Below are 280,115 nucleotides of genomic sequence, written 5' to 3'. Positions count from 1 at the left end.
CCGGAAGCCTTCTCAGATGGGTAAACCAGGGCCCGGAGAGCCAAGAATGCTCTTGACCCAGCTCCCACTGGGACCTCAGGACCAAGTGGGCTCCTCGGCGGGGCGAAGGGATCTCCTACCTCGGGACAGCCCGGGCTGTGGAGGAGGTGCCGTGGGGCTGGGGACACAAGGTGACAGCCCCAGGGGCAGCGGGGCACCAGGCTGGGGTCGCAGGCGCCTTCTCGGACCTCTGGCCTTGTATCTGTGATCAGCTCTGCACCCCAGGCTGGGTGAAGAGGAATAGGGCTATTGGTTTAAGCGCCTGTTTCTAAGCCCCTGTTCCTGCCACAGTCCCTTCCATCTGTTGGCTGCTAGCCTATAGCGAGACCCATGAGGATTCCTATTACAGCCGCTGGCTCAGGGGAAGACCCCACCCTCAAACAAGGCTAATGGGGCTAAACGCTGCCCCCTTCCAATCTCCCCTACTATGCACTGAGCATTGTCCTGGGGTTGTGGTTTGAAGCCTTCTCCAACCCCACTGCAGCTGCTGGGAACCAACCAGGTGGTGAGTGGAGCTGGGTGATAGGAGCACTGGTCCCACACCCAGGGCATGATCATGACTTAATCCCAGTGGCTGCGAGCCCCTAAGCTCCAGTTGAATGACATCTGTGGAGGGGCAGGCTTGGCCTGGTAGTCCTGAGCCAGTGGTTTGAGGAGTGGAGGCAGTCATATGAATGGGATTGGCCAGAAGGAAGTAGGGGCGGGACCCCTGCTCCCAGGGAAAACTGACCCCGCCCCATGGGGTGCAGGGGACCTAGCAGGGGGAGGATAGCCGCCTGAGCCCAGGTCCACTCCCATCTGTGTTTGCCCACCTTCTGGGGAGTGCTGGAGGTACAGGCTGGACCAGGAGGCCAGAGGCAGCCAGGATAAGAGATGGGAACCCCCCGCCATCCCAAGCTGCTGAGTCCCCTTCCTGCTCTTCCCCTACCTCCTCCTAGGAGTCTAGAGTGAGGTGCAGCTCCCTAAGCCTCGTCCGCCAGCCCCTCTGCTACCAGGATCCCATTGCGAGATGTCCTGAGCAGGTCAGTGGGTGACACTGGGTACTGGCCTCAGGCCTGTGACACAAGTGTGATGTCTGAGGGCTTTTTGAGGCACCCACAGGCTATGGCATGGAGAGTGTCCTGCTACCCACCAAGAGGCCCCCCCAGACACTCTCGTCCACACTGGCCAGCAGCCAGTCTCCCCCTGCCCAATCCACCCTGGTGTCTGTCGCCAAAGTCCCTCCAGGGCCCTAGCTACACTCAGAGGCAGGCCTGTGTGTGGTAGCAGCAGCCAGTTAGCTAAGGGCCCCTCAGAATCCTGTCAGGTCTCCAGAGGACTGAAGGGGTGCCTGGGACTGCATGGGGTGGGACACCCTGGGAAGGGGTGGGGGTCATTAAGGCTGCAGATCTGCTGTGACCTTGGACCAGCCACCTAGCCTTTGCATACCTTAGTCCTGGCCACCAGGGGACACTGGCCTGGCAGGGTCTGTAGTGCCCTCTGCCCAGAATCCCCCCTGCACCCCACCCACTAGCCCCTCTGCTACCAGGATCCCATTGTGAGATGTCCTGAGTAGGCCCCCTGTTTGGGACTGCCGACTTCCCACCAGGGCCTGTAAGAGGTTCTCACAGGCGGGACTGGAGCCAGGGCTCCCAGAGGAAGTGCCCTGGGGGTTGGCCCCAGGCCCAGGCGATGCAGCTGTGGTGGGGTGAGCCCAGGGGCTTGGGTGTCCCCAGCTCCATCCACCCGAACTGCAGCTCCACCGAAGTGGACAAAGTGACTTAGGCTGTCCTGAGGCTCTACACAGGTGCAGATGTAGAGTTGTGGTGGGAAGCCCTGTCACTGCCTGGGGTCATTTGGTCATGCTGCTGTGTAGGTGATGGGCTAGGACATGGAGCAATGCATGCCCTCTGTCCAGCAGCTGGCAGACCCTGTGCCAGATACAGCCCACAGTGTTGCTGGCCCCAGAGCCCCATGGGATGGAGCAGGGGTCCACAGAGCAGGTGCAGGGCTACAAGGAAACGTTGGTACCTACCTACGTCAACAGTTTTGAAATCAATATTGAGTTCAAATGCATCCTCCCCATAAAAACACCTATTTCAATTATGATGTCATGACCTTTTATTTAAAAACAATAACAAGATTTATTTATTTGGAAAGCAGAGTGACAGAAAGGGAAATCTATTCTCTGGCTCCCTCTCCAAATGGTCCAGGCTATATTGGTCCAGGTTGGACCAGGTTGAAGTCAGGAGCCAGAAGACCATGCAGGTCTCCCCCATGAGTGGAGGGGGCCAGGCACTTCCTAGGTGTGCTGTCAGGGAACTTGGTAGGAGTGGAGCAACTGGGACTGTAACTCTGGCTCAGCCTCAGCCCCAATGTCATGGCCTTGTTGCTTAGAAGGAGGGGCATCTGTAAGCAACGTGGGCTTGCATGCCGCCCAGGAGCCCAGGAAGGGGTGTGCCATGGCACAGAGAGCCTGTGTGAGAGCCAGGCTCTGGGCAGTGCTGAGCTCCCCCTCTCACTGCTGTCTCTCATTTGCACACATGGTGGCTTTCCTTTGGTGTTAGCTGAAGACTTTTGGCAAGAAGGGAGGGTGTTATGGGAGATGGAAGACTGCTGGAAAAACTCCCTGCTCAGCAATAATGTGAAAGAGGCAGGGCCTGGGAGTCCTGGCACCCTGCCAGGGATCCACCCTGAGGGTGGCCATCCAGCACATCCAGGACAGTTTGCCCCAGATGGACCTGCTCCACGCATGTCTCACCCACAACCCTGTCCAGGTTGGTGGCAGGCAGAGGGATGCCACCTGCTGCAGCCAATAACCTGACACTGGTTTGCCCCAGCAGGCACACCAAGCCGAGCTGAGCCGCACTCCCAGCACTGTACCTGGACCAGCCCTTGCCCAGTGCAGTGACCTTTGCCTGTCTGAGCCCCGGTTAATTTTTATCCAATTGAAGGACAGCGGGGCCCCTCCCCTTGGGGGATATAAGCCTGGTTCCACACTGCTTTGGTCCCTGACTGGCCCCAGCTGCCCAGGCTCTCTCCCAGCCTCACCATGGCCAAGGGCTTCTACATTTCCAAGCCATTGGGCATCTTGGGCATCATCCTGGGTGTGGCTGCTCTGTGCACCATCGTGGCCCTGTCCGTGGTGTACGCCCAGGAGAAGAGCAAGAACTCGGCTGGCAGCCCTAGTGTGGCTCCCACAAGCCCTACCACCACGCCATCTCCCACCGTGGACCAGAGCCTGCCATGGAACCAGTACCGCCTGCCCAGGACGCTCATCCCTGACTCCTACAACGTGGTCCTGCGGCCCTACCTCACCCCCAACAACCAGAACCTCTACATCTTCACGGGCAACAGCACAGTCCGCTTCACCTGCCAGCAGGCCACCAATGTCATCATCATCCACAGCAAGAAGCTCAACTATACCACCTTTCAGGGCCACCATGTGGTGCTGCGGGGCGTCAGGGGCTCCCAGCCACCTGCCATCGACCGCACGGAGCTGGTGGAGCTCACCGAGTATCTAGTGGTGCACCTGCAGGGCTCGCTGACGGCGGGCAGCCAGTACGAGATGGACACTGTGTTCCAGGGCGAGCTGGCTGACGACTTGGCAGGCTTCTACCGCAGCGAGTACACAGAGGGCAACATCAGAAAGTGAGTGGAGGGCTGGCTGTGCCCACCGGGGAGGTGCTTGGGTGCTAAGGCAGAGTCAGGGCCCTTGGAGAGAAGAGAATAGAAGTGTCCCCTGCACAGGCAGGACAGAAACTTGCCCACACTCCCCTGCCAGTCCAAGGGTAGGATCTACCCGGACTTTGACTCCAAAAGGGGCACCTGTCTCCTCTGTGGCCAGCTAGCCTGCTGTGCCAAGGCTGCCTGCCTGCCAAGGCAGAGAGGACCAGGATACAGCCAGGACCACTTTCTGGCACCCCTTCCCCTGCTGACTTACTCCAACCCTGTGGGTTTGGACAGGGTGGTGGCCACCACACAGATGCAGGCTGCGGACGCCCGGAAATCCTTCCCGTGCTTTGATGAGCCAGCAATGAAGGCCACGTTCAACATCACACTCATCCACCCTGCAAACCACACGGCCCTCTCCAACATGCCTCCCAAAAGTGAGGGGGTCTGCCCGGGACTGGGAACAGACGGTTGGACGGTAGGAGGGATGTAGTGCAGTAACACTCAGTCATGTGTGCCCAGGTAGCACCCCACTTCCTGGAGACCCCAGCTGGAACGTCACGGAATACGAGACCACCCCCAGGATGTCTACATATCTGCTGGCCTACATTGTCAGTGAATTCACAAGCATAGAGAATTATACACCCAATAATGTTCAGGTACATACTTGGCTCTCCAGGCCTTGGCTGTCCCTGGGTTCTCGCCCCACACCAGCTGCTTCCTGGCTGGTCAGGGTCCAAACCGAGCCCTGAGCAAGTTTGGGCTGCAGCTCTAAGCTCCCTGAGTCTCAGTCTTCCCCTCGAGTGCCAGCCACAGCATAGCTAATTGTGACTCCAAAGTCCCTCAAAGTCCCCCAGCCTCTCAGTAGCATGGATGGGGCTCTTGGCAGCCTTTTCCCTTTCCCACACACTTAACCCCTCCCTGCCACCCTGCAGATCCGCATCTGGGCTAGACCCGCTGCCACTGATGAAGGCCACGGCGAGTACGCGCTGAATGTGACTGGCCCCATCCTTGAATTCTTTGCTCAACACTACAGCACACCCTACCCGCTGCCCAAATCTGGTGCGTGGGGAGCCCTGAAGAGGAGCCAGGTGAGGGCACCTCACTCGGAGGCCACCTCCTGAAGACAAGCCATCACTTCCTCTCTTGCAGACCAGATCGCCCTGCCTGACTTCAATGCTGGCGCCATGGAGAACTGGGGGCTGGTGACCTACCGGGAGAACGCCCTGCTCTATGACCCCGTGTCCTCCTCCATCGGCAATAAGGAGCGGGTGGTCACCGTGGTGGCTCATGAGCTGGCCCACCAGGTATTTCCTCACCCTGTGTTGTTAGGCAGAGGAAATTAGAGTCACGTGAAGGGCAGGGCAGCAGAGGGGTCCCAGCAATGCCAGCCAAGCCCCTTAGGTCTGGAGGGGGAAGCGCTTAGCCAAGGGTGATGCTGGCACCACTGGGGCTTGCCAGCTGACGTCTTTCTCTGACAGTGGTTCGGCAACCTGGTGACCGTGGACTGGTGGAATGATCTGTGGCTGAATGAGGGCTTTGCCTCCTATGTGGAGTACCTGGGTGCTGACTACGCTGAACCCACCTGGAATCTGGTGAGCCAGCTTGGTTGATCTGGGGGTGGGCAGGTGGAGGAACCCCCGAGCCACCCTCAGCCCCTGCTGGGCCAATCTGACAGCTGGGGGGGATTTTGCAGAGGGACCTCATAGTGCTGAACGACCTGCACTATGTGATGGCTGTGGATGCCCTGGCCTCCTCCCACCCCCTGTCCTCACCGGCCGACGAGGTCATGACGCCTGCCCAGATCAGCGAGCTCTTTGACTCCATCACCTACAACAAGGTGCTGCCTCAGTGAAGGGCCCAGGGTGGGAGGTGTGCCCTGTCACTCCTGGCAGCAGAGTTGGCAGGGCACGGCCTCCTCACCATCTGCATGCCCCCACATTTGTAGGGCGCCTCTGTGCTCAGGATGCTGTCTACTTTCCTGACTGAGGACCTATTCAAGTTGGGCCTGGCGGTGAGTGCGGCGACCCTGGCTGGTCCCAGGGCATAGGGTTCTCCTCGGGTCCTGGGTTGGCACTTACCTCCATCTTTCCTCCCACAGTCCTACCTGCACACCTTCTCCTACAACAACACCGTCTACTTGGACCTGTGGGAGCACCTGCAGCAGGTATGTACCAGCCGACCCACCAAACCCCCAAAAGTGGGGGTCCTGAGTGCTAGGGTTGGCACAGATGACAGAAGGTGACTGTTACTGGCTCAGGCAGGTCATGGAGAGCCTCAGTCTGGGTCATGGCTGCAGGGATGGATGGATGCTTCCTTGTAGTGGCGAGGAGACTGGCCTGGGGCTGCCTGAGCCTGGACCCTGCTTCTCCTGCACCCAGAACTTTGGAGTCTGTCATCTCCCGACTCAGCAGTCTTGGCTGCCCTGTGCCCCAGCCAGCCCCTCCCGGGCTCCTCGCACACATCAGCGCCCTGGACATATCTGTAACAGGGGAGGTGGCTGCTTGTCTTTGGGAGCTGGGCCTATGGGTAGGGGGCCCCCTCCCTGACAGCCCCTGGTGGGGGGGTAAACCCGCCTATCTGCCCCACCCTGCCTCACCCAGGGTAGGAGTCTACAATCCCCCACCGTGGGCCCAGTAGTCAGGGTTTAGGCCAGTCCCAACAGCGAGGGGCAGCTGCATTTTCTCCTGGGCCCCAGTGCCCTCTAGCCAGTCTCCAGCCAAGTGGCAAGCTCTATAGAGCCTGGCTGCAGACCCCACTGAGGTGATGGCACCATCATGGTCCCTTTTGGCCTAGACCCAGCATCACCTCCTTTGCTGCCTCCCTCCCCACCATCTATACCTGTGTGTCCCTCAGGCCCCTTCCCTCCCAGCCTGCACCTGCCACTCTCCTGCCTTCATTTTTTTTTCCTGCCTCAGTGTTTGCTGTTTTCACAGGGGCTCAGTTGTTGCTGAACTTTTGTGTGATTATGAAAGCAGCTGCCCTTCAGGAGTCCACACCTGTGACTGGCCTTTACCCTGCCCTCGTGGGCTCCCTTCTCTGTCTCCTCTCCCTTCTCAGCATCCCAGGTGTTGCTCATGTGAAGGGGCAGGCATCCTGGTCCCTAGCATATGTACTCCACAGGGAGTAGAATGGGCTCCGTAGTCCCTAGGTTCTCTGGCCCAGCCAGCGAGCAGCAGAGCTGTTGTCTCTGGCCTCTGTCCTAGGACCCCCTGTCTCTTGCTAAGATCTGCAGGGGTGCCCTGGGCAAGTGGAGGCTGGAGCATAGGACCCCTGGGACAACTGTGCACTCTTGCTCCGCCATAGGCCGTTGACAATCAGAATGAGATCCAGCTGCCTGCCAACGTGAGTGACATCATGGACCGCTGGATCCTGCAGATGGGCTTCCCCGTGGTCACCATCAACACTGCCACAGGGACCATCTCCCAGGAGCACTTCCTCCTGGACCCTGAGTCCAACGTCACTCGCCCATCCGAGTTCAAGTGAGTTCACAGTCCCTAGGGAGAGTGGGGAATCCTGAGGGTGGGGGTCCAGCTGGGTGTCAGAGGTGGGAGGGCCTGGGAGGAGTTGCTGTCCCTCACTGCCTGGTGCCCGGCTCTCTGCTTACAGCTACCTGTGGATCGTGCCTGTGTCGTCCATAAAAAATGGCCAGCAGCAGGAGGGATACTGGCTACAGAATGCTCAAGGTAACCCAGCCCTGCTCCCCGAACCCCTTAGGAGACACTCAGCCCCCCACGCACAACCCCCAGCTTGTGCTTGCAATGAGGGCCCCCTGATGGAGCCAGCCTCTTTGGTCCAAACCTGCTTTGTGGCTGCCCAGCTGTGTGACCCTGAGCAAACTGCTATCCCTCTCTATGTGGAATGAAGCTGAGAACAGTAGCTACTCCACTGGGGAAGGAGGGGGAGAATCTGCAGAAAATGCTTAAACCCTGCCTAGAATACTGTCCCAGGCACTGAGGAAGTGAAGGTCAAGGCCAGTTGGCTGGCAGGAGGGGGAGGGAGACAAGTGGTGGATGGCATCACAGGGCCGGGCTGGGTGCTGCCCTGAGCATGTGTGACTGGGCTAGCAGGGCAGGAGCTGGGAGCCAAAGAGATTCCATCTCATGGAGAAGTCAGGGAAGGCTTCCTGGGGGAGGTGAGCCAGGCTAATGCAGCCCGGAGAGGAGGCTGCGGCTTTCTGAATAACCCCTTATTCCAACGCTGGTCCCTCCCACAGCCCAGAACCCGCTGTTCAGCACACAAGGTGATCAGTGGGTGCTTGCGAACATCAATGTGACGGGGTATTACCAGGTGAACTACGACGAAGGCAACTGGAGGAGGCTTCAGGCTCAGCTGCAAAATGACCCATCGGTGGGTGGCCCCTGCCCCAGGACACGACGCTAGACCACAAGGCTGCTCCTGCCCGAGGCTGGCCCGAGGTCACACGCTCTGCTTTCCCCTCTTCGCACAGGTCATCCCTGTCATTAACCGGGCACAGATCATCCATGATGGCTTCAACATGGCCAGGTGAGCTCCCCAACCCGGCATCAGGTGCCCTGCGCAAGCTGAGCTCCTCCCCAGCCCCCACTCTCCATTTCACAGATGACTATCTGAGCACCTGCCTGAGGCCATTGCCAGGCAGCAAACCTGACTCACCCAAAGGCACAAAGATTGTCCTGAGGCCCCTGTGCTGGGTGCTTAAACAACCTGGGATGGGCAGGATGGGGGCGGAGGGAGAGGCCTGGGTAAGCACTTGGTGAGCACCTCCTGTGTTCAGGGACACATGCTAAGCTCCTTGTCATGAGCAGAGTCACATGTAGGTAGGGACATTTCTAGGCCAAATGTGTCTCAAGGACTAAGGAAGTGGAGAAATGCAGGCCTGAAGGCCAAGCAAACCGGAAGAAGTAGGCAGAGTGGACAGGAGGGCCTTTTTTTAGGTTTGAACCCTGGGCTTCATTTCTTACCAGATGAGTGGCTTTGGGATGTTTGATCCACCTCAGAGCCTCAGTTTCCTAATCTGTGAAATGGATAACATGAGAAGGAGCCTGTGACTGGCCACTGCCACTTCATGGCCAGTGTTGCTTGCTGTGTTGGGTTCTGTGATCTCAGGCCCCCGAAAGCCTAGGGACCAAGGGTTGAAGTGTGTCCTTGAGGACGTGGGCATTGGGGCACTGCATACTTGAGCCTCTCTGGTATTTTCCCAGTGCCAAGAGAATCCCTGTGACCCTGGCCCTGAATAACACCCTCTTCCTGATTCGAGAGACGGAGTACATGCCCTGGGAGGCCGCTCTCAGCAGCCTCAACTACTTCAAGCTCATGTTCGACCGCTCCGAGGTCTACGGCCCCATGAAGGTATGGAGCAGCATGCCCGGGTTCATGGTCCTGTGAGTACCGGTGCCTGTGATCACTCAGGAGAAGGTCGGTTGCCCGGGATCGGGCTTGGTGGAGGGGTGAGAAAGTCAGAGGTTGCAGAGGTTGCAGAGGTGGAGGCAGAAGGCACGCCAAGTTGGTGGCTTTGAGATCCTGCAAGTGAATATTTTTGGAGGCACAAAAAGCCTGGTGCAAAGGACAGCTGGAGTGGAAGATCGGTCTCTCTCCGGCTGTGTGCCTGGGCTGCCTCTCCAAGCCCTGTGAGCCACCCAGTCTCTGCCTGGCCAGAACTTGGGCTTCAGGGGAGATGTTGCTCAGGCAAGGCCTGTGGGCTCCTCGCAGCAGCTCAGTGTGAGTCCTTGCACACTCACGTTTCTTCCACAGAACTACCTGAGGAAGCAGGTCCAGCCCCTGTTCGAGCACTTCAGAACTATAACCAGCAACTGGCAAAATCGCCCAGGGACCCTGATGGAACAGTGAGTGGGACCCTCATTGTGCTGAAGGTCCCAGGGACATGGGGAACCACAGACACCCCCTGGCAGTGTTCTCCTGAGCTCTCACCACCTGGCAGGGCCATGCTGCCACTGGGAAGACACCCCTCCAGGGACCCACACTTTAGTTTGGGCCAGGGCTGTCCTAGCAGGTGGAGGTCACACAGCCCCTGGGGTGAAGGCTGGGGCTGTGCCTCGTGAGCTGCATCTTGGCCAGAGTCTGCATCAAGGGTGCTAACTGCATGTCCCCCTGGGACAGGTACAACGAGGTGAACGCCATCAGCACCGCCTGCTCCAATGGGCTTCCGGAGTGTCATACCCTGGTCACTAACCTCTACAACCAGTGGATGCAAAATGCTAGTCATAACCCGTAAGTGTCTCCTCTGTGCCACCCCTCTGCCGCCATGCCCACTGACCCTATAGCCCTGCTCTCAGCAAGCCCCGTCTCCCACCCTCCCTGCTACCCCTACACACCTGACACCCCACCCTCACCCCACACTAGGATCCACCCCAACTTGCGTTCCACCGTCTACTGCAACGCCATTGCCCAGGGTGGAGAGAGGGAGTGGGACTTTGCCTGGGAGCAGTTCCAGAAGGAGACCCTGGTGAACGAGGCTGACAAGCTCCGGACAGCCCTGGCTTGCAGCAACGAAGTGTGGATCCTGAATAGGTGAGGACCCCAGAGGGGGCAGCAGACTGAGGGCCCCCCACCCAGGAAGCAGCAGCAGCAACCACCACATGCCTCACTAAGGTGATCCTGCACTCCTGTGTGATGGGCAGAGAGGGGCGTGGCTCAACGGGGGGCGTGGCTTGGTGATCCAGAGGGAGATTGGCTCTAGCTGACACTGGAGGATGCTCTCATTTAGGGAAGCAAAACAATTTGTCCAAAGACTGGAAGATGCCTACAGTGACAGCCCTGGTGTGGGGTCCATGTCCCATGGGTTCTCCTGTTGCAGTTTCTTAGCCTATGTGTGGATGCTGACTTGGTTTATGGGCTGTGGCACAGCTGGCCCCGAGTTGCCCCTGGACATGCAGCCCTTCAAATCCCCGCAGTGAGGTTCCCTCCTTTCTCTGTGTGTCTCACTTGCACCACAGTAAATGGCATGGCAAGTCTAATCTCACATGGCAAACATGACACTTGGCAAAGCCAGACTCAGCCTTCTTTTATTGAGGGAGAAGGGACAAGGGCCCCTTAGTTGCAGGGGCTGAGTGGGGACACAATGGGGTGCCAGCACTCCTGGTTTCTCTCCTGGATGGCTGGCACACAATAGCCCTTGCCCATGGCCATGCACCCAGAGCCCTGTCCTCACAGGTACCTGAGCTATACCCTGAACTCCGATTACATCCGGAGGCAGGACGCCACCTCCACCATCAACAACATTGCCAACAACGTCGTCGGCCAGTCGCTGGTCTGGGACTTCATCCAGAGCAACTGGAAGAGGCTCTTTGAGGAGTGAGTGGGAGGGGTTGATGGTACTGGTCTGTCTGTATGCGTGGAATGCTGCAGGCTCAGGCCTTGCATAGAGCGGGCAAAGATGAGCCATGTTTGAGGGCCAGGGTGGGAGGCAGGTGTGGGAGGACAAGGCACTGTGTTCCCTGCTCCGCCTCTGTGAGTGAGCACCTGCATGGCCCTCACACTCCCCTCCCTGCCCTGCAGCTATGGCGGCGGCTCCTTCTCCTTCTCCAGCCTCATCCGCACAGTGACCCGCCGCTTCTCCACTGAGTATGAGCTGCAGCAGGTGAGAACCAGACCCCCTCCCTGGCACTCTCCCTGCTCCCCTCTCAGGCTGGTGGGTGGGGGTGGGGGACAGTGGCCATTCAGCCCTGGTCCCTGAGCTCACACGGAAGGCACCAAGTAGCCTGCCTAAGTCAGTGCTGACAGTCGCATCAGAATCAGAAACATTCCTTCTGGAACTTTGAGGTAGAGGACCATCAAGTGACCCTCTTGTGTTCCCATTATCCAGGTTTAAAAATGGGCAAAATTTTGCCAATGTTCTTTTGGATAAGGCCATTTCAAAGAAATCACAGATGCTGATTTTATCTGTAACTATTGCACAAACACAGTCATTAGCAAATCCACAAACATGAACAACTCCTTATTGTCCTGTCTGAAGTTTGTTTACTTGTTTATTTGAAAGGCAGAGTTAGAGAAGAGAGACAGACTTTGTGTGCAGGGTACACCTGTCCTGTCTCAGGGACCAGAGTGGCAGGGGACGGTGGGAGGTGGGGACGCCGCTGGAAGAGCTGCCCCAGAGGCTGCGTCTGCCTGCAGCCCGGGCTGAAGCCCTCCATCTTACTTGCAGCTGGAGCAGTTTAGGTTGAACAACTTGGACACGGGCTTTGGCTCAGGCACCCGGGCACTGGAGCAGGCCCTGGAGCAGACGAGAGCCAACATCAAGTGGGTGAGCGAGAACCGGGATGCTGTGCTCACGTGGTTCACGGAAAACAGCGCCTAGTCCCGGACCTTCGTGTCGCCTGGCCACACACAAAGTGCCCAGGTGTGCCAGAGGCCACAGCAAGTGCCAGTTCCTGAAGCACCAGCGTCCTGAGCCCTAAAGGACTAAGTTCTTTCTGCCCTGCCAGTCAGGCTCTTGCTGGTGGGGCTGGTGGAACCCTTCTCAGCCCCACCACTCCTGTCAATCTTGCCCAGAGCCCTTCCCAGCTCCACCCTCCTGCCAGTCTTACCCCAGGCCTGGTGTGAATGCTAGATCTGGGGTCCAATCTCAGGGAGGCCCAGCTCCAGGGCCCTTTGGACAGAAGCCTTTGATGGGAAATGGACGGTCTTGAGGGGGCTGCCCTGCATCCTCTCACCTGCCCATAAAGACCCTATCAAGCCCCAGGAATCAACAGGGCACCAAATCTGTGTATTTTTTTTTTTCTAAAAAGACATGTAAATAAAGGATTTCTAAATGAGCCTTAACTTATTGTTAACTATTTTTTTAAAAAGATTTATTTATTTATTGGAAAGTCAGATATACAGAGAAGAAAGACAGAGAGGAAGATCTTCCATCCGATGATTCACTGCCCAAATGAATGCAACGGCAGATGCTATGCCGATCCAAAGCCAGGAACCAGGAACTTCCTCCGGGTATCCCTCTGTGGGTGCAGGGCCCCAAAGCTTTGGGCTGTCCTCAACTGCTTTCCTAGGCCACAAGCAGGGAGCTGGAAGGGAAGTGGAGCTGCCGGGATTAGAAGCGGCAGAGTGGAGGCAGTGCATGGCCTTAATATGAAGGCAGGAGTGCAGGGTGCTTACAGCCATGACAGTGGTGGAGGGGTCTAGCCTGGCTCTCAGGCCCCTGGGGGAGCCAGGAGGTGCAGGGGTGAGGATTTGTAAAGAGGTTGTTTTGTCCAGCAGCACAGCAGGCACAAAGAAGCTGGGCTGAGGCGTGGAGGCAGAGCAGGACAGCTGAGGACAGGTGAGGGCTGTCCCCACAGGGACTCCCTGGCGGCTCCAAAGAGGCCTGGAACTCACCTGTTTGTATCAACCAGAGGGCACTCACTGGCAGTAGCCTCTGCCTCAGGCCTGGGAAAAAACCCATTCCCCACCATCTGCACTTCAAAGGGTGGGGCAGGACCCAGGGCTGAGGCCAGCCAGGTGACACCAGCCAGAGGCAGCCCCTCCCCTCTTGGCCAGCCCTTCCTGTGGCCAGTACCCAGCAGCCATGGCTGGCACTTGACCTTGGGGGGGAACCAGCCAGGAGAGGAACTGGCCCCATGATCTTCCTAGCTTTCCCATCCAGGCTGTAGTGGCTCCCAGAGATAAGGCGTGGCTTATCTCAGCTTTACAGATAAGGGTGGGTAAGCCAGGACTTCCCTTAGTCTGTGACCCCTCCCCCAAACCTGGCACCACACCCCCACCCCCACCCCTGCTTGACAGCTTCCTGGCCACAGCTGGGCCTGCAGAGGAGCCATGGACAAGCCTCAGGGCTGAACCAGCCTTAAAGCAGGCTGCTGACCCCTGGGCTGCTGCAGCTCCCATCTGCCCTTGCAGGGACAGCAGAGCAGAAACCTGCGGATCTGTGTGATCCTGGTCTGGGTGGAGTCTTCCCCTGTCCCAGCCTTAGCTGCCAGGCACAGCTGGCCATTCCCTCTCCGCTGCATGGGGCCTGGAGCCTCCAGGAAGTAGGGTGGACTGGTCTCGGTTACACAGAGCATGGTGGCAGCCCCTGCCAGGCCCTGACACACATGCCAGGAATGGAGCCAGGGGTCTGAGCAAAGAGAAGGGACAGGGGCTCTTGTTCAGAGGGCTTAACTGAGTCTTACAGAGTTAGACTCTGCCAGCAGCAGCAAGGGAACATCCTGGCAACCATACATGGCTCCTGCCGGCTAGAGGGGTCTCTTCCCTCATCTCTGCACACCCCAGGGTGTGTGCTCTCTTGTCCTGCCTGGGCACGGCTCCCTCTGCCCCTGACCAGGGTGATAGATGTGCCTCAGTCAGACAGGAACCAAAGCAGCAGAGAGACCCGGGACTGTGTGACACCCTGGGCTGCCCTCCCTGCCTGGCTGAGGCCTGGAACACAGGGCCCCAGGTCACACCTGGAAGCAGCTGGCTCAACACACAGCATGGGCCAGGGCGTCTCTTAGGCAGGTGCATGTGCTCAGCCATTCTATTGAGTGTTTATTACACCACCTGACAGCTTGGCACACTATTACAATCTCCATCTCACTGTTAATTTATATATATCTAAATTATTAGCAGGGAGATGGACGGATAGCAGAACAGCTTGGACTTGAACTAGTGCCCATATGGGATGCCAGCATTGCAGGCAGCAGCTTACCTCACTGCACCACAATGTAGGCCCTCTGAGCACGGATCTTATACAAAGGCAGTAAAAAATGGCCTTGTTGCTCATGGGGGAGACCCAGGTGGGAGTTCCTGACTCCTGGCTTCAGTGTGGACCAGCCCTGACCATTGAGGACACTTGGGGAGTGAGTCAGCACACGGAAGCTCTCTTTCTCTGTTCCTCCTCCTTTCACTCTGCTTACAAATAACTGAATCTCCAACAAAGGAAACATCAGTGATTGCGGAAGCTTCCTCCATCAGGAGAGAGGGACCTGAGGCTGCCTGGAGAAATGCTGCCGGGCCTGAAGGGCTGGGTCAAGGTCAGTGGGAAGCCCCACGTGTGCCTGCAGCCCAGCTCTGCTCTCACCTGGACGGCGTGCTGGTTGCCCTGCCTGGCTCCATTCTTGGGAGGTGGCCACAGGGCCCCGAGAACAGCTCTGACTGGGTCACTCCCTCATCCCTGACTCCAGTGCCTCCTGTCACCTAGGAAGCAAAGGGCCCCACGTGGCCCGGCCCTCAAGCTCCTTCCTAGATCTTGTCATTCCTCCCATCATCTTTGAACATCAGCCACTCTGTTCTGGCTTGGTTCATGCTGCTCCACTCCCCTCACTTGCCTGGGTAAACTCCTACACGTCCCTCAACACCCAGCCCCCCAGATTACCTCTCCTCCAGCCCCCCACCCCAAGTTGGCAGCACTGCCAAGTCCATGAGAGCTTTGCCAAGAGATCATGGCACCTTCTCTCCAACATCCTGCCTTTTCCACATTTTATTTCTGATGGAGCAGGAGAGAGATAAAACTCTGATCCCCTGGTTCACTCGCCCAAATGCCTGCGGACAGCCAGGGCTGGGCCAGGCAGAGGCCAGGAGCCAAGAGCGCCATCTAGGTCTCCCACACAGGTAAGTGGGGACCCAGCTCCTTGAGCCACCACCTGTACCTCCCAGAGTGAACATTAGGAGGAAGCGGCAGTGAAGAGCAAGGCTGGGACAGCAGGCATGGCTGTGTGGGATGCGGGCATCTTGATTACCGGTCTATGAGAGTTGTGAGTTGGTTGGTCCACCCCGCAGGATGAGTGTTACAGGAGTAAAGGGCGCGGTCTTCCTGACAATTTGAATTGAATGGGTGTGGAAGTGGCAGGGTCTGGAGGCCATCTGTAGGTGGTGGGGATAGTCTGTGGCCCACAATCACTCAGGTGTTGAGGCACAGGCCCGAACTAAGGGTGCCAAGGGACTGGAGGAGACAGCTGGGAGCAGGGGAACCCCCTGCTGATGCATACTTGGTGGGAGGGCACACACAGGACCATGGCTACCTAGGGCAGGGAGCAGGGACTGGCTCTTGCTTGTGTAGCCCTGAACCAAGCTTTCTCACACACCAGCACCAGCTGTGGGCTGCCTGCCGTGCCAGCCCTGAGGAACAGAGGCCCTTGCCAGGGGAGAACAGGTTCCTGCCACCTGGGCCCAGGCTCTGCACCCAAGGCAAGCAAGAAGAGACCATAATGGGCCAGCGGCTGCTGTCTCTGTTTGGAGAAGGGCTTAAGATGCACGGGCTTGTGGGGCTTCTGGCTACCGAGGTGGGGAGGGGTTGCAGGGGATGGTCTCACACCACAAACTCAGCCTTGATGGAGGGGCGACGGGGAGCATGTGCCATGTTTCTCTGGGGGCCAGGCCTCTTCCTGGTGCCTGCTCCTGCTCTGGCCTACCCCGAAGGCTTGCCATGTGTGCCTGTGGCTGTGAGCCCAGGTCCAAGCACAGTGAGCTGTCCCTGCTGGCCTATGGCCACCCCTGGGGGAAATGGACAGTGTTGAGGGTTGAAAGATTGGACACCCAGAATTTTCTGAGGACCCTGTTCTCAGCTCCTGCAGTCCAGGGGAGAGGTGGCAGTTGTTGCAGGGTGCGAGCGAGATCACACCAGACATGTCTAAGGCTTATTAAGGAGTCTTTATTAACCAAGCTTGGTGATAATAGAGCACAATAGCAAATCACAAGTCCATACGGCAATCCAACCAATCATAATCCCAAAAGGAACAAATGGTCATTATCCTTAAGTCCATCCATTAAGCTGAAGACCTATGTCCCAGCTTCCCCAACAATGTAAGTTATCCTAAGAGACATGCAATGAATAACCTGGACACACTTACAAAGAACCTGGACACACTTACAAAGCTGCAGACATTCACCTTTCCCTGGTTTCTCTGCCCACATTCCACTACTGCTAGGCCTCACCTCTCCTGGAACTCCTGACAGCACACAAACCAGAAACAACATTATTATAACCATTGCTCCATCTAAGCAGTACACAGGGACCATGCCTAGGGGTTCACCTGTCCTGGGTCAGCCAAGAGTTGAGGTGCTAGCATAATGGAAGCACCTTGCCAGAAACACAGAGAGAGGGGGAGAGAGCCCCTGCTACCCTGGCCTTTTAAAGGGGCTTGTGAGGGGAGTGGTTACACGACAATGCAATACTGTCTTCTCTCAGTTGATAGGTGAGTCACAGGTGGGCAGGAGCGAATACCTAAGTGTTGTGAGTTAAGGAGTTAATTGGTGCTCATTGGGATGGGCAGGAACAGGAACTGGGCTTGTAGCTGAAAATGCTTAGACTAATTGGACTTGTCTGCATCCAATATCCTGGCTAAATTAGGACATGGGGGAAGTGGTTGAGGATTGAATTATCATTCCATTGCTGTTAGGACCCACCTTCAGGACAGAGGATAGGGGACCCAACCAAGTTTCATTTGCCCACTATCACTGGCTGCACCCCATAACACAGTTACTCAGCCACTCCTGTCCTAGGGCCTGAATGAACGCATCACGTGTCTGCCTATCCAGCAAGGCCTCTGGCCAGCTCCAGGCTGATGTGGGTGGGGCAAGTAACAAGGCCCTCAAGCAACAGTCAGGCCGGGTCCTGAACTGTCACTTGGTCCAGTCCTGGCTGTAGTGGGTGCCTGGGGAATGATCCAGATCAGAGGGGAATGCTCTCTCAGTCTCTCAAATAAAACAAAAAATCAATAAATTGAAAAATGTTAAAAGCCAATGTAAGTTCAGCACCTGCTATGTGCCAGTCCCCATGCTAAGGACTAGTAACCGGAAACAACTAAGACCCTGTCCTTATGGGGGCTGTGGTCCAGGGCTCAGGGCATCACCACGTCAGGCAGGTGGGTGAGAGCACTTAGGGGCCGGGTTTAAAGAAGTTTATGGGACTGACGGGACTCAGGAGGGCTTGGCCTGGCTGGAGAGTCAAGGGCCGCTTCTCCAAGGAAGACTTGGAGAGTGAACAGGGCAAGAGGGGAGAGAAGCATGTGTCAAGGTCAGAGCTATGTGGTGGGGAATATGGTGGTCATGAGGCTGGGGCCAGGGACAGGTCTATTGCTCCCTACCAGTGGTTTGGACTGGATCCTTGGGAGCAAATGGAAGTCTGGAAGCCTTGGTGCACAGTGATCAGATGTGCTGGCAGGTGGAAGTTGGAAGCCAATGGAAGGGTGCGGTGGTGACCAGGACTGGCTGCATTGGCTTCTTTCTGAGCAGAGAAGTGGGAGCTTGGTGGACTCTACGCTGGCAGGGGAGGCTGTGTCTGAGCTAGGGGTGAGCCGGAGGCAGTGGCTGCTGGGTCCTGCTTGTGGTGTCCCAGCGTGCTTGTCCATCAATTCCGTTTGTGGATGCTGTCATTTATTCATGAAGAAAGCAGTTCAGAAAGGTCAAGTTACCTGTGTTAGATCCCAGCGGGGAAGAGGTAAGCTTGCAACAGCCTCCTTGCCTGTCTAAGAGAGAAGGCAGAACAAATCACACATGGCGGCTTTCCTCTGCTGTTAGCTGAGGATTTTGGCAAGAAGGGAGAGTGTGACTGCTGGGAGAACTCCCTGCTCAGCAATAATGTGAAAGAGGCAGGGCCTGGGAGTCCTGGCACCCTGCCAGGGATCCACCCTGAGGGTGGCCATCCAGCACATCCAGGACAGTTTGCCCCAGATGGACCTGCTCCACGCATGTCTCACCCACAACCCTGTCCAGGTTGGTGGCAGGCAGAGGGATGCCACCTGCTGCGGTCGATAACCTGACACCTGTTTGCCCCAGCAGGCACCCCAAGCCGAGCTGAGCCACACTCCTAGCACCGTGCCTGGACTAGCCCTTGCCCAGTGCAGTGACCTTTGCCTGTCTGAGCCCCGGTTAATTTTTACCCAATTGAAGGACAGTGGGGCCCCTCCCCATGGGGGATATAAGGCTGGTCCCACACTGCTTTGGTCCCTGACTGGCCCCAGCTGCCCAGGCTCTCTCCCAGCCTCACCATGGCCAAGGGCTTCTACATTTCCAAGCCATTGGGCATCTTGGGCATCATCCTGGGTGTGGCTGCTCTGTGCACCATCGTGGCCCTGTCCGTGGTGTACGCCCAGGAGAAGAGCAAGAACTCGGCTGAGAGCCCCTGCGTGGCTCCCACAAGCCCTACCACCACCACCACCCCCACGCCGACCACCACCACCACCACCACCACGCCAACGACCACCACCACCACCACCACCACCACGCCAACGACCACCACCACCACCAGCACTACTACCACCACCACCACGCCAACCACCACCACCTTGCCAACCACCACCACCACCACCACCACCACGCCGACCACCACTCCAACTCCCACCGTGGACCAGAGCCTGCCATGGAACCAGTACCGCCTGCCCAGGACGCTCATCCCTGACTCCTACAACGTGGTCCTGCGGCCCTACCTCACCCCCAACGACCAGAACTTCTACATCTTCACGGGCAACAGCACAGTCCGCTTCACCTGCCAGCAGGCCACCAATGTCATCATCATCCACAGCAAGAAGCTCAACTATACCACCTTTCAGGGCCACCATGTGGTGCTGCGGGGCGTGGGGGGCTCCCAGCCACCTGCCATCGACCGCACGGAGCTGGTGGAGCTCACCGAGTACTTAGTGGTGCACCTGCAGGGCTCGCTGACGGCGGGCAGCCAGTACGAGATGGACACTGTGTTCCAGGGCGAGTTGGCTGACGACTTGGCAGGCTTCTACCGCAGCGAGTACACGGAGGGCAACATCAGAAAGTGAGTGGGGGGCTGGCTCTGTGCACTGGGGAGATACCTGGGTGCTAAGGCAGAACCGGGGCCCTGAGGGACTGTGGGAGGTTGCCCTCACCTGGAAGTCGGAGAGGACAGAAGTGTCCCCTGCACAGGCAGGACAGAAACTTGCCCACACTCCCTAGCCAGTTCAAGGGTGGGACCTGCCCAGACTTTGACTCCAAAAGGGGCACCTGTCTCCTCTGTGGCCGGCTGGCCTGCTATGCCAAGGCTGCCTGCCTGCCAAGGCAGAGAGGACCAGGATACAGCCAGGACCACTTTCTGGCACCCCTTCCCCTGCTGACTTACTCCAACCCTGTGGGTTTGGACAGGGTGGTGGCCACCACACAGATGCAGGCTGCGGATGCCCGGAAATCCTTCCCGTGCTTTGATGAGCCAGCAATGAAGGCCACGTTCAACATCACACTCATCCACCCTGCAAACCACACGGCCCTCTCCAACATGCCTCCCAAAAGTGAGGGGGTCTGCCCGGGACTGGGGTCAGGGGGTGGGGGTCGAGAGGGAGGTAGTGCAGTGACATGCAGTCATGTGTCCACTCCCCAGGTAGCACCCCACTTCCTGGAGACCCCAGCTGGAACGTCACGGAATACGAGACCACCCCCAGGATGTCCACGTACCTGCTGGCCTACATTGTCAGTGAATTCACAAGCATAGAGAATTATACACCCAATAATGTTCAGGTACATACTTGGCTCTCCAGGCCTTGGCTGTCCCTGGGTTCTCGCCCCACACCAGCTGCTTCCTGGCTGGTCAGGGTCCAAACCGAGCCCTGAGCAAGTTTGGGCTGCAGCTCTAAGCTCCCGGAGTCTCAGTCTTCCCCTCGAGTGCCAGCCACAGCATAGCTAATTGTGACTCCAAAGTCCCTCAAAGTCCCCCAGCCTCTCAGTAGCATGGATGGGGCCCTTGGCAGCCTTTTCCCTTTCCCACACACTTAACTCTTCCCTGCCACCCTGCAGATCCGCATCTGGGCTAGACCAGCTGCCATTGATGAAGGCCACGGCGAGTATGCCCTGAATGTGACTGGTCCCATCCTTGAATTCTTTGCTCAACACTACAGCACACCCTACCCGCTGCCCAAATCTGGTGCGTGGGGAGCCCTGAAGAGGAGCCAGGTGAGGGCACCCCACCCGGAGGCCACCTCCTGAAGACAAGCCATCACTTCTTCTCTTGCAGACCAGATTGCCCTGCCTGACTTCAATGCTGGCGCCATGGAGAACTGGGGACTGGTGACCTACCGGGAGAACGCCCTGCTCTATGACCCCGTGTCCTCCTCCATCGGCAATAAGGAGCGGGTGGTCACTGTGGTGGCTCATGAGCTAGCCCACCAGGTAGCCACCCAGCCATGTTGTGGGCAGAGGAAAATAGGAGAGCATGAGCCATGCGAAGGGCAGGGCAGCAGAGGGGTCACAGTGATGCCAGCCAAGCCCCTTAGGTCTGGAGGGGGAAGCGCTTAGCCAAGGGTGATGCTGGCACCACTGGGGCTTGCCAGCTGACGTCTTTCTCTGACAGTGGTTCGGCAACCTGGTGACCGTGGACTGGTGGAACGACCTGTGGCTGAACGAGGGCTTTGCCTCCTATGTGGAGTACCTGGGTGCTGACTACGCCGAACCCACCTGGAATCTGGTGAGCCAGCTTGGTTGATCTGGGGGTGGGCAGGTGGAGGAACCCCCGAGCCACCCTCAGCCCCTGCTGGGCCAATCTGACAGCTGGGGGGGATTTTGCAGAGGGACCTCATAGTGCTGAACGACCTGCACTATGTGATGGCTGTGGATGCCCTGGCCTCCTCCCACCCCCTGTCCTCACCGGCCGACGAGGTCATGACGCCTGCCCAGATCAGCGAGCTCTTTGACTCCATCACCTACAACAAGGTGCTGCCTCAGTGAGGGGCCCGGGGTGGGAGGTGTGCCCTGTCACTCCTGGCAGCAGAGTTGGCAGGGCACGGCCTCCTCACTCCCTGCATGCCCTCACCCTTGTAGGGCGCCTCTGTGCTCAGGATGCTGTCTACTTTCCTGACTGAGGACCTATTCAAGTTGGGCTTGGCGGTGAGTGCGGCGACCCTGGCTGGTCCCAGGGCATAGGGTTCTCCTTGGGTCCTGGGTTTGGCACTCACTACCACCTCTCCTCTCACAGTCCTACCTGCACACCTTCTCCTACAACAACACCGTCTACCTGGACCTGTGGGAGCACCTGCAGCAGGTACGTGCTGGTCAGCCCACGTGCCTTAGGGCAGTGGCAGGTCCTTAATGCCAGGGATGGCACAGATGGCTTAGGTGGGTCATGGAGAGCCTCAGTCTGGGTCATGGCTGCAGGGATGGATGCTTCCTTGTAGTGACGAGGAGACCGGCCTGGGGCTGCCTGAGCCTGGACCCTGCTTCTCCTGCACCCAGAACTTTGGAGTCTGTCATCTCCCGACTCAGCAGTCTTGGCTGCCCTGTGCCCCAGCCAGCCCCTCCCGGGCTCCTCGCACATACCAGTGCCCTTGACAATAGCTCTATCCCTGATAGCCCCTGGCAATTGGGTAAACCATTGTCTACCACACCTGCCAACCTGCCCCACCCTGCCTCACCCAGAGTAGGAGTCCACAGTCCCCCACTAGTGGCCCAGTCCTCAGGCAAGGTCAGCCCCATGCCCAGCAGCAAGGGCAGCTGTGTCTTGTCCCAGGCACCAGTGCTCTCCTGGCCAATCTGCTCTATAGAGCCTGGCTGCAGACCCCACTGAGGTGATGGCACCATCATGGTCCCTTTTGGCCTAGACTCAGCATCACCTCCTTTGCTGCCTCCCTCCCCACCATCTATACCTGTGTGGCCCTCAGGCCCCTTCCCTCCCAGCCTGCACCTGCCACTTTCCTGCCTTCATTTTTTTTTCCTGCCTCGGTGTTTGCTGTTTTCACAGGGGCTCAGTTGTTGCTGAATTTTTGTGTGATTATGAAAGCAGCTGCCTTTCAGGAGTCCATAATTGTGTCTAGCCATTACTTCTGCCCTTGTGGGCTCCCTTCTCTGTCTCCTCTCCTTTCTCATCCTGCCACAGGTTGCTCATGCGCAGGTGCAGGCATCCCAGTCACCATCTCCAGTACATGATTCCCATAGGGTGTAGAATGGGCTCCATGGCCCTCAGGTTCTCTGGCCCTGCCCGTCTCTGACCTCCCCACCAGGATCTCCTAGATTAGCACAGGCCAGTCTGGGCAGGCGGACAAGGAAGCATAGTGACTAAGGAACAACTGTGCACCCTTGTTCCGCCATAGGCCGTTGACAATCAGAATGAGATCCAGCTGCCTGCCTCAGTGCGTGACATCATGGACCGCTGGATCCTGCAGATGGGCTTCCCCGTGGTCACCATCAATACCACCACAGGGACCATCTCCCAGGAGTACTTCCTCCTGGACCCTGAGTCCAACGTCACTCGCCCATCCGAGTTCAAGTGAGTTCACAGTCCCTAGGGAGAGTGGGGAGTCCTGAGGGTGGGGGTCCAGCTGGGTGTCAGAGGTGGGAGGGCCTGGGAGGAGTTGCTGTCCCTCACTGCCTGGTGCCCGGCTCTCTGCTTACAGCTACCTGTGGATTGTGCCTGTGTCATCCATAAAAAGTGGCCAGCAGCAGGAGGGAATCTGGCTACAGAATGCTCAAGGTAACCCAGCCCTGCTCCCCGAACCCCTTAGGAGACACTCAGCCCCCCACGCACAACCCCCAGCCTGTGCCTGCAATGAGGGCCCCCTGATGGAGCCAGCCTCTTTGGTCCAAACCTGCTTAGTGGCTGCCCAGCTGTGTGACCCTGGGCAAACCACTATCCCTCTCTATGTGGAATGAGGCTGAGAACAGTAGCTACTCCACTGGGGAAGGAAGGGGAGAATCTTCAGAAAATGCTTAAACCCTGCCTAGAATACTGTCCCAGGCACTGAGGAAGTGAAGGTCAAGGCCAGTTGGCTGGCAGGGATGGGGAGGGAGACAAGTGGTGGATGGCATCACAGGGCCGGGCTGGGTGCTGCCCTGAGCATGTTGACTGGGCTAGCGGGGCAGGAGCTGGGAGCCAAAGAGATTCCATCTCATGGAGAAGTCAGGGAAGGCTTCCTGGGGGAGGTGAGCCAGGCTAATGCAGCCCGGAGAGGAGGCCGCGGCTTTCTGAATAACCCCTTATTCCAATGCTGGTCCCTCCCACAGCCCAGAACCCGCTGTTCAGAGCAGAAGGCAATGACTGGGTGCTTGCAAACATCAATGTGACGGGGTATTACCAGGTGAACTACGACGAAGACAACTGGAGGAGGCTTCAGGCTCAGCTGCAGAGTGACCCATCGGTGGGTGGCCCCTGCCCCAGGACACGACGCTAGACCACAAGGCTGCTCCTGCCCAAGGCTGGCCCGAGGTCACACGCTCTGCTTTCCCCTCTTCCCACAGGTCATCCCTGTCATTAACCGGGCACAGATCATCCATGATGGCTTCAACATGGCCAGGTGAGCTCCCCAACCCGGCATCAGGTGCCCTGCGCAAGCTGAGTTCCCCCAGCCCCCACTCTCCATTTTACAGATGACTATCTGAGCACCTGCCTGAGGCCATTGCCAGGCAGCAAGCCTGACTCACCCAAAGGCACAAAGATTGTCCTGAGGCCCCTGTGCTGGGTGCTTAAACAACCCTGGGATGGGCAGGATGGGGGTGGATGGAGAGGCCTGGGTAAGCACTTAGAGAGCATCGGTTTTCTAATCTATAAAATGGGTACGTTGAGTAGTCACCTGAGACTGGCCACTACCTCCCCATGGCCAGTGCTGCTGTGTTGGGGTTCTCACATCTCAGGCCCTCGAAAGCCCAGGAACCAAGGGTTGAAGCATGTCCTTGAGGGCGTGGGCATCGGGGCACTGTATACTTGAGCCTCTCCGGTATTTTCCCAGTGCCAAGAGAATCCCCGTGACCCTGGCCCTGAATAACACCCTCTTCCTGATTCGAGAGACGGAGTACATGCCCTGGGAGGCCGCCCTCAGCAGCCTCAACTACTTCAGGCTCATGTTCGACCGCTCCGAGGTCTACGGCCCCATGAAGGTATGGAGCAGCGTGGCCAGGCTCATGGGCCCATCAGCACTGGTGCCTGTGTTCGCTCAGGACCAGGACGGTTGCCCAGCATTGGGCTTGGCAGAGGGGTGGGGGAATCAGAGGTTGCAGAGGTGAAGACAGAAGGCATGCAGCAGGTGCACAGGTTGGGGATGGGGCAGGAACAGAATAGGATGCTGAGACTCACAGCCAAGTTGGTGGCTTTGAGATCCCATATGTAAATACTTTGGGGATGCACAGAAAGCCTGGTGCTGGGGACGGCTGTGGTGGAAAATGGATCTCTCCGTGGCCGTGTGACTTGGGGTGCCTCTCCCGGCCCTATGAACTGTCCCTTCTCTGTCCGGCTAGCACGTGGGGTCTGGCGAAAATGCTGCAGGGAAATCAAGCCGCCCCAGAGTTTATTCTGACTGAAGCTGCCTTCCCAAAATAGATGCAATGCACATGGCAGCATTGATTATAACACATCAGAGAGAAAAACCACAGAATGCAGATGCGTCTGATCCCTTGGGGATTCGTTCAGCTAAAGTGTAGCACTTCAATGTGATATGCTGTGTGGGTGCCTTTGAGTTGATGACTCACGTGGCTAACATGTTTTGGTGAAGGAAGTTTGGAGTGTCTTTCCCTGGGTCCCCTCCCCTATCCTCTTATGTGCTTGAATCACAGGAGGAGGGGACTTCAGAAAACTGGTTTCCTAAGCCCCTGGATTTGAGTCCTGCTCCAAGGCCAGCCTGGGTTTGTCTGGGCTTTGTTGAGGTCTCCAGGTCCCAGTTTGTTACTAGTAGGTGGCCCAGAACTCCTGTTGGCTTGTTGAGTTTGTGTGCAGGGGAGCTGGTAAGCCACCTTGCAGGATGGAAACCTAAGACATCTGACCCCTTTATTAGTCCTCCCACTGTGTTATGCTGGTTCTGGATTCTCTTATGCCATGGGCAATCTTACCCATTGGGCCATTGCAGTTGCCTGTAGCTCCTGGCTCATCTCGGCCCCTGCAGACCTGACCCCCAAGTTCCTTTTCATTTATATATTTAAGAGGCAGAGAGAGAAGGCTTCCATCTGCCCCAAATGCCTACAACAGCTACGACTGGACCAAGTATAATGTCAGCCTGGAACTCCATCGTGGTCTCCACGTGGGTTGCAGGAACCCAATGACTTGAGCTATATCACCCGCTGCCTCCCTGGGTGTGCAGTATCAGGAAGCTGAGCCAGGACTCAAGCCCAGGCTTGGGGTGTGGGTGGCAGGAGCAGTTCTAGCCGCCATCCGCAGCCCAACCCCTCAGTACTGAGCCTTGTCCCACAGCCCCTTGCTCTTAGCACCCCTTCTGTAGGAAGGTGATCAGCTCTGACTGCTCCCTGCTGGTTGGACCAGGTTCATATCTGCTCTGTGCTCCCAGCCACAGCTTCTGCCCTGTTCTCAGAGTTCCTTCCCTCTCCTGTGGTGTGGAGATCACCTGGTTGCATGAACCCACCTACCATGTGAACAGGTGGGGCTGGCCTTCTTGAGTTCCCTGAAAGGGGCTGTGTGCAAAGTTTAGCTGTGCCATGCAATAAATAAGGTATAGAAAAAAGGAAGCTTGCCAGCAAATGACCATGGCAGGAGCTCCCACTGCCCTCACTCACTTGCTGCCTGTTCTCCTGTGGTTTCTGAGTCCAGTGCAATGTGTACCTAGACCAAGTGTGTTCTCCCTGATCCTGGCTTGTTCCTTTTTAAAGTGAATTCAGCTGTCTCTCCTATTAAAACTTTTCTTTCAGAAACACACAGACACTTAGAATTTCCATCTGCTGGTTCCCTCCCCACTTGCCTCCAAGAGCTGGGTTGGGCTGGGCTGGAGCCGGGAGCTGGGAATGCAATCCAAGTCTCCTTGTGTAGTGGACAGGGTCCCAAGCACTCGAGCCATCACCACTGTCTGCCTGGGTGAGCCTTAGGATCCACAACCAGGCACTTGAATGTGAGATGCTGGCATCCTGAGTGGATTGTTAACCTGTGCAAATGCCCATCCCTGTTGCATGCTGTGAGGAGAGGAAAGTCGGCTCTGAATGTGACATCTAGGCTTGTGCTGGCAGCTTTGAGTGCTGCCCAGGAAAAGCCTATAGGTTCCTCGCAGCAGCTCAGTGTGAATCCTTGCACACTCATGTTTCTTCCACAGAGCTACCTGAGGAAGCAGGTCCAGCCCCTGTTCGAGCACTTCAGAACTATAACCAACAATTGGCAAAATCGCCCAGGGACCCTGATGGAACAGTGAGTGGGACCCTCATTGTGCTGAAGGTCCCAGGGACCTGGGGAACCACAGACACCCCCTGGCAGTGTTCTCCTGAGCTCTCACCACCTGGCAGGGCCATGCTGCCACTGGGAAGACACCCCTCCAGGGACCCACACTTTAGTTTGGGCCAGGGCTGTCCTAGCAGGTGGAGGTCACACAGCCCCTGGGGTGAAGGCTGGGGCTGTGTCTCGTGAGCTGCATCTTGGCCAGAGTCTGCATCCAGGGTGCTAACTGCATGTCTCCCGGGACAGGTACAACGAGGTGAACGCCATCAGCACTGCCTGCTCCAATGGGCTTCAGGACTGTCTGAATATGGTCACTGACCTCTACAGCCGGTGGATGGATAACCCCAGTGAAAACCCGTAAGTGTCTCCCCTGTGTTACCCTCTGATGCCATGCCCAGGGAACCTGCAGCCCTGTTCTCAGCAAGCCCCTTCTCCCACCCTCCCTGCTGCCCTCCACTCCTGACACCCCACCCTCACCCCACACTAGGATCCACCCCAACCTGCGCTCCACCGTCTACTGCAACGCCATTGCCCAGGGTGGAGAGAGGGAGTGGGACTTTGCCTGGGAGCAGTTCCAGAAGGAGACCCTGGTGAACGAGGCTGACAAGCTCCGGACAGCCCTGGCTTGCAGCAACGAAGTGTGGATCCTGAACAGGTGAGAACCCCAGAGGGGGCAGCAGACTGAGGGCCCCCCACCCAGGAAGCAGCAGCAGCAACCACCACATGCCTCACTAAGGTGATCCTGTACCCCTGTGTGATGGGCAGAGAGGGGCGTGGCTAAACAGTGGGGCATGGCTTGGTGATCCAGAGGGAGATTGGCTCTAGCTGACAATGGAGGACCCGGCCATTTAGTGAAACAAAAACAGTTTGTCCAAAGACTGGAAGATGCCTACAGTGACAGCCCTGGTGTGGGTCCACGTCCCATGGGTTTCCCTGCTGCCATCTCTGTTTATGCATGGAGATGACTCAGTTCCTAGGTTGTGGCACAGCTGGCCCCGAGTTGCCCCTGGACATGGAGCCCTTCAAACCCCTGCAGTGAGGTTCCCTCCTTCCTCTGTGTGTCTCACTTGCACCACAGTAAATGGCATGGCAAGTCTAATCTCACGTGGCAAGCATGACACTTGGCAAAGCCAGACTCAGCCTTCTTTTATTGAGGGAGATAGGATAAGGGCCCCTTAGCTGGAGGGGCTGTGTGGGCACAAAATGGGGTGCCTGCACTCCCGGTTTCTCTCCTGGATGGTTGGCACACAGACCTTGCCCATGGCCATGCACCCAGAGCCCTGTCCTCACAGGTACCTGAGCTATACCCTGAACTCCGATTACATCCGGAGGCAGGACGCCACCTCCACCATCAACAACATTGCCAACAACGTCGTCGGCCAGTCGCTGGTCTGGGACTTCATCCAGAGCAACTGGAAGAGGCTCTTTGAGGAGTGAGTGGGAGTGGGGATGGGGTTGATGGTACTGGTCTGTGTGCGTGGAATGCTGCAGGCTCAGGCCTTGCATAGAAGAGGCAAAGATGAGCCATGTTTGAAGGCCAGGGTGGGAGGCAGGTGTGGGAGGACAAGGCACTGTGTTCCCTGCTCCGCCTCTGTGAGTGAGCACCTGCATGGCCCTCACACTCCCCTCCCTGCCCTGCAGCTATGGCGGCGGCTCCTTCTCCTTCTCCAGCCTCATCCGCACAGTGACCCGCCGCTTCTCCACTGAGTATGAGCTGCAGCAGGTGAGAACCAGACCCCCTCCCTGGCACTCTCCCTGCTCCCCTCTCAGGCTGGTGGGTGGGGGTGGGGGACAGTGGCCATTCAGCCCTGGTCCCTGAGCTCACACAGAAGGCACCAAGTAGCCTGCCTAAGTCAGTGCTGACAGTCGCATCAGAATCAGAAACATTCCTTCTGGAACTTTGAGGTAGAGGACCATCAAGTGACCCTCTTGTGTTCCCATTATCCAGGTTTAAAAATGGGCAAAATTTTGCCAATGTTCTTTTGGATAAGGCCATTTCAAAGAAATCACAGATGCTGATTTTATCTACAACTATTGCACAAACACAGTCATTAGCAAATCCACAAATGTGAACAACTCCTTATTGTCCTGTCTGAAGTTTGTTTACTTGTTTATTTGAAAGGCAGAGTTAGAGAAGAGAGACAGACTTTGTGTGCAGGGTACACCTGTCCTGTCTCAGGGACCAGAGTGGCAGGGGACGGTGGGAGGTGGGGACGCCGCTGGAAGAGCTGCCCCAGAGGCTGCGTCTGCCTGCAGCCCGGGCTGAAGCCCTCTATCTTACTTGCAGCTGGAGCAGTTTAGGTTGAACAACTTGGACACGGGCTTTGGCTCAGGCACCCGGGCACTGGAGCAGGCCCTGGAGCAGACGAGAGCCAACATCAAGTGGGTGAGCGAGAACCGGGATGCTGTGCTCACGTGGTTCACGGAAAACAGCGCCTAGTCCCGGACCTTCGTGTCGCCTGGCCTCACACAAAGTGCCCAGGTGTGCCAGAGGCCACAGCAAGTGCCAGTTCCTTAAGCACCAGCGTCCTGAGCCCTAAAGGACTAAGTTCTTTCTGCCCTGCCAGTCAGGCTCTTGCTGGTGGGGCTGGTGGAGCCCTTCCCAGCCCTGCCCTCCTGTCAATCTTGCCCAGAGCCCTTCCCAGCCCCACCCTCCTGTCAGTCTTGCCCAGTCCTTCTCAGCCCCACCCTCCTGTCAATCTTGCCCAGAGCCCTTCCCAGCCCCACCACTCCTGTCAATCTTGCCCAGAGCCCTTCCCAGCCCCACCCTCCTGCCAGGTTTCCCCAGGCCTGGCTTGAATGCTAGATCTGGGGTCCAATCTCAGGGAGGCCCAGCTCCAGGGCCCTTTGGACAGAAGCCTTTGATGGAAAATGGACGGTCTTGAGGGGACTGCCCTGCATCCTCTCACCTGCCGATAAAGAGCCCCTCAAGCCCCAGGAATCAACAGGGCACCAAATCTGTGTATTTTTGTTTTCTAAAAAGACATGTAAATAAAGGATTTCTAAATGAGCCTTAACTTATTGTTGACTGTTTTTTTAAAAAGATTTATTTGTTTATTGGAAAGTCAGATATACAGAGAGGAGGAGGAGAGACAGAGAAGAAGATCTTCCATCCGATGATTCACTCCCCAGGTGAACGCAACGGCAGGTGCTATGCCGATTCAAAGCCAGGATCCAGGAACTTCCTCTGGGTCTCCCACACGGGTGCAAGGTCCCAAAGCCTTGGGCCATCCTCGACTGCTTTCCTAGGCCACAAGCAGGGAGCGGGAAGGAAAGTGGAGCTGCCAGGATTAGAACCGGCAACCATATGGGATCCTGGGGCATTCAAGGTGAGGACTTTACCTGCTAGGCCACGCCACTGGGACCCTTAACTTATTGTTACATGACAGCAGTGCACCAAACCTGATGGAGCCAGGGTGGAGGGGAGTTGGGGTACATGGGAGGCATGGGTGTTGGGGACCCTGGGTGTGTGCACATGGACGCCCCTGGCCGCCAGTCCTTGCACAGGTGTTGTGCATCTGGGCAGCAGTGCCTGCTGCCTTCATTTCATCCCCTGTGCTGAGGCAGGTTCGAGGTGCTGCGAGCTGGGCAACTCTTGGGGCTGGAGGCAAGTCCCCGGGCTGCCAAGGGTCCTGGCACAGTGGAGGCAGTGCATGGCCTTAAGATGAAAGCAGGAGTGCAGGGTGCTAACAGCCATGACAGTGGTGGAGGGGTCTAGCCTGGCTCTCAGGCCCCTGGGGGAGCCAGGAGGTGCGGGGGTGAGGATTTGTAAAGAGGTTGTTTTGTCCAGCAGCACAGCAGGCACAAAGAAGCTGGGCTGAGGCGTGGAGGCAGAGCAGGACAGCTGAGGACAGGTGAGGGCTGTCCCCACAGGGACTCCCTGGCGGCTCCAAAGAGGCCTGGAACTCACCTGTTTGTAACAAACCAGAGGGCACTCACTGGCAGTAGCCTCTGCTTCAGGCCTGGGAAAAAACCCATTCCCCACCATCTGCACTTCAAAGGGTGGGGCAGGACCCAGGGCTGAGGCCAGCCAGGTGACACCAGCCAGAGGCAGCCCCTCCCCCCTGGGCCAGTCCTTCCTGTCGCCAGTACCCAGCAGCCATGGCTGGCACTTGACCTTGGGGGGAACCAGCCAGGAGAGGAACTGGCCCCACGATCTTCCTAGCTTTCCCATCCAGGCTGTAGTGGCTCCCAGAGATAAGGCGTGGCTTATCTCAGCTTTACAGATAAGGGTGGGTAAGCCAGGACTTCCCTTAGTCTGTGACCCCTCCCCCAAACCTGGCACCACACCCCCACCCTCACCCCTGCTTGACAGCTTCCTGGCCACAGCTGGGCCTACAGAGGAGCCATGGACAAGCCTCAGGGGGCTGAACCAGCCTAAAAGCAGGCTGCCGACCCCTGGGCTGCTGCAGCTCCCATCTGCCCTCGCAGGGACAGCAGAGCAGAAACCTGAGGATCTGTGTGATCCTGGCCTGGGTGGAGTCTTCCCCTGTCCCAGCCTTAGCTGCCAGGCATAGCTGGCCATGCCCACTCCACTGCACGGGGCCTGGAGCCTCCAGGAAGTAGGGTGGACTGGTCTCGGTTACACAGGAGCATGGTGGCAGCCCCTGCCAGGCCCTGACACACATGCCAGGGATGGAGCCAGGGGGCTGAGCAAAGAGAAGGGACAGGGGCTCTTGTTCAGAGGGCATAACTGAGTCTTACAGAGTGAGACTCTGCCAGCAGCAGCAAGGGGACATCCTGGCAACCATACATGGTTCCTGCAGGCTAGAGGGGTCTCTTCCCTCATCTCTGCACACCCCAGGGTATGTGCTCTCTTGTCCTGCCTGGGCACGGCTCCCTCTGCCCCTGACCAGGGTGATAGATGTGCCTCAGTCAGACAGGAACCAAAGCAGCAGAGAGACCCGGGACTGTGTGACACCCTGGGCTGCCCTCCCTGCCTGGCTGAGGCCTGGAACACAGGGCCCCAGGTCACACCTGGAAGCAGCTGGCTCAACACACAGCATGGGCCAGGGCGTCTCTTAGGCAGGTGCATGTGCTCAGCCATTCTATTGAGTGCTTATTACACCACCTGACAGCTTGGCACACTATTACAATCTCCATCTCACTGTTAATTTATATATATCTAAATTATTAGCAGGGAGATGGACTGATAGCAGAATAGCTGGGACTTGAACTAGTGCCCATATGGGATGCCAGCATTGCAGGCAGCAGCTTACCTCACTGCACCACAATGTAGGCCCTCTGACCACGGATCTTATACAAAGGCAGTAAAAAATGGCCTTATTGCCCACAGGGGAGACCCAGGTGGGAGTTTCTGGCTCCTGGCTTCAGTGTGGACCAGCCCTGACCATTGAGGACACTTGGGGAGTGAGTCAGCACACGGAAGCTCTCTTTCTCTGTTCCTCCTCCTTTCACTCTGCTTACAAATAACTGAATCTCCAACAAAGGAAACATCAGTGATTGCGGAAGCTTCGTCCATCAGGAGAGAGGGACCTGAGGCTGCCTGGAGAAATGCTGCCGGGCCTCAAGGCCGGGGTCAAGGTCAGTGGGAAGCCCCACGTGTGCCTGCAGCCCAGCTCTGCTCTCACCTGGACGGCGTGCTGGTTGCCCTGCCTGGCTCCATTCTTGGGAGGTGGCCACAGGGCCCCGAGAACAGCTCTGACTGGGTCACTCCCTCATCCCTGACTCCAGTGCCTCCTGTCACCTAGGAAGCAAAGGGCCCACGTGGCCCGGCCCTCAAGCTCCTTCCTAGATCTTGTCATTCCTCCCATCATCTTTGAACATCAGCCACTCTGTTCTGGCTTGGTTCGTGCTGCTCCACTCCCCTCACTTGCCTGGGTAAACTCCTACACGTCCCTCAACACCCAGCCCCCCAGATTACCTCTCCTCCAGCCCCCCTCCCCAAGTTGGCAGCTCTGCCAAGTCCATGGGAGCTTTGCCAAGAGATCATGGCACCTCCTCTCCAACATCCTGCCTCTTCCAAATTTTATTTCTGATGGAGCAGGAGAGAGATAAAACTCTGATCCCCTGGTTCACTCGCCCAAATGCCTGCCGACAGCCAGGGCTGGGCCAGGCAGAGGCCAGGAGCCAAGAGCGCCATCTAGGTCTCCCACACAGGTAAGCGGGGACCCAGCTCCTTGAGCCACCACCTGTACCTCCCAGAGTGAGCATTAGGAGGAAGCGGCAGTGAGGAGCAGGGCTGGGACAGCAGGCACGGCTGTGTGGGATGCGGGCATCTTGATTATTTGGCCACATTTCTGCCCCACTGGTCTTACCTGAGGCAGCAGGGCTAAGGGATAACTGGGACTGGCCCTGTCTCTCCCAGAGTCACATCCCTGCTGGTTGCAGAGCCTCTTGTCTGCGCCTCAGCTTGTCATTCAGTATCTGTACTGCTCTGTCACCTTCCTGTCACTGGTCCCCTGTGTTGGGAAATACCTTCTCCCTGGCTCCTAACACCAGGAGTATGGGGCCCAACCCAACCCCTAAAATCCATGTCTAAGCCTGAACCTCTGAATGGAACTAGATTTGAAGCCAGATCCTTCGATGACCTAATTCAGATGAAATGGAGTGTCCTTTAGAGCCACCATCACGTGGGGACAAGGTGAGAAATGGGTCACTTGCAGGTTGTCCAAGCTATCCCTGCCTTGAGCCTGAGGATCTAAGATAATAAAGTCCTGTGCTGCCAGCTCCCCTGGCCATGCAAGTTTGGAGAAGCACATACTCTTGGAGAAGCACTCAGCTGTGTTGCATCCGGCGTCTCTGGGCTGCATTCTGAACACAACTGGTCAGGGCACAGCACGTGTGCTGCCCTTACGGGTCAGCAGGAGCCCCCCCAGAGGAACACAAAGGGCTAGTGGTGGGTGGTCCTAATCTTGATGGTACAACAGGCCTGGTCCCCCAGCAAGGGGGACCCCCACCTCATCAGCCTCAACAGGCCTGGATCCAGGGAGCAGGGGAGCACATGTGTGGCACGTTCCCTACGGAGCAGGTCCCATTTACCTTCCCAAACCAGCTCAGGCTGAAGGAAGACTAACAAGAGACAGGAAACAAGACATTCCAGATGTGCACAACTACTGGACATCTTGGGGGTGATGGAGATATGCCATAACTGTCAGCTAGACACACTGACAGAGCCATAAAAATAGCCAGCCACACCAAGCCAACCTACTGTGTGTATTATTAAAAGGAATAAAACAACCTTAGCGTACAGGCTTCTGGTCAACCCCACCAAGCAGGAGTGCGCAAGGAGACTGTCCCGTATCCCTTCTGATGAGTCCCAGCCCAGCGTCCTATCCAGTCCAACAGCCCCCTTCTTGGTGCAGTTCATATCCTCCTCTGCAGAACACAAATGTGTCAGGGTGAGGGGACGCTCCCACTCCCTGGCAGGCCAGGGCTCAGTAGAAGATACCCCAGCGGGCACCCTCCAAATCTTCCTGCCAAAGTTCCGGGCAGCCACTGAGGCGCAGGGCTGAGCTGGGGGCAGGGTCCACTGCCGGCTGCCCCGGGCTCCAGTGTCCCCATTGATGTGGAGGCTGCAGTCTTGGGCAGGATGCACGGGGTGGTTCCGGGCTTCCTAGGGCCATACAGGACTCCGGTGACACGGGGAGACTCTGCAAAAGAGACAGAAGCAATTTAAGCGTGGGTCGCTACCCCATGCTCCCCCAGGCGTGACTCCAGCGCACACAGCGGTTTAGGGTACAGCCCCAGGGGGGCGTTTCAGTCCCAGCACTGCTGCTTGCAGCTCAGCCTCCCTCCAACCCTTGAACCCTAATTCTTAGCACACCTTTCTACAGGCCCCTAACTCAGCCCTCTGCCTAACTCTGGAGGCAAAACTTGTTCCCCTAGTGCAGTTGGTTCCTCTGCTCGCCCCTCCATCGGATGACCTCTGACCTGAACACCACAGACTCCCTGCGGACCCCTCTACTGACCTTGGGCCCTCAGAGCATACCTGGTACACTACAGCCAGCTCCGGTAGCGGTGCAGGGGGCGGTGTCCAGGGTGTCGTGGGGTTCCCGGGCTCCGGGCACGTCTGTGCCCCCGGACAAGCTTGGGGTGGTGTCCAGAGAGCCTCGTCTGGGGCTCTCCCTAGGGTTTGGGGCGGGGGCGACTGCAGCTTGGGGCAGTAAGGGGGCGTCGTTGCCCAGGGATCCGGCTCGGGGACTCTGCTCCCCAGGTACTCAGGCGCAGCTCCGGGCCCGGGACAGGAGGGCGGGGACCCCCAGGCCGCGCCCGCGACCCCGCAGGGCCCGAGTGCCAGTGCCTGGGCTGCGCTGCAGCCGTCGGGGCACAGCGGGCAGCCGCCGGGAGTCTCGGCCTCGCTGCGCCGCCGGCGCCGACGCTGCGGGCCGTCCTCACCGAGGCCCAGCACGGCCGACAGGTGGCCGATGTAGCGGATGGCCAGGCGCAGGGTCTCGATCTTGGTGAGGCTCTGGCCGGCCGGCGCCACTGACGGCGGGAGGAAGCGGCGCAGCTCATGCAGGGCGCGGGCCAGCGTCCGCATACGCAGCTTCTCGCGCTCGCTGGCGCTCTGCCGCTGCCCACCGGCGGGTCCAGGCCGTGCGCGTCGGGGCGCCGTCGGGGTGGGCTCGGGGTCGCGGGCGCTGCGGGCTGGGGGCGCGGGCAGCGACGGGTCGCAGGGGCAGGAACCCGACGAGTCCGACGAGGAGGCCGGAGACGTGGACACCGAATGGCCTTCCCAGCCCCAACCCTGCGAGAAGACCCAGTGGTCTTGGCCGAGGAGGCTTTGCGGAGGTGGCGACTGGGCCATGGCTTCGTCTGGTCTGCGGTCTGCAGTCTGCCAGGCTCTGGTCGGCTGCGCCTGCGGACGGCTCCTCGCCTGAGACTTTATCTGGACCTAAGGTGCTAGGTGGCCCCCTGCCAGCTTACAGAGAGGTGTCAAAACCTACAGAGCCCAGGGAAGGTCGGGGCAGGGGGCCCTGGGAAAGCGGGCCCATTTGCGGAGGTGTGGATTCTGACTCCTTGGGAGCTCTAATGGAAGCTCCTGCAGCCCGGGAAGTGTGGGAGGGACAATTCACATCTGGATGGAGCCGCTAAGCTTCTCACTGGGACCCTCATCTACTGCAGGGTGGGCGCCCACGGGCGGGGGGACGCAGTGGCAGGCAGGGTGGTAGTGTCCCTTAGGCACCTTCCAGGTCCCTGCCACACTCAGGTCCCTGCCACACAGCGCCTCTGGTGTGCCAGACAGGGCTCCGAGGCCAGTCCAGAGTGATGGGAAGTGCGGTGCCTACAGGTTGGGATCCTCCCCAGACCCCACTTGATAATTTCCTGAGTGGCACTGAGAACATTCTGTAAGTGTGTGAGGGCCTGAAGAAGAAGCCTGGGGTAGGGTGGGCATTGGAGATGGGAGGTGGGCCCCCAAGGCGGACCCTCTGTGTGTGCCTGACAGGGGCCTGCTTTTAGCCCCTCAGATCCCAGGGAACTCAATGGAGTCCCAGCAGTAATCAGTATACCCAGGACTGGCATGTAGTCCTGAGAAGGGGCCTGGCAGGTGGCTGCAGGCCAGCTACCATCATGTTAGAAAGGACGTATTGACTTGTCAGGGCACTGGGGGCATGATTCTGTCCATTTATCTTCACCCAGCAGCTGCTGCATGCCAGGCATGCCAGGGTTCGTTCTGGGATACCTGTCTTGTTAGAAAGGCAGGTGGACCAGGCACTGGCGAGCTGGGTGCCCTAGGGCAGGGCCGCTAACTTGGGTGACAGCTGGGGCTTTTGACAAATGTAGGGAGGGACCATGGAGATAGGGAAATTGGCAAAATCAGTGTTTTCCTGCCTGTCGGATCCCAGAGGTGGTGCTGAGCCAGAAGGCTAAGGGCCAGGTGAGGTCCAGGGATGATGGAGGGCCCCAGGTGGACCTTGGATTACCACTAAGATGTGGGCAGGGTGAGGCAGGTGGAGAGCCTTCCAGAAGGGAAGGCCTGCTGAGTCCAAGAGCGGGGCGCTGCAGAGTGGTGATGGGAAGGCCAGCGCACGCCCTGGCTGGACCTAGGCCCAGGAGGAAGCCTTAGTTCCAAGGCAGTGGAGAGCCACTCTGTACTCTGCACTCTGTGGCAGAAGGTGATGGCATTTTGAAAAATTAGTAACAAATGATCAACACGGCACTGCCACCGGGAGTAGTAAATGGCTGTGTAGGTATTATGGTGGGTTTTTAAAAAGTTAACTTTTAGGGCCTGATACAATGGCTCAGTTGGCTAATTCTCCTCCTGCAAGTGCCAGGATCCCATATAGGTGCCAGTTTGTGTTCTGGCTGCTTCACTTCCCATGCAGTTCTTTGCTTGTGGCCTGGGAAAGCAGTAGAGAACAGCCCAAAGCCTTGGGACCCTGCACCGACGTGGGAGACCTGGAGGAAGCTCCTGGCTTTAGATAAGCTCAGCTCCAGACAGCCATCGCAGCCACTTGGAGAGCAAACCGGTAGACAGAAGGTCTTTGTCTCTACTTCTTTCTGTGAATGTGTCTTTTCAATATAAATAAATCTTTTGGAAAGTCAGATATAGAGAGAGGAAGAGAGACAGAGAGGAAGATCCTCTGTCCGTTGATTCACTTCCTAAGTGGCCACAATGGCTGGAGCTAAGCCCATCCGAAGCAAGGAGCCAGGAACTTCCTCCAGGTCTCCCACGTGGGTGCAGGGTCCCAAGGCTTTGGGCTGTTCTGGTATGCCTTCCCAGGACACAAGCAGGGAGCTGCATGGGAGGCGGGGCTGCTGGGATTAGAACTGATGCCCATATGGGATCCTGGCACGTGCAAGGCAAGGACTTTAGCTGCTAGGCTACCACGCCCAGTCCAAAAGTTAACTCTTAATTGCACAGATGACACAACTGCTGTTTCGTTGTAAGAAATGGAAATGTTACAGAGAAAGCTGGCATCCCTTTTGCCACCCTGAACGGTTGTCAGGAGGCGTTATATGTTCTTGGGTGCATTTTTGGCAATGTGTGCATCGGAAGGCACGCGTTTCATGTTGAGTCACTTTATCTGCCCCACGTGTCACATATCAGTTTATTCTGGAGCATTCTGCAACAAGCTGTACGTAATTGGTACACTTAAAAAATAATGCATCACAGTTTGACTCTGGATGAGCAGAGAGAGCTGCTGTGGGTTATACCCAGAACAAAGCTGAGACTTCTATTACTTAAATGTTCATTCATTTGTACCACTTCAGCTTGAGAAAACGGTAAAATGGCAGAAGGTACAGGAAATTTTCAAAAATAGCCTTGTAACACTTTCTTCTTAGAGGGAACTCTTTAAGAATACCATTGTAACACTTTCTTCTTAGTGCGTATGTTAAATATGTTGGTGGTATTTTGATGTTAGTTACGGTGAAGTAACCACTGACACTGATTCTCACAGGGTCAGGTACCTGTCCTTTGCTTTATTCTAACACCTCTGAGGAATGAGAACTTTTTAAGTAAACTGGAATATGAAAAGAGGGTCTTGTACAGGCTTCCTCTGGCATGAAGCAGGTGCAAGGTGGCGTGAGTTAAAGGGCTCCAACCAAGGTGAAGCATGTGCATCATAGCAGATGTGCTTCAAGTCGGTCATTTGTTCATCCAAGGTTGTGGGCTCTGGCTTGACCGTCTGTCGCGGAGCCCGCAGGGGCTAGCTAGGAGTGAGTGCACTGGCATGTGAGGGGTATAAACACATTTATCAGGTGTCGAATATTCGTCCTGTGTTGTTGTGCTGGGGTCCCCGACTCACGCCCTTCCTTGGCTGGAACTGCAGAGCAGCCAGGGCCCCTTCAGGGTGTGTGGCATTGGCCGGCAGTTGCCGTGGGCACCAGTAGGCACACACTAGTGGAACGGCCTTGGGAATACCAGGAAGGGCTGGTACTCCAGCGTATCCCTATCCTTGGCCTGTGGAGCCGGCCCAGCAGCTTCCTGGGAAGGGCGTCGGTGGCTGACGGCTTCTCTGAGGTAGTCTGGCTCTTCCTACTACCCGGGCTTGGGCTAGCCTGGTGCCAGGACCAGGCTGACAACGGGATGTCTGAGGACAAGTGTCGCCCCGTGGCTCCTCGTTGGGCCCCTGAGTCAGCTCCAGCCTCGCTCACAGCCTGCCTCACTGTCCCGATCCACTCAGGGAAGCTGGGAGAGCCTCGGCAGCTTACTCATCCCAGCTTCTCCTGTGCATGAAGTGGGGATTCTGAACTCCCATGTAGTGGTTGGGGTAATAACACAGTGTGCTTCCCAGTATTTACTTCCAGGTCAGCAGAGTGACCTGGGGAAGGGAGCGGATTGGCTGTCCACAGCAGGGCCTTCCAGTACCTGATTTGCCACCGTGCAGCACCAAGAGGCAGCAAGAGGCCTAGGGCACTGATAGCCGTACGGAACAGCCGCACATACTCTGGACTATCCATCCCTGAATGCCTTTAATGTGAGAGAAAGGGACTCACCTCCGTTTAAGTGGTTGTCATGTTGGGTCTGTGTTGTGAGCGGCCGAATGCAGTCAGTGTTTGCCGATGAGCGTGTGGGCCGTGGGAGAGGGCATCAGTGACAGGTGGAACAGCCTCCTGGGAAAAAGTCTCTGATGATTGAGCTGCCTGGCATTTACAGCACTGTGGTTGGCTTTCAAAATCAGGTATCTGAAAGAGAGAGTGAGCTTTCAGCTGCTAGGTTGCTTCCCCAAATGCCTGTAACAGCTGGGACTGGGCCAGGCTGAAGCCGGGAGCCCAGACCCCAGTTTGGTTCTCTTTCATGGGTGTAAGGTCCCAGGTACTTGAGCCATCACTACTTCCTCTCAGGGTGTGTGTGAGCTGGAAGCTGGAAGCAGAACTGAGACCCAACCCCTAGGCACGCTTGCCATTGGGTGTGCTACACGCTGTGTCACACACTTGCTCCAGCATTGTAACCCTGAATGAATGGGGCCATTGAGAATGGATTTGGGGTGAGCCCAAGCCCAGGAAGTGAACTAGGTGACTTCCAGAGATGCCAACCGGCTGAGAGGCCTGTCAGCTGGAACCCGCCCATAGATTCAGGGTTGAGCTGTGTTGTATCAAACCACAGCTCAGCTGGGAGCCTGCAGGACCATGGACCCCCAGGAGTCAAGGGCATGACAAGCAGATGTAGTTCCATGCTGCACGCTGGTTATCCACAGCCAAGGTATCACGGCTCCTTGCTCCCAGGACAGGTGGGCCACGTGTGAGAGGTGGGGACAGACCTGGCATCGGGAAGGGACTGCAGGACACTAGAGAGACAGCTCAAGGATCTGGACCAGGGTTGTGCGGGGTCAGGGGGATTATAATACAAAGTCTCCAGAGGCCAGGCCTAGGGACCCTTGCAGGACTTTGTGGTGGGAAGAGCAGTCCCTGGAGAGGGGCCTGGAGCCTGCGTGTGAGGCCCACATCGTGGCCGGGGTGTCTGGCTGTCAACCCCCGTTGAGTAGCTGAGTCATTCTCATGTGTCCCAGAGGTCAGGCAGCAGGCAGGAGCTACTGCTCCAGGGCTCTGGGCACCCCAGGGCATCATGGGCGAGGGGGTTGGGGGATCATAGAGGGAGGCCGCCCAGATGCACCTGGCAGTGCTCTCAGCTCCCAGAGCTGGGCATGTGCTCAACACTGGGAGCCAAGGCCACCATTGCCTTGCCCATACGGCATCTGGGTGAGCCTGGCCCTGGGAGGGAGATGGTACCCATGGCCACATTCCACTTGCACAGGTGAGGAGCAGGATGTGTGGGGTGGATGGTCTCCATCCCACCACGCTTTTTACCACTTGCCTGTGCCTTGCTCCCCACCATTGAGTCAAGTGAGGAGGGAGGAGGCCCCAGGCTGAACCCCTATGTGCTCATTCCCATGTGGCCCTCTCTAGGGGGTACACAGGCACTGCCCTGGCCCATCCACCCTCGTGAACACCCCATTGCTGCCCACAGCCATGAATTTGGTTTTCCACTTTTGTACTTTGTCCCTGGGTGGGCAGCCCAGTGTCCCCTGGGTGCAGGCTGAGAGCTGTCAGGCCAAGCCTCTGCTCAGCGCCTCCCTCTCCTCCAGGTTCCTGGGGGTGGGCTGTGGGAGCGTGGGAGGGGCCACAGGGTCGTGTGGTATTCTCATTACCAGCCCAGGTCCCTGGCCACTGTGACTGCCTTCACACCTCCTGGCTGCCTGTTGACACTGAGCCGCCTCCCTCTGGGTGGAAGGTGTCGACTTGGGAACCCGGGTGTGTAGGGGCCTCCAAAACAGTCCGGCAACAGGTCCCCTCCAGAGCCCCAGCAAGCGCTGGTAGGTGGGGGCAGGACACTGCAGTAGGTCCCAGCCCCGGGGGGCCCAAGTCAGGCATGCAAGAGATGGGCATCTAGAGAAAGCCCCTTGCTTCAGTTAGAATGGAGCTGGGGCCAGATCTGGGAGGAGCAGGTTGAAGTGGAGGAGGGGAAGATGTTGGAGAAACAAATGGGAGTGGGCTGGGGGTAGGGACACCCGGGAGGGAGGCACGTGCAGCCTTGGGTGCCCTCAAGGCAGGAGGGGTCTGAGAGATGGGCTGGGGGGCGGGGACCAAGTCACTTACAACAAGGATAGGACTGGCTGGAGCCAGGTGCCAGTGGGCAGAATGCCAGGAGAGGTATTAAGGTTGTGGCCACTGGTGGTAGTATTACAAGCAGGGCCTGAGGCCCAGGGGTTGACCCTCTGCCCACCCTGCAGAGGAGGCACTTGGCTGCAGCAGGACCTGCTAGGAGCTACTGGGGCCTGGGGCCAGCAGTGCTGGACTTGGTGCCCTGCCCGGGCCTAGGTCTCCTCATCTGTGAAATGGGCACCCAGGGATTGTATAAGTCCTGCCCGGCTGCCCTGCTGGATGAGTATGGCCCCCTGAGTCACTGTAGCTTAGAGCAGGGTGGAGGGAAGAGGGAGAGGTGTCCCTCCCTTGCCACAGGTGAGGGACAGGAGCCAGCCTCCCAGGTCTTGTCTGTAGAGCCACCCCACTGGCTAGACGTGCACAAGATGGGAAGGGACCTTTACGTCCCCTAGGTTATCAGGGCAGTGCATGCTTGCCACAAAAATGAGAAAATACAAATCTTTAATGTCATCCAACCATAAGCAAAACTGAAGCTTTCCCAGGCATTTTATAAGGAATTGCAGCTAGAGGGGTGTATCGTTTTGTGGTTAATTTCTCCTTTATCCTTTTCTTTCTTTGTTTATTTTTTTCTTCTCTTTTCTTTTTAGATTTACTTGTTTGAGCCAGGTACTTGAAAGACAGAGTCATAGATATAGCGAGGAAGAAGGATTTTCCACCTGCTGGTTCACTCCCCAGATGGCCTCAGTGCCAGGGCCTCAGTGCCAGGGCCTCAGTGCCAGGGCCTGGACCAGGCCAAAGCCAGGAGCCTCTTCCAGGTCTCCCACATGGGTACAGGGGCCCAAGCACTTGAGTCCTCCGCCACTGCTTTCCCAGGCCATAAACAAGGAGCTAGATTGGAAGCTGGGCAATTCATTGGCATTCATAGGGGATGACAGTGCTGCTGCAGGTTGTGGCTTACCCCACTTTGCAACAATGCTGACCCCATTTTTTGCATTTTAAGAAGGTGGGGGCCCAGCGTAGTAGCCTAGCAGATAAAGTCCTTGTCTTGCACACACTGGGATCCCATATGGGCTCTGGTTCTAATCCTGGCAGCCCCACTTCCCATTCAGCTCCCTCTTTGTGGCCTGGAAAAGCAGTTGAGGACGGCCCAAAGCCTTGGGACCCTGCACCCACATGGGAGACCTGGAAGAAACTCCTGGCTCCTGACGTTGGCTCAGCTCTAGCCACTGTGGCCATTTGGAGAGAGTGAACCAGCAGATGGAAGATCTTTGTCTCTGACTCTCCTTTCCATATATCTAACTTTCCAATAAAAATAAATAAAATACATTAAAAAACCAACAACAACTAGGTAGACCAGAAGCATGGATAGCCAGTACTGTGACATGAGATGTGGGGGTCCCAATTGGTGGCTTAACCCAATATGCCTCAATGCCTACCCCGTTTTCTTTTCTTTTTTCTTTCTTTTCTTTTCTTTTCTTTCTTTCTTTCTTTCTTTCTTTCTTTCTTTCTTTCTTTCTTTCTTTCTTTCTTTCTTTCTTCCTTTCTTTCTTTCTTCCTTTCTTTCCTTCTTTCTTTCTATTGGAAAGGCAGATTTACAGAGAGAAGGGGAAACAGACAGGAAAATCTTCCATCTGTTGATTCACTCCCCAAGCAGCTGCAATGGCTGGAGCTGCGCCAATCCGAAGCCAGGAACCAGGAACTTCTTCCAAGTCTCCCAAGTGGATGCAGGCCCAAGGCTTTGGGCCAGCCTCTTCTGCTTTCCCAGGCCACAAGCTGGGGACAAGAATGGGAAGTGGAACATGAACCTGCACCCATATGGGATGTTGTCACTCAAAAGGGAAGATTAGCCAATTGAGCCATTCTGTCAATTGACCATCATTTCTTTCCTTTATTTTTTTTCTTTTTAATGTTATTTTTGCTGATTTTTACATATTTGAGACAGATGCATGACCACTGATTAGGGTAGGAAGGGTTAAGCCATAGGGGAAAGTGAATAAGGTGATTTGTTTCCAATTTTTCTTTTTCCTGTATCTTAGGGAGGAGGGAGAGAAGGGGAGGGGCCACACTCAGCCTGCTAACCTCATCAGTACCCAGGGATGGGGGACAGCCACCCGATGTCATCCCAGGGTCCCCAATGTGGAGCATGTTCTGAGGATCCTGCTCAAGTGGTTTCGATAGTTCTGAGACGCTGCTGATTTTGTTGCTCCAAGGATGAGGAAATCCTTCCAAGGTCCATTGGCTGACATAGTCTGCCTTAGAGTCTCCATTCGGTCAGACACTTGGCTGGAAGAGTTGTCCCCCTTTCTCTGCTGTAGTACTAGATGTTCTCTGCAGGCCTGGGTATGTGGTCCACTGCACCAGCTTCAGCAACTGAGGAGGCCCAGTTGTGCACTGCACGATCGGACCACAGATCCTACGATTCTCCCCATGGTTGGAGTTCTGAATCCAGTGATTCAGTGTGGTGTCGGGAGGAGGAAGGTCACCAGAGGTGACCTCAGACCTGACTCCTGTGTGTGCCAACCAGTATGGGGTCCAGCTCAGCCTATACACACATTGCAATTGCTGGGTTTGCTCTGTCTCCTACACAAACCAGCAGATGCTGTGGCCCAGCCCAGTCCCGCCCACCCCACACTCAGTCCTCACACACACCAGCGGGAACTTCAGCCCAGTGGGAGAGGTCCCTAATAACCCCCACCAGACCTGGTTCCTGTGCTTGCCAGTATGTGCAGCAGACTAACCCAGACTGTCCTGCATCCTATTTTATACACCAATAGGTGCTGCAGCCTAGCTCAGTCCAACTCACCCCACTATCCAACTACACTTATGCTGGAGAGTGCCACTGCCTATCCAGCCAGGTCCACCTCCAGCCCTGGTTCTCATGCTCACCAGTGGGAGCTACAGCCCATCAGAGGGGTACCCACAGTTTCCCTAACCCTAACTACTCCCAGCCCTATCAATGTAATTCAGCAGTCTAGCTTGACAGGACTCCCATTCCCAGCATTTGCCAGCTGATGCTGCAGCAAAGCCCATCCAGCCTTACTCTGGCTCTTGCATTCACCAGTAAATATGGTTGCTTAGCTCATCCTGGCTCTCCCTCTAACCCAGCTCAAATGCAGAGCAACAGATGTTGTAACCCTGCCTAGCCTGGTCTGTCCCTGGTTCCAGTTCTCATGCTAACCAGCAGGAGCAGTGGTCCAGCAGGGAAGCCCTTGCAGCTCCCATACGGGGCTTGTCCCCCATCCCCAGTCTGTGCTGGTGGGTGTTTGGCCCAGTCTGGCATGGCCTACCCCACCTTGACATTTGCTGGTAGGTGCTGTAGCCCAACCCAGCCTGGCCTGACTGCTGTTCCAGCTTATGCTGATGCATGCTGCAGCCTAGCCCAACCCAGCCAGCCCCCAACCCCAGCTCTAATGTGAATTGTCTGCTATTGCAGCCCAGCCTGGCCTGTCCTGCACCCCATCCTGGTTCTCACACCTGCTGGTGGGTGTTATGTACTGGCCCAGCCTGGCCTGCCCTGAGACCTGACCCAGACATATGCTGGTGGATATTGTATCCTGACCTGGTCATGGCTGCTCCCAGTCTTGATTCTTGTGCTCACCTGCAGGGACTGTGTCCTAACAGAGGAGTTTCCCAAGCTCCTCTATCAGGTCTCCTCCCAGTGGCAGATCTCATACACATTGGTGGGTCCTTGGCCCAGCCTGATTTGACCTACTTGGTAGAAATAGTAGCCTTGCCCAACTGGCCAACTCCCATTCTAGCCCTTACTGTTGGGTGCTACAGCCTAGCCCTGCCTGGCCCACCCCTAGACCCAGCACTCACATAGTTCACTGGGTGCCAAGACCCATCTCAGCCCATCCTACACCCACCCTGACTCTTGTCAGCATTTGCGGGTGCTGGAGCCCAGCCCAGTCTGTCACACCCCAGACCCAGTCCATACCCGTGCCAACATATACTGCAGCCCAGTTCACCACCCCATTTCCAGCTCTCACACTTACCAGTAGGAACCACAACTCAGCTGGGGATCCCGCTTAGCTCCCCGATCAGACTTGCTCCCAGTCACAGACCTTTCTTGGGACAGTGGTTACTCTGACCCAGCTTGGCGTAGCCCAAACCCCATCTTGGCTTTTGCTGTCAGATGCTGGAGCCTGGCCTGGCCTGGCCCACTCCCAGTTCCAACTCTCATGGGTGAGTGTTGCAACTCAGCCCTGCCCAGTCTGTCCCTATCCCTGACTGTTACGCAAACTGGTAGATACGATAGCCTAATCCAGCATGGCCACAATCCTGCACATGCCAGTGTGCTAAGGTTTGGACCTGCCCTGCCCGGTCTGCCCTTCCTAGAACCAGCCCACACACTAGCTGACAAGTGGAACAGTTTTGCCTGTCCTGACCAACACCCAGGACTGACTCAGGACTTGCTTATCAGTAAGAGCCACAGCCCACCAGGTGAGTTCCCCAAGCTCCCCGACCAGCTCCACTCCCAGATCCAGATCTCAAGTGTGCCAGTGGGTACTAGATCCTTACACAACATAATCTGCCCCCTCTGTCTCGGCCTTTGTGTGAGCTGGTATATGTTGTGACCCAGCTTGCCCCACAACCCTACTCATGGGTGCGCCTACGGGTGCTGCAGCCTGGACTAACCAGGTCTGTTCCCAACTCCCATACTCATGAGTGTTGGGGGGATTCCATGGTCATGCCTAGCTCCCTAGTCCCACAAGCGTGAGCCCACATATGCCCCACAGAATCTGCCCCCAGGCCTGATACTCTCATATGCCAGTTAGTGTCATGGCCCAGCCTAATGTTACCCGTTCCCTGTTCTGACACTCACTGGTAGGTACTGTGATCTAACCCTGCCAGGTAAGCCCCCAGCCCTAATTTCAGTGTGTGCCAGTGAGTGGCAGTCAGTGGTAGTCAATGCTAACTAGCCCAACCGGGTCTTCCATGTGGGCATATGCATTGGTCTGACCCAGAAAGGTCCTCCAGCTTCCCTCCTCCAAACTGCTCAGTCTCAGCCCCCTTGCTTACCTGCAAGTACAGTGACCTTGTCGGCAGAAGTTCCCTAAAGTCATTCCTCACCTGAATCATACTTCCTCAGTAGTCTCTCTTCCCAAACATCTCATACATACCCCCCTTCCCTGATCAAGCCGCAGCATGGGTTACCCAGCCTGGTCTTCTGGCAGGGTGGCAAGCTGGCCTGGAGCCCTGCTCACTCACCTGGGATCCCAGAACCAGTCCTCTGGCACATGTGCTGGCCTAGGACGCTATCCCTCTGCCCAGTCGGGGCTCAACATGTTAATGAGCCCATAAGCACAGTGTATCAGCACACTATGCATGCCAGCCTAGTGCCCTAGCAACCTCCCCACTGCCTGCCTGCGACCCATACATACATGGGTTTTCCCAGGCCCGCTCTGTTCTGCCAGCCCCGAGTCTGATTCCCCAGACCCCTGAGATGCCTAGATGCCACCATGGCAGAAGCAAAGGGCTCATCATTTCTTTTTAAAAACTAGTCACCAGAGACCGGCTGACTTGAGAGCTTGCAAAGGATGCGTGGATCAGCGAGACAAGAAGAAAAGACGTGGACCACTATGGCATGATGCTCATAATGGACAACTCAGAAAAGCTGCCTTCTTTATTTATACAGAAATCATCACAAGCTTTTGCACAACATCCAATTGTTTCATTTTTACTTCATTATAAAAGAATGATTACAAAAACAATCCTAAAAACATTATTATTTTACTTCAGAGAAAATATTTTCAGCAAGCTATTACTCATTCAAACCTGCAGTGACCTGGCTGAAGCCAGGAACTCCACGGTTGGCAGCACATGTGTTTACATAGTGACAAGTGGTTTACTTATATCCAAAATCAATTCTCACTAAACACAAACTGACTAATATTACTTAAAATATCAAGAGTACAGAATTAAAAGAAAAGCTCATAAATGAAAGGAATTTATAAAAGCATATAACAGATTCTTTATTAAATCTTATAATCAATCATGCATTAATTACCACCACCTTCACCTAGTGCTGATTCAATTGTTTTTTGTTCTTTTGTTAAAGGGCAGTGAAAGGGATCAGGGCAACTCAGCCATTCTACAAACAGAGGGCCTTTACAAGAAACTTCCTTTTATCTTTATAAACTGTTTTCTTTCCCTAAATATGAGTGCCAATATAAGGTAGAAGTTTTTATAAACTATTTTCTTTCCCTAAATATAAGTGCCAATGTAAGGTAGAAGTTTTAAGCCATTTGGGGGGAGTCATTTGTCTCCCTTTAGAAGATGCCCCATATACTTTCTGCTTTCCATGGTGAGAAACCAAAATGCGTCATTTCATGTGTTGTAACAGTTCGAGGCGCATGGTAAACAAACTCTTTGTACCTCCATGATTGCCATCTGTTCCAAGATATTATCAAGCCATTTCTTAAGGAAAACATTACTTATATTAGGGCAAGCTCCAGGACAAAGGTGGGCACATAACAGGACATTTGGAGACATTGTGGGCTCAATTGTACTATTGTATGCTTTTAGCTGTGTGTCATTGCCTTACATCACTAAAGATGTTTTTACCATAACATGATTGATCAGTTTGAGGTGTTATACCAGTTACAGGAATCATTTCACATTAGCAGAAAAACAACAACACCCTCAGGAGAATTCTATGAAACATCAGAGAGGTGATTGAGTGTCCATACAATGGAGTGAGGCAGCAATGAGGTGACCGGAGACATTCTGCCGGGCCTTGCACGCAGTCAGAGACTCCTCACAGCCTTGCTGACCGAGGAGCGGTGCTCATCACACAGCCATGCCATCCGACCCAACTGCACGGCTTCCTGCAACTAGTCTTCTTGAGCTAGAATTCACATAGAGAACAATTTGTATGTTTAAAAATGTATGATTGAAGATTTTTGTCCATTGCACCTTAAATGTTACAAGTTTGGTGACAAATGTATACATGTAATTTGCCATTTTAAGTGTGCAGTTTGGTAGCACTCATGTTCACAATGCTATGCTCCTAGCACCATTTCTTTTTATTATTTATTGCTTTTTAAAAGATTTATTTTTATTGGCAAGGCAGAGTTACAGAGAGAAGGAGAGATATAAAGAGAGGTTGTCCATTCACTGGTTCATGACCCAAATGGCCACAACAGCTAGAGCTAAGCTGATTTGAAACCAGGAGCTAGGTGCTTCATCTTGGTCTCCCACATAAGGTTCAGGGCACATCCGCTGCTTTCCTAGACTATTAGTGTGGAGCTGGGTCAAAAGTGGAGCATCTGGGGCATTAACTGGCACCCATATGGGATGCTGGTGCTGCAAGGGGGAGGTTTAACACACTGTGCCAGAACACCTGCCCTCCCAGGCAATGTCCTGACTGCTTGGCCAGACGTTCAGCTGCTGGCCCAAGACTGGAGGCATGCCTGGGACTCCATGGTGTGGCAGTGATGGTTCGGTCAGCGGAGCTTAAATTCTGGAACACTACAATTAAAAAAAAAAGATTTATTTATTTTCATTGGAATGGCAGATTTGCAGAGAAAAAGAGAGACAGACAAAGATCTTCCATCTGCTGATTCACTCCACAAATGGTTACAATGGCTGGAGCTGAGCTGATCCAAAGCCAGGAGCCAGGAGCTTCTTCCAACTCTCCCACACGGGTGCAGGGTCCCAAGGCTTTGGGCCGTCCTCGACTGCTTTCCCAGGCCACAAGCAGGGAGCTGGAAGGGAAGTGGAGCTACCAGGATTAGAACCCAGTGCCCATATGAGATCCCTGCGCATTCAAGGAGAGGATTTTAGCTGCTAGGCCACTGCGCCGGGGCCAAAAGAGTTATTTTTAAATTGCCCAGGTAATACAGGAATTCACTCTATACATGGAAAATAGAAACGTAACAGATAAGATTCACCTCTCTGCTGACCACTGACCAGAACCCAGAGCTGTCCTCATCACACACCAAGGTCCTGCTCTGCTGGCAGTTTTGTGCTGTGAGTGACACATATTACAGTGGGCCCGTAAGACTGGTCACCTGGTGAATGACATGAGAAGGCATTTTAGTGTGCCTGAGTATATATGCTCTATTGCTTGCACAATGACAAAAATACCCAAAGACACCATTAAGGGAAATACCCCTGGAGCCGTGGCACAGCAAGTTAAGCTGCCACCTGGGATACCCGCAATCCAGGTCAATGCAGGTTCCAGTCCCGGCCGCTTCCCTCCCAATCCAGCTCCTAGGAAATCAGCAGAGGGTAGCCCAAGTCCTGGGGCCCCTGCTTGCCCACATGGAAGACCCAGAAGAAGCTCTTGGCTTTTGGCTTTGGCCTGGTCCATCCTCTGCTTTTGGGTAATGACCCAAAAACATCCTCTCTACTTCTACTCTCTCTTTCTTCCTTTCATCACACATATATGAATGACATATATAAATATATATGATATACATAGAGAGAATGTGCCCCCTCCCCCCAGCTGTGGGCAGCTGCCTCAGTTGCATTGCACCTAGGCAAGTGTTACACTGCTGGGAGGAAAGCAGCCAGTAACTGGAGGGCATTCTGGACCTGGTTAATGCCAAATTTATGTTAGCTATACCAGTGTGCCAGCGTACTTGCTTATTCTATTATTATTATTTTAAGATATGTGGCAGGGGGGAGCAGATGTCAGCACAGCAGCATGTCGACAGACGGGGCCTAGGGACCCACACACAAGCATGTATAGGCCCTGGGCAGGAGGGCAGGACCCCAGGCTGGCACACCACACCACTGGAGGACTGGGTTCAGGGATCTGCATGCTCATGGGTAGCGGGGCTGTGGATTGCTCAGGGAAAGGGGCAAGGGGAGGGGATGTGTGGGAGGGAGGAGTGCTGAGGGAATACGTTACAGGCGAGGAATGACTTCCACCAACCAAGCCTCTGCACTTGCAGATTAGAGAGGGGACTGAGACATGGTTTGGAGGAGGGAAAATGGAGGACCTTTCTGGGTTAGACCAAGGCACCCACTCACATGGGAAACCTGAGCTGGGCTTGTTGGTATCAACTGCTGGCCCACTGGTGCACAAGGAAGCTGCTAGATCTGGGGGGGGGCCTGCCTGGCAGGGCTAGGCCATAGTAGCCTCCAGTGAGTTTGGGGCAGGTAGGCACACTAGGCTGGGTGTGACATTAACTGGCGTGTGAGAGAACCGGATCTGTGGGGCATATGTGGGCTCACCCCTGTGGGACTGCAGTACCCACAAGTTTGCTCAAGAGCTGGGGGTGGCGACACTTTGGTCTAGGCTGCATGACCCCTCAACATGAGCTAGGACTGGGGGCAGGCTGGGTGGAGTCAGGCTGGTGAACTCCAAGGTGAGACAGGCCATGCTAAACTGAGCCATAACACACACTGCTAATGATGTAGTTTGGTAGCTGGAAGCAGCCTTCCCTCCCTGCCTCTCCCCTGTCAGATATAGGAAAAAAGGGAAGAAAAAGTTTAAAGTATATGTCCCACCCACCCTATTCAGTGGTCCTCATGGGTGTGCATTCTTGTCAGCTATGTAAACAACATCAGAAATAAAACTAAAGTTAAAAAAGAATGTACCACTGTTGTTAGATGATGCCTGCCTTGAAATTTAGGGGCTTTTATCCATGTGTTTGCGTACACTTGCATACACACACAGACACACACAGACACAAGAACACACAGAAGCACACACACACACAGGGAAACACAGACACACAGACTCACATACTTATAGACATGAGCACACACACGAGCATACACACGCACATGCGCTCACACACACGATGGACCCTCACGGATCCCTGGCAGGCTGGGTGTGGCCGAGCTTTACTACTGTTTTTGCTGAGTCCTTGGTGTCAGGCCTAGCGACCTTTCTACCATTCGGTGATATGCCTAAACTCGCCCCTTTCGTCTTATCAGGACACATTCCCATGGCAGAAGGGCAGGTGCAGGGCTTGGTGAGGCCCTGCCCCAGGGAACCGTGCCCCTGGTGCCTTAACCCTATCCTTGGCCATCCTGTTCACTCCAGGGCCTGGGCATGGTGTAGCCTCCCAGACCCAGGCCAAGGGCTGGATCTGAGTGAGTTTGGAGACCCTGATCCTGGCCATCAAGGTCTCTTCTCTTTGCTGAGCTTGATGGCCAGCTCCAGGCAGCCCAGCCCAATCCCGATGTCCCCAGCCCCTGGTGAAGGACCTGCTGCCCTCTGCCCTCACTGTTCCCGGTCATGTCCATGCTGGCTGCCCAGTCCTCAGAGCCCCTCTCTTCTTTGCCCTGGGTCTTGGGTGGGAAACAGGCCTGCACGATCTGACCGGGGTCCCAGACTACACTGACCGCTCTTTGCCCCTGGTGCCTGCTGCCTCACAGCACTCCTTGCGCTTTCTGGAGGGGTGGTGTGGCCCTTCACTCTGGAAGCTGGGAGCACAGAGCCCAGGGGTGTGTGCCTGGCAGGGCCTGGGAGGCACAGGGCTCCCCTGCTCCTGAGTCCCCTCCCCTCATTACTCCCCACCTCACTATACCTGTGCACCTCGAGGTTGGCACTGAGCCAGGCTTAATCCACTTCTGAGGCCAGCCCCAGCTCCCCCTCCCCACCCCAGCGTAGGACCAAACACCTGGCTTTGGGCCTCAGCCGCAGGTACTAGTCTTCGCAAGATCCTTGCTTGCCTTCAGAGCCCAGGAGGCTTGGCAGCGCTCTCTGCTGGCTGTGTCTGGAAATGCAACAGTCCTAGAGGGATTTTGGCTCTGGCCTGGGCGCGCCTGGGGCAGGTCAGGTGATCCCACTCTCCAGATGCAGAAAGGCAAGCTCCAGGTGATGCTGGCATGGCATGTTTGCCCTGGGATCCCTTGACGCCCAGCTACATTGTCTCTTTGCTTCCCTACTTTTAGTTCTAAAGTTCAGACTTAACCCAGCTTACCTGGATGGAGTGAAGGGACCTGCCTGTGACTACCCATCCCAGGTCTGAGGTGCTGGCCTGCTTACTTTGCATTCCCTGCTGGCTCCCAGGCCCTCAGAGCTTCTGGCACTTCCTCTTAAACTCTCCTGGGCCAAATCTCTCCCTTCCCTTCCCACCCCCTCCCTCCTCATCACCATTCTGCTGCCTGTGACTTCCACTGCTGGGCACCCAGCTGGCCCGTGGCTAGATAATCAGATTACCAAGGATCCAGAATAATCTATTCCATATGGCCTGCCAGCTCTGTGGCTCCAAGGGCTAAAGGTGTGTGTCTGTGGGGGTGGGGGTGACAGGCAGTAGGCGGTACTTTGGGCGCCTATGGCTCAGCTAGGGTGCCTGGATGTAGCCTGGTGTCAGACCCATAGGCTGAGTACTACGGAAGGCCCCTCTCCCATGCCGGGTGGGGGTCCTGCTTGGGAGTTCTGGGAGCTTTCCTGTTTACACCCAGATTTTCCCGCTCCATGCTCTAGAGGCATCCTCTGACCTCTGGATGCATAGCCAGGCTCGGTGGGGCCCAAGAGGAGAAGGGGGACAGCTCGGGTCCTCCAAAGAAGATGGGCAGGGTAGGGTGGGCAGGTTCCAGGCGTTGGCCCCAGCTCTGCTTCCACTCACTGCTCCATTCCCGCGTTCTCCGAGGGCACCGTGGTGCCAACTCACCGCATGAGCTTGATCCTGCCATGCCTTAGGACACTCCGCGCTGCCGGAAGACCCCGAACTGGGATGGAGAGAGCTACCCAGGGGACATCAGTGGCATACGTCAGGCTCCTGGCAGATGATAGTCGCTCCCCGGGAGGGGGCCTGCTGATGCCGGGCAGACTGGCAGGAGGGCAGCTGCTTCCTTCTCCTGGGGGCCACTGGCTCCAGCCAGGTGGGGGATCAGGGCTGAGGGGTGTCCTTACTCACACCTTTGATTAGCACTCCTCTGTCAGAGGGACTGGTGGGAAATGAGGGCACGGAAGCTAATGAGAGGAGCAGTGCCTGGGACCCAGAGGGACCTAGTGGGAAGGCTGGGCCTGAGCTGGCGGGGGCACCTGTCCTGCCTACCCTTCAACCCAGGCCCAGGCTTGAACTCTTGCCTCTGCTCTGCTGGGGCTGCCCCTCAGCCTCGCTTCCCAGCCTTACACATTGGCAGGCCAGGGGTGGCTCGGGAGGGCAGCGGGAGAGCAGCAGCCACTGGCTCGGCACTTGTCAAAACACAGGCCCCATGTGTGAAGTCTCCATCCCAGCGGGAGCCTGCTGTCCGGAGAACTCATTAACTCCACAGCTTCACCAAGGAGCCAGCAGAGAAGGACTCTGATAATGATCAAAGCAGGAGATGCAGGCGTTGGGGGTCCAGGTCTGAGGCTGGGGTGCTCCCGTTTCCCCCACCCCCCAGTGCAGCCCTTGCAGCAGCAGAATAATGCAGGGCAGTGGGAGAGGAAGGGGTTCTGGCACATTGGCCTTGGGGACTTGGGGGTAGAGTCTCAGTGACACACCCAAGAGTTTCCCATCATGCACCACTCATGGGTCCCTGTCTGGTGCTCAGGCAGAACTGAGGTGCAGGTTAGCTGTCAAGTCTGGGTCTGTGGTCTTCAGGGCTGTGTGTTCAGCTTGAACCATGTGCCTCCTACACACAGCCTCTCATTCAAACACACCTTGCTGCTTTTGTACAGAATAAAAGAAACATTCATTAAAAAAGCTATTGGTTTGATTGTTTAAAGATTTATTTATTTATATTGGAAAGTCAGATATGCACAGAGGAGAAGAGATAGAGAGGAAGATCTTTCATCTGATGATTCACTCCCCAAGTGACTGCAACAGCCAGAGCTGAGCTGATCCAAAGTCAGGAGCCAGGAGCCAGGAGCTTCTTTCAGGTCTCCCCTGTGGGTGCAGGATCCCAAGGCTTTGGGCTGTTCTCTACTTTCCCAGGCCACAGGCAGGGAGCTGGATGGGAAGTGGGACCACTGGGATACAAAATAGCACCCATATGAAATCCATGTAAAGCAAGGACTTTAGCCACTAGGATACCATGCCAGGCCTCCCCACCCCCCAAATTCTATTTATTTGAAAGGTGAGTAACAGAGAAAAGGAGACACAGAGACAGAGAGAAGAGATCTTCCACCTGCTGGTCCACTCTTTGAACGACCACAACAGCCACGGCTGGGCCAAGCCCAACACAGGAGCCTGGAGCTCCAGCCGGGTCTCCCACATGGGTGACAAAAGCCCACATATACTGGCTTCCCGGCTGCATAAGTAGAGAGCTGGATGGGAAGTGGAACCAGGATTCAAATTGGGATTCATATGGGAAACTGGTGTTATCGGGGTTGGCTTAACCCAATGTACAACCATGAAGGTCCCACAGATTCATTTCCAAGAAGCCAGGAGTGCCATTATCCCCCCAGAGCAGGCAGCTGGAAGAGCGAGGGCAAGATGGTTAAGAGCCATGGATCCCTACTGTGCCTGGTGAGCCTTCTGGAGCTACATGCATGCTGTATATATTTTTTCTTTTTCTTTTTCTTTTTTTTTTTTAATGGGCTGGCACAATGACTGAATTGGCTAATCTTCCACCTGCTAAATCCAGCAGCCCTTAGGAGCACAGGTTTGTGTCTTGGCTACTCCGTTTCCCATCCAGCTCCCTGTTTGTGGAAAGCAGTCGAGGATGGCCCAAAGCCTTGGGACCCTGCACCCGTGTGGGAGACCCGGAAGAAGCTCCCGGCTTCTGGCTTTGGATCAGCTTAGCTCTAGCTATTGCAGCCATTTGGGGAGTGAACCAGCAGATGGAAGATCTTTCTCTAATTCTTTTCTCTGTAGATCTGCTTTCTCAATTAAAAAAAATCCTTTGAAAGATTTTTGTCTGAAAGTCAGATTTACAGAGAGAGGACAGAGAAAGAAGCATTTTTTCATCTCCTGGTTCATTTCACATACAGCAATGGCTGGAGCTGGGTGGATCCCAAGACAGGAACCCAGGGAATCGAGTCATCCTCTGTTACTTTTCCCAGGTGCAGGGAGTTGGATCAGAAGAGGAGCAGCTGGGACATGAACCGCAACCCATTTGGGATCCCAGCGCTTGCAAGGTGAGGATTTAGCCATTCCTATATTTTCAAGTGTAACACAAGAGTAGCACACTGCTACAAGAGGGTCTGGTCATGTGGATTTTCTCAACTGCGGCTACCCCGTGAAATCGGAACCAGGCAGGAACTGGGAATTACAACACTCAGAAAGCAGTACTGGGACAATAGGGACCGGCCCTCTCAGGCTGCTTCTCCTTGCTCCCGCCCCCTCCAGCGCACAGCCCGCTTTACCGAGTCCCAGACTTTACTCTCCTGGTTCTCATGGCACTGAGGAGGCCCAAGCCCTGGGCCCCCAGGCTGGCTCTGTCTTGGACTTGGAGCTCCAGGAGCGCCTCTCACAGGGTCCAGCAGGGGTGGATTTTGTCAGCAGCCGCAGGCTAAGAAAAGGTCTCCGGGCTTGGTGCTCCTGGCTGTGGTCCCCAGGGCTGGGTGGGCAGCCCTTCTCATGGAGGTGCTCAGGGGCTGCTGTGGCAGGTGCACAGAGCAGTGGCTCAGCAATCCCAAGAGCAGCAACAAGCAGGGGGAACAGGTAGCAAGGCACGCGGCCTTCACTGCTTCCACTGGGCTCCCTGTTGGTCTCACAGGGCCAGAAGGTGTGTGGGAGGGCGCAGAATGTCAGAATCTAGGCACCCAAAGAAACCGAGAGAATACAATGGCACACACAATGCCACACACCTCAGCCTTCAGTGAAGCCACCCCGGTGGGACAGGCTGCCAGGACCAGTGGACATCCATTCGTGGACGTGTAGGGTGGACAAGGGCATTGTCCACAGCGAATTTATGTTCTTCCTCACCCCGCACACGTGGGTTCCCCCGCCAGTGTGTGCTGCCAAGGCCTGGGCCGGAAGCCCCCCTTGCTTCTGTAGTCAGTCAGAAGCTCGGATTCTCTCCAGTCACTACCTGTCACCTGTCCTTAGATTGTTTTCTTTCTTCTGCTTTTTTTTTTTTAAGATTTACTTATTTTTAAAATATGTACTTATTTTTATTTGAAAGACAGATTTTACAAAGAAAAGGAAAGTCAAGGGGAAAGATTTTCCATCCATTGGGTCACTCCTCCAGTGGCTGCAATGGCTGAAGCTGAGCTGATTCAAAGCTAGGAGCCAGGAACTGCTTCAGGGTCTCCCACTCAGGTGTGTGGTCCCAAGGCCTTGGGCCGTCCTCTACCGCTTTCCCAGACCACAAGCAGGGAGCTGGATGGGAAGCAGAGCAGCTGGCACATGAACTAACGTCTACATGGGCTGCTGGCCACAGGCACAGGTTGAACCTGCTGTGCCAAGGCTAAGGCTCAGGCCTCTCTTCCTGAGCTTTATGAAGCTTAGAAAGTTACTCTTTAAGTTCCCTTTTGTGGAGAATTGTCAACGATCCCTTGGAATTCTGCCCAAAGTTTTTTCTCTGGCTACCTTATGCTTTCATTTGGCAAAAACCTGTTAGCTTGTTTCAAAATGGGAAGACATCGTAGCGTCTTAGAGCTCAGTTGGTGGCAATTGTGCCAAAGGGCCCTAGTGCCCATCCTGCCAGGCTAGGGGTGCCCCCTGCCAGTGACCTGGCCAGTTTAGGAGGGCTTCCTCGGAGGAGCCGTGGGCTCCCGCTTGATCATCTGAAGCAGCTGTCCTTGGCCGGAAGAGGAGCCTGTGTCCTTGTTACAGGAGATGGCGTTTCGTGGGCCTGCACCACGGGAGGGTTGGGGGAGGCCAGGTGGGCGCCTCAGCCCCCACGCACTTGGGTTCAAAGAGTCAGCCGGCCTCAGCCTGCTTTGAAGTGCTGAGGCGGAGGTCGCCTGGAAGAGGCCACTTCACACCTCGGGCTCCGCATAAACAGGCTGCAGCCCCCTGAGAGGAGCCTTTGCCTTCAACGCTATGGCCGCCCGGTGCCCGGCACTCTGCCAGTCCTGGGTCCTCGCAGTGCCTGGAGCCTGGTTCAGCCGCCGCCCTCTGGCTGCGGCTGCTACTGCTTCACCCTTCATCCGCTGGCCACAGGGCAGCTGTCTTGCCGGCCCGCGCGGCCCACAGGTTGGCGTTCAGGCCCGGCGGGGGCGCGGCTGGACCCCGCGTGGGAGCAGCTGGGAGCCTGTCTTAGGGGCTGTGCCAGGCCAGAGACGCACCACCAGCCGGTGCCTGCTGTGCTTTGGATGTGGCATGTCCTGAGGGGCAGGCGATGGAGCTGAGGCGCTCGCCCAGGGTTAGTCCCTGCTGTAAACCACTTGGCCCCTACTAGCTCTCGGAAGGATGCAATGTGTGAAGAACGGGGAGGCCATGCCGGGCCCCTCGCCCCGTCAGTGGAGATCTTCTGAGGGTCCTGCACCCGCGCTGTGTGCAGATCTGCCCCCTCTCCTGGCAGCTCTTCCCCGGCAACGTGCTGGCCTTGCTAGAGACCTGGATGCTGATGCCTCCGGATGGGCACCCCCCCGCCTGAGGAGCCCACGGATAGCGGACACCTGGCCTCTGGGCTGTGAGCGCCGGTGGCGCTGCAGGCCTGAACGCCTTTGAAGCCGGCCTTCACACTGGGAGGAGGGCACCATGGAGCCTTTGGCACAGGCGGCCAAGGAGCCAAAGGCCTGTCCCCTACCGGATGGCTCTGTCCAGCCCCTCCCTCGGTGATGAAAGGACTCAGGGGGAGTCCTGTGCACAACCCGGAGCACATAGGCCTGGTTTGCCTGCAGCCTGGCTGGGAGCCTCTGAGCAACCGCCAGCCAGGAGGAAGGGGTGTGTGGGCGGCCTGCTGGGCGACAGCAGTTGGAGGCAGCCTGGTGGGGCGCTGGATGCGCCCAAAGCGGCATCTGGGTCCTTACACTGTGCTCAGGTTGCAGGGAATTCCTGCCTTGGGTTTCTGCTGGCTCCCCTGCTAACGGGCACCAGCTCCAAGGGGCCCAGAGCCCTCTGTCCCTTGTGGTCCAGCTTCCTGGTCTCTTCCCGTGTGGCCCAGGGACATGAGTAACCTCAGGGAGCCCAGGCCTGGCCAGGGAGAGCCCAGGATCCACTGGCTGACCTGCAGGCTGTTCCCACCCCTCGGGTGTGTTGACGACACAGGCTTTAGTGTTTGTCACCCTCTCAGAGGCACCATTGGGGAGTGGGGGTACCATGGCTGCTTACTTCACAGCGTCTCTGTCAGCCCCCCTAAAGAGCCCCATCCCCCTCCTTCAGGAGCATCGCTTCCTGCCCGATCTCCTGTTTGGACCATTCACCCCATGTGGCTAGTGGCTGGTGGCTGGCCACATCCAGCACATCCCAGGCCCTCCCTCTCTGCTGACCCACTTGCACACTGTCCCCTCAGGAGCGCCAGGACCTTGCTCCTACAGACTGGGACCCCAGCAGGGCACACCCTGGCTGCTACAGGGAATGGGTTAAGCTAAGCCCTGTGGGGCTGGGGGCCCTCACACCTCCTGGGTACCCTCTCTCCACCCCCACACTTCCTTCCATATCACGGTTCTCCCTCACCCACCCCAGAGCCCTAACTTGGGGGGAGTATCCTCCTGGAGCTACCCAGCTAGGAAAGTCTATTTGCATGGCAAAGGTGGAGCTTGTAGGATGGGAATTAACGTTATTGGCAAGTCTTTTCACAGATAAGAGGGATTCATTGGCCTGACCTTCTCCCTGCCAGGCGCCCACTGTTTATTAGCACCTGGGTGTGAATTCTTATTAACGGGGTCCTGCTAATAGCGGAGGCGACCCAGGCTTGGGAACGCCTCCCACTGCTCCAGCAGCCCCACCCCCTTCCTATGACAGCGACAGTGACAGGAACTCGCCATGGTGTCAGGGTCGGAGGAGCCTCCCTTGGAAGGCTAAGGGAGAAGCGACTGAATGAGACGCCAGCCTACACGCCCAGCGGCAGCCACGGGGTGGTGCCTGTCACAGCCCGGCGTCAGCTCTCTGCAGAACCAGGGCAACCGGCCACAGCTCTGTGATTCCAGCCCGGCAGCGGCAAAGGAGCAGCCAGCTGAAGGGTGAGGGTGCTCGCAAAGGGCTTGGTTGGGGCAAGAGTCTGGCGTGGCTCGGGTTCAACCCGAGGGCCAAGGAGGGGTCCCATGGGTCCTGCCCACCCTGTGCTCCCCACAGCCTCCACGTCCTGTTCTTCAGAGTAGGGCGCTGGCAGTCTTGGTTTTCTCAGCTGGGTGCCTAAGGCTCTGCCTTTGCCATCTATTTCCAAGTCCTTGCAAGTGGGGTGGCTATGTGCTGTAAGACCCATCTTACTGATGGGTTGAGGGATTTGTCCCAAAGCAGGTGCCTGGCTAAGGGGTGGGGACCACCAGGCCTTGAGCAGAGTCCTGGGAAGTGTGTGTGTGTGTGTGGGCAGGTGGCTGGGAGGTGACACCATGCGAGTGTCATACTGGAATAGCTGTGCTGGAGTCACTGCAGATGCTGATGCAAATGAGGCTGCTAAAGTTCATTGCTGCTTTTTCAAGAATTGAAGGGATCGGGGAAAGAGGGGCCACAGTTGTCTACGGTAGCAGAGCTGGGGAGTTGGGATGGGCTTCCAGCAGGTGAGTAACTGCTGTCCTCTGGCTGCACATGGTTGCCCCCTCCCCGGCCCCCAACCAGATTCTAAGGCTCAGATTCGGGAGTGCTCTGTCTGCACCCCCAAGCGCGGGCCCCTACGCTTGCACAGCCCTGGGAACTGTGTCTTCTTAAGTCTTATACCTGGCCACTCACTGGGCCCCACTGGTCCTCACCGTCCCAGTGGCTCTATCGCCCTGGGGCAGGTGCAGGGACCACTGACTTGGCTGTCTCACCTGGAGGGGGAGCCTTGGCAGAGCCCCATGTGGGCCTCTCGTGCCTCTGCTGAGCTCTGGCTCACAGGGACGTGCAGAGGCAGCAAGGACTTTGAGTCCCCAGGCCAGCGCTGCCAGGAAAGACATGGACACCTTACTCCAGGTGGCCCTGTCACTCTGTCAGTCCCTGGCTGCTGGCTGCTGGCTGAGGTTTGGGGCTGTGAGCAGCACACTGAACTGCCGAGAAAGGGGCCTATGCTGTAGGAGCAGCCGGTGACCAGCACACAGGGCCAGGCTGGCAGGGGCAGCAGCCAGGAGGAAGTCTCTGGTGTTATTACTACAAGGCTCATCTCTCTGACCCACCACATCCGCTGCCTGCAGAAGGTGGTTCTGACATGGAGTTAGGTAGCAGCAGTGAGCTTGTTTTTTTGCCTGACAAAAAAAAATTCACTTGGGGCATTTTCAGTGAGTCAGCATTGATGCCATAGAGAGGCATCATGTCCACGAGGAAGAGTGTGAAGGTGACCCAGGGGGGGAGGTGGCCCACCTCGGCCACTAACCAAGCCCGCATCCTCAGCCCCAGGCCTCACCTGGAAGCCCGGCTCAGGGAAGCTCTTCCAGGAAGCCAACATGGAGCAGGGAAGAGTGAGGAGACAGCCCAGGCAGCAGGCCAGGAGTGTGACTCACTAAGAAGCAGGAAAGGGGCTCTCCTAGGTCCATGACATGAATGGTCCCCCAAGATTGAAACTGTTAACTGGAGGAGGGCTGGCGTTGTGGCACAGTGCGTGGTGCTGCTGTCTGTCACACCCACATCATGTGAGAATGCCAGTAGCTGCATTTTCTGAGTCCCTGCTGATACATCGAGGAAAGTAGTAAACGATGGTCTAAGCCCTTGGGTCCCTGCACCCATGTGGACGATCTGGATGGAATCCCAGGGCCCTGACTTTGGCCTGACCTGCCCCCCAACATTGTGGCCTTTTAGGTAAGATTTTTCTCTTTGTGTCTGCTTTTCAAATTAAAAAAAAAAAGTTACTATTATCATTTTTTTTATAAAAAGATTCATTTATTTTTATTGGAAAAGCAAATTTACCGAGAGAAGGAGAGCAGAGAGAAAGATCTTTCATCTGCTGATTCACTCTCCAAGTACCTGCAATGGTCAGGGCTGAGCCAATCTGAAGCCAGCAGCTTTTTCTGGGTCTCCCACGCAGGTGCAGGGATCTAAATGGGAAGTGGAGCAGCTGGGATACGAATTGGCATCCAAACAGGATCCTAGCATGTCCAAGGCAAGGACTTTAGCCACTAGGCTACAGCACCAGGCCCTATTATCATTATTTTTAAGAAACCACTAGATGGGTCCTGCTAGAACCTGGACAAGGGGCATGATGGGTACACACCACAGCAACGCTAGAGTTGGCAAGCAAAGCCGCCGTTTATTTAGCTGACGTATCTGTTCAGCAAGGGCCCCGAGTGCGACCTTCCCCTCCTCTGGTTCTGCGAGTGGCTTGAGCTGTGGCTGTTCCTCACAGGGTCTCTCATGGTCCCGGTCACTTCCGGTTCTCCCGCTGCAGAAGCAAGGAGTACCTCCGTAGCTGGCTCCAGTGCTCATGCTCCTGGATCTGCTTCGGTTTCTTCTCCAGCATCTGGAAGCTGAGGCCACAGAGCCAGGCATGAGGCACCCGCCGTACCTCCCGGCCCCCAGCACGCAGGCTCCCAGTGCAGGGCACGGTCCTGCCTGCATGTGCAGGCCAGGCCGGGCCAGAGCAGGCACATGGCCAGCTTTCACTGAAGGAGCCGCGGGGCGGGGTGAGAGTGAACTGAGGACCTTAAAGTCTGTGCAAGCAAAGTGTGCTAGTCGCATGCCAGGGAGCATAGCGGGTCCTGGCACAGGAAACCCTGATGGCTTAGTGTGGCATGGTTGGATGCGGAGGACACCATGTGGAGTCGCAAAGAGGTACGCTGTGGAGGTCTGCTTTTCTGACCACATCTCAGTGAGATTTTTGCAAAATATAAGTTTTGGGTGATTTGGCATCTGCTTTCTAACCATCCAGTGGCGATGATGACGGTAGCAGGAGACGAGAGGATGGTCACGGAGCACCGGGCAGATGCCCAGTAAAGGCTGTTGCAGGTTAGTAAGCAGCAGTGAGGCTGCTGGGATGGGAGCCCTGCTTAGCAGGTGGCCGTGTGGGAGGCAGCCGAATAATCAGGACCAGGACAAAGTCTCAAAGACCAAAGCAGTGGCTTTGCGCACGATGCTTCAGTGTCCTGCACAGAGCCTTACCCTGACTTGCGCAGTCACGCCACCAGGGGGCGCAAGAGCCAGCTTCTGGTGTCAGCCTGCACCTCGATGTGATGAGGCTCCTCCCGGAACACTGACAAGGCCAGCACCCCACACTTCACACCCCCTTTTAGGTAAACAAGCAGTCATCAGGGAAGAACATAGAATGGGGCACAGCGCTGGTTTGGCCTCTTAACCTGGAGTCTGGAGGCCGGTGCAACCAGTTTCAGACAGATTTAGAGCTGGCCTTTAAAAATATTATTTAAGAAGTGGGAAAGAGCAGAGTTGCGAGCGAGTGCATGAGAGAGGCAGAGAATGAGCGGAGGCACTCTTATCTGGCAGTTCTTTCCTAAGATACCCATGAGGGCCCCTGGCCGGGAGCTGGTCTCTCCCATGGGTGGCAGCGACCCCATCACTGCACTCTTTACAACCGCCTGCCACGGTTGACGTCACCAGGAGCTGGCCGTGGGACCCAGGCACTTCACGATGGGAGCCAGATCCCTCACCCACCAGGTCCATCCTTGCCCCCATTTGGCTTTGAACTTGCTGCCTGCACTTGGGCACTGGAGCTGACCACGCCCTGGCTTTGGGGAGCCCCAAGTTCCCCACAGATTGAGAATCTGCCCAACCCCTTTCTTATGAAACAGGAGTGTCAGTACTGCTGTGGAGTGGTGGGCAGTGGGCTGGCCTACTGAGCTGGAAGTCTTCACTAACTTACTATTTAATTCAGCCTTCCTACTTGTCAATCAAAAAACCCTGCCTTTCCTGGGATGCTTTTGTAGCATTCAGGACCTAAAAAAGGGTATGTGTGTGTGCCGTGAGAACACAGATTCTGAGCTGCAAGTGCAACTTGTGGAGGGGCCAGGTAATTCCCACGTGGCTTCATACCTGCAGGAGCACTGCGCCTACTTCATACAGGGGCCACATCAGGAGAAGAGTACACTCACGCTTTCTCACTCACAGAGCATGGCTGGAGCCTGCTCAGAGCCTGCCTATGGGAACATTAGGGAAAATGCATCCAGACAGCATGAACGGTGGGTGGGGGAGTGGCTGCCTGAGAACACAGGGTGAAATGTGCAGCGAGGCTCCCGGGATGGCGCCTGCTTGCCCGTTTGCTGACATGGGAACAAAGCTGACATTGGCCTCCAGGGAGCACAAGCTGGCAGATGGAGGCACCTGCCAAGGGAGAGGGCAGTTGGAGCCCAGGGTGCCACTGCCAGCCAGGACAGAGGTGGTAGGCAACGGCTGCCATGTGCAAAAGGCAGCCCCACTTGGGGCCAGCCACCCCTGGGGGTGCAGCATTGAGGGAGAAGGGGTCAGTGCCCCGTTCATGGGCAGCTGGCCCTGCCGGGAAGCCCACTGAGTATCCAAAATGCCTTCTTGTCAGTTTCGAGCACAGGGGGCCCTGAGAGTTCCCCATTAGTAGCCGGGGCACAGGGGGCCCTGGGACTGCTCCCTGATACTCTGGGAGTGCACACCATCCAGAAGAACTGGGTGCCAGGTGGACTGGGCGTGAAGTGGACTGGGTGTGAGGCCACTGCAGGCTAACAGCCTAGTCCTGTGCACACCTGTGGCCGTCCAAGCTCTAGGTGGTTCAGAAGGCAATGCTGCGAGAGGCAAAGGGATCTGGACAGGCCCACATTTGGGGGCCCAGGGATGGACTCAAGGGGGTCAGAATGTCACCCCAGAACTTCATTAAAATGTCAGCTGGTGTCACACAGGGTGGGCGCAGAAGCCCGTCTGGTGGGTGGGGGCGTCCCATTCCACAGGGAACGTGGAGAAGGAGCCTGTGTCCCTTGGTGTCATGAATGTTCTGCCTTGTCATGATGAGAGGTCTGGCTGGCCAGAGCCCACAAGGCCAACGAGGCCTTGGGGTGCTGGGAGCGGTGCCCAGGAGGCCGGGTGCAGAGCAGTGGCCTACAGCAGGCGCCTGGCCACCCTGGCTGGTAACCTTCCATCCATTGCCACTGCCTTGCAGTTTCACCCAGTTTGGAAGCCAAGGACACTATTTTGGATACAAGAAGTAAACAGGGGGAAAGAACTCAACGGGGAGCAGGTCCCTTGGGACACCCTGCCTCCGGATGGCCAGATGGCCATGAGGACTGGGCTGTGGGTGGACAGGGCCCCAAATGCCCTCTCAAAATACAGCAACTGGGGGTGTTTCCATTGCTGGGGGTCCCTCTGGGGAGGCCTGGTCACTGCCAGTAGAGCAGGCAGAACGGCAGAGCCCCCGGTCATCCCAGGAGGTGCCACAGGCATGGGACTGGAGTCTCATGCTCAAGGCCAAGCAGATGTGCCCTCAGGGCCAACCTAAGGCAACCAGGAACCTGGCCAGCACCCACCACCACTGTGGGCCACTCCTCACTCCCCAGAGCTACCCCACAATACCTCCCTGGCTCATTCAGCCCCTAGCCTGCCCTATGCATCGGGTCAGTTGGGTTGACTAGCAGAGGCTCCTGCGGGGGTCGGGGGCCAGCTCTCTACACCCCACCCTTCCCAGGCAGGGGCTGGCGCTGGGATCCAGGACGAAGCTGGGAGGGAGACAGACACGGCAAAGGATCCATGTCCCAAACTGGGAGATGTTCTTGCCCATCCCTCAGGGTTCCACAGAGAAACAAGTGAGTTGGCAGAAATAGCATATTTGTAAATGGAGTTTTCTCAAAAATGAAAAAGAAATTATTCCATTAATACTTTGCAGTGACCCAAAGCCATATTCTACAAAGTGAACGTGAGGGTGAGTGTTTGGTGTGGGGGTCCAGGCATCAGGTTAGACCCGGTGGTCTGATAGCAGAGTGGGAGACCTGGGTGGAAATTCTGACCCAGCCCTGGCTGCTGTGAACATTGGTGGTGGTGGTGGTGTGTGTGTGTGTGTGTGTGCAAGAACCAGTAAATGGAACATCTCTTTCTTCTTTCAAATAAAGTGAAAACAAGTACTGTTTAAAAATTCACTTTCCATGTGCTTTCTGAAGGCCCCTCATGTTAATGGCAGGGCTGACAATTTCTAGCTGGCTTATGTACATTTTCATTTTTGTGTTTTCCTGTTTTCCCAAATGTCTGCAAGTTCTTATGGAACTCACAAACAACAAACACCTTTCTCAATGAGAGACCATTATTCCGATGTGGTGCTTCTATGTTTGAAGAGTAAGCTATAGGCTAAAGAGTTAGGAGCTTGCCTCCTGGCTCAGTCGCCTTGGGTGAGGGTAAGCCTGCGTCCAGGTGTTGGCCATGGTGCATCCCAGCAAAGCAGCCTGCTGGCCCAGGGCTGAGGCGAGGCTTTCCAGGCCAGAGTGGACAGAAGTGAAAGCTAGTTCAACAAAGAAGGTCTCGGGCTTCCATCAGGAGCTCCAGGAAGCTGCAGGCCAAGGCTTCCCCAGAACTGCTCACAGCCATGACCCAACAGCACGGAGGGTTGACATTTCCACCTGTTGGAAAGGTTTACTGATTTAATTCCATTCATTTAAAAAGGAGTGTGTGAGAGAGAGAGAGAGACAGAGAAAGAGAGATTCCATCCACTGCTTCATTGGCTAAATGTCCACAGCAGCTGGGGCTGGCCTAGTGCAAAGCCAGAAGCCAAGAACACCTGGTCCCCATGTGGGTGCCAGGGACCCAGCACGGGAGCCATCACTACTGCCTCCCAGGCTGCCCATGAGCAGGGAGCTGGATTGGGAACAAGTACTCCGGTACAGGACGTGGGAATCCTCGGCCTCACCTCTACACTAGCACCTGCCCTCTCCCTCCTCCCGCACGCTGTAGAAAAGTTGCAAACAGGGAGAACACGCAGAAAACAGCCTCTCCTTCCATCCTCTGGGCAGAACCAGTGTTACTACTGGTGTACATACTTTCATGAACTCAGATCAGGACCATATGTTCAATGTCTTATAACCACTTCTCAACTTTCTATTTTGAAAATGTTTAAACCCAGAAAACAGCACTGTACTCCCCCTCAGCCTCTTGGCAGCCTGTAGCCCTCTAGCTGGGTGTCTGCATGGTCTTCTGAGCCACTTGGAAGTAAGTGTGGGCACCATGGCACGCTGCCCACTGGGGCTGGGGAACCTTTATCTGCCCATAGCCACTTGAGTCTTATTAACATTATCTGCGGACCACACAAAATGATTAACTTAAAACATAGCTTGTTGCAGACTTACGAACTTTCAAGTCCTGCTTGCAGGCGCTCTGGCAGGGCCGGACCACATGAGTGCCCAGGCTTTCTCTGGTTCCCAGGCAGGACGCTGTCAGTCCTTTACCTTCCAGGACCTCTCCAGCCAGGGGGCAGCAGGTGGAGCTTGCCCCCTGAGGAAGGGCTTACACCCACCAACCTCAGCTCCGTGTTTACTCTCCCTGGGGGCTATCGTCCTGTCCCGAGGAGTGGGCATGCTTCTGTGAGATACTGAGAGCCATGCAACCGACCCACGCAACACAGCAGGGACACGGTGGGAGCAGGTAACACGGGTGGAGATGGACAGCAGAGAGGTGCCCGTGATGCCACCTGGTGGTGACATTTTGGTTGCAAGCAGGGCACACAGCAGCATCCAGACGGCCACCTCCCGTCACAAAGCACGGACATTCTGAGGGTACTAGCACGTCCTCCCAGGCACTCAGTCCACTGCAGTGATGCTTTGGAATGAGTGAGCAAGCTGATCCCTGAGAGGTCACGTGCAAGAGAATTCAAACCAGAAGCTCTAACCATTCCCCTTTGCTTCACCAGGGGACGGGGCTAGAGAAAGGAGTGGGCATGACAGTGACTCAGAGATAACAGGACACAAGGACACTTGCCACAGTCATCCTGCTCTATAGCGGCGGGTGTGGGACAAGGATCCAGGGCTCCCCGCACCCCATTCCAGCCCAAGCGTGCACTGGATCATCGTGGGAGCCATCCACAAAGATGGACTTAAAATGGATCGAACGGTTTGGTCTGGAGACCAACACCCCCATTAGGATATCCAAGGCCCAGGTACCCGGGTGTGAGTCCCAGCTGCACCCCTGAACCCACCCTCCTGCTAAGGTGAGGTGTGGGCAGGGACCTGGATTGAGTCCTGGGCTCCAAGGCTTCTGCCTGTCCCTTCCGCGGCTGTCATGGACATCTGGGGAGTGAACCAGGGGAGGGGAACTCTCTCCTGTCAATCAAATAAATATATGCCTAAATGCAAATCGTTTTGACAATTGAAAAGTTGTTCTGGACAGGAAGATGCCATCTTTTCCACCAGCCGGAACTGGGGGCCTGTGGCTACCCGCCCAACGGCCAGTCCCTCAAGTGCGGCTCCTGGGCTGGGGCAGGTGGCGCCCTCCCGCGGCCGACCGCTTTTACCTCTTCCGCAGCAGCAGCTCACACCTGCGCTCCAGTGGCAGCGCCTCGGGAAAGGCCAAGGTCTCGCTCAGATCCTCTGGAGGGGTGATGGAAGTTTTGGAAAGATTTTCCAGGAGTGGGTAAGCCTCAAAGTTGAAGTAGAATACAGAATTTCGGGTGTCCCCCGCCTCCTCTACGGATTTGGACTTTGTTACATCCGAACAGTCTCCTGCAGTGAAACCAGCACAGCACACAACCTGTGAGGCAGCTGCTCCCCCAGAGGGGACCCAGGCTGAGCTGGGAGGGGGCAGAAGGAGTCCAGAGGGGAGACTTTGTTGATATTTCTGCAAGTCACCATGGTGTATGTTTTGACCTGGAGGGGAGCCAGAGTGGGGAGGGGCAGGATGGGGGTCATTCTGTGTGGGGCTGGAGAAGTCGGGCAGGGGTGGGCGGGCGGGGAATGGTGGCAGCCTCGGGTCTGGGCCCTTGTGTACCTTGCAGCAGGAAAAACGGAAGCTGTAGAGACACGAGAAACATGGGCTTCCAGGGCCCCGTCACGTGAGGGGGTCTGGGCAGGGCAAAGGCACAGATGATCTCGGGTTTGGCCACGTTCATAAGGGACATGGAGCCATTCCTGGTGAAGATGAGCACCTGGAGGGAGAGCCATGCAGAGCAGGGATGGCGCCAGACTCGACCTCCAGGAAGACAGGGGTGCAGGACACCCAGTGAGGTACAGATGGTACCCCACTGGCTCTGGTTGACCCCACCCCGCCAGAGTTGATGTGGGAGCTGCAGCGACAGGTGCCAACACCCTGCACCTCACGCCCCCTCCCCTGCATTGCTTCCCCTTTAGCTTTCTTTTTCTTTATTTTCTGGTTCTCCCTAGCACCTCTGCTGAGGTGCTCCCTGCCCAGCGCCTCCTGCTGCTCCCAATGCCTGGCCTCCCACCCCACCCTGTCCAGGGCATCTTGCTCAATCCCACAGCTTCCCCCCAGCTCCTGGCTCCCAGAGGGGCCTCCAGCCTGAATTCTTCCTCTGGACCATCCACGGGTCCTTGGAAAGCCTGCTTCCACCTCCAGCCTCCTCCAGGGGCCTATGTACCCTAGCTGCTGTCTACAGGTGAGGTGCAAGGGCTCTCAGGGGGCTGGGTGGTCTCCAGCACAGGCTGTGGGGCCTCACTCTTCTCCACCTCCCCACCTCTCCTGGGTGTCCCTCCTGGCGAGTGCTCCTCCCCAGGTGAATGGTGGGAGTTACGCCCTGGGAGTGCGCTGGAAACCTGGCTTCAGCACCAGATTCTCTCAGAGCCGTTCACTGGGGGTGGGAGGCAGGGTTTTGCGATCCCCTCTCCCAGGATCCTGAGCGTTTCTCTCCAGGGCTGTGATCTGCTCATCAGCAAGCTTGGTAGGGATGAAGGAATCACATCTGTGAACCAGGAGGACGGTAGGCTGGGCTGCGAGGCAGTCTCCACTCTCCAGCCCTTCTCGGGGGGAATGGAGGAGGTTGCCACCCATGTGTGCCTCACTGCACCCTCGGCTTCAAGCCCCAGCAGGAGCAGAAGGCATCTGTCCTTGCACCCAGTCCTGTCCAAGCGACCCCGGGCCTCCTGTCCCCAGCCTGTCGCTGCACCCACAGTGTTCCGTTCGGCTGCCACCTGCTCCCTGCCTCTCCATCGTCTGCAGGGAGAGTCGGCAGTTCCTCTCTGCTCCACACATAGATTGCTAACCAGCATCTCAGCTGTTCCCACATTGTAGAGCAGCTGCTGGAGACTTCTCAAGGGAACCGTAAGCTCCACGAAGAAGGCTGGGACTTGCTTTTTTACATCTGTCCACCTCAAAGCTAACTGGACATGGAAGTGTTACAGCAAAGGTGATCCCTTGCACAGAAGTACATGAGAGGCCCACGGCACCTACCATGCCAGGCAGGGCTCGGACCGGGGCCACAGCACAGATTGCTTCATCCAGGTGCTTTTCAGGCCTGCAAGACACAAAGCACAGAGATCTTCCAACCTCACGGAGTTTTCCAGAAGTTCTGTGCCTCTTCCCATACCCTGGGGAAACTTCTGAGTTTGCCTACTAGAAATCCCTTGATGGGACAGCTACCAGCAACTGTGGAGAACTGCACAAATAAACACAACACAGCAAAGGGAACAGAAGCTGGAGCTACAGGAATCAACAGCCTGACTCACATGTTGCAAAGCAAGTTACAGAATAAACAGCACTGATAAGCAAGATGGAGAATATTTTTAAGTTTTTTTTTTTTTTTGGCAGAGTTATAGAAAGTGAGAGGGAGATAAAGACATTGATCTTCCATCTGCTGGCTAAATCTCCAAATGGCTGCAAAGGACAAATAATTATTAACCAACTTCTTGAATTCCCTATGCATGCATAGAATCTTTAAACATTTTTACAAAAGAAAGTGCTGTCCTTGGGGGAAATGGAGGAGAAGGTACTGCTGCAGGAATGAGGCTCTTCTCAGTCATCCCGGATGTACAAGACGTCACTGGAGCATCACACAGTCGCTAGAAAGATCTGGCCCAATCGATGAAGTTGGCGATCTTCAGGTGCTTGTGAGGGGAGGTGGGCAGTGAGGGTGACCAGGCCAGAGCAGCCAGCTGTCCCAGCACATCCTGACTGCCTGCTGCCACCAAGTCACCCACCTCTCGACGAGCACGCGGACGGTGGGTCCTTGGGTCCCTTTGGCGGACACCAGGTAGAGGGACGCGTCTGTGCACAGCACCACACATGACATTTGGGACTTCACCGGAGTCTTGGGGTACACGTTCTGTCCTTCGTGGACCAGGAAGTACTTGAGGAAATACACGCTTTCGCAGATAGATCCCTCAGGAAGAGCAACGACCCCAAAGGAGAATCCTGGAGGAAGCGACCACATGAGCAGGTCAGAAAGGGGTTGGGGAGGGGCCTGTGGGCAGCAAGCTGACCAGCAGAGCGGAAGCAGCCAGGAGGAACCCCACATGGGGAACCTGCTGCGAGTGGAGTGGAGCTGGAGATGGGAGAGTCAGGGCCACAGCCAAGGGCCAGGTCAGCCAAGCACTGAACTGCAACTGACCCTGAAGGCAAGGGCATGTGTGGCCAGGCAGGAGGGTCCCAGGGTCCCAGAAAGTAAGGAGAGGTGTTGTCGAGGGCTTGGGGAGCTGTGGCCATTCTGCTGGCCCTGGCCACGGCAGAGATGCTGAGGCTGTGTGCATCCTGGCTTCCACTTAGTGATGATTGCAGAGGCCTCCAATGACATAAGGCCAGGTGCCACAGGCACCTATGTGCCTGGCAGGGTACTCCCTGAGAACCATAATCTCTGGTCTGCTCCCTGGGAAGGAGTCCAGGGAAGGCGGCCACTTCTACTTGTCTCAAACGGCAAACTGCTAAGGTCTGTGATTTCCTTTCTAAACACACCACTGATTTCTGCACCTGTCAGGCTGAGTCCGGGGGACCCCACCAGGGTGCCGCCCACCTGGTCTCTCAGTTGCTGCCAGCTGCAGTGGAAGTGGCATAGCGGGTTAAAACTGCCTACTTTTAGAGTGTGGAGGCTTGGAGGAGCAGCTGCAGGGAGACCAGAGGACGCCTCAGCACTACACGTGAGTGTAATGGCACTATTCACCCTTCCAGGACCTAGCTGGGGACCAGACACACAACACGTACTTAGTGAATGCATGGGCAAGGGGAACTGCTGGGATATGGTGGCCAATGCATACTGATAGGTTGGAAGGAGGGAAGGAAGGAGGGAAAAGGGAGAGAAATTAGGGAACACAGGACAAACTCCCCAGGGTGGCTCTAAGAACACAGAGGAATGAGGCTGGCAGAAATTCTGGAGTTCATGACCAGCCAGCAGTGAGGTAGAGGCTGGCAGGGGCATGGGGAGTTGGTGGGGGGTGTTGGGGAGAGCTTACCTACCGCCAGGTCCCACAGTGAGAGCACGCCATCCTCGCAGGCCAGCACCAGGTAGGAGGAGGAGCAGCTGAGCTGGGAGACTGTGATGGGGGCAGCGCAGGGCCACACGCCCTCATGGTCTAGGAGGAAGACACACTCACCAGGCCTGCCCTGACCCCCAGACATCTGCTCAGCATGTCTCCCCAACTCCTAGTAGCCTGTGCAGGGGCTCTGCTCCTGCCTGGCTGCACCACCACCTACTTTGCATAATCTTAGCTCCTCCCCTGGGAAGGAAGGCACAGGTAGGTCGCACTGCACCTGTGCCAGTATTAACCAGGACTTCCTGGGTGCCGGAAGCTTTGCCAGGCACTTGACAGAACTCATAAGGGATCCAGGAAGGAGGTCCTGCCAGTTTGCTCCCATGGGGCTCCTGGGGAGGGAAGTAAATGATTTTTTTTTTTTCCCCAAGCCACACAGCCAGCCAGTACAGAGTAGAAACTAGAAAGGAGGAGGCTGCTGTGGATGGGTGGAAGGAAAAGAGCTAATCCCTGGTGACCCCCGTGTCACTTTTGAAGTTTAAACCAAACCCAAGTGTGCAGCCTAGGGTAGCCTTGGAGGGAGCCTGCCCATGCCACCCACTCCATGAGTCTGTAAAATTACAACCTGCTCAGTGCTGTTCACTGAGCCAGTCAGAGATGCTCTCGGTTTAGCTAGTCACAGCACACAGGCAACAGGAGTGCTTGACCAGGTTGTTCCTCCAGATGAGAGCCGGGGGTTAGGGCATAAAGCAGCTGCCCTGACCTTGCACAGCTTACAGACCCACAGGGTGGGCACCAAGGTTGATAGCATGCTTTTTCTCCTTGCCACTGAAGGAGTTCCACAGACCTGATCCTGGGCTGTGGCCCCATCAGACCTGCTGTCCTTCAGAAATGTGACAGACCTCTGAGGTCATGCCACAGCCACAGAGCCCCCGCTTGGGCCTGCATAGCTCTGCTCCCCTACAGTGATGCTGGCATGTTAGCCCCATGCTCTCAGGGAGAGCCCCCTCAGCAGGAGAATACCGGTTTTATCCTTCAGAGTTCTGTTCAGTGAGTAGAGGAAGAAATTGTGACTTCCGGTCCAGCGCACGCCAAGGACACAGGCTACTCCTGGGGAAAGGGAAGATGTGGGTGTCAGGTAACAAATGCGGGGGGGGGGTTGTCCAGGAAGCAGCTGCTCTGTAGTCTGACATGGCCTGTTCCAGCAGACAGCAGCTTGTTCTGATGGGTGAGCTTTCCAAGAAGGACTGGGCACCAGCAGGAGGGCAGGTGCCCTCTGGCTGCCTCCACGTCTTCTAAAAAATTCATGTCTTTTTGGCTGTCCATGTTTGCAATGCCAGCCTCTATGGAGGTTTCTCCCTGAAGACGGGACCAGACTCCATGGGTCAGGATGTTGATGCTGGCGGACCACAGATGCAAATAGACCCAGAAGCTGTGGCTCTGTCCCTCCCCAGCAGGCAAGTGTGCATGCCAGGGGCAGGTCTCTATGCTTAGTACCCAGGCAACCCCTCACCCCACCTGGCACACTCATTTACCTGAGGCAAAGGAGCTCTTGGCTTCCATGGGCACAGCAAATATGGGGCTGGGAAGGAAGAAGTGGAATGTAGCCAGACTGGGAAGGAAAAGAGAGAGGAATGAGAGTCAAAGCTGAGACATGGGGCTCAGCCCAGAAATGGGCAGTTAGTAAGGACTCTCCTGGAGCTCCAGGCCAGTTGGGTGGGACGTGTAGGCCTCAGATGTCAGGGTGGGCAGGGTGGAAGAACCAGCAGTGCCCCCAAGCCAGGACGGGCTGGCCAGAGGGCCCCGCCTCCTAGGAAAGACCACTAATGTTCTCATCAGATGGGCAACCCAACCAGTGCTGTGCTTTAAAAAAAAAAAAAAAGTCATGGTGTAGCAGGCTAAAGCCTCTGCTTTCAGCTCTGGCATCCTATACAGGCACTAGTTCAAGTCCCGAGTGTTCTACTTCCAATCCAGCTCCCTGCTCATGGCCTAGGAAACCAGCAGAAGATGGTTCAAGTGTTTGGGCTCCTGCACCCACATGGGAGACCAGGAAGCTCCTAGATCCTGGTTCATGGCTTCAGATCAGCCCAGCTTTGACCTTTGTGGCCATTTGAAGAGTGAATCAGCAGATGGAAGATTCTCTCTCTCTCTCCTTCTTTTTCCCTTTCAAATAAAAATAAACAAATCTTAAACAAAATAAATTATGTGAGGTGTCTGCCAATTTTTCAGGTTAACAGTTCTCCCACAATGGACAATTAACAGATTTTGAATAACTGACGTGCACACTCCCTCCATGCTGCTCACTTCAGGACTGGCAGCTGCGGTCACTGCTTAGCCCCGGCCGTGGTGTCTGGAAGTGAGCTGTCTCAGCCCACTGGAGAGCAAGACAGGGGTTATCACTTCCTGGAGAAACAAGAGCTGTGAGGAGAGCTCTTCCCACACAGCAGCTCCAGAGAAGACCCTGCAAAGACAGGGGTGTGAGTGGCTCTGTCGTTTTTAAAAATATATTTATTTATTCTATTTGGAAGCATTACAGAGAAGGGCTTGGTACAGTAGCCTAGTAGCTAAAGTCCTCATCTTGTATGCGCCAGGATCCCATATGGGTGTCAGTTCATATGCTGGCTGCTCCACTTCCCATCCAGCTCCCTGCTTGTGGCCTGGAAAAGCAGTAGAGGATAGTCCAAATCCCTGCACCCACATGGGAGACCTGGAGGAAGCAGATGGAAGATCTTCCTCTCTGTAAATCTGACTTCCAATAATAAATAAATAAATCTTTTTTTTTTTAAGTTACAGAGAAAGAAGGAGAGACCGAAAAAAAGAGTGAGAGATCTTCTGTCCGCTGGTTCACTCCCCAGTTAGCCTCAATGTCTGGAGCTATGCCAATCCAAAGCCAGGAGCCAGAAGCTTCTTCCATATCTCCAAGGCAGGTTCAGGGGCCTAAGGACTTGAGCTATCCTCTACTGTTTTCCCAGACCACAAGCAGGGAGCTGGATGGGAAGTGGAGCAGCCAGGACATGGGTCAGCATCCACACAGGATTCTGGCAGTTGCAAGGAAAGGAGTTAGCCACTGAGTCATCATGCCGGGTCCAAGAATGAGCTTTTAGATCACGCATGAACTCGGGTGCTGGGAAAAGAGCAGATCTGGGGCTGCCTGGCTTCCTGGTCAGGGACGGGGGTGTGGGGGCTCACCTGAGAGGCTGCTCCTCTTCCCCCTCTGTGTCCAGGAACTTCCTGTAGAATGTGTGAAACATTTCTGACTGCTGCTCCCACTGACTGTCCTTGATGAAGTGGTTCTGCCCGGAGCCCAGCCCGTGGCAATCCTCAATCTTTGCGAAAGCTTCCAGAGGGCTTTTAAACGGTGTACCTGGGTTGAGAATGACCTAGAATTAGCCAAACCACCTGGATCCCTATTTGGCTTTTCCCATGATCTGCCCTTGCTTCTGAGCCAGAAGCCCTCACGGACAGCCTCCGGCTCTTGCAGGTCTATGTCCAGGTGTCCATGTTCTTCTAGGCCTTGCCCCTAGCCCAGCCGCCCACAGGCCCTGGCAGAGAGCAGCCGCCCTCTTTCCTCCTGCAGCTTCACTCCTCTTGACTTCACTCCCACTTCTTTCAAACCTTGCCTAAATGTTGCCTCTTCCGTTAAAGCCTTTGCTGACTGCTTGGGTAGGATCAGGTCCTCCTTACTCTGTGTTCCAAAGGCCAACATGTTCCCCAATGCTGAACTTGTCATATCCTACTCCGATGACTTCCTCACACCCTTCCCTGGTAAACCATCAGCTTCCAGAGCACAGGGGATGTGACTGATAGCTCTTTGTATTTGGGCATTGTAGACACTTAGAAAACACTCATGAATGAATGAACACAGGTACAAGGGTATAGTTAACTGCACCCTGCTAACATTTTATTTTTGTTACAAGACCCTAGAACTTACAAGTTTTTTAAAAGTCCCTCTTCTAAGCTTACAATTTAAGTATTGCTGCAGTTAAACAGGGGGAAATGGGAAATATGGAGAAAGACAAAGAAGGAAAAATCAGGAAAGTCAATCGCAAAGGGAAAGAGTATATTAACAGAATATGACTTACCTGCAAGAGGCTTAGGTGGCTTGATCTTCATTATGTGAACAGGAAAACTCAGTTTAATATCTGCTTTGAAACATACATTCATATCCTAAAATAAGGAAAATACATAAATAATAAGGCAACAAACGAGATGAAACAAAATCACTTAAACTAATAATTCTTTTTTTTAAAGTTGTATTTGTTTTTATTACAAAGTCAGATATACAGAGAAGAGGAGAGACAGAGAGGAGGATCTTCCATCTGATGATTCACTCCCCAAGTGACCATAATGGCTGGTGCTGCGCCGATTTGAAACCAGGAGCCCAGATACTCTTCCAGGTTTCCCACACGGGTGCAGGGTCCCAAGGCTTTGGTCCATCCTCTGCTGCTTTCCCAGGCCACAAGCAAGGAGTTAGATAGGAAGTGGAGCTGCTGGGATTAGAACTGGCGTCCATATGGGATCCTGGCACGTTCAAGGCAAGGACTTTAGCCACTAGGCCACGGCGCCGGGCCCAAAACCACTAATTATAAAAGAAGGCAGAAAAAGAGGGAAAGAGGGAGAAACAAATATAGGACAAACAGCAAGTCAATATCAAGGTAGCATTTGGATCTAAGTGTATTAATAGTCACATTAAAGGTGCCTGGTCTAAACACTCCAGAAAAAAGGCTGAGGATGTCAGGTTTTATTAAAAGGCAAGACACAACTACATGCTACTAAAACACAACACCAGCATCTTATATTGGTGGTAGTTTGTGTGCTGGCTGCTTCACTTCTGCTCCATTTCCTGGATAATGGTCAGGAAAAAGCAGTGGAGGACATTCAAAAACGTTTGGAACCCTGCCACTCATGTGGGAGACGTAGAAGCAGCTCCCGGCTTCAGGCTTCAACCTGGCCCAGCCCTGGCCATTGCAGCCATCTTGGGAGTGAACTAGTAAGTGGAAAATCTCTCTTTCATCTCTCTCTGTAACCCTGAATTAGAAATAAAAATAAATCTTCAAAAATTAAGCAAGGGCCTGCCACTGTGCTATGAGATGCTAGCTTACAGTGCATCTCATAACACCGGGCTCTGGCTGCTCCACTTCTGATCCATCTCTCTGATAATGTTCCAGAAAAATTAATGGAATATGGCCCAAGTGGTTGGGCCCTGTACCCAGCTGAGAGACCCAGAAGAAGCTCCTGGCTATGGACTGGCCCAGCTCTGGCCATAACAGCCACCTGGGGAGTGAACCAGCAGATGGAAGATCTTTATCCACCCCTTCTCTTTCTCTGTGATGCTATCTTTCACATAAATAAGTCTTGCAAAAAGTAATCAAAAGAAATCTGGAATGGCTATACATAGAATGCTTTAAGAAAAAGACCACATCAAAGTGTCAATCAGACATAACATTCAAATTACTATGCATCTCAAAACAGTTTTAAAACACACGAAAAAGAAGAAGAAACAGACAAAATCTACAAATATAAAAGACATTCAGGAGACTGGCACAATGGCTCAGTGGCTAATCCTCCATCTGTGGTGCCAGTATCCTAAATTGGTGCCGTTTTGTGCCCTGGCTGTTGCACTTCCATCCAGCTCTTTGCTTATGACCTGGGAAAGCAGTAGAGAATGGCCCAAAGCCTTGGGACCCTGCACCCACTTGGGAGGCCGAAGAAAAACTCTTGGCTCCTAGCTTTAAATAGGCTCAGCTTCAGCCACCGAGGCTATTTGGGGAGTGAATCAGCAGATAGAAGATTTTTCTGTCTCTCCTCTCTCTGTAAATCTGCCTTTCCAATAAAAACAAATGAATCTTTAAAAAGAAGAGAGACATTCAGTGACTGACAGAATAATCAGACAATAAGTCAGAGAAGACACAGCAAGGATATAGGAAACATTATGAATAACTTGGTCAATAACAGCAGAGTACACATTCTATTCAAGTGCACACAGGATACTTACAAAGACAAATCATATTCTGGGTATAAAACAGGGCTCAATACATTTAAAAGAATGTAGAGCTTATAAAAGATGCTGTCTGATCATAATTGAATTAAATCAGAAACCAATAAAAGGAGAGATATCTATAATAGCTCCAATATTTAGGCATTAAAAAACATACTTCTAAGAAATCCGTTGGTCAAAGAAAACATTTAAATACATTTAGGAGGTATTTTGAATTGAATGAAAACATACCAAAACTTAAAGGATGCAGCTAAACCAGTACTTAATATTTATAGCACTAGACACACATATCAGGAAAGAAGACATATCTCAAATCAGTGACTTGAAGAAAGCTAAGGACGAGGAAAAACCTAAACCTAAGGCAGGCAGGTTGAAAGAAACAATTTTTAAAAAATCATATTGGGGTGCAGGTTAAACCACCACTAATGACAATGGCATCGCATACTGGTGTTCTTAGAATCCTGGCTGCTCCACTTCCAGTCCAGCTCCCTATTGATGTGCTTGGGAAAGCAGCAGAGGATGGTCCAAGTGCTTGGGCCTCTGTATCCTTGTGGGACATGGAGGAAGCTATCAGTTCCTGGCCCAGCCCTCCTGCCTACTGTGGCTATTCGTGAACTGAACCATCAGTTAGTTAGAACATCTCTTTGTAACTCTGCCTTTCAAAAAAATAAACTTTTTTTTTTTTTGGATAATCATATTGGACCTCAATGAGACAGAAAGCAGAAAAACAAGAGAAAATGCGTGAAACCAAATAAATAAACACTAGTTATTTTATGATTTGTAAAACAAATTTCAAATAAAGATGAAAATCTCTAAAAGGCAGCTTACACCTCTCTGAAAAATTTGTTGTTCAAATTTCTTACCGTTTCTACATTATCTGGAGTAATGTGACCGAGCATGCTCTGGGGAGAAACATGAGAAATTAATTCATGGATATGAAGCAATGGATACGTGCTCCCTCCTCCCTTCAATCCTCCATGATGCTTGCTCTGTCCCCTCCTCTCCTCTACACACCCCTTCCTCTTGCAAGCAGCAAGTTCACACGTTGACATGGCGGGTTTGCTGGATTTTAACATTGAGTTCCTGAATTCCAGAAGCAGCAGCAGCCAGGCTGCCCTGCTTTGCTCTCAGCACAACCCCTTCCCCCAGGATGGCCAGAAAGAGGATCAGCTTGGCCAAGGGAGCAGGGAGGAAGAGCCCCAGAGGACACAGGCGAGGTTGGGTTGTCTGTTCAACCTGCTGTCCAGAAACGGAAACAGCCAAAACAAACAGCGGGGAAGGATTTCACAGGACAAAATATAAAAACAAAACAGAGGAAAACGTGCCAAGGATTCTTTAAAGAGGTGGCTTCATTTGTCAGTTGTTTGTTTTCTGATACAGCCAAGAAGCAGTAGGGTACCCTAACATTGACAATCCCTTGATGTAGTGGTGTTCGCAGTCTACAACATGAAGGCGTCTAAGAAGCTTTGTGGACGCCCAGCTGTGCATTTAGTGCATCTTAAACATTTTCAATTACTTGTTGTTGAGTAGAATCATCTCCTACAGAAAACCACTGCTCAATGCTTGTGTCATCTGCCCCATACGCACTCTCTAACACCTTTGGTCATGGCTTCTCAGTGCACCAAAAAAGATCTGCTGGGTCCAGTACAGCAGTCTAGTGGCTGAAGTCCTTGCCTTTCATGCGCTGGAATCCCATATGGCCGCTGGTTCTAATTCAGGTCACCCCACTTCCCATCCAGCTCCCTGCTTGTGGCCTGGGAAAGCAGTCAAGGACAGCCCAGAACCTTGGGACCCTGCACCCATGTGGGAGACCTGGAAGAGGCTCCGGGATTCTGGCTTCGGATTGGCACAGCTCTGGCCATGGCAGGCACTTGGGGAGTGAATCAGTGGATGGATCTTCCTCTCTGTTTCTCCTCCTATATATATATGACTTTACAATAAAAACAAATAAATTTTTTTAAAAAAATGGATCTGCTTGGCACAGAGTCTGACTCTTTGGGATTGGCTGGTTGGAAAGAAGCAGAAGATACTGGTTTTAATAACCCAGAAAAGTATTATCTACTGAAGAGAAAAGGATTTTCAGGTGTAAATATAACAAAAAAAAAAAAAAACACAAGGTAGTGTGCAAGAAGTGTCACAAAATCCTGTGAGAGTTCAGGGAGGGAGTTCTCTGGGTTGACAGCCCCGGGGACTCAGGACCCCATTCCACTCACCAGGCATCCACTGAGCCAGGCTCTGTGTGAGCTCAGCACACACCAGTCTATACTACTCAGAATCCTGCTCCATCTCCAGCATCTAATAGCGTGGGTTTTAAAGGGTTACTGAACTAGTTAGTGTTAGTTGTCAGAAAGAAAGATAGTAAGACTTGCAAGCTATCTGTTCTGGGGGGGAATTATATCTTAAAGACCTAGCACAACGCTCAGGCACCCCCATGCCATTCAGCTGAAATGGCAGCGCTCCTGCCTTCTAAGAATAATACGAAGAACACAGACATATTCCTGTACACAGAGAACAACGCCCTTACTCTACAGTCTGAGAACTGCAGGGGCATCTGAGGTGTAAAGACACACCTTCAGTCAGGAGGCAGTGACCTCGGACCAGGCCTAAGGACTCCCTCCCGCATCCACAGGAAGGCCAGGGAGTGGTCCTGGTGAGGAGGCCACTCCCAGCAGAGACACTGAGATTCCAGTAACTTTTATCACTGTGCTTTAACCACAGCATATGGATCTGCAAGGCTTTGAACAGCGTTCCTGCTGTCTTCTCAAGAGGCTTCATCCATCTTGAAATTCTAGGGAAAATTCAGACGTGAATGTAGCAGGGTAAGGGCCAGTGCACAGATGTTTCGTACCAGTTGCAGCTGTCCGACTTTTTTCTTCGAGTTTTGAGCAAGTTGGTAGTGTTCCACTTCCTTGAGCCAAGAGTCCTTGGGCAATTTATACACATCCAGCCAAACGTCTCCACCTCCTGCATTGGGAAACCAAGGAATCGTTGAGCAACAGCAAGAAGGTAACATGTTTTTTCTGATTTCTCAGAAGCACTGGCACGAAAACCATGCACTCCTGCCACAGGCACCAGTGGAAGGGCAGCTTGGACAAAGTGCTGGAGGGGGGCTCAGCAGGGACCATTGCGAGTCCTCCTGCCCCTGTATGCCTCGTACAGCACAAGGGAATAGGCGCTTCTCAGAGCACTCATGCAACACAGCTGCCCACCAGGCTGCCTGTTCTGCCCCGCCTCCTAGGCTACAGATGGCAAGCTCCTCTGATCTGCCATCCCCTGGTCCTCCCCTGTCTGGAGAGGAAGGCGGTACAGGTCAGCAGTGGAGAGGAAGAAGCAAGGGAGGGTCAGAGTCGGGAAAGAAACACCCAGGTCATTCTGCCCGGCTGGTATCAGAGGAGATGACAACCTCCTCTTCTTGTTACAGAGACAGGCTGTGTCTGTCCTGAATGCCTGTCAGTTGGGGGAAAGTGTCTGCCCACGAGCTGACTCTCCACCAAATATTTCCTCAACAGAGCACTCATCTTTACGCCTAATGCCAAACTTCTGCATGCTGAACTGTGAGAGTAAATGGGCCTCATTTTTGGTTGCATGCTTTGTGGGTACTTGGGTATTAGCAAGCTTGGAAAACAAATGGAACTGGCACAGAAGTGTTCTTGGACTCATGAAGCATTATCTAATCTCACATCTCTCTTTCTCAAGCATATAGCTCTTTTGAGAGGTCACGGGCAAGGATGCACATGGAGGCCCATGTGCTATTTGTCCAAATAGTTAAGAGTGAACTGTAAAGATGAACATCTGTGGCAACGTCTGTCACCACAGTAATTGCAGCAGGCAAGGTCCAGTGGTAAGTGTGGAAATTTCTCTTTTTTTTTTAAAGATTTATTTTATTTTTATTGGAAAGTCAAATATACAGAGAGGAGAGATAGAAAGATCTTCCATTCGATGATTCACTCCTCAAGTGGCTGCAACGGCTGATGCTACGCCGATCAGAAGCCAGGATCCAGGAGTTTCTTCCAGGTCTCCCGTGTGGGTGCAGGGTCCCAAGGCTTTGGTCCATCCTCTGCTGCTTTCCCAGGCCACAAGCAGAGCGCTAGATGGGAAGTGGGGCTGTCAGGATTAGAACCGGCGACCATATGGGATCCCGGTGCGTTCAAGGCAAGGACATTAGCCAGTAGGCCACGGCGCCGGCCCAAGTGTAGAAATTTCAAAGGAGAAAACAGACATGTGCAGAGTCTGTAAGTACCTCCCCAACATGATCACTAGTTCCTGAGACAGATGTCCATTCTCTTACCTACCTCTGCAGGTGAGGCCACAGCCATCCCTCCCTGGGTAGGGTGAGGACTCAGGGACCTGCTCTTTGAGAGTGTGGCACGGGAACCTGGCAGGCACCCCTTGATCAACCAGATGAGGCTCCTTTCAAGTGAGGCACGCTGGCTGGTACACACCTCTCAGAATGATCTAACGCGAGGCACAGCAAACCCCAGCTAGATCACGAGAGAACCGTCAGACAAATAGAAACTTGAGGGGCATTCCACAAAGTCTGAGAGGTACCCTTCAAAAGTGTCAAGGTCACGACAAAGGAGAAGACTCAGAAACTGAGACAGACAGGAATAGACTAAGCAGATATGAGGCGTCCTGGACTGAACCCTGGAGCACAAATAAAACAATAAAAAATAAAAAATAAGGGCCCGGTGCGATGGCGCAGTGGTTAAGGTCCTCGCCTTGCATGCCCGGGATCCCATATGGGCGTCGGTTCTAATCCTGGCAGCTCCACTTCCCATCCAGCTCCCTGCCTGTGGCCTGGGAAAGCAGTTGAGGATGGCCCAAAGCTTTGGGACCCTGCACCCGTGTGGGATACCTGGAAGAGGCTCCTGGCTTCAGATTGGCTCATCTCCAGCCATTGCAGCTGCCTGGGGAGTGAATCATTGGATGGAAGATCTTCCTCTCTGTCTCTCCTCTCTGTATATCCGCCTTTTCAATAAAAATAAAATCAATCTTAAAAAATAAATAAATAAATAAAATAAAAAATAAAAAAAATAAGGAGTAGAGACCCAGTGAGAATCTGAGAATCTGTAGTCACTGGTATTGAACTAACATTTCCTACTCTGGCAAACAAAGCACAGTCCCACTGGGTGTTGAGGTCAGGGAAGCTGGGCCTGGGGAAGGGTTTCTCTGTATCTCTTTTGCAAGTCATCTGAGCACCTGAAATTCTTCCTAATAAAAGGTCTGGGGTGGTGGGGTTTTGTAATCGACTAGAGAAGACTGCAGATCTAACAGCCTCTGGTTAATCTTGCCTTGTATGAGGAAGGCAGCAAAGTCCCCTCCTTGAGCGAGCTCCATCTTTATGCAGGTGGTTTGCTTGCTGGAGTCCTCCTGAAGAGAAAAGAGGAGTGGATACAGAGAGTCAGCCGGGGGCAGTGCGCATGCCCAGCGGGTGCACGGGGGGCCTTCTGTGGGCCAAACCCAGAGCAGAGGACTAAAGCCTGGGACGTGAAAAGATGCCTGACTGCTTTGGCCCTCCTACGCTGGGACATCTCTGGACAGGATGGTACATGAACAGGCTGCACTTACACGACTGCCTAGAGGATTTTGGACTTCTTTCCTGGTTTTTTTTCAAACACTCAGATTTGTAGCATGCTATTGGATCTCCTGGTCAGATATGCAAGTCTCAAAGCCCGTGCTGGTCCTCTGTTAGTCAGATGAACTGAAATGTTTGCTATGGAACACTGAGACTCTGGTGGTTCCTAGACTACACTCAACACTGAATGGAAGCCCAGGATGAACAAATACTAAGGCAAGTGTGTGCCTGCAAAACTTTCAAGCAAGATGACAATGACTAGAGGCTGCCACTGTGTAGTACAGGAGATTAAGCTGCTGCCTGGGATGCTGGCATCCCATATGGTCATGTTTGAATCTTGACTGCTCTACTTCCAATCCAGCTCCCTTGCTAATGCACCTAGGAAAGCACTGAAAAATGGCCTAAGTGTTTGGGTGCCTGCCACCTGTGTGGGAGATTAGATGGAATCCCAGGCTGCTGGTTTCAGCCTGGACCACCCTTGGCCACTGTGGCCATTTTGGCAATGAACCAGTGGGTAGAGGATTTCTCTCTGTCACTCTGCATTTCAAAAATTAAATAAATCTAGGTATTTTTTTTAAAAAAAAAAAAAGATGAGAGAGATAAACTCTATACAGTTTATGCTACCTTTAAAGAGCCTGGAAACTACTAGAAAATAAACTAGACTCTAAGCTTATAAGATCCCTAAGTTTAAAGAGATCTTGTCGAGGACCCGGCACAATGACTCAGTAGCTAAATCCTTGCCTTGTAAGCGCCAGAATACCATATGGACACCGGTTCACGTCTTAGCTGATCCATTTCTGTTCCTGCTCCCTGCTCGTGGCCTGGGAAAGCAGTCGAGGATGGCCCAAAGCCTTGGGGCCCTGCACCTGTGTGGGAGACTCAGAAGATGCTCCCAGCTCCTGGATTCAGATTGGTTCAGCTCTGGTAGTTGCAGCCACTTGGGGAGTGAACCAGTGGATGAAGATCCTTCTGTATCTCCTTTTCTCAGTAAATCTGCCTTTCTAATAACAATAAACACATCTTTTTTAAAAAGGAGAGCTTGTTGAACATTTTTTAAATATACAAATTTGTTGTCATGAAAATTACATTGTTGTTATGGAAGTTTCAAACATACACAAACAGAAAGTAGTATTATAATTTCAACAATTATCAATAGATGATAACTCTTATCATCCCCCAAACCTGCTAAAATTACGCTTTTCAACTTAAAAGATGAACAATATTCCTAAATGCCATCTAATATCCAGTCTATTTTTAAAGTTTCTTAACTGTATCATAAATATCATAAATGCTAAACAGCATAAACATTTTTGTGAAAAGGTTAGTCTTTTCACATTTAAAGATTTATTTTTTTTTCTTGGAAAGGCAAATTTACAGAGAGGAGAGACAAAGACCTTCCCCTGCTGGTTCACTCCCCAAATGATTGCAACGATTGGAGCTGAGCCAATTTGAAACCAGGAACCAGAAGCTTCTTCCGGCTCTCCCAGGCATGTGCAGGGTCCCAAGGACTTGGGCTATTTTCCATTGATTTTCCAGGTCTTAAGTAGAGAGCTGGATCAAAAGTGGAGCAAATGGAACACAAACCATATGGGATGTTTGCTTGCAGGCAGAGGCTTAGCTAGTTGAGCCATCACACCAGTCCAGTCTTATTACTTTTTTAAAAAACACATTATTTTTATTATTTTTTTAATTGGAAAGTCAGATATACAGGGAGGAGGAGAGACAGGGAGGAAGATTTTCCATCCAATGATTTACTCTGCAAGCAGCCACAGAAGTTGGAGCTGCGCTGAACTGAAACCAAAGCCAGGAGCCTCCTCCGGGTTTCCCACGTGGGTTCAGGGTCCCAAGGCTTTGGGTTGTCCTTGACTGCTTTCCCAGGCCACAAGCAGGGAGCTGGATGGGAAGTAGGGTTGCTGGGATTAGAACTGGCAGCCATATGGGATCCCAGCACGTTCAAGGTGAGGACTTTAGCCGCTAGGCCACCATGCCGGGCCCAGTCTTATTACTTTAAAGTTATTTATTGGGTCTAGTATTGTGACTGAACAGGTGAAGCTGCTGCCTGTAATGCTGGCATCCCCCGTGTCCTGGCCCTTCCACTTACTTAATGGCTTCAAAAAGCAGCAGAGGATGGTCCAAGTTTTTGGTCCCCTGCAGCCACATGGGAGACCTGGTTAAAACTCCTGACTTTTGGTTCAACCTCATTATTACAGTCATATGGACAAAAGATCAGCAGACAAAAGATCTCTCTCTGCAGCTCTACATTCATATAAATAAATAAATCTCCTAGAAAATAAGTTATTTATTTAAGCGGCAGAAAGAGTCAGATAGAGGACTCCCATCTGCTGGTCCACTCCTCGAATGCTTGTAATGAGGTTAAAGCTGCGAGCTAGAAACCCAGTCCAGATCCTACATGGGTGCACATGCTATGTGAACACCAGTTTGAGTCCTAGCTGCTCCACTTCTGATCCAGATTCCTGCTAGTGGCCTGGGAAAGCAACAGAGGATGGTCCAAAGCCTTGGGTCCCCGCACCCACTGGGAGACCCAGACGGAGTTCCAGGCTCCTAGCTTTGGCTTGGGCCAGCTCTAGCCATTGTTGCCATTTGGGGAGTGAAATAGCTGATAAAAGACCTCTCTCTCTTCCTCCATCCCCCACCTTATAATTCTGACTTTCAAATAAACAAATAAGTCTTTTAAAAACACAGGTACATTGAGGCTTTTTATTAAACATGGTTGTTATTATCAAATAAAGACAGCAGATGCTATAGGGACAAAGCAGTTATGTGGACAACAGTCGGAAAGCAAGCACGTAAGCTCTCTGGTTCTCATTGTCTTCATTTTTTATCGCCAGTCCTTGCTAGTGGGATGGCTAGGTTATCTAGGGGCAGAGACGGGGCACCCAGCATTTTCAGCCGAGATGGCAGTCAACTTCTCAGCTGGTGGATTGGTCACTGCTTCTTTTTCTCAAGGTCTGGGGTCTTCCAGGTCTGTAACTGACCCAGGCCTCTTCTCTGGATTTTCTTCCTCCTTGTTGCCTTATTAGGAGGTGAGGAGGGCCCCTGTGGCACTGTAGTCTGGAACCCATCACATGTGTATTCAGTATCACTGGTCTACCTTGTCCTCCTGTGCCCCAGTTGTCTGTGCCCTCTGCATCCTCTGCTGGGCACATGATTACAAGAGTGGTCGCCTGCCAGGTGCAGGATCCTCACACACGGTAAGCTGGGAACCATGGCCTACAGCAGGGCCAAGCTTCGAGGAGCAGTTTAACCTTTGGTCCTTTTCCCTACTCTCACTCTACTGTGGATTTTGCGGGATCAGCCTTGCCAGCAGTGTGCACGGTGTTTGCATCGGCACTCACGGGGGCTATGGGGCAGCGTGTCTACTGCCTGGCACTGGAGTGCTGCTAGGCCCTGTGATGGGCTGCCTCTGCACCCTTCCCCAAAGCTTCAAACTCCTCATGTACTTCTTATATCATGAGGGCCCTTCCTGGGTTACTTTTCTGTGACTTTCTGCTGCTCAAGTGCTGTTGTGAAACCGTATTTGTTCCTTATTCCTTACACTCTTTTCCTCATCACAGGTGGTGCTGATTTGTGGTCCATGCTGCAGGTGTGGGCAATGCCAAACCAGGCTGCTGCTAGGTCTCAGCCTCCTTGTGCAGGGCTGCAGCGACGGTGACCAGGGCCAGTCCTCCTGGGAGTCACTCTGGCCAGGTATGCCAGGACTGCTGTTGGCTCCCCAGGGCCCATTTTCTGCCCCGGCTCCCCTTGAACACTACTTGTATCTTTTGATGAGCAGAAGCTTTACATTTTTAACAGCCTCACATACACTAGAGCTGTCATGATATAATAAACGGTGCGTCTTTTCTTTAAAAATGTTATTTTCAATGTATTTGAAAGGCTGCTTGGTGGGGGAAGGGAGTGAGAAAGAACAAGAGTCACTTGTTCACTCCCCAAATGCCCACAGCAGTCGGGGCCGGGCCACGCCAAGCCAGCAGCCTAGATCTCAGTCAAGACTCCCATAGGGTGGCAGGAACTCGAGTTCTTGAGCCATCATATGCTGCCAACCAGGGTGTGCATCAGCAGCAAGCTAGAATCCGGAGCAGAGCAGCTGCACTGTGAACCGACACACTGTGATGTGGATGTGGACATCTGAGACTGCATCTTAAACTGCTACACCAAATGCCCGCTCAAAGCCACTCATGCAACATGTATGGTGGGGTGCTGGGGTCCATGCAGTGGGTGTGGATGACATGAAGGTGTGAAGAGAACAGCTCCCCTGTTGGCAGGTCTTTAACAATGTATGCTGTCTCGGCCGCAAGAGCTCAAGAATATTTATACCAACATCATAAAACATGCTTCCAAACTAGTTTAGGGTTGTTAAATCTGTGGTTGTAACGGGAATTTATGTTTAAGACTTTTTCTTAAAGATTTGTTTATTTTTATTGGAAAGGCAGATATACAGAGAGGAGGAGACAGAAAGGAAGATCTTCTGTCCAATGATTCACTCCCTAAGTGGCCGCAGTGGCTGGAGCTGAGCCAATCCAAAGCCAGGAGCCTGGAACCTGGAGCCTCTTCCAGGTCTCCCATGCGGATGCAGGGTCCCAAAGCTTTGGGCCATCCTTGACTGCCCTCCCAGGCCACAAGCAGGGTGTGTGGAGCAAGCCGGATGGGAAGCAGGGCTGCCGGATTTAGAACTGGCGACCATATGGGATCCCAACGCGTGCAAGGCGAAGACTTTAACCACTACGCTATTGGGCCGGGTCCTGTTTCTGATCTTTATGTTTCTCCTTCTGTGATATATTTTCTCCTTTAACTGACTAAGATAGGTTGTAAAATGAGGAATGAGGTAGGAATGTATTACTGATTCATATGTGCTATGAACTGAGAAACTCCTGGCTTCAGGGTCAGATGGATAATGCTCTGCTTTAAGGTGAAACAATTTGCAGAATTATCTTTGGAAACACCCACTTGACCATGACATAAAAAGTCTGTAAGAGTTTGTGACTGCTTCTGTATAAATAAAGGGGACAGCTTTCTTGCATTGTCCATTACGATCCTGAAATTGTAGTGGTCCATCTTTTCTCTTTATCTCTTTTAAAATGCCGACTCCACACACCCTTCTTGAGCTCCGAACTCGGCTGGAGCTCCAGCAGTGGGGTTAGTTTTGACACATGTGCACCTCTTTGAGAGCATCACCACAGCCAAAACCGTGAACACGTTCCTTTGTGTAGTCCAGGGTGAGAATGGATGTTTTCTGTTACTGTTAGTTTGCATGTTCTAGAATTTTATACAAATAGAATCCTACAGGATGCTTTCTTTCTGCTGGATTTCTACTTGGCATGACGCATTTGAGATCTGTCGGTGTGGCTACGCACCCTAACGGCTCATCCCTTTCATGAACAGCAGTATCCAGGCACTGTTTAGGTGGCTTCCGGCTTGGGGCCGAGACAAACCAAGCTGCTCATGTCATTATAGTGACCCATGCTGTCCTTTCTCCTCAGTAAGCTCACTGGAGAAGAAATCACTGCATTGGATGCTAAGTGTAGATATTCAACTTAAAGCTTCATTTATTTACTTGAATGTCAGAATTACAGAAAGAAGAGAGAGAAGCAGAGAAAGAGACCTTCCATCGCCTTAATCACTCCCCAAGCGCCCGTCCTGGCCAGAGCTGGGCTGGTCTGAAGCCAGGAACTTCTTCCAGGTCTCTCACACCGGTGCAGAATCCCAAGGCTTTGGGACTTCCTCCACTGTTTTCCCAGGCTACAAACAGGGAGCTGGATGAGAAGTGGAACACCTGGGACATGAACTGGCACCCATATGGAATGCCAGCACTGAAAATGGAGGATTAGCTTAATATACTACTGCACCGAAATGAATATTCAGTCTTTTCAAAAGCTACTTAAGTAGCTGTATCAAATAGAATAAGTAGTGTGTTAAAGTTCCATTTACTCCACACCTTGGCCAGCCCTTGCTACTTGTATCCTGTATATTTCCTTTGGTGAACTGTTTCTCAAATCCTTTATCCATTAAAAAAATGCTATTTCATTAGTTTTGAATTTTGAGGGTCCTAGTCTCCTTATTCTTTTATCAGTACCTTTTGTGGAACAAAATTTCTTAATTTTCAGTATTTTCTCTTATAAGTTATGCTTTTGACATTGTAACTAAAAATAAAAATTTTTTTTTGCCTAATATGAAGTCACAAAGACTTTTTCCTGTTTTGTTGTATAAATTCTATAGCTTTAATTTTACCAACAGGTGTCATTCATTTCGAGTTGAGCTTCACGCATGATACAAAGAATGGGTTTTATTTCTGATGAATCCAATATTGGTATTTTCTTTAATGCTTAGCACTCTCCATGGCCCAAAGGTTGAAAAGATATTTTCTGTTTTTTTTTTTTTTTTTTTAAGAATGATACTTCAGCCTTTTTATTTAGGTCTAAGATCCAACTAAAGTTAATTTATATATATGGTATAGAATAAGATTGATTCATTTTGTTCATTCTCTATTTCTAATACCATTTATTTAAAGTATCTTCTTTATCAAATTGCCTTGGTAGCCAATTAAAGTTTTTAACAAGGCAATGTATAGTTAAGAAATAGTCTAAATAATATCTTCTTTTTTGAAATTAATTCAAACACCACTTTTGGGGGTGGGTGAGGATAGCAGTTAAGATGGCTCTCAGGTTCCTGCAGCCCCTGTCAGAATACCTGTGCTCAGATCCCAGCTGTTCCGCTTCTGACCCAGCCTCCTGCTGAGGCATACTCTGGGAGGCCGCAGGTCACGGCTCAAACACCTGGATCCCTGTCACCCATGTGGGAGACCCGGATTGAGCTCCCAGCTCCTGGAAGCATCAGGACCAGTGATTGCAGGCAATTGGAAAGTGAACCGGTGGATCTCGATCTATTTCTGTCCTTCTCTGCCTCTCAAACAAATACTGAGAACCCTCACTGGAGTGGCCAGGCAGGTGTTAGGATTAAGAGAAACAAAAAGACCTGTGCTCTGCCCCGGGGGGCTTACGTCCCAGAGAAGCAGCTGTGATGCAGACCAGCAGGGAGGGTGCAGAATTTGTGACTGAACTGCTCTTCTGTCTGCACAGCACAAAGGAATCAGCTTCTTTTAGCTTAGCAAGAAACACGTCTTACCAAAGGAGATGTCTGAGCTGGTTTTGAACAATGAGAAATTTAATGGCTAGAGTGGGTCTGGAGATTAGGAGACTGTCCCAAGCAGAGAGACACCACAGACACGTGAACGGGAATGGGATACAGACTAGGGAACATGGAAACTTTTTAAAATCACTTATTGGACTTGTTGGTCTGATGCTCAAGAGAAAAAAAATCTGAACTGGAGTTTCATAGTCACTAGCTCTTCCTGACAACAGGATGAACAAATTGGAGGCCTTCACGCGTACCCTCTAACGGGAAAGACACTGGATTCGCCATTTGGGAAGAGGCTTCCTGGCAGGGAGGTCTTGATATCTTCCTAAGCCAGCACTGCTGTCACTGTCTCCTGCTGAACTTCCTTTGGCTTCTGGCTCAGTTAAAAGTCAGAGAACAGACACTCACCGCTTCATTGATGGCTTTGATCAGGAAAAGGCAATCCTTACACAAATAGAACAGCCTAACGATGCCTGAAACAGAGAAAGAGGTGGGAATCTAAGACAGACATGTGAGCCAAGGAAGAGCTGCAATTTTCTTTCTTTCTTTTGCTTACTTACTATAGAGACCACGAACCCCCAGCCACTGGTTCATTCTCCAAAGGCTGGCAAGGCCGCTGGCTGGGGCCAGGGCTGGGAGCCAGGAACTCAATCCATGTGTCCCACCTGAGCAGGTGGGACCCAGTTACTTGGGTTTTCACTGCCTTCCAGGATTTGCACTGAACAGGAAGCCAGGGGCAGGAGCTGGCCCCATGTACTCTCATATGGGTATCTAAAGCTCAGCCACATGCCTCCACAGAGCAGAAGTGACCATGATGAGTTCACATGTTCTCGGGCCTCTACTGGACCCTAGACTGCCCATGTCCATTGCTCTCCCTGCTCTGCTCTCCCTCACCTGGTATGCTTCATCCTTTCCTCCTTCCTGGGCTCCTGTCTACCCAGGCCCCACCTGCTCCTCCTGATAGTCTCGTGAGGCACGTCAGCCACACCAGTCCATGTCCCGGGTCAGCATGGTGCCCACTCTGTTTCTCACTGTCTCCTGTGTACAGTGCCTTCCTCCTGCTAGCTCTGGGATCCTTTGATGGAAAGGAGCATAACTTACTTCACAACTCCAACAAGCTCCTCATGCACCTGATTGTCTTAATAATTCTGTCATTCTCTCATTCAACCTACTGTATGACTCACATGACTAAGAGATTCTTCCTGTAGGTATTTCTCCCACATATTTACACCTGCTTCTAAATGTGTATAACAGATCCTGAAAAGGCATCTGGCCCATTATCTGTGAAAAGTCAAACTCAATCCAATAAAGATTCATGGGCATGTGCTCTAGACCAATGAATGTATTAGAGACATCAAGATGGTATGCCTTCTAAATCATTGTGTTGAAGGTTACACAAAGCAAAATGCAGCATGACAAATATGTGTGATCCTAGGTGGACACTGAATACAGCAGTTAAGATACTCATCAGAAGGACCTGATGTGATGGCTCAAGGGGTTAATCCTCCACCTCTAAGCACCAGAATCCCACATGGGCACTGGTTCACATCCTGGTTGCTCCACTTCCCATGCAGCTCCCTGCTTGTGGCCTAAGAAAGCAGTGGATGATGGCCCAAAGCTTTGGGAACCTGCACCCACATGGGAGACTGGGAAAAAGCTCCTGGCTCCTGCCTTCAGATCAACTCAGCTCAGGCTGTTGTGGCCATTTGGGGAGTGGAACAGTGGATGAAAGATCTTTCTGTTTGTCCTTCTCTCCATAAATCTGCCTTTCAAAAAAAAATAATAAATCCTTCCTTTTTTAAAGATTTTTTTTTTATTATTTTTTATTGGAAAGGCGGATATACAGAGAGGAGAGACAGAGAGGAAGATCTTCCGTCCGATGATTCACTCCCCAAGTGAGCCGCAACGGTCGATACTATGCCGATCCGAAGCCAGAAGCCTCTTCCGGGTCTCCCACGCGGGTGCAGGGTCCCAAAGCTTTGGGCCGTCCTCGACTGCTTTCCCGGGCCACAGGCAGGGAGCTGGAAGGGAAGCGGGGCTGCCAGGATTAGAACTGGCGCCCATATGGGATCCCGGGCATGCAAGGCGAGGACTTAACCACTTGCGCCACCGCACCGGGCCCAATCCTTCCTTTTTTAAGAAAAGATATTCATCAGGAGACACCTGGGTCCCAGACTGGAGTGCTTGTTCCCCATTTCAGCAGGCCTGCCAGTGCAGACCCGGGGGGAGCAGATGATGGCCCTAAGGGCTGGGCACTTGCTACTTGTGTAGGTGACCTGGAATGAGTTCCTGCTTCCTGTCATTTGGGGAGTGACCCAGGGGATGGCAACATGGTCTCTGCTTTTCAAGCAAATACATTTTTTAAAATAGATGCAGGGTGTGGACCCCAGGGCCACCATGCCTGACCTGAAGTCTCACTGTGTTACTTCCTTTCCACATTAACTCAGTAATTTAATGAACATGCCTGTTGGCGCTTCTGAACAGGGATGAAAACCTGCACTTTCCTACAGGAGCTCCTGTGAGAACTAAACGGCCCACGGATACACAATGGCATTAGTTATTTCTTCAGAAGTCTGGAGAACTCCCACGCCCAGACCCACCCACACCTGAAAAGGAGATTAAAGTGAACAACAGTTCCTAAGCAAATGTATATCAGGCTTAAGAAGAACAACAAATACCCAATTCATCCACAGGAGCAATGAGCATTTCATTCCCCAAATCCATGGCCCAGATGGAAGTGACATCAACCTTAAATTTCTCCCAAACAAATATTCGTTTAGCATTGTACAGATTATAGATGGAGAATCCTTTGGCTCCTCCAATGAACAGATAGTCTTGGGAAATAGCCATACAATTGGGTGTTTTGTTGAGCTGGGAAAATGAAAACAGAGAAGAAAACGAATTATTGTCAGTTCTCATAGACTTCAAGTAATAATGAAGCTAACTTTTCAAAGTAGACATGGTGGTGGTGAGAGCTCTTCCTACACACATAACCCCCAACCACAGCACCCATCTAAAACTCCACCCCAACAACTGGGAAATTCACAGCATCCCACTTTTAGGAGAAAGAGGACAGAAAAAACAAATGAGTTGAGGATAAATGCGCAATCACAACACTTACACATGACCACAGGCCCTGTCCGTCATTTCTAAAGTGTTCTGTGGGAAGAATTTCACTCAAGCTCAATCATCAAGCCACAGACTGGATTAATGCACTAAGGAAGACTTCTCAATATCCACAGTCAAGCAAAGAAGGCCTTTTGTACAACCCTCAGTTAACCAGAGTCAGCAGTGTGCCTAGCGTCTTTGAGAAATGCACCTGTCTTGTTGAACCATGGCTCCTGGCAGGAAGTCTTGCCAGGGATCAGGTGTTTTCGATTACTAACGTTCTTCAGAGAGGCTGGACTCAGAGGTAGCCACCGGCTCCATACCTGAATTTCTGCAACAGGAGGGTAGACAGTGGGCTGCACCCGGTTCCTCTCGGCTTCCCTCAGCGCCTCTCTCTCTTCAATAGCTTCCCAGGTCTGGTCAAACACAAGGTTCACCAGCTTGTCGATCATTCGGTACGGCTGAGGCAGAGATTTCAGCTCCTGAGAGGGGTCCTTGAAGACATAATCTGCATCATCATCCTCAGGCCAGTCCTTCTCTGCTGGGAACGGTACCTCCAGTGGTCCCTTTGGCGGCCTACTCTTCGCAGTCCGACTTCCTTTGTGGGCTGCCATCATCCCCAAAGGCAGCACCGGAAACTTCAGGGAAACTCTGTTAGGCTGCTAAGAGGAAACAAGCCAAGGAGCTGTGACAGTAAAAGGACTTGGGGAGAGCAACAAGAAGCCAGGGTGCTCCTCTTTCCCAACACAACAGCCGACAGGATGGTTCCAGGGATTGGCATTTTCCTCACTTATCACAGGATTAGTATAGTCTTTCTAGGATTGGGCTTTCATGTTGGTAAGGATATCAGGTCAGAACCTGCCAGGCCAGTGGCAGTGACACGTGCTGTGATGGGGGAGAGAAGACAGATGTCCTTATCTTGCCTTTCTCGATCTCTGAATTAGGAGTAGACAGCTGAAAAAGCTACTGCCCGCCCTCCTTTCACCCTCTGCCTCCTTCACCTATGCCTTCTCTTGGCTCTCTGTCTCTACAGATGTCTGCACTCCTGCCAGCTGGGCCACAAGCCGCACTTCTCCCTCATCCCCAGGCAGGTGCAATCCATGCCCTCCCGATCCCCTCTGATGTGTCCCCTGCTCTCCAATTGCTACCATCACGAGTTTCACAGGTACAGTATTCAGAGCCACCAGAACTGTTTGAGAAATTGTTTTAAAAAACGTGGACTTTTAAAAATCCCACAATTATGACCCTGTAAATAATTAGTTAGAAAATATTTACAACTGTGCTTTAGAAATCCAACAGTCAGGCCCGGCGGCATGGCCTAGTGGCTAAAGTCTTCACCTTGAACACCCCAGGATCCCATATGGGCGCCGGTTCTAATCCCAGCAGCCCTGCTTCCTATCCAGCTCTCTGCTTGTGGCCTGGGAAAGCAGTCGAGGACGGCCCAAAGCTTTGGGACCCTGCACCCACGTGGGAGACCCGGAAGACATTCCAGGTTCCCAGCTTTGGATCAGCACAGTACCGGCCGTTGCGCTCACTTGGGGAGTGAATCATCAGACGAAGATCTTCCTCTCTGTCTCTCCTCCTCTCTGTATATCTGACTTTGTAATAAAATAAGTCTTTCATTAAATGTTTTTTTAAAGTTATAGAATCTTAAATCCAAACATTTAATGAAAGACTTAGGGCTCAGCTGAAGATGGCGGGTACCGAGTGGTGCAGGGCCTTGCACTGCTAGAGGCCCCAGGCATCTCACGGAACCCCGCTGCCATCACCCTTCCCTTCAGCTACTGAGGTCACTTGTGATGTGGCCACTGCCTGAGTTTGACCAGGTGAGATGACAGCAGGAGAAGCAGCACCTGAAGGGATTATAGTGGTTCCCCAAGGCCACCCAGATCCAGGAATAATGCCTGTTTCCACCAGGGACACAGGAAAGCCTCCTAATTTTACAGTGCCGTTAGAGGACTCAGAAGGATCTTACCTCGGTAGGCAGATGTATTATTCATATCATCAATGCTTCTCTGAAAGCTCACCAAATTTTTGAAGTTATAGCATCAAACAAATTGTTTCAAAGTAAATGTATCCTAGAATAAAATCCAAGACTATTTGTAAGAATGTACAATTATGCATTATTCACTGAAGTAAAATTCACACTGTCCGGGGTCCTTAGAGGTAGAAAGACAAGACAATATTCACCAAAGTAAAAAGGAAAGCCAACTGGGTCTGGTGTGGTGGCCCAGTGGCCGAAATCTTTGCCTTGCATGAGCTGGGATCCCAAATGGATGCAGGTTCTAATCCCGGCAGCCCTGCTTCCCATCCAGTTCCTTGCTTGTGGCCTGGGAAAGCAGTCAAGGACAGCCCAAATCCTTGGGACCCTGAACCCACATGGGAGACCTGGAGGAGACTCCAGGCTTCTGGCTTCGAATCAGGACAGCTCTGGCCATTGCAGCGCTTAGGGAGTGAATCATTGGATGGAAGTTTTTCCTTTCTGTCTCTCCTCTCTCTATATCGGATTTCCAATAAAAATAAAATAAATCTTAAAAAAGAAAAAAGAAAGAAACAGATGAAAGTCCAAAGTCAGGGGCCTGCCTGGCTGGCCTCAGAGTAGATGACCATGGCAGTGCATGTGACAGTTAAAGATAGGCTGCCAGAAAGCTCATGGCCAGGCTTGCTCTAATTGTAACAATCTATTCTCAAGGTCAGTAAGCACAAGGAGAACTCCCTTAATCCCTGCCAAGGGTAGCACCCTGATGATCTAACCACCTTCCACCAGGCCCTGCCTCTTAAAGGTTCTACCACCTCAACTGCCAAACTGGGCACCAAGCCTCCAACACACGAACTTTTGAGAGACACAGCAAATCACAGTATTGGGGATGAAGACTAAGTCTGGAAGCAGCCATGGGAAAAAGACATGTTATATACAGAGAGACAGAACTAAGGGCAACAGATCTCTTGAAGGAAACATCCATGCACGCCAGAAGAGAGTATTTTTTTTTTTTTTGGTTCCAAAAGAGAGAATTTCTTGGTACGAAAGGGAAAAAAAAAAAAAAAGCTTTCACTTCTACAATTCCATGTCTCTAAGACATAGTTTCCCAAAAAATGAAGATGAAGTAAATGCTTTTTGGATATGCAAAAACTGAAAGAATGAACCACAGCCAATCAGCACTACATTATGTTAAAGAAAGGCTTTCAGGAAGAAGGTCATGATAGTTAAAAACATGAGTCTACACAAAGGAATGCACGCCCTGGATGCAAGTGGGTAAACATGATGTTTTTCTTCTTTAAATCTCTTTCAAAAGGCTAAAACACAAACAAAAATACCAATGTGGCATGAGTTTAATAATATATGTGAGGAAAATATGATAATAATATACAAATGCCAGGAGAGAAATGGAAATGCACTAATGTCTGAGGATAGATGACAGATTAAAGATGCACACTGCAAACTCAAAACCAATAACTAAAATAAAAAAACAGTTACAGCTAATAGACCGACAAGAGATCAACAAAACCATAAAAATAACTAAAGTGGGGGAAAAAAGATAAAAAAGAATAGAAAAAAAACCCAAAGAATAGAAAACAGCCAGATCTCACCATATCAATAATACATTAAATTTCAAGCTTCCAATTGAACGGTAGGGATTCTTAGATAAGACAACAAGACAATACGTGCTGTGGACCAAAATATCACTTAAATATAAAGACATACGGACCTGGCAAAAATGGTTCAATGGTTAAATCCTCACTTCACAAATGTTGGGATTCCATATGGGCACTGGTTCATTTCCCAGCTGCCCCACCTCCCATCCAGCTTCCCGCTTATAGCCTGAGAAAGCAGTAGATGATGGCTCAAAGCCTTGGGATCCTGTTTCTGCATGGGAGACCCAGAAGAAGCTCCGGCTCCCGCTTTGGATTGGATCAGCTCGGCTCTGGCCATTACAGCCATTTGGGAAATGAACCAGCAAATGGAAGATCTTTCTGTCACTCTTTGTCTTCATAAATCTGATCTGACTTTCCAATAAAAACAAATAAATAAATCTTTAAAAAAAAAAAAAAGCTGAGTGGCTATATCAAACCTAGCATGTGTCAGAGCAAAGACTCCAGGGATCAGGTTCATCTCATAATGGAGAAGGGATGAATTCATCAAGACAGTACAATATCTAAACATTCATGTACCTTGTAATAGCTTCAGAACATATGACCAGGGCATGGCACAGTAGCCTAGCAGCTAAAGTCCTCACCTTGCTTGCACCAGGATCTCATAAGGGTGCCAATTCCTATCCCAGCTGCTCCACTTCCCATCCAGCTCCCTGGTTATGGCCTGGGAAAGCAGCAGAGGACAGCCCAAAGCCTTGGGACATTGCACCCTCGTGGGAGACCTAGAAGATGTTCTGCTCCCTGGCTTTGGACTAGCTCAGCTTCAGTTTTGTGGCCACTTGGGGTGTGAGCCAGCAGATGAAAAATCTTTCTCTCTGTCTCTCCTTCTCTCTGTAAATCTGACTCTCCAATTAAAAAATAATAATAATTTTAATTGTAAAAGCCCCCACACAAAGCTTAAAAGAAGCCCAAGGAGAAACAGACAAGTCCACAACTGCAGTCCTCTGCACACCCTCCTCCTGACACGGGCGTACCTTGTGTTAGTGAGCTGCAGAGAGAGTGGGCTTTATCATGTAAGGCTTGAGGCAACGCCAGGCGAGCAAACTTGTCAGCACCATGCTTCCCACAGCATGTGCTACGTCATGCCTCTGCATCACATTTTAATAATTCTCACAATATTTTACACTTTTTCATTCTTACTGTATCTGTTACACTGACCCATGGTCAGCGGTCTTTGATGTTACTGCTATAATTATATTGGGGTATCAAAAACTATGCCCACATAAGATGGCACACTCAGTTGATAAATTCTGTGTGTTCTGGTTGCTGTTCACTTATTTTGTTCTTGCAAGACAGCAATACTGAAATTAGGACAAATCTACTGCTAAAGGGTCATTAAGGATTCAGGTGATAGGACCAGTCACACCTCTCTTAGTTTAAATCAAAGCTAGAAATGACTAAGCTTAGAGAGCCATGTTGAAAGCAAAGATATGCTAAAATGAGGTTTTGCATCAACCAAGGTGTGAATGCAAAGAAGTTCGTTTTTGGTGGGTTTTTTGTTTTGTTTTATTTTGTTTTGTTTTTAGCTTATTTATTTGAAAGGCAAAGTGACAGTGACAGATACAGGGGCAGAGGCAAACAGAGAGAAAAAGAATCTTCCATCCTGGTTTACTTCCCAAATGGCCACTAACAGCCTGTGCTGGGCCAAACCAAAGCTGTGAGCTATAAACTCCATCCCAGCCTCTCGGGTACACGAGCCACTTTTCACAGCTTTCTCGCAAGCTGTATCAGAAGCAGAGTAGCTGGGAACCCATTGGAACTCTGATATGGAATGTTGATGACACAAGCAGTGGCCTAACCAGTTACGCCACAATACTGGCCTCAGCAAAAACTTCTTGGAGGAAATTAACTTTTTTTTTTTTTTTAGTGAATACATGGATACTAACATTAAGTCAAACAGCTTGATGGGTGGATATGGAGAAAGTTTCAGTGGTCTGCTTAGGAGATCAATCAACCACAACATTTAGCCAAAGCCTACTCCAAAGCAAGGTCTTAACTCTTCAGGTTACTTGCAGGCTGAAGGGCGAGGAAGCTACACAAGTTGAGTTTGACAAGAGCAGAGATAAAGAAAGAAGCCATCTCCTCAACATCAAAGTGCAGAGTGAAGCAGCGAGTGCACACTGATGTAGAAGCTGCATTCAACTACCCAGTCTCGCTGAGCTCACTGAGGAAAGGGACCACATTAGCCAACTCCACCCTCAAGCTGTACAGTGGGAGAGATGCCACCTGGGACTTTTAGAGTTAGAAACAAGGTAACTTCTGGCTCCAGAGCTTCAAAGACACGCTTTCTGCCTAGAGACTAATGTAGCTGGTAAGTTTAACGTGAAGTCAGTACCCCTTAACCCATCCCTAAATCCTACAGCCCTCAAGAATCAGACTACACCTATTCTGGCTGTACTCTGAAAACGGAACCTCGTCAATACAGGAGAACAGAGCGTATCTTACTTAAGTCGTCTGTTTACCACTACCCTAGGTCTGCAGCCAAGGAAACAAAACAGCGTGAAATCTTGTTAGGTGGTTACCGAGGGTGATCATCCCACACAGTGCCTGCGCCTTGGCGAGTGTTCAGGGGCGCCATTCCCGACCCCATGTTGGCCTCCACGTTGCCAACCTTGAACAGTTCCACAATTAACAGCCACTTTCCTTGTTGTTAACTCCTCCAATTTCCTTAACAGAAAATTCTCTGCCAGCGGGGCACACACTCCCTGAACCACCGGGATCGCTGAGGGAAACGCTTGAGGAAAGTTCTGAGGGTGAGGACGCCGTTCGGAATGCATCTGGGGCTCCCGGGCGTCCGGCTCTGAGGAAAAACGCTGGAGGCTGAAGAGAAAGCCCCACAGGAGACCCCTGCAGTAGTGCCGCAGCTACGGCGTCAGCGGCAAACGTACGCTCGGAAAGCTGCCCTCACCTGAGCCGGCTGGCGGCGTCACGTCGTCCTGGTAACCGCCACTTCCGGTCCCTACCGGAAGCCTGCCGTGCCGCTCTTGATGGGTGGAGTGAGGAGGGACCTGCGGCGGCCACGCCCCCTCGGCCCTGGGCCGGACCCCGAGTGTCCCCCGGGACCAGCGCACCCCACGGGAGCCAGGTGCGACGCGTGGCCGTGGGCTGGGCGCCATGGACGCCTTCACCCGCTTCACCAACCAGACCCAGGGCCGGGACCGCCTCTTCAGGTGAGTCAGGTGCCTTTCAGGGTGCCGGCTCTGGGGCACCCCGAGAAGAAGGAGGGAAGCCCTGGGGAAACCGGCCGCTCCCGCAGAGCCCAGTCTGGCGCTCGCACCCCGCCACACCCCAGCTTCAGTGGGGGTGGGCCAAGCCAGGCCTGCCACTCTCCCCCAGAGGCTTCTGATTGGAACTCCGAGCTCTCCCTGTCTGCCAACTTTGCTCCCGGGATGGTGGCTTCAGCTAGCCCTTGGCATGCTGCTGGACAGTTTTTTTGTTTTGGTTTTTTTGTTTTGTTTGTTTGTTTTATGCACCGTCTGAAAATTGCATTAGTGCCCAGTTGGCCTTGTTGGAGGTACTGTGTGGGAAATAATGTCGTAAACTGCAAAATAAAACCCGTGGGGAAAAACCCGTGGGAAAAAACTCCTTGTGCCTCGAAGATACACGCTGTGCTGCTGCACGAATCGGAGATTGTGCCTGCGGTTCCAATCCTGGTTCGCCCTGTGTCTATTAAGATAATCTGAAGGACAAATAATTACTGTTGCACTTTTACCTTCCCTTCTGCTGTGCAAGAAGGGCTGACTGGCAGAAGCTGGCTTTAAGACTGTCCTCAGAGCTTTGCAATGGTTAACTTGTCTAACCCTCACCACAGCCCCGTGTGATGGGGACTCAAGATGGCCCCATTCCACAGATAGGCAAAGTGCAGCAGAAGGAGGTGCCAAGGGGCAGAGCTGAGCTATTGCAAGCCACTGTCCCCTTCCCAGCCCCACCGTGCCTGCTTTCTGGCCGGCCTGCTATTGTCTTCAGAGTGGCCGGGCTCTGTGTACGCAGCATGCAAACACAAGCATGATTTTGCAAGGTTTGTCAAGGAGATCAGTGAATCAAGGAATCCCAGAACATACATGCGGTGCTTCGGGAACTCTGCAGGAAAGGGAATTATAAGACAGGTTTATTTGGGTGCAAAATGTACTGAAATTCATGCCTTTGCAGGATCTTCATGAAGTTCATAAAAAAAATGTGTACTATAAAAAAATAGGTATGGATCTCAAAAATTTTTGCATTAAAATAAGCAAACCTCCCCGGTCTACATTTTAAAGATTTATTTCTTTGTATTGGAAAATCAGGTTTACAGAGAGAAGGAGAGACAAAGATCTTTCGTCTGCTGATTCACTCCCCAACTGGCTGCAGCGGTTGGAGCTGAGCCAACCCGAAGCCAGGAGCCAGGAGCTTCTTACAGGTCTCTTGCTCGGGTACAAGGTCCCAGGACTTTGTGCCGTCCTTCACTGCTTTCCCAGGGCACAAGCAGGGAGCTGGATGGGAAGCAGGACTGTTGGAATACAAACCGGCACCCATATAGCATCCTGGCACGTTTAAGGTGAGGACTTCAGCCGTTAGGCTATCACACCAGGCCCCAACACATTTATATTTTAATCTTACTTTTCGAAGAACTTTTTGAAGAATCTCCATACTTACTTATCAAGGCCTGAGGTCTCTAGCTTTCATATTCCAACCCCTTTATCACATATGTATATATGTGCATATACGCACAAACTGGCATTCTATATTTATTATATATACACACATACATATATATATATACACACATACAAACTGGCATGTATTTTTATATATATTTATAAAACAAATTGATGTTCCTAAAATAATGCATGGTTTGGGGACCCAGTGCTGTGGTGAGATCTGGGAGCTGCAGGTCAGGAGCTGGACCCAGCGTGCAGTCACCACGCAGGAGGCTTTGTGTCTGTATCTGAGGGTCTGCATTGAGTGCTGACTACTCAACCAGCTTCCTGCTCCGGCACCCCGACCGAATTCTAGGCTCCTGGCTTGGGCCTGGCCCAGCTCTGAATCTTGCAGGCATTTGTGGAATTGACCAGTGGATGAAGCTCTCCATTGTCTTTCAAATAAAGTAAAGCATCAATGTAATATTTTTTTTTTAAGAGAGGTACATTGGGCCTGACACAGTAGCCTAGTGACTAAAGTCTTCGCCTTGCACACGCCAGAATCCCATAAGGGTGCAGGTTCATATCCCGGCTGCTCCACTTCCCATCCAGCTCTCCACTTGTGGCCTGGGAAAGCAGTCAAGGACGGCCCAAAGTCTTAGGTCCCTGCACCTGCGTGAGAGACCCAAAAGAGGCTCCTTATTCCTGGCTTCACATTGGCTCAGCTCCGACTGCTTTGGCCACTTGGGGAGTGGACCAGCAGATGGACAGTCTTTCTCTCTGTCTTTCCTTCACTCTGTAAATCTGGCTTTCAAGTAAAAATAAACAAATCTTTAAACAAACAAACAAACAAAAGATAGGTGCATTGCTGTAGCCAGCTTGAGCCCTCAGACTAGGAAGATGCTTTTCTTTGAAAAAAATGTGATCCCCATTTTCTCTACTTCCTGCCCAATATTAGGTTTGCCATTAGGGAAAATGTGCCACAATTCTATTGAAAATAAAGTGTGCAGTATAGATTGACATGCAATTCCAGGACAGTAGTAACCAGGTGGCTTATTCAATACACTGGCTAAAACACCAGGATGTCCGTGTGCTATAAACCTCTTTTATTACATTTGTCATCAAGTCATTGTTGCTTACAGGCACAACAGTCATGACTTTATTGACCAGGTACCATCATTAGATGGAGTTGTACCTGTGTTTTATGTAAAACACTAATTAATAATAGCGGAAAGCAAATATCAAAAACATGCCCTAATTTGTGTCCTGTCCCTTTAGTTTAAGCTAAACTTGTTAAAGCTGTGAACTTTTCTCAGGGTTCTGGTTTGTGTTTGTGTCCCATCGCATACAGAGCAGGTTACCCACATGGTAGAAGAGTTGCTTGTCGTGGCCTCCCTGGGGAACATACAGGCTGTGAACCTTCACAGGCATAGCACAACGGCAGTTTCCGTGGGCTTTCCTGCCCTGGCTGCGTGCGTTGCTCAGGGCCAGCACGGGGCCATCCGCATGGTTGTTCAGCGCATGGCTGCAGTTCCTTTCATAACCTGTGTGCAGCATTTCCATCATTGTTCTGCCCTTCGGCCCATCCACAGAATCGCTGTTGCAGGAGTTGGCTCGTGAAAGAGCTGCTGCCCGGGAAGCATCGCGCTTGGCTGCGTGTGTTCTCTTTGCTGTCCTGGCCGAGTCCAGCTTGATTGGATGTGTCAGTCACTCTCCTCCCATTGTCTTCCATTGCAGAGCCACTCAGTACGCATGCATGTTGCTTTCGTATTTGTTAGAGCCTAAGGCTGGCAAAGAGGAGGTGGTCATGAAGCTCAAGAAACTGGAGTCCAGTGTGAGCGCTGGCCGTAAATGTAAGTACCCTGTCTCGTGGAGGCCAGCGGCTCCTGGCTTAGAGCCCCAGCCCTGCAAGTCTCCGGATACATTCTAGGGCATTCTTTTCCAATCAGTCAAGCTTGTTGGTGAAGTTGGAATGTGGGTGTCTCACAGCTGGCCATTCTCATACCCCACTTCTGTGTTTGCATTTGGTGCTACACCATGCCTTCCTAACACACATGAAACCTGCAGGAGACTTTTTGTTCTAGAATCACTATTTCGGCAGTCCCCAGCCTGAGCTTCTAGCTCTTGTGGACCTTTTTGTTCTGTGGAGGAACAGCACAGCTGTCCGAGAACACCTGCCTTGTCCTTGCTGCTGTGGGGGTTACCTCTACAGAATGGATACATTGCAGACTAGCGGCTCAAAGCTGGAGTGGGACAACCGAGCTTTGGCACTCACTTGATTGCTTTAATAGTCAGTCAGTTGGGACGTCCTGTGCTGCTGTAGCAACCATAGCCTGAATCTTCACTGTGGGTAAGAAGTGGACTTCACTGCAGTGTACCACAGGTAGAAGATCGCATGTTCATCAGCTGTCCCCAAGCACCTGCTTTGTCCCCAGGCACAGTTCCAGGCTTTGTGAGAAATCACAGTGTCCATAATGATGAAGGTTTAGTGCCAAATGTGTTGTCTGTGGGAGAGGAAAAGAAAAGGGTTTGGGAGGAGGTGGAGCTTGAGTTGTGGTTGAAAGAAGGAGGCGGGTTCCTCTAGTAAGGGCTGAGTACTGGGTCAGACTGGTGAGCTGGGCAGACACAGTAAGGAGCTTGCACTGTCAAGCAGAGGGTCGGAAGGGTGGCTGGGGTTCTGGGTGCGTTGAAGCCAAGGTTTGACATTCTTAGATATATATATTTTTAGAATCTTAGAGTTTGAACATATTTTTTTATTTTAATTTCAGTTTTAAGATTTGAAAAGCAGAAATAACAGCCATGAGTGAGGAAGGAAGGAAGGAGAAAGAAAGCGCTCCCTCCATTGGTTCACTCCTCAAATGGCTGCAACTGCTAGAGCTAGGGCCGACCAAAGCCAGGAATTTCATTCAGTTCTCCCACATGGGTAGCAGGGGCCTAAGAACTGGGGCCATCTTGGGAGCTGGGTTGGAAATGTAGCAACTAGCAGTGAACCAGTGTTGCAGTATGGGGTGTTGACACTACCACACTGGCCCCTCGCATGTCTAGATGTCGCTGAGATCCAGAAGGGACCTATCCAAGCTCATCCAAGGTCATCCAAGCAATCATAGAATAGCCAGAGCTGGGCTCCAGAAACTACCTACTGTTATGTGCTATTTTTGATGGAGGACTACAAGGCATTCTTGTGAGGTTGTAAGTTCTCTGGAAGTAACTGCTTTTGAGCCCTTACTGAGTCTAAGGTCTAAGTGGACAATATTATTAATTGTCCTGGCTACTAAGTCCTGCTATCTGCTTTATCTTAGAAATAGCTCCTATGTGCAGATTCCTCCAAATGCCTGCAGTATCTAACCTAGGCCAGGCCAAAACTGGGTGCTAGGAACCCCACCCAAGACACCCACATGGATGCCAGCACCCAGCTGCTGCCGCCAAGGTCTGTATGAGTGGGAGTGAGTATTGGAGTCAGGAATAGAACCAGGGATCGAATCCAGGAAGTCCCTTGTGGGAAGTGTGTCGTTCCACCAGGTCAGACACCTGCTCTCTACTTTGTCAAGAGACAAAGGACTCTGGAGTAGACAAGTGACAAGAAGATAATGGTGTCATTTAAGAAGTAGTCTTTTGTCTAGAAAGTAAATGACAAAAAGACATCAGACTCCCCCAGGGCAGACTGCACCGGCTTTCACACTGTCACAGCACCTTTCTTCTAAAGAGGCACAGCTGGGAGCAGTCAGGTGTGGGAAGGCACCCTCATGCCTTGCTGTGCACATGCTCCAAGTCAGCCTTGAGGAGGTAAGTGGGCGGGGAGGAAATAACTGTATGCTTCCTGGGATCATTTTAGGGATCCCCAACACGCACACACACACACACACACACACACACACACACTCACTGTAATGTCTCCTTCCCTAGCCAAAGCTGAGCCTCAGTGGGTGTTTGGCACAGCCGTGAAGTTGTACTTGGGATGCTTGCTTCCCATTTGGGAGTGTCTGGGTTTAAGTCCTGGCTACTCCACTTGCTCTCCAGCTCTCTGCTAATGCATCTGGGGAGGCAGCGGATGAGTCAAGTATTGGGTCCTTGCCACCCAAGTGGGAGACCCACGTGGAGTTGTAAGTTCCTGGCATCAGTTTGGCTCTTAACCAACACTGGCATTTGAGGAGTTAACCAGTGTATGGACAGTCTCCCTTTCTGCCTTGTCTCCCTGCCTTTCGCATTAGTAAAAATGAGAGAGGAAAAACACCCTGACCAGTGCTGATTGCCTACCCTGCAGCATGCATTCTGCCTTCCCCTCATGTACCAGTGAATGACAGTGAACCGTGTGGATTCCTCTTGCAGGGTTCAGACTGGGCAACGTGGTCCATGCCATGCAGGCAACCAAGCAGAGCATCCGTGCCACCGACCCTGTGCCCCGCCTATGCCTAACGCTAGCCAACCTGAACCGTGTGATTTATTTCATCTGTGACACCATGCTCTGGGTGAAGAGCGTGGGTCTGGTCGCTGGCATCAGCAAAGAGGCATGGAGGAGGCGAGCTGCCCGCCACTACTATTACTTTCTGCTGCTGAGCCTGGCCAGGGACGTGTATGAAATCTCCCTGCAGATGGGACGGGTCGCGCACGACAGAGCCAAGAAGGAGAAGGGGTCCTCGCAGAGTCCTTCTGGGTTCAGCGTGGCCGACGAGGAGACGGAGTGGCTGCAGTCCTTCCTCCTCCTCTTGTTCCGGTCTCTGAAGCGCCACCCCCCACTGCTGCTGGACACTGTGAAGAACTTGTGTGACATCCTGATCCCTCTAAGCCAGCTGGGGATCTACAAGTCTAATCGAGGCCTCATCGGCCTGGGAGGGTTCGTGTCCTCAGTTACAGGCATCATCACCGTGGCCTATCCGCACATGAAACTCAGGACCTGCTAGGGTCCTTTGAGGGCTGAGCCAGACTGGCCTTCAAAGGCGACCTGCTCGTGGAGTGGACACTTGCTGTGGTCACAGGCCAGGCCGTGCCCGGGTTCTCATTCTAGCCAAATCTGAACAACTGCATCGCTGGGAGACAGGAGCCAGAATGAAGAAGGGAAGCATGAAGATTTCAGCTCATGTGATTTTCAAGATGCTGGAATCACTGCTGGATTTCTGAGTATTTTCTCTGTGTTCAACATTTAGTGAACATTTCTGATGTGCCCAGTAGGAACTTAGAATAAGATCTGGAAGGAAAATTGAACATGGCCCAATCAATCACATGGTGACACTTTGGGTATGGTTTTTGCTTGACTGCCCATGCAGAGCATCTAAGGATCCACTATACCCCACTGCCACCCTTGGGTCTAATATTATCTGTGGGTAGAGGTCATTAGGCAGTGTCATGACTCAGCCACAATTGGAAGCAGAAAGGAGTTGAGGTGAAAATGGGTAGAAGGTCACCTGTTATGTGGCCTGGGACGGATAAGGGTGCTGAGAAAATATAAACACTACTGGTTCTTCTGACTGGGAATCCTTGTTTGTCCCCAGGAGTCTTCCTGAGTTCCTGGCAGAGTGGGAGCCGGGGACTCTAGGACTCTGTGCTTTTATCTCGCCACTCGCCCTAACTCAGTACTTCCATTGGTCAGTGCTTCATAGTCTGTTCTACAAAACTGCAAACTGACTTGTGAGCCAGCTTGTTCTTGTCTAACCCCATGTAACAGTCTGAGTGCTTCTGCATTAATTAGCAGTTTAACATGTCATGACTTGAGTGTGCGAGGGTTGCAGTTTACTCTGATAAATCCAATTCCTCATCATAGAGTGCCCGGGGGAGACAGGAAAGGGCAGGAAGGAGCCCAGAGGACATTTCCCTGGGTTCCCTGCCTCCCATCCCGGGTGTCAGATTTTATGGGGACAGATCCTTTCATCTGAGGGAGGTGAAATGGGCAGGTGAGACGCCAGCAGGTGGGGGCAGAGTCAGTCCAATCAGTAAGGCTGTGTCATTTCCCTGAACGCAAATGTGAGCAAAATTCCCACAGGCACAACTTGTCTGTGGACTCAGGTCCTTGGCTCTCTGTGCTCTAGGCACACAATCAAGACACGGGGTTTGAGAAAGCACAATTCGGGCCCTTGAAGAGACATGCCCAGTACTGTGTATCAGGGCCGATACAGTTTAAATGACTGTTTAGACCTTGTCCAGATCCTGCATTCTGGTAGGTTCATTATGTCCAATAAATTCTGAAACAAACTGACCTGTGTGTCTGTACATGTTGTGGGAATAAAGCCCCAGTGAGAGGCCACCCCACTCACTGAGCTCTGGGACGGGAAGACTGAGAAAGATCACGCTGGGGTAGGGGGCGACCCCAAAGATGTCTTCAGCTGTTTGGCTGTCCGGGGCGCTGCTTGCTCCTGGAGGTGATGATGCGTGGCCCTGTGCCTGTCTTGTACTTCTGTCCCCTGAGGTTGGGATGGGACATACCCTCCAGGGCATGAGCGCCTTCAGTGGGGCCCTGGGCTTTCTCCTTCCCAGCTAAGCCACCCCTCCTGTAAGCTTCCATGTTCACAAGAGTTTCCAAAAACTAAGGACTTAGAGAGCAGCACATCCACAGCTGAGCGTTGCTGCTGAAGGAGTGAGGCAGTCAGCCAGACCCACTTCTGGTGATCCACCTAGGAATGGGACAACCCAGCCCCTGCTCTGGGGAGAAGGGAGAGGAGAGAGAACTGTGCCCTGCAAGCTGCCGCTGGCCAGCTGCCCAGCCCTCTTCCCCGGGCCTCGCCCACGCCCTTTCACCGCCTCTCACCTCTCACCCACATTCTGGAACCGCTGCCCTAGTGGCCAAAGGACCCGCTTTGTCAGCAAAACCTTCTCCTGCCTTTGGCCCAAAGCCACCACTCTGGATCAAGAGCTGCCCTTCGGCCCGGGGTTGCCGTCCAGCCACAGCCTCGAGGGACATCTGTCCTGTTCCAAGTGGAAGAGGCCACTGTTTCAGATACTTCCCTTGTGCCCATGAACAGGCCAGGCAGGTCACTGCCTGTTCACTGAATTGCACCCCCTCCTTTGTCAATCACCCTGCTTTGGGAGGCTGCCAGCATGCTGCCATCCCCCCACCTGACCTCCCACTGCCCGAGCCAGCACACCACAGACAGAGCTGAGCATACAGGATATGCCGGGAGACCCTGCTTCTCCACACCCTTGCCTGTCTTGTCTGTGGCCCACAGCACACCACTGCTCCGAGCTCCCACACAGACAGCTCTGCCACCCCCGGAGACTACATATGCTTGCTCCTGGTACCTTAGGAACCCTGGAAACGGTGGCTGACACCATGATGCACCACCAGTTCTGAAGGCAGGAACTAGATCTTGGGCTTGAGTCTGCTAAGGAATTAGAGGTAACAGCTCCTGGTCATCTGGGTGCTGTTGGTAGGAGCAGAACCTTGGTCACTTGTCACTGGCCCTGTGTGCCTTTTTTTTTTTTTTAAAGATTTATTTATTTTTATTGAAAAGTCAAATATACAGAGAGGAGATAAGAGAGGAAGATCTTCCATCCAATGATTCACTCCCCAAGTGGCTGCAATGGCTGGAGCAAAGCCAATCCGAAGCTGGGAGCCAGGAGCTTCATCTGGGTCTCCCACACGGTGCAGCGTCCCAAGGCTTTGAGCCATCCTTGACCGCTTTCCCAGGCCACAAGCAGGGAACTGGATGGGAAGTGGGGCTGTCAGGACTAGAACCAGCGCCTGTATGGGATCTTGGAGCGTTCAAGGCGAGGACTTTAGCTGCTAGGCCACCCTGCCGCAACACCCCCCCCATCCCCGCAACCCCATGTACCTTTCAATCATGCTGTTCACTTCTCACCCCTGCTAGAAACTAGGACAGGATGGGGGAAATGAGTTCAAAACTGCTCCCCACCCGCAAGAGACAAGGACTCAAAGATGAAGAAACTTACTAAAAATTAGAGCTTATGACTTTATTTATTTGAAAGAGTGAGAGATAGAGTCCTTCCATCTGCCAGTTTATTTCCCAAGTGGTCACAATGACCAGGACAGGCTCAGGCTAAAGCCAGGAGCCTGGATCTTCATCTGGTCTCCAACGTGGGTGCAAAGGCCCAAGGACTTGAACCATCTTCTGCTGCTTTCCCAGGCATATTAGCAGGGAGCTGGATCAAAAGCAGAACAGCAGGGCCTCTAACAGCCACCTGTGTGGGATGCCGGCCAGCCTCTCAGGAGGTAGCTTGCTTGCTGAGCCACAATATTGGCCCCTAGGGCCTGGCATGATAGCATAGTGGTTAAGGTCCTCACCTTGCACGGTTCGGATCCCATATGGATGCCGGTTCTAATCCCGACAGCCCCCCTTCCCATCCAGCTCCCTGCTTGTGGCCTGGGAAAGCAGTTGAGGATGGCCCAAGGCTTTGGGACCCTGCACCCGTGTGGGAGACCTGGAAGAAGTTCCTGGATCCTGGCTTCAGATTGGCTCAGCTCCAGCTGTTGCAGCCACTTGGGGAGTGAATCATTGGATGAAAGATCTTCCTCTCTGTCTCTCCTCCTCTCTGTATATCTGCCTTTCCAATAAAAATAAATCTTTAAGAAAAAAAAAAGAGAAACTATGTTGGCCCCTCGTGCCTCTGACTTTACCACCATGGATCTCCATTCTTTCTGGAAAACAGGATTGGTTCTGTGTTTTTCCTTGTTGCAAATGGAGGGCCGGAAAGAGTGAGTAGCAGAGGCCTCCATGGGGCTGCAGGAAACAACCATCTTTCAGCTCTGTGCTCTCCCTCCCTGTTGCTAAATGTGCTAAATGAAATCAGGATAGAACCCCAGGGGACAGCCCAGCTTCCTCTGTTCCCTACCCTCCCCTAGCTGGACGGCCTTGGTCACATTGCCCAAGGCTCCCTGCAGTGCCTGGACCCTTGAGTGCTCTCGGGGACACTCTGCAGCCTGGGCTCTGGTGGAGGCAGCAGCAGGCAGCAGCCGGGGTGAGTACGGGCTCAGGGGCAGCTGTCTCGCCTTGCTGGTTTAAGGCACTAATGAGAAGAGGTTGTGAGTAAGGTTGTCCTGGGGGTGAAGAGACGGCAGGTGACTGAGGGAGAGGTGCCAGGTGAATGACCAGAGCTGGGAGCAAATGCTCTGAGGCCACTGGCCTTTCCAGAGGCCGTCGGAAGAGCTTCCTTCCCTGGGGGAGTGTAGAGGGGAGGCCTGGCGACATACAGCAGAGCCAACCCAGAGCTTTGTTCCTTAAAAACAGAAAAGATGAAAGCCAACACTTGCTGCTTGAGTCTCTCCCGGGACTTTATTTAAGGGTCTAGAGACTTCCTCTCTTACAGTTGACTGGAATTATACTTCTCACCCAAGCCCCTTGTAAGAAACATCCTTCTTGACCGGCAGCCTGTGGAGCAGCTCAGGCTGTGGGACACCGGGGGGTGGCCTTGTGTAGGGTGCTCACTCCTGCAGCGATACCTTCTGCTGGGGGCATTCGTGCTCCCAGGAAGCCTGGTGGGCATGAATGGACAGGAAGTGCTTGTGTGGAGCCCAGGCCCCAGGGCTTGTGACGGACCCGGGACTCCGTGTCTTGCAGCGTGACAAGCAAAGATGACAGCGAACAAGGGCCTCACTTTGCTGGATGGAGACCTCCCTGTAAGTGACCCAGGCTCACAGGACCTAGGGATGGACGATGGAGATGGGGAGGGCCGGGTGGGAGGGGAGATAAGGGGACACCAGGCAAGGTGTGCCACAGCCACAGTCCTAGCTCAGGGACTACCCCGCTTGAGTTGTTCTTCTCCTCACTGTCAGCTGCAGAAAGACTGGGGTTTGGAGAGGGAAGAAGATGACCCAAGAACGCAAAAGATGGCAGTGTTGGTTGGGGAGGGAAGTCATGGATAGGGCCCTGCTGCACCCCAACCCCCAGCTGAGCATATGGGAGAAATCCCAGCAGTCTGTGGAAGGCAAAATTATAAGACAAGTTTATTGTGGTGTAAAAACTTTAGCGAATCCACATATGTGACTTCATGCAGAATGTATATTATAAAAAAACACTAGGACATGAATTTCAAAAATGTTTATATCAGAATTTGCTTATCTTTTAATTGCATTTGCTGTGATTTTTTAAAAAGATTTATTTTTATTACAAAGTCAGATATACAGAGAGGAGTAGAGACAGAGAGGAAGATCTTCCATCCGATGATTCACTCCCCAAGTGAGCCGCAATGGCCGGTGCTGTGCCAATCCGAAACCGGGAACCAGGAATGTCTTCCGGGTCTCCCACACAGGTGCAGGGTCCCAAAGCTTTGGGCTGTCCTCAACTGCTTTCCCAGGCCACAAGCAGGGAGCTGGATGGGAAGTGGAGCTGCCGGGATTAGAACTGGTACCCATATGGGATCCTGGCACGTTCAAGGTGAGGATTTTAGCCGCTAGGCCACACCACCAGGCCCACCGTGATCTTTTTTTTTTTTTTTAAAGATTTGTTTATTTTTAGTGCAAAGTCAGATATACAGAGAAGAGGAGGAGAGACAGAGAGAAAATCTTTCATCCGATGATTCACTTCCCAAGTGACCACAATGGCCAGAGCAAAGCCAATCCGAAACCAGAAGCCTGGGACCTCCCCTCCTGGTCTCCCATAGGGGTGCAGGGTCCCAAAGCTTTGGGCTATCCTCGACTGCTTTCCCAGGCCACAAGCAGGGACGTGGATGGAAAGCCGGGCTGCCAGGATTAGAACTAGTACCCATATGGGGTCCTGGCACTTGCAAGGCAAGGATTTAGCCACTAGGCCACCACGCAGAGCCCTGCCGTGATCTTTTTTTTTTTTAAGATTTATTTTTATTTCTATTATTTTTTTATTGGAAAGGCGGCTATACAGAGAGGAGAGACAGAGAGGAAGATCTTCCATCCGATGATTCACTCCCCAAGTGAGCGCAACGGCCGATGCTATGCTAGTCCAAAGCCAGGAGCCTCTTCCGGGTCTCCCACACAGGTGCAGAGTCCCAAAGCTTTGGGCTGTCCTCTGCTGCTTTCCTGGGCCACAGGCAGGGAGCTAGAAGGGAAGTGGGGCTGCAGGGATTAGAACCGGCGCCCATATGGAATCCCAGGCGTGCAAGGCGAGGACCTTAACCACTTGCGCCACCGCGCTGGGCCCTGCCGTGATCTTTTTTAAGTACCCCAGTGTCCCAGTACAAAGCCACCGGATTCCTGTACTCCCAGCATCATTTGCACCGCTGGGCTGAGCAGTGCGTGGCCTGTGGGGCTGGCCATTCAGCCTGTGGGGCTAGCCATTCGGCGTGTCCAGTAGGAGCTCTGATCCAGCTCCTACTGTGTCTACAGGTGGTTCTGATGTTCTCAAGTGTGCCCAATGCCTCCTGGCAAGGCTTCCCTGCTCTGGGTGCCGCTCAGATAATGAATTGTGAGAATTGTGAACTTGGGCCACACCCATCTTGTCCTGAGGGCAGATGCTTCAAGTTTTGTGCTGACTCAGAATGCAAGAGTCAAGTCATAAACGGCCAGGTTCAAGGGGAAGCCATCCTGACCGGCCTCACTTCCCGAGCAGAGTCTTGCCTGTGTGAGCATCAGTCTGACCCGAGTGATTTTCCTTTTCTTACTTTTTGTGTGCACATTTTTTTTGTTTTTAAGATCTATTTTTATTGGAAAGGCAGATTTTTAGAGGAGAGACAGATCTTTAGTCTGCTGGTTTACTCTCCAAGTAGCCTTAATGGCTGGAGCTGAACTGATTTGAAGCCTGGAGACAGGAGCTTCTTCCGGGTCTCTCACGCGGGTGCAGGGTCCCAAGGCTTTGGGCCATCCTTGACTGCTTTCTCAGGCCACAGGCAGGGAGCTGGATGGGAGGCGAGGTTGCCAGGATTAGAACTGGTGCCCATACGGGATACTGGCACTTTGGGGGGGAAGGTTAGTCAGTTGAGCCATTAAGCCAAGCCTAGGGAATTCCTGATGTTCATAACAATAACGTTCTGAAAGACTGATTGATTGACTGATTGATAAGGCAGAACAGCAGCAGAGAGAGAGAGCTTTTCCATTTGCTGGTTTACTCTTCAAATAGCCCCAGTGGCCAGGGCTGGACCAGGCCAAAGCTGGGAACCTGGAACTCCACTGGTGTCTTTCATGTGGGAAGCAGGGACCAACCTCTGCTGTTTTCCTAGCCGCATTAGCAGGGACCTGGATGGAAAGTGAAGCAGCTGGGACTTGAGCGAGTGCTCCTTTGGGATCTAGCATCACAGACAGCAACTTCGCCCCCCTGCGTCATCACGCTGGCCACCCTCTCCCCCTAGAAGAATTTGATATTATACCATCGCAGGCCTGAATTAGAATCTGGACCCTACCACGTCCAGGCTGTGTGGCCAATGGGAGCCACTTCATGTCCCTGAGTGTAAGTCTCCTGGTCAGCAAACTGGTGAAGGCACCGGCCCCCAGAGGGTCCCTGTGATTGACAAGGTCACCTGAATTAAGTAAGGTCACTCCGGGCCAGTGCCTGCAGTGCAGTCACCTTGTCATTGTCACACCCTCTGCATGGCTGAGGATCTCTGTGAGCTACCGTTTAACCTGTGACTGTTGTAAAAAGGCAGAGTATTCATAGAATCCAGCACCCCAGCAGTGAAGGATGGTCCACAGGGCTCTCAACCCGCTGGCTGCTGGGCCAGGGGGCGGAGCTGAGACTTCCTGGCCGCCCCTGGCAGCCTTGCCTGAGGTCTGACCTTATAGACCAGGACTCAGCAATGGCGGTCACGGGGTGAGAGAGCCAGGCACACACTAATCCCCAGCTCAGTGTACCCAGGGGTGAAGGACGAGGGCCAGAAGCAGGGCAGGAAAAGGGCTCGGCTAGGCAGAGAGGGAATGGGACAGAGGCAGAGCCTTCCAGATGGAGGGGTTAGAATACAGTGGTGGGGAGACGGGGGTCGTGTGTGTCCTAGCAGTCCGGACAAATGTCCAGGTGGAGGCCACCCACACAGTGTGGACTGAAACTCCAGATGCAAAGTTCGGGCCGGGTGGCCAGGGAGCGGGCAGAGGCTGCCTCCACAGTGTGACCAGGATGCACTGTGGGTGCCTCTTGTTTTCGCTGTGGGCTCCCTGTGTTCCCATGCCTGGGGCACCCGGAGATATTCCAGCTCACTGACACTCGGGGTGCCCCTCCCCGACCTCCCTCCCTGGGCTCACCTTCCTGGGGAGGCCACGGAGGCACAACACGAATTACTTCCTCTCTGTGCCAGGAGCAGGAGAACGTGCTGCAGCGTGTGCTGCAGCTGCCGGTGGTGAGCGGCACCTGCGAGTGCTTCCAGAAGACCTACGCCAGCACCAAGGAAGCACACCCCCTGGTGGCGTCTGTGTGCAACGCCTACGAGAAGGGCGTGCAGGGCGCCAGCAGCCTGGCCGCCTGGGGCATGGAGCCGGTGGTCCGCAGGCTGTCCACCCAGTGTGAGTCTTCCCCGATGCTCGCTGCCGTCTGTCCCAATCAGCCCGTACTCACTCACCTGTCTGCCTGATCGCCCACCCAGGCCTGCATCCCTTCCTCGCTTGACTTTCTCACCTGGGGACATGCAGTCGCCCCCCACCCCCACCCCACCCCGTCCCCCAGCTAGCTTTTCCCTAGGATAACCAGGACTGGTGAAGACGCTGCAGAGGGAAGGCACGGGTGGAGCTAAGTGGCTGTTGTGAGACGGGTCTGTGGCAGGTCAGATACCCACTCTTCTTTCAAATTCAGGGCCAATAGGCACTAGGGCTGCCGGGCACGGCAGAGGGACACTGGCTCGGCCCTGCCGGTGGTAGTACCACACGGGGGCAGCAGAGAGCCACCAGCCAGGCATGAAAGGGCAATGAGAATTACCCAGGGCGGCCCCCTGCGGGACCTGTCCCTACAGATTGCTCAAACGTACCTCAAAGTGCATGGCTTTCCATGGGGTTAACAAATCCAACTCCCTCCCTACTCCCAAATAGAGAATGAAGGGGATCCAAGGGTCACACTCAGCACGCAGTAGAGGAGGGGTGAAAGGGCACCAGCCCCAGGCAGACCCCCCTGGTCAGAGAATATATAAAGATTTACTTATTTATTTGAAGGCAGAATTGCAGAAAGAGGAGAGACAGAGCCAGGAGCCTCCTCTGGGTCTCCACATGGTTGCAAGGGTCCAGGTACATGAACAAGGAGCTGGATCATAAGTGGAACAGCCAGAACCTGAACCGGCACCCATATAGGTTGCCAGCCATGCAGGCAAAGGCTTAGCCTATTATGTCACAGAGCTGGCCCCAGGGCTAGAAAATTCTCCAAAGGAAAAGAAGCTACCCAGAGAAGGACTGTATCAGAGAGTGCACTATCTATGAGCCTCCTTGAAAACCATAGTGGCTATGACCCTGACCCTGCTCTTGCCCCAGCAGGAGGGGCTGTGTCCCCTCCACGTACCTGCACCTCTGGAGCTTGCCTCATTTGTGGGGACAGCTACTCCCTTTTCTTCCTGTGGCTCTCACCTCTCCCCTGCTGTCCCCCTACCCCACCACACCCCAGTGACCATCTCAATACAGAGGGATTAGAGGCAGGGACCATGGAGCATCTGGGGGCTGTGGCATCTGTGGCTGGCAGTGTCACCACGAGGACTCAGCAGGCCTCGGTTGGCCCCATGCTCACACCTCCATTCCACCTCTTCCCAACTCTCATCTCGAACGCCAATCCCTGGGCAGCCTGGGAGGGAAGCGGGACAGAAGAGAATAATAATTGCTACTTCCCTCCTTACTCCCCCCCCCCCCAGCAAAGTCAGCACCTTTAATTCATCCACCTGTGCCCACAAGGAAGCTGGGACAGATGGGGGCTGGTGACAGCCAAGAGCATGGGTCACACATGTGCGGGAGGTGGCAGGGCTGGACCCCCTGGGCTCTGAGGTTAGCTGCTCTTACCCCAGGGGCCACTGCTGGGTTCTGGCAGCAGGATCATGCCACACCCACCCCCAACGTGGTCCTTCCCTACCAGTCACAGCTGCCAACGAGCTGGCCTGCAGAGGCCTGGACCACCTGGAGGAGAAGATACCAGCTCTCCAGTACCCTCCAGAAAAGGTGAGCTGCTGGCTTGTCCTGGCACCCACGCTGGCACTGCCTGAGCCCAGCTTGTGGCATGATCTCTGCCACTTACCCCTTGCCAACCCTTTGGGGGTGGGGCTATTATCCCAGAGTGCACAGGTGCCTGCTCCACCCCCACTCTGTCACAGTGCCTTCGGTGGGATCCAACAAGTCTCACTCCCTATTTTTCCTGGTCGTGTGCCTTTGTCACAGAGGTGCTCCCAGGTTAACCAGAAGGAAGATTTCAGTGTAGAGCCTGCAGCCCTGGCAGTGTTGGGGCCGCATGGCTAGCACAAGGAGGGTGGATGTCGGCTCTCTTTAGAGCCAACACAATGCAAGGTCGTGCCCCCCTTCCAGCAGCCGGGCTTGGAACCTGTCCCCCACCTTGCCCTTGAACCCCCTCCCCTGGCCTTCCCAGATCACCTCGGAGCTGAAAGACACCATCTCCACGCGCCTCCGCAGTGCCCGCAACAGTATCAGCGTGCCCATCGCCAGCACGTCAGACAAGGTCCTGGGGGCCGCGCTGGTTGGCTGCGAGCTTGCCTGGGGAGTGGCTCGAGACACGGCCGAGTTCGCTGCCAGCACTCGCGTCGGCCGCCTGGCCTCTGGCGGGGCTGACTTGGCCTTGGGTGGCATTGAGAAGGTGGTGGAGTACCTCCTACCCCCTGCCAAGGAGGAGTCAGGTACCTGCTGTCCCGGGGCCCAGCCACCCATGCTGGAGGGCTGGCTATCTTGCTGATCCCCAGGGTCAGAGGGAGGTGGCACATGGACCCACGGGATTGGCAAGGGGGGGGTACAAAGACCCACAAGGAGGGACAATGAATCACGCACAGCCTTGGGGAGCTGACGATGGACCTGCAACTACTGCCTCCAGCCCTGAACTCAAGCTGGCGCCCCCCAGCCTTCTCTGACCTCTTTTCCCTTCTTTCCCTGAAATCCCTACCCAGGCTATTCCCCTGGACGCCAGCAGGATCAGAAGCCCCCCAAGACCAAACCGAGCCTGCTGAGAAGGGTGGGGGCCCTGGCCAACACCCTCTCTCAGCACGGCATGCAGAGCACTGCCTGGGCACTACGGCAGGGCCACGCCCTGGCCATGTGGATCCCGGGTGTGGCACCCCTGGTGAGTGTCAGCCTCGACCTCAGCCCACTCCCACCCCAAACACCAGGGGCCCTATGCCCTCCTGATCCCTCCCATCCCCTACTGATACCCTCTCCTTTCCTGAGAACATTCTTTCTTCTAGCCTGGGCTTGGTACTTAAGGTCTGAGGACTGGAGTCCTCGGAGGAGTGGGGCTGGTCCAAAGGCTATAGGGGACAGAAAGGGCAGGAAAGAACAGCCTGCCTCCTTAGGATGGCCCTGCCTGCCCTTCCTCATGCCCTAAGCTGAGCCTCCTGCTGTGGCCCTCCCGCCTCTGCTCCCCGGGCACCTGGACTCACAGCATCCCTAAATAAGTGAAGCATGAGGCTTCATTCTGTGGGCCGAGAGCCCACATTCTAGAAGGTTCTAACTTCCATCCACACTGCACCCGAGGCAAAGCTGCCTTTCCTAGGCTCAGAGAGGGCCAACTCCCTACTGCTCCCCACTGCTTCCACCTCTCTATGCACTTCAGCACAACTAAGCTGGGTCATTTATTCATACAGAGCTTTAGTAAGAAACAGGACAGGAAAGAAAATAAAAACAACAAACACAGAAGACTAGATGACAACTTTCCAGCCAGAGAAAGAAAAAGAGAGAGATCTTCCATCTACTGGTTCACTCCCCCAGACGACATCTGTGGTTGGAGCTGAGCTAATCTGAAGCCAGGAGCCAGGGGTTTCTTCTGAGTTTCCCTTGTGGCTGTAGGGTCTCAAGGGCTTGAGCCATGCTCTACTGCTTTTCCAGGCTAGAAGCAGGACTCAGCTGAGACACAATCCGGTGCCTACATGGGATGGTGGTACCACCGGGTGGAGGATTAGCCTGTGGCACCACTGAATTGGTCCCTGAGATGAATATATTTATATACCCAAAAGATATAGACAGGGGGAGAATCATGTACTGGTTCACTCCCCAGATGGCTGGGCCAGGCGGAGGCCAGGACCCGAAAAGCACCACATACCTGGGCCATCGTCCGCTGCCTCCCCGGCCGCAAGAGCAAGGAGCTGGACAGGAAGTAGAGCAACTGGCACTTGCCTGTGTTGCAAGCAACAGCTAATCCGCCATGCCATTTTGCTGGCCCCTTAAGTGGTACTTCTTCTTTAAAAATATTTATTTGTTTTATTGGAAAGGTAGATATCTAAAGAGGAGGAAAGACAGAGAGGAAGATCTTCTGTTCACTGATTCACTCTCCAAGGGTCCCATTGGTTGAAATTGAGCTGATCCGAAGCCAGGAGCCTTGGAGCTGCTTCTGGGTTTTCTGTACAGCTGCAGGGTCCCAAAGCTTTGGGCCATCCTCAACTGCTTTCCCAGGCCACAAGCGGGGAGCTAGATGGGAAGCAGGGGCACTGGGACATGAACTTTCAAGGCGAGGACATTAGTCACTAGGCTACCATGCCAGGCCCTGAGCTGTGCCTTTAAAAATGTCACCAGGCCTGGATAGTTTATTCCTGTGCCAGGTTCTGTGGTTCCCTGATATACAGGAGTAACAGTTCTTTCAATCCCTTGAGCCGAGGGTCATTTGCCTCGCCTGAAGGGGCAGGCCCAGGAGGCCCAGGTATGTTTCTGGAAGCTGCATAAGGAGGCCCTGGTGTGTGGGATGAGCCCTTAACATTGTTTTGAAAACATTCAGATCATCTTTAGCCTTCATCAAGAGCTGGGCACAGGCCCAGTGTGGTAGCCTAGCAGCTAAACTCCTCACCTTGGATACAACAGGATCCCATATGGGTGCTAGTTTTAATCCCACCAGCCCTGCTTTCCCATCCTGCTCTCTGCTTTGGCCTGGGAAAGCAGTCAAGGACAGCCCAAAGCCTTGGGACCCTGCACTCACATGGGGTAGACCCAGAAACCAGGAAGAAGCTCTTGGCTCCTGGCTTTGGGTCGGCTCAGCTCCAGCCATTGGGGCCACTTGGGGGAGTACATCATCAGAATGAAGATCTTCCTCTCTGTCTCTCCTCCTCTTCTGTATATCTGACTTTCAAATAAAAATAAATCTTTTTTTTAAAAAATGTTAAAAATTTTTTTAAAAATAAGAATAAGTAAACAAATAGCTGAGCACCATGCAAACATCCACCCACAGTAGAATGGGTGAGGCATGGAGGATGCAGACAGGAAAAGACAGGAACAAGTTCTGTATGCGGCAACAGGGACGACCTCTCGCCATTGTGTTGAGCTACAGAAGCTGTTCATGAACGCACATCCGGCTCCACTTGCATGGAGTCCGAAAACAGGCAAAGGAACGCAGAGCGAGGGGGTCAGAGGCATGGACACTCTTGAGGGAGGGTGAATGTGTGCGGACTCAGCAGGCTGTTGGGGCTCCCCAGCCTCACTGGTTTGCTGCCTGCTGTGGCCACCCCCACTCTCAGAGCAGCCTGGCCCAGTGGGGCGCGTCGGCAGCCATGCAGGTGGTGTCCCGGAGGCGAAGCGAGGTCCGGGTGCCTTGGCTGCACCATCTTGCCACGGCCCAAGAAGAAGAACATGATGAGCAGACGGACTCGGAGGGGGCAGAGACAGAGGAGGAGGAAGAGTCGGAGACAGAGGAGGGGTTCAGTGAGGTGAGGGGGCATGGGGCTCCGGGTCCCTCAGTCACACCGCCCAGAGCAGCAAGGGCTCGGAGTGCAGTTACGTGGGATGTGGGGCCTGGCTACCACATGTCACACCTTGTCCCTAATGCCCAGCAGTGGCCATCCCTCATAGAACCCAACAAGCAAGGCAAAGCGAGTCTTGGCCTATTTTGCACCAACCCAAGGCCACACTGCTAGGCCAAGCTCTGTGTTTGTCCCTCTGGCTCTGCAGTTGGTGGGGCTGGGGAGGGCGGATGGGGGCAGGGCTTTCTCTGACCTTGCTTTGCTCTGCAGGCAGCAACCATGCCTGACCCACGAGGCCTCCTGGGCAGCATGGCGCACACTCTACAGAAGACCCTGCATGGCACGCTCTCAGCCGTGACGTGGGCACCTGCGGCCGTGCTGGGCACAGCAGGGAGGATGCTGCACCTCACGCCCGCCCACACCGTCTCCTCCACCAAGAGCAGGGCCATGTCTCTGTCGGATGCCCTGAAGGGTGTCACTGACAACGTGGTAGACACAGTGGTACACTATGTGCCGGTGAGTGTCACTGCAGGTGAGTCTCCCTCCCCCAGGTGGGCCTCGGGAAAGGATGAGAGCTCAGATTCCACTGAAGGGGCTGCACACGCCCCTGTTCCACAGCCCAGGTGACCCGTGCAATCCTCAGTACCCTGGGACCCTCATGATGTCCTGGGCCCCCAACCTCAAGAGCAGTGTGACCCCTGGCCCCTGTCTTGCGGTAGTGGGGGATTTCCCAAGATCAGACTGGGAATCCCTGCAGCTCCACCCTCGGCACCCAGCTGATGGACCTGCAGTTTTGCCTGGTGCTGCCCAAGCAGGGATTGGAGGAGGCTTGTAGTACCGAGGCCAGCCCAGTTCTATCACCCACCGAGAAAACTCCAGAGAGGCCGTGTCTTCACTTGGACCCCATTTCCAGAGCAAGTCACCTTGCGCTGGCTGGGGGAGGCTGGCCAAAGCAGGAGGGCCCTTCGTGCTGACAAGGATCCCTCAGTCCCTGCCGCCCAGAGGTTGCCAGGAAGACAGCTGCCAGTGCACCCCCAAAACACCTGCCCTTGACCCAAGGAAGGGTTAGCAAGGCCCCTAAGCTCTGAGGGAGGCTGGAGGGGTGTTGCCCTAACTCGCCTTGTCTCAGGGTCTGTCCCAGACAGGGCTCAGTGCAAGTGTCAGCTCAGGGGTCTCCTGGCTCCCCATTCCATCCTGCTGTCCCCCATCCCAGCCTGTGCCCTTCTGATGGCCGTTCTGGAGGTGCGGAATGAATCCAGGACCGCAGAGGGAGAGGAGGGTGGGAGGTCCAGGACCCAGAGCCCCGTGGGGCCCTAACACGCCTGCCGGACCCTCAGCTCCCCAGGCTGTCGCTGATGGAACCCGAGAGCGAATTCCGCGACATCGACAACCCGCCGGCAGAGGTGGAGCGCAAGGGGTCCGCGGCACGGCCCGCCAGCCCGGAGCCCATGCCGCGCCCCGCGCAGCCCCGCGGCAACCTGCGCAGCGTGCGGGGCCCGGCGCTTGAGGACAAGGCCGAGCCGCCCGCCGTGCCGCGCCCGGGCTTCCTGGCCGCGCCGCGCGAGAAGCCCACGCGCAGGGTCAGCGACAGCTTCTTCCGGCCCAGCGTCATGGAGCCCATCCTGGGGCGCGCGCAGTACAGCCAGCTGCGCAAGAAGAGCTGAGGCCGCCGCGCCCCGGGCCGGGCCGCCGTCTCTCGCAGCGAGCAGGACGCGCGCGGTCCAGGGAGGGCTGGCCTCTCACCGTAGTTCCCGGGGACCCTGGCTTCGTTCATGCCCATGCTGCCACCCAGACACACATCACTCTTGCAGCATCCTACTGGGTTCTGCCATTCAGAACCAGTGTTGCAGCGGCGCACGGGCCACAGCCCTTTCGGATTCGGTGGTCTTTCAAAGATATTGTTACTACTATTCTCGTTACTATTAGTATTGAGCCCAGACCCACTGATTACCCAGGCTCTCTGCCGGCCCCTTTAAAGAGAAAAACCAAGCAGGTGTGCAAAATCTGTGTTCGTTGAAAACCGCTCTTTTCGTGCCAGGCTTGTCCTCTCTAGCGCCACCTCCCGCTCGCAGCTGCACCTGCCTTTGCACCATTCCCATCTACGTTCGCAGTCGGTTCTTTGCCTCCAGAATGGAGAATCCAGGGAATGCCGACAAAACCCACAATATAATCTGTATGCTATGGGCCATGTACAGAAGGTCTATAGTTCATTCTAAATCCCATTTTTTGAAATGTTAATAAATCTAGGCAATACATATGTGTAATTACAAAAAATTCAAACCTTGCAAAAGGATGTGTGTTTTCCTTCCGAAACGTCACAGTTCTCTTCCCTAAAGACAGCCAAGGTTAGGGCCTCTGGTGTGTCCTTCCCAACCAGGAAAAGGCCACGCCCGTGCTCCTGTGTCCACTCCCCACTTTTGCTTACCCAGCGATAAACTGTCCTACTCATCGGCTGTGTGGCTGAACCACTCCAACAATCCAACTGTCCAACGATGTTTATTAGAGAGGGCTCTCATTGGCTAGTTCACTTCCCAAATGCCTGCAATGACTGACACTGGACTGGACCCAAGCCAGGAGCCAGGAAAGCAATCCCGGTCTCTCCTGGGGTCCCAGAAAGCCACACTCAGAAAGCAGAGTTGGGCACTGAACACAAGGACTAGGGCTATGGGACAGAAGTGTCTTAAATGGCATCTTACCCACCCAGCCAAGCACCTGTGCCCTACTTGCTCCTTTCGGTGGTCATGTAGGAAGCGCTTCACAATTCAGATGTTCTCCGTTTGATTTAGCAATCTCCCTAATGATAGATCTTCAGGTGATCTCCAGTTCTTTGACTGTTACAAACTGCACCGTGAAAATATCCTTGTCAAAAATGTCTCGTGCATGTAGAGGGCTCTGAGATAAAATGTGATTCGTAACCAAGTCAGTGATGAGGAGGCCGGGTGGGTGCTGCTGGATGCTGTGTGTTCCCTACCTTGGAGGACCCTTCGGAACATGAGCATCCCCTCGGCCCCCACTAGAGGGCACCCCAAAGGTCTTCCTCCTTGAAAGTGGCTCTGGGCTCGGCAGCTCTTTGAAGAAATGGGTTAGGCACCTTGACATGCAATTTTGGAATCTAAAAAGGCCAAGGAAGGGGGGCATGATTGATGGGCATGGCCAGGGCCTCCACAACCGTTTCCTGGGGTTGGAGGAGTGAGGTGGTTTCAAGAGCAGTCCCTAGGATGACAGAGCTGGGAAGACAGCCTTGCCTTGGAGAAGCGACCTGTGGTCTGTCCAGAGCCAAGGACACAGCAGCACCGCTGAGCGGCAGAAGTTGGCCTCCTTGGCTCCAGGCTCTGCCAGTGGCCTCCTGGGGCTCTCACCTTGGTCAGCCTTGTCAGTCAGGTGGGGGTGAAGACAGATCCATGCTCCCCATATTTACAGCCTGGGATATGGGGAGGTGTGAGGGATGTGAGTGTGGGTGTAGAATGTCCAAAGACCCTGTGTTAGAAGTGTACTCCTGGGCCAGGCACGGTGGACTAGGGGCTAAAGTCCTCGCCTTGAACAGGCCAGGATCCCGTATGGGCACTGGTTCTAATCCAGACAGCCCCACTTCCCATCCAGCTCCCTGCCTGTGGCCTGGGAAAGCAGTCACGGACAGCCTAAAGCCTTGAGGATCCTACACCCGTGTGGGAGACCTGAAAGAAGCTCTTGGTTCCTGGCTTCGGATTGGTGCAGCACCAGCCGTTGCAGTCACTTGGGGAGTGAATCATCACACAGAAGATCTTCCTCTCTGAATATCTGACTTTGCAATAAAAGTAAACAAATTAAAAAAAAAAAAGAAGAAGAAATGTGATCCCCAGAGTCTGACATTAGCAGCTAAAAACTTAATACAATTATAGTCTGGGAAGAGGTTGCTTTGGGTGGTGACTGCATTGGTTTAGGGTTTAGGGCAGGCCATGATGGAATTACACTCTTTAAGGGAGACTCATAGAAATTCACAAACACGAGGGAGGGATCTTCAAGTTCATGGAAATTTGTTTTAAGGAAAAATTACACACATGAATTTAAAAAATGTTTGCACCAAATATACCTATTTTTAAACTCAATCTCTTGGGCCCAGCGGCATGGCCTAGCAGCTAAAGTCCTCACCTTGAACGCGCTGGTTCTAATCCCGGCAGCCCCACTTCCCATCCAGCTCCCTGCTTGTGGCCTGGGAAAGCAGTCGAAGACAACCCAAAGCCTTGGGACCCTGCACCCCTGTGGGAGACCCAGAAGAGGCTCCTGGCTCCTAGTTTCAGATCAGCACAGCACCAGCTGTTGCGGCCACTTAGGGAGTAAATAAGTGGGTGGAAGAAATTTCCCTCTGTCTCTCCTCCTCTCTGTGTATCTGAATTTCCAAACAAAATAAATAAATCTTAAAAAAAAAAAAAAGTTCAACTTTCTGAAGTTCTCCCAATGCAAGCGGTCTAAGCAGTTACTCTTAGGGTACCATCTCCTTAGGGCCACACGGGGACACCGCGGTGTCACACCTTGCACTCCCGGTGCCAAGTTTCTTTCGACATGACTGCAAGAGGCAACTCAGTTTCAGAACTTGCACCATGAGGGCAAATGAGAGTCTGGGGTCGGAAGGGGTGGTGGGGACGAGGTGCCATGGAAGTGTTACGTTTTTAGGCGGGAAACGACAGCTTCCAGGAGTCCCGGGCCTGGAGTGGAAGCCGAGTTGGGGTGAAGAGGCGGTTCTGAGCCGCTGGCAGTCCAGGGCACGCCATCCGCGGGGACTCCCTGGGCAGGTCCAGCCCCCAGCCCGGGCCCCGCCTGCGGCCCGATTCCGCGGCGCCGCCCGGCCAGCGCCTGCGCCCCCGAGCGCGCGCGGGCGGAGCTGCGGGCGGGGAAGGGCTGTTTTGGGGGGGGCGGGGGTCCCGATGACGGCATCGGAGCGCGCCGTGCCCGGCCTGTGAGCCTCGACTGCTGGACCGACCCCCGGTTGTGTTCGCACCCAGGCAGGTGGGTGTGGGGCCGATCGGGGACAGGGGGTAAAGGGGCACGAGGACCCCGGGGCGAGGGGGCGGCGCGCGCGGCTCACAGCGCTGCGCAGGCCGGTGCCGGGTGGCTCTGGGGGGCGGCCGGCCCGTCCGGGGAACCCTCACCCCGCGCGGGAAGCTCCCCAGCCCGGATCCGTAACTTCCTGGAGGCCACTCGCTGGGCAGGTCGGCGCCCCCCAGCCCTCAGTCTGACCCGGAGAAGGCAGCACCGAGGCTGGGGGGGACAGGTTCCTGGTTGAAGTTACTGATACAGACTTTTCGGGAGCTTTGGTCCGGCTCCTGACGCCTCGCTCCCTGGTGGCGCGATCGCACCGTGCAGTTGTGCGGCTGGCAGGGCCGCGGAGGAGCCGGGACGGTAACCGGCTTGCGACCTCCGTGATGGGGCTGCACCGAGGCCCCCATCTCACCTCCATCCCCCGGTGGTGCCCGGGAGCCGGGACGAGGGGCTGTGAATGCTGGGATGGTTGGACGGGAAGTGGTCAGTGCTGTGGGAGCAGGACCGGAGCCAAGTCCTTGGAAAGGGATTTGCTGCTCCCTGTTTACTTGTGCTGGGAGCTGGGGAACCAGCCAGAATGGGGAGCGTTGATGCAAGGGAGACAGGACCTGTGGGTGCCCTCACGAGGCGCAGAATCCGTGGAGAAAATGGGCACCCCTGTCTGGAGGGCCGAGGAGGTTGCAGAGAAAGAGAGACAGGAGGAAAAGTCTGGGGTTCAGAAGGTGAATGGTTATAGTAAGCAGGGTCTGTTTTAAGGAGTATTCATTATTATTCTTTACTGATTTGGAAGGCAGAGTCAGACACACACACACCCCTTCGATCTGCTGGTTCTCTCCCCATATGGCCACAACCACCAGGTGGGCTGAAGCTAGGAGCCTGGAACTCCATCCAGGTCTCTCACATGGGTGCCAGGGGCCCAGGTATTTGAGTTCTCCCTGCTACCTTCCCCAGCCCATTAACAGGGAGCTGGATTGGAAACAGGGCAGCCAGGGTTTGAACTGGAGCTCTGACACTGGGTGGCATGTGGGAGACTGCTGTGCAGGCAGTGGCTTAAGCTTAACAAGGCTGGCCCTATGGTGTGTCTTCTGTTCCTTTACGGGATCACAAGGGCAGAGGGGCTCTTTGTTTTGGGAGCTGGGTCATGGGGAAGTAATAGGATTGTATTTGCATTTTTAAAAAAATGTGCCCCTGGCTGCAGAGTTGGAGCAGGTGGGAAGACCCACAGGGAAGGGCCCTGATTGCAGGATGGGGGCGGCAGGTGAATGTGAGAGAGCTTTAGGAGTGGGAGCTGGCAGAGTTGGTGGTGGGAGCCTGGTCTTGGAGGGTAGGTCAGGTTTTTTGAAGAAGAGCGGGCCAGGTTTGAACAGTGATGTGACAAAGGTAGAGGCTTTGGGAAATCTGGTGGGTTAGGGGAGGGACAATGGGATGCTATGTGGGGTCATGGTGCATGTGGTGGTGCGTGTCACCCTAGGAGAAGCACATACTGACATAGGGTACCAAGGCAAGGCGTTGGGGCGGTACATTGCTACTGTGGGGCTGCAACATGGATCCTCAGACGTCAGGCTGGACAGGGTCTGCCCTGAACCTTAGCCTTTCTCCCTGCTGCCCCTGTGGGGCCAGGGGCTGCAGGAGCACACCCAGGTCACCTACAGGGTTGTCTCTGTCCCCTGGAGAGCAGGTGCTGCTGCAAGGCCCTCTCAATGTCTCTCCCCAGGGCCTGGAAGTCTGTCTCGCACATGGGGCTGGAGGCGCCGCGACTGCCGGTGGCGGAGGAGGCCCCGGTGCGGGTGGCCCTGCGAGTCCGCCCCCTGCTGCCCAAGGAGCTGCTGCATGGCCACCAGAGCTGCCTGCGGGTAGAGCCTGCGCTCGGCCGTGTCACCCTGGGACGCGACCGCCACTTCGACTTCCACGTGGTGCTGGCAGAGGACGTGGGCCAGGAGGCTGTGTACCAGGCGTGCGTGCAGCCTCTCCTTGAGGCTTTCTTTGAGGGTTTCAATGCCACGGTCTTCGCTTATGGCCAGACGGGCTCTGGGAAGACGTACACCATGGGCGAAGCCAGTGTGGGTGAGTGACCTTGCTCATGGCCGTAGGCCCACGTGCAGGGTACTCCTGTGTCTCCCATGCTCCCCACTGGGGGATGGGAACCCCGGGGGAGGGGAACTGCAGCCACATCAGAGGGCATGGGCAGGGTTATTCACTGGAGGGCTGGGAACCTCTCTGGAGATGAGAGGTTCCCATGCCACCTGGTCCTGGGAATCAGGGGGCATCTGGGGCTTGCTTGTCTTGTAAGGGCTGTGCTGGGGCTGGCTTGTCTTGTAAGGGCCATGCTGGGGCTGGGGCCAGGACACCCTGGAGCAGGACCTTGGGCAGGACTCTTTGGGCCCCTCTTAAGTCCCTGAAAGATGAAGTGGCCCCATGTGTCCAGCCTCCGGTGAGGGCCTTCTGCCTGGGAGAGGGACAGATCCCACGAGGAGACCGGAAGCCAGGGAGGTGCGGGGGCCAGGCATGCTCTCTGGATCTACCTAGGGTCCCACAAGAGCAACCTCAGTTCCCACTGAAGGTGATGTCCTCAGTGACCTATTACCCTCCACTGGGCCACGGCTCGTAAAGATGCCAGCGAGGCCACGTAGGAAGCCACGCTTCTAGCACACCGGCTGGCAGGTTGCAGAATCTTCTCTCTTCCCCTGGCCCACAGCTACACTTTTCCTCCTCTGAACCGCACAGTGGACATGAGGAAGGCTCCTGAAGGCTCTGTTCCTACCTACAGTCACAATGAAACACCAGCCTCCCGTGATGCTCTCCCACTGTCACCTTGGGCGGGATGACATTAGCATGGGGTGGGGAATGCAAATGTCCCGGCCGCAGTAGTTTCAGAAGCATTTGCAGAAAAGAGGTGCATGAAAGAAAGCTTTCCTCCATCCTCTGGTTCACTCCCAGGCTGAAGCCAGGAGCTCCTTCCACGTCTCCCACATGGGCTCCGGGGCCCAAGCACTTGGGCCATCCTTCACTGCTCTCCCAGGCGCATGAGTAGGGAGCTGGATGGGAAGTGGAGCAGCTGGGATTCGGATGGGTAGGGTGCTGGGGTTGCGAGTATTCGTTTAACCCCTTGTGCCACATTGACAGCTCCCTCATTAAATGTTCTCCCATGTATTTTTTAATGGCTGGTGTTTCATTGTGACTGTAACATACTTTAGTGAATCAGGTATTCGGTTGGAGCTCAGAATAAACAGGGATTATTCCATGGGATAAAATTAGGAAAACTGTTAGTTAAGTAAGAACAGATTATAACAATACTCTGTCATGGGGGCCACCGAGCCCAGGGTGTCTCATAGCGTGTCCTGTGTACAGCGAAGGGGACACTCATATTATGAAAGGAAGAACAGTGCATGGCTGCTTCCCACTCTGAAACCGCATGCTCTGCCTGACTACTCCAGGGCATGGCTCAGCTCTAGCTGCCCCTCCCTCCTGTGTCGGTTTCTGCCCACTGCCTTTTCTATTCACCTGGGAGTCCTGGCCCCCAGCTACTGGCAGGGACACCGGAGGCCTGTGCCGTGTCCGGCCAAGGGCCCAGTGGCAGGTGCCGTGTGGTGTTTCCCCAGCCTCGCTCCACGAAGACGAGCAGGGCATCATCCCGAGGGCAATGGCCGAGGCCTTCAAGCTGATCGATGAGAATGACCTCCGGGACTGCCTGGTGCACGTCTCCTACCTGGAGGTGTACAAGGAGGAGTTTCGGGACCTGCTGGAGGTGGGCACTGCCAGCCGTGACATCCAGCTGCGGGAAGATGAGCGAGGCAATGTCGGTAAGGAGCTCTGGGGCACATGACTGACTGGGAGTGGGATGTGTGGCTTCTGGAGGCTGCACCTGCTCACAGGCTATGGCGCCCCTGGAACAACTCATGATCGCTGACACTGGGGGGAAGAAAAAAGCAGGGAGCAAGGAGCCGGCGGCGACCACTCAGTTCCCAGGCCCCTGGCAGGACTGGGGATGGTTCTTACAGACTGAAGCTGAAATTGAGGGGAGCGTATTTATCTCTGGTCCAGGTCCCTGTCTAGTCCGCAGTGATGGGTTGGTGAGGGTTAGACGAAGGGAATTTGGATGAAGGCAGTGTAGCGAGGCAGTGCGCTGCCCACAGCTGGCTCACCACCTCCTGTGCCCACAGTGCTGTGCGGGGTGAAGGAGGTGGACGTAGAGGGTCTGGACGAGGTGCTGAGCCTGCTGGAAATGGGCAACGCAGCGCGGCACACGGGGGCCACGCACCTCAACCGCCTGTCCAGCCGCTCCCACACGGTCTTCACTGTGACCCTGGAACAGCGGGGACGAGCCACCAGCCGCCCGCCCCGGCCCGCTGCAGGCCAGCTGCTGGTCTCCAAGTTCCACTTCGTGGACCTGGCGGGCTCTGAGAGAGTCCTCAAGACCGGTAGCAGTGGCGAGCGGCTCAAGGAGAGCATTCAGATCAACAGCAGCCTCCTGGCACTGGGCAACGTCATTAGCGCCCTGGGTGACCCGCAGCGCCGAGGCAGCCACATTCCCTACCGCGACTCCAAGATCACGCGGTGAGTGGAGACCGGGGGGTGGGGATGGGAGGTAGGGTCTGCTTCTGCCTTCCAGGCCCTGCGCATGGGGCCCCTGACGTCCTGGCGCCCGCACCCTCAGGATCCTCAAAGACTCTCTGGGCGGCAACGCCAAGACACTGATGATCGCCTGTGTGAGCCCGTCCTCCTCGGACTTCGATGAGACCCTCAACACCCTCAACTATGCCACCCGCGCGCAGAACATCCGCAACCGCGCTGCTGTCAACTGGCGGCCGGAGGCCGAGCGGGCGCCAGAGGAGGCAGTGGCAGGGCCGGGGGTGCGGGCGCCGCCACGGCACCGCTCAGAAACACGCATCATCCATCGTGGCCGGCGCGCCCCAGGCCCCACTGCCGCAGCCACCACCACTGCCGCCACTGCCGCCTGCTCCTCTTCCTCCTCTTCTCCCTCCGCTGCCGCCGCCCGCCTGGGCGCCGAGTGTGCGCGCTACCGGGCCCGTACCCACGCGGCCTACACCCTCCTGCGCGAGCTGCAGGCGGAACCCTGGCTTCCCGGTGCTGCGGCGCGCAAGGTGCGCGACTGGCTGTGCACCGTGGAAGGCGAACGTAGCGCTCTGAGCTCCGCTTCGGGGCCTGACAGCGGCATTGAGAGTGCAGCCGCCGAGGACCAGCTGGTGCAAGGGTCCGAAGGACGAAAGATGGCCATGGGCCAGGTGTGGCCCAGGGCACTGGGGTGTATGTGTGCGGAACTGGGAGGAAGAAGGTCTCTACACAGCCAGCTGTGCCCTTGTTTCCTGTCCTGCAGTAGGCAGCGTCACAACTTCCTCTTAATACTGCTTGGAGGTGTACTTAGCTAGAACTTAGCTAGAGTGCCACGGGCTACCCAGCAAGAGGTGGCCCAAATGGTTTCCAAAAGGGATCCCGGGCCAGCTGCACGCATGCAACAGAGTGGGAAGCAGAGCCAAGCTAGCCAGCGATAGAGAGAGCCAGGGGGGTGCCCCCAGCTCCTTGCCCATCCTGAAGCCTCCCCGTGTGCCCCATAGGAGGACGAGGGGGCACAGCAGCTGCTGATCCTGCAGAGCCAGGTGGCGCGGCTGGAGGAAGAGAACCGAGACTTCCTGGCTGCACTGGAGGATGCCATGGAGCAGTACAAGCTGCAGGTGGGGAGAATACAAATGTCATTGAATCTCCCAGGGCCAGAGGAAGCTGAGCCCGGGTAGAGTCTGAGTGGACTGTTTAGAGACCCAGTGTGCAACCTGCATAGCCCAGAGGACGTTGGGCCTGACGCCCTCTGGGTAGTGGAGGTTCCATGTGGTGGCCAAGCACCCTGGGAGCTTGAGCAGGACTGGACAGCAAGGGTGAGAGCTTGGATCTGCCCCAGGCTGTGTGTGTCTTGGAAGAGAGGCGATCAGGGCAGAAACCCTCTGCAGAGTTACCCCAGGGAGGGCTGCTGGCCCCAGACTTGCCCTTCGGTGTCCTGCCCTTCTGCTTGTTGGGAGCAGCCCTGCCCCAGGGGTACCCTGCCTGATCAGCGACCTGCCCATGTCTTGCAGAGCGACCGGCTGCGTGAGCAGCAGGAGGAGATGGTGGAGCTGCGCCTGCGACTGGAGATGGTTCGGCCGGGCTGGGGGGCCCCAGGGCTCCTGCAGGGCCTGCCTCCTGACTCCTTCGTGCCACGGCCTCACACAGCCCCGCTGGGGGGTTCCCACAACCACACGCTGCTGCCTGCGGCCTGTCCTCCCGGAGTTGAAGTTGGCCCTGAGCACTGGGAAGAGGTGAGGACATGGCCAGGCTGGCTGTGTGACGGCCGGTGGTCCCACATCCATGAGATGCGCGATGCTCGGCGCCTGTGTCTTTAGAGGCACGTCCTCTCCTAAGGGACTGCTTCCACTGGGCATCTGTGAGGAAGGGTTTAGAGCAAGTTCTGGCTTTTGGGCAAAGATGGGAAACTCATCAACTAGAAGGCCACCCCCTGGAGCAGGTGCATGAGGTAGCTCACATATAGGTGCCCATTTGTGTCCCTGCTGCTCCACTTCCCATCCCGCTCCCTGCTAATGCACCTGGGAAAGTGGCAGAAGATGGCCCAAGTACCTGGGACCCTGCACCCACGTGAGAGGAGGCTCCTGGTTTCGGACCAGCTCAGCTTTGGTTGTTGTGACCATTTAGAGTGTGAACCATTAGATGGAAGACCTCTCTATAACTCTGCTTTTAAAATAATTAAATAAATAAATAAAAAGCACCCACCAGGTTTGCAGGTTCACTTTCCCATGAGCTTTACCCTGTTCCTTGAGCCTTGGTCTCCTGGCTGCCTGTTCTGCCACCTTCCAACCTAAAGCTGTGGGTTACCTCAGCCCCGAGGCCCAAGAGGACTTGGACTGGACAGAGGTGGGCTTGACCTTGAAGGAGCGGGGGCTTGAGGAGGGCTGGGCATGCTGCACAAACGAGGGCGGTACAAGGGAGCTGGCGCCCCCTGCAGGTGGTGGATGGTAGGGAGGCAGGAGCTGAATTGCCCTCAGAAAAGCCCGGAAGTGGCTCTTCAGCTACATCGGAGGAGGAAAAGGAAGAGGAAGAAGAGCCGCCTCGGCGGGCCTTGCACCTCCGCAGGTGAGTGGCACCCGCTGCATACATGGTAAGGACCAGCTCTTGTCTCATCACACAGCCGGGGAGGCCTCACACTTGCGTGGCCCTGGCCAGCCCTTGGGGGAGAGCAGGGTGGGGGCCATGGGCTGTGAACCAGGAGTGCTCCCTGGGTGGGTGTGAGGTGACCTGGGGTCACGTGGGGCCTAGGACACAGAAGGTCCAGTGGTCTCTCTTCCTCCCCACCTGGGATGGGGCTGGGCTGGAGGGAGGACAGATCCCTTCCTCCTCTTTCCAGAAACGGGATCAGCACATGGAGCCAGAAGGCAGGGGCCTGTCCTGAGTGTCCACCAGATGGGAAGGGCCCAGAACCGCCCCTCGCGGAGCTGGATGCAGCCATCCCGGGGTCGAGAGGTAAGCTAGGCAGGGTGCAGAAGGGACCTCCTCCCTGCTCCATGCTCCTGGGTCAGCCCACGACCCACCCCTGGCCCCGTGCTGCCTCTGCTCCTTGCCTCCCCCACCTCACTATGTGGAGGTGGTGACTCCTGACTGCCTGTCACAGTGGTTGGCGGGACCAAGGCACAGGCCCGCCAGGCCCCTGCTGCTATGGCCTCGGAGTGGCGGCTGGCCCAGGCCCAGCAGAAGATCCGGGAGCTGGCCATCAACATCCGCATGAAGGAGGAACTCATCGGCGAACTGGTCCGCACAGGTGAGGGGCAGGGGTACCTGGGTGGGCCTCCCACTTGTGGAAGGACAGGGGGCCAGAGGTTTGGTGTCCATTGTCTTGCAGCAAGCAGTGTAACCCCTCTGTGCCTTGGTTTTCTCACCTGAGACGGGGATGGTGATCCTGCAGGCATCACAGGGTGCAGTGGGTCCATTTAGGCTGGATCTTGAGTAGGCAGTTTTTTCCTATCCCTGCGGAGTGCTTGCCACGGCTGAGGCCTGCTCTGCACTGTACCACTCATTTACACAGTGTGTATTGCGATGCACCACGTGTCTCCGAGCCGTGCCATGCCCACTCCTGGCAGGTGTCAAGAGTGAAGGAGCAGGGCCCAGCTGTACATGGGTTTCCCTGAACGATGATAGATTCATCACAGAATGCATTGTGCAGAATTCCAGGCACCTCAGAGGAGCGACTGGAACCATGGGTCCCCACATGCCAGTCACCCAGATCTAGCCATGACCAAGATTTTCCCACGTTGGTGTCCTCTCTCCCTTTTATTCTTTGCTGAGATGATTTTTAAAGATTATTTTTACTGAAAGAAAGTTATAGAGAAAGAAGGGGAGACAGAAAGAGGGACAGAGAGAGAGAGAGAGAGACTGGTCCACTCCTTAAATGGCTGCAAGACCTAGAGCTGGACCAGTTCAAAGCCAGGAGCCAAGAGCTGTTTCTAGGTCTCCCACATGGGTGCAAGGGCATAAGGGCTTAGGCCATCCTCTGCTGCTTTCCCAGGTACATTAACATGAGGATAAGAAGTGGAGCAGCTGGGACTCGAACCGGCACCCATTTGTACTGCTAGCACTGTGGGTAGAAGCTTACCCTGCTGTGCCATTGTGCTGGCTCCTGCTGAAATAATTTTGAAGCAATTCTCAGACTCTGTGTCCTTTGATTCCTAGGCCCTCTAGAACAAATCTGCACCTTTTTGTTGTTAATTTAACAATCATACCATTAGCTCCTCTAACACTTGCTAGGGTGTGCAACTGATATGCCTAAGTTGGGGTGCACACACACCCCTCAGCTTTACTTGCGTGGCCTCAGCAGTCTGCGCTGTCTCACCTCTCCTGCCTTGGAGTGGCACGCTGCAGACTCCAGCTGTTTGGAGTCTGTTTGCTTCCTTGTGGTGTTCTTTAGCTTGTCCCTCTGTCCTCCATGCTTCCTGCACGTAGAATTTAGTTTTGCAGATCTGATGATGCAAGTTAAGAGTTATGCAGTTACTTTAGTGTGTGTACTAGGAAACTGCAGAGCTGGTTAGTTTGTAATTTCCTTGGGCCATGGTTGCGGTTGAGGTTCATGCAGGAAGGTGAGTGTGGCCTGCCGGTGAAGGCACCCACTTCCTGTCCCCAGAGCCACTCCTGCATCTGGCTCCAGATTCCAGCTTTCTCATGCAGATGCTGCGAGGCAGCAGTGCTTCCCTGGATCCAGTTGCCAGCTCCCAGTCTGGCCCATCACACCAGCCACTGCAGGCATTTAGGGGATGGCCTAGTAGAGGGGAACTCTCCCTACCCTGCCTCTGGACTTCTTAATAAATGAAAAGGAGCAAGTTGATCTCAAGAACCCACCGAGTCAGTCATGGGTGGTGGTAGAATGCCGTGGGAAAGCTCACTCAGGGCTCAGGGCTGCCACGGTGGGGAGGTCCTGGCGGAGGTGGGGCGGGGCCCCTTCTCAGGGAGAGGCGGCCTGTGTGATGCAGCCCCGTTCTTGTCCAGGGAAGGCAGCCCAGGCCCTAAACCGCCAGCACAGCCAGCGCATCCGGGAGCTGGAACAGGAGGCAGAGCGTGTGCGGGCTGAGCTGAGCGAAGGCCAGCGGCAGCTGCGGGAGCTCGAGGGCAAGGAGCCCCAGGATGCCAGTGAGCGTTCTCGGCTGCAGGAGTTCCGCAAGCGGGTGGCTGCAGCCCAGAGTCAGGTGCAGGTAGGTGTCAGGACCCAGGGCAGGGGCTGGGGCTCACACTCACTGTGGATTCCCAGCCACTGGTGCCGACTCCCTCCTGGACTCTGGGAGCGAGACTGCACTGATGACCTTTGTGTAGGAGCTGGGGGCTGGCTTAGCTTTCTACCCAGCAGGGGCCGCAGGCCAGGGTCCACATGGTGTGGAGACCTGGAGATGGGAAGGAGTGGCCATGCAGCCCTTCCCTGCACTGTCCACTGGTCTCTCCAGCCATCCCCATCAGTCTGCTGCCCACTGCAATGTCCATCGTCCATCCGATGAACGCATCCGTTGTGCCTCTGTCAGCTGATGTGTGTTCCCATCTACATGTCCATATGGCCTGCCCTCTTTTTTTGTTGATTCCTGCACTGTCTGTACTCCACCAAGGCTGCCATAGCCGAAGGCTGCGATTGGGGCAGGTCACAACTGTGGGGGCTGGAATTCAAGGTCAAGGAGTTCATGGATCTGCACCCCCATGAGGCCTCTGTCTTGGCTAGAAGGTGGCTGCTTCTCCTCTGAGCCTTTTCCTGGCCTTTCTCTGTGCCCTGGCACTCCTGTCGTCCCCTTCTGCCCATAGGGTCACCTGGCATGCTGGGTTAGTGCATCAGTCCGAATCACCTCTTGAGACTTCTTGTCTCCAAACTCAGCCACATTCTGAGGAGTACAGGGGCTGGGGTTCCCACATGGGTATTTGAGGGGTGCAGTTCAGCCTTTAGCACAGCCCATCCTGCTTCTCATCTTCCTTGCCCACCCATCCCTTCCTGCTCTCTGTCGCCTGCGGTCAGAGAGGCTGTGGAGTGGCTGGGAATGTGGCTCCAGGAGCTGACAGCTTGGGTTGGAGTCAAACCCTGCCACTGACTCATTGCGCGCTCTTGGGTCTCCTAACTTCTGTATTTCCTGGTTAATACAGAGTGTGGTCCAGTGCCCAATGTTACAGTGGGAGTTACACTTGTGCATTATTTGTGTTCTGTCACGGTTACTGTTTGTCCACCATGTGCTGCCTGTCCCCCTGCTGTGACTCTGTTCTGCCTACCGCCAAGTGCCAGGCACCATGCCAGGCTGGCAGTATTCCATGTGTGGCCCAGGTGCTGAAGGAGAAAAAGCAGGCGACAGAGCGGCTGGTGTCGCTGTCGGCGCAGAGTGAGAGGCGGCTGCAGGAGCTGGAGAGAAATGTGCAGCTCATGCGGCAGCAGCAGGGCCAGCTACAGAGGCGGCTCCGCGAAGAGACGGAGCAGAAGCGGCGCCTTGAGAGCGAGATGAGCAAGCGGCAGCACCGCGTCAAGGTCAGGCCTGCGGGGTCCAGGCTGGGGTCCAGCCCAGGCGCCCAGGCAGGGTCCATCCTGTCCTGCCACACGGCCTGTGTTTTTTCCCATGAAATTGAGTTGTGTTACAGGGAGCCTGAGATGAGACCTCAGGGAGTGAAGGCTAGAAAGTGTGACTGTAGGGACCAGGATGATTCATGTTGTCTGCTTGCTGGTCCAGAGGGATGGCAGGTGGCACTGTCGGGAGTGGACTAGTACCTCTGTGGGCTCAGGGTGTCCCTGGCAGGCCCTGGGAAGGTGCTGGTACTGTAAATAGCCCTGCCCACTGAGCTTCCCCTGCCAGGAGCTGGAGCTGAAACATGAGCAGCAGCAGAAGATCCTGAAGATCAAGACAGAGGAAATTGCAGCCTTCCACAGGAAGAGGCGCAGCGGCAGCAACGGCTCCGTGGTCAGCCTGGAGCAGCAGCAGGTGGCGCCAGTTGGCAGGGCCAGGTCCATGCCCACCGAACCTCAGGAGGCAGCCCTACACCCAGCGGGCACTGAATTGTGTTCCTTCTGCTCCCCCTTCAGAAGATCGAGGAGCAGAAGAAGTGGCTGGATCAGGAGATGGAGAAGGTGCTGCAGCAGCGGCGGGCGCTGGATGAGCTGGGGGAGGAGCTCCGCAAGCGGGAGGCCATCCTGGCCAAGAAGGAGGCCCTCATGCAGGAGAAGACAGGGCTGGAGATCAAGCGCCTACGGTCCAGCCAGGTAGGCCCCGGCCAGGTGAGGCTCGACCAGGTGGGGTCCAGCCAGATGAGGTCCGGCCAGGTGAGGTCCAACCAGGAGAGCTCCTTCCCTGGGAAGTCTTTCCAGGTGATGCCCCATCTTGGGATGTCTAAACAGGTGAGGTTCTTCTAGTTGGTGTCTCTGCCAGGTGAGTTCCAGGTAGTGAAGCTCTTGCCTTCTGAGCTGTCTCCTGTGGATCTCCAAGAATTCTAGGGTAGAGGTTCTCTCCACTCATTCCTCCAGTCTGTTTCACTGCTTAGCTACTTGCTCTGGTCTTTGTAGAGAGTAGGAAGTGGTATGGCTGTAGAAAAAAGACCCCCCCTGCTGTGGCTGCAGGCCGACAGGGCAGAGGGGCCTGGCTCTGCCAAGTGGAATGACTCCTTCCTAAGTCAGCATCGGAGTTGGTCTTCTGTTGCATGGGGTTAGAATATTGCCACAAGGGTCAGAGAGGGGAAGTGAAGCCCAGGTCCGCCATCTCGGGCACTGCCTTCCATTGTTGCTATCACGCATGGCTTGAGGGGCTCCCAGGGCCACTTGCATCTGTGTCATCCCCTTTGCCAGAAGGCTCTGTGCCCTGCTTCTCTGGGCCATCCCTGTGGTCCCTGGGGACTAGGAGTAGGACTACCCTGCCTTTTGGGGCTATGGGTTTTTTGAGTGAAGGACCTGGGTTCTCTTTGGCACCCCATGAAGACAGGATTTGCTCTGCCTTGATCCCTGGCGGTGTTGCCCGTAGGCCCTGAACGAGGACATTGTGCGGGTGTCCAGCCGGCTGGAACACCTGGAGCGGGAGCTGTCTGAGAAGAGCGGGCAGTTGCGGCAGGGCAGTGCCCAGAGCCAGCAGCAGATCCGTGGGGAGATTGACAGCCTGCGCCAGGAGAAGGACTCACTGCTGAAGCAGCGCCTGGAGATCGACAGCAAGCTGCGCCAGGGCAGCCTGCTGTCACCCGAGGTGTGTCCGGGGTAGTTGCCCGTGTGCTGGGCCCGCTGCCCACTTCTCTTGGGGGCTGGGATCCACGGGGTCTCCTGTCCTAATCCACAGGGACCAGGCTGTGCTGACCTCTCGGTGCCCCTTCAGCTGGAACCTGGTCTCCTGTGTTTGAGCTCCACATGGGCATTGGGTGCCAGCAGCATGTTTAACACACCCCTGAAGTAGACAGCAGGCCTGTACAACTAGAAATGACCCAGTAGACCTCTGTCCCTACACATCTGTCCATGTGGGGCATTCTGCCTGCTGAGTGTCAGTCCACAGAAGGACTTGCACTGGGTAGGACGGCCTCTTTGTAGGCCATCGGCTCTTTGCCAGGACCAAGCTGACAGACACATCCATGTCTTTGCTGCCACCAGGACGAGCAGGGGCACCCTTTGTCCCCACATGTTCAATGGGGACACTTGAGGCTCAATTGCCTCTCCCCAGTATGCCTCTGCACAAGCACCCCTGTCCCCACAGGAGGAGCGGACACTGTTCCAGTTGGATGAGGCCATTGAGGCCCTGGATGCCGCCATTGAGTACAAGAATGAGGCCATCACGTGCCGCCAGCGGGTGCTGCGGGCCTCAGCCTCCTTGCTGTCCCAATGCGAGATGAACCTCATGGCCAAGCTCAGCTATCTCTCATCCTCAGAGACCAGAGCCCTACTCTGCAAATATTTCGACAAGGTGAGTTGGGTAGCCTTCGCCCCCTGCCACTCAAATGAGGGACTGTTACTGTAGCTATAGTGAGTGAGAACCTCCCCTCCTCTCACACAGGGGCCAAGTGAGGACTATCTTCCCAGCTCCAGGCTGCTGGCTCACCTCTTTAAAACCAGTCTTTCTTACCATGGCTAAGACCCAACTTGTTCCATTCTCTCTCCTATCTGGCCAGCTTCAGGGTGGCCTTGTCCAGGAGTTCCCAGGGTCCATGTCTGGTGACATGTGTGGTTACCACAGGGCAGGGATAGAGTCCAGAGATCCTAAACATCCTTTAATGCACAGGACAGGCCCCACAGCCATTACCTGGAGGATGTTGTGCAGCCTGAGGCCTTGCCTAGAAGCTCAGTAGCCTGTGGCTAGAACAGGGTTTGCAGTGGGGACAGACACATTCCATCGGGTCCCTGTTGAGAAGGTGTCTGAGGCCAAACCCTGACTCAGCAGGATAGATCCCAGATTGGTGTCTGCTGTGGGGGCCAGCTGGCCAGGATTTGCTGTCCCTGGTTGTGGCGTGCCAGGGCCGGTGGGGGCTGAGTGGCTGGATCCTGGCACAGGTGGTGACGTTGCGGGAGGAGCAGCACCAGCAGCAGATCGCCTTCTCAGAGTTGGAGATGCAGCTGGAGGAGCAGCAGAGGCTGGTGTACTGGCTGGAGGTGGCCCTGGAGCGCCAGCGCCTGGAGATGGACCGCCAGCTGACCCTGCAGCAGAAGGAGCATGAGCAGAATGTGCAGCTGCTGCTCCAGCAGAGCCGCGGTGCGTGGCCCCGCTGCCCCCAAAGCCCTGGGGCAAGGTGTGGGGGCGTCTGCAGCCCCTCACTGCTCCACCCCACCTTCCCACTCTAGATCACCTTGGCGAGGGTTTCGCAGACAGCAAGAGGCAGTACGAGGCCAGGATCCAAGCTCTGGAGAAGGAGTTGACCCGCCACATGCGGATCAACCAGGAACTGAAACAGAAGCTCGGTGGTGGAAATGCTGCCTGCCAGAGCAGGGGTGAGCTCCCCCGCTGTCCCGGTGCAGACAGCCTGTCTTGCTGGGAAGTCAGGCTTGTTCCTTTGTTTGGGGAAAGCACAGGAACCACTCTCACCTCAGACCTTACTTCTGTTTGCTTATGAGGGGGACCTCCAGTAATTTATGGAACTCATTTTGTTGTTGAAACAAAACAGAAGGGACTGGTGTTGTGGTGTAGCTGGTCAGGCCTATGATGCCAGCATTCTTACGTGGGTGCTCGTTTGAGTTGCAGTTGCTCCACTTCCAATCTAGCTCGCTGCTAATTTGCCTGGGAAAGCAGCAGATGGTGGCCCAAGTGCTTGGGCCCCTGCCCCCAGAGCCCAGAACTCAACCCAAATATTTAAGCCATCATGTGTTATCCCTTGTTTGTAGAGCAGAGCCAGGCACCCTCATGCCCCATATGGGACAAGGGGATCCCTACTGGCATCTGGATGCTGAGTCGAATGCCCCAGACTTGTCTCTGCCATCCACATTTCTCTGTCCAGCCCAGGATGATGTGACCATGGACAAGACTTCGCTTTTTCTTTTTTTTATATATTCTTTTTTTTTTTTTTTTAAGATTTATTTTTATTGGAAAGGTGGATATACAGAAAGAAGGAGAGACAGAGAGGAAGATCTTCCATCCGATGGTTCACTCCCCAAGCAGCCGCAATGGCTGGAGCTGAGCCAGTCTGAAGCCAGGAGCCTGGAGCTTCCTCCAGGTCTCCCACGCGGGTGCAGGATCCCAAGGCTTTGGGCCATCCTCGACTGCTTTCCCAGGCCACAAGCAGGGAGCTGGTTGGGAAGCGGGGCAGGCCGGATTAGAACCGACGCCCATTCGGGAACCTGGCACGTACACAGAGAGGGCTTCAATCACTTCGCTATTGCGTCTGCCCCTAGACTTCGTTTTTTACAGACATTGTGTTGAAGTTTCCTCCGCTTGTCCTGGAGCACTGGAAAGCTGGGATCTCAGGGAGCCAGGCCACCTCCCTCTGATAAGCTCAATTCCTTTGACAGGTGGAGACAGGAGTCGTCTCTTTTTGGAGAACAGACAAGTCCCTGGAAATGAAGATGAGCCCCAGCCAGCACCTGAGCTCTGGCAGTCCCCACTCAGTGAGGTGGCTGCCCGTGCCCGAGAGGACACACGGGATTTGGTCCACGCTCCGCTGCCCGTGACATGGAAGCGGTCAAGTGTATGTGGCGAGGAGCAGGGTTCCCCAGAAGAGCTGAGGCAGCGGGAGGTGGGCCTTCCCTGGAACTTGGGGTCTCTGTCTAAGCCCCGGCGGGAGCCACGGAGGGCCAGCCCAGGGATGATTGATGTCCGGATCAACCCCCTGTAAGGCCATGAGACTGACGCTGCCTCATGGGGAGACTCCTGATCCTGCTGAAGGGTGCAGCTGCTGCGGCTGCACAGTGAAGGACGGGGCTAACCTCACCCCCTTGTTTTCACTAATGGCAGTCAGCAGGACCACAGCCCCAAAGAGCTGAGCTCCTCCCCATCTTCTGATGGCCACCTTTGCCTTGCCCCAGGGTAGTAAGCCCTAGTGCCTGTAATCCTGGGTTCACACGGGGTCTTGTTGCAGGGTGGCTAGCAGCAGCAGGGTTTGGGTTAAGTGCTCTTATGAACATAGGGAAACTGTACACTTTTAGTTTGAAAAAGTCATTTAATAGTAAACAAGAATAATCCGAGTTTTCACTTGGAATGTGATTCGTAAGACAACAGGCTTGACCTTTTTTGGAGACTGAGATAGCTCTCAATTTGCTGTCCCAGACCCTGGCCCACAGCCAGCAGTAGGCTGGCTGCTGTGCCATGGGGCACCCCAGGTGGGAACCTCCAGCAGCATGCTGGTCATAGCAGACATGGGACAGGACAGTACCTGAACATGAATGCTCTAGGGCACAGCCAGAGATGGGGTTGCTGTGGAAACTTTTGGAGCTGGCCTGAGTCCGTTAACCCCAGGATGGAGCAGGGCACAGAGAAGCACTGGACTCTATTCAGAAATGAGGGGATCAGAAATGCACTCTGCTGCCCAGTGCTGTCTTCAGCTTTGTCTCTGCCCCAGTAGAAGCCTCACACAGCGCGGCTCTTTCTCAATCAGGCACAGGGGTTTCCCTGAGCTCCCAACCGAGGATTCCACCCATTCCTTATCTGGCTTCCTGCTTCTCAACAGCCTGCGCATCAGCCTTGGCTAGTTTCTCCTCGTTTTTTGAGCTTTTTCAGTTCGATAAAGCCCTGGTTGCTACTGTTTCTGAACAAACCGTTAGGGTTCCTTTGTGGTGTGAGTGTGGGTCCCCAACATGTCCGGAAGAATCATGCTCAGAGCATGGCTCTGGTCAAGTTCTGTAGTGTCTGCAGTCCTAGGCCCTCCAACCAGACTCCTCCCTAGCTAGCTAATGAGCTTCTTCCGTGTGTAAGTTCTGCCGATGGGGCGTCTCCTGGAGAATGCTTGGCTGGAGGGAGAGTCTTTGGCAGTGGAGAGAAATACGTCTGAGTCCTCATCTAGGGAAAAGCAGAGTGAATGAGGACTGAGTGCAAGACAGAGGGAGAGGGCTACATTTAGGCACGGACCAGGAGTACCCTCGCCAACAGTACTGCCAGAGGTGTGGTCATCCCCCAGAAACGTCAGCCATGCTTCCTGAGCTTCTGTACGAATGCACAGTGCTGGGGATGGAGCCTTCTACCTAATGCATCACACATTCTTTTAGGTCTTAGGTCTGATGTTATTTTACCTGACTTCTATCAGGTCCTGAGAGAACAAACCTTCCAGAGGCCACCCTCCTCCTGTGCTCTCCCACAGCGTGGCTGACCGGGAAACAGCCACATAGGGTGGTGCATGGGGCAGGGGGTGGCAGAGCCATGCTGCCTACTGCAGCTGGCACCATCTACTGAGTGTGCATGGACATGTAGGTGTAAACCGTGGGTGATGGCTGGCCCAAAACACAGCAGCTGTCTAGTATGCCACCCAGAACCACAGAGCTTCGTGTGTGGCAGGCAGCGCTCGGCCCTCTGCCGACCCCTAGTAGACTGGCATTCAGCAGGACCTGGAGGGGCTGTCTGATGCACAGTCCTTCTAAGGCAGTGTCTGGGAATGGCATGTCACATGCTGGCAAAAAACCATCTATCCTACCTGACCCATGCCTGGTGCTCCCCCTCAAATCCATTTGCCTGGCAACTCAGAACTAACTTGAGGGAGCCCCTCCCTCATCCCAGGAGCGAAGTCTCCAGACCCATAAAACAAGTTACCTCTGGTGTCTCTAGCCTGAGAGGATGATGTCTTCCCCTGGAAGAGCAGCGGAGACTGGGTCAGGGCCTGGAGACCACTGGCAGAGAGGCAGCTGCGTGTGGTGTAGCACGGAGGCGGGGTGGAACCTATGGAGATGCCAATGTGTCAGGGCAGCCTCACATAGCCCAGGAAGTGAGCTCAGGCCATCCCAAGGAGCAACCACAAGCCTCCTTGCCCCACATGGAAACAAACTCACCAGTAACAAACACTTCATCATCCCCTGTGGAGGGCAGCAGTCGCCCACTGCAGGCCGGAGACCTCTCTTCACGCTGGCCCAACACTGAGTCTCCTCGGGAACCAGCACAGACTCTCTTGGTTTCATACTCCACTTCTTCCTCTGCAGACAGGAGTCTCTTCCTGGAACCCAGCCCAAACTGTCCCCAGGAGGCAGCTTCCTCAGCCTTGGGCATACTGTCCCCCGGGGGCGACTGGTCTGGCAGCTGACACACTCCCTCGAGCTCAAAGTCCCCCAAGATGGAAGTCCTGTGTGGGCTGAGTTCAACACCCCGCCCCTTTCCTTCAGGTTCCGGTAGTAGCAGGCCCCCAGGAATTTCTGCACCAACCTCACTCCTGCCAGCCGAGGTACCAGTGCTGCAGTCCACTGCCCTCTTCCTTCGGGGCCAGTCCTTAATTGTGTCAGGAGTTGTCTTCCCACTGTGCTTGGGGGATGGTGTCCAAGGAACCCCGACATCAGTTTGAAATGGGGAGGGAGTGCTAGAGGGGCAGTGGGTGGGAGTACAGGACTGGCAGATGTAGGTTTGGCCCCCGCCCTTGCCAGGTGTGCTGTGTGAGGGTCGGAGGCAAGGCGGGGACATGTAGGTGGACTCGGGCTTGTGAGAGGACCTGCTGGTCCTGGGCACGCTGGGGCCTGAGCTCTCCTCTCCCAGAGCACTCTCTTCCTTTCTCAGGGACTCAGCTTCCAACAAAGAGCCAGGTTCCATCTTCTTAATCCGAAGCTTTGGAAGGCCGGAAGCTTGCATCTCTAGCTCTACCTCGAAGGCTTGTGGGCTGGCAGCAGCTTCCAGATGCTTAGCTGAGGCCTGCGGCTGCTGCTCATGTGCTATGGCCTGGCGCTGCCGCCGGTCGGCTGTGCAACGCAGGCCATAGCATGATGTCAGAGGAGAGCAGGGCCCAGAGGAAGGGAGGGTTGGAGGAGCCCCAGGGTCCAATACATGTGGCCTCTCGTCAGCTGCTGAGGTCTGCAGCCCCTCACCTTCGTGCCCTGAGGAGGCAACACTCTGCAAGCCATCACTGCCATGACGATCAGCTTCCTCCAGGGAGAGACACTCTGTGTTGCTGGAGGACCTGGGCCAGCCACTCCCAAAGCCACCGCCCGGAGAACTCTGTCCCGTAGATGGAGACTGAGGACAGAGCCTCACTTCCTTCTGGCCCCTTCTCAAGTCTGTGACAGATGCCAGGGAGTGCATGCCCACCCCAGGGGCTGTGTGGACAGCAGGCTGGCCCTGTAGGGAGTCTCCCTGTAAGGAAGTCTTCCAGCACTGCCTCCCAGTGTCAGAGGGTTGGGGAGCTGGGGTATTAGAGGCAGTTGCCTGGGAGGCTCTGTGAGGAGTCAAGAGGCCAGGAGAGGATGGCCAAGCTGGGGGCTCCTTCTGGTCCTGTTCTCCAGGGGAAGGAGATGCTGTAGTTTTCCTAAACAGACTCTTCTGGGAGCCATCCCGGAAAGGCAAGTGGAACTGTTTCTGTGGAGTAACGGGTGGGGAAGAATCTGTGGCTGCCTTTGATAACCCCTCTGGGGTGCCGACAGTGCTGTCCTTGGAGTTTTGCACTGCTTCCCCCAAGTGAGATGATCCTGGGCTGTGTTTCGGGGTCTGAGGTGAGTCCACGCAGGCAGCTGCTCTCTGCGGTGTTCTGAAAGAGGGTCTGCTGGGGGTTGCATAGGAGCTTCTGGGCGGGGTGCTGGATGGAGTTGGGGGTGCTGGATGGGGGGCACTCTTGGGACTGGAAGTCATGAAATATGGCCAAGTACAGCTGGGCTGAGTGCCTGGCCTCACGGGCGTTCTTGGTGATTGTGCTTCCAGACAGGAGGCTGCTTCCGGAGCAGCCCCTCTGGACCTCCAGGGACCACAGCCCTGTGGGGACTCTCCAGGGGACTTCTGAGCAATAGCTTGCTTTGCAGGTGTTTTTTCTGCAGGCGGCGTTTGCAGTCCCTCAGGAGCACATGGTGGAGTCTGTGGTGTGCGTGGGAATCTTCTAGGTGTGGTTTTGGCAAAGCTTGGAGACTTCTGGTATCTCTTTTTAGGAGTCTGAAGAGAAAAATATTTCAGTGTTTGAATATTCTAACTCCCGATTTTCTAAAGAAGCACTGCAGCAATGTTGAAGGTCAACCAAAGGCAGGATCAGAAGGTGGAAACATCAAGGAGTGGCCCAGTTTCCTTCTGCAGAATACGACCAGATTTTCTAGGACCAAGTACTGGATCCAATATTAGCTGCTTCTCCAAAGAAAAGCTGCCATACTTTGTACTCTAAGGCTAGACTCTACTTTGCCTGCGACTATCATAATTACTCCCTAACTCTTGCCAACACATCACTAAACACTTATTCCCTGCCAGGCAGTGTTTGCTAGGGTTGGAGTTGGGGACAGGAAGGGGTTAACAGATGCAGAAGACACAGCAGCAAAGATAAAATTTCAGAGAAAACAAAATGATTCCTTTCCGTCTCTCTCTTATACACACACATACACAAATGCACTTGAAGCATCAATAGCGAGGAAGTCAAGCGTGGATCTCTCGTGGAGAACCTTGCTGGACTGTGTCAGGACACAGACAGGAATGATCATGTGGCCAAGGCCTTAACAGGGCCAGGCACGGGCATTCTGGAGCACAGGGAGGCTGTCTAACCCAGCAGGGGCAAGGCAGGGAAGGAGTTCTGAGGAACCAACGTCGGCTGGAAAAGCTGAGGAGAGGGACCGTAGGCACAGGAAACAGGAATCAAAGCACAAGTGTGAGAAGCCGTGGCTGCACGCAGTCTGACATACCGGGCGGGCGAAGTGGAGGCAGGGCGGGCTGAGGCCAGCCAGGCTGGCAGGGACAGACCACGGGGGGAGGACAAGGCTCTCAGTTGTAATAGGGCCATGTTTTCCAAGCGCTTGCTGAGTCCTTGCATCCTCCCCCTGGCTCTGAGCAACTTGCTGAGTTTCCAAACAAAGATCGATAACTTTCAACATGGCTCATTTCAGAAAACCTTAGAAAACCTTGCATTTACAGGCTGGAAGGTCGTGAAACTTTAGGCAAAGGATATGTTGGACATTTCAGAGAAACATGAGGATTGTTTCAGAAAGATCACCCAGATCTCTGGGGAGGTGAGCTGCGGAGGAAAGGCTGTTGCAATGTTCTAGCACAACTGAACAAAGGCAGAGTTCAGGGGTGGGGAAGAGGGGTGGATCCGAGAAGGGCTGAGCAAATGGGCAGGACTGGATCAACTGGCCATGCTCAGGGGAGGGAGCAGCCAGGGATCACGGGTGGAGGTACGGGTCAGAAAGACGTGCGTGTAATGTGTAACAGGCATGTGCAGACAGGATCATGTGTGTCTCCTCAACATTATCTAGGCCAAGCCTGACAGTTTAAGCTCCCAAAACCTAGTCTCTTGTGGCTCTCCCCAGCCACCCACACTGTACTCTGCCTCTGACGTTTCTGTGTTCCTTGAGAACAGTGCCAGAGCGTTACAGACACTGATACCTGATAAGTCGCAGGCATCTCAGACCCAGTCACATTTCCTGAAGACCTGCGAGTTCGGGCTGAGCTCTTTTCTGACGATGATCTGAACACCTCAGACACTGCCCCAAAAAGAAGCCTTTTGGGAGATCGAATACTTTGGACTGGAGAATTTCCTCTTTGGCCTACAAATCAAAAATAGCACATATTTCATTCCCTTTCAACTCCTGCTCTCCCAAACAGGAAAGGCAACAATGAGAGACACCTTCCTAAAATTTACATACTAACCCCGGCCCCTGTGTTAGGAAATGGAGATAATTAATTTATAAATATAAAATATGCATCTATTAGCCAAGTTAATCAAGGAAATGAAGAACACAGCTTCCACTGGGACTCTCATGTGTAGTACTCCTGTCATAGGAAGAAGATTCTAGCAATTTCCTTTAAAAAAAAATGATTAATTTGAACAACAGAGATAGAGTTGTCCAGACAAGAATATTTCATCCACTCACTCACTTTCCAAATGGTTCCAACAACCAGGCCAAAGACAGGAACACAGAACGGTTATCTGGGTCTCCCAATGAAGGGCAGGCAGCAGCCCAAGCACTTGAGCTGTCATCTGCAGGGAGCTGGATTGAACATGAAATAGCCAGAACTCCAAAATGGATGCAAGTATTGCAAGCAGTAGTTTAACGTACTGCACCACAATGGCAGCCCTGGCGATTTCTTTTGAGTGAGCAACCTACAGTGAGTGCTGGGGACCAGTTTGTAGAAATCCAATGTATATGACCATTTTTCACCATCAGGAAATGTCCTGTTCTGAGCTTCCTCTCCCACTGGTCAGTGAGGACCAGTGAAGACAAGCAGGCCTGCAGCCTTCTGCCTTACCTTGCTGAAACGAGTGGACTCTTTGTATGCTTCGAGACTTTGGTTGAGACACAGAATAGAAGGATCCAGAATTTGTCCTGCTAAATGACAACTGCTTGATTCGAGGACTCCTTCTCAAATTTAGCTCTGCAAAACCAGAACTGCAGTCAGTCAGCAGGAAAAACAACAAGCTGTCAGATATTTCATACCCAAGACGTTCCCTTCAAGAGACTTGTGTGTGTGTCTCTAAAACAGCTAAGTGCTTTGATATGTGTTCCTGGCAAGGTGTAAAAGCCACGGACTCACTGAACTATCTCCCTTCAAAAGTTTTCAGCCCGATGTGGGGTGGGGAAAAAAAACCACATCTGTACAGTGCCTTATAGCAAACATTTGCAAGTTAGGATTAATATATGTGTTTTATATACATTTGTCTAGAAATAAGAGTGGTAGAGTTCACGTGTGAGTTTTGTGATTACAAATGACTTGTGTGTGGAAGGTAGAGTGACAGAGACAGTCAGAGAGCTTCCATCTGCCTGTTTACTCCCCCAAAAGCCTGCAACAGCCAGAGTGGTGTCAGGCCAAAGTGAGAGGCTGGGAACCGAATCCAGGTTTCCCGCATGGGCAGCAGGGACCCGGGTACTTAAGCCATCATCTATTGTCTACTAGGGTTTGCATTGCAGCATTGGCAGAAAGCTGCAATTGAAAGCCAGAACTTGAATCCAGAGACTCTTATTTATTTATTTATTAAGATTTATTTTATTGGAAAGGCAGATTTACAGAGAGGAGAGACAGAAAAATCTTGTACCCACTGGCTCACTCCCTAAGTGTCCACAACAACCAGAAATGAGCAGATCTGAAGCCAGGAGCCTGCTCTGGGCCTCCCATACGGGTGCAGGGTCCCAAAGCTTTGGGCCATCCTTAGCTGCTTTCTCAGGCCACAAGCAGGGAGCTGAGTGGGAAGAGTAGCAGCTGGAACATAAACTGGTGCCCAGATGGGATCCAGTGCTTGGAGGAGGAGGATTAATCAATTGAGCCACTGTGCCAGGCTCTAATAAGGAGTGTGGACCTCTCAAGTTGTGTCAACCACTAGGACATACATCCTATCTAATGATATTTGAAATTGTAGCTTTTCTTGTTGATTTTACCACAACAAATATCGATTACTTGAGCAATTTTAAAATGTTAGCTTTCCGGGCTCGGCATGATAGCATAGCAGTTAAAGTCCTTGCCTTGAACATGCCAGGATCCCATATGGGTGCTGGTTCTAATCCCAGTGGCCCCGCTTCCCACATAGCTCCCAGTCTGTGGCCTGGGAAAACCAGTCAAAGGACAGCTGAAAGCCTTGGGAACCTGCACCCGCATGGGAGACCCAGAAGAAAGTCCTGTCTCCTGGCTTCAGATTGGCTCAGCTCCAGCCATTGCGGCCGCTTGGGGAGTAAACCAGCAGATGGAAGATCTTCCTCCCTCTCTCCTTCTCTCTGTAAAGCTGCCTTTTCAATAAAAAATACATAAATAAATCTAAAAAAAAGTTAGCTTTCCAAAACCTACTTTTCATAACACATACTTTTAAAATAAGTCATAACATTTTGTGTGTAAGAGTGCTTTAGTCTCATCTTAAATCCTATTTCTGGTTCATAAAAACATTTTCTTCAAAATTTCAGTAAATTGTGTAAAGAAACATTCTTATAAAAATACTTGCTGAGCTACATACATAATGCACCGACAGCCAATACAATTTTTATAAAAGATCTTAGGATATTTTATGGTAACAAGTGCTGAAAAGTTTCCACAGAAACAGCAAAAAGTCGGGGAGGGAAGGAAGCAGTGTGAGGTCTGGTAGGCAGGCACAGTGGTACAGTGGGTAAGCTACTGTTTGGGAAACTCACATCCCATATCAAACCCTTATCACAGAGTTTAAGCCATGCCTCCACTTCTGATGCAGTATCCTGGTATGTGCCTAGGAGCCAGGGGCTGATGGCCCGAGTACTTGGGTGTAACCCACTCACGTGAGAAAATGCAATGGTGTTTCTTACTTCAGCCTGGCTTAGCCCTGGCTATTGCAGGCATGTGGGGAATGAATCAGCAAATGGAGGATCTCTGTATCTCTCTCTCTTAGTCAATTTTCCTTCAAATACATAAATAATTGATGGGGGAGAAAAAGTAACCTCACCTTCTCCTTTTTCAGGTGACTCTTCAACAACATCAATATCGGGACCAGGATCAGAAGCCCTCAAGGAAAAATAAGCAAAAATATTCAGTATGCCTCATAATCACTACCCACTAAAGAGAGAGGGAGGGAGGGAGAGGAACTGAGAGAGCGAGCTTTTCGTCCAACAAGGAAACAAAGATCACAGGGTTTGATGATGCCAGTACCAATGAAGTGGTGAGGAACAAAATGGTGGGCCACCTTTGCAGCACAGTATTGCTGCCATCCGCCAGTAGCCCACATGGGCCTTGGTCTGTCTCTGGGAACTCAGGGGTAAGGGGCCACCTTCCCCAAGTCAGCACATGGATGATGGATGGAGTTACAAAGTGTGGGATATGCACTTAATGCAACACTACTCAGCAAACACAGGGAGGAAGGGCTGATGCCCCAGCAACACAAATCAATCACAGCAGGTGCAGGAGGCCAGATATGACATGTCCTGCTTGGTTCTCCTGCTCTTCTTGAGACTATAGGATGCTGACGGGTGAAGAGCAACACAGCTAACAATGAAGTCACGACGGTCAGAAGGGCAACGGAACCCACAAGATGGTGAGCAAGGAGGGATGCGAGGACCAGGATATCACTCACCTGCCCTTGATCTGTCTGTGCAGCAGCCTTCTGGAGATCTGCTTATGTACTGGAGTCTCAGCCACACTCTTGGTCAGTAATTTGTGATAACCTAAAAGCAAAAAAGAGCTTAAATTGTAATTTTCACCTCACCTTCCCAAGAAGCATTTTTAACTCCCTCCCCAGCTGGAGTGGGTGCATTAACAGAACTCAGTCAACGCATCAGAACAATTTACTAGCACTGCCAAGGTGAACAAAATAAGCCAATGTGAAAATATCATAAAATTACTTCTCTAATAAGCAATTCTGAGAAAACAAAAACTGCACAATTGTCAAGATTAACACAGCCATCCAACTAAATATACTTTTTTTATGTCTATGATGAAATGAAATAAAATACATGAGAATGCTGAGAAGTCACACAAACATTAATACAGTAATCCAGCTCAGTACAAAATTTCTTTGTATAGGCGACAGGCCAATCTTGGAAGGAATGGGTTAAAGTGAGTTAAGAATGAACAGTAGGGGGCCCGGCACGATAGCACAGTGGTTAAGGTCCTCGCCTTGAATGCTCCAGGATCCCATATGGGCACTGGTTTATGTCCCAGCAGCCCCACTTCCCATCCAGCTCCCTGCGTGTGGCTTGGGAAAGCAGCCAAAGATGGCCCAAAGCCTTGGGACCCTGCACTCGCGTGGGAGACCTGGAGGAGGCTCCAGGCTCCTGGCTTTGGATTGGCTTTACTCTAGCCATTGTGACCACTTGGGGAATGAAATTGTCGGACAGAAAATCTTCCTCTCTGTCTCTCCTCCTCTCTATACATCTGCCTTTCCAATAAAAATAAATAAATCCATAAAAAAAAAAAAAGAATGAATAGCAGGGAACAGCAGAATAAAGATACCTAAGGGGGGCGGAAATAACCTCTTGTATAAAAGGAGCCAGCATATTGGCAAAAATGGATTAAACAACAAAATCACCATTTTAGAACTCTGGAGATGAAGGGCTTACACTAATGGAGGCAGTTAGCAGGGAATGGGCTGAATGTCCTGAAGTCCCCCTGGTCTCTGCTCCCTCTCTATCCTGCAATGGCCTTGAAAACCAGGGTCCAGCAGCCACTGGATGGGCAAGGAGCACCCCCAATGCCATTCCCACCTGCCTGGTAGCTCCATGGGAATCCCCAAGATTTAAAGGGATGGGAACACGACTGTTCTTCTGCCCCACCTTTGGAGTCATTTAGGATCTTAGGTTACTGATGGGTCACAGAGTCCACAGACAGACATCAGAGGTCACACACACAATATAGAAATGGCACACATGGACAGCTGCAGCCCCCAAGAAGCGAAAGTCAAAAACCTTTGAGGGGTTAAAGGATCAGATTTCCATGGTCACCACAACAAAATATACCCAATACCTAGTTCTCAATAGAAAACAACAATGCATAAAAAGAAACTATAGCCCATTTATTTAAAAAAAAAAAGACAAACAAACAAACAAAAAACAAAAACAAAACCAGAAACCATCCCTAGGGAAGATTACACAATGAAATTATTAACTAAAGGTATTAAATTGCTTTTCTAAATATGCACAACAAAGTCAAAATACAATTTACTAGAGGGATTCAACACCTTGAAAATGTCCTATATCTGATGAAAGACATCAACTCACATGTCCAAAAAGCTCAATTAGCTCCAAACAACAGACACTGAAAGATACACTTAAAAGTGAAACCATCAGAAGCCATAGATGAAGAGTTCTAGAAAGCCAGCAACGGAGAAGCTGTCCAGTAAGATTAATAGCTGGTTTCTTATCAGAAATGTTAGAGGCCAGAAGGCATATTTAAAGGGCTACATGAAAAAGGGCTGCAATAAGAACTCTAGCTCCTTTAATAAAACACATAAAGACATTCCCAGATAAATAAAGTGAACCCATCACCAGTACGTCTGCCCTACAAGGAAAGTTATGAGTGTGTTTCAGGCAAACACGAAAGGATGGGACTGGCTGAGGCACAGCCCTCGGAGTGCTGCCCGGGACGTTTGCACTCCATATGGAAGTGCTTACGTTTGAGTCCTCACTCTGCTTCCGATGTGACTTTCTGCCAATGTGTACCCCATGAGGTCCCTGGTCCCTGACATGGGGGATCCAGAGGGAATTCTGGGCTCTTTGCTCTGCCCAGTAAGGCTATTGGGCATTTGAGGTGTGGATCTCTAGGTCTGTCTTTATCTCTGACACCACATCTTTCAAAAACATTAAAACAAGCAATATGAAAAGACACTAGACAGTCATAAAAACAAGTGAAGAACACAACTTGAAGCCATTAGAAGAAAATAGCAAAGAACTAGCAAAGGTAGTTAAATATAAAAGGCAATTTTATACTGCTTTCAAGTTGCAAAAATTTTCCTATTTGATTTAAAAGGCAAATTTGTAAAATAATTCTGTATTAATAGACACAATGTGTAAATATATAATCTATGACAATAATAAATGTTTATCATTGCAGAAATACAATGTAGCAGTATTTATAGCTACATAAAGTATATAGAAATACATATTGGATATAATATATAATATATGATTAAAACTAAGTTGGTTTTATTCAAACTAAAAATCAGTTAAATGTAATGATAGAGAAATTGAAACAAAAAGCTATAATACATGAGAAATAAAATGGCAGAATACAGTCCTTGGTCATTACAAGTAGATTAAATGTTACAGCTAAAACACAGAAATTGGCAGAATGAAATAAAAATATATCACCCAACAATATGTTGTTTAGATTCAGTTTAGATATAGAGATGCAGAGGTTCAAAGTGAAGAAAAAGCAAGATAATCTGCAAAAAGGAGCCAGTGGTCCCCTCATTGCAAGACTCCAGTCAAACGTAGTTACTAAAGACAAAATACATTACTCATTACTAACAGTTCATTCATCAAGAATATAAAATAATGCATACCTGATAGAACTGATATATGAATCAAAATCTAAACAGAACTAGGGAGGAGCAGAGAACTCACCAGTAACAGTTGGAGATCTAAATATTCCTTTCCAGTGACAATTGGAAATACGCAGAACAATAAGTACAACTAAACATAAGACCCAAAAGGAACCATAAACTACTTATCACACATAATAAAATACACATCTACAGTAAACTTTGCCCAATAAGAGCAGAGCACATATACTTCCCAAGCACACATGGGTTACTCTCCAGGAAAGACCAAATGTAAAGTCGTAAAACAAATCTTAACAGGGCTCGGCAGCGTGGCCTAGTGGCTAAAGTCCTCGCCTTGAATGCACCGGGATCCCATATGGGTGCCAGTTCTAATCCCAGCAGCTCCACTTCCCATCCAGCTCCCTGCTTGTGGCCTAGGAAAGCAGTTGAGGATGGCTCAAAGCCTTGGGACCCTGCACCCATGTGGGAGACCTGGAAGAAGTTCCTGGCTCCTGGCTTCAGATCGGCATAGCATCGGCCATTGCGCTCACTTGGGGAGTGAATCATCAGATGGAAGATCTTCCTCTCTGTCTCTCCTCCTTTCTGTATATCTGACTTTCCAATAAAAATAAATAAATCTTTAAAAACAAAAACAAATCTTAACAAACTTGAGAAGATGTGAAACAGAAAACAATTAACCAAAGGGAACGTGGGAAATTTACAAATACTTGAATACTAACGCACTACTATATAACCAATGAGACATAGAAGAAACACAAAGAGAAAATATTTTGAAATGACAAAATGGATCCAGCTATTCTAGTGTTTAGAGAAGAATTTATGGCTATTAGTACCCTTATCAGAAAAGAAAGGTCTCAAATCAGTAACTTGCCCTTATGTTGAACAACTAGAAAAAGAACAGACCAAAACCCATGGCAGGTAGAGGGAAGGAATCAAGATCAGAAAAACAGAAAATTCAATGAAAGGAAAACTGGGTTCACTGTAAGGAAGAACAAGAGCTTGAAGTAACTAAACCAAGCACAAGGGGAACAGTGCTGTCCTCACAGAAGGAGCACCAGCCCTCCAACACGGTAGGTACCTTTGGTCTTTCTCTCCACTTTATCCCCCAGACCATCCACAACAGACACGGAATGGCTTCTGGGCAATCCCCGCTTCAGAGATCTCTTTGAGGGAGAAAGCATTTCCTGGTTGAAGAGATTTCTTCGAACCTTGGTCACTTCTGAAAACACAAAAGTTATCACCGATAAAACAGAGGCTTTGATACAAAGAAGCTGCATTTATTATTAAGTGTTCCTTAAGCAGTACTTTTCCACATTGTATTAAAACCAACCTCACGGATGATGCACACACTGAGAAAACAGAGCTTACCTTGTCCTGTATCCTTCCTTGTCTGCGGAGGCTGCTGAGGGTCAGCACATGTGTTCTCCTGGAAGACGGGAAAATCCAGTAGGAAACATTTAGAAAGACATTCACTGAGAATAAATAATAAAAATTCTACACAGAACCAAGAGAAATAGTAAAACACACAAAAACAGGTTCCAAAGACACTGTTACACTATAATTGTACAAGAAACACCATAAATGCCCATAAAGAGTGAAATAAATGATATCTCTCTCCAGTGTGGACATCAAGGAAGGAGAGTCACTGGCGCAGCGCAGGGGATTATGCCACCACTTGTTTTGCCAGCATCCCATATGATTGCCAGGTCAAGTGTTGGCTACGTCACTATTTTTAAATAAGATTTATTTACTTTACTTGATGGAATTACACAGGGAGAGAGAGGGAAGGATCTTCCACTTGCTGGTTCACTCTCCAAGGAGCTGGCCAGTTTGAAGCTGAGAGTCAGCAACTTCCTCTTGGTTTCCTACCTGGGTACAGGGTCCCAAAACTTTGGGCCATCCTCTACTGCTTTCCCAGGCCACAAGTAGGGAGAAGGATGGGAAATGGACACAAACAAGTGGCTCACTTGGGATCCTGGCACATGCACAGCAAGGATTTAGCCACCAAGCCATCGTGTCAGGTCCAAGTAATGATTTCTAAAGAATAGGGCCCGGCACAATAGCCATAGAGCTAATATCCTCGCCTTACAACATACTGGGATCCCATATGGGCACTGGTTCTAATTCTGGTGGTCTCGCTTTCCATCCAGCTCTCTGCTTGTGGCTTGTGAAAGCAGTTGAAGATAGCCCAAACCTTGGGACCCTGCACCCATGTGGGTGATCCAGAAGAGGCTCCGGGCTCCTGGCTTTGGATCAGCACAGCTCTGGCCAATACGGTCACTTGGGGAGTTAATCAATGGAAGGAAGATCTTCCTCTTGGTCTCTCCTCTATGTATATCTGACTTTCCAATAAAAATAATAAAAACAAATCTTAAAAAAAAAGAATAGATGAAGGATACTCTAACGTTTAACTTCATGTGACTTTAACTTATGATGATTGTATATAATGTACATAATACCCTTTATCCCCCATGCTCTCCCAAAAAGTGGGGAAATCGCAAACTAGAGAGCAACTACACCCAGGAACATCTTTGGAACAAACTGCTCTACTAGCTACCATAAGAACAGATTTAAGAGTCTAAACAGGAACCAGTGCCATGATGTAGACCACTAATCCTCCATTTGTGGTGCCAGCATTCACCTATCCCTGCTAATAGCCCAGGAAAGCAGCAGAAGACGGCCCAAGTGCTTGGGACCCTGCACCCAAAAGAAGCTCCCAGCTCTGGCTTCAGATTAGCTGAACTCCAGCTGTTGCAGCTACTTGGGGAGTGAACCAACTGATGGAAAACAGATCTCTCTTTGTCTCTCCTTCCTCCTCTATAAATCTGGTTCTCCAAAAAAAATAATAAATAAATCTTAAAAAAAAGTTTAAAACCCGAATCTATCTAAACAAGGGAATGTATGTGAATTTGCCATTGTAATCATTGGAAGAATGAGCTAGTGACACAAAGCCAAGATCTCGCTGCTAGGAAACACTATATGATAGTTCTTAGTTGCTGAGGGAAATTACAATTACAACAACATTTGATACATTAGAGTTCTTCATCCAGGAATTTGTGAGCTATAGCATATAGAACAAAAGGGCTACTCCTTGTTTCTGAAAGTGTCACACGAAAGGACCAGTCATGCCCATTAGTGTGTATGTGGCCTTTAGCTAATTGCTTCCCCACAGTTTTAACCGAAGTTAAACCCTCAATCTCAGTAAATCTTTTTTTTTTTTTAAAGATTTCTATGGGAATGGCAGACATATATAGAGAAAAGGAGACAGAGATCATCCACCTGCTAGTTTATTCCCCAAGTGGCTGCAAAGGCTGGAGCTGAGCTGATCCGAAGCCAGGAGCCAGCAGCTTCTTCTGGGTATCCAATAAAGGTGTAGGGTCCCAAGGCCTTGTTCTGTCCTCTACTGCTTTCCCAGGCCACAAGCAGGGAGCTGGATAGGAAGTAGGGCTGCCGGGACACAAACTGGCACCCATATGGGATCCCAGTAAGTGCACAGTGAGGATTTTAGCTGCTAGGCTACCACGGCAGGCCCATAAAAACTTACCCTTAAAAACATAACATACTGAGAAGTACTTCCTGTTAGGCAACCACAGTCCTATTACAATCATTATTTCAATGATCTTTTCACTTAAAATTTTATGAAAATTACTCGATCCTATTTTTGTTATCTTCCAAAGTCTATTTCTAGAAAGCAGAGATACTGTTTCTCATTCCCGTTTATTATGTCAACTAAAGCTGGAAGGAGTAACAGTGCTAGTGCCATTTCTCATCTACAGGAGACTACTTACATTTTTTGTAGCTCTCTTGGACATTTTGGGAATTTCAATTTGTCGAAGATTCTGTGAAACCTCTGCAATGCTTTTATGTCTTATTAGTGCATTTTTCCTTTTAAAAACAGAAAGACACAGTCAAGACACACTAGCTAGAGGCTGCAGGTAGATAAAAGGCTTCTTCTCAGGTGCTGAAGATCCCAGGAGGATGCTAGGAGGGGCTCTGTGACCTGCAGCATAAATGCCACACACTCCCTAGACAACACAGGGAATGTCAGATGCTGCTCGTTAACTCCACAGAAGGGCAACCACCAATTCAATACACAGAATGGACAAAGACAACTGGACTTTGTCAGAACTGACGCAGAGTACAGATAATTTACCTGACTCCATGAGCTTCCTGGGTAACTATGCTGATCCTTTAGAGGACTCAAAGATATTCCACTAATAGCTTAACCATCTGGTCCTTCCAGCTAACAACTTTCTCTTATCTACGATACTGATGCTGCCAAGGTGGTAAAGAAGGAAGCTGTCTTGGCCAGCATTGAGGCTTAATGGGTTAACCTGCTCCCTACCAGCAACCCATAGGAGCATGGGTTTAACTCCTGGCTGCTCCACTTCCAATCCAGCACTCTCCTAATTTGCTGGGAAAGCAGCGAAGGGTAACCTGAGAGTTTGGGCCCCTGACACTCATGTAGGAGACCTGGATGGAGCTCCTGGTTAAGCCTGGCCCCCGCCCCACCTGAGCATTGTGGTTTATTTAGGAAGTAAAGCAATATACAGATTATCTGTCTCTCTCCCTGACCCCTCTCCGAAGCTTCACGTACTTTTTTTTCCCTTTTAATGTTAAAAATAAGTTCCAAGGAGTGCTAGAAAAGCCTAGGGAACACTGTAAAATGCAGTGAGAGGAAGTACCTCTCCTGTACCTGCCCCTCCATCAGGATTATAAAATACATAAAATTTATGATTTACCTTCTCTTCTTGGCTGATCTGGTTCGCAGCTCCTCCAATTGGTCTGACTCAGTGCTGCCCAACACTGATGGATGAGCACTTGGCAGAAGAGGCAAAGAACGAAGTGGTGATTGGATTTCTTGTGTCATGGAGTCATCACTGAAAAAATCTGTGGGAAGGACACGAGCCAGCTTCTGAGGAATCATAAACCCAAGGCTGTTGTAAAGATTTCCTAGTGTCTTTGGGATAGAGTCAATATACCTGTGGAATAGATGGGTTAAATGTGGAATAGAAAGTTACCATCTCACCCACGCCACTCCGTTTATCATGCAGCATTCTAATAGTCCTGACAATACCATCAGGCTCAGACAACAGCATAGGCAACTCACAAGGAAACACAACTTTAAAGTTAGTAGCCATCAAACTTACAATCTCAAAATTTCCTCCAGAAAGTTGGCTAAGTATGCAGAGTCCTCCGTGAGATACAACAAGCGCAGCAGGTCTGTCACCTGATGGATGGTTGAGAGAATTACCGCATGCCCTCCGCAGGGAGCCCCAGGCGCCAAGCCCTGTCCCAGGCACTGGGCAGCATCCTACCTCCTCCTCCATGTACTCCACGTCCTCAAGATTCTCACATATGGAAGGGCACTGCACACACAGCTCTAAACGAAGGAACACCTGGAGCTGGCACCTGCAGAGGGAAGAAAAATACTTGAGCGTAACTACTATGAATGACCCCCAGCTCCTTCCTTACATGAGCATCTATTTACATAAAAAGAACTAGAACTACTGTTTTCTCTAAATATCCATCTGATGATCAGGTGGGATTACAAAGACTCAGTAATAGCCGCTCAACTTTAAACTGAAACGAGTAAATCTCAACGCTCTAGTTTGAGATGGCATTTAAAAAGTTAGGAAGGCAGGAACTTACTCTCTGACTTTTGCTTCCTTATCCAGCTTTTTCCCTACATTCTGTCGAAGACTTTTGCTGGTTTTCAAGAAGTTACTTTTTACTAGATTCAGACAGTTTACCTGGAAATACAAAATTACAACAGAAGAATAAATTACTTGCTATTTCTAATTTCTTTTACATTTGAATAATGCCCTAAAAGAGGGGAAGTATATTACAACTTTGCTTATTTTTTCATTTCAATGATAAATACTGAAGTGATAATTCTTTTAGATCTTTAAAAATATTTGACCGTAAGTAGGAATGGATACAGCAAACCTTTAGATTTGAACTATCTTAAATGGATGGTTCCAGAGCTGGTGTTGTGAAGTAGTGGGTTAGGCTGCCTGCCTGTGATGCCAGCATCCCATAAAGGCATCGATTTGAGTCCTAGTTGCTCTACTTCAGATCCAGCTCCCTGGTCCCTGCTTAGGCCTGGGAAAGAAGTGGAAGATGGCCCAAGTGTATGGTCCTTTGCATCCATGTGGGGGCCCAGAAGGAGCTCCTGGCTCCCGGTTTTGGCCTGGTCCAGCCCTAGCTGTTGCAGGCAGTGAACCAGTGAATCAAAAAATCTCTTTCTCTATCTCTTTGTATGTGCTCTACCCTTCAGGGGAAAAAAAATTAAAAAGGAAGGTCCACAAAGTAGTGACTACTATGTTCCCCGTAGAGAAGAGCCCTGCTTTTGCCACTAAGCCTGAACAGTGGTGCCCAGAGGATCCCATGGCTGAGGACCAGGGAGGTTTCTCAAAGGACAGATGGCCAGTCTCAACCTGGGATTCACTTCAACTCATCTGGAGGAGGCCAGCATCAATGTTTAAAACCGATGTTCCAAGTGAATTTAAATTGCAGCTAAGAAAAAAATCTTGCAGCTCAAATGAGGAAAATAGCTTTCCTTAGGAGAAAAAGACATGTAACCAGCTCTACTCATATCATTTCTTCAACTTCTTCCCTTCCAGGTTCTGGATTCCTGCATGACATAAGGTGTAAGAGACAATGCCAACACACGTGAATGGAAACACTTCCACATCTGTAAGAGGCAGAAACTTCTAGACTCTTACTTCTAAGTCCTTGGTGCCTTTGGACTTAAGGAACTCCTTAATGATGGAGATTATGTTTCGAGTACATGACCACAATGTGCTTTCTTCTGTGGCCACAGTCTTTTGGTAGTTTTCATGTATGTAAGTCAGTAGCTCATCCTCAGTTTTAAAATCTGTGGGGGGGAAAAAAAAGGCAAAATTGAAGCCCTTGCACTCTTCGTACCAGTGGTTCCAACGAGTGGAGATTTTTGCCTCCTGAGCCACATCTGGCTGTGTTTGGACTGTGCCCAGCTAGTGGTGGGGAGCGGGGGCAGTTACTAGCACCTACCGTGTAGAGGCCAGAGAAGCTGCATAGAGTGTGGGACAACCCAGAACACCACACAAATACAAGGGGAAAAGGAAATACACTGGATACAAGGTAGAAACCCAGGAGAAAAAAAAAAAAGATGATTCTAGACACAGGCTTTCCTTCCTTTCCAACAATTAACTCAAGGTGGTGTTACAGATCTACATGTGAAAAGCAAACCCATGGGCCCAGTGCAGTAGCCTTGTGGCTAAAGTCCTTGCCTTGCATGTGCCAGGATCCCATATGGGCACTGATTTATGTCCCAGCAGCCCCACTTCCCATCCAGCTCCTTGCTTGTGGCCTGGGAAGGCAAACCAGGATAACCCAAAGCCTTGGGACCCTGCAACAACATGGGAGACCTGGAAGAAGCTCCTGATTCCTGGCTTCAGATCAGCTCAACTCCTGCTGTGTGCCACTTGGGGAGTGAACCAGGAGATAGAAGATCTTCCTCTCTGCCTCTCCTATCTATATATCTGACTTTTCAATAAAATAAAAATAAATCTTAAAAAAAAAAAACAGAAAAGAAAAAGAAAAACCCAGGGATCAGAACTACAGCACAACAAATTACGCCAGTTTGTAGCAGTGAATTCCTTTTGCTCCATTTTCTTACCAGCTTTTGATTGACAGTGTTTTGCGTTTTATCCATTCTAATTAAGTCTGTGTTAGTTTCTCATTGTTTTAATTTGCAATTTTCTTATGATTTATACAGTTGAATACATTATATTTGTATGTCTTTGAGTCTGTCTGTTCAGGTCCTTTGCCCATTGTTTTAAAAAAATGATTTATTTATTTGAAAATCAAGAATGGGGAGAGGTAGGGAAGGGAGGAAAAAAGAGAGAAAGGAGGGGGAGAGGAGAGAGCTGAAGAGAGGGGAAAGGAGGGGAAGGGAGGGTAGGGGAGGGGGAGGAAAAGGAGGGGAAGGGAGGGGAGGAAAGATCCTTCCATTTGCTGGGTTCACTCCCCTGCACCTAAGCCAGTTGCCTTGAGCTCCATCCCTTCCACACAAACACTTGCATGTGCAGGCTCACAGTAGTTTTATTCATAAACATCACATATTTGCATAAGTAACTGGATCAATTAGCTGTGGTTCATTCAGTCAATGGAATAGAGCTACCCGAGAGGGAAGTTAAAACATGTATCACTAAGTGAAAGAAGCCAATCTGAGATTCCATCTACAGGATTTTCTGAATAAAGTAAAAACATGGAGACAGTAAAAAAAGATCAGTTGCTCCCAAGGGTGGGGTTGTGCAGGGAAGAACAAGGCAGAGCACAGAGAATTTTTTATTTTTAAGGCAATGAAAATCCTGTGTGCTACACAAGGGTAGGTGCATGTCAGAACAACAGTGTGTCCAACACCAAGCACAAACCTCATATGAGCTCTGGCCTCCAGACAAAGTGCCACCTAGGCCACAGTGCTGAGAGGGGGTAGTGGGAGGTCAAGGTAGAGCTGAACCCTTTCTCCTGTGACTGATTTTGTGGTGAAGCCAAAACTACCCTAAACAAATAAATCTATGTTAAAACATTAAGGGTAACCACCCGTGGAAAAGAAAAACCAACTACGGTCAAAACCTAACAGAAGGACAAAAGAATAAAGGAAACTTGAATAATCCCAGAAAATATCAAAGAAGAAATAAATAAGTAAAAGAAGCATGATAAATGGAAAGCAAAAAAATACACTAGAAATACACTAAAAAATACATCCAAACTAGCCAGTAATCATAACAACTGTGCAGTTACTGACGAAACAAATCTGCTGGTTAATAAAAATTCTCAGGTTGGACTTTAAAGCCTGGAAGAACTACAAGGGAACTTAGACAAATATATGTGGAGAACAACTAATACAATCATTTCAGTTATAAGTAAAAGACAAAAATTACTAAAAATGTTGAACATTCAAACATTAATGACCTAATATTGAATAATTAGCAGATACGTATTACTTTCAACTACCTGTGGAATATGAAAACGACCACATATTAGGCCAGACTTCAGCAAAGAATCAATATCTTACACAGTCCAAAATATCAAAAGCTAATTATGAAATAATTTTTCAAAGTTAAGGGGTTGGCACTGTGGCATATGGGAAAGCAGGGGAAGATGATCGAGTGCTTGGGTCCTGCACTCACACGGGAGACCTGGAAGAAGCTCCTGGCTTTGGAGTGCTGCAGCCCAGCCACTGCAGCCACGTAGGGAGTGAATCAGAGGAAGGAAGATCTCAATCTCTTGCTCTTTTTGTAACTCTTTAAAATATATAAAATAAATCTTAAAAAAAATAATTTTCTTTAAAGAGACTGAACAATTAAAGAAAAAGGGCAAAAAAGGGCACAAATAAACAATGCTAGAAATAAAAATAGCAGAAACTGAAAATACTAGTAAGACACAATGCCAAGCTTCATTTCTTCCATAAAAATACCTAGTCAGCCAAAAATATATATATGTATATATATACATACATATGTATATATGTATATATATGTAGTCATTCAATCACCAGCTGTTGAAAAGATTATCCTCTATCTATGAGTTACTGGGGTGTCTATCAAAAATTACTTCAGCACTGGTACAGGGTCACTGCTGCACAGGATCTAGTTTAGAAGTTACAGGAAAACCACCTCCTCTGCTATTCTCTGCACATGCGTCACCTGTGTCTCACCTACATCATTCATCAGCTCATTAGAGATGCTCTGCTCACACATGCCAATGACCCACTGTGGATCTAGAATTCCACAGGGAAGGAACCTTTGCAGGGGCAAAGTCTGGAATTCTCAGAACTCAAAGGTGGCATCATACAAACCTTGCCAACGTTTATAAGCAAGGTTCATGTTCAACCCACAGGACTGGCATCAGCACTGAATTCAGCATATACACTAACAATGATAACATACTACAGTTGAATCTGTTGGGAGGGAGGCGGGGAGAAAAAAGCAACCAGGAAAACAAAAATCGCCCAACTAAGTTCTTCTTCCTACTTTGTCCCAGCCCTAAATCATTCAACCTTTTTCCTCTCTCCCTCCACTCACAAACGTAGCCTTAATCCTTGTCCTACAGCCCTTCCTCTTCATGTATCTTTACTCTTTATTATCATGTAACGCACACATCTCCTCTTTTAGATGCGTAGTTCTTATAAATACTACTTCTGTAAGATCAGTTTCATCTCTACAATTAAATTCTAAATCTAAGACTAGGATACTTCAGAGCATGAGACAGATATCCAAAATATCAATTAAGGGACATGATCAGACACATTTAAAAACACGAAGAGCATAAAAGAGCAAACAGCACAATGTACAGAAGGGAGGCATACCTTTCGGTTTAGAGCTTCTTAATGTCCTTCCTCGGTCTTCCAGTTTATCTGCTGCTTTTCCACCGCTTACCCTTGGGACTCCCTTGTCCCCAGGCACTTCTGGGCTGTCATCCGGGTGTAACTTCTGAGCCTTCACATTGAGCCTGGCAACATTCACCATCTTCAAGGAACGGCACATGGCATTCATCTTCTGCCTCACTGGAGTGCGAGGAACACCGCCTGCCACACAGCATCAGGGGAGGAAAAGTCCATCAATGCCGCTCCTGAGGAACCACGAACTCCTGCAGCTCAAACCACAGGGAAAGACCAGTGGAGGATATCCCTTCAGACTTCTTTGGTTCGGTGGTTCTTGCAGAGCTTTCTCCCCAAGACCCATTGAGATAGAACCTCTTTCTTTAAACAGGGTTTAGGAACTAAGCATCTCAATGTAATGATTTTTTTTTTTTCCTGTAAGGCAAATGCCTAAAGATTCATTCTGAGGCCACTGAAGCTTCTCTGAACGGTAACTTTTGGAATCTGCATCAAGGGGCAGTTTTCATACCCTTTGATATAATTTGTTCCTATAAACCTACCTTAAAAAAAATGAATATCAAAAATTTTTACATGATGAACACTGTAGTATTACTTATTATCGTCACGACTACAAAACCAGCAGCCAGCATTGTGGTGCCATGAGCTAGGCTGCCAGCTGCAATGCCTGCATCCCATCCAGCTTTAAGTAACAGCTGCTCAGCTCAGATCCAGCTCCCTGCTAAAGTACCAATACCTAGAACGGTAGCAGAGTGTTCCTACTATTCAATTCAGAGGCCCTGAGGAAGCTCTGGGCTCCAGGCTTCAGCTTGGCCCAGACCTGGCTGCTCTAGCTACTTGGGAAGTAAATTAGTGGTTTATTCTCTCTCTACCACCTCTCCACTCCCTACCCCAGCCAATCTTCAAATAAATAAATAAATCTTAAATAACAAAAATCAAATGTGGGGAACCTAAATGTTCAACAAAGTAAAAATTATGTAAATTTTGTTATGCAACAAGCTGCAATAATTACAAAGTAACAGATGAACAAACATGTATAATACAAAGTTGTAACATATTTCTGCTATAACTAAAAAAGAAAATGTTTTATTCATGGGTGATCTGCAATTTTCTTCAAATCTGAAATAAAAGCATTTTCTTGTCTTCATTTAGTTATCATTTCACCCTCACTTTAGGGACTGTCAATATTTAAATTGAACCTGGTGCAATAGCTCATTGACTCTTACAAAAGCTGGGATCCCATATGGGTGCCGGTTCATTTCCCAGCTGCTCCATATCTGCATCCAGTTCCCTGCTTGTGGCCTGGAAAGGCAGTATAAGATGGCCCAAAGCCTTGGTACCCTGCACCTGCATGGGATACCCAGAAGAAGCTCCTGGTGTCTGGCTTTGGATCAGCTCAGTTCAGGCTGTTGCTGCTACTTAGGGAGTGAACCACACTCTCCTCTCTGTAAATCTTCCTTTCCAATAAAAATAATAAAATAAATATTAAAAAAAATTGTTTCAAATTCATTTTCATTTTATTTGAAGGACAGAAAATGAGACAGAGATCTTCCAGCCCACAACAGCCATGGCTGGGCAAGGCTGAACACAGGAGCGGAATCTCCCACATAAGTGGTAGGCCTTCTAAGGTGTGCATCTGCAGTTAGCTATAAAGAACAGAAGAATTGGGATCCAGCTCCAGGTACTGTGTGATATGGGTTCAGGCACCACAAGTGGCAGCCTAACTACTGTGCCAAACAGCTGCCCCAGATGTCAATCTTCTAAAACATATAATCTCATAAAACCCAGGCCTGGCGCAGTAGCCTAGTGGCTAAAGTCCTTGCACACACCGGGATCCCATGAGCACCAATTCATTTCCCAGCTGCTCCACTTTCCATCCAGCTCCCTGCCTGTGGCCTGGGAAAGCAGTAGAGGATGGCCCAGGAACTTGGGACCCTGCACCCATGTGGGAGATCGAGAAGTTGTTTCTGGCTATGGATCAACTCAACATGAGCCATTGTGGCTGCTTTGGGAGTGAACCAATGAATGGAAGATCTTTCTCTCTGTATTTTCTTCTCTCTTCATATCTGCCTTTCTAATCAAAATAAATAAATTTAAAAAAAAGAGAGAGACAGACAGGACTTTGGGTGCATACGTTTCTTTCTGTCGTCCTGATTAGCTGTGGCAGATTCTTCACGGCGTTTCCTCTGGTAGACCTCCGAGAGGCCCCGGGTTAATTCACTCTCAGTTTTGGAAGATTCTTTATTAGCTGAGGCAGCTTGTAACAACCTGTAAAATCAAGATACTTGGCTTAAACCAGAGTTTTAATTTTTCAAAATTTTAAGATAAAACAAAGCAGCAGTAGAAAAAAGAAAACACCATCCTTTTAAAAACCTACCTAAAGATGTCCCCACAAGATGCCCAACAAAATAATTTTTCTTTTTCAGGAAGGAAAGTGTCCCTACTCGCGCTGATTCGCAAAGCCACGCTGTTCACAAGACTGTGAGCCTTGGCATTCACTACTGCCTTCTTCCCAGCTACGGGGATGGATGCATCTTGCAATGACTGTAACAGTTTCACAGCTATTCTGTTCTTACTTTAAAACACACCAAATTACAATGTGAAACAGTATAATAGGAAATGAACAAATATGGGATTGGTAATAGGATTAAGTTAATAATGATTAAGTCACTCAATGCTCCCCCCCCCCATATTAGCCACTAAGGAAATCATGAAAACAGCGTGACATGAAAAGCACATTGTTTATCTTTTATTATCTGATTAGGAAACAGGAGGAAGCTCCGATGACATGGGCTGAGCAGATCTCGCAGGTGAGAACAGCACCGGGGCCGACAGTCGCAAACCTGCACCATGCTATTGCAGATTCGGTCTCCCTGACTGCTGGCACTTGCCACAAGGGTGAGGAGTTTTGACTTTTTCTGTTCATGTTTAAAAACATGAACCTTTCAGAAAAAGTATGGAAAGCAATATGAGTAAGACAAGCATGTACCTCTTAGCAAGATAAAATATTTGCTAATAGTTGGCCAGATCTGCTTCAGCCTTTTAATGAACTGTCTCATTACAGACACAGCTAAAACTTTAGCCCATCTTTCCCACCCCTTCCTCCCAATGTTCTGGAATCACGAACAAAACAAAATGTCATGAATTTCACATAAATGATGATACAATTTTGTCTGCCCTGCACATGTTTATTTTCTATATGTATAGAGAAGTAGCTCTAGGTTATTCCTTTCTAATAATGAATGTATCATTATTAGATTGCACAGTGTTTTACTGATCCATTTTGCTTCTGAAGCTCCATGAGTCCTTCTCATAATTAATGACCAGCAACGAATATTCAAGTAGCTTCCCTTGTGTCTGAATCTCCTTGGTAGATAATGCTAGAAGACAAATTGCTGAGTTCACAGTACGTGAAGATTCTGTTTTGTAAAATGTTAAAACTCCTCGGATCGGCTCAGCTCTGGCTATTGTAGTCACTTGGGGAGTGAATCAGTGGATGGAAGATCTTCCTCTGCTCTCCTCGGTAAATCTGCCTTTCCAATAAAAATTAATAATCATAGAAAAAAAAAACCTCTCATTCACAGTTCTCATGCCCTTGTTATCTTCATGTTGAGTAATTTCTGACTGATGTGTATGACACAGAATCTAGTTTTCCTTATTTCCAATTTCAATCTGCCTGAACTGAGCTTCTTTTCAAATGACTGACCCAAAAAATCTGTTCATGAGTGAATTGCTTATTCACATCCTTTGCCCAGTTTTCAGCTGGAGTACTTTTCTTTCTTTTTTCTTTTTTAAAGTTTTTTTTTATTTTTATTGGGAAGTCAGATTTACAAAGACAAGGAGAAACAGAAAAATCTTTGTGGCCACAATGACCGAAGCTGAGCTGATCTCCCGCTCAGGCGCAGGGTCCCAAACCTCTGGACCATCCTCCACTGCTTTCCCAAGCTGCAAGCAGGAAGCTGGAAGGGAAGTGCAACAACCAGGATATGAACTGACACCCATCTAAGATTCTAGTGCATGCAAGGTGAGGTCTTTAGCCACTAGGCTACTGCGCTGGGCCTCGTAGATTTTTTTTTTATTGGAAAGGCGGATATACAGAGGAAAGACAGAGAGGAAGATCTTCCATCCGTTGACTCACTCCCCAGGCGGCTGCAACGGCTGGAGATGAGCCAATCTGAAGCCAGGAGCCTCTTCCAGGTCTCCCACACGGGTGCAGGGTTCCAAGGCTTTGGGCCGTCCTCGACTGCTTTCCCGGGCCACAGGCAGGAAGCGAGATGGGAAGCGGGGCTGCCGGGATTAGAACCGGCACCCATATGGGATCCCGGGCGTGCAAGGTGAGAACCTTAACCACTGTGCCATTGCGGCAGGCGCATGGGCCTAGTAGATTGCTTTTCTTCATAAATTCTTAGGAGGTCCATACTAATTGAACACTTTGCTATGTATATGCTTACAGCTACCTCAGTATAGCATTTGTCCTTGTACTTTAACACAAAAATTTTAAAAATTCACTATTGTAAAATCTTTTCCTTTATGGTTTCAGTTTTTTGCCTTAAATAAGAAATCCATACTTCTCTTGATATTCTCCTAGATATTTTTTCTTCTAATATTACTAACATTATGTTTCTCACATTTACTCTATTGATCAATTAGAAACTGACTTAAGAAAGCACTTCAAAAAGTTTATGGGGGCCTGGTGGTGTGGCCTAGCAGCTAAAGTCCTCACCCTGAACGCGCCAGGATCCCATTTAGGTACCGGTTCTAATCCCGGCTGTTCCACTTCCCATCCAGCTCCCTGCCTGTGGCCTGGGAAAGCAGTGAAGGACAAAGCTTTGGGACCCTGCACCCATGTGGGAGACCCAGAAGAAGTTCCTGGTTCCCGGCTTCGGATCGGCGCAGCACTGGCCGTTGCGCTCACTTGGGGAGTGAATCATTGGGCGGAAGATCTTCCTCTCTATCTCTCCTCCTCTCTGTACATCTGACTTTGTAATAAAAAATAAATAAATCTTTAAAAAAAAAAAAAAGGTTTATGGGAAAATAGAATAAAAAGTTTTACTTTTATGCAAAAATTCTTAAGCCCATGCATGTGCAGTCTTCAAAAACTCAAGGAACTGCATTATATTATGAAAAACTACGGAAGTGTCTAAAAAAAATTTTGAATCAAAATGAATTCACGTTTGGCTGCCTTTCTAGGTACATTAGCAGGCAGCTGGGAGTGAAGCCAGCATCCTGATAGAGGAATGCTCACACAGCATTCTCTATCATAGGTGGTAGCCTAATCTGTTGCACTAAAATGCCAGCCACACACACTGCTTTATTTATGACAAATGCTGATATCTCACTGGTGGATGTGCATCTATTTTAATGTTGGATCCTTTATCTATAACATATTTGTGATGTCTATTTGTAGAAACTTTAATAACTAGTTGCTAACACAAATTACATCCTTCTATGAATTATAATTTCCAATTGTATGTTTACAGAATAACTGAATCTTCTATCAAGACAATCATACTGCTTTCAAATATCAGTATTTATATTTCATGAAAACAAAGATTTTTAAAACATGGGCCAGATTTGTGCACCAAACACAAAACACTGAAATTAAATGAAGAGATATACCATGTTCATGGATCAGAGGCCTCAATTTTCCCAAATTTATCTATGACTCAATCTACGCTCAGTTAAAATTCCAAAGGCTTTTTTGTGGAAACTGAGGCTAACTCTGGAAAGACAAAAGATCAAGAATGACCAAGGAAATCTGAAATAGTTGAGAAATTTACCCTGACTTAGATTCACTATAGAGACACAGAATGTGGTTTTGGTGTAAAGGCATATTTAACAGAGGTGGTATTTGTACTGGACTCTGTATAGAAAAGGAATTGCACGGGGCCCGGCTCAGTAGTCTAGTAGCTAAAGCCCTTGCTTTTTTGCACGTGCAGGAATCCATATAGACACCGGTTCTAATCCGGCAGCTCCACTTCCCATCCAGCTCCCTGCTTGTGGCCTGGGAAAGCAGCGGAGGATGGCCCAAGGCCTTGGGACCCTGCACCCGCATGAGAGAGCTTCCTGGCTTCAGATTGGCTCAGCTATGGCTGTTGCAGCCACTTGGTGAGTGAATCAACAGATAGAAGATCTTTTTCTCTGTCTCTCCTCCTCTCTGTATATCTGACTTTGCAATAAAAAAAATTATAGGCAGATTGCTGAAAATTAATTTTAATAAACACTATTTAGAGAAACAGAAAACTCTTACCAGAATGATTCCATCAAAGTTGAACTGGCACCACTGGTGTTTGAGAAAGGAAACCAGTTTTCCACAATGGTGGGATTCCAGACAGTGGTACGGCCAAGCTCCTGCAGGGCCCACTCTGGAGCAGGAGGAGCTGCAGGAACACAGGAACAGCAGGGAAGGTAACATTAGAACCAGAGCAGCTAAATCCCAGTGCTCATGCTCCCCTGCACTGAGTTTCCTTCCAAACATGCAAATAAGACCGTTAAAACAACCTGCCTTTGGGACTAGTATAAGGTGCAGTGCCTTAAGGCAGCTATAGTATCAGCATGTCATATGAGTACCTGTTCAGTTCTGCTCCCTGTTGATGCATCTACGAAAGCAGAAGATGGGCCAAGGATTTGAGTTCCTGTATCCATGTGGGAGACCCAAAAGAGGCTCTGGACTTAGATTTCTACCCACTGTAGCCATTTGCGGAGTGAACTGGCAGACAGCAGACCTCTCTATCACTCATGTCTCTCCCTAATTCTACCTTTCAAATACATAAATAAACCTTAAAAATTTCTTTAAAAGAAAGCAACCATTTATGTGTACCACAAACTCTTACAGGGCTAGGTTGTCTACGAAAAATGTTTCTGAATGACATGCAAACACGATTTTAAGTTTTTCTGTTCTTGGTTTTCTGTTCCCCTCATCTTATTTTTGATTACTCCTCTGAATAGGTCAAAAAATATATTTTTTCCACATCTATATCCTTTTAAAGTGGCTTTAGCAGAGCCAGCATTATTGGCATGTTGATTAAGCTGCCACTTCCACTTCTGGCATCCATATCAGCACTGATTCCAGTCCTTGCTGCTCCACTTCCTAACCAGCTCCCTGATAATGCACCTGGGACAGCAGAAGACGGTCCAGGTGCTCCTGACTTCAACCTGGCCCAGTGCTGGATGATGTGGCCATTTGGGGAGAGAAGCAGCAGGTGGAAGATTTATCTGCCTTTGCTTCTCTCTTTGTAACTCTGCCTTTCAAATAAATAATCTTTTAGAATAAATAATGTATTAACATAAGAGCAACTAAAACTGCAAAACAAAGCTTTTCTGCTGCATTGAGGATTTCAAATAAGAAACTAGCAAAATTAGGTTTACTGTGGTGCAAAAAGTGTTGAAACCCATGTCTTATCTTTTTTTCTTGTATATTTTTTTAAATGTAAAATTTTATTTTTATTTTGACAATCTTTACATAGTTAATTAGGGTAAGAAGGTTCAAGGGCTACAGGAAAGTGGATAATACTAGTATGTTTTCCATATTGTTATCTTCATGTTTAAGGGGGGGTATTAAGGGAGAAGGCCCACCCAATTTCCCACCCTCCCCAGGTCCCGGATGTAGGGCATGCTCTGAGGTTCTTGCTAGAACCTCCTTTTTCCTTTTTGAAAGATTTATTTGTATTGGAAAGTCAGATTTACAAAGAACTGAGGCGATCTGGAGCCAGGAGCTTCTTCTGGGTCTCCCACATGAGTGCAGCATCCTAAGGCTTTGGGACATCCTCTATCGCTTTGCCAGGCCACAAGCAGGGAGCTGGATAGGATGTGGAGCAGCTGGGACACAAATCGACACCCATATGGTATCCCAGCGCACATGAGGCGAGCACTTTAGCCACTGCACCAGACCCATGCATTGCCTCTTTATATTGTCCATGAACTTTCTGAAAGCTCCTTATGTATTAGAAACCATCTTTTACCTTTCTGGTTTCATAGGAGTACAATGCATGATTTCAACACCTTTTGCATTTAAACTGAAGTAGCTTGATTTTGTATGTCCAGTAACATTGAGCTTCTATAAGTGCATGGTGAAAAAACAAGTTCTGATGTTGCAGAAAATTGCAAACCACCCAGACTATGCTGGCTACTTTTGAGCTTTTGAGCTTACCAGAAGGAGCAGGATCAACTAGTGAATGATCAACCTGATTCAGTATATCATCCACAACATCTGAGAAAAGGGAAGTTGTATCATGGGTGCCCTGAGCCACAGCTGTTGGGAAAGAAGGACTCTGAAATACAGCCTCCTCAGTGCGAAACACGATGAGAACTGTAGTACTGGTAGACAGCGGGGAAATAACTCCAGTGACTGGGGGCCAACCTTCCCCAGGGTCCACGGTGACAACCTACATAAAAAGAACTAATTAGTTGGGTGTTGTTGCAAATATGTTATAAAAATGTAATTTAGTAAAAGAATCATTTCCTCAATGATTATTAAAATAGACAGGAAGAGACTTGATGACTAGTAGAGGCAGAAAAGAACCTACTATTTATATAGTTCCATTCACCTAGTCTTTCAACTCATAAATAAGGAAAATCTACCGTTTATGATTATTATACCCTTACATAGATACATCAAGGCTAAATGAAGAAGTACCAGTTTGTCACCCAGGGAGTAAGGGGAGATTCAAGCTTGTCTCACTGCAAAACCCATGTAAGTCGGGCTGCATTGTGGCTCAGAAGGCTAAAACGCTGCCTGCGATGCTGCCATCCCATATCAGCATCCTAGTTCAAGTCCCGGCTCTTCTGTTTCTGATCCAACAATCAATGGCCTAGGTAGAAGACAGCCCAATGACCTGACCCCTGCCACCCGCATGGGAGACCAGGGAAAAGTTCCTGGCTCTTGAATTGAGCATAGCTTAGATCTAGCTGCTATGGTCACATATAGAGTGAAGCGTGTAGATGAAAGATCTCCTTGCTGGACTCGGCATAGTGGCCTAGCAGCTAAAATCCTCGCCTTGAATGCAATGGGATCCCATACGGGTGCAGATTCTGATCCCAGTGGCCCAGATTCCCATACAGCAACTTGCTTGTGGCCTGGGAAAGCAGCTGAGGACGGCCTAAAGCTTTGGGACCCTGCACCCACATGGGGGACAAGGAAGAGGCTGCAGGCTCCTGGTTTTGGATTGGCATAGCTCCAGTCATTGCAGTTGCTTGAGGAGTGAGTCATCAAGATCTTCCTCTCTGTATATCTGACTTTTCAATAAAAATACATGAATAAATCTTAAAGAAAAATTCATGCAAGCAATCACAAGGCAACCCTATCATCTAAGGAATTCACCCAGAAGATACAGTGGGCAAAAGAGCTGAGGTCTAATGTAGACTGTCTGCCTCCAAGTCCAGCACTCTTCATCAGTGCACAATGCTTAGAGCGGTAACTGCTCAGCAACCACTACATTCTTCTCTAGACTGCTTCCCAATGTCATCCAGGAAATAGATGCCTCCTGAGATTAGAGGAACAAGCAAGGTAAAGAATCTGTTGGTGGTTTAAAAAGCAGCCAATTTTTAATTTTTAATTTATTTTACAAATTTTGCAAAACTTATTTGAAAGGCAGATAAATAGCGACAGAAGAGAGTTCATCTGCTGTTTCACTTCCAGCTGCTCACACAGCTAGAGCTGGGCCAGGCGGAGGCCAGGAGCCAGAGACTCAGTATGGCTCTCTCCCACATGGGTGGCAGAGATCCAAGTCCTTGGGGCATCACCTGCTGCTTCCCAGGCTGTGCAGAACAGAACGCTAGACGGGAAGCAGAGTGAGGGTCTGCACCTAGGTTCTCCAATACAGGATGTGGGCAGCTTAAACGCTGAGCCCTATACCCACCACAACCATAACCTTTAACAGTAGACAGTTATGTTAATTATTGTTGAATTACATTGGGGACCATTATTATATCTAACTTTAAGATATAGTGATTATCCTTTAAATACTTAGGTAAAAGTAATAAATATATAATAGCATTTTAAAAATAATAAAAATTCTCCATCACTTCAGTACTTAGTATACTTATCCCATTTGGCCGACTGCCTTTCTCTATGTGACTATAACGTAATTGGATTTAGAGTTAATGCAATTTTATAAATGGTTCTTTACTAATGGGTTTTATTAAAATGACACTACAATGCAGACATTTGTAAAACGGCATCAGCTTTACAGAAAGGATATTACACTGGGTCCTGAGGTACTCCCTGGCACTTAGGGCACGCACTGTCTCACTGTATCAGTGTGACAATGGAGAACACTCACCAGATGCAGCTCCTCGGCTGTCAGCCTGCTCACCAGCTGCTGAAACAGCCTCGGGGTGGACTTGTGCTCCTCTGGGCTCTGTAACATCCAGCTATCAGTACCCAAAGTGCTGCTTGCTGGGAGGGACCACTGGGCCACCGAACCTTGCACAAAAATTCTCACTGGTGTTTGAAAATGTCTCTGATGCATTGCCAAGGGCTCCAGGGTGACGGTCCATGTTGCTTGACTCTCTTGGCCTGCTAGAAATAAAGTATACTAGATCTAAACAATACCATGAATGCTGGGCCTAGTATAATGGCTCAGTGGCTAAATCCTCACCTAGCAATAAGCAGGATCCCATATGGGTGACAATTCATGTCCCAGCTGCTTCACTTTCCCATCCAGCTCCCTGCTTGTGGCCTGGGAAAGCAGTAGAGGACAGCCCAAAACCTCAGGAACCTGCACCCATGTGGGAAATCCTGGCTTCAGATCAGATCAGCTCAGCTCTAGCCACTGCAGCCACTTGGGGAGTGAATCAGCAGACAGAAGATCTTTCTGTCTCTCCTTCTCTCTGTAAATCTGCCTTTACAATAAAAATAAATAAATCCTGAATGCTAAAAAAAAAAAGTGAGTTTGCCAGTCGAGGTACCATTATTGTCTCCTAGTTCACACTTCTGTACTTACTCTACTGCCAACATTGCTAGCAAAAGCTACCCAGTTTTACTGGAAAAGCCATACACAAACAGGACTTTAAAAAGGCAAGATGTGTTTTCAGAACTTCACGAACTATAACTTAGGAATAAGTATCTAAGCAATCACTACCACTTAGAAGAAAGCATCATTTCTTACACCCATCAAACACAGTCAATGAGGTTAATTTCTGAAGACTGTATGAAGGTCTCCATCCCAGCCTCCTGCCAGTGCAGGCCTTGGAAGGCAGCAGTGACAGATGACGGAGCTGAATTCCTGCCACCCACACGGGAGATCTGGACTGCAGCCCCTGTTTCGGAGCGGCCCAGCCCCCGCTGCCATGAACAGCAGATGGGAGTGCTGTTTCTCGTTGACTATCTCACTCTCTCGAGACATAACAACTAAAAAATTTCCCTTGAAAACCCCTACAACTGCATACACTTCGCAGCATTGTTGTATAGAAACATCCCTACACAGTGCTATTTCTGTGATTATATATATGTATATAGGTATACAATGTGTTCAGAAACATATATAACTCAGAAATGAGTCACCAAATGGTGAGTCATAAAGTGAAGCAAATTTGTGACGCCTTCTACACTGGCTTTTCCTAGTCTCAAACACCGTTTTTGATTTCTGCAGATGAATGTATTTTCTCTCTAAGTCAGTCAGTGTTTCTCTAGGTCTTCACTCTATCAATCTCTTTGCTGATACAAAGGAATTCTAACCACCCCCGTGCCTGGGTACCTGAACAACATGACCCCTGACGGGACAGCTGGGCACTAGCTCTGTGTGTGCACGCGCTCGCAGTCGCACTGGACAGAGCTCACTCCTTCCTGTGAGAGCTCTGCCTGTGCACTGACATCTTCTCATTCTCTCCATGATAAACAGCAGGTGAGTGCCCATGCTGTAGGGAATGCTTAGGAAGTTTAAAGTATGGAGCTACCACAAAGGAAGGAATATACCTGGGATACAGAGAGAGCAATAGTAACAACTCAAATAGCATTTGTTTACCTTCCACAGGGAGAAACAACGTTCCCTTCATCCGTGGGAATGAGGCTTCGTACTCGGGAGAATTGTACAGCAGGTGGTTCAAAGTGGCCTCTGCTGGCAGGGTGGAGATCCAGGGAGAGAGGTGAGGTTCCTTTGACAGCACCTCCCCAGCTTTAGGAAGATCCCAGCTGAATGTCTCAGACAGCAGGACAGTGCCTCCCCCGTGGTGGAGCAGCTCACGCACGGTCCAGTACCCAAAGTGGTCTGGGCATTTCCACAGCTAAAATAAAAACAACCTCAGGTTACTGAAAATTAGATGGCAATAATTACAGGAAATCAGGAAAAAGTAAAGTTGGCAAGCACATGAAAGGGTTGGGGCACACAATTAATGTATTTATTGAACCAATCACAAATAACAGTCAGCATCCAGGTAGCATTTGATTAATGAAAAAACTACTTCACTTATATTTTTTTTTGTCAAAAAATAGAAGTGATGCAAGCCATGTTGTAAAGCATGAAATGTTCACATCCAAAGAAGCACAAACTATCACATATTAATACAAATAATTCTGCTACCCACGGTAACATGACAAATGGCAGGAGTACCTATCTAGACAGTGACTTGCCACCACAGATCTACTCAAGGACCAAATGACTCTTATATTTCCTATTTTAACTGGAACCTTCTCACCTCCAAGGCTGTCTCCTGCCTCTAGCACAGAAGTGACTCCTCAGCATAAACATAAACCTCTCACAACTGAACCCCCAGGCACATTCTCTTCTAATTCTCTCACCTATCTTATTTGCTGTTCCCTGCACATGTAACATTTCATAATATTCCAGTGTTCTCACTGCTTCTATTCATGTTTCTGTGCCTCCCCTTGCCCTTCTACCAGGTGAATGCTCATTACACTACTGTAGCTCAAACCCTACTTTGCACAAGTCCTAACTGCTTCACACACATCTTACTCTTAAGTCAACGGGGATTCAGCCAACTGCTGTTGAACAACCTCTATGTGACATAGTCCCTGTTTTCTAGGATCTTAAAAGTTGGAACTGAAGTGAGTGAAACAGCAATAACATGAAATATTTAGCAGTACCACAACAATATTCAGGCAACACGGGAATATGAAGATCACATATGGAATGTCATTTTGTTGGCAGGGAACTGTAAACTACTGCCATGTGAATGTGAGCCATTAAAACTACAGGTCTTCAAGGTCGTCCAGGTCACTGGTAACTTTCCATTACATTCAAGTTCTAAGACCGACAGAAAACTGCCCACCATTCACAGCAAGGGAATGACAGACTAGTGCAACAACCCAGGACAGTCTTGGCCAATGCTTTTAAAATTCTGGTTCTTATCCTGATGGACTTTTGAGCAGATCATGGTTAGCATTTGTTTTTAAAATGAAAATATTAAGCAAAGACAAAAAGAAAAAAAAAAAAAGAGGGGAGATGGTTAGTGCGTTGGCTTAGGCGGCTAATTCTCCATCTGTAAGCACTGGCATCCCATACAGGTGCCACTTTGTGTCCCAGCTGACATCTGCTCCATTTCCCATTTAGCTCCCTACTTATGATCTGGAAAAGCAGCAGAGGGTGGCTCAAGGCCTTGGGATCCTGTACCTACACAGGAGACCTGGAAGAAGCTTGCCTCTTGGCTTCTGATCAGTTCAGCTCCAGCCATTGTGGCCATTTAGGGAACGAATCAGAAGATGAAGGTTCTTTCTGTTTCTCTTCTCTCTGTAATTGTCTTTGAAATGAAAATACATCTTTGAAAAATAAAGAAAAAAAGGGTCTGGCGTGGTGACCTAGTGGCTAAAGTCCTTGCCTTGAACAAGCTGGAATTCCAGATGGGCGCCAGTTCTAATCCCGGCAGCCCCACTTCCCATCCAGCTCCCTGATTGTGGCCTGGGAAAGCAGTTGAGGACAGCCCAAAGCTTTGGGACCCTGCACCCATGTGGGAAACCTGGAAGAGGCTCCAGGCTCCTGGCTTTGGATCAGCACAGCACTGGCCATTGCGGTCACTTGGGGAGTGAATCATCGGACAAAAGATCTTCCTCTCTGTCTCTCCTCCTCTCTGTGTATCTTTCCAATAAAAATAAATAAATCTTTAAAGATAATAATAAAGAAAAAAGCAGATGCACAAAACTGTGTCAGAGGTTTCCCACCTCCTATTTGGAAATGTGAATTAAGATTTGAGTACAGGCTCTGTTTCTCTCAGTTCAATTCCCCAGACTGTGAGTTCATGTCCCAAGGGCAGGCTCTAAGTGTTTGTCCTGACAGTGAGGTTGGCCAGAGGCTCTCGAGTAGGAAAAAACAGATCTTCAACAGAAGACAATTCCAGAAAAATCTGAGGTCATCTGAGGGGCATTTTCTTGGAGGAAACAGCAGCAGATCCACCCCTCACACAGTGATGACGTCAAGTCAGGCCTGGAAGCGATTACAGAAAGATCCCACAAGCTTTAAAGACACAGTCATTTGAAAGGCAAAGTGACCAAGGCGGATAAACAGATCTTCTGTCATCTCATTCCCCAGATGCCCACGGCAGCTGCTGCAGGGCCAGGCCACAGGCAGAAACCAGAACTCCATCTGCACTTCCCAAGTTAGTGGCCCAAGAGCTTAGACCACGACCTCATGCCTCCTGGGGTGGATCAGGGGTAGAGTAGCAGGGACTTGCCAGCACTCCAATATGGGACAGAAGTGGCTCATACAGCACCTAAGCCCCACAGTGCACAGCCCTACCTGCTTAGCTTAATGGTATTCCAAAATAAATAAATAAATCTCCAAGCCCCATATGCTATGACTTATTTCTAACTGGTATTTGATAGTTCCAGGATAAAGTCTTTCCTGTGATTTGTTATCAGTTACCCCAAATCAAGTGTTCAATTGTTTCATACTATATGCAGCATTTAATTTGCCACCTTAACAAATTTTCATTTCTAGGATTCCATTTTCCCTATCAAGTGTTTATCTGACTTTTTTTTTTCTTGACAAACCACACTATCTTACTTTGGAATGTAATGTGTTTCCTGGACTTTGTATAGGAAAAACTGCGGGAAATTATAACACTGTATCATGAAAGCTCTTGCTTATTTTGCATCTGTAATCAGACTTTGTAACCAGCTCCCTTTAGAGATAGACAACTGTATCCACTGCCTATGGTGACCAAGTGGAACCCCATCTCCCACCTGGCTGAATCGGTTTCCAGACCACTTGCACGGGTGCGAACAAAGCCACACTTAGTGCCCTGAGCCCGAGATGGGCTCCCTAACCTCCCACCTCCTCCCTGGTCCTAAAGACTCAGCACAAACACACTTACTTCACGTTCAGCTCAAATCCACACAGCCGTTCCCTTTACCCAAAACGTTCCTTTCCTTTCTCCAATCATCCACTTCTCTGCTCAAAAAGGCCTTCCCTGAACACCACTCTAGACAAGTCACCTCATTCTACTTCCTTTGCTTTTCAACAGCTTTATTTTCTTCAGAAATCGATTATTTTCTCATCCAGTTTTCTTCAGAGCACGATTTGAAATATTAGCACTTATTTGTCTATGTATTTACTCTATTAACCTCCTCTGCTTAATGTAAGAGTACTTCAAAAAAAAAAAAAAAGTATGGGAAACACCACTGCAAGACTGGCTTAGTTTGGCACTAAAAAGTTTTGAAAGGCACAGCATTCGTTTCACAGTAAGAATTTCACGAAGTTCTTGAAGATCCTGCAAGGCGTGGATTTCACAATTTTTTCTGCACCAAAATAAACTTAGTTTTGAGGTCAAGACCCCCCCCCACCCTGCGTCCCTGTGTGCGGGGTCGGCCGTCCGCCCCGAGCCCACCACCACGCCGTACCTCCGGGCCCTCGGTGGTGTCCACCCAGTACAGCGTGATCTTCCGGGCGATCAGGACCTCCTGGACCCTGCGGGGCAGCAGCCTGTCCGTCAGCTGTCGCGGGCCGGGGGCCTCGCTGCCGCCCACGAACTGCAGCAGCTCGCGGCGCGAGTGCGGGCAGGGCGCCAGCAGGAAGACGGCGTTCCCGCGGCCCCCGAGCAGCGCGGCCGCCGCCGCCCCCGCCGCCCCGCGCGGCTCGCCCTCCACGTCCAGCAGCCTGCGGCCGCTGCTCCGCAGCACGGGCTTGGTGGGCGACGTGATCTCGGGCCGCTCCCACTCGTCCTCCAGCAGCGCCTCCAGCAGCGCGCCGTGCGTGTGGCTGGCCCTGGGCGCCGGGCCCGGCAGGTGGGCACCGCCGCCGCGGCCGCGCTCCCCGAGCCGGGCCTCCAGCTCCTCCTCAAAGACCTGCCACGAGCGGACGCCCAGCTCGCGGAAGCCGCGGCCGCGGGACGGCCGGCTCCGCGCCCCCTGCGAGTCGAAGAACTTGAAGGCCCAGTGGACCCTGGCCAGGCCGAAGCGGCAGCTGAGGTAAGTGAGCAGGCGCAGGGCGGCACGCCGGACGCGGCCGGGACGCTCCGCGCCGCCCGCGGTGTCCAGCAGCAGCATGACTTTGTGGCAGCAGGCCATGCCGGCCGCGCCGGGGATGCCGCCCGCGCCGCCTTCCTCTCAGCCCGGCGCCCCTTGAGGGAAGCGGACGCCTTCCCGGCCTCCCCGACGAGCCCCCGGTCCAAAGACTCCCGCGCTTGCCCCGAGTTGCTGCTATTGGCGGAGCGAGTTCCCAAGGCCACTTTCTATTGGCTGTCGGCCTTACGTAAAGTACGGGAACACTTCCATTTTTGAAGTCTATTGGGGAGGCAGTGGTTGAGAGCCTCAGTTTGATTGGTGGAAGTCGTGACTGTGGGCGGGGGAGAGAAACTTAACGCTGATTGGCCCAAGCCTTCATTTTAAAATTTAAAGGGGCGGTACTCAGAGGGCGTGTTGCCGGCAGAGGCCGGCCTTGGTGCGCTAGTGCGCAGGCGCGGGAGCGGGCCACCCGAGGGGGCGAGCAGGTTTCCAAAAAACTAGACTTTTGGTGTCAGAAAGTAATTTGGCTTAACTGGAGCCGAACCGATTCGAAACTTTTCTTGACCGTCTAAGGAATTATATCCGATGGCGAATGCTCCGGTTTTCTGTCAGTGTAAGGAGCGATTTCAAGTCGGACGTTCCTTCCCTTCACCCTGTTGAATTCTAGGTGTCTGAGGAAGGTAGCAGGTGCAGTTCCGACTGTACTTATTTAACCTTAGGAAATTTGGAAGCAGTTCGGGAGTAATTAAATGAGGTTATGGCGTAACTCCGAGGGGAACCATAGTGGTAGTTTTTGTCTTTAATGTCAGACTCGACCAAGATTCCATAAAGAACTTAAGGTAAATTCTCTGAAATTTTATCCTTGTACATATTTTTAAACTGTTCATGGTGAAGATAATACTGTGTCTAAGAAAGTGTGATTATCCAGGGTGATGGCTAAAAAATATTTTTATGCTTTTAATTTTTAAAATTTTTGCAATTCTTTGTTACTTTAACAATCTATGGGAAACATAGCAAGTAACAAGTATCTTGGACCTGATACAGTAGCCTAGTGGCCAAAGTCCTCGTCTTGAATATGCTGGGATCCCTTATAGGCGCGGGTTCGTATCCCGGCCGTTCTACTTTAATCCAGTTCCCTACTTGTGGCCTGGGAAAGCAGTTGAGGATGGCCCAAAGCCTTGGGACCTTGCACCCATGTGGGAGATGCAGAAGAGGCTCCTTGGCTCCTGGCTTCAGGTCAGCACAGCTCTGGCCATTACAGCCACTTTGGGAGTAAACCAGCAGATGGAAGATCTTTCTCTCTGTCTCTCCTTTCCAATAAGAATTAAATAAATCCTTAAAAATATATATCAGCTTAAAAATTAGCCTTCTCTAAGGGCTTGCTTTGTGGCACAGCAAATAAAGCTACCACTTACAGAGCCAGCATGCCATATGGGCACTGGTCCATGTCCCTGCTGTTCCACTTCCAGCCCAGCTCTGTAATGATGGCCTAGAAACGCAGTGGTAGACAGTCCCAAGTGCTCAGTCCAAAGTGCTCGGGCCCTGCAACCACGTGGGAGACCCAGATGAAGCCCCAGCTTTGTCCTGGTCCATCACTGTGGCAGCCGCATGTGAAATGAACCAGCGCATGGAAGATCCCTTTCTGTAACTTTCAAAATGAATGCATCTGACACCATTAAGTTGTGTTTCATTCATACAACAGTTATCTTGTCGGGGCAAAACAGACAAAAAATCCTCCCCTGAGGGTCTGCATTTTAGTAGGGAGAGCAGCAATAAGCAAGATAAACGGGTAGAAGACATTAGATGGGGATGGGACTAAGGAGAGTGCTGTGGGGACAGTCACAAGAGAGGGAGTGAAAGGAGCTCCCAGGTGGACGACTTTCCCACACAGGTAGTTTTTGTTTGTTTGTTTGTTTGTTTAAAAGATTTATTTATTTTTATTGCAAAGTCAGATATATACAGAGAGGAGGAGAGACAGAGAGGAAGATCTTCCATCTGATGATTCACTCCCCAAGTGACCACAGCAGCCAGTGCTGTGCCAATCCAAAGCCAAGAGCCCAGATCCTCTTCTGGGTCTCCCATGCAGGTGCATGGTCCCTAGCCTTTGGGCTGTCCTTGACTGTTTTCCAGGACACAAGCAGGGAGCTGGATGGGAAGTGGGGCTGCTGGGATTAGAACCGGTGCTCATATGGATCCTGGAGTGTTGAAGGTGAGGACTTTAGCTGCTAGGTCACAACACTGGACCCTTGTTTCGTTTCTAAATTGATTTGGAAGGCAGAGTTATAGAGGGACAGAGAGCCTCCATCTGCTGGTTCACTCCCCAAATGGTGCAAGGCCAAGGCTGGGCCTGGCCAAAACCCGGAGCCAAGAGCTTCTTCCGGATCCCCAATGTGGGTACAGGGTTTCAAGGCCTTGGGCCACCTTTGGCTGTTTTCCCAGGCCACAGACAGGGAGTTGGATGGGAAGTGAACAGCCAAGGCACAAACTGCGCTCATATGGGATCCCAGCACATTCAAGGTGAGGTTTTAGCCACTAGGCTACCATAGTCTCTCTCTTTCTCTCTTCCTCTTTTTTTTTTTAAGATTTATTTTTGTTGGAAAGGCAGATATACAGAAAGGAGGAGAGACAGATCTTCCGTCCAGTGAATCACTCCTGAAGCAGCCACACTGGCCAAACTGAGCTGATCTGAAGCCCAAGGTCTCTTAAGGAGTTGCTGGCTCCTGGCTTCAGTCTAGCCCAGTTTCAGATGTTTCATTACATTAAAGACTCTGTCAGTTTCCATCGTCTTCTCTGTCTCTTTTCTTTTGAAACAAACAAATCCGGTTTAAAAAGAAAAAAAAAAAGCACATTATATTTGGTGGCTGGTGTTATGGCTTAGTTAACCTGCTCTACCTGTGGTGCTGACATCCCATATGGCCACCAGTTCAAGTCCTGGCTGCTCTACTGTTTAAACTAAGGAAAAAAAAAATTCCCCTAGGAACTCCAGGATCACACACAGCTGGTAAGACCCCAAGTGTCCTCCCCACAGGCTCTTGTCATTGTTTGTCCAAGGGTGCAGGATCCCAGCTGTCTTCCACCTGGTAAATGAGAGTGTTTGTTCAGCTTACCCAGTCCCTATGTGACATGTTGGTTAGTAACATGGGATAGTTGTTTCTTTAACTTTTGTTTTTACTTATAGACCAAGTTTTTAAAATTAAAAAAAAAAATTATTGATTTGAAAGGCAGAGTTAAAGAGAGGGAGAAAAATTGAGAGCTTCCATCTATTGGTTCATTCCCCAAATGATCAACACAGCTGGGACTGGGACAGACTGAACCCAGGAACCTGGAACTCCATCTGGATCCTGTGGGCACTAAGGACCGGGTACTTAGACTATCTTCTCCTGCCTTCCCAGGCCCATTAGTAGGGAGCTGAATCAGAAATGAAAAAAACCAAGATGGGATGCTGGTATCGCAACATAGGCTGTGCAGCAACACTGGCCCCTAGTTGGTTTTTTTTTTTTCTGATCCGTGAATATTCAAATGTGCTAAAACTATGTGTCAAAAGAATTATCCTTCCCTCTTTGATCTGCTTTTGCAGCTAACAAAACTCAGGGGTGGGTGTTTAGGTTGTAAACTGCCCCTTGGATGCCTGCATCTGATATCCAAGTGCCTGGGTTTGAGTCCCAGCCTCCTGCTAATGCAGACCCTGCGAGGCAGTGGTCACTGCTCAATGTGTTGGGTCCCTGCCACCTGGATGAGACCTACATTGAATTTTCATCCCCTGGCTTGGTCCTGGCCTGGGGTACAGCAAGTCATGGCTTCTCCACCTTTTTCTATTTTTAAGATTTATTTATTTGAAAGGCAGAGTTTGTTGACAGAGACAGACAGAGCTGTTGTCCATCTGGTAGTTTGCTCCCCAAATGACAGCAACAGCTGGAGTTGTGGTCAGAAGCCCAGAAGCCAGAAGCTTCTGCTGGGTCTCCCACATGGGTATAGGGACCTAAAGACATGGACAGTCCTCTGCTGCTTTCCCAGATGCATTAGCAGGGAGCTGGATTGAAAGAGGAGCTGCTAGGTTTCAAACTAGTATCTGTATGGGATGCCAGAATCGCAGGCATTAGCTTTAATCACTAAACCAGAAAGTACGCACCCTGCTACACTTCCAATTTTTAAAAAGTCTGAGCAAAGGAGAAAAATTAGTTAAGCTTATTTGTGTGGTCTCTTGCTGGGTTTTTTTGTTCTAGCCCATTGATTTCTTATCTGTCCCTCCACCAATTCCATACAGTGTTGATTACTCATAAAGTAAATCTCAAAGTCAACTGTTATGGGGAGAATCAAGATGGCAGAGTAGGGTAAGGACATGTTTAAACAGACGGAGAAATATTAGCCAGTGTGAAGCAGAGAGGGCACATTCCAAGAAATAGGAGAGGACAAAACAACAGCAGAGGGGTACCTGGAGACTGACAGACTAAAGCAGCAGACACAACTGTATGGTGGTGCAGTGACTGATACTCCAGTGACATTCAGCTAACGGTGATCTGAACTCCACCGGCAACCGGAACTCCACCAGCAGCAAGGTGGGAAGGGTTGTTTATCGGGACCTCTGGAGGTGAACCCAGACAGGAACTGCCCGTCCTGCTGGTCTCTTTGATTTGGCCAGGGGCAGAGACAGAGCGACAGTTCCCAGACGAGTGGTGCAGGAACAGAGTGGATTTCACAGCCCAGTCGGCCTCCTAAGGCCAAAGAAGGTGCCATTTTGTTTAAGGAAACAAAGGCTATGGGACAGGACTGCACATGCACTGAGCTGGGAGTGAACTCATTTCTGGCTCAGTGAACTGCAACAATGTGGCATCCTACAGGTTCCACCCAAGACAGGTCCAGGTAGCCCTCAGACCTGACAGCCAGCAGATCAAGAACTCTAGTAGTGGCATATCAGGTGCCATTTTTTACAGTGTGGCAAAGAATTTAAGACTGCAGGGGACAACAGTGAGCTGCGCATGCACTGAGCTCAGCGAGAACTCACTGAGCTCAGTGCATTGCACTGGTCCCACAGGAAAATAATACTGATTATGGCATTACATGGGTGAAAATAGGTCCATGTGGCCCTCAGACCTAACGGCCAACAGGTTCGGCAAGGTCAGCACCACCAACAACCTAACTAGATAGGACACCTTGTGTCTCCCTAATCCTGAAACCTGCTCCAACAGAAATGGGAGAAATGCTGTACAGACAATGATGCAGCCTCAGTACAGTATCTCAAGAGGTGGAGACATGTGAGCCAGGAGCTAGGGCTATGGAGACCATGGTGGAAATTAACATAAGAACCCAGATCTGGAATTCCCTGGAGGGAGTGGCACAAGTGACTTCAAAGAGCTATGTACCAACTGCAGTAAGTAAAATTGAACTGTAGACCTGTGGGTGACAGAGCTTAGAAACCTGCCCCAAGGAGAAGAATCTGATAACCAGAAGTACAATGACCAAGAGCAAAAGAAGAGACAGAGACACAATGAATATTACTGAAAACTCCCCTACAAAGGAGCAAACACCTTTGCCAACCTCAGAATTAACTGAGGAAGACATTGAGAAAATGGGGGATACAGAATTCAAAACACTTGTTATAAAACTTCTTATCAACAACAAGAAGCACATAAAGCAGGCATTCAAGGAATTCAAGGAATATGTCACACTGGAAATGAATCAAATGAAAGCTGATATATCAGAAATTAAGAATACAGTGGAGCAAATTAAAAGTACAGTGGAGAGTCTCCAAAATAGAATGAAGGAAGCAGAAGAAAGAATCTCAGAATTGGAAGATATTTCTTGTCACCACGGGGAAATAAACAAAAAGCTGGAAGCAGAGCTAGATCAGGCTAAAAAAAAATGTATTCAAGAATTGAAAGACACTATTAAAAGGCCAAATGTAAGAGTTATGGGAGTCCCAGAAGGTGCAGAAAGAGAAGCTGGGTTTATAAATGTATTTAATGAAATAATAAGGGAAAATTTCTCTAATGTAGAGAAAGAATTGGGAAACAACATGCAGGAGGGGCACAGAACTCCCAATAGGCTTGATCAAAAGCCATCTTCACCACAACACATGATAATCAAGCTCTCTTCAATTGAACATAGGAAAATATCCTTAAATGTGCATGTAAAAAAAATCAACTGACATATAAAGGAATGCCAATTAAACTCACAGGTGACCTCTCACAGGAAGCTTTACATGCCAGAAGAGAATGGAGTGACATATTCCAGATTCTAAAAGCAAAAAAAAATGTCGGCCCAGGATAACGTATCTAGCAAAACTTTTCTTTGTCTTTGAAAATGAAATAAAATTCTTCCACAGTAAAGAAAAGTTAAAAGAAAATGTCTCTCCCAAACTTGCCCTACACATGATACATAAAGATGTTCTCCACAGAGAAAAGGCAAATGTCAAGAACATCCCAGTAAAATAACAACAGAAGACTAAATCAATGAACAACCCAGTGCTAAAATGACAGGACCAAATTCCTGCCCATTCATATTAACCCTGAATGCTAATGACTTAAACTTATCAATCAAATGTCATAGATTAGTGAACTGGATTTTTTTTCTTTATTTTTGACAATCTTTACATAGTTAATTAGGGCAAAAAGGTTCAAGGGCTACAGGAAAGTGGGTAAGACTATTATTTCCACATTGTTTTTTTTTCCTGTATCTGGGGTAAAGGGGGAGATAAAGGGAGAAGCCCCACCCAGTCTCCCACCCATCCCAGGTCCCTGATGTGGGGCATGCTCCGAGGGTCTTGCTCAAGTGATTTTGATAGTTCAACAGTTATGAATTGCTGCCAATCTCGCCATTCCAAGCACAATGAAGTTGCTGCAGAATCCACTGATTGACATAGTCCACCTTAGAGTCTCTGTTTGCCCAGTTTTAGTGAACTGGATTAAAAAACAACAACAAAAAAATCTATTTGTTGCCTACAGGAGACATATTTCACCAACAAAGATCAGTGGAAACTGTATCTCATGGATTTTGATTTTTTTAAAGTTTAATCTCTTCAAATAGATCATACAGTAGCATCATTTTCTTCAAGAAGGTTTTTGATTTTCTTTTTCATTTCTTCAGCAACACATTAGTCATTCAGCAGCATGTTATTTAACTTCATGGCATTGTAAATTTCTATTTTTCTTCCTGTTGCTGATTTTGTATTGTGATTTTTCATTTAAGGGAATATACAGTAACTGTGAAATGGAAACTGTCATATCCAGATGTGAGAATACAATGCAGTATGCATCTCTACTTCCAGACAAAGATGGACTCTCAACAAAACTGTTTATTATATCTTGACAATAGGAAGCTGGACTGCCATTGTCCATGTCCGCAATGATGGACATATGACTGTTTATAAAGAACTATAGTATAGTAATAACATAGGGGAACTCAGTGAGGAGGGGAGAGAATTGGGGAGGGGGTGTGGGAAATCCCAGGGCCTATGGAACTGTATCATAAAGTGATAATAATAATAATAACAACAATGAAGGCTATGAAACAAAAATAAAATAAATCTAAGCAAAAAAAAAAAAAGATTCCTTTACTTTTATTTGATAGATTTGCAGAGAAGGAAAAACAGAAAGAGGTTTTCCAGCCTTTGGTTCACTGTCCAAATGGCCACAATGGCCAGAGCTGAACTGATCCAAAGCCAGGAGCAAGAAACTTCTTCTGGCTCTCCCATGTGGGTGCAGGGTCCCGAGGACTTGAGTCATCCTCCTCTGCTTTCCCGGGCTATAAGCAGAGATCTGGATGGGAAGTGGAGTAGCTAGGAAACAAATCGGTGCCCATGTGGGATGCCAGCACTTGAAGCTGGATAATTAGCCTGTTGAGCCATGACACCGATTCCTACCCTTTGTTACAAGGTATTTTCACTGGTTACAGATTCAGGGGTGGCAGTGTTCTTGGGTGCATTTGAAAGTGTTGCATCTCGGGCCCGGCATGGTGGCGCAAGTGGTTAAGTCCTCGCCTTGCACGCCCAGGATCCCATATGGGCGCTGGTTCTAATCCCGGCAGCCCTGCTTCCCTTCCAGCTCCCTGCCTGTGGCCCGGGAAAGCAGTCGAGGACTTTGGACCCAGAAGAGGCTCCTGGCTTCGGATCGGCATAGTATCGGCCGTTGCGCTCACTTGGGAAGTGAATCATCGGACGGAAGATCTTCCTCTCTGTCTCTCCTCTCTGTATATCTGCCTTTCCAATAAAAAAAATAAATAAAAATAAATCTTAAAAAAAAAAAAAGAAAGTGTTGCATCTCCTTCCACCTGGCTCCATGTAGCTCCTTGTTGCTGGCTTCATTACCACCCTAGCTCCAGCCTTTTGACCATTTGGGGAGTGAGCTAGTGGATGGAAGATCTTTCTCTCTCCAGCTCTCCTTCTCTGTAAATCATGGAATTGTAGCATATTACCCAGCATTTACTATTATTTCCAAAGAGGAAGTTAATCATCTGTGCAGATACAAGCCAGTGACCACTAGAGGGAGGCAGCAACTGTATCCTAACACTTGAGTCCATGCTTCTGGAAAAGAATCCTCCCCCTATTCTCCAATGAAGGGAAAAAGAGTTTGTGTCTGTCTGGCACCTGGGGAGGAGGGAGGAGGTGCGAGGGGGGAAAGACAGAGTAGTCCCCAGGAGGCGGGGCACTCCTCACGTAGTTGTGCCAGGCAGGTGTTGTCTCCTCCTTTTTGCAAATGACACAGGAGGCCTCTCACAGCTGTAAGAGGGTTTATGCAGGTCTGACCTTCACCCTGCTGATTCTGGTCAGTCTCCACTAGCTCCCACAGCTTCCTCACTTCACCTCTAGCTGAGAGGACTAGGGCAGGACCTCCTGGGCACGGCAGGGCCAACATGGTGGTGACAGGAGGCAGCTGAGTGAATACTGAGTACCTCACTTCACCCCCAGGCCCACACCCGGCAAGCCTCTGAGGTCTGAGTATGTGCCTCACATCTCTAATGGAAGGTGTTGGGGCACACTGAGTCAGTCTAATGCCTGACGAATGCAGGTGCCGGCTCCCTGCTAATGCACCTGGGAAACCAGCAGCTGATGACGCAAGTACTTGGGACCCTGCCATGCATGTGGGAAATTTAAAGTTTTTGGCTCCTGGCCTCCGCCTGGCCCTGCCCTTATCATTGCAACCATCTAGGGAGAGAGCCAGCTGATGGAAGATTTTTCTCTCTGTCTCTCCTTCTATCTGTAAATCTGTCTTTCCAATAAACAATAACAAATAAATCTTTAAAAAATAAATAAAAAGGAAAGAGCAAAATACAAGGTCCTCCATTTAAAGATGGAGTTCTAAGGTGGAAACCTGAGAATATTAGACCAGGCACAGGGACCCAAAAGATATGCAGGTCTGTGTGACTATGCAAGGAAAGTGTCTGTGGAGCTGGTCCTATGTGGAGCAAGAAAAGAAGTAAAAGAATGATGGGCCCAGTATGATAGCGTAGCGGTTAAATTCCTCACCGTGTATGTGCCAGGATCCCATATGGGTGCCAGTTCTAATCCCAGTGGCCCTGCTTCCCATCTAGCTCCCTGCTTTTAGCCTGGGAAAGCAGTCGAGGATGGCCCAAAGTCTTGGGTTCCTGCACCTGCATGGGAGACCCAAAAGAAGCTCCTGACTCCTGGCTTCAGATTGGCTCAGCTCCAGTTGTTGTGGTCACTTGGGGAGTGAACCATCAGATGGAAGATCTTCCTCTCTGTTTCTCCTCCTCTCTGTATATCTGACTTTGCAATAAAAATAATTCTTTGAAAAATAATAATAAATAAAAGAATGTCAGTCAGACTTGGGCCATCCTCCACTGCTTTCCCAGTCAGATTAGCAGGGAGCTGAATCAGAAGTGGAGCAGCTGGGTCTCAAACTGACATGCATCCCAGGCAGAGGTTTTGCTCACTACCCCACAGCACCAGCCATTGGGCCAGCAGATTTTAGTCCAGGTGGAAGCACCTGGGAACTTAAAGGGATGACTACCCAAAGCTGGCCCATTCTTAAGTATCTCAGTGGAATCAGGCTGGGAGACAATCTAGGCATGTGGGTAAACTCTCCATTTTGTTTTTGTTTTTGTTGTTGTTTTTAAAATATGTATTTATTTGCCGGAGTCCAGCTCCAGCTGAGTTCGGAGCTTGAGAAGGGTGCGTGAAGTAGGCGTAGAAAGAAGAGACGGACCACTACAATTCCAACATCATTGTGGACCCCGCGAGAAAGCTGTCCGCTTTATTTATACAGAAGCAGTACACAGTCTTTTTTAGGGCATTTTGACATGGCTTCAAAGGGGGCACAATTTACAACTGCTTGAGAGGCGAGTGAGGGAGGACCCCACATTCTTTGCTTATCTCGGCTTGCCAGCCCCTACTTACTTCCCTCAAGTCTGGGTCCCATCCTTGGCGCTGCCTGTGACAACCAGACCCCTACCTTGAATTACGCATGGGAAAAGGGCTGAGACCTTGGTTTATGGGGATTAGGGTATTGGTACCAAAGGTCATTAGGTCTGCAGGCCCACACAGTTTGCTAACTAAGCAAGAGTTACAACGACGGAAGGAACTGCAATTAGCAATGAGCCATGTTTACTCCATTTAGGTTTCTGCTCTACAATGGGCAAGTAAATGTTTCCAAAGATAACTCTACAGATAGTTTCACCTTAAGACAGGACATTATCCATTCTGATGTTGCAGCCAACATTTTCTCAGTAGACAACACATCTTATTCAGTAATACATTCCTACTACATTTCTTATTCTATATCTTATCCATCACTTAATGAGAGAAATACATCAAAAGAGAAAAAATATAAAAATCTAAGACAAAAGTTTCAAACAATAATCAAAAGTATACATGAAGTTAGTAAAGTCACCCTATATTTCCTCTAATTAAAAAATTATGAAGGCAGCCAAAGCAACTACATTTACTATGTTCTAAAGAGTTGAGAGTTGCAAGGACAGGCTAACCTTTAAGGTCACAGTAGCTATATTTTGCCATAGCAGGATAGCCTTTAGGGTCACAGTAACTATACTTTTGCCATAGCAGGATGGCCTTTTGGGGTCACAGTAATTATAACAGGATAACCTTTAGGGTCCCAGTAACAGGATAGCTATATTTTTTGTCATAGCAATTTCAACCCATACTCCCATCACTTTCATTAGTTTGTGAAACTCTTATCAGGCCATTTCCCAGAAAGCATGCTAAATATTTGGGCCAGATCTCAGAGCAATGGTTAGGCACACAGTAAGGTGTCTGGAAACAGCATGGGCTTAATTGTACTCCTGTGTGTAGTTAAAGGCCCACTCACCAAGACATTATCAGTAACATTAACTTTTAAGCTCATGTTGGTTGTAAAAGCCATCTTACAGGGGCAAACTATGCCTAATAGATTGCAGAATTCTTAGTGGGGTGGTTGAGTGTCCATGCAAACAGGGGGTGAGACTGCGTCAAGGTGGTCAGAGAGAAATCCGCCGGGCCCTGCCAAACAGCTGTAAGCTCCCCCAGGCCCTGCCAAGCAGGGGAGCTGTTCTCTTCACACCTTCGTGTCATCCATACCTACTGCACAGACCCCAGCATTTCCCCCTTTTTTATTATTAAGTTGAAGGATGCGCAGTTCTCTGCGAGTGGCTTGAATCATGGAGCTCAAAAGTCGGAAGATGACTGGGCCAAGAAACAACACAAGAAGGAGAACAATTAGCGTGATTCCCAAATTAGTAAAGAATGTAGAAAAGCTTTTACCAGAAACAAAAGATGAAAGAGATTGTAAAAATTGATTAGCAATGCCTCCCATGGAAATGGTCTGAAGTCGAGAGTGGGAGATGGCAGAAATCTGGGCGTGTAATTCCTGGATGCTAAGAGTAGTAGAAGTACTATTCCACACACCTTGGAGATGAGTTTTAACACCATTCCAACAGACATGTGAGTCATTATAAGGGAGAAGAGTGACACAGATCTATTTATAAATACTGTGGCAAATGGCACCAAATCTGGTTTTTAAGTGTTGAATTTCATTGCCAATATAAATCACTGCCTCTTCTAATGCATTAATCTTAGCCTCTAAATCTTTATCAGTACTTCCCTATGAACATATTGTACCAGCTGCAAGTGGTCCAATAAGGGTAACAAATGCAGTGAGGCTCATTGATAGACCACAAAGCATGGACAAATTTGTTGAAAACAATTCCAAAGCATAAAGAGCAGTATCATAATACCATGGCTCAGTCAAATTTACAGGTAACATTACATATGAGGACCTTTTCAAGACAGCAAAAGTACTAGGCATCAGGTTAGAATTAAGACAATTAGTGACAACACACTTTATCAGAAGTCCTTTTGTAGGTAGCTTGAGTCCTGCTTGCAGATGTCTTCGGTGGTAGAGGGTAGTCAGCAGATGTACACATGATGTGTCATCATGGCAGGTGTTGATCTTCAGACTCGGCCTTTAAAACATTTCCAGGTGGAAGTGTCTGTTGACCTCAGCAAGGGTAACACTGAGCTTAGTGAAATTCTTTCTGTTATTTTGGCCAGAGGGAAGCAGGAATGAGAGATGGCATCAGGATTCTTTCTGGTAATGTAGCTAGTTGCCCTTCCTCTGGGTCTCTGGGAAAGTAGGCTGTATAGACAGTCTTTGGGATGTCGAGTTTATAAGTTAGCCATACCTATATTAATTCTGGAGATCTAACTGTATAGTCTGAGAGGCTTTTTGGAGTTTTAGAAAGGAAGTGAAGAAAAGTGAATAAAAAGGTAAAAATTATCATATTGATCACACTCAGTAACAACATCAGGTGAAAACTATTAAATAACAGCTTTAGAAAATGTTTACCCAAAGGTCTAATGTTTGCTATAAATTTAAACTAAAGGTACAACCTTAAGTAGTACGTAGAATAAGGCGATGAGAGTATATCATGAGTGACCTGGTTATTAAGTGAACTTGAGCACAGGCATATGGATGACCCAAAACATTTTCAATGATAGTCCGAGATTTAAACATATGAACCAAAGAACAATCTTAGTTTAGGACAAAATAATAAAATAGTTTCAGTAATGATTTAAGATCTTTACCCATTTTAAAATTATAAGTTGGCTAGAATTATCTGTTATTAGTAGTAACATAAGTTTGTCATGGTTTTTCAGATGGTGTACAAATACAGAAGGAGGAGAATATGAAGTTGATTATGATAAAGATTTTATCAAGATGACTTAGGGAACATATATCAGACAAGTACATCTGTTTTTGGAATAATTTTTTTGTTACAAAAATGTCAAAAGTCAGTTAAAAATAGAGCATTTCCTAACTAGTAAACATAGACAGTAATGTATGATAACAATTAAAACCTTTTTTTTTTTTGTAATAACTTTAGCTGGGAAAAGTGGCATAAAACTAAAATCTATCATATGCCTATTTCTCATCTGATCTCAAGGAACATTGAGACCAAACAGAACAGTAAAACAATGAACACACACACACTCAGACTCACTCCCTTCTTTTTCTTCTTCTTCTTCTCTCTCTCTTTTTTTTTTTTTAAACTATTGAGGACTGTAACAGTAAATTTTAAACAATTTTTAACAAAAAGACATATAGCAAGACAGACATAGGTGGCCACCACACTCACTCAATTTTAAAAGCTAATGGGTCATAAAGACGTTTTGTATGGACCCTGACTCAAGAAGTTATGTTGCATCCAGTCCTCAAGTCCCAGAAGAGTACTCAAAACAAGCAAATTTAGATAATAAGATACCTGTATATAGGCAGAGGTCACTGCAAATCCTGTGAGCCAGGAAGCCAGGACTGGCAGCTGGGGCCGTGTCAAGCATCACGGTGGCCTCCCCAGACTACCAAGCCAGGCTCCAGAACACAGGATGGCTATTGCCCTCTGACTGAGGCCTCCAAAAATGTTGTAGAGAACAAAAGAGATTATGTCACATAAATTTAGGATTTGCTAAGGAGTCTTTAGAACCCAAGATTGGTGATAGCAGTACCCATTAGAAATTAATAAGTGAAGAGTCAACAATGATAATTCAGTCTGAATAGAAACCCTGAGAGAAAAAAAAATTTTGGTTATTATTGAAGACCCTGATTTTAGTTATTCCAACAATATAAATTAGTCTAAGAGATATGCAGTTAACAGCCTGGACATATTTACAAACCTGTAAACATTTATCCTTTTCTGGCTTTTTTGGCCTGCATTTTATTGTTGTTAAGTATTAGCTGTCCTGAAACTTTTGGAAATGCAGAAATTTGAGTTAGACTAATGTAAAAAAAAATTTTTTTTTGTAGTAGTAGTATTTTGATACGACAAAATTTTGCCCCACTTTGCATCTAACAGTATCTTCAATATAATCCAAAAGCCTATTCAGTCATTATATTTTCAGACTCATAATTTCTAGTTGAAATAGAATCTGTATATAACACAATATAGATGAGGTGTAATTATTGGCATTAAGTAATCAATTTAAATACCTATAAAAAAGTACATAACTTTTATCAATCTTAAGCAATGTGAACATGCTCAAAGGCAGAAAACATAAAGATCATTTCAATATAGAATCATCATATTCTGAGACACTTCGATAGGTCTGGAGTTGGCTGGAACTAACTAGAAAAATTTGATCATTAATTAGATAAAAACATTTAAGAGGAGATGTTACAATAACGTGATTTTAAAACTTTGCTGTGATAGAGAATTAGATTTTAATTCATAAATCAATAATGAACTTTTTAGGATACGCTGCAAATAGTATTTAGAGACTATGATTAATTATGTTGTATACAAATCATACAAGACATATTCCTCTCACATTCTTCATGGCTTTTCCATTCCTTCTTCAACAAACTTTGTCCTGTAAACATTTTTTCCTCTTTAACACTGTAGTCTAACATAGCCATTCTCCTGTAGGACAGAATATTTTATAAGTCATGTCCTTTTTTCTTTTCTCCAAAAAACTCTTCTTTATAACCTTTTTCATCAAGAACACATTTGTATACTTGCATTTATTTTTTATTTAAATATAAAGACTAGCAGATAAAAGCACATGGGTGCACCCCATACCTGGAAAAAATTTAACAGTGAATTAGATGTTACTTTTATATAAGTTTATATTTACTGTAAATGTTACACTTTTAAAGCAATGCCTTAAACAATACCTTAAGAGTTATATTCATAGAGTTCAAAAAGCCAAGATAAAAATTTAACAAAGTTAAAAAAGAGATATAAATTTTGTACAAACATTGTTTATAAAGCACAAGAAGCTAGTTATTCTTTTGTGGGCTCAGTTTTAGTTTATCGCCGATCCCACCACTCTTGGCTAAAAAGGTTGGAGGTGGAAGGCTTGACAAAGGAAAAAAAGTAAAATGTCCTGGAGAAAGTGCACTGGTGGGGTGAGTAGCCTAACAGAGAGGAGGGGGAGGAGGTTAGGGAGAGTAATTGTACCTGCTGGAGAGAAGAAAGCGAGAGTTTAACCCTGAAGTTGCTGGGCAGGAGAAGGGACTGGGCAGGAGAGATGCTTGCCGCTGCGAAAAGGCAGAGGGGTGGAAACTGGACAAGAATGTCTAATCAGTTGATCTGGAATCCAAGTCAGCAAGTCCATGACCTGTGGAAAAATGAAAGCATTCCCTCCTACAAAAGATAAATGAAATCAGGTCCTTTCCATTGGCCTGTAAGGACATCTTTTAATTTTACTCGAGGTTTAGGGACAATTGGGGTAAGTGATATGAAATTGTACCACAAGGGTTAATAATGCTGTTCGCCATGTCTCATTCTTGGATATTAAATAAGTAAGTTGTTTAGAGCTGTAAGGAATAATTATTTTATTTACATCTTTACCAAAAGGACTGCTTATTCCTATGAAATCTCTCTATAATTAAGGTGGAGACCAAAGCAAAATAAGGAGTAATAACCTTTTTATATATGGAAAGGAGATGTAGCCACTCTAAATTCCCTTGTCACAAATGTCCAGTTGGAATATGAACAGTAGGTAGTACAATTAATTGTCAAGGAAGATACCAACTTTTAATTAGCATTTCCATAGTCAATATCAGGCTTTAAGTCTGTTACTCTTCTATAGGCACAGCTTGGGTAAGATATTGCTGTCTTTTAAACCTCTGATTGTTCAGGGTCCGGGACTGGCCCCGCCAGGAGTTTCCTGACCACAAGCACTGGCCATCATGATCAATTTTAGATTTACATTTACATATTTTTGTCCAATGTGCACCTTTATGACATTTAGGACAGTAATCCTTAGCAGTATTAGTGCCATATTTTTGAGTTAAAAGAGGTGCTGCTTGGCATTGTTTTTGAAGGTGGCTGGGTTTCCCACAGTTAGAACACTTAGCATTCATTTGCTTCTGAATAGCAGTGGTTTGAAACCTTGCAAGGTGAGTAGGGTGTTTGAAAGTCCCCATGTTACCACAGGCTTTTAGATAACCAGATTTTTGGGTATTTGATTTCCTACAATCTTTCCATGTATGTCCCAATTTGCCACAATTATGACATTTAGGTCTATTTTGCTTTAAACCATTGCTTAATGCAGCACTCATCATTTTAGTTTTGTACCTTTCAGAGACAATATCCATACATGTCCTCATTACTTGGGGGGCCCAGGACAGAGTCTGCTTCCCGTTTCCCTGCATCTGACCCTGTACAGACTGATTACTCAAACTAGATTGACTTCGAGGCAACAGAACTGTCCCATTCTTGTGGAATTTAGACCGACAAGCCTTTTGCCAATGAAATCCCTTTTCACACCGTGGACAGACAGTGAGAGGAATATTTAAGTTGGGTTTAGGAGTGTTTCTATAAGGTTTTTCCTGTTTGAAATTTTGGGATGAGTTTCTGGCAGGACAGCTGTGGCTGAAATGCCCTACTCCATCACAAGAATAGCAATTATTTCCTTTTTTATTTCTTTGATTGCCTCTTATGTTCTTTAAAATCTGAATGGCAGTTTGACCTTGAAGAGCTGCAGCGATAGTTAACCCTTGCATGTAAGATGGAGTTACTTCAGCACAAGCTCGAACATAGTCTGACAAATCTCCTGTCCTTCTCACTGGCTGAATTAAGGTTTGGCAAGTTGGAGTAGCATTTTCAAAAGCTAGCTGTTTAACTATGAGATCTGTAGCTGTATTGTTAATTACTGTCCGACTCACTGCTTCGGTGAGTCGAGCTACAAAATCTGCAAAAGGCTCCTCAGGCTTCTGTTTAACATTTACAAAACCTGAAGACTTTAGATCTGGAGATGGCAGGCATTTCCATGCTCCTAGTGCCATGGAGGAGATAAGCTGTAACGTCTCCTTAGGCAAAGTGAGTTGTTCTGCAACGCCAAGATGAGTGCCCTGTCCTAAGAGCATGTCTAAGGTAAGAGAAGGTTTGCCACACCTCACAGATCCCTGAGACTTTACTTCTGCTTTAGCTAATTCCTCATATTCCATTTTCCACAAAAGGAAGTTTCCTCCTGTGAGGCAAGCCTTGGCAACCTGAAACCAATCATAAGGAGTCATCCACTTTACTGCTAGGCTCTCCACTATTGTTATAGTGTATGGGGAGTTTGGCCCGTATTTAGAGACAGCATGCATTAGTTCTTTAATAAGCTTATAAGGCAACGGTTCCCATTCAGGTTCATTGCATTCATAGACAACAGGAAAACAAAAAAAATCACCTTCCTTATGTGCCTGCTGCATTGCTCCTCTAAAGCCAATCTTTGCTGGGTCTGGTCTAGCAGGAAAAGGCTCACAAGGCTTAACAGAATACCTTGAAAGTTTATCATCAACAGCAGGAGACCACTTATCACGTAATTCAGTCATTTGCTCCTTTTCACAATCCTTAACTCCTGATCTAAATATTTCTGGTTTTAAAATATCTTCTTCCTCATCTGTTAAACCTTCCTGATCAGTTTTACAATATTTTACATTATCTTCAGGAAAGATGCTTTTCATTGAGCCATAACTAAGGCCTAAGCTTCCCTTCTGAGGATCAAGGAGAGTATGTTCTCCCTCCTGAGCTGAAGGCACGGGATAAGGCTCAGGTCCCACATCTAGTGCCTCCCGTAAAACATTCCAAATGGCATATGCAGAGGATGGCATGCCCACTCGTCCATTACTCCGATACCACCTTTTCATATCATTCCCTACCTGATCCCATGTGTGTAAGTCTAAAGTGCCCTGCTCAATAAACCATGGGCTAACTTTTTGTACAAATTGTAAAAATTCTAATAATTGCTTCTTGCTAGCTTTAATGCCCTTCTTCTGTAAGGTATGCTTAATAATATCTGCATATAAACTTCTTTCACTAGAATCACTCTGGCCCATTTTTAAGCACAGAGGGTACACAACTTCTCAATATAAGTTCTGACTATTCACCCCTCCTAACCTGACCTTCTGTCAGGGGGCCTGCAGCACCCTGGGTGAAGTCCTACTCACGCCGCAAAGAGCAAAAGAGAAAAGACTTACCTTCATCGAGCCCTCACGTTAGGCGCCACTTGCCGGAGTCCAGCTCCAGCTGAGTTCGGAGCTTGAGAAGGGTGCGTGAAGTAGGCGTAGAAAGAAGAGACGGACCACTACAATTCCAACATCATTGTGGACCCCGCGAGAAAGCTGTCCGCTTTATTTATACAGAAGCAGTACACAGTCTTTTTTAGGGCATTTTGACATGGCTTCAAAGGGGGCACAATTTACAACTGCTTGAGAGGCGAGTGAGGGAGGACCCCACATTCTTTGCTTATCTCGGCTTGCCAGCCCCTACTTACTTCCCTCAAGTCTGGGTCCCATCCTTGGCGCTGCCTGTGACAACCAGACCCCTACCTTGAATTACGCATGGGAAAAGGGCTGAGACCTTGGTTTATGGGGATTAGGGTATTGGTACCAAAGGTCATTAGGTCTGCAGGCCCACACAGTTTGCTAACTAAGCAAGAGTTACAACGACGGAAGGAACTGCAATTAGCAATGAGCCATGTTTACTCCATTTAGGTTTCTGCTCTACAATGGGCAAGTAAATGTTTCCAAAGATAACTCTACAGATAGTTTCACCTTAAGACAGGACATTATCCATTCTGATGTTGCAGCCAACATTTTCTCAGTAGACAACACATCTTATTCAGTAATACATTCCTACTACATTTCTTATTCTATAACTTATCCATCACTTAATGAGAGAAATACATCAAAAGAGAAAAAATATAAAAATCTAAGACAAAAGTTTCAAACAATAATCAAAAGTATACATGAAGTTAGTAAAGTCACCCTATATTTCCTCTAATTAAAAAATTATGAAGGCAGCCAAAGCAACTACATTTACTATGTTCTAAAGAGTTGAGAGTTGCAAGGACAGGCTAACCTTTAAGGTCACAGTAGCTATATTTTGCCATAGCAGGATAGCCTTTAGGGTCACAGTAACTATACTTTTGCCATAGCAGGATGGCCTTTTGGGGTCACAGTAATTATAACAGGATAACCTTTAGGGTCCCAGTAACAGGATAGCTATATTTTTTGTCATAGCAATTTCAACCCATACTCCCATCACTTTCATTAGTTTGTGAAACTCTTATCAGGCCATTTCCCAGAAAGCATGCTAAATATTTGGGCCAGATCTCAGAGCAATGGTTAGGCACACAATAAGGTGTCTGGAAACAGCATGGGCTTAATTGTACTCCTGTGCGTAGTTAAAGGCCCACTCACCAAGACATTATCAGTAACATTAACTTTTAAGCTCATGTTGGTTGTAAAAGCCATCTTACAGGGGCAAACTATGCCTAATAGATTGCAGAATTCTTAGTGGGGTGGTTGAGTGTCCATGCAAACAGGGGGTGAGACTGCGTCAAGGTGGTCAGAGAGAAATCCGCCGGGCCCTGCCAAACAGCTGTAAGCTCCCCCAGGCCCTGCCAAGCAGGGGAGCTGTTCTCTTCACACCTTCGTGTCATCCATACCTACTGCACAGACCCCAGCATTTATTTATTTATTACATTGCATTATGCGACACAGCTTCATAGGCTCTGGGATTCCCCCAAACCCTTTCCGTAACCTCCCGCCCCCATGGTAGATTCCTCCATCTTGTTGCTGTATTACATTTCAAATTCAGTCAAGATTCTTTCATTGCAAGTGTATACCAAGCATAGAGTCCAGCATCTTATTGTCCAGGTAAATTCAACAGTTTCTTGGGGAGACCATCTCTGGTCTGAAGGCAGAGCTGGCAGAATATCATCCCGATCAATTTAAAGCCACAACATAACATCAATGACAATTTACAACATTATGGAATTAATTGACATGGTATTGAGTGACCAATATGTTAAAAAAAAATGCAAGTTTTTAACCACATCCTGTGACTACTTCATTGACATTTCAATTTTAGTTTATATACTACCGGCTTCTATACACCTTAAAATGGCTATAGGGTACTATTCAGCTGTCTCGTGTCTATTTTCATTTTAGCAGTTTATAGTGTTGAAGCATAATTTTGCTGAACTTGGCAGATTTTAGGATAGTCTAAACTGGGTTATAACTAACAAGGCATATGTCAACAATTGAGGTGCAGAACAGTTTTAGGAGGGGTGTGCAGAGAAATCTTCAGTACCTTAGTGAGGAGTAACTAATCTTTGTGTCCTACCTAGTAAGGTATGTGTGAGTCCACACTGACCGTTTCCTGTCTGGTTCTAAGCTTTCCTTGTTGTTCTCTGTCTATCTATTCTAATTTGTGTGTGTGTGTGTGTGTGTGTGTGTGTGTGTGTGTGTGTGTGTGTGTGTTTGGGGGGGGCTCCGGAGCGACCCTGATGGTCATTGCAAGAGAGGGTGGGGATCCAAAGTTGGAACTAAGTAAGGACCAGAGAAAGCTCCTCTCCCTAGTCCCGAAGGAAGTTTACTGTTCTGTTTCTGCGGACCGCTCAGGGTTCCTGGCTGTGAGTGTCAGTGGATTTCATGGTCATGCCTAGCTCAGCCCATCATCACCCCCAACTCTTAAGCTAACCAGTGGGACTTGTAATTCCACAGGATTAGGCCCACATATCTCTCACAGAATCCATCCCCAGACCTGGTTGTCTTGTATGCTGGTTGGTATCATAACCCAGCCTAATGTGACCTGTACTCTGTCCTGACACTCACTGTCAGGTGCTGGTATCTAGCTCTGCCAGACAGTCCCCCAGCTCTAGCTTTCATGTGGGCTGGTGTGTGGTGGTCAGCAATGTATCATACTAACAAGCCAGCCCAGGTCTCCCACGTGGGCTGGTACATTGGTCTGACACATAAAGGTCTTCCGGTCTCTCCCCTCACTTACCTGCAAATGCAGTGGCCTTGTTGTTGGAAGTCCCTCAGGAGTCATTCCTCACCTGTAAGATACTCCCACAGCAGTCCTCCCTATTCCATATCCCCTTGTTCCTTTCCCTATTCAATCCATAATCCTTGTGCCCAGGAGTACATGGGTTCTCCAGCCCAGCCTTCAGAAGCCCAGTGGGTGATGTGCTGATCCAGAGCTCTGCCCACCCACCAGAGTCCCAAGCTCCTGGCACATGTGCTGGCCTGGTGCCTTACTCCTCCACACACCCAAGATCCAGGTTCTTCAGACCTTATCCACCAGCACACCAGGACAGCATGCTGTCCTGGGGCTCTCCTCTCCCCTCTCCTCACCTCACCTCTCTCAGGACCAAGCACATGGGGAAATCCCCAGGTTTGCTCCACCTTCCTAGAGGTGAGCTCCTGGGTCCCCACATGCTCACCAGTGCTATGCTCCTAGCCCTCCCCCGCCCCCGACACCCAAGCCTGCATCCACAGGCCCCCACAGCTTCCTGCTGCCCCTTGGCTGGCACAAGAATGGCAGCAGGTCACTTCCAAGATTTATTTTTGAAAGATGGAGAGACAGGGAGATAGTCATTTGCTAGTTCACTCACTGGATGTCTACAGTGGGCCAGTGCTTGGCCATCCTGAAGCCAGGATCTGGGAGCTTCTGCTGGGTCTCTCACTTGGAATGCAGGGCTGAAGCACCCGGACCATTATCTGCCACTTTCTCAGGCCACAAGCAGGAGCTTAAGTCCCATTTTCACTGGCACGGAAAGGGTCAGCAAGTTGCTGACATCACATTCCGGGTGGGGAACATTTCTTCTGCCAAGGGCAATTTGGATCTTTATAATGTTCACAGGCCACATGAAGTTATCAACTTAAAAGCTAACCTGCTTATATTGAATTTGGAGTTTATTGAATTTGGAATCCTGCCTGTAGTTATTTTGGCATGGACAAACCAAATGATTTCACAGCCTTAATACTGCCTGCAGGCTGGGTATTCCCAACTCTTGATAGCTGATGGAATGTTATCTGGAAGGAGGTGGGGCAGGCAGTGTGGAGATGCTATGGAGGGTGGAGTGGAGTGCACCCCCCACTAGTATGGGGTCCGGGACTGTGTGTTGTCCCCCCACCTTAGCAGCAGTCTGTAGGCCAAGCCTTGTATGAGGGCCATAGGACTCTAGACGTCTGTGGGACTGGCCCTCCTTTTTCTGGCCAGAGGAACAGAGTCAGGGCTGAAGGCAGTGAGGCGTGGCCCAGGTCTGCCTTATCAGGATTGCAGAGAGCCCAGGAACCCCTCACCTCGGATCCTGTGCAATGGTGTGGAACTCGGGGTCCACTCTTGTTTGTGGCAGCTCAAGGACAAAGGGCTCCGGAGGAGCAGCCTGGCTTCCCAGGGGCAGCCCAAGGCCAGGCTGAAATGCCTTGTTACCGCAGACACCTTCTCTGAAGCCAGCCCCCTGTTGGGACAGCAGCCAGCATCACTGATGGCCCCACTCATCTCTGCCTCTGCCCCGTGAGGCTGGGGGGTGGGGGGGGGGAGGTGGGTGGTGTCCTCATTTGGAGAGTGGTCCAGTTTTCCCACTACACTTGGAGGGTCTTGTAGAGGCTCAGGGAAGCAGTGGGGCCTGGGGCAGAGAAGTGGGAAGCAACAGAGACCCCAGATGATTTGCAGGGTGGCCAGGGGAGCAAGTGGGAGCTGAGGCCTCACGCATGGGAATCTGCCCAGTCCCTCCAGCCTCCGGAGCTGCACCTGCAGTTTCTGCAGTGCCAATGGGTCTGAGCCTGGATCAGTACAGGAGCCTTGACTTCTGGCATCACAAACTCCATGGCTGCTCAGTTGTTTGGGAGTAGAGGCTGAGGAGCCCATGGTCAATTAGTCCTGCAGGAGCATGAGGTCATATGGAAACTACTGTATGGACAAGACTATACTGGGGGTTGCTGGATCCATTAGAGCACCATGAAAATTCTTTATCTTTTCTTTTTAAAAAAGATTTATTTATTTTTATTGGAAAGGCAGATATACAGAGAGGAGGAGAGACAAAGAAGATCTTCTGTCCAATAGTTCATGCCCCAAGCGGTTGAAATGGCTGGAGCTGAGCCAATCTGAAGCCAGGAGCAAAAAACTTCTTCTGGGTCTCCCATGTGGGTGCAGGAACCCAAAGCTTTGGGCTGTCCTCAACTGCTTTCCCAAGGCACACGCGGGGAGCTGGATGGGAAGTGGAACTGCCGTGATTAGGACTGGCACCCATATGGGATCTTGGCGCATTTAAGGTGAGGACTTTAATTGCTACGCTATCATACTGGGCCCCTATTTTTTTCCTTCTAAAGATTTATTTATTTTTATTGGAAATTCATATGTACAGACAGAAGCAAAGACAAAGATCTTTCATTCACTAGTTCACTTTCCAAGTGGCCACAATGGCCGGAACTGAGCTGATCTGAAGCCAGAAGCCAGGAACCAGGAGTTTCTTTTGGGACTTCCACATGGGTGCTGGATCCCAAGGCTTTGGTCCATCCTCTGCTGCTTTCCCAGGCCTCAAGCAGGGATCTGGATGGGAAGTGGAGCAGCTGAGATACAAACTAATGCTCATGTGGGAACCCGGTGCTTGCCAGGCGAGGATGTTAGTCACTGAGCTGTCACTCTGGGTCCCCGTGAAAATTCCTAATGCCATTGATCTGTGCCCTGAGAAGTGGCTAAAGGGGAATATTGCCTTGGTGCCTTTTTCACGGTGGTAGAAGAAAGATGATACTGGTTAGGTGGGGGAATGTGTCAGGCTATTCTTCTCTACTGTGGAATGGCTGCAGGCTGGGGCTGGCCAGATCCTGCGACGCACGTTGACTCACCTCTTCTGCAAGGCTCAAAACAATGAAACCCTGGCGTGAGCAAAGGGATCCAGGGAGCCTGATGCATGAGTCCTTCTCACCAGAGGTCCGTGGGTTGAGCTTCTTGCTCCCCTGGTTATTTTGTTTTTGAAAGGCAGAAGCGATGGAGAAACACACACACACACACACACACACAGGTCTTCATCCAATTCATTCCACCAAATAGCCACAACTGCCATGGACTTCTATCTGGATCTCTTGGGCCATCTTCGACTGCTCCGCCAGGTGCTTTAGGAGGAAGCGGGATCCGAAGCAGAGCAGCCAGGGCTGTGATCACTGCTGCAATGTGGGGTGCCGGCGGCACAGTGGTCCTTAACCTTTTGCTCAACAATGACAGCCCCACTTTTCTCTCCCTGTCCCAGCAATATACAAGGGCTTCTCAAAGTTCACAGAAATGGAAATAAAAGATAAGTTCGTTTTATTCTTTCCAAGACGTATTTGTTAATTTGAAAGCGAGAGTTAGAACAGCAGAAACGAAGAAGGAGAGTGAGGGGAGAAGGAAATTCCACCTGCTGGTTCTAAGTGGCTTCAGTGGCTGGGACTGAATAGGCTCGAGTCAGGAGGCAAGAGCTCCATCCAGGTCTCCCAGGCCCCGTCGCAGGGACCCAAAAACTTGGGCCGTCTTCTACCACCTCCCCAGGGGCATTAGCATGGGTTGGAAGTAGAACACAGCAACTTAACTTGCTGTGCCAAAATGTTGGCAACAAGATAAGTTTATTTTGCTGCCAAAGTGTGTGTGTATTAAAATTTATTTCTTTTTTGTGGGGAGGAACACAGATCATATCTACAGAGAGAAGGAGAGAGAAAAATCTTCCACCCACTGGTTCACTACCCAAATAGCCGCAATGGCCAGTGTTGAGCTGATTCGAAGCCAGGAGCTTCTTCAGGGTCTCCCACACGGGTGCAGGTCCCAAGGCTTTGGGCCGTCCTCTACTGCTTTCCCAGGCCACAAGCAGGGAGCTGGATGGGAAGCGGGGCCACCAGGATTAGAACTGGAACCCATATGGGATCTGGATGCATTCAAGGCGAGAATTTAGCCATTGAGCCACCATACCAGGCTAAAAGTATGTATTTATTTAAAAGACAAAAACAGACAGAAGTGTGTATATATATAAGCTTCTTCAAAAACTTGGAAAATGTGTATTATTAAAAAACCCAAATTTTAAACTTTGTTTTGAAGAATTATTTTTATTGCAAAGTCAGATATATACAGAGAGGAGGAGAGACAAAGAGGAAGACCTCTTTGATTTACTCCCCAAGGGACTATAATGGCTGGAGCTGCGCCAATCCGAAGCCAGGAGCCTCTTCCAGGTGTCCCACACGGGTGCATGGTCCCAAGGCTTTGAGCCGTCCTTGACTGATTTCCCAGGCCACACGCAGGGAGGTAAATGGGAAGTGGGGCTGCTGGGATTAGAACTGGCACCCATTGGGGATCCCAGCTTGTTCAAGGTGAGGACTTTAGCAGCTAGGCTACCACGACAGGCTCCACAATTTCCAAACTTTAAAAAAAAAAAACATTTATGGGCCTGGCACGGAGCCTCGTAGCTAAAGTCCTCTCCTTGCATGCACCAGGATCCCATATGTCCAAAAAAAGATTTATTTATTTTTATTGGAAAGGCAGATTTACAGAGAGAAGGAGAGGCAGAAACATCTTCCATCTGCTAGTTCACTACCCAAATGACCATAATAGCCAGAACTGATCCAAAGCCAGGAGCCAGAAGCTTCTTTTGGGTCTCCCATGTTGATGCCGGGTTCTAAGGCTTTGGGACATCTTCCACTGCTCTTTGAGGCCATAAGCTGGGAGCTGGATGGGAAGTGGAGCAGCCGGGACATGAACCAGCACTCAGATGCGATCCCAGCACGTGTGAGGTGAAGATTTAGCCACTGAGCCATTGTGCCAGGCCTGTTATTGTTTATTTTGAAAGTCAAAATTACAGAGAGATACTGCTGGTTCACTCTCCAGTTGGCCGCAACGGCCAAGACTGAGCATAGAGCCAGTGGGACAGGGGCTTGAACACTTGGGCCATCTTTCGCTGCTTTTGCTGTGTTAGCAGGCAGCTGGATCAGGATACAGACCAGTGCCCATGTGGGCTACTAGCATGGCCCCATCTCTCATATGTGCTGGCTAGGCACAGTGGCTTGGTCTGGTTCTGCAGGTCCTCCTGGCTGTAGGTCCCACCCCCTACCCAGCTCTCATTCCCACTAGTGGGTGCAGGTGGTCTAGCCAGGGGAGGCCCATGGCTAATGCCCTGCTCACACCAGTGACCCCCAGCATGACCCAAGAACTCTAGGAAGCAGATAGTAGCAGTTTGCTCACTTCCCTGCCCAAATTTATTGTTACAGAGTATGCTGGCACCGTGGTATCGTTAGCACAGAGTTGGCATGAACTAGGTCCAGGATGCCCACCAGCTATTGGGTGCTTTTCTCCCTGTAGTGTAACACTTACCTAGATACAAGGCAACCCAGGCAGCTGCCCACAGCTGGGGGGCTCATCTTCTAATTCCATTTTCCATGTCAACTTTTTATTTTATTTATTTAAAAAATTTATTTATTTATGTTGGTAACGCAGATTTACAGAGAGAAAGAGAGACAGAAAGAAAGATCTTTCATCTGCTGGTTTGGTCCCCGAGTGGCTGCAATAGCCATAGCCGAACCAATCCAAAGCCAGGAACCTCTTCTAGTCCTCTAACGTGAATGCAGGATCCCCAGGCTTTGGACCATCCTCGACTGCTTTCCCAGGCCACAAGCAGGGAGCTGGAAGGGAAGTGGAGCAACTGGGATATGAACCAACACCCATATGGGATCCTGGCACATGCAAGGTAAGGACTTTAGCCATTAGGCTACCGCGCCGGGCCCCATGTGAACTTTTTTGAACCTCCTTCATATTTGGGACTGACCATGACCACTGAGCCAATGAGTCAGGTCCTGGCCCAGGAGGCATCTTGCCTCTTTCCATGTAAATTCTGGTGGAATGTGTCATAGAATCCCTATTAGTACCAAGGTGTGGCATTTGCAGTGGAGAATATGGGCTTGGAGAGCTGGACCACCATCTGCAGAGAACATATTCTTTGGGCAGAGGTCCAATTGTACCCCACATGGGGATTCAGGGCTGTGTACTAAGAGTACAAGGAGCCACGGGAGAAAAGAGACTTATCTGCATGAGAAAGGGCACATCACCCAAGACAAGGCTGACGAGCTGCTTTCCACTCAGGGCCAGTAGCCCTGGGCATCCTTACCCTGTGGCTGGTGGGTGACTGTGAGTGGGGTCAGTGTGGTCATCCTGGTGAGCTGTCAGCACAGACAGGATCCATTGGAAGATGGCAGAGTCAAAGTTGAGGAGTGGGTGCCCATTGTCCTGTGGATCTGCAGTCCTGGCAGCTAAGCACCTGTGACTCCGTGCGTGTGTGTAGGTGAGGTCCTGGAGGCCCTAGAGGGACACCGTGGTTCACCTGGTTCACTTCTGGTCACCCAAGGCTCCTACCTTGGTGTAGCAGCACTTGGCAGGTGTTGGTCCCAGGCCTGTCAACTCTACCTATTTTCCCACTGCCCTTTCTCTCTCTGTCTGCCCCCTGCCTGCCCCAGACAGGTGGGAGCCTGGCTGGCTGCCTTCCAGATATGATAGTCTATGATAGTCTCAGCTGACTGCCTCTCCTAGCCCCAGAACTCGCCTTATCTTGGGCCATCGCAATCTCCTGTCACAGGGCCTCAGCTCAAGTTCACCTTGAGAGGGTCCAAGCCTTGCTCAGTGTATAAGTCTTACCTGGAAATGAGGTTCGTGGAGGGGGGCAGTTAAAGGGCCAGGTCCTTGCCTAGGAGCAGAGCCAGAGGGAGGATGGGAGGCGAAAGGACACAGCTCTCAGCCACAAGCCAGGATTTTGTCCCAGGCTCTGAACCTTACTTGTAGAACGCCTCCAGCAGTCACTTCCTCTTTCTGGGACTCAGTTTCTCCATTTTGGATGGGAGTGGCATAACCAGACACTCTCCCAAATCCTCTTCTAAGAATGTGTGATGGGAGGCTGGTGCTGTTGGTGTAGCAGACAAAGCTGCTAGCTAAAGCCCCGGCACCTAATATGGGCACTGGTTCCAGTTCCAACCCAATGCTGTGCACCTGGGATACGGCAGATGATCCAAGTGCCTGGGCCCCTGAACCCACACGGGAGACGCAGATAAAGCTCCTGGATCCTGGTTTCAGCCTGGTCATTGCGGCCATTTGGAGAGTTAATCAATGGATGGAAGCTCGCACTCTCCCTCTCTCTCTCTCTGGCTCTGGCTTTCCCTCTTCATAACTCTGCCTTTTATTGGAAAGGCAGATATATAGAGAGGAGGAGAGACAGGGAGGAAGATCTTCCGTCCGATGGTTCACTTCCCAAGTGGCCACAGTGTCCGGAGCTAAGCCAATCTGAAGTCAGGCGCTTTTTCCAGGTCCCCCACATGGGTATAGGGTCCCAAGGCTTTGGGCCATCCTCGACTGCTTTCCCAGGCCACAAGCAGGGAGCTGGATGGGAAATGGAACAGCCAGGATTGGAACTGGTATCCATATGGGATCCTGGCACGTGCAAGGTGAGGAGTTTAGCCACTAATGTGTAACTAAATCTGTCCTCTGCATCTGTGATATGTACATATTTATGCATATGTATATTTTTCTAAATCTATGCATAGTTGTTTTCATAATATGCATTTCCATGAACTTTTTGAAAACTCTTCATTTGCATGGATTTTGAAATTTTTTGCACCAAAATAATTTCTTTTGTATCACAACACAGTGAAAGTGGAGAAGTCCATTTTATTTTTTAGCTTATCTTCTGTCCTCCACACTGCCAGCATGGTGGCCAGCCTCATCCCTGAGCCAGTGTGTGGAACAAGGGACCGGTGCTGCTGTCTCAGCCCCGTCAGTCCCCTGTGCTCTACTGCTGCCTAAGGAGCTGCCTCATCTCCCAGGCAGAAGGCTGGGGTTCTGACTCTGTTACTCTAAGTTGAGGCATGGCCAGAGTTGCTTCCCAGGGCCCTGTAGTTCTGAAGAGGACACACGGCTGACTCTGTGGACCCTACATGGGTCAAATTTTGAGGGATAACCCAGAGAAGCAACTCCCAGTTATATTTGTGACATTTTTCAATTTGCAAGGGTTTCCCCAGTCATTTCTAATCACAAGTAATAAGAACCACTGCTTTGTGAAAGACTTGCTACCAGGCCTTGGGGATGACTGTGATCTCCAGCACTACCACATTCATTACAGCATTGAAGGAAAGAGACCCAGAGAAGTTAGGCAGCTTGGCCAAGGTCACCGAGCCAGGAAGTGGCAGGACTTGGACTCAAGCCCATGCCCCTTTGAGTCTTGGATCAGTCAGAGTGTTTGCAGGGGAGCATGTGGTTTCCTGTGAGCATCATGGCAAAGCAGCGAGTTGAGCAGAGCAGACACCCAAGTGCCCCTTTACAGGTGGAGGAAACAAAGCCCAGAGAGATTGTGTGACCCATGGAACAGTGACCAGCCCCCCCAGGCCTAGTGTGCTTGCCACATCCTCTGATTACCTGTGAGTCCAGCGGTGAATGACTGAACGTGGATTTGGTCCTAGGTCTGTCTCACTCTCCAGAGCTTCCCTGACAGGAAGACGGCCTGGTGCTGGGGGACTCTGGAGAAGGTCCAGTTTGCACAGGACAGGAGGGTAGTCTTTACAATGAGCATGAAGTCCCTGTGTCCTTATCCTCACGGTGGCTCTGCCTAGGAGGCAAGCATTTGACCCGCCTCGTCTCATCCTAGGGCTCGGAGACAGTGCCTCTCACTGGCCTCCTGTCCCATAACTACTCAATTCCTTTAGGAACCTAGAAACCCAAGAATGTACAGGCAGCAGCTGCCTATGCTCAGCACATCTTCCTGTTCTCCTGATGCCTGAAGCCATGCCCTCCTCCTAGGGCCAGCCAGAGGGGGCAGGCAGCATGATGTGGTGGGAAAGTGGCAGCCTTTGAATTCTGGCAGCTTGGGGTCTGAGTCTTGAGCAAGTTCTTTAGCCAGTCTGACAACTACTTTTTCATCTATAGGATGTAGCAGCTGCAATATCCACCTAGCAAACATTTACTTGAGGATTTAAAACTATATTGAAAAAGTTGGGCCATTAGTAAATGGTCACTGTTGGCCCAGCGTGATGCTTCAATGGCTGAACCCTCACCTTGCAAGTACCAGGATCCCATATGGACGCCAGTTCATATCCCGACTGCTCCACTTCACATCTAGTTCCCTGCTTGTGGCCTAGAAAAGCAGTTGAGGACGCCCCAAGGCCTTGGAACCCTGCATCCATGTTGAAGACCTGGAAGAAGCTCCTGGCACCTGGTTTCAGATCAGCTTAGCTCTGACCATTTGGGGAGTGAACCAGCAGATGGAAGATCTCTCTCTCTCCCCTTCTCTCCATAAATCTGATCTGACTTGCCTTTCCAATAAAAATAAATATATATTTAAATTAAAAAAAAAAGAACAAGAAGGAAATAAAGAAATGGTCACTATTGCTGCTCCTGTTACTGTTCCTGTGGTTCTGGCTGTGACTTAGCAAGACACTTTCCTGGCAAGTGGGGTGGGGACGTTCTGATGCCCGTGTCACATGAAGGGACCACACCTGAGTTGCAAACACCCTGCTAGGATGCTCAGGTGAAGGCCATGCACACCTCACTTATGGGATGCATGCTTTGCTTGGGAAAGGCCCTGAGGAAATCTAGCAACACATGAACACCTTGCTTTTAAGAATTTACAGAAATGTATAGGAGGATATACATGTTCGTGGATGTTCGTGACAGCATTATTGATGCATTTACAAGGCTGGCATCCCAAACTGGAGCACTGGTTTAAGCCTCACCTGCTCTGCTTCCAATCTGGCTCCCTGCTAACTCCCAAGTGCTTGGGCTCCTGCACACACATGTGCAAGATCTGGCTAGAGTCCCTGGCTTGTGGCTTCAGCTGATGTTTTGGTCATTTCATGAGTGAAACAGCAAGTGGAAGACCTGTTCTTTCCCTCTCTCTGTCATTCTGCCTGTCAAAAATATTAAACAAGCTCGTTGTGTAACACTAGAGGGCTGGCTAAAGCATGGTATCATCCTATTAAAAATGACGTGGGAGCACGTGCTTAGCCAAGCAGTGAGGCTGTCTACATTCCACATCCAAGTGCAGCTCTGTCGCTAACACCAGCTTCCTGCCATTGCAGACTCTGGGAAGTAGGTATGTTGGCTCAAATAACTGAGTTCTTGAAACTCATGTGGGAGATCTATTCTGTGTTCCTGACTTCCAGTTCAGGCCTTGGCTCAGCCCAGTCATTGTAGATATTTGGGCGGGGGAGATGAAGCAGCAAGATAGGAGCTTCCTCTGTGTGAATGTCTCTCTCTGTTAATTATAACAATAAAAAAATAATACTTGTAGGACAAGATGAGAATAATTCAAGAAAGATGTTTTTAAAAAGTTACAGTGATGTTGTGGCATAGCAGATTAAGAATGACACAAGCGGGGCCCAGCAGCGTGGGCTAGCAGCTAAAGTCCTCGCCTTGAACGCGCCAGGATCCCAAATGGACGCCGGTTCTAATCCCAGCTGCTCCACTTCCCATCCAACTCCCTGCTTGTGGCTGGGAAAGCAGTTGAGGATGGCCCAAAGCCTTGGGACCCTGCACCTGTGTGGGAGACCCAGAAGTTCCTGGCTCCTGGCTTTGGATCAACGCAGCACATGCTGTTGCGATCACTTGGGGAGTGAACCATCAGACAGAAGATCTTCCTCTTTGTCTCTCTTCCTCTCTGTATGTATCTGACTTTGCAATCAAAATAAAATAAATCTTAAAAAAGAATGACACAAGCATCCCACATGGACACTGGTGTCCTGGCTGTTCTGTTTCTGATCCAGCTCTCTGCTGATGTACATGGCCAAGCAGTAGAAGTTGGTCTAAGAACTTGGGCTCTTCATCCACGTGGGAGACCCAGAAGCTCCTGGCTTTGGCCTGGCCCAACACTGACCATGTCGAAAGATGAAAGGTATTCTCTCTCTCTCTCTGTTACTCTTTTGAATGAATAAATGAATCTTGAAAAGTCATAAAAGCAAACTTGACAAATACAGACTAAGCACAAATTTAGTGTAAAAGTTATGGTATTAATCGATGATTTCTGATCACCAGTGGGTGTGCTTGTGAAAAACTTGTAAAAACTGCTTGTGCAAATTTTTGTATGTTCTTTCCTTAGGCCATTTTTATTTTAGATTCCCAGAAATTGCAAAGAAAGTACCGGGTTCCCATGTGCTCCCCCGCAAACAGTCTGCCCTAGGTGACATCTAACACGGAGACACCCTCATGGCCATAGCACTTCTGACCAAACTGAGACTTCTTTGAGTTGGACTAGTCTTCCTTTAACAACCTCTTCTTACAGAATCCAGTGCAAAGTACCACATCCCTGGCGTTGCCCTGCTTCCCACCCCTGGGCTTCTCTAGGCTAGTTTTGCTCTGAATTCCTTTGTTTTTCATGTACGCTGGAGGAATGTTGTAATCTGAAAAGGGAGGGTGGCAATGGTGGTGGTGGTAATTTATGTCAGGATCTGAATTAAACAGGTGGAAAGGCGGGGTGGCAGTGGGATCCCCAGAGGATGGAGCACTTCAGGGAGCTTGGGGTGGGCGGGCCGGGGGCTGGACCAGGCCGCGCTCCGACGACCGGGCGGGCGGGCGCAGCCCCGCGGTCCCCTCGCCAGTTGGGCGAGCGCGCGGGCGCCGCGGGCTCAGTGTTCGCAGCTCCCAGCGGCCGCCCCGCCTCTTTCCCGGGTTGTATTAAGCCGGTCCGAAGCAGCCGCCGGCCCTCCCGGCGTCCCAGCACCATGGCCTGGAACACCAATCTACGCAGGCGACTGCCACTCTTCTGCCTGCTCTTCGAGGTGGCCATGGTGGTTCTGTTTGCCCTGTACGTGCGCTTCAACCCCGACTCAGACCCAGACTGGAAGTATGAGAAGAGGAAAGCGAACATCACCAGCGATATAGAGAACGAATTCTACTACAGTTATCCAAGTAAGTGCCGCCCCAGCAAGCCCGCCATCTGGCTGGGCCTTGACCATGGCCCCTGGCTGCACCACCGCTCCCACACGGAGCCCGCTGCACCGGAAACAGCTGATGTACAATCCTTTGTAGGGAACACTCCCCCACCTTGCGAAGGTGTGTACTCGCGGTTCCAGTAGCCATCAGAAGTGTTTCCCAGCTGTGAGCCCCAAGTCCCACCTCCACCACCACTCAGCAGGTGCCCATTCTCTCTAGAGAAGGGGTCACTGGAAAGTGACAGAGATGCCCCAATGGATGGCCAAAGTTGCTGCGGTGGGAGCCTAGGGAACAGTTTTTGGGACAGAGGGCTGAACACCCTCCCGTGGCTAGAATGACAAGGCTGTCACCCTCTGAATCTCCTGGGTGCCGTGCCTAAGAGCTGAGCTGGGGGCCTAGCTCTCACTCGCTGATGCCCTAGGGTTCATGGTGCTAAAGGAACTGGCCACTCCCAGCAGCCCAACCTCTGGCCTGCAGGTTAGTATTTTCCATGACCTGAACCTTTGGAATTTGGCACCCTACCTGCCGGCTCCCACCCTCACAGTATTACCAGAAGCAATCTTCTGCTTAGATGGCAGCCGGGCTTGACACAAGACTGGGGGCAAGGTTTCAGGCTCAGAGCAAGCAGCCGTGTTACCTGGTTGCCCCCACAGCAAGGGCTGTCACAGGCTGCATTCATGGCTGGCTGGGGCCTGGGTGAAGGCAGGTGATGGAAGCAGGGATCCCACAGTCTGTCCTGGGCTCCACTTAGGGCCGTGCCAAAGAAGAGTTCCTGACAGCCGTGGTCTTGGGATTCAGACTCACAATCCACCCTTGGTGTTTTGTTCCCTTCCTGTCCTTGGTGGAAATGACTAGGAAAAGGGCAAGGCAGCTGCACTGGAGATCTTCCCTCTCATGTTGCTCTCCAGTCCGCTGGCTCTTACTCACCTCTTGGTTCTAGGAAAGCTTGAAAGTCAAGGCCTGCTGGGGCATAGGCAGGTCCCCCAGGTGTCCAGAGGGTGATGGCTGGACGGCCCTAGGACAGGAGTGGCAGAACATCTGCCTCCATCTCAACCGCCTTTCTTGCTCTCCTTGCATTTATTCACTCGACAGGAACTTAGGTCTCAGATGGCCACGTTGTATGTCTTCTGAATGAAGGCATTTGCAGAGCGAAAGGTGATGTGGTGGTGGCTTGCCTTGCAAGTCAAGGATAAGCCATGGCTTGGGGGGGTTATAATCACTCTGGACCAACAAGTTGAGTGTCCTGAAAATCTGGCCCCAGGGGACTTCTAGGCCTGTTGGGGAAATAAAGGTGCACCCCGACACCCAGGACCCCAGCAGGGCCAATGCTCCTGCAGACAACGTCTGTGATGAGTGCCTGGCAAGTGGAGGAGGGGGCAGAGAGGGCAGATCAAGGCCTTCCTCAAGGAGCTGTAGGATGATCAGCCTGGGACAAGGTTTTGAGACTTCACCGGTGGGGCTTGTGAAAGGGGATGGGGAGCCCCAGCTGTCAAGGAGGACTTTGGGTGTCTCCAGTTACTTCCCCTGCGAATGCTGGAGGGAGAGAGGAGAGGAGGGGAGGTAGGAGGAGTGGAGAGAAGGGAAGAAAGGAAAGGGAGAGAAGTGAGGAGAGAAGGGGAGGTGAGAGGAGGAGAGAAAATGGAAGGGGAGAGGAGAGGCGAAAAGTGGAGGGAAGGGAGGATAGGAGAGGAGAGAGCAGAGAGAGAAGAGGGGAGAAGAGAAAAAGGGAGAGGAGGGGAGGCGAGGAGAAGGGAGGGGAGTGGAAGGAGGGGAGTTCTTGGCTCTGTGTGACCATGTTCCTACCCAGTGGATCAGGGGAGCTGCCGATTAAATGTAGCCTCCAAATGAGCCCAGTTCCAGGAGGCTTGGGTGGAGGGACGGAGTTGAGCCTCAGCAAGGCAGCAGACACATAGCTCACAGAGACCCACCTGGCAGTGTCCTGGGACACCTGTGGTGCAGGCACTGTCTGGCCGCTGAACAGGAAGTGCCCAGGCCTGAGTGACCTAAGGCAGCAGGCACAGAGCCCCCAAGGACCCACTTGGTGAAGGATGTGCCTGTGCCTAGGCAGAGGGCATTGTCATCGGAGGGAACTGAGGACATCTAGATCCATTGTCGCGTGGACTCAGCCAACCACCTCACCCCTCTTGGCCTCAATGTGCTTCTCTGTTAAGTGGGAATATCACTAAAGTAGACGGCAGGTAGCTGGGCTCACTTACCTTGTGACAGAAATTGGCGACACAGCGAATGCCGGTGGGAGCTCCTACAGAGACTCTAGCTTCAAAGGTGTCCATAGAGGCTCTGCCTTCTGTTTAGAGATGTGTTCAGGACCGTCTCCCTGAGCCCTTGTGTGCCCGGCTGTGGCATCTCAGCCCTCCATGTCTTCCCAAAAGAGCTGCTCTGGAACCTGGGCTTTTGTCCTTGCTATTTTCTGGCATAGGAGACAGGTGGAGGAGGAGCCTGCCATGGCCAGGCAGGGTGCCAGGCCCTCCCACCACTCCATCCACCTGCCTCTCCCAGCCCTCTGAGGCACTGTTGCCCTTTGATCTTCTCCCCAGCAGATTGGAGATGGGGCCTAGAGTCTCAGAGTTGAGGGATAGCCAGTATCCCACCAGTTCCCCGCTGATGCAGCAGAGGGAAGTGGACACCTGGCATTGCCGAGGACCCAGGCCTGTGCCCGGCATGGTTTGGGTCCGCATTAGGCAAGTGCCACAGGCCTCCAGGGTGGGCACAGTCGGCCACTACCTCAGCCCACCTTGCCTGTGAGGAGGCTGGGGAGTGGAGGGGAGAAGTTTGGACTCATGAGTAAAGTTTGCAGCATCTGCATCTTCATATCATTGTATAAGTCATATCAGGTAGCAGCAAACCTCATGAAGCAGAAATTAATCCACAGACTAATGCTTAGCTTTGGTGCTAGGTTAGCACCTGTGTGGGAAAAGAAAGAGAAAGGGATTCTCCCTCTGCACAGGCTCCCTCAGGCCTCGGCAGCTCTGCCCCTTGCCCTGTAACCGCCAAGCTGCAAGTAACCCTTTTAGGCAACTGGGTAACCCTCCGCCCCTTGAAAAGTCCCACCCTCTGTGATGCACTGCAAGCCCAGCCCCTGCAAAATGATTTTGAAATGAATGTGACAGGAAGTCCGAGGAGAGCAGAACCCCCAGAAAATGCTCCACAATGGGGAAGTTGGGATGACATCGGGTGGCACTTCCGCAATCCCCGGAGTAATGTGTCAGTTGGGAAGCTAGGCTTTTCCTCTTGTATCCCTCATATACAGGAAGAAGAAGAAAATGTGTAAACAAGGGTCTCACCCACTATCCCCTGATCCTCGACCCTTCCCACTCTGATCAACTATGTAAACATCATCAATAATAAAAATAAATACATAATAAATCTTAAAATTTAAAAAACTCCAAGGAGAGGCTGGTGCTAGGCCAGGCCTCCACCTGCAGTGCTGGCATCCCATTTGTCCACTGGTTTAAACTCTGCCACTTCTGATCCAGCTCCCTGCTGTTGGCCTCCCACCTGCCTGCCTGCCAGCGCTTTTCCTCAATTGTCTGTAGGCTTCCAGGCTTGGACCCTTCTTGGTTGTTGCCTCTCCCTCTCTTCATTCTCCATGCTCCAACTCCCAGCTCCAAGCAATTGCAAATGAGATCCTAGGTCCAACCCCCAGGCTAGGCAACTGGTGCCTCGTGCCCGACCGCTGTGGCGGGCCCAGAGGCAGAGGGGCCAGGATGAGATCCAGCCAGCAGCCTCCTCTCTCTCTGTGCACTGGTTTGGTCAGTGGCCCAGCCATATCCCTCCCTCCCTGCTGCTGCTTGCCTTGCCGTCAGAAATTGTTGCTGCCCCCCTCCTTCTGTAACCAGAGTTCACATCCCTTGGCTCAGTTCTCCCCAACAGTGGAAAGTGCAATGAACCACCAGACTTGCTCATTCCTGAATCGGCTGCATGCATTGAGACACCCGAGCCAAGATGTGTGTGTCTGTCTAAGCACCATGCAGAAGGGATACTTCATGGGGAGCTCGGAGAACCATGCTGGGGCATGACCTGCATCCTGCAGGCACTGGGGCCCCCACGGCTCCTCTCATGAAGAACTCATCAGGGGAACCTGGAGGGGAGATGGATGAGGACAAGTGGGGCAGCAAGGTCAAGGTGGCAGTAACATAGACCTCCATTTCCTACTTCTGCCAGCCTGCAGTAGGCACAGCACTGCCAGTAGGAGGGACTGGGTGGAGGGGAGCTGATGCACACCCACCTGGTTGTGAAATCCCACCTGGGGCTTTGGACACTATGCAACTGGCATTGGACACTATGCAACTGGCACCCCTGAGTGCTGCTGAGACAACATGAATTCATTTGTTCATGGATATTTATCTCTTTTTTTTTTTTTTTTTTTTAAAGATTTATTTTTATTATTTTTTCATTGGAAAGGCGGATATACAGAGAGGAGAGACAGAGAGGAAGATCTTCCGTCCGATGATTCACTCCCCAAGTGAGCGCAACGGGCCGATACTATGCCGATCCGAAGCCAGGAGCCTCTTCCGGGTCTCCCACGTGGGTGCAGGTTCCCAAAGCTTTGGGCCGTCCTCGACTGCTTTCCCAGGCCACAGGCAGGGAGCTGGAAGGGAAGCGGGGCTGCCGGGATTAGAACCGGCGCCCATATGGGATCCCGGGCGTGCTAGGCGAGGACTTAGCCACTTGCGCCACCGCGCCGGGCCCGATATTTATCTCTTTTTAAAGATTTATTTATTTTTGTTTGCAATGCAGATTTTACAGTGAGAAAGAGACAGAGAGAGGTCTTCCATCTGGTAGTTCACTCCCCAAATAGCCGCAATGGCCTGAGCTAAGCTGATCCAAAGCCAGGATGCTGGCTACGTCTCCACAACGGCCCCTCAGGGATATTTCTTGAGAGTTTGCCTTGGCCCCTCACAGGAAAACCACAGTGAATGTCACAGATATGATTCTGTCTTCTTGACAGTCTAGTGGGCTAGAAAAATAAACCTATAATTTTATTTTACTTTTTTTTAAAAGTGAACACAGAGTTGGCGTAAGTTAGGCCCAGAATGCCAGCCAGTTGTTGGGCGGCTTTTCTCCCAGTAGTAGAACACTTGCCTAGGTACAAGGCGACCTTGGCAATTGACTCCACCTGGGGTATAACTTTGTAAATTGTAACAAGGCTGGCATAGACAAGAGGCTTCCTGACACCGTGCAATCAGAACCCTCTCCACTGAGGTGGCATGTGGTGGCCGGGCTCTATAGGAAGTGGAGTCTGTTGGCTGTTCTAGGTGAGGGAATGCCACAGGCCAAGAACCTGGAGTGGGAGTGAGGAAGATGAGGGAGGCTGGTGCAGCTGGGGGGCAGAACTGGGAGGAGGAGGAGTGTGGGTGGAGGGGGACCAGGCTTGGCAAGGCCTTCAAATTCTCTTTTATTAGAAAATAATTGAAGGGGCCTGAGATGATGGTTCAATGGCTAAATCCTTACCTTGCACATACTGCGATTCCATATGGGCACCAGTTCATGTCCCAGCTGTTCCACCTTCCATACAGTGACCTGCTTGTGGCCTGAGAAAGCAGTAGAAAATGGCACAAAGCTTTGGGACCCTGCACCTGCATGAGAGACTCAAAAGAAGCTCCTGGCTCCTGACTTTGGATTGACTTAGCTCTGGTCATTGCAGTCCTTTGGGGCCAGCATATGGAAGGCTTTTCTCTCTCTCTCTCTTTTCTATAAACCTGATCTGCCTTTCCAATAAAAATAAAATAAATCTCTTTTAAAAAGACTTGCAAATGTATGGTTGCTAAAAAAGCAATAGTATGAAGAAGTACTTTAAAAAATCATGGAGAATGGAATTAAAAGATAAATCCATTTTGATGCAAAAATAATGTTTAAAGATATATTTTATTTTTACTTCAAAGGCAGTCACATAGAGGAGAGAGTGCAAGCGAGAGAGGCATCTTCCATCCATTGGTTCACTTCCCAAATGGCCACAATGGCTGGAGCTGGGCAATTCAAAACCAGAAACCAGGAGCTTCTTCTGGATCTACCACATGTGTGCAGGGGCCCAAGTTCTTGAGCCATCATCCACTGCTTTCTCAGGTCATAAACAGGGAGCTGGATGGGAAGTGAAGCGTCCAGGACACAAACTAGCACCTATATGCAACTCTGATGCCACAAGTAGAGGCTTAGCCTACTGCAATATGATACCGGCCCCACAGAAATAATTTTTGAAGAACATTTATTTGTTTGAAGGTAGAGTAAGAGAGGAGGAAATGCAGTGGCCTAATCTGTGGAAACCACTGGTTCACTCCCAAATAGCTGTGAGAACTGGATCTAAGCCAGGTAGATGCCAGGAGACAGGAGCTCCATCCAGGTTTCCCACAAGGATGGCAAGGGTCCAAACACTTCCCAAGCTCATTAGCATGGAACTGGACCAGAAGTGGAGTCATGGAACTCAAACTGATGCTCCAATACAGTGACTGCTCATGTTCCAGCCTCTGCAAACAAAACAAAAACAAACAAGTAAAAACCCTTGAAATCCATGAATGTGACAGGCGTTTGAATGTCCATGGAAGGGCCAGCATGTTGGTGTAGCAAATTAAGCATCTGCTTGTGGTGCTAGCATCCCATATGGGCACTGATTTGAATGCTTGGTTGCTCCACTTCTGATGAAGTTGCCTGTTAACGAGCCTGGGAAAGCAGCAGAGGAAAGTCCAAGTGTTTACTGTGGCCACTGTCACTCATGTAGGAGACTCGGATGAAGCTCCTAGCTCTCAGCTTCACACCAGCCCAGCTGTGCCCATTGTGACGATTTGGGGAGTGAACCAACAAATGGAAGATCTCTCTCTCTCTACCCTTCAAATAAAAATAAATACATCTTTTTTTTTCTGTTAAATAAAGCTCATGGAAAACATTCTGTGCTAATACTGCTTAGATTTAAAAATTGTTTATGCCAAAATGACATTCATTTTTCACGAATGTTCCAAGTCCTGCATGTAGGCACACAGAAATACATACACTCCCCGCCTCTGCATTGGAAGTAAAGCAACCAAGACATGAATGCTGCCCACCTCCCCCGCCCCAACAGGCAGAGGCTTAACCTACTACTCCACAGTGCTGGCCCCTGCCTGATGTTTTCTGACGAAGGGATTGGAATATGCAGTCCTGGTGGGAATACACTGTGGGTAACACTAGGTGATCCACTCATTATAGTGTCACACGCAGAGGCACACAGCACCTCTCTGTCCCTTCTTTGCCAAATTAGTTTTGACCACCCAGTCAAAATGTTTCCTCCCTCGCTCGCTGCTAAGGAGTGGTCTCCAGGGAGATGCCTCTGCCAGGGCACAACAGCCAAGGGCACCTCTGCCAGGAAGCCACCAGCTCACCAGCTATGGCACTTGGTGAACGATGGAGCGCCCCACCTCCTACCTGAAGCAACAGGCCTCTTTCCCCTCGGTATCCCTGGCCTACTTATTAGCAGGGTGGCCTTTCAAATAAATATCTGTACTTCATGGTCTGGATTCACCGTAGGATACTTCAAAAATGGAATTTAAATGTACTTTCATTTTGGTGCAAAGCAATTTTTGAAATCCATGCCTAACCAAGAGGTCTTCAAAATGCCAAGGAAAAGTGTGTATTATTGACATTTCAAAATTTGTTTGGCACCAAATGGAATGTATTACCTATTCTCCATAAACTTGGCAAAGCACTGCCATGGTATGTTGTTGTCTTGGTGCTGGAAGTGCACCAGACCCGGCCAGGGAGAGCTGTGCCACATAGCCCATGCCCTGCAGCATCCGCAGTTCTTTCAGCATCTGACATGTCTGCAACCACTCTCTTTGCCTCTCACGGCTCTTGGCCTCCTGCTGTTTCCTTGGACGCTGGGGCCATGCCGTGTTAGCCCAGGGAGGACAGTGACAGTCGCTCCCATCCATCCCCAGGTCACTGGGCCCTGAGAGGGCGAGCAGCGTGCCAAGGCTGCACCTGCATTGGCAGAGGTAGGCTGCCTAATGACACCTGCGCATCTGGGTCATCTGTCCTGGGGTCCACAGCTAAGTGCTTTACGTGTACATTGTGTGTCCATTTGCCCTGCAGATGACAGACAGTGCTGAGACCAAGTACTTTCCCAGAGTCCTCTCCCAGGAGAGGGAGATGGGATCCAAGTCTGTGATGGGGCAGTGTGCCTGCTGGGTGTGGACTGGCTGTCCACAGCAAAAGATGGAGTGTGGTGGTGGGTAGTGGGTAAGGCATCATGGTCCCAGAAGTCTTGGCCCTATCCTCTAACCCATGGGTGTAACCCATGCTCTGGCTCCAAGTTCAAATGTTTAGCCAACCAGGCTAAACCCTAGGACAGCAGAATGTTCCAAGGAGAAAATCGAGCAGAGGAACCACTCTCTTGGCTGGAAGAATTATAGCCCTCTCAGGTCTCTGGACCCCTCTGGAGGTGTGTGTGTGTGTGTGTGTGTGTGTGTGTGTGTGTGTGTGTGTGTGTGTGTGTGGCCTTGGTGGTCTGTCTCCATGCTGTCCAGTGTCAGGTCTTGGCCAGACCATGAGGGGCCCAGACCCTGAGCCACGGCAGTCCTTCGCCAGACCACTGAACTGTGTGGCTGCGCTTTCCCTGCAGGCTTCCAGGACGTGCACGTGATGGTGTTCTTGGGTTTCGGCTTCCTCATGACCTTCCTGCACCGCTATGGCTACTCCGCCGTTGGCTTCAACTTCCTGCTGGCAGCCATGGGCATCCAGTGGGCGCTGCTCATGCAAGGCTGGTTCCAGCATACCAGGGACAACTACATCCTCCTGGGCATCAAGAAGTGAGCCCAGGACCAAGGCGGGGCTGGCGGTGGGGGGCCGGTGGTACCCCTTTATCTGACTCCTGCATGCTCTGTTTTCTGGTCAGCAGCTCCCCAGCATGGGTCTTGTAAGGACTAGGTGCCATGACAGAGGCCACAGGGACATGGGCCGGACTTTTCTCCAGGTGCTAGATCCAGCCCTCCACCCAGATACCTCAAAATTGCCAATCCCCGGACCCTGAGAGCCAAAAGCTGGTGGCAGTGGGTAGAAGCAGGGAGGTCTGGGTTGGCCTCCAAGGGCTCTTTTGAGAAGTGGACACTGAATGGAGATTGCAGCCCAGCTTAGCCTAGGACACCAGCCTTGGAGAGAGTTATGAAGCAGCTAGGGGTTGAGGGGAGGGCAGGAGGGTTGGGAGACCCCTGTCTGACCCAGCCCCTAGGGCTCTTGTCTTCCTGACTTCACTCCTTTAATGACTTTGCTCTGTGCTAACTTCTGTCCTGAGGTCTATCACCTGCTTCAACACCACCCTCTACCAGATATAAAACAGATTCACCTAAAGCCAAGTCACCAACGCCAGCAGGTGCGGGAGCCAGCTTCCTGAATGACTCGTTGTCTAACTCCTCCATGACAACTTGAGAGATCTCACACTTCCTTGTGTCTGCCCAGCTGTACTTTGTTGGGCCCAGCTGGTTGGTCTTTTTTTTCCCTACAGACACACAACTTTTGTTAAAAGATAAAAACTTTCAATTGGAGGGAATCGTCATGAGTGCATGAAAGCAAACACTCATTAGCCTTCTCACAAGCTCAGTTCCACCAAAAGGCTTAGAAGTACACTGGTGTAACACCACATTTTAAGGGCAAATCCTTGCTGTCAGGTTTAGGTCACCAACCAGATGCCACAGGTCAGGTGCCTGTGACATTTAAAACATCCCCAATGTTTGCAAATCCTAATCCACTCATGCCAGTTCATTCTTTCATCCAATAATTAAATGAAACAGAAAGGACAGCTGGCCAGGTGGAATATGTGTTAGAACAAATACTTCAGATGTTTTTACTTTCTTTCTTTCTGTTAAGATTTATTTGTTTTTACTTGAAAGGCAGACTTACAAAGAGAAGGAGAAACAGAAGGAGAGATTTTTCTATCACCTGGTTCATTCCCCAAATGACCACAACAGCCAGCGCCAAGGCTAATTGGAAGCCAGGAGCCAGAACCTTCTTCCAGGTCTCCCACATGGGTGCATGGACTTGGGCCATCCTCCACTGCTTTCCCAAGCCATAAGCAGAGAGCTGGACGGGAAGTGGAACAGCCAGAACTGGAGCCCGTGCCCATAAGGGATGCTGGTACCACAGGCCACTGCACCAGCTCCCTAACCTTTTTTGCATATAAAAGCCTTTATATTTATATATTACCCTAAAATGCAAAATACACAAAAAAACTCTCCTTCCCAAAGCTAAAGTATGGAAATCCAGCAGGTATTTAAGCAGCCACCACAGTAAAATAGCTATAACTAAATGAAAAAATAAGTTATGAAATGAAAATTAAAACATTTTCCAAGGTAATTATGTCCATTTTTTTGTTAGGCTGACCACTTGATAAATTGGGTTTGGCAAGTTAGTGAGGGGGAATCAATTGTCTCCAGGCTGTCATCCTCTCCTACTTTAAAAAAAAAAAAACATTATTTATTTGAAAGGCAGAACAACAGAGGGAGAATGAGGGAGAGAAAGAGGAAGAGATCTTCCATCTGTTGGTTTATTTCTCAAATGCTTGAAACAGCCAGTTTGGGCCACATGGAGGCCAGGAGCTAGGAATTCCATTCTGGTCTTCTACCTAGTGGCAGAGGCCCGGTCACTCGGTCCATCTTCTGCTACCTTCACAGGTCCAGTAACAGAAAGCTGAACTGGCAATGGAGCAGCCACGACTCCAACTGGCACTGCAAAGAGGAACGCTGGTGCCACCACCCACAGCATAACCCACAGTGCCACCATGCAGGCCCCTCATCCTGTCTTCCATCCTGTAGGACTGCCACTTGAGGGCAGTGCCCTTCTGCAGGTGCTGTCCAGGCTCCCTGAAGCCCTGCCTGTGTGTGGCACCAAGCGCTTCCTCTCCCAGGTGCTAATAGCCCAAGGCGTGGCTCCTCTTTCCTGCTGCTTTCATATGGTCATTCTCATCTTGCAGGTCTTCTGGCTGCAGTGGGACTTTGGGCAGGTAACTCAGTCCCTCCAAGTCTCCATTTCCAGCTACATGTGGCTAATGCTGGAACCTGTCCTATATAGGCAGGGTATTGTACAAGAGAACATTGTAGGGACTGGCATTAGCTGCTGCCTACAATGTTGTCATCCCATACGGGCACATGTTCGAGTCCCAGGTGCTCCACTTCTGATTCAACTCCCTGCTAGAACCTCACTTCTTTCACCTCTACAGTGGGAATGATGGGCAGGTATGACCCTTAAAGTATCAGCCCAGGGCTCCTGCAGAGAGGGCTTCCCCTGCAAATGTAGAGGAGGAGCAACCTAAGAAATGGGTGGGGTCTCTGAGTGCACCTGGGAAAGCAGCAGAAGATTGCCCAAGTACTTGGGTCCCTGCACCTGTGTGGGAGACCTAGAAGAAGTTCCTGGCTCCTGGCTTCATCCTGGTCTAGCCCTCGCTGTAGTGGCCATGTGGGAAGTGAACCAGCAGAAGAAAAATTTTTATCTCTCTTTTTCTATCTCTGTAAGTCTGCCTTTCAAAAAAAATTTTTTTTAAATAGAATTTCCCCTCCAAATTATAGTACTGAGATCTCCCAGTACCTGGCTTCAGTGCACCCTTGTCCCCCAGCTCAGTTAGACCCTGAGGAACAAGCTAGGAGTGGGTGTTCTCTGTCCCAGGGTCTCCACCCTCACTTGACAAACTAGTCCTGTGATCACTCTTTTTTCTCCCACCTATGACTCTCATACACACACTGCAGCATGGGAGGGCTCCTCTAGATGTGGCAACCCTGGGAATTAGCTCCTCTGCTCCTGTACCCACCTGCTTCACAGCTCCCTGGAGGCACACCCAGGGTCTCCATCGGAATCCAGCCAACTGCTTCTGACCCGAAGCGCTCACCTGGCCATCTGCCTGTGTCAGCCTACGGCTAGGCTGGCTGGCCCTGTGGGATCTGACCCTCCCGGGGCCTATGTGCCTGCCCTCGTGCCTTCATTTTGTCAGTGAACCTTCCTGACTCTTCCCTCCACCCAGCCCTCCCCAGCTCCCTATTTACTCTCTCTTCCCCGGATATAGGTCTTCCCCAGGTAGATGAGGCTGTAGCTCCTAGCAAGGTCTGTCATCAGGAGGAGGGGCGTGCACAGAGCGAGCGCTAAAATCTGGAGGCAGCAACCACATCTGACTGAGGGAATGAGGGAAGACTTCCTCAAGCAGCCAGCGGAGAGAGAAAGCTCCAGAAGGGCAGGTGGAAGACACAGAGTAGGTGGAAGTCTAACTACAGGGCATGTTTGACAGCTGCAGCCAGGCGGAACATGGAGCACAAGCTCCCTACGAGGCTGGGGTGGGGAGTGCAAAGATAGATGTGGCCTCTGGTGTGGCCTCTGGATAAGGCCGTGGATCAGACAGCCACAGGCCGGAATGCATGGAGCGCTTAGAGCGTCCCCCTTTCACCATTGCCCTGGCCTGTGTCTCGTAGCCTCATCGATGCCGACTTAAGCGTGGCCTCTGTGTGTGTGGCCTTCGGGGCAGTTCTGGGCAAGGTGAGCCCTCTCCAGATGCTCCTCATGACCTTCTTCCAAGTGACTCTCTTCTCAACAAACCAGTACATCCTCTTACACCAGCTAGAGGTGAGCTGGGCGCAGCACTGGGATGGGGTTGAGGGGACGGAGAGGGGTGGGGGGAACACCAGGGGAGTGGAATAGGATGGGGAGACACAGAGGACTCCAGTGCCTCACTTCTCTCACCTCTACAGTGGAAATGATGGCACCTAGTGGGCAGGTTTGACCATCTCCCAGGGTATCAGCCCAGGGCTCTTGCAGAGTGAGCTTCCCCTCCAAATATAGAGGAGGAGGTGCCTAAGAAATGGGTGGGGTCCCTGAAAGACAAAGGCCACACTTCACAGGCTCCTTGGAGATTTCTTTAAGAATATCTATTTAATTTGAAAGGCAAAGTTACAACAAGAGAGGTGTGAGGAAAGATCTTCCACTTGTTGGTTTACCACTCAAACGACTATAATAGCCAATGGTAGACCAGGTCAAAGCCAGGGAGCCTTGACCGCCATCCTGTTCTCCCATGTGCGCAAAGGGGCCATACTCCACTGCTTTCTCAGTTGCTTCAGCAGGGTGTTGAATCAGAAATGGAGCAGCTGGGACTCAAACCAGAGCCCCTGTAGGATGTAGTGTAACAGGGAGTGCCACATCCTTGGCGCCTACTGTGGTGAGGCTTAAGGGGCCCTTATTTATTAAAGAGCCAGTGAATGGACCATGCTGTGGCATACGCACAACATCCCTAGACTGCTCGCCCAGAGGAGGACTCAGCATAGGGAGGGTGCCAGTCAGTCAGGAAGGGTCCCAGGTGTGTGGCCCAGACAGTCAGATAAACCTGGTAGCACCACTTGCAAGGACCTGGCAGAAATGTGCTATGCCTGGGGCTCAGGTCAGGTGCACCTTACACATCTGACTGTAGCTCAGCCATCTGGAATGGGGCTGGGATTCAGGTACCTCCCACTCACTTCTAAGTCCCCTTTTCTACTTGTGGACTCTGCCATGGCTCAGAAGGAGATTAAGGCGAGCTCTGAACAAGCTAGTAGTGGGTATCCTATGTACCCTAAATCCACTGAGTGTCATGGCCTCAGCCCCCCTGTCTCCCTGTCTGCCTACCTGCCCAACCTCCCTAATGAGGACCTGTCAGTGGGCTTTAGTTTCACTTGAAATTCTAATTCATACATGTCACCACTCCCTGCCTGCCTCCCAGGCCATGGCCCCAGCCTTCTTCCCCCAGTGGGGCACCTGCTCCTCAGACACACAAACATGGGCCCACCCCGGAGCGTTTCTGCTCCTGGGCCCTCGTCACTACAGACAATCAGCCCACGTCACTTCTTATGGTGGCCCACCAGGCTCTCTGTGGCACCACTGCCACCCTGGCCCACCCACCATTGTTCATGTGGCTTAGATTTAGCTACTTCACAACACATTTTTGTGGCCAGCAAGAGCAGGGCCAACCCTCCCAGTGCCAAATGGGCGCCCACAGAGACCTGTCAGGAACTGTGGAGTCTGTCTGCCTTGGCTCCTGGGTTCAGAGGCCCCAAGGAGCTCGTGAACTACTGAGAGGTATGGGAAGTAAACAGGAACCCTGTGCTGTGGCCCAGATGAGGGAGGAGCTAGCCTGAGGCAGAGGTCTGGAAGACACCTACAGCTAGGGATCTCCAGGACTAGGGCTGCCTGGAGAGGAACAGGGCTGGAGGCAAGAGTCCAGGTCTCCCAGATGCCTGGGGGCTGCACTGGGGCAGCAGCAGTGGGGAGCTATGGAGGGTTTGAGGAAGAGAGGTACACTATCAGATGTGTCGTGGTATGAGAACAGTTGGGAAGCAGGGAGCCTGGTTGGAGAGGGTAGGCTGTGTGAGTCTGCCTGGAGGCTGGGACTGGACTGGTCCAGTGAGAATAGGATCAGGAGATCTTAGAGACAGGCATAGGCAAATGGGCAGCAGGCCACCAGGCTGTCCTCTTTTTTTAAGTTTATTTTTTAATATTATTTGCACGCCCATGTGGGCCTCTGATTGGGGCGTGAAGGGCCAAGCTATCGAGGAAAATGGGTGTGACGTATATTTCCATTTATTTTTCCTCCTGTGTGCACAGGGAAGGAGGGAGAGAGGGCCACTCCTCGCTGTCAAACAGCCAGGTCAAACAGCTGCTGTCAGCAGCCAGGAATGGGGGACACCTTCGAGACCCCAGTGTAGGGAAGAATGTTGCGAGAGTGTTACTGAAGTGGTTTTGATGGTTCTGAGACATCATTGGCTTCATTGCTCCAGTGTTGAGAAAATCTTTCCAAGGTCTATTGGCTGATAAAGTCCACTTTAGTGCATCCATAGACCCTTGGATGTGCTGCAAAGCTTGGTCAAGGGAATTGTCCAAGCTGTTCTGCTTTCCATCCTCTGACCAAGCAGTAGACATCCCTTGCTGGCCTGGATAAGCTGGCTGGTCATGTTCCCCATGTGCATTTGGGCAAGCTGTCCACTGCATAAGCATCAGCAACTGAGGAGGCCCACAAGGTCGGATTACACATCCTGTGATTTTCCCTATGGCCATGGTTTGAGTCCAGGTGACCTCAGACTTGATTCTCATGGCAGCCAGTGCAGGGTCAGGTTCATTCTATCACCTGCACCAGCCAGTGCACATAATGATGAATGTAGCTGCCTGTTCAGTTCTGCCCCTGCCCCATTGCTCATGTGAACTGATGGGTAATATGGCCTAACCCAGCCAGCCCACCACAGGCCTGGTCTTCATGTACACTAGCAGGTGCCAAGCAGGCCACCCTCTGATTTGAAACAGACAGGGGCTATGGGAGGGGTGGGCAGCTCGAGTCCCTCAGCAGCTCTCTACCACCTGCCACTCCTGGAAGCATGTGGTGCATGCCCATTGTTGAGCTGAGAGTAGGCGTGGCTGCGGGTCTACGAAAGTGAGGCATGCCCCTTGCCAGGCTTGCACTGCTCTGTGCAGGCCGGCTCTTGCCAGCTTTGTCTCGATTTCCACCTTACAGATGAGAAAACCAAGGCTCAGGGAGGCCATAGGGCTCACCTGAAATCGCCCAGGCAACAGAAGCACCTGCTATGGGACTGGGTGTCAGAGCCAGCTCTGTGACTGTGACTGGCGCACTCACCATGATTCATCTGGTGCTGCTCTGGGCAGAAATGCACTTAATACTCAGGAGGCTGGGGAGGCCACAAAACACCAGAGTGGCAGCATTCACTCCTTCCCAGGGCATTCCACCTGTCAGCACTAGTGCCTTGGGCAGTTGATCTGCAGCACAGGACCTTGGAGCAGTGGACACAACCAGACCACAACCCCAGCACCGTGTCCAGTGGAAAAGGCTGTGCTTCTCCCTGCTCTGAGCTGGGAGGAAGAGGAGGCTGGAGGGAGAGATTTGGGTCAGGTGTCTGCATGCCACGTCTCCAGGTCTCATCCCGCGTCGGCTAGAACCCTGCTCAGTCCCACCACCTCCCACTCAGATGAAGAGGTGTAGAATTGTGTAGCACAGGGTACTCAGGAATGGCCCAACTGCAACTCTGACTCAGGGGGCAAGGGCTGCGACAGGGTGTAGGGGAGGCAGGCAACAACAGGGTGTAGACAGGCAGACCCTCAGGGAGAAGAGAAATTTCTGGGGGCTGAGGTAAGGGGAGGCCAGTGGGTGACAGACTAGGCCGAGGGGGTGCCCCTGGGTTCCCTCTCCCCACTTAGAACCTGAGAAAGTCTGCTCCAAGCCTAGCACATGTCTCTGAGGATGATCCTGGTGGCTGGGTTGGGGGTGCTCTGGTGTTTTGCTGGCAGCTGGGTGAGGCTCCAGGGGTGCCCTCCTTTCCTTTCCCAGCTGTGTGGTCTGTCAGGGTCTGACTTCCCTCCTGCAGCCTGCAGGTTCAGGGGCAGCCGGAAGTATATACGTAGAGGCATGGGGAGTGCTACGGGGAGGCAGGAAGAGGTAGCAGCAGACCCTGACAGGTGCCTTGTATCCCAGGCGAAGGATGCGGGGGGCTCCATGACCATCCACATGTTCGGCGCCTACTTTGGGCTCGTGGTGACGTGGATTCTCTACCGGCCCAACCTAGACCAGTGCAAGGAGCGGCAGCGTCCTGTGTACCACTCGAACCTCTTTGCCATGATTGGTGAGAGCCACCATGGTGGGCAAGCAGGGTCACCATAGTGGGTGAAAACGGCCATGATCACACTCACTCTCCAGGGGTTTCCACCAGTCACTGTTTTGGGGACACAAAGGGAAGTTGCCGCTAGACACTCGAAGGAGCCCAGATGTCTGCTAGGTTCCCCCTGAGCCCCGGAAACTGACTGCCTTGGTGCACATGGCAGAAACACGAAACTAGCTGCCTGTGTCCATTCACTCTGGAAAACACACACTGCCTCACAGGGACTCATGGAACCCCGCCCAGCCCTCCACAAGCCCCTTGGTGCTTTGTGAGTAAATGGTGCTTGTACCATCCTACGATGGCCCGAGTGGTGCTGAGGGAGCCTACTCAGGGGTTCAGTGGTAGTGAGATATGTGGGGGGCCTTCCAAGGAGAACCCCAACTCGAACAGGAGCAGACGTAGAAGCAGCCGGGGTGTGGGTCCCCTTGAAGCCTGGAGCTACAGACAGGACTGCCCTCATTCCCCTTCTGGGGCTCCTGGCCCCATTGGTCTGCCTCAGGCACCCTCTTCCTGTGGATATACTGGCCCAGCTTCAACTCCGCCATGTCCTTCCGTGGCGATGCCCAGCACCGGGCAGCCATCAACACCTGTTGCTCCTTGGCAGCCAGCGTGCTCACCTCAGTGGCAGTGTCCAGCATGGTTCACAAGAAGGGCAAGCTGGACATGGTAAGCAGTGGGGACCGGGGGCATCTAACCATCAGTGTTTAAACGACACCCATGACCATGCCACTCCACAAGGCCGGCAGCCTCAGGATCCAGCTTGCAAAGAAAACAAACAAAAACCAACCAACCAACCAAACAAACAAACAAAACTGAGGTTCTGGGAGGAATGATTTGTCCAGAGCAAAAAGCCAGATTACTGGAGTCTTCTCTCCCTACCCTGTGGGCTGCCCCTCTGCCAAGCACTCTCGCAGACCAGGGTGTAAGACAGAGGCCTGGATCCAAATGCCTGTTTGTCCCTGGCCAGCTCTGTGGTCACAGAGGAGTCATTTCAACTCCCTTTCCCTCGATTTACTCATGTGCCATTGTTGTGAGCAGCAAGACACCTGCTGCGAGTTGGCACTCAGCATCAGCCGCCGGTGCCCGGGGACGTGGAGGGTCCTGTTGTGGATGTGCAGGCAGGCAGCAAGTGTGCACACAGCAGAGTTCCCCAGCATGCACACAGAAAATGCCCAGAGCTGCTGGCTGAGGTGGGTGGTGTGAATGCAGAGAACACCATGACAGAGGTGGTGGTGCCACACCACAGCCACAGCCTTAGCTGGACAGTTTCCCAGGGTGCAGGCAGCCCCGCAGAGCCTTTGGACAGCCCACAAACTCTGCGCAGTCTCAGGGGGAAGCACTGAGCCTCTGCCCCCCACCCCTGCCCTCCTCACACAGGTGCACATTCAGAACGCCACGCTGGCCGGCGGAGTGGGTGTGGGCACCGCTGCGGAGATGATGCTGTTCCCCTATGGCGCCCTCGTCCTTGGCTTCATCTGCGGAGGCGCCTCCACCCTGGGCTTTGTGTATCTGACGGTGAGGTCCCTGGGCAAGAGCCGGGGGCTAGAGAATGCTGGAGTCTCCATGGTGGAGAGTGCGGGGGTGGGGGGCGGCTCTAGATCTGTCACCCTACCCCCAGTCCTCACCAGCCTGAGCAGCACTCATCTCTCCTCCCCAGCCATTCCTGGAGTCCCGGCTGCAGCTCCAGGATACATGTGGCATCCACAACCTGCATGGCCTTCCGGGCCTCATCGGTGGCATCACGGGTGCTGTGGCCGCAGCCGTCGTCACCCCTGACATCTATGGAAGTCAAGGGTAAACCTGAACAGTGCTGGGCATGGGGACTGCCACATCCTCCTCCTCCCCCCTTCCTACTGCTCTGCCAGAGCCCAAGAGCCTGTCTGTCTCCCACCCGAGACCCTCCCCTGTCCTTCCGCTCAACATGCGTCGCCCCCATTGTGCAGAGTAGAAGGCTGAGGCTGAGATTTGCACCGTCCCAGTACCCATGCATACCTGGCCTCTAACTTGACCCTACCTCATCTCTGCCCCAGGCTGGAACATTCCTCTGACTTTCATCAGTACCAGGATGAATGGACCACAAGAGAACAAGGCAGGTATCAGGCTTATGGCCTCCTGCTGACCTTGGGCATGGCCCTAGTGGGCGGCCTCATCATGGGTGAGTAAGTGGCTGGGCCACATCAGATGGGGTGCGGGGAGCCCCCCGGGCTGGGGGGCCAAAGAGCACACAGGGGATGTGGGTCTGGGCTCGTGGGAGGTGCTTGGTGTTGCATGGCCGTGGGGGCCCCAAGGAGGTTTGGATCTGAGCCAATTCATCTCTGGGGGAGGTGATGGACTCGGGTGACCTCCAGTGTCTCTTAGGGTTCATTTTGAAATTACCGATCTGGGGACAAGCTGCGGATGAGAACTGCTTTGACGATTCCGTCTACTGGGAAGTAAGTTCTGGGGTCTCTGTCCCGCCCCCTGCTTGAGGGCAACTGAACTCCCCCTCTACTGCCCTAGGTGAGCTGGGGGTAGGGGACGCAATCAGACAGGCTCCTGGGAATTGCAGGCCTCTCCCTCCCTACCCTCTGGAGCCCAGGACTCACAGACGGTGTTGTGTAACCCCTTCAGCATACCTGGGGGGAGGGGTGGTAAGAACACACCAAAGGCTGTCACGGGTCTCATTCCCAAAAGAAGGCCTCCACAGCTGTCCTCTAGTGCAATGACTTCTCAAGCTGTGATCCTAGCAGCACCAATCATCAACCAAGGAATGGACTAGAAAGAAATGCCCATACCTCAATCTCACCCAGATCCGGATCCAAAGCTCAGGGCATGGGGCTCGGTGCTCCATTTAATAGCTCTGGTGGCAAACGTGTCAGAGGCCCACTGCAGTGGACCACAGGGGCCCTGGCCCACACAGGCTCAGGTGTGATTGCCCAGGGGTAGGCCTGGACAGACGCTATGTATAAAGGTTTCTAGGAGGTTCTGCTATCCAGCCTGCTGTAAGAATTTCAACCCAGTGCTCAATTTCTGTCTCCACAGGCATCATCTGGCGGTGGCGGGGGGCGGAGGGGAGGAGGCTGGGCATTTGGCACAGTGGATTATGCTTAGAACACCTGTGCCCCAGGTCAAGGTACCTGAATTGAAGTCCCAGCGCTGCTCCCAACTCCTGTTTCTTGCTAATGTGCACCCTGGGAGACAGCAGGCAATGGTCAAGTAGTTGATCACCCATGTGGGAGAGCTGAACTGAGTTCCCAGCATCGGGCCTTGGCCCGTCCAGGAGCCCTGGCGGTTGGTAGACATTGGTGCTAGAGAGTGAACCAGTGAGCCAGGGAACAAACAAGCCTGGAGACTCTGAGAGTTCTTCCCAGGCCCCCAGTCCCAGGCCCCAGCTGAGCAGGCTCCCAGGCAGCTTCTCGTTTCAGCATTGCCAAAACATGTCTCTTCACATGTTTCGGGAGCTGGAGGCAGTGCAGTGCCACGGAGCTCACGTCCTGTCTCTCTGAAAGTGGGCAATATGACTAGAAATTTATTGAAGCAACTTGAAAACCAAGAAAAAGAAATCCCATCACCCTCACCCAAGCACTCATATTTCTGGGTGTTTCTTTTTGCCTCCGTGTAGTTCTCATTTCTCACACAGCCAGTTTAGTGTCAGCTCCTCTTCACCTCTGACTACCCTAGGAATCATTGATCACTTTTTTGTGCTATTTCGTTCTTACAGAACTCGCTTTTTTTTTTTTAACAGCAGTGTTTGCATTCCTGCAAAGTCAGACGTGAGACTGTTTTAGACACGGAGCAGAGTGTGATCAGCTTCCATGCTCAGAGGTTTCCTTTTGGTTCTGTATCTCTGCAGTTTGTTCCAAGTTCTCTCTTCTCTCGGTGATAACGCCTTTGGCAGCACCTGGCTGGAGAAATGAAGGTCCAGGCCAGAGCACGCGCACACACAAAGGCAGTCCTCCGAGCAGCCGCCTCTCACCAGGAGTATTCCCCTCTCCGCTTTCCAAGCAGGCCCAGCCTAACCTCCCAGAATCCTCCTGTGTGCGTGGACGACAGCTCCATGTCACTGCATGTTTCACGTGGATACTTGGTCACTGTTCTCACGGGGCAGGGTTCCTGTGTTTAAAGACAGGAGGACTGGTTCTGCTCTAGGACTGGTTCTGCACGCAGTCTGCACGGTGACCGCTAGGTGGTGCTCCCCACACGCCATCTGCAGCTCCCGGTTGGCTCTGGCAGCGGCCGGCCCGGGTAAGGCCCTCAGAGCATCTTTCTCTCTCTGCAGATGCATGAAGAGAGCACGGACTCCAGTAGTCCCGAGGAGGGCAGCCCCCAACCCACGGCACCCACAGCAATACCTGGACCTTCAGCAACCTTGGCACCCTAAGGTCCCAGGGTAGGGGAGCAGCAGGTGAGCATGGGTTTGCTTGGGTCAGAATTGGATGTCAGCGGCAAAGTGATGAAAAGCCAGCATACAGCATTCAGAGCAGAGGTGGAGTGGGTAGGTTGTGACGGGCAGGAGAGGGCCTCGAAGGTAGACTGGCCAGGTGCAGGCATGTGGAGGAGGCAGGCTGACAACGAGGGCGCGTTTAAAGTTTAATGAAAAGATGTTTAATTTGAAGAAGAAAAAAAGGCAATCCATGCATACATGGGGTCCTTGGAAATCATGCATGGATTTCTGTCATTTTTTCCACAATACAAAGCTGCCCTCTAATTCCACCTGCCCAGGATCTTTTGTTAAGTGTCCCTCTATCTGGGCACCCCTGGCTTTGCAATTTGGACCATCTCTTGATGCCAGAGACTGGACCACAGTTTCTCCCTCTTATGCAGGTGGAGCTGGAAGATCTGATTCTCCTCGGACCCCCGCCCCCTCCCGCCCTTTCCCAGAACTGTCATCTGCCTGCCCCTAGGGCACAGCAAGCCGGTGCTGGAAGCTCCAGCCAGCCCCTCTCAACCCTGCCCTCCGCCCTCCCTCGCAGAGCTCTGCACAGCAGGTGTAACCGTGCCCTTAGTAGCTAGAGGAGACAGGGTGCAGAGAGGCGCGCCCTCTTCAAGGGGAGGAAGGGAGATCTCTGCGAGTCATGGTCACTGACAGAGCCAGAAAACAGCTGTGTTGGGACAAGAACCTGGGCGCCAAGGCCTACGAGGTGTTGGCATTGCAAGAAGAGGAAAGAGAGGCTGCGGGCTTCCCACCCAGAAAGGCAAATAGCACACTGAGACCCCCCCCCCCCCAAGGCCCTGCAGTGACTGCTCTCGGCTTCTCCCTGCAGGTGGCACAGGCTGTCCCAGGCCCCACTGACCCCAGCTGGTAGCTCAAAAGCAAGTGGGCAGCAGCTGGGCCCCAAAGAGCCTTCACCCATCCCTGCTGGATGATCCCAGGGGGCATGCCTGAGCCCTGGAGACCCTCCCTGCCAAGTCCTCGCCACAGAAGGTTGGTCCCACATGGGTGGTGGCATCCGAGAACAGCAGGGGCCTGCCCCCCCCCCCGGGTCCTGCATTACATGTGTCTCGGAGGTGGCAGCCTCCGTGAATAAACAACCCTGTTTTCAAATGGGTGAGAGTGCTCTGCCAAGGCCAGCTGGAGGAAGGGAAGGCCCCTGGTCCAGGCACCGTCCACGCAGCAAGGGCAGGGTCCAGGCTGCTGGATCTGGCGTACTCCAGGCCCTCCCACCCCCTCATCCCCTGGACCCATGTCCTTCTGGAAAAGCATGGTTTCATCTCTGTGGATTCCCCTCCCCTAGCCCACCTCACCCACCATCACCCCAGACTGTGTGGAAAGAGCTACACCCAACACCTGCCCTCAGGGGGGTGCTCACAGCCTTGTGGGATAGGGGAGGGGAGAGGGGAGGAACCCCATCTCCAACATGCAGGACCCACCCAACTCCAACAGGTGCGGCTGCAGAGGCCACCTGGGCAGGGTTCTGGTCCTGGGTGGCAGGAATGAGCCCTGGGTGCGGAGGACGCGTGGCCGTCCAGCCTCGGGCCCCGCCCCCTGCCTGCTGGCCACGTCCTCTCGGGTCGCCACCCACTCGTGTCCCCGCCACGCAACACCCGGGGGAAAGACAAAAAAAAAAAAAAAAAAAAAAAAAACCTTTACAACCTGTCTCTGGAACTTGTCAGCAGCTGCCAAGAGGAGCGCGTTAATTAAATGTCGGCCAAGATGGAAGCCGGAGGCCGCGGCTCTAATTGGGCGGTTTGCTCCGCCAGATTGAAAAACATTGTGACAAAGGAGGAGGGGCGCGGCGGGGAGGGGCGGCCGCTTTGATGGCTCCCCAGCGAGGAGCTCTGCAGCGTCCCCCTCCCCGGGTTTGCAAGTGATGAAGCTAGCCGCCCTTGCCCTTCCACGGTTGGCTGCTGGGGAGCTCTGCCCTGGCCAGCCTTGCAAAGCCTGGAGTGACCGCCAGGCTGCTGGGGCCACCGGAGGCTGTGTGGCAGGTCTCCTCGTATCGACAGCGGCCAGGCAGCGGGCACCGACGGCCTGGGTGCCCTAAATGATTTGCACTCACTGCCACCCTAAAGGAGACGCCTTTGCATTCCTGTGTTGTGAGAGTGGCAACTGAGCAACTGGGAGCCCAATCTGAGTCATGATGCGGGGTCAGACTGAACCCAGACTCATGTTCCCCGATGTAGGCTCTTGATCCCAGGAGGTTTTAAAAAAGAATGGGATTCCTAAGCAAAGAACAACCCTTCTGGAAGCCTGGTGGCTGGGGCTCCCGGGAGGTAAGGTGGGGCTGCCACAGGCCGGGGAGCCCCAGGGGCAAAGGCCAAACCCTCACCTCCAGGCTTCCTGCTTTGAGCCCCATCCCACCCTGAGCCTGGGCTGCCATCCAGGGGGCTCCATGCGGAGCCAAGCTAGAACAAGCAGGAGCAAGTACGTGGACTGGGGCCACCATGACTCAGTCCTTGGGCTAAGCAGCTATAAACTGGGTGCAGAGGGCAGAGCCCTGGACGTTGGCCCAAGGAGTGGGTGGATAACCCATGCCCGACTAGGGCCAGGCTGCTGAGTGGACCTCATCTCCTGGGAGCCCCAGAATCAGGGCTGCTTCTGGTGCTAGATGTTGGGGTGACCACACCCAGTTGGATGATTGGAGCAGGTACGCACAGATACCCATGGTTTAGGTGTTGTCTCAGTGCCTGCCTCGTGTGTCTGAGGTTTGAGGCTTGAAGAATGAGGCCTATAGAAGGCAGCTGGGACAAACCAGAGGGCGGGAGGCCCGGGAGGAATGGCAGCCGTCCCCACCAGACCCACATGGGTGCCGTGAGAGTGTGTAAGTGTGTCTGCATGTGTGTGTCTCATGTCCATGCTTGTGTGTGTGCATACACCTGTGTGTGTACCTGTGCATGTGTCCGTGTGTATGCGCCTGTGTGTGTGTGTGTGCACGCACATTGATGGGGCCGGGTGCTTGAGAACAGCTCTTCAGAGGCGGCTGCAGGGGGGCGGGGGTGGGGAGGAGAGGGGACCCTCTGTAGATTGTAATCAGATTAAGGGGACCAATCACTTACGGCTCTTGAGAAGGCTACAGGCTTCTAATCAGCCCAGAGCAACCAGCCCACAAAGCCCCATTGGGGAGGGGGCTCAGCGGGATCCTCCTCTGGGGGGCCAGGCATGGGGCACTTTCTTCCCCTCTGCCTCTCATAATTATATCAATTTGCTGGCCAAATTGTTTGCTCCAGTGGTCAGGGGGGGCCTGTGCCCCATTCATGTGATAATGTGGGAACAAGCAGATCTGCAGCCTGGGAACATGGGACATACTGGCCCTGGGGTGTGGGGTGCCCCAGGCCTTGGGAGCCCTCCTCTCAACAGTGTGGGGCTGTGCCCTACAGATTCCAGAAACTTGCAGCGTGCTTTGTGCCCTGGATGTCCCTTCTGGCTGACTGGGATGAAGAGTGGGGAAGGCAGCAAGGAACCCCAGAGAAAGAGAGAGCTGGGTAGAGAGGTGGCCTCCAAGTCCCCTCAGGGGACAGCCATCTGTCCCCAGGTGGCACAGGCTGAGGCTTGAGCAGTTTAGAGGCATCGGGGACCTGGAAGGTGCCAGAGGGATGTTGACCCCGCTGGTATGAGCAGCGCCATGCCACACCCAGGGACACACAGCTCTTTCCAGCTGGCCTCCTGTAGGCACCTGCTACCCTTTGTACTGATGGCACCCAGGGAGACAGGCACCAAGCCTCGCGCCTCACAGATGTGGAAAAGCCACATGGCTGTCGGAGAGCAGCTCTGAGGGCCCTCCAGCACCCACAGCGTGTGGATTCCCCCCTGCTTCTGACCAGCCCACCAGTATGGGACAGTGAGGATGCGATCCTGTGGACCCAGTGCACTGGCACACACAGCAGCCACGCGCACGTTGGGCTGTGGGCCCACAAAAGGGTCAAGCCCCACCAGAACAGGGTTTATGGTCAGTCCAGTTCAGAATGCGCGCCAGCTGCATTCCTGTGCTTGTCTGGCTACCCTGAGGGGTCTCCTTTAGCACAGGAGGACCTTTCTCCTCTCCCCTGGGTGTGGCACCCTAGCACCTCTGTTTCTCAAATTCTGGAGCCCTTTCCTCCTTGACCACCCCTACTGGACCCACATGGCGTGTCAGTGTCACAAACATGCAGAGCTGTCACTTGTGGACGCTGCACGTCCCTGTGTTCCAGCCTCCAGTGCATCCTTACACAACATGACTCCATGCCAGGGCTGCTGGGAGCTGCCTTGTGGGCAGCCGGCAAGAGGCCCTGGCAGAAGCTCCTGGTCCTCACTCCAAACTGGGAGGAAAGGCCAGAGTCTGTGTTTCTTACCCTTTAGGACTCTGGCCAGAGATTCTTAGCAGTTCCCTTGGGCCCTCCACTGGCACGGTTCCTGGACATTCAGCTGTAGGGGACCCAGGCGCTGAAATCACAGGGCTCAGTGGCCCTTCCTGGTGTGTGTGTGTGTGTGGTGGGGGAGGTGACAGGACCAACATCATAGCAGAGTAACTGGCTACGACAGGTGAAGACTAAAGACTGAAAACAGCCAAACCCTGTGTCATTCCAGGCACCGTCCCTGTTAAAGTATAGCAGTCTGCCTGTGGACTTGAAGGAACGCCCAAGACAGTATCCACCCAGCTCTCCAGAGCTCTAGCTCAGTCCTGCAGCAGCCATGGGAATTATCCAGGAAAAGATTGGGGGTGGGAGGACCAACTTCCTAGAGGTGACGGAACACCCCACTCAGAAGAGTGGGCAAGAGGCTGAGAGCATAGCGGGGTCCTACCCCATGGGGCAAATTTGGATCCATTAAAGCAAACAGGAACTAGTCAAATAGGCTGGCCAGGGCCTGGCACTATGACATAGTGGGTTAAGCCTCCACCTGCGGCACCAGCATCCTATATGGGCACAGGTTTGACTCCTAGCTGATCCATTTCTAATCCAGCTCCCTGCTAATGCTCCCAAGAGAGCAGTGGAGGATGGCTCAAGTGCTGGGACCTCTACACCCACCTAGGAAAAATGGAAAAAGTTCCTGGCTCCGGGGTCCTGGCTTAGGTCCAGCTCAGCTCTTGCTATTGTAGCCATTTGGAAGTGAACCAGCCAATTGAAGATTCTCTGTTTTTGTCTCTGTCTTGTCTTCTCTGTATCAATAACTGTTTTTCCATTAAAAAAAATTCAATATTTAAAAAAAATGAGGAAGGCCACCTGTCTGCTTCAAGGCCTTTGTATAGGCTGTACCTTGGCCTTGAATTTCTGTATCTCCTGCTCACTCCTCTGATCTTTCATCCCTACTCAGGCCTCTACTGAACATTGTGCCCTTTTGCTGTGAAATCAGCTAACTGCCACTTCCCAGTAGATGTCTGCCCCACAAGGGCCATCCTACAATACTCTCCCCAGCCATAAGAGCCTACACTGCCCTCCCACACCATAACAGGGAGCTGGATGGGAACTGGAACAGCCAGGACATGAACCAGCATCCACGCGGGATGCCAATGCTGAAAGGCCCTGAGGATTAGCCTGTTGGACCACCATGCCAGCTCCAGAAGTATTTTTCTTATAATACCTTGGAATATGTCGTTGCACGGTCTCTGGCTTGCAGGGTTTCTGCTGAGAAGTCTGGTGTTGCTCTAATTAGACCTAATCCACACTGACAGGGTGATTCATCCAACACTGGAGAAACTCTTAGGGCAGATTACATGAAATTAGTAAAATTTAAAAGATTGAAATCATACTTTGTATCTTCTGAAAGAAAGAAAACTGGAATCAAGGAGAAGGGCAATAAAACACTCATAAATACCGGGAAATTAGATGACATGCCAATGAATGATCAATGGGTCATTGGAGAAATTAAAACAGGCCATCAAAAACTTTCTTGAAGCATATCAAAACCTGCGGGATGCAGCAAAAGCAATATTAAGGGGGAAGTTTACAGCATTAAGTGCTTACATTAAAAAAGAGAAATGTTTCAAATTAAAGATCTAATGATGTATCACAAAGACAGAAAAACAGGAGGAAATAAAATCCCAAATCAGTTGGGAGTGATAAATAACAAGGGTCCAATCTGAAATAAATGAAATTGAAACTAAAACACAATAAGACTGAAGCAGTAATCAAAAGTCTTCCATTGGGGTTGGCACCATGGCATAGGAAGTTAAGCCTTTGCCTACAGCATGGGCATCTCATACTGGCCCAGTTCAACTCCCAGCTGCTCTACTTCCCATTCAGACCCTTGCTAATATGCCTGGAGAGCAGGAATTCTCCTAAATCCTTGAGCTCATGCACCCACATGGAAGACCTGGAAGAAGTTCCTGACTCCTGGCTCCTGGCCAGTTCAACTCCCAGCTACCTACCTAACAAAGGATTAATATCCAGTACACATCAGCAACTTAAACAACAAAAACAAACCAGTTAAGAAATGGGCAAAGCCAGTAGGGAAATAGTGGGCACCTCCCTCTTGGGTTGCCACTCCCATTGGTGAGCATGAGAACCAGGACTGGGACAAGCATGGCTAGACAGAAAGTGGCACCGCTGGCAAGTGTGTGGGCTGGGTAGTGAGGTTGGTTGTGTTGAGCTAGACTTCAATGCCCACTGACATGTATGAGTGCTGAATGGGATGTGGAACAGATTGTAGCAGTCTGTTGTACATACTGGCAAGCATGGAGAGCATGTCAGGGGGCAGGACTGGTGGGGGTTATTGCGCGTCGATCCGACTAGGTGGCCCACTCCCACTGGTTTATGTGAAGGCCAAGTGTGTGGTGGGCAGGATTGGGCTGGGCTGCAACACATTAGTTTGTGTAGAAGACAGGGCTGGAGGCAGAACTAACCCAGAAATTGCAACCATTAGAATGTGCATAAGCTGAATGGGGCAACGGACTGTGCCAGACCCTGTATTGGCAAGCAAACACAAGAATCAGGTCTGGGATCATCTCAGATGAGGTTTCTTTGGGGATCCCCCCAGGTGAATCACTGGACTCAGAAACCCAACCATTAAGAGATTGCAGGTTCCATGGTCTGATTTGGAGTACATGTAACAGAGCTGGGCCTCCTCAGTGGCTGAAACAGAGCAGTGCATGGATACCCAGACACATACGGAGGATATGCCAGTCCACTGGAGCCTGCACAGGAAGGACATCTGGTGCAGTAGCAGAGAAAGGAAGACAAAACAAATTGATCAACTACCCCAGCCAAGTGTTGGCAGTGAATATCTGGGCAAATGGAGACTCTAAGGTGGACTATGTCAACCAGTGGATTCTGGAGAGATTTCATCGTGCTTGGAGTGGTGAGATTGGCAGTAATTCAGAACTGTTGAACTATCAAAACCTCTTGAGCAGGACCCTCAGAGCATCCCACATCGGGGACCCTGGGGTGGTGTCAGGTGGCTGTCCTCCATCCCAGGGTACAGAGGCATTTGGGAGGCTGGGTGTGGCTTCTCTGCTTATCCTCCCCTTTCCCCAAATACAGGAAGGAAAAAAGAGAATGTGGAAATGGTGATTTCACCCACCTTCCTGTAGCCCTTGACCCTGATCACCCTAATCAACTATTTAAAAATAATCAAAAAGTAAACATTAATTTTTCTTAAAGAAATGGGCAAAGGTGGGAAGGATTCTGATGGATTACTTAAGCCTGATGATGGTGGACAAAATCCACGTTTCCTAAACAGGCAAGAAGAAAAGTGGCTTCCAGGGGAGAGCGGAGGCAGGCTGAAGGAGATGCAGATGATGGTATTTAAGTGCCAGGGACCCTGCCACACATGAGGCCAGCCTATCCCTGGATTTCTGAGTTGTGTAAGCCATTAAATTCCCATTTTTCCTTCCCTTGGCTCCCTTACAGGCTCTAGGCATTGGAGGCCTGGGATTCTTCCCGCTTCCTCGATCTGCAGCTCCGTTCAGAAGGCTTTTCCAGAACAAGCAGGACAAATGCCGCCTGGATGGAGCAGTCTTATTAGGTGAACTGCTGAAAGGGATCCTCACTTACCTCAGCTCGGTCACTCCTCCCAGCCACCACACCTCATTACTCATCAACTGAAGAGCGTTGACTGAAAATGCCAAAGAACATAAATGGCTTCAACCATAAGAGGGCGTATTCACCCCATTGCAGAAACCCCAGGGGCGGCTCTGACTCCAGGGGTGAGGCTGCAAGGGTTTGCCTCCCTTTGGCCTCATGGCTTCAGCCTTCTCAGTTGGAATAGTTGCAAGGAAGGTTGTGCAAGCCTGCCTTTTTTTTTTTATGTCTTTATTTTTTTATGTCTTTATTTTTATTGGAAAGGTTGATTTACAGAAAGGAGGAGATACAGAAAGATCTTCCAAGAACCAGAAGTTTCTCCTGGGTTTTTTCCATGTAGGTACATGGAACACTTGGGCCATTCTTGACTGCTTTCCTAGGCCACAAGCAGGGAGCTGGATGGGAAGAGGAACAGCCGGAACCAGAACTGGTGCCCAAATGAGATGCCAGCACTGCACATAGAAGATTAACTTTCTAAGCCACCACACTGGCCCCTTAGTCAATGTCTAAGGAAGTGCCTAAGACAAGCTGCCTATGAAGGGCAGTGTTCAGGAGAGCCACTACAAGGTCAGGCATACTTTGCTGTCTTGGGCTCTGACGATGTCATTGTTGCTGTGTCCCTGAAGGGGCACAGAGCATCCTGTGGCCTGGGCAAGTCTATGTACCTGTTGTTTCTTCTTTTTTTATATATAGATGTATTGTTTTAAAGAGTTATAGAGAGGCCCAGCGCGATAATGTAGCAGTTAAAGTCCACACCTTGAACGCACCCAGATCCCATATGGGCGCCAGTTCTAATCCTGGCGGCTCCACTTCCCATCCAGCTCCCTGCTTGTGGCCTGGGAAAGCAGTCGAGGATGGCCCAAAGCTTTAGGACCCTGCACCTGTGTGGGAGACCTGGAAGAAGTTCCTGGATCCTAAAGTTCAGATTGGTTCAGCTCCAGCTGTTGTGGCCACTTGGGGAGTGAACCATCGGACGGAAGATCTTCCTCCCTGTCTCTCCTCCTCTCTATATATCTGCCTTTCCAATAAAAACAAATGAATCTTTTAAAAAAAGAGTTACAGAGAAAGAGAGAGATTCTACCTATGGGTTCACTTTGCAGATGGCTGTAGTCGCCAGGACTGAGCCAGCAGAAGCTAGGAGGTGGGGATGCAAGCTCTTTCCTCTTGTGAGAGTTGGAAATGAACGATCAGTATGCAAGGTGGACTACTTCCGGTGCAAGTGGCCCTGGGCACCCGTGAATTCACCTAACTATGGATGGAAAATTCAGGCATCTGTGCTGAGTATGGAGAGAGATTTTCACTCATTGTTGCTCTCTTGGGATAGTTTATGACATGACTCCCATAACGTGTATGCCATGCTGGATGTTATCACTAATCCGGGGATGAGTTAGAACATACCAGACAATGTGCCTGGGTTCTGTGCAAACGTTAACACTTCACCATGTTCAATAAGGAGCTGGAGTGGTGGGGGCACTGGGACCAGTTCCCCATGGGCACCAAGGAGTGACTGTTCAATCGAAATTTTCATGGTGCACTTATAAGTTGCCTAGTTGGTCAGTATACACAGTTTGTGCATAAACAAGCATGTGTAAATGTGTAATCACTATACTGATGTGTAGTATACGAGAGAGTACACGTTCAAATGCACTTGTACAGTATTTTCACTTATTTTATGTAATACACACACACACACATAGGAAAGGCAGATATACAAAGAGGAGGAGAGGCAGATAGGAAGATCTTCCGTCCGATGGTTCACTCCCTAAGTGGCCACAACAGCTGGAGCTGAGCCAATCCGAAGCCAGGAGCCCAGAGCTTCCTCCAGGTCTCCCACACGGGTACAGGGTCCCAAAGCTTTGGGCCATCCTCAACTGCTCTCCCAGGCCACAGGCAGGGAGCTGGATGGGAAGCGGGGCTGCTGGGATTAGAACTGGCACCCATATAGAACCGGCACGTTCAAGGTGAGGACCTTAACCGCTACGCTATCATGCCGGGCCGATTTTATGTTATATTTTCTAAAAGTTTTTTGAAAGGCAGAATTACATAGGCAGAGAGAGATATCTATTTGCTGGCTTACTCCCCAAATAGCTTTAACAACTGCAGATGGGGCAGGCCAAATCCAGGAGCCTGAAACTCTGTCTGGGTCTTTCATGTGTGTGGCAAGGACCCCAACACGTGGGCCATCTTTTGCTGGTTTTCCCCGGGCCCATCAGCAGGAAGCTGGATCTGAAGTGGTGCTGTAAGAGCAAGCAAATTTTCTCCATCTGTTTGAAAACAAATAGCATTTCGTGGTCCACTGTTACCTCGTTTGCCGTAGGTAGATGACTGCTGGGAGAGACCCTGTGCCTCTCAGAGCCCCTGGAGCAGGACCATCCTGGGTGTCTGTGAGGCTGGCTGGCACGGGCAGCTCTGGGGACAGCTGCCCGTCTCCTCTTGTCCTCCTCGCCTCCTTCTCCATCTCCTTCCGCTTCTCCTTCCCATTCTTCTTCCTCCTCCTCTTCTAGATTTGTTTTTATTTATTGCTTGAAAGACAAAACTACAGAGAGGAACAGACACAGAGACCTTGCATTCTGATCCACTCTCCCAAGTGGCTACAATGATCCGGGCTGTGGCAGACCAAAGCCAGGAGCTTCTTCCAGGTCTCTCATGTGCGTGCAGGAGCTTCAGCACCAGGACCATCTTCTGCTGCTTGCCCAGGTGCAAGCAAGGAGCTGACCCTGAAGTGGAGCAGCCAGGACTTGAACAGGTGCTTGTGTGAGATGCCAGCCTACAGGCAGGGGCTACCTGCTGCTCTATAACCTCAGCCGCTCACCTGGGTCCACATGCAGATGTGAACAGGTCTGTCTTCTGCTATCTCCTCCCCTCCCCAGCACCCTCTCCCGTCTTGCTCTCTGTCTGCTGTGCTTCCGTCTCCTCCATCCCTTCTACCTCTCTGGACCCCCAGCTCTCGGACCCTCTACTTAGTAGTCCTCCTTATCCATTGGAGACCAGTTCCAAGACCTCAGGGATGCCGGCCACCACAGACAGTACCAAGCTACTATCTGTACTACGCCTTCGCCTATACAAGCATGCAGGATCTAATGCCTTTCCCATTTTAATTAAGCACTTACCAGGCACTGCGGCTATAACTGCTGTAGTTTGAGTGTAACAATGACACTAGCATGAATTTTTTTTTTTCCTTCTACACAATTTCAAGGCCAGAAGATGTGTTCCTAATGCAGATCTTAGCAACCTTAGCAGGCAAGACTTTTCATTCCTTATTTAGTCAACACCTTTCACCTTTTCCTTTAAGGGAAACACACGTTACAGCCTTCTTTCAGCATATCCAAATTGCCAGCACTGTGAGGCCATTATTAGGTAGAACAAGGGTGATTTGAAAACAAGTTCTACTGCAACACATCAACAGTCCATCCGTTTACCAAGGCGGCTGTAGGTGACGAGGGTCAGGCACGCACAGCCCGGGTACACCAGACAAAAGGACCATTCACACCCCCAGCAGTGTGGTGCAGAACCCATCACACTATTCAGGATGCCATGCAGTTTAAAACGTAAGACCTGCTTTTTCCTGGAACTTTCCATTTGGAATTTTTGAGTTATGGAACTAAAACCTCAGAAAGTCAAAACATGGATAAACGGGGTGACTGTGCGTCTTCCCCTCCTCTCTTGGCTGCTCCTTTCTCTCCCTCAGTGTCTCCTGGGGCTCCTGGGTGGGGCTGCCTCCTGTCTTGCTGGGGCTGTCTGCCTTCCTTTTGGTTTCCTCTGCCTCTCTTTGCCCTCTCTGGAGGAAGTTACGGGATCAGGCCAAGCCCAGAGGGAAGGTTAGGGCTGATACAGCCTGCCATTCACCTGTCACTCCTGCCTCTAGCCAGGACAGCAGCAAAGCAGAGGCAGCTGTACAGGCAGGACACCTTGGCTGTCACTGACAGGTGCAAGCAGACGCTGCAGCATCAGCTACAGGACTACCTCGGTACCGAGGACAGCTGGCAGGGACGCCCGGGCAACAGCCTTGCCCTGTAGCTCTTTCCACTTCTGGGTGTGGGAGATGAAGGAAGAAACTGCGTGGTGGTCCCTTCTTGCTCCCCACAGTTGCAGAGCTCAGCAGGTCTGATCTGCCCCTACTGAGCTGACTTTCAACCGCAAATTGGCAGATTCTACTACCAAGAGAAATGGAAGCTTGCTCTGGAAGACCTGGTGGTGCCATGGGGCTGCACCTGAGGCAGTAGCAGTGGCCAGGCCCCCTGCCACTGGCTGGACCTTTCTGGAGAGGTTGGGTGTCCCCTTGCAGTCATCTGCCTGGCATCTGGGAGCCCACAGCAGTGTGGCTTCTGGCAGAGCCGCACAGAAACCCTTAGGATGGGCAGTAAAGGCCCATGTCCAGCACCTACTCACCCCAGGACACTGAGTTTTCTGGACCTCAGCCTTCCCGTCTATAAAATTGGTGGCTGGAGGAGCCTGGCCAGGTGCTTCCCCTTGAAGAAAACCTGACGAGGTGCTGTGTACACACTGTGCATGGAGATGTCTGGGATTTCAGAGGTCCAGATGCCCCTCCTCCAGGGGTGGGGAACCCCTGCTGGGCTCCAAGGTCCCTCTCCCTGGCCTCAGCCACATGTGCTCAGCTGGACCACCTGGAGCACTCCTTCTCTGGGAAAGCCAGGGCTGCACTATCCCAGCAGCTGTCCCCACCGCTGCTGCCCATCCACATACATTCAAGACGGGTTGGTGCTGCGTGAACATGGCTATGGCTTCAGGGGCAGCACTGCCTTTGTCCTGGCTCAGAGCCTGGGCAGCCCAGCCCAGGAGGCCCCTCCACTCTTGACTGCCAGATGAAAGGGGCAACATAAAGAGGCTGCCAGGGGCTGAGCACGGGCTGCTTTGTGTCCCTCCAGACAGAGTTAGGGACATCCACGAAACGTCAATTACGGCTGAATGAAGACGTCTGCTCAGCCCAGACACACTGCCTTTCAGCTTGGGACTGGCTGGAGGTGCCTGAGGCAGCCTCAATTGTGACTCACGGGCTGGATGGGGCTGGGCAGAGGTGTGCTGGCATGTGGGTATAACCACTCCTCCAGGCCTGCCTGCCTGTAGGTTGCAAGAGAAATGTGGGAACCACCGGAGTCCCCTGTGTCATCCTGGCTCCCTCCCTGGGATTGTGCTGGTGTCCACAGCCAGTGACCCTGACAACTGTAGTTGGGCTGTAGTGGGGTGTAGTGGATCAGAATCCTCCAGTCATTTCTCCTGGTGTGTTGCTGAGGGGTCAGCCTGTGGTTCAAATGGGTGCAGGACAGCCTGGGACCCACGTTCCTGCTCTTGCGCTTTCTGAGTACGGTGTTGGCATGTTAGTAAGCCATCTCCACAGCACCAGTTTTCCATAGGGTAGCTGTTCATATCCCAACTGCTCCACTTCCAAGCCAGCTCTTGGCTGGTGCTCCTGAGAAAGCAGGAAAAGATGGCCTGAGTCCTTGGACCCCCTGCGCTCATGTGGGAGACCTGGAAGAAGCTCTTGGTTTCTGGTTTCTGCCTGGTCCAACCTTGGCCATTGAAGCCACCAATGAATCATCAGATGGAAGATTTCCCTCTCGGTAATTCTGCCTTTCAAATGAATAAATAAATCCTTACAGAGACAGAAGGGACCGTGCCACTCAGAGCCAGTGTGGGAGGAAAGGACAAAGCTGTGATAGTCATGCGACCCCAGGACAGGGCGTACTGAACTCGGCTGCCCTTCCTGAACCAAGGTCATGGTGAGGGGCCTTAGCCCCAGGAGATCTCACCCCTGGGCAGCAAAAGCATTTCCTGCGGAGCCCTGCTCTGCCAAGCATTCACCCTGAAACCTATCCAGCAGCACAAGCCGGTGTGAGCAGGGCGGGGGCTGACCCCACAATGATGCTTGTGCTCCCTGAACACCTCATGCTCGTGTACAAACACCCAAAAGACCCTGAGGCCGCACAGGATGCAAGGCAGCGCACAGCGCTGGGCTCAGCTGCCTGGCTGTGCTCCAGGCTCTGCCCAGTATGGGAGCTGCGTGCCATAGGTGAGAGCACTGTGGGTGGGATGGGGTCAAGGGTCCGTGCTCCAGGCTTTTGCCTCTTACCCAGGAAGCATCTTAAGAACCAGCACAAATGTGATATACAGCGCGATCAAGTTTATGTAAAAGGTAAGGAAAACCCAAACACACACACGTACATTGGTCGGAAACACAATGGAGGGAAGAGCGAGAGAGGGAGTTTCAGTACCTGTGTCCTCCAAGACTGTGTGTATGAACAGAGAGAGAGGAGAACCCCTGCCGGTTCCCGGCCTCCAATGATACAGCACCTAGGTCCCGGGGGGGGGGGGCAAAGGGGGGAGACACATCCTGGGGAAGAGGTCGGTTTGACATGGAGTTCCATAGGGCAGGGGAGCTGTCCCAGCTGGGCACCCCAGTCTAGCTCCCTGGCCTGTCCTACATAGGGAGCAGAGCCGAGGTCTGAGTCAGGGTGGCCCATGCAGAGTAGGCCGCCTCCTGAGTTCCCATGTGCTCTGGGTTCTGTGATCCACCTGAGATGGACCTGCATGAGACCAGGGTCCAGGGCTGGAGGAGCCCAGCACCTTCCCCTCTCCTGAGTGTTGCCTGGGCCCTGTTGTGTGGCAGGCTTCTGTGCTTGCAAGATGGCCCATGCAAGGCCTGTGTGAGTGTGCACCCGGGGATGTCCTTGTGCCATAATGTGGTCATAGCAGTCCACTTGTGTGTGCCCTGGACATGTATGATTACAGCCGAGATCTTGAACCTACCTGGTTTTGTGAACCTGTGAGACAAAGAGGAGGGGCATTGTCCTGGCACAGCGGGTAAAGAGACTGCTTGCAATGCTGGTCTTCTGTATGGGAGTACTGATTCGGGTCCCAGCCGATCTGCTTCCCATTCAGCTCTCTGCTAGTGTACTTGGGAAGACAGAGGAGGAGGACCTGTGCCCCTGCCACCTACGCAGGAGACCAGGCTCGCGGCTGTGGCCGGACCCATACTTGGCTGTTGTGACCATTTGTGTAATGAATGAGCAGACGGAAGATTCTCTCTGATTCTGCCTTTCAAATAAGTAGATAAATACAAATAAATAAATACTTTAATATTGGGGGCCCCCACACAGCTGTGCTGCTGTGTGAGTCCTAGTGCAGACAGATAATGCAGAGGCTGGGAGTTCCTGAGGAAGGAAGGGGGCAGCAGGCCGTATGTCCCCCTCCCCCTGGCTTGCTGCACCTCCGATCCTGAGAGAGTGGGAGAAGGATGGCATTCCTAGGACCAAGGGCAAGTCACTCCTTTGAGAGGCAGGGGAAACCGCCTCTCAAAGAAATTACTAAAAAGGGACTGAAAATATGAGTTTATTTGGGAAGAGGGGAAATTGAAATCCATGCATTTGAGGGATCTTCAAAAGTTCCGGGAAATGTGCATTAAGACGACACTACACATGGTTCTCAAAATTACTCTGCACCCAGACAAACTTGTCTCTTGCTTTCGATTTCCACAACTTTTTTGAAATGCCCTCAAATGGGAGAAGGCTTGGGAAATACAGCTGATAAATGGTAGCACTTGTATGTAAAGAAGACTCAAAAGAAATCAGCGCAGAGTCCCTTCCAGGATGGAAATCTATGCATGTGTGAGTAAGTGTGTGCATGTTCAAGTATGGAAGTGTGTGCATGCTTATCTGCGAATATATGTGCATGCCTCCGTGTGACTGTGTTCATGTGTGTGTGGTTTGTGTCCATGTGTCGGTGTTTGTGTGTTCATGTGTGGATGTGTGTGCATGTTCAGGTGTGGGTGTGTGTATGTATTCTGCAAGGCTTCCCAGGACCTCCCAACCCCATCCATCTAGAAGTGGGATTGGCCTGCCCTTGCACGATTAATAACTTTGGGAACAGATGCCTCTGTGGAATGCTTTGTGGAAACGGAACTCCGCCAGGCCCCCGGTCGGTGGCCATTGTGAAAAGGGTATGAGCTCTCTTCCCCAAAGCGCTAGCACACAGGAAGTGCCCAGCAAAGGCTGCTGGCTTTCCTGACCGACCTCCGGGCTGCCCCACGAGGGCAAGGGTCAGGCCTGGAGGCAGACGGCCCGGTGCCCTCCAGCCAGGCCGCTGGCGAGTCTGGCGCCGCTACAGAGCAGGGGCCCGGTTCACTCCTGGCTGTCTGGACAGGCCGTGGAGGCAGCCGCTGTGGCGAGTGACAGCTGGGAAGGTTTAATTGCTCCTCAGTGGCTTAGGAGCCCCTCCCTCCCTCGCCAGCGATCTGCATTTCAATGTGAGAAGAGTGGAAAGCAGGAATCCGCTCAAAGGGGTTACAATGATTAATCATTTAAAAAGCAAGATCTTAATTACAGGCCGCAATTTTTGCTATTTAAGGAGTCCATTAGTTGCCAGAAAGAAGGAGAAAAAATGATCGCAGGTTATTCTCTGAGAGTGGAGTGGAAGAGGGAGGGCCGGCAGGGGGAGTCAGCTGCTGCCCAGAACCCGTGGGGGCAGGGGTCCCACCCTGCAGAAGGAAGCAGAGAAGAGGGAGAGCCTAAGCCCTTAGGCTTTCCCGCCCCTCTTCTTAGCTGGAATCCCACCTGTGGGTGCTCTGGAGCTTCCTCCCAGCTGGCAGCTGGCGGGCAGCCCCGCCCTGCCCCATTGACCCCGTCTGCTCCCTGCTCAGGACTCCGGTTAATTGCCTGGTCCTCCCCTCTGACCTCGCTGTGGGTTTAGTCTTGTCAGGTTCCTCAGCCACAAGGGTGTACAAAGAGGACCAGTCTGTGCAGTGGAGTTGGGAGTGTAATCCGAGCAACCCAGCCTCTGCAGTGGGTTAATTCACCAGTCCTCAGGTCGGGAGGTCGGGTTTCCTGTAGCTGCAGAGTTTGCCGCAGCTGGAAACAGACTGCGTCCCCAGCTAGGGCACCTAGAGGCCTGGGCACACTCGGAGGACAGTCCTGGCATAGTTAGATTCCAGGAGAGAGCCCTGGCTAATGAGGTGACCTCACTGGTATGCAGCAAACCAGGAGTCCTTATACCCCAGAGCAGGCTGCGGTGTGCTTGGGACCACCAGTGCCATCCACACGGGTGGCTCGGAGGAGTGGAACATGGTAGGTGTGAGCTGGACTCCAGCTTTGGGGTAACCTTGTCCCATGATAGAGTGGGCTTGGCACCAGCTTGCCGACAAGTCCCCAGGCCTCTCCTGCATAGCCTAAAGTGTCCTGGAGTGATGCCAGGAGTAACTTTGTCCAGCATCCTGGTCTAACACGGCCCCTCCTGCCAGACTGATAAATGTCTCCCAGCCTTACTGGCTCCCACCCTGCCCAGAGGGCAGGCTGCTCAATTGGACTGAATGCTAATCCCAGGGACCTGGGACAAGGAGGCCCTGGTCACAAACAATATGAACTTGGACTTAGAAGAGTCAAATTGGCAACACTTCTTTTTAAATAAAAAGATTTATTTATTTACTTGAAAGGCAGAGTTACAGATAGAAGGAGAAACAAGAGCACTCTTGCTGGGCTGGTTCGAAGCCAGAAGCCACCATTTTTTTTCCATTTCCCATATGGATGCAGGGACCCAAAGACTTGCACCATTGTCTACTGCTCTCCTAGACGTGCCAGCAGGAAGCTGGATCAAAAGTGGAGCAACCAGGACTCAAATCGGCACCCACAGGGGATGATGGCATGGTAGGCAGCGCTTTTACCCGCTATGCCACAGAGCCAGTTCCAAACTGACTTCCTATGCTCCAACCTGTCCTTTTAAATACCAGGTGCCCACCTCTCCTCAGCCTTCCTCTGGGCCCCTCTGTTGCTGATTTACTGCAAGTTTGGACCCCCAGAACAGCCTGGGCCTGCATTTCTGACATTGGCCCTTTTTGCTGGTCCCTGATCTGGAGCCAGAGTGTGGCTCCCCGACTCCTGGCTTGGCTCAGGAAATGGCAAATGTGATGGAGACCACACCGCTCCAACTGTGTCTTCCTTTCCAAGAGCAGGGCTGCTGGGCAGGAAGGAAGCTCCACTACCCACACCCCACCCCCAGCCGATAAGAGCCAGGACTGGAGGATGGAAGGCATGGTCTGGCACTGAGAAGACGGCCGCCCCCTGCCACCTGACCAGGTACAGATTGCAGGGCAGGTGGCAGAGGACATACCGGGACCTGTCGGGGAAGCAAGCCCCATCCTGCCCACCTGAGACTTGCTCGTACCTTCTTCTGGGGAAGCACTTTAACCTCAAGCGATCCTGAGGAACGCAGGGGCCTCCATCTCTTCTGATGGAGCCTGTGCCCTTTTAGGGCTGCCCCACCCTGCCAGTCTTTTGTGAAAATGGGGAAAGGACGCCCCTGGGGGCAGGTGCAGTCCTTACAGGGTGGCTGTGGGGCACAGATGCTGCCAGGAAATGGGTGTTTGGCACTGACCACTTAGGGGGCCAGTGCTGTGGCGCAGCTGGTTAAACCTCTGCCTGCTAAACCGGCACCCTATATGGGCCCTGTTTTGAGTTCTGGCTGTTTTACTTTTGATCCAACTCCCTGCTAATGTGCCTGGTAAAGCAGCAGAAAGTGAAGCAAGTACTTGGGCCCCCTGCTACCCATGTGAGAGGCTCAGTTAAAACTTCTGACTTTGGCGTAGCACAGCCTTGGCTGCGGTAGCCGTCTGGGGTGTGAACCAGCAGATAGAAGATTTCCCCCTCTCTCTGAAAATCTGCCTTTCAAATAAAGAAATATTTAAAAGAAGAAGATAATGGTGATTATGCTCCCACCCATAGCAGAGTGGGTTCGAGTCCCAACTCACCTCAAGCTGGCCCTCTCTGAAACTTGGTTTTCCACATGAAAAAGTGGGCCTGCCCACAGGGGTGGTAGCCAGGAGTTGGATATACACACTGTGGTGCATGCACAAGTCAGAAACCATTGCTTCCTCCTCTTCACTCCAGGCAGCCGGGCGAGGGTCTGTTGTCCTTGTCTCCGCTGGCCCACATGCTCTGGGAGGTGCAGAGTCCTAGATGGGGTGGACAGTTTTGCTGAGCCCCCGAGTTGGCCTGGTCTCCCCTCACTGCTTTCCCTGTAGACTTGCTGCCTGCTGAGCCTGGCCTGAGAGGGTGGGGCTGGGGTTTTGGTCACATTCCTTCTCTCCTATTTTCAGCCATTCCAGGTGCTTAGGACACACTGGACACGAGCCCGTATCCCTGTTTTTCTGCCACCTGTGCACTAACTCCATCAACCAGCAAGAATAGCTGTGCTGGGTGTCCTGGCACAGTGGGTAGGGCTGGGCACCCTGGCACAGTGGGTAGGGCTGGCAGTGGGTACACCCAGCACACAGGCTGGGCACCCTGGCACAGTGGGTAGGGCTGGACACCCAACACAGTGGGGATAGGGCTGGACACCCTGACACTGGGACAGTGAGGTGGGGCTGAGCACCCGGGCACAGTGGGTAGGACTGGGCACCTGGCACAGTGGACTAAACTGCTGCTTAAGATGCCCACATCCCCTATCAGAGTGCCTGAGATAGAGTCCCATCTCTGCTTCAGATTCAGCTTCCTGCTCATGCACCTGCCAAGTACTTGTGTTCCTGCCACCTGCATGGAAGACCTGGATGGAGTCCCTGGCTCCTCACATCTACCTGGTTCAGCTCCAGCCAAGGAGTGGATCAGCAGATGTAATTCCACCTTTGAAAAAGAAACGCTTTTGGGTGCTGGTGCCTCTGCCTGCATTGCCAGTGTTTGAGATGGGCACTGGTTTGAGTCCCAATGGCTCCACTTGTGATCCAGCTCCCTGCTGATGGCCTGGGAGGACAGCAAAGAGCCCTCAAGCCCCTGCACACACAGGGCCGACTCAGGAGAAGCTTCTGGCTTCAGAGGAGCTCGGCTTCAGATGTGACCATTTGGAGAGTGAACCAGCTGATGGAAGATTTTCCTTTCTGCTTCCTCCTTCTCCCTCTTTGTAACTCTTTCAATAAATAAATCTTAAATATATATATTTAAATATATATTAATAATATAATAAATACATAAACATAAGTCAATATATAATTAATAAATATATTATATATTATACATATGTATTTTTTTCAAATGGGTGAGTGGATGGACTGGTTTTCTGATTGGCTTCCAGACTTTGCCAGCCCTAGAGCACCCTCCCTCTGGGTCCTCACCTGCACACGGGCACCAGGCATTCGGCTGTATCCTCCCCAGAGGCCAGCTCCACCGGGCTGTGTCTGCTTCAGAGCTGTGTGAGGGCATTTTAAAAAAAAAAAAAAGCCGAAAAGGGACTTAAAGATTTTATTTGGATGTAGAAAACGTGTGGGGGTGGGGTGCAAAGTAGCGGCCCCCGGGCGTTGTCCGTAGGCCTGGGCGTGGAGCTGTCACCCGCTGGCTGGCCGAGGGACAGGCTCTGTTAGCCTTGCACACTTCTCGCGGCCTCTCTGGGACTTGAGGTGCGTCCAGTGGCCTCGTTCTCCGGCGTCCAGGCTGGCGCGGGACAGATCCACTTCATTGACAGCTGGGTCCATAGGCTTCTGAGGATCACCCAAAGGTCAGACTTCCTCTGATTGGAGGAGGAGGAGGGGGGTGGATGCTCCAGATTCCAATACATGTTTTCACTGGACACAGTAATCAACCCCGATGACGGAGTGTTTGAACAGGCGGAGCCAGAGAAGTGGTGGACTCCGGGAGCTTGACCTTGGTGAAAGGCGCCCGGGTGGACTTCAGCCATTTCAAGGACTTCATCCTTCTACGTCAGGCTCTGACATGGGGGATGGGAGATCTAACCACCTTCCCCCCTCCGCCCCAAGTGTCAATATGAGGAACCCGGGATTAGTAGTAGATCCTTCTAATCATGTCTCGCTCCCAATTTTATTTCCCTCAGTTGAGCATCCACGGATGTTGTGTTTGCCACCACTATTCCAGAATGTGAAGTTTTGACTCTCCAGCTCCCTCCTCCCTGCCCCCACACAGACCTGCAGGGACCACGGGGATTCAAGTCGCCGGTCGAGAACAGGATAATGGACAACTGGAAATCATCTCTCTGGGTTTGTGAGCTGCCTGTACATAACTCTGCATAAAACCTCATTTGAAAGAAAAAAAAAGGAAACATCGAAAGCCACCAATATGAAGCATCATCACAGAATTCATGAGAAATGTGTTATATGTGTGGATTTCAATTTTTGGCATTAAATAACCTTATCTTTTAGTTCCCTTTTTGAATTTTATTTTATTTTTGTGGGAAGTTAGATATACAGAGAGAGTGAGAGAAAAAAAAAAAAGATATACAGAGAAGAGGAGAGGCAGAGGAAAATCTTCCATCTGATGGTTCACTCCCCAAGTGGCCGCAATGGCAGGAGCTGTGCCAACCCAAAGCCAGGAGCCAGGAGCTTCCTCCAGGTCTCCCACGCAAGTGCAGGGACCCAAGGCTTTGCTTTCTCAGGTCACAAGCAGGGAGTTGGATGGGAAGCCAGGCCACTGGGGTTAGAACTGTCGCCCATATGGGATCCTGGCGTGTACAAGGCAAGTACCTTAGCCGTTAGGCTACCACGCAGGGACCTTAGTTCTGTTTTTTTTTTCTGTGAATATTTTGGGGTGCCCCTGTGTGTCATGATGCTTGCCAAGCTTCAGGAAAGCTGTGTGGACTTCACGATTGACACAGTACCCTCACTGACCCTCTTGGGCAGCCCTGCTGCCAGGTAGCTGCGCTGCCTTACCCCAGGTGGGCAACCTCCTACTCCTGGTCATTGCCATCGCCTTCAGAGCCCAGGACACAGGGGCCTGCAGGATCCAGGTGCCAGCTTAGCCCTGGCTGGCGCAACTCAGGTCTGCTGCAGCAGACACCAGGCAGGGAGGCGTGCTTTGATCCGTGTGAAGCAGTGCTTTCTGCGTGCAGTTCTGTCTGTTCACAGTGTCTTCATAATAGGGCAACAGCTCCGAGCAGCTGCTGGGGAGCCAGGCTGAGGCTTAGGGATGGAGGCGCCCACCTGCATGTAGGCTGGGACCCAGGGCTCCTACCAGCAAGCCTTGGAGCCTCCTGGGCTGGGACTTGACTGCTAGTGGGATCTGGGACCTGAGGCCACTCTCCAGCGAGAGAAGCATCCCAGATCGCCCCACCCACCCTGGCCCACCCAGTAGGTCATTTCATTCCCCTTGGCACTGCCACAGTGCAAATGACCGCAGGCTCCCACATGCCCCTGGCACAAGGCCTGGAACCTCTCTGGGCCTCCGTCACTTCACCTGTGGAATGGCCTGATGATCGCATTTCTTCTCCGTTTCTCATAATCAATAATTACTAGTGAGAGCATGCAAAGTACCAAGGGCAGAGCCACTGCAGTATTGCATGGAGGCGTTTGGCACTCATGACATTCATAAATGGCAGCAGTGTTTTTAAAAACACATTATTTATTTTAAAGATCTATTTATTTTTACTGGAAAGACAGATTTACAGCAAGATGGAGAGACAGAGAGAGAAAGATCTCTCATCTGCTGGTTCACCCCCCAGTGGCCACAACAGCCAGAGCTGAACCAATCTGAACCCAGGATCCAGGAGCTTTCTATGGGACTCCAGTGCCAGTGCAGGGGCCCAATTCTTTGGGCTGTCCTCGACTGTTTTCCTAAGCCACAAGCGGGGAGCTGGATGGGAGGTAGGGCAGCCGGGACTAGAACTGACGCTCCAAAATGGAATGTGGGTTCCGGGTAGTGGGTGCCTCCACTGGGCTGCTACACTGACCCCAGCAGCAGCTTTGATGCTACAGCCTGCACAGAGATGGGGCACAGGCAGACAGATTCCCCCCCTTGGGGAGCTCCCCACCCCACGAGCTAGCAGCACGCAGTGTGGCCAGGCCTGCCCACGGAGAAGTCAGCAGAAGAGCAGCGGACTCAGCCAGCAGGACCACCGAGATTGAAACAACAGGCTTGACTTGAGGGAGTGCACCTTGGGCTGAACTCCATTTTAGGTGAGGTCCCCCCTCCCGCGAGCTCCTGGACAGGTGTATCCTTAATAGCAGCTTGGGCACAGACGCAGGAATGAGCCGAAGGAGGCTGTGGGGGAGGGGACCGGCTCACGGGGTGTGACCACTGTGTGGAGGCGTAGGGGCTCAGGGGAAGGCTCCCATGTTGTTGTACCCTAGCTCTGCTGCCCGCCAGCACTCCCCCTCCAAGGGATGAGGTGATGGCATCATCTCAGGCTGGCAGAGGCTGAGCCCCAGGAGCTCCAGCTTCCTCACATGGTCCCCGAGGCTCTAAGGCCACTTAGCTGATGGCACAGCATGGGACAAGGAGGAGGTTCCCTGGTGGTGCTCCCTGAGCCCTCTACTCCGAGTCTGTGATCCACTCTGTGACCCCTCAAACTTCCCTTCCCTAAGGCAGACCTCAGTTTCCCCATGTGTCGGATGGGCCAATCTTCCTCCCTTCTCTCACACCCCCATGTTTGCACACTGGGTTGCCAAGGCAGCCAGCAGCAAGGGTTTCTAGCTGCCAGGGTCAGTCACTTCCTGCCCGGGCATCCAGGGGGCTCATGATGGGCAGCATGGGAAATGCTCCATTGAGGGAGGAGCCTGGTTGCAGAGGTCAGTCAGCTGCCAACATGTCCCAAGCTGACTCAGCCAGCATCAGGTCCTCCTAAGATGGCAAAAAGGGGACCCACTTAGTGCCGCCCCATAGAGGATGCTCCTGGGCTCCCAGTTTACCCGGCCCCTGGGGCTCCCAGGTATAGCAAGGAGGCAGATGTCCCAGCTGTGGCTGTACTCAGGCCTCTGCCCTGGGCTTCCATTCCTGCTGAGGTTTCTCCAAGGGGGACCCCTAGGTGGGGCTCTCCCTTGTCCTTTGCAGGGGCTGAGTGAGCAGCACAGGGGCCCAGGCTGAGCTGATGGCATTGCTTCAGGCAGCAGCATGGTGTAGGATAAGGCCACAGGTCTTGGCTGATCAAGGACGGACTGACATCACACACAGCAGCCCCAGTGTGTCCTAAACACACAGGAACCACAGCAAGAAGTCCTAGTGGGTCTCCTGGCAGATTGGGGCTGAGCAGACCTGACTGCGTGTGTTTCAGCTTGCTGATGCAAAATAACCAGAGCAGCACCAATTTGAGAAGTGCAAAGTGCCACGTTCAGGACCTGGCCCCAAGCAGGTGCTCAGCCAGTGGCAACAGCGTCATGAGTGTTCCCAGGGACAACCGGCAACTCAGCACAACAGGGCTCTGCGTGATGTGACCAGGTGTGCATGTCTCTGGGCACACTTACAAAACAAGGGGCTTGAAACAGGGCCTCCTCCTGGGGGAGGTGAGCTTTGTGCTTCATGGGCCTTCTGGGGGGCGGTGTGAGGGTGAGGTTACACGTGAGCCTGGGATACCGGTGACAAAAGGAGCAGGTAGGTGAGAGAGGACTGAGTGAAAGAGAGAGAGGAGGCATGAGGGAGAAGGTGTGAGAAACAGAGGGGAGGAAGGGGAGAGGGAAAAAAAGGTGAGCTGAGGGAGGGGGGAAAGCAGGGAGGCGCACAGAGGGAAGGGGAGTGGAGGGAAGGGGGCTTCACCTGGGCTGAGCTGAGGAGTCGGGGAGGGAGTTTGCTCCAGGGTCACTTTAAGCGATCCTGGCTTGTTGGGGATAGGGCAGGCTTGGACAGCCCTTGGATTGCTCACAATTGAAACCCCTGAACTGGGTGCACCCATCTGAATTCCAGCAAAAGACCCCCCAGACCTTGGGGCCCTGCCTGCCCCCATTCAGAGAACGGGGCAGGCTGAGTGAGAGCCGCTGGCCCCGGGGGAACCTGGTCACTACCCCCAGGACATGAGCAGGAGCCTAGGGGCCGCTCCTGCCATCCATCCATGCAGGTGCCTGGTGAGCTAGAGGCGGGAAATACCGCAGAAGAGGCTACTGCACTACTTTCCCCAGCAAATGCGGCTGCTCCTGGTTCAGCTGGGTTGGTACAGATGAGGCAGCCTGGGTTCGGTGCTATATCCCTCAGCTGGCATTCCCTGCCCTCCCTCCTACTGCATGGTCCACAGCACAGGTCCAAGAGCTCCACCGGCACGTGGGAACTAGGAGGCCCCAGGAAGTGGGCTTGACCCCTGCCGCCTGGGGTGGCTGAGGGCAGGGACAGGGGCCCAGGACCAGGGATTGAAGGCACAGGGAGGAAGGATGTGGTGAGGCAATCTCCTTTCTTCTGCCTCTTCCTTCCTTCTCTGTCCCTCCTCTGCCATCGGGCAGGAACAAGAACCCTGCAGACCGGCTGCTGGTCCCATGATCCAGCCTGACTTCAGCTTCCAGTCTGTTCTTAGGGCAGCCCTATGCAGCCCTCAATCAGGTGCATGACACACACAGCCACCCCTGGGGTTCCCTCACTGCTCACAGGCCTGCATACCACCAAGAGTGAGCCTCTGGCCTGCGACAATGGTTGGGCCCCCCGGGGTGGGTGGGCGGGGAGCCTGTGTGAGCTGTTGAATAGGTCTGGGGCCCAGAAGCAGGAGTCTGGGACCCCAGCTGCCTGGGCGGGGGCAGGAGGCAGCCGTCTGTCCGGGGGGGCCTGGGAAACCGTGGGGCAGCCAGGCCACAGGCAGGGGCGGGAAGTCAGGGCCGGCAGGGGCTTTGTGCCCCACACAATTGCAGACGCTCTTCTGGATAAAGGGACCAACAAAAGGGTCTTCGGAAGTTGCCACACTGCTCAGCACCCCGGAGGCCCCAGGAAGCCCAGCTTATGGGCTGCCCACCCAGGCATCCTCCTTGGGGTGGGGGTGGGGGCTCGGTGGTGGCCAGCTGGGCCCCAGCCACCCACGGCCTGGGAGACTGTGCTGGGAGCTCAGAAAGTCTCAGAGGAGCCCCCCAGACAGGGGCAAGGTGGAGGGGGGCAGACGGTCATGGCTAAGCGCTGCTTTCCCCCACCTTAGGACTGCAGCTGCCGGAGCTGGAGATGTCTCCTCTGGTCTCCAGAGCTCAGCAGTAGCTGCCTCTGGCCTGTCACCGTGGCCTGTGGTCCCCATCTCCTTGCAGGCTGGCTGACTCACAGGGGCACGGTGGGCCTGCATGAGGGCGCAGCGGCTCATGCTGCTGGACCCCCACATTTCTCCCTTTCTAAAATGGACTAGAAATTCAGAGTTGGGACCAAGACCCTGATGTGAAGGGTCTGCTCTGTACACAGGATATTCATGGAAATGATCATTAATTCTAATTTACTTGTACGCAGAAGTAGTCTCGGGCTACTTCCAAAAGTATGCAGGGAAAAGGAAGTTAAAAAGATTCTTTTATTCTTTTACTCATGGGTCCAGCACCATGGTGTAGTAAGCTAACCCTCTGCCTGCAGTGTCTGCATCCCATATGGGCACCGGCTCATGTCTCAGCCGATTCACTTCCCATCCGATTCCCTGTTCATAAGCCCAAGAAGGCAGCAGAGAATGGTTCAAGTCCTTGGGTTCTCCAACATGGAAGACCAGGAAGAAACCCCTGGCTCCTGGCTTCTAATCAGTTCAGCTCCAGCTATTGTAGTTGTGTGGGGCGTGAATCAGTGGATAGAATATCTCTCTCTCTGTGACTCCACATTTCACATAAAAAATTTTAAAAAACAAATAAATCCTTAAAAAAAAGGCTCTTATTTTTGCTCCTAAAAAGTGTTTGGAATTCATGTATTTCCATGAACTTTGTTGAAAGCTCCTTAAATGCATGGATTTAAAAAATTTTTGTACCAAGGGCCCTGCACAGTGGTCTAGCGGCTAAAGTCCTCACCTTGAATGTGCCTGGATCCCATATGGGTTCAAGTTCTAATCCTAGCAGCCCTGCTTCTCATCCAGCTCCCTGCTTGTGGCCTGGGAAAGCAGTCAAAGACGGCCCAAAGCCTTGGAATCCTGCACTTGTGTGGGAGATCCAGAAGAGGATCCTAGCACCTGGCTTTGGATTGGTTCAGCTCCAGCCGTTGCGCTCACTTGGGGAGTGAATCAATGGATGGAAGATCTTTCCTCTCTGTCTCTCCTCTCTCTCTCTCTCTCTCTCTCTCTCTCTATATATATATATATATATATATATGACTTTGCAATAAAAATAAATAAATCTTTTAAAATTTTGTACTGAAATAAGCTTATCTTTTAATTACATATTCCAGGAATATTTTAAAAAATATTTATTTGTTCTTTAAAAGATTTTAAAAGATCTTTTTAAAAAGATTCCCACCCCTTCTGCACACCTGCCCCTCCTCCCATGGACTGGAGTCTGGCTGCGGGTCCGGCCCTGGGAGCAAGGAGCTGGCTGGACCCCAGAGAGAGGCCGAGGAAGGGCCCCGTGGCACAAGCGAGGGCAGCTGGGCAGAACCTGCCAGGCCCTGGGTACGCAGCTGCCTGCTGGTCTGGACCTGGGACTCTGTCTGCAGCCAGTCCCGTGCCAGCACCCACCCTCCCCTGCAGAAAAGGGGCTTCTCTTTCTGCTGGCCCACAGAGAGCAGCAGGGCAAAAAGGCTGACCCGTGTCCGGAAGCCGAGGCTGCCTGGCCATGCCCGCTCCACCTGCACTCCAGAGTATCGAGTGTCCAAGGCCTCCGTTCCCCTCTATGTTCCAGGCCGCTTCTGCCCATCTCTGACCACCACTGCCCCACAGAGCACCCATGGCTCCAAATGCTCCTTCCAGAAGGCTGGCCCAGAGAATGCATTGGAAAGGCAGATAAGATTTACAGAGAGAAGGAGAGACAGAAAGATCTTCCATCCACTGGTTGGGTCACTCCCCGAGTGGCCAGAGCTGAGCTGATTGAAAGTCAGGAGCCAGGAACTTCTTCCAGATCTCCCACATGGGTTCAGGGGCCTGAGTACTTTCCCAGGCCACAGCCAGGTAGCTGGATGTGAAGTGGAGCAGCCAGGACACAATCTGGAGCCTGTATGGGATCCCAGCACTTGGCGCATAATAAACTAAAAAGGAAGTAGCAGAATGAAGACCCTGGGAGTGTCCTATGAGCCCAGGCACCCCCAGCTGGGGGAGGGACAGGAACTGGGTCTCCAACACCTGTTCAGGATTGAGCCGCCAGTAGTTTCCCAACGATTCACTCTAGAGCCTATGCCCTCAGCTCCATGCACAGCGGGGATCTGGCTCTGTGAGAGAAGCCTTGGTCCTTGCTGCAGTTCCCTGCTGCCTGCTTCCAACAGCCTGGTCTGGGTCCATGGCTGAGTCCCTGCATGGTTGGGGGTCTCCAGGAAGACAGCCTAGTACGGCTGTTGGGCAAGTCGGCCTGTGTCTGGGGAGGGGAGGATACAGTGGGAGAGGCCACGTCCAGCCTCCCCAGGACCCCATGCCGTCCAGGGTCCCCAAGGAGCAGGTTCTGAGGGTTCTGCTCAAGTGGTTTTGGTAGTTCTGAGATGCTGTTGATCTCGCCGCTCCAAGGATGAGGAAATCCTTCCAAGGTCCACTGGCTGACACAGTCCACCCCAGAGTCTCCATTCGCCCAGAAGTTTGCTGTCAAGTTTCACTGGGGTAATTGTCCAACTTGCCGCTGTTCTATCAATTGTCTGCATTTTAAACAGGATGCTAATTATTGTAAATGTAAAATAATTTTTTTGTAAATGTCGAAAAATGAGAGTGATTGAGAGCCATGTATTGTACAGTGAGCAGGTAAGTCTTGAGCAACAGAAGGCCTAAAGCCCGGGCCTGGGTCTCCAGCATTGGGGACGGGCACAGAGCTCAATTATGGCCTTTTCTGGAGCTATAAAAATATAAAGGGCATGGCGGGTGCAAGGGAGGCTTACGGTTTCTAAAAGAAAAACTGCAACAAAATTCGAAGGAAGGAAGTGATGAGTTAGATGCCTAACAGGATGGAGCTTCTGCCAGCCATGACTGAGAGTGCACCTTAGCGGGCCTGGGCTAGCCATCGCAGGGCTGGGCCGAGCTTCCCTCCGGCACGCCCAGGGCCCGGCCCCGAGGGCCTCAGGAGCCGTTCCTCCACGCCAACACCGGAGACGGCAGCCCCCCAGCCACAAACCTCCATGTGCGAAAGGAAGCATGGACTCCCACTGGTATTACATCAAAATGAAAAACACACAGAGGGTGATCAAGATACCTACCCTCCACATCCCAGTACCTGGGGCAGCCCGTGAAGCTGCCGCTTGCCGTGCCGGCATACCGTATCAGAGCATCAGACTCAGCTGCTCCGCTTCCAAGCCAGCTCCCTGCTGTCAGGCCTAGGAAAAAGAAACAGAAGATGTGCAGCTGCTCGGACCCCTGAACCCATGTGGAAAATCCAGATGGAATTGTCGTGGTCATTTGGGGAATGAACCAGCAGGTGGAAGCTTGCTCACTCTCTCTCTCTCAACTCTGCCTTTCAAATAAATCACTTAAAAAGAAAAACAGGGGTCCAACGCAGTAGCCTAGTGGCTAAATCCTCAGCTCACATGCACCGGGATCCCATATGAGTGACTGGTTTGTATCCCGGCTGCTCTACTTCTCATCCAGCTTCCTGACTGTGGCCTGTGGACAGAAGATCTTCCTCTCTGTCTCTCCTCCTCCCTTTATATCTGACTTTCCAATTAAAAGAAATTGTTTTAAAATGTAATATCCTGTAAAAGTTTTTAAGATAATTTGTTTTCTTGAAGTGATAAATCCAGACATCAATATGGCCCTTATTAGTACAGAGAAAAATGTACACTTCATTTAAAAAAATTTTTTTTAATTCCTTTGTTTTATTGGAAAGTCAGATATACAGAGAAGGGGAGAGGCAGAGAGAAAGATCTTCCATCCGATGATTCACTCCCCAGGTGGCTGCAATGGCCAGAGCTGAGCCGCTCTGAAGCCAGGAGCCCAGGGCCTCCTCCAGGTCTCCCACGTGGATGTAGGGTCCCAAGGCTTTGAGCCATCCTCCTCTGCTTGCCCAGGCCACAAGTTGGGAACTTAAAGGGAAATGGAGCAGCCAGGACACAAAGCAGTGCCCGTAGGGCATATGGGTGCTTGAAGGTGGAAGATTAGCCCATCAAGCCACTGCACCGACCTCTACATATCAGTTTAATATGTACAAAAGTATCACATTATGTGTTATTTTCACTTGGTTTTCTATAAAAATGCCCCCATCCTTCTGTCCAAGTTCCCTATGGTCTGTGTTGAAGAGAGAGTCAGGGCTGACGGTTGGCAGCGTGAGGGTAGGCTGTCACAGGGGACCCCTGCACCCCACATCCAAGATCTGCATCGACTCCCCATCCAGGTGCTTGCTAACACACCTGGGAAGGCAGCAGGGCACGTCCCAAATCCCCGGGTTTGCAACATGCGGAGACCAGGATGGGGCTCCGGGCTCCTGGCCTTGGCTGCCTGGGCCATTTGAGGCGTGAATTGGTAGATGGAAATCTCTCTGCCACTCTGGTTTTCAAATAAATACAGATGTATTTTCAGGAAAATATTAGCAGCCTTCATGTCTGGGGGACAGGAGATATTTGCCCTCTATTCTCTTCTGAGCTGAGTTTTTCCCCACGTGCATGTACTGCAGCACGCGTGGGAACACACCCACCTGCCGTGAGCATTTCAGGCGAGGCCTGGAGCCGCCTCCTGTTCCCGTCCACTCAGAACAAACAGGGCTTGTGCCCTGGGGTTTCCACCCCCTCAGCTCAGAAAGCAGATTGGGCATCAGAAGTGACATGTTGAGGCCAATGCCAAGGCATAACGGATTAAGATGCCGCCTGTGGCACCTGGGCACCAGCTGTTCCACTTGTGATCCAGCTCCTTGTTAACGTGCCTGGGAAAGCAGCAGAGTACGGCCCAAGTACACCAGCATGGGAGACCCAGAGGAGGCTCCCGGCTCCTGGCTTCACCCAGGCCCAGCCCTGGTCGTTGTGGCTATATGATGAGTGAACTAGTGGATCAGATATCTCTCTTCCCTTCCACTTAAGTTTGCTCTTCAAATATATAGAAACAAATACATTTTGAAAAGAGTGAAGTTGCCTCCTTCGCTTCTGGCTCTTGCCCCTCCCCTCCCTCTCCTCCACGCAGAGGAAGGAGCAGCTCGGGGGAGAAGAAGCCTGCGCCCCACTGGTTCTTCCACGGGGACCGCAATGCCGTAAGGCAGTAAGAGAAGCACCCCGAAAAATTCCTCTTTGCCGCACATCTCCGGTTGGAGACAACCGGCACCTTAATGAGACTCCTTTCTGGCCTAATTGTCGCCATGGCAATGACCCCTAGTGGCCGTCTTTAATTAACTCGGAATCAGAGTCACCAAATGAGCTCCTCCAATAAATTGCTTGCTGGCCCAGGCGGTCACGCAACCCCTCCCCTACCCCCACCCCCCACCCCTCTCTCCTCTGGCATGGGTGATGGGGCAGAAAAATGGTCCGGTCTGGCTTTGCTTCCCACCTGCTGGCCCTCCCCAGCATGGCCAGGGGAGGGATGCAAAGCCAGGGTGGTAAGGACAGCACGGACGTTAAGTGCTTTCGCTGCGTTATCTCAGTTAACCCCCACGCTAACTCTGTGATGGATGTGCACTCATCCATCTTTCTTAATGTATTTACTTGAAAGGCAGAGTTATACACAGACAGGGAGACACAGCGTAAGAGATCTGCCATCCCCTGGTTCACCCCACAACAGCTGGCGCTGGACCAGGCTGGAGCCAGCAGCCAGGAACTCCTTCTGGGTCTCCCGGGTGGGTGGGTGATCAGGGCCCAAGCAGTCAAGCCTTCTTTAGCTGCTTCCCTGCTAACATTAGCATGGAGCTGGATGGGAAGTGGAGCAGTTGGGACTCGAACCAGAACTCATATGGGACACGAGCGTAGCAGGTGGCAGCCTAACCCACTGTACCATGGCACTAGCCTCTCGTTGATCATTTTCTGTAGAGGAGGAAACGGAGGGGCTGGTGCCACAGCAGAGTAAGCTAAGCTTCTGCCTGTAGTGTTAACATCCCATGTGGGTGCCCATTCGAGTCCCACCTGCTCCACTTCCAAACCAGCTCCTGCCACTATGCCCAGGAACACAGCAAAAGGTGACACAAGTGCTCGGCACCCTGCACCTACGTGGGAAACCCACAAGAAGCTCCTGGCTTCAGACTGGCCAACCTCCGGCCATTGCAGCCATGTGTGCAGAGCGAACCAATGGATGGAAGATCTCTCTCTTTCTCTCCCCCCACTCCTGCTCTCTCTCTCCCCTTCCTTCTCTGTAAATCTTTCAAATAAAAACAAATAAATCTGGGCCCGGTGCAGTGGCTTAGCGGCTAAAGTCCTCGCTTTAAACGCACCAGATCCTATACGGGTGCCGGTTCTAATCCTGGCAGTTCCACTTCCCATCCAGCTCCCTGCTTATGGCCTGGAAAAGCAATCAAGGACAGCCCAAAGCCTTAAGACCCACATGGGAGACCCAGAAGAGGCTCCTGGCTTTAGATGGGCTCTGCTTCAGCCGTTTCAGTCACTTGGAATGAGTCATCGGACGGCAGATCACTGTCTCTCCTTCTCTCTGTGTATCTGACTTTCCAATAAAAATAAATAAACCTTTTTAAAATAAACAATAATTAATAAGAGGAAAGTGAGTCACACACAGACTAGGTGGTTGTTTTGTCAGCCCGCCCTCCGCTGGGGATGGAGTTGACAAGCTTACCCACTTCTGAGCACAGCAGGACCCAGAACTGTCTCCCACGTCTGCCACCTCGCAGCTGGGCGGCTCAGGCCATTCGCCTCACCTCTCGGAACCCGGTTCCTGGTCTGGGACGAGGAGGGCCGGCAGTGGGGCAGGGCCAGGGCCCGAACAGCCTTGTCAGTTCTGTTCAGGGTGGAGCCTCCCCAGCACCTCAGCGCTGCGTGGTCTCAGGAAGCTGCCTGCCCGGCGTGGTGTGGGGGCTTGCCTGCTTCAGGGAGCCTTGGCTGCGGCCGTCCACACCGTGTGCACGATGAGGGTGGAAACCATCTTTGGAAAGAGCTTCTCTAGGACGAAGCTAGCAGTCAGAACCAAGGGACACAGAAGTAGGGACGACCCCACTGGCTTCCTGTTGTAGAATGGACAGGCAGCAAAGTCAGGAGCCACAAGACACAGCCGTAAACCCAAGGTGGCAGCCTGCCCATAACAACCCAGCTAGACAAAGCTGGGAGGCCCAGGGCTGGCCCCAGGGTGCACTGTAGGCAGGGGGAGGCAAAGCAGGATGACCATTCTGTCACTCAAGGTGTGGCTGAGCCTGCACACATGTGCTCGCCCAGTCAGCATCAAGAGACGCAAGCAGTGCAGTCTGCATTCTGGCATGCTGGGTGGGATGGGGACCATCCACAGACTTCATTGCCAACCTGCTGTCCTCCTGCACACCAGCCCAGATGGCCGTGTCCACCCTACAGCTCTGCACGGCTCCGCAAGACCATCAGCATGAGTGCCAAGTGTACAGCACGGCATACAGGGCCCTGCAGGTTCCGACCCCGTCTGCTCTCTCATTCTCCCAGCCGCATTAGGCCCCAGTGGCTCTAACTCAGACCTCCCTCCCTGCCTCCACACCTTGAAATACCATTATCTCCTCCCCACAAAGGAGAAGGCAAGAGGGAGTGGCCAACACAGCACCAGGCTGGGGATGGCAGCTCTTGGCTGCCTGGGGCTAATGAAAGGCCTGACCTGTGGATGCGCTGGCATTATCTGTACCAGCAAGCACAACCGGGGTGGGGGGGGGAGATCATGAGTCCTAAATTTGTTCTTCCAGTCCCACTGGCCAAATGAGAAGCTGAGACCAAGAAAAGCAGGCTTGCCCAAGGTCACACAGGAATGTGATCCCACACGGATGTCACAGCAGGCTTCTATCAGCAGGCTTCTGCGGTGTGCTAATGACTTGTGGGTGAAGGGCAGTCCCGAGGGGCTAACATGCCAGCAGATGTGGTGGTTCAGGACTCAGTGGATTCCCCCCAGCCTCTCTCAACACCCCAGGGGCTCATCCGAGAATCGCACGGTCCTGCAGTTCCCCGAGACTGTCGAGAGAGGGTGCAGATGAGCCACAAAAGAGCCCCGAGAGAGGCTAATTCCAGGAAACAGAGGAACCCATCTCTGGCCCTCAAACGGCGTCCCTTCTGCCGGTCGCCGGCGCCTGCGAGGGCCAGGTTGGCCTTTGTCCCTGAGACTGGGGCCACTGGGCACCCCCTACTAGACAGTGACCTCACAACCATCGCCTCTGCTCCTGGGGGTGCTTGCTGGCTGTAGGGAAGTGCCTGAGTCAATGAGCAGCCAGGCTGGGCAGGCTGAGTTCAGCCATTGTGTCTTTCTCAGTAGCAAGGTGAGATGAGAAGGATGTGTTTGCTCCAAGGGGCTCCAAGTCCCTGTGTGTGTGACACAGGTGGCTCACTAATCTGCTGTCCCTCCTTGGACCAGCTCCTGTTGCTCTGCAGCTGCTAGGGTGGGTCCCAGCCCTGCCCTGCAGAGCCCAGACATTAGTAAGCTGCCTCCCAGATGACTGAGTGTCGAATGTTTCCCAGCTAAGACCTGCGCTGAAACGAGGCAGTTGTCCTTCCCTGCCTCCCTGGTGTCTTGTCCGCCTTGGGGAAGCATGTGGAAGATGGAGCAGTTACACTGACCGTGGGCACCTGTCCGACTGGCCAGCCCTCTGCTCGCTTTGGGGTGCTTTTCTCTCTGGCCCTTCACCAGCTCCCACACCATTTTTTTTTTTTTCTTCTCGGTCAGTGTGGGTTTCTCAAATAACACCAGCTACCTTTCCCTTCTGTTCCCTCTAATGGCTCAAGACTCCCTGTTTGCCCCCATTTCTTTACCCTCTCCTGCACTGGAAAAAGATCAGCCAGGATGTAAACTGCTGTCCATGCTAGTGCTACAAGGGACGGCTTTACCTACTCTGCCGCAAGGCTGGCCCCATGACTTTGTTTTCCTTCTTGAAGCTGCTGGAGGCTGGTTCTGTGATGCAGGGATGCCTGTATCCCATGTGTATCCCTGAGATGCCTGTATCCCAGTTTAAGATCCGGCTGCCTCACTTTTGATGCCGACTAGCGTGCCTGTGAAAGCAGCAGATGATGGTCCACGTCCTTGGGCTCCTGCCACTCCTGAGGGAGACTGGATGGAGTTCCTGGCTTCTGGCTTTGGCCTGCTCCAGTTCTGATCACTGTGGCCATTTGTGGATGTGCAATCTCTCTCCCTCTGTAATTTCTACCCACTCTGTTACTCTATCTTTCAGATAAATAGAAACATCTTAGGCACACACACTCTCAATACATCATTTTCTCAGTTCTCCTGCCCAGCCTCCCAGCCTCCTGGCTCTCCCCGCTTCGTCCTCTAAATTCAAAGTGCTCAAGCAACTCTAGATGACTTTCCAACCATTTCCTCTGGCCTCAGAATTCCTGAAAAACAGAGTTAAAAAGCAAGCTCATTTTGGTGCAAAAAATGTTGAGATTCATGTGTTGTCTTCATAATACACATTTTCCATGAGCTTGCAGTGGGCTAACAGTTCCCGTTCAGAATCCAGCCAGGACCTCTCCTCTGAATGGCAGGCCTACACATCCAGTTGCCTGCCAGACTTTCCCCTCCAGCTGTCTAGCAGGCCTGTGAACTCAGCATGTTCTAGAACCAATCTGCTGTCACCCCAAGTCTCTGCTCACGCACCTCCCCTGGTTCAGGAGGCAGAAACCTCAGCTTCCTAGTAGCTCACACCAAATGCTCACCGCCAGCCCTGACTCCACCTTGCCCCTCATGCCATACCTCCAACCCCAGCTCTGTGTCCTCACCCCTCACTGCCACTCTGACGGTGTTCAAGCTGGAAGGAGACACGAGCCACTGTAGCTTGTTGAAGGGCAGGAGTTGCACTGGCTAGAGCAGGAACTTGAAAGATTTTGTAAAATATTTATGCATTTGAAAGAGAGAGATGTCTTCCACCCGCTGGTTCACTCCCCAAATGGCCACAACCACACAACCACCGGAGCCAGTCTGGTCCAAAGCTGGAAACCAAGAGCTTCTTCCAGGTCTCGCATGTGGGTGCAGGGGCTCAAGCACTCGGGTCGTCCTCCGCGGCTTTCCCAGGTGCATTGGCAGGGAGCAGGAAGGGAAGTGGAGCAGCCGGGACTAGAACCTGCGCTCACATGACATGCTGCCATGGCCAGTGATGGCTTTACTCACTATGCCACAGCTCTAGCGCTAAGAACTTTATGTTTCACACTCAGTTATGTGGGAAGTCAGAGGCGGAATTCAGTGGTAAACGGATCAGCCTCTTGAAAACTCCCAGGGTTTGGGGGTTGGTGAGTGATGGCTTGGAACACTTCCCTTCGGTGGGGACCTCTGTCCAGGCAGCCATGCTTCAGCACCAAAGTAGGGACAGCTCCCGGCGGGGCTGTGGGAGCCCAGCCCTGCAGGTGCAACCAGCCCACCAGCGGGCCTGGGCAGGGGCGCGGCATGGTGTGGCAGGTCTGGACTCCTTCTGCAGCCCTCGCTTTTTGAAAACCTCCGTCTTTTCTCTCCTAACACAAGGATAAGGTTGCGAGCATTGATAAACCTCACATCTCTGCTAGTGTGTGCCGGCAGAACCCCCAGGATCCAGGCTCCTGTCCCAGCAGGGCAGTCTCAGTCATTCCGGACAGGGCAGAGCGTCTCAAGCGCCTGGTAGCCATGGTAGCCCAGACGAGCTCTGCGGCTGGCGCCCCAAAGCCGCTGTGCGGGCAGGGCCCAGTTTGTCTGGACCGTGTTGGAACCGGTTTGGCTAGGTTACTTGCAGTTCTGTTGGACCCCTTTTCCAGGGGCTGGGCGCTGCGCCCTTGGGACCGAGGGCAGTGTTTCACCCTGTAGTGTCCCTGATCTTAAACTTCTCGACCACCCTCACTCCCTGTCCTGGGCAGGTGTCTCCTAGGCTCGCTTTGTCCCTAAAATGGACACCCCCCTCAGGTTCCAAAACAAAGGGGCCCAGAGCTTGGAACACCAGTGCTCGGGTCTGTGCTAGTTCCCGCCCCTCACCGCGCCACCCGCACGCCCCTTCCCCTACAAGCTGACGCCAAGGCGCCCTGCAGTGCTTGCCCGGTAGTCGCACACAGAGATTGCAGAAATGCTCTCACGCGAAGATGAGTTGGCCGCCGCCTGCTGGCGACCTTGGAACCGGCATAAACTGCCCCGGCTCAAAAGCCTTCAGTTCTGCCCCTTCCACCCTTGCCTCCATTACACTCAAAGACCTCAGTTCCTCACAAATTCATGCTCAATGCATTTAAAAAAAAAAAAAGTCACACTCAATCACCACACGAATATTTATTGAGCATTCACCAAAAATCACCACTTTCTGCATGCCAGGCATGTGGGAGCTTCCTTACACACAAGGGTCATTTCACAACAACCCCAGGATGCTTCAGTTTGTGGAAAGCTGATTTAGGAGGATCGTGCTGCCGCAGGTTCAGCCTGACTTGCAGTGTCTTCATCCCATCTGAAAGTGGCTACTCTGGCTACGAATTACTTCCGATCGGTCTTCCGGCTAAGGAAGGCAGCAAATGATGGGTGGCCCAAGCACTTGAGTCCCTGCCATCCTTGCGGGAGACTCAAAGTCCAGGTACCTGGCTTCAGCTGGCCAAGCCGCCGTCAGTGAAGACAGCTGGGGGAGTGAACCAGAATGCAGGAAAAATCTCTCTCTAATTGTCTCCCTCTGCCACTCTGCCTTTCAGATGAATAGACGCATATTTTTAAAATATATCTAAACCAATTTTGGTGTCAAAAATGCTGAAATCCATACACAGGTTTTTTTTTTATCATGTATTTAACCACAAAATGTTAAGGATCCTTGCATGCATAGATTTTTCAGATTTTTTTTTTTGCATGAAAATAAGCTCATCTTTTTCTTTCAGATTTTATTCATTTGAAAAAGGTACAAAGAAAGAGGCAGAGAAACTTCCATCCACTGGCTCACTCTTCAGGTGCAGGGGCCCAAATCCTTGGGCCAGCCTCGCCCACTTTGCCAGGTCCTTAGCAGCGAACTGGATCTGAAGTAGAGCAGCCATATGGGAGGCTGCTGCTGCAGGCAATGGCTTGAGCTGTTACCCTCCACCCAACCAATGCATCCATTAATTGTATTTTTCCCGTGAAATTTTTAAAAGATGTATTTATTTATTTGAATGTAGAATGCCAGGGAGAGAATGAGGAGGGAGAGAGGGATTGAGAAAGAGTGGCAAAATCTTTCATTTGCTGGTTCATTCTCCTAAAATGACTTTTTTTTAAGATTTATTTTTATTATTTTTCTATTGGAAAGGCGGATATACAGAGAGGAGAGACAGAGAGGAAGATCTTCCATCCGATGATTCACTCCCCAAGTGAGCACAACGGCCGATACTATGCCGATCCGAAGCCAGGAGCCTCTTCCGGGTCTCCCACGCGGGTGCAGGGTCCCAAAGCTTTGGGCCTTCCTCGACTGCCTTCCCGGGCCACGGGCAGGGAGCTGGAAGGGAATCAGGGCTGCCGGGATTAGAACCGGCGCCCATATGGGATCCCAGGCGTGCAAGGGGAGGACCTTTAACCTCTTGCGCCACCGCGCCGGGCCCCTAAAATGACTTTTAACAGTCAGGACTCAGCCAGGCCAGGATCAGAAGCTAGAAACTCCACCTGTGTCTCCCACATGGGTGGCAGAAATTCCAATGCTTGGGCCATCACTCCCTGCCTCCCAGGCACATGGGCAAGAAGCTGGGTCGGAAGCACAGTGCAGCGAGGACACTAGAGCCACATGCTCTGGGGTGGGCAGCCTAACCCACAGTGCCGCAATGTCAGGCCCTCCACGCACTCCCAAGTCCTAGCCTTTATTTCACCTGAACACATTTTCTGTAATTAACGGGTCATTTTTTCCCAGAAAGACAATCAGATGAGTGTTTCACCCGAGAGAGATGTTGGTGTTTTCCCCTTTTTTGCTGGCAATAGAAGCTGGGTTCCCCACATTTTAAAGGCAAGCAAAGGCAGGGAAAAATATACAGGCATACAAATTCCTTCCAGTTTAAGATTCCTATCCCTCTCCCTTTAAAACTGTACTCTTGGGCCTGGCACAGTAGCCTAATAGCTAAAGTCCTCACTTTACACACAGTAGGATCCCATATGGGTACCGGTTCTAATCCCGGCAGCTCCACTTCCCATTCAGCTGCTTGTAGCCTGGGAAGGTAATTGAGGATGGCTCAAAGCCTTGCGACCCCGCACTTGCATGGGAGACCCCGAAAAGAGGTTCCTGGCTCCTGGCTTCAGATTGGCACAGCTCCAGCCATTGCGGCCACTTGGGGAGTGAATCAGTGGATGGAGATCTTCCTCTCTGTCTCTCCTCCTCTGTATATCTGACTTTCCAAAATAAATAAATAAATACTCTTTAAAAAAAAAAAATGTACTCCCTTCCATAAGAGAGGCCAGGAGGCTTGGTGAAATCCGGTGCCTCACTCCAAGCGAGCCAGGCACCATGAAGGACCTGTCCTGTCCTTGATACTTACTCACACGCTGGGAGCCTCACACCCAGGGACCGTGAGTGGAGCTCAGCCAGTGTCCTTACCAAGGACCTTGTGTGAGGCTTTGGTGCTGGCTGTAAGTGTCCATTGCACAGAGTGAGCCAGGGAATGACCACCTACCTCAGGAAGGGTGGCACAATGAGAAAGTCATGGACCCAAATGGGCAGGCCAAGAGCCTTAGAGTGAGGAAGGCCACCATTTCCCATAATGGTGCCGTAATGGACCCTCTCCGGTCCCTGGGGCCAACACTGCGATGCAGAAAGAGACTCTTAGGACCAGTGTTGCACACATCAGTTTAGGCTGCTACTTACAACATTGGAACCCCATGTTGGAGCACTCACCAGAGTCCCAAATGCTCTGCTTCCGATCCAGCGTCTTGCTAATACACCTCGGAAAGTCGCAGAAGATGGCCCCAGGGCTTGCATTCCTATTTCCACATGCAAGACCAGGATGGAGTTCTTGGCTCCTGGCTTCAGCCTGACCCGCCCTGGGCCTTGGCAAGAAATCTGGGGAATGAGCCGGCAGATGGAAGAACTCTCTGTCACTTTGCCTTTCAAATAAATTCAAAATCTTTGGACAGAGATGCTTCCCCCTCTGCCTCACCTCCCAGGCCAGACCTGTGGAGTAATCCTTTGTGTAATCCTTTCAAGGTAGGATTCTGGATACAAACTACCACACGCCCAGCCCCAAGTACAGGGTCTGACAGGGAAGAGCTGAATTTAATATGAAAGCTCCACTGCGATATCTGGGGCTGAGACGCTGCCAGCCCCGGCTGAATTCTCTGAGATGGGGTGGGGAGTGGAGGGTACAGAGGTGTGTACAACTTGCTCACCACTCCTCTCTCCACCCCTGCTACCCGGAGCCATCTGGGTCCTGGGAGAAGCTGTTTGCTATAACAGGGCCAGTCTCTTACCTCCTGTCCTGTCCCGGCCAAGGCAGACATCTACGAAAGGGCTGTTTTCTCTGCTCAAGGAGCACAGATGGCCCACCTGAGCTCCGGAAGAGCCACAGCCCCCTGGGAGCTGTACGCACCATGCAGTTTCCAGCTGGCTGAGGGCTTCTATACAGCCAAGTGTAGAGGTTTCCCCGCAGAGACAGTCACGTTGGAGGGGTGGCCTGCAATGCCAGGGAGCCAGGGGGTGTGCCTGTGGAGGTGTGCATGAAACCTGGCTGAGCATGGGCCCAGGAGATGTAGCCACAGGCCTGTGTACCAGGTACCAAGGAACGGCTTCAGCACAGTGGGCAGCACGGGTGGGGCCAGGATGACCCAGGGTCATATGACAGTGCAGTGTGTGTGTGTGTGTGTGTGTGTGTGTACAAGCTAACTCAGTCTGGGCATCCTGGGCGAGTGTGCCTAAGTGCATGTGTGTATGTAGATTTACACCGCAGTCTGCTTCTGTGCCTGGGGTATGTGACTGTATCTTTACAAGCCTTTCCCAGCCTGGTTCTGCGCCATTATAACCCATGTGAGCCTATGTGTGTGCAGGAATCTCACACATGCACACTGGGGGCCCTGTGGCTGAACCCCTCATGCCCAGCCCCCCAACTCTCTGGTCCAGGCCCTGGATCCCTGGCCCCTCACAGGTTCTCCAGGCACAGAGGCCAGCCGAGCACATGGCACATGGGCAAGCATGTGGAGGTGACACCCATGGGCCTGTGTCGTCCAGTGCCCCTCCCCCCCACCCCCCCCATGTCTGGCGCTGGACAGATCTCTACTTTCCCTGTTCGCAGACAGCCTTCCCTCAAGGAGTGCCTTTAACTCACAGCCCCTGTCCCGGCCAGGGGCCAGAGAGTTGGGGAATATTCACCTCGGGGAGCTTTTGTTCTGCCTCCCGAAAGGCCTCGGTGGCTGGGAATACCATTCTAATTATGGGGAAGCCCAGCTTATGTGGGGGACACAAAGGACTGTGGTTTCATAGCAGTTTGCTCCATCCGTCAAATAAGGCCGTCTAATGACGGGTGAGAGCTGTGAATGCCTAAAACAAACTCGAAAAGGAGGGAAAATAAAGCCGCCAGGGGCTTAAAATATATTAAATTACCCTGATTAGGAGTGGTGGCTCTGCAGGCAGTGGTCCGAGAGAGGCCAGGAGGCTGGGAGTCCTGCTATTCACTGGGAGGGAGGGGGGTCAGTAAATAGGGGGGTGGGTCCCAGAGCCACAGCCCATTCTCATGCTAACGCCAGCACACACTGCAGGCTTAGTGGGCTGGAAAATAGAAATGAATTTGCTGTAATCCTCCTCCTCCTCCCTCTCCCTGCAGCCCAGGGGAAGCTTGGTGTAATTGCAGCCCCTTGTAGCCTGCTGGGCACTGGGGCAGACCAGCGCCCTAGACAGGGCAGGGGTGTGCACGCACCATGGCCTCACCCCTTTACACACAAACACACACCTGTGCACAGACACACACATCCTTCACTCTGTCACACCCATTCCCTTACCACGCACCTCTGTGGTCACAAACGCAACTTCATGCACTTGGCACACATGGCGAACACACACGCAAGTGAGCCATACACACCCCTCTATGCACAAGCACATATGTGTCCCCTCAGATGGGACCCCAGAACCCCGACTCCAGAGTAGCAGGGCAGCCAAGACTTTTTCCCAGCCCCGTGGAGTCTCTCCCTCGGTTTGCTGCTGTTAAAAGGGTGCTTGCGCTAAATGCTTCAGAAAACTTCCCTCCCAGAAAGTAGGAGGGACAAGTCCCAACGACCGCTCCCACCTCTGCAGGCTCTGGAGATACACGCCCACCGGCCTCCAGCATGTACCTAGTACCTCACTCCGGCTATTTTCCACATCTTCTCCGTTCCTGCCCACTCCGCCACGCGCACTGCATCAGTCCTGGACCTGGAGCAGTCAGGCGCGACTCTGGGCCGTCGAGCCCCACGGTGTGGCGCCAGCGCCAGGAACCCAGGAGAGACCGCCAGCTCGCCCCGCCCGGGCCGGGGGCACCCTCTGCCGGCCGCAGCGGGACTGACCAGCCGAGAGGAGGCCAGAGGAACGCACGTGACCCCCGGACCTGACGCTGGGATTCTCCACTCCACGAGAGGAGCCAGACTGGAACAGAGGCCGGAGAGAAGAGGGCGCAGAAGGAGCGTGCGGAGGGCTAGGTCTCCACTGTCCCTTTCTGCTCTCTGGCTCGGGCAAGCCCAAGCCTGCTCCGGTGCTCCCAGCTGTCCACATAGAGAGGACACACACGGGGTGGGCGGGCGGGTCAATATGAGCCAGTCGTTCCAGGCGTTTCAGTCCACACCCTGGGCCAGGGAAAGTGCTGAGCAGACAAAGCCCACCAGGCGGAAGGTTCCCAAAAGAGCAGGAACCTCCCTCTAGCCCCTCTCCCGGCCACCACTGCAGAGGACTGGTCTCCTGAAGACAGACCGGTGGGGGCCCAGGTCAGCAGAGTCCAGCACCTCCCCCTTTCCAGGAGGGCACGAGAGGGTAGTGGCCCCACCCCTGGCTGCAGGGGGAGGGGGTCACAGGTGTTGGCAATGCCTTGGAGGAATGCTGTCCAGACAGAGTCGTTAACTAGGAGTCTGGGGTCGCACCACCATCCTAACCCCGGAGCTGCTGGACTCCCAGGGCTAAGGAGTAGGAGTAGGACCGGCTCCGGGGTTGTCATTGCCTGTGCTCTTGGCCCTGGATGCACCAGCAAGGCGGCTTGCTCCCCAGTCCCAGACCTGCCCAGGTCTTGCCCACAATCTCTGCGAGTTTCTGTCTCCCAAACCCTAGAGACCTCCTTCTCCAGGCTTTCCAGCTCTGGGCGTGGCAACATCTGGGTCTCCTGTCCAGTGCCCTGGGGCCAAAGACCACAGATGAGAAGGTGGAGTAGGGCTGAGATGTGGGGAAGGTTTGAGGACAAGTCCATGACCGTATATATTCTACCCCACCCTGGTCTGGTTGCACCCAGGGGGCGGAGGAACTGGCCTGGCAATGGCTGATCCACTCCTGTAAATAGATGCGCTCCTCCTCGGCCATTTAGGGAAGTCGGGTTGTGGACCCTAGAGACAGCAGGGGCAGAAACCAAGGGCAAAACTGAGAAGAGTGAAAATGGGGGAGCCCATGGGGAGGAAGGGGTTCAAGTTGAAGGCCTGAAGACTGCCAGGGGCCTCTCGTGGGATGGAGGGTTGGTCTTGGCCACTCTCACCAGTTTCCCAAACCCCTGGCCGCAACCAGCCTTGCATCCAACACAAACACACCAGAGCGACAAACTGGAATTCCAGGATTCTCTCCCAATACAATCCACACAGCGTTCAGTGGGGGAAGCTCAGCGCCTGCTCCCTAAGGTGGAGCGGCGAGGAGAGCGAGCTCTTGGGGTGCCCTCCACCGCCTTCCCCCGCAGCCCTGGCCTGTTTGAGGTGGGGCAGAAACGAACTGCCAGGGCAGAAATGCCAGGCTTCTCCCCACACAGGAGCTGATGTGTAGCAGGAAAAGCCCAAGACCTGCGTTTTGAGAGATCCCCACCCCTCCTGCGACCCCCTGGTGCTGAATCTAACGAAGCCAGGAGAGCTTGAGGTCTTCCTTCCTAGGCTATTCCCCAAACAAGGTTGTGTGTTCCTACGCATTCCAGCCCAAGTGAGCTCTGCTTCTCCGTGTGAAGGGGCTGCCAGAGCAGGGAAGCTCCTCTCTGCTGACCCAGCCCTGCACAGTGGTGGCGACCAGGAGGAACTGGGGGCTGCAGACCACACGTGTTCCTGCAGAGATCGGCAGCCCAGGGTCCCCGGCTCCCACCCCGAAGCAGTCTCAGCGCACCAGCCCGCTTGGAGAGGAGAACCCAGCACGCCCGCAATCCCTGCCAGCATCATCAAATCAAGCCTGGCTCCTTCGCCAGCAAGGTGCAAGGACCATAACATTCCTTCTACCCAATTATGGAGACTGCAATTCCAAAGACTTCCTATGTTGGGGTAGAAGGAACAACGCATACAAATAAATAATAAATAAAATTTTAAAAAATTGTAAAAATACTGAATAGCAGCGATTTTTTTAAAAAAAAAATGTATCTTCTGAACTCCGTGTGGCCGTCTCCGTGAGTCACACAGGGGTGGGTGGCTGCTCCCAGCTCTCGCCAGGGCTTTGGGACCGTGGTTGTAAAAAACGCAGAAGGCAAGTGGGAGGGCGAATGCAGACAAAGCCATTTTTAAAAAGCGTTGGATTGGCGAAATCTCTACACTTAGCAAACACTTCCATTTTTATAGCTGCCCGTGGTTATGTGCGGGTCCAGAAAATCAATCGTGTGAAAGGGAGAATTCGGAGGATAGTGGGCACCCTGGACACAGAAATGCTTAAGTTGGAGGGAACATAAAGTGTGGGGGAGGGGAAAGAAGCCACGGGAAGCCAAAGCATTCATAAATGTATGGAAATCTGCAAGATTGAAGTCCATTTGTATTCCCCCTTGTGGGACCTACCATGGGTGTGGAGGAGGCTGGACAGGCCACCCCTTGTTACCATCAGCGAATTGGGAAACCTTTGGAAGGCAGGCCAGAAGCTGGGATTCGGCCAAACCGGGTTTGGAATAGCCACTTTGCGTGGTAGTGGCCTGGGGATTTGTGCATCAACTTAAACTCTCTGTCCCTTGTACCCCATACTTAAGAGCCAGCCCCAGCTGTGGTGCCCAGCTAGATAAAATTGGGGGAGCTGAGGGTGACGCTGATGGAGCCCGCAGCTTCCCGTATTTTCCTGGGTGCTTGGGGGATCCGCGGGGGCAGTGTGTAAGTGTGCAGGAGGAGGCTTTTGGGAGGCCCTGCATTCCTCAAGCTGACTTTGGCCATCAATGGGCGAGATGTAGGCTATTGACCCAGCGGCCTCCTCCTCTCCGCCTATTGTGGCGACTCAATCACGCACTTATCGGAAGAAAAGCGAGTTTATCTTAGCCTGGAGGAGCCTCGCGTTGTGTATGAGTGTGCGCGCGCGTGTGTGACTCAAGGGTGGGGGAAATTCTGCAGCCAGGAACGTGCAGATGGGTTGAGGATAGACACTTTCAGAAAAGGACCAATTTCCCCCTTCACAATGAGCGCTAAGTACCTGATAAATGGGACTGGTGTTTATTCATGAGCAGGTACTTTGGAGATGGCAATTAGAACAACCGCCCGGGCTGCCTCGCCAAGGTACTTAAAAGCCGGGCAGGTGCAGCGCGGCGCGCGGTCCCAGCGCACAAAGCCCGCGCGACAGCCGCGGGGCGGGCAGGGCTCGTGAATGGGGGGTGCGCCGGGCCCCGAGGACGCGCGGCGCGCAGGCACCTCAGCCCTTTGTTCTTTAACCGAAAATAAGGCTACTTCACCAGGGGCACCCCGGGAAAATCTTGCCCTCTAATTATCAGAAATTTTCCTTCGTCCCTCCTGCCGGCCAACCTTCGGTCTGGCTGAGCCTGGAGAAGCGTTGAGACCAGGCGCTACGCTTGCATAAAATGCTGCGTGTGAACCGACCGTCTTAGCTAACCGGCTAAGTAGCTAACATACCTCAACAACTAAAAAAGAAACTGAACCCAGGTCTGGGAACCGCGCGAGCGCACACGGTTCTAGCCGCCCCCGCCGCCGAGGCGCCACCCCTGGCAGTGCCGACAACCTCAAGCGTTCAAGGTTTTGTTTCAACACCAAGGGGAGAAAATTGAGGTCTGCCTCTTTCTACAGCTTCCTGGGCGCCGAGGTCATGGGACAAACTCGATCTCGCCCTCAGAGTGGCTCCGGAGTCCCTGAACGTGCCCAGCCTGCGCTCACGAGC

At 51.8% G+C, this 280,115-nt stretch overlaps 9 protein-coding genes across 14 annotated transcripts; 6 read left to right on the top strand and 3 right to left on the bottom strand.

Annotated features, from left to right (window-relative positions):
- The first annotated feature begins 3,058 nt into the window (after positions 1-3,058).
- Positions 3,059-11,986, top strand: LOC121168256 (aminopeptidase N-like). Its single transcript, XM_040998172.1, has 20 exons — positions 3,059-3,669; positions 3,985-4,127; positions 4,213-4,349; positions 4,626-4,752; positions 4,843-4,997; positions 5,172-5,285; positions 5,387-5,530; positions 5,639-5,704; positions 5,792-5,857; positions 6,997-7,172; positions 7,300-7,376; positions 7,907-8,040; positions 8,141-8,196; positions 8,874-9,021; positions 9,424-9,515; positions 9,790-9,900; positions 10,033-10,200; positions 10,843-10,983; positions 11,188-11,269; positions 11,834-11,986. Exons 1-20 carry the CDS (start codon positions 3,071-3,073, stop codon positions 11,984-11,986), a joined length of 2,889 nt encoding a protein of 962 aa, XP_040854106.1. The 5' UTR covers positions 3,059-3,070.
- A 6,589-nt stretch (positions 11,987-18,575) lies between these two features.
- LOC121168255 (aminopeptidase N-like) lies at positions 18,576-29,140 on the top strand. Of its 2 annotated transcripts, none has more exons than XM_040998170.1 (21): positions 18,576-18,783; positions 18,943-19,363; positions 19,708-19,850; positions 19,940-20,076; positions 20,353-20,479; positions 20,570-20,724; positions 20,906-21,019; positions 21,121-21,264; positions 21,373-21,438; positions 21,527-21,592; positions 22,638-22,813; positions 22,941-23,017; positions 23,548-23,681; positions 23,782-23,837; positions 24,270-24,417; positions 26,568-26,659; positions 26,933-27,043; positions 27,174-27,341; positions 27,979-28,119; positions 28,328-28,409; positions 28,974-29,140. In XM_040998170.1, exons 1-21 carry the CDS (start codon positions 18,588-18,590, stop codon positions 29,124-29,126), a joined length of 2,907 nt encoding a protein of 968 aa, XP_040854104.1. In that variant the 5' UTR covers positions 18,576-18,587; the 3' UTR covers positions 29,127-29,140. The 2 variants fall into 2 exon arrangements, with proteins under 2 accessions (XP_040854104.1, XP_040854103.1); XM_040998169.1 differs by having other exon boundaries at positions 18,588-18,771; positions 18,931-19,363.
- A 4,943-nt stretch (positions 29,141-34,083) lies between these two features.
- LOC121168267 (mesoderm posterior protein 2-like) lies at positions 34,084-35,456 on the bottom strand. The gene is made up of 2 exons (XM_040998188.1): positions 34,638-35,456; positions 34,084-34,299 (listed from the first exon to the last, which is right to left on the bottom strand). The coding sequence occupies exons 1-2, from the start codon at positions 35,454-35,456 to the stop codon at positions 34,084-34,086; spliced, it is 1,035 nt and encodes a 344-aa protein (XP_040854122.1).
- Positions 35,457-61,417: 25,961 nt separating this feature from the next.
- On the bottom strand, positions 61,418-93,798 carry LOC121168265 (WD repeat-containing protein 93-like). The gene is made up of 16 exons (XM_040998187.1): positions 93,508-93,798; positions 92,755-92,947; positions 90,485-90,549; positions 82,641-82,719; positions 80,198-80,313; positions 78,213-78,251; positions 75,434-75,518; positions 74,541-74,715; positions 72,887-72,963; positions 72,375-72,461; positions 71,334-71,453; positions 70,089-70,302; positions 69,343-69,406; positions 67,927-68,083; positions 67,454-67,661; positions 61,418-61,520 (listed from the first exon to the last, which is right to left on the bottom strand). The coding sequence occupies exons 1-16, from the start codon at positions 93,796-93,798 to the stop codon at positions 61,418-61,420; spliced, it is 2,073 nt and encodes a 690-aa protein (XP_040854121.1).
- Positions 93,799-99,949: 6,151 nt separating this feature from the next.
- Positions 99,950-107,456, top strand: LOC121168253 (peroxisomal membrane protein 11A-like). Of its 2 annotated transcripts, none has more exons than XM_040998168.1 (3): positions 99,950-100,005; positions 103,189-103,304; positions 105,871-107,456. In XM_040998168.1, the coding sequence occupies exons 1-3, from the start codon at positions 99,950-99,952 to the stop codon at positions 106,347-106,349; spliced, it is 651 nt and encodes a 216-aa protein (XP_040854102.1). In that variant the 3' UTR covers positions 106,350-107,456. The 2 variants fall into 2 exon arrangements, with proteins under 2 accessions (XP_040854102.1, XP_040854101.1); XM_040998167.1 differs by having other exon boundaries at positions 105,778-107,456.
- A 3,512-nt stretch (positions 107,457-110,968) lies between these two features.
- Positions 110,969-121,802, top strand: LOC121168260 (perilipin-1-like). The gene is made up of 8 exons (XM_040998181.1): positions 110,969-111,013; positions 114,589-114,793; positions 116,334-116,416; positions 116,838-117,102; positions 117,367-117,539; positions 119,917-120,105; positions 120,409-120,654; positions 121,476-121,802. The coding sequence occupies exons 1-8, from the start codon at positions 110,969-110,971 to the stop codon at positions 121,800-121,802; spliced, it is 1,533 nt and encodes a 510-aa protein (XP_040854115.1).
- Positions 121,803-126,881: 5,079 nt separating this feature from the next.
- On the top strand, positions 126,882-141,292 carry LOC121168258 (kinesin-like protein KIF7). 3 transcript variants are annotated; one of them, XM_040998175.1, is made up of 18 exons: positions 126,882-127,218; positions 128,754-128,954; positions 129,315-129,708; positions 129,809-130,385; positions 130,731-130,844; positions 131,238-131,446; positions 132,145-132,288; positions 132,560-132,675; positions 132,824-132,970; positions 134,689-134,891; positions 135,992-136,189; positions 136,512-136,637; positions 136,739-136,915; positions 137,667-137,882; positions 138,381-138,587; positions 139,172-139,370; positions 139,460-139,606; positions 140,621-141,292. In XM_040998175.1, the coding sequence occupies exons 1-18, from the start codon at positions 126,891-126,893 to the stop codon at positions 140,941-140,943; spliced, it is 4,026 nt and encodes a 1,341-aa protein (XP_040854109.1). In that variant the 5' UTR covers positions 126,882-126,890; the 3' UTR covers positions 140,944-141,292. The 3 variants fall into 3 exon arrangements, with proteins under 3 accessions (XP_040854109.1, XP_040854111.1, XP_040854110.1); XM_040998177.1 differs by having other exon boundaries at positions 131,238-131,459; positions 132,161-132,288; positions 136,742-136,915; XM_040998176.1 differs by having other exon boundaries at positions 131,238-131,459; positions 132,161-132,288.
- A 261-nt stretch (positions 141,293-141,553) lies between these two features.
- LOC121168257 (treslin-like) lies at positions 141,554-179,987 on the bottom strand. 2 transcript variants are annotated; one of them, XM_040998174.1, is made up of 22 exons: positions 179,322-179,987; positions 175,485-175,753; positions 173,812-174,037; positions 171,681-171,915; positions 169,782-169,911; positions 165,666-165,799; positions 163,502-163,720; positions 159,873-160,024; positions 158,797-158,897; positions 158,463-158,556; positions 158,295-158,374; positions 157,887-158,126; positions 156,933-157,029; positions 154,513-154,570; positions 154,223-154,363; positions 150,220-150,310; positions 149,596-149,654; positions 147,437-147,572; positions 146,583-146,742; positions 143,084-145,151; positions 142,848-142,973; positions 141,554-142,103 (listed from the first exon to the last, which is right to left on the bottom strand). In XM_040998174.1, the coding sequence occupies exons 1-22, from the start codon at positions 179,985-179,987 to the stop codon at positions 141,991-141,993; spliced, it is 5,595 nt and encodes a 1,864-aa protein (XP_040854108.1). In that variant the 3' UTR covers positions 141,554-141,990. The 2 variants fall into 2 exon arrangements, with proteins under 2 accessions (XP_040854108.1, XP_040854107.1); XM_040998173.1 differs by having other exon boundaries at positions 173,812-174,050; positions 175,495-175,753.
- Positions 179,988-212,790: 32,803 nt separating this feature from the next.
- LOC121168264 (ammonium transporter Rh type C-like) lies at positions 212,791-234,080 on the top strand. Its single transcript, XM_040998186.1, has 10 exons — positions 212,791-213,047; positions 221,680-221,866; positions 225,506-225,656; positions 229,537-229,684; positions 230,220-230,386; positions 231,098-231,235; positions 231,378-231,514; positions 231,751-231,875; positions 232,079-232,152; positions 233,979-234,080. Exons 1-10 carry the CDS (start codon positions 212,861-212,863, stop codon positions 234,078-234,080), a joined length of 1,416 nt encoding a protein of 471 aa, XP_040854120.1. The 5' UTR covers positions 212,791-212,860.
- Positions 234,081-280,115: the final 46,035 nt, after the last annotated feature.

This window comes from Ochotona curzoniae, unplaced genomic scaffold, assembly GCF_017591425.1.
Source record: "Ochotona curzoniae isolate NIBS_2020 unplaced genomic scaffold, NIBS_Ocur_1.0 patch81, whole genome shotgun sequence".
NCBI classification, from domain to species: Eukaryota; Metazoa; Chordata; class Mammalia; order Lagomorpha; family Ochotonidae; genus Ochotona; species Ochotona curzoniae.
Note: the sequence above shows the minus strand (reverse complement) of the source record. Positions and strands in the feature narration are given on the sequence as shown.

Excerpts from the sequence above, each read along its gene's own strand:
- LOC121168264 (XM_040998186.1), top strand. The coding sequence starts at position 212,861 with ATGGCCTGGAACACCAATCTACGCAGGCGACTGCCACTCTTCTGCCTG. Across the intron at positions 213,048-221,679 it reads ATTCTACTACAGTTATCCAA|GCTTCCAGGACGTGCACGTG; the intron begins GTAAGTGCCGCC and ends CTTTCCCTGCAG. Across the intron at positions 231,876-232,078 it reads AGTGGGCGGCCTCATCATGG|GGTTCATTTTGAAATTACCG; the intron begins GTGAGTAAGTGG and ends AGTGTCTCTTAG.
- LOC121168267 (XM_040998188.1), bottom strand. The coding sequence starts at position 35,456 with ATGGCCCAGTCGCCACCTCCGCAAAGCCTCCTCGGCCAAGACCACTGG. Across the intron at positions 34,300-34,637 it reads AGCTGGCTGTAGTGTACCAG|AGTCTCCCCGTGTCACCGGA; the intron begins GTATGCTCTGAG and ends TCTCTTTTGCAG.
- LOC121168260 (XM_040998181.1), top strand. The coding sequence starts at position 110,969 with ATGACAGCGAACAAGGGCCTCACTTTGCTGGATGGAGACCTCCCT. Across the intron at positions 117,540-119,916 it reads TCCCGGGTGTGGCACCCCTG|AGCAGCCTGGCCCAGTGGGG; the intron begins GTGAGTGTCAGC and ends CCCCACTCTCAG. Across the intron at positions 120,106-120,408 it reads CAGAGGAGGGGTTCAGTGAG|GCAGCAACCATGCCTGACCC; the intron begins GTGAGGGGGCAT and ends TTTGCTCTGCAG.
- LOC121168253 (XM_040998167.1), top strand. The coding sequence starts at position 99,950 with ATGGACGCCTTCACCCGCTTCACCAACCAGACCCAGGGCCGGGACCGC. Across the intron at positions 100,006-103,188 it reads GGCCGGGACCGCCTCTTCAG|AGCCACTCAGTACGCATGCA; the intron begins GTGAGTCAGGTG and ends CTTCCATTGCAG. Across the intron at positions 103,305-105,777 it reads TGTGAGCGCTGGCCGTAAAT|GGTTCAGACTGGGCAACGTG; the intron begins GTAAGTACCCTG and ends TTCCTCTTGCAG.
- LOC121168258 (XM_040998175.1), top strand. The coding sequence starts at position 126,891 with ATGGGGCTGGAGGCGCCGCGACTGCCGGTGGCGGAGGAGGCCCCGGTG. Across the intron at positions 132,676-132,823 it reads AGCCATCCCGGGGTCGAGAG|TGGTTGGCGGGACCAAGGCA; the intron begins GTAAGCTAGGCA and ends TGCCTGTCACAG. Across the intron at positions 136,190-136,511 it reads AGCGGCAGCACCGCGTCAAG|GAGCTGGAGCTGAAACATGA; the intron begins GTCAGGCCTGCG and ends TTCCCCTGCCAG.
- LOC121168256 (XM_040998172.1), top strand. The coding sequence starts at position 3,071 with ATGGCCAAGGGCTTCTACATTTCCAAGCCATTGGGCATCTTGGGCATC. Across the intron at positions 4,350-4,625 it reads ATACACCCAATAATGTTCAG|ATCCGCATCTGGGCTAGACC; the intron begins GTACATACTTGG and ends GCCACCCTGCAG. Across the intron at positions 10,201-10,842 it reads GAAGTGTGGATCCTGAATAG|GTACCTGAGCTATACCCTGA; the intron begins GTGAGGACCCCA and ends CTGTCCTCACAG.
- LOC121168265 (XM_040998187.1), bottom strand. The coding sequence starts at position 93,798 with ATGGCAGCCCACAAAGGAAGTCGGACTGCGAAGAGTAGGCCGCCAAAG. Across the intron at positions 72,462-72,886 it reads CAAGAGCTCCTTTGCCTCAG|GAGTAGCCTGTGTCCTTGGC; the intron begins GTAAATGAGTGT and ends CCCTTTCCCCAG. Across the intron at positions 67,662-67,926 it reads TCCGTTTTTCCTGCTGCAAG|GAGACTGTTCGGATGTAACA; the intron begins GTACACAAGGGC and ends GTTTCACTGCAG.
- LOC121168255 (XM_040998170.1), top strand. The coding sequence starts at position 18,588 with ATGGCCAAGGGCTTCTACATTTCCAAGCCATTGGGCATCTTGGGCATC. Across the intron at positions 21,593-22,637 it reads TGTGGGAGCACCTGCAGCAG|GCCGTTGACAATCAGAATGA; the intron begins GTACGTGCTGGT and ends GTTCCGCCATAG. Across the intron at positions 26,660-26,932 it reads CCAGGGACCCTGATGGAACA|GTACAACGAGGTGAACGCCA; the intron begins GTGAGTGGGACC and ends CTCCCGGGACAG.
- LOC121168257 (XM_040998173.1), bottom strand. The coding sequence starts at position 179,987 with ATGGCCTGCTGCCACAAAGTCATGCTGCTGCTGGACACCGCGGGCGGC. Across the intron at positions 171,916-173,811 it reads CAGCCGAGGAGCTGCATCTG|GTTGTCACCGTGGACCCTGG; the intron begins GTGAGTGTTCTC and ends CTTTTTATGTAG. Across the intron at positions 169,912-171,680 it reads AGTTGATCCTGCTCCTTCTG|CTCCTCCTGCTCCAGAGTGG; the intron begins GTAAGCTCAAAA and ends GTGTTCCTGCAG.